This window comes from Nycticebus coucang, chromosome 2 (assembly GCF_027406575.1).
Source record: "Nycticebus coucang isolate mNycCou1 chromosome 2, mNycCou1.pri, whole genome shotgun sequence".
Taxonomy (NCBI): Eukaryota; Metazoa; Chordata; class Mammalia; order Primates; family Lorisidae; genus Nycticebus; species Nycticebus coucang.
The window spans coordinates 12,065,681-12,310,901 of record NC_069781.1 but is presented as its reverse complement, the minus strand read 5'-3'; the positions used below and the strand labels follow the sequence as shown (position 1 = coordinate 12,310,901).

Here is a 245,221-nt window from a genome sequence, read left to right as displayed (position 1 = left end):
CCCAAACTTTAATACAAATGAACAAGACTATGTTTCAAAGATTACCGTGATTTGCAAATAGCTAGGTAACCAAATAGTTTCATTATTTGCACAACAGATTAGCAGCACTTGGATAAGATTTGTTACATGAAAATTATTGTGCTTCAATCTCTTGAGGAGAGCTAATGAATATAACTCTATACTCCCTATAGTGTTACAATTCTATAACATTTGTTACAAGCACAATTTTTAAAAAAATATTTCACATCACTAGAAAATCAAGTAATTATATCTTCCAAATGTAATTACTGCTATGATTTAAACAAGTCATTTCTGCTTAATATTTGTACTGTAGACAATAAGTTCACCATTATTTTCAGGGGAAAAGGACAAAACTTATTTTAACTCCTATGTGATTATCTTAACCTTAGTGATAATTTGAATAATAAAGGAAACTCAACTTTACAATAAAAACTGCTCAGAGAAAACAATGAAGTGGCCTGAAATTACAATCTTTAGAACAAAGCAAAAATAATTTATAATTGCTTCATCTGATTCAATGATTAATGAAACCATCATTTATACTGGCCCTAGACAAGATAACCTATATGGATTCTTTCACTTATAAACTCTACTATGAAAATTTTAGGACATTGTATCTGTCTTTCCTGTTTATTTCAGACTTTGCTACCACAACTGAAAGGATCCTCCAAAATAAATGTCTCTCTGATTGTTGATTAGCAAGGGTTATTAAAATCAAATAAATGAACAGAACACAAAAACAGTTGAAGAATTAGCTATGTGGATTACGAGGCAAAAGGAATGCATCCAGGTAACTATAAAAAGCCAAAAAAATCATGTTGTAAATTATTTTACTGAACCGATAGAAGGTCTTTTTAATGATATAATAAAGAAATTAGAGTTTAAAAAAATCCTTCAGGAATTAGTAATAAAAATTCTTATTGTACTAAAACACTTTAAGTATTTTTTCCTGAATATTTTTAATACACCATGATACATACTTTTAATTTAGAAAAGCAATTAACAGCATGCAAAGGAGGGTGGGGTAAGATTTGAAAAATACAGTGGTTATTTCTCTATGGTTTGGAAGTATTTACTTTGGGATTATTACATATCATTTCACATTTTATAATGCTCACTCATTGATTTCATGTTTGAGAAAACTTATGAGGTAAACTAATGTTTACAAATCTCAAATTTTAATCATGGACAAGCAGACATTCACAATAGCTTCAAATAAGAAAAGAATATTAATGACCAAACATAAAAATTAAATATAATTTACTACAGAACTATAAGGCTAGCCATAATTCTATACCACATTCTGAAAGTGATACATTAATAACGTGGTTTATTAACTTTCATTCCATAAGCTTATGAAAAAAAGTAAAAATCTGAAACTTGAAATTACCTATTTTCAATAAATAATATTATACCTAAAAAGATGATTGTCTTAGAATATAGACTGGAATTGTCCACCAAAAATAGGAAACATATTCCCAAATTTATAGTTTGTTCTATGACCAAATTTAAGCTTGAGTAAGTGAACCTGTATTTTGTAATGTAATGTACTTGAAACTATTAAAAAATTCTGAATCTACCATTAAAATATGTTTAAAAATCACACTGCTTAGAGAAATCTGATAACTATTTAAAAAGTAATTTTAAAAACCACAAAAGAAATTTTAAAAAATCTTAAAATTAAGAAATGGTGCTTCTATTGGTGATTAAATGATAATGTTATGTAGAAATGGGATTCTTCTCAAAAGTCAGTATTATACCAAAGTAATAAGTGAAAAATACCAACTTTAGCTTAAGAAAACATTTCATATTTACAGAATTCCAAAGGAAATATTTCTATGGCACCAGCAAAATAGTTATACTTACTTTAATATGTTTATTTTTACCCAATTAAGGGCAGACCCCCCCCATCATCCTGACACCCTTCCCACTAACAGGTGATTGATTCCAGTCACACATCAACTATCTCCCCTTAAACACAAGGCATGCTTAAGTAAGTGTTTTTGTTCAAAACTCAATAGCTGGAACATAGTGTAATATTATGCTTTGAAATTCTAGTTTGAAGATGAATCACTTTTTATTCCCCTTCAAATGGTTCTGATATCTAGGAAAGACTGCAAGGTACTGTACAGATAGGTACAAAAAGTATGAATATTAAAGAGCATAGAAGGATAGGGGAGAGGGCTAGGTCTTATCATCAATTCTTTATTCAACTGTAAAGTTATTGGCTTTACAACCATCAGGATCAGAGTCTTACTGACTGCACTTTTTATTGTTGCTACTCTCCTCAAATTAATGTCCATGTGGAGCCTGAGGCAGTTGCATGAATTATAAATAGCATAATATTGGCTCTACTACTCTCAATTTGCAAGAAAATTATTTGGTTACTCAAACAACAGAAACATCTGATCCTCTGGGCATTTTCACTGATGTTTTGGAAATAATATATAACTAAATTTTAATATTTATTCAAGAAAAAAGCTATTATTTTAAAATTTAATATTGGAATTGAAAAGTTATGAATAGTTGGCAGTTTTATTAAAAAAACAATGAAGCGGCAAATGTAACATTTTGGGGGTAGTAAAACTGACTTCTCAATTTCTCTATTTAAAAAAAAATTTTTTTTTTAACAGACAAGAGTCTCACCTTATCGCCTTCGGTAGAGTGCTGTTACATCACAGCTCACAGCAACCTCCAGCTCTTGGGCTTAGGCGATTCTCTTGCCTCAGCCTCCGGAGTAGCTGGGACCACCACAAAGCCCGGCTATTTTTTTGTTGCAGTTTGGCTGGGGCTGGGTTCAAACCCGCCACCCTCCATATATGGGGCCAGCGCCCTACTCACTGAGCCACAGGTGGTGTCCAATTTCTCTATTTTAAAACAATGTTGGTTCAGATAGATTTAATCTTCTGGAGAATAAGGATGTAAAAAGTTGCTCTGCAGTTAGGTTTTATCATGCAAAAATAACCTCTTTAAAAAAGAAGTTAAAAAATGTCTGCAGTGAATGTATTCAAGCGTATATTAAACACCTCCTACACTCTTTCATGCAAATAAAAACGTCAACCAAAGACAAGAGTATCCAAACATTATACTTATTGATATTCCCTAGGTTCACAAACTACCACTGCACATATTTACTATCCTCTTATTCTCCCCAACTATATCATCTTTGGGAGAGGTTTGAAGGCCCAGATTTTTATAGCATACCATACATCTAATATGGAGAACCCTACTTCATGTGTGAATTTATCATCAACTTGCAGGACACACGTCTCATAGAGACACAGTAATGTGACTGGAGGCATTTTATTCACTAGAAGTATTTTCTCAGATGAGTATACTCATCTTTGATATGAAATTTCAGTAAGAATAATCTATGGTTGGAAATGCCAAGATGGGACTAAACTAATCATAGCTGTTCCGAATGTATAGATTAACAACCTCCTGCTCTTCATCAAATCCTACTTTACTTAGGTTAGGCCTTCCCTTAGCTAATTTCCCCTTTTCTGCCTCACAAAGACACACCGATGAACGAGGCACACTGATGAAAAAACTGTTCCAAAATTAAAATTTAGCATCAGGTATTGAAATGATACTGGGAGCATATTTCCCCCCATCTAATGGACTTTCCTATCCATTTTTAAATGTGATCAAAGCAACTTTTCCCATAGGCCCTTGATCAGGTCCCACTACAAATAACTAATTACTTAGTAATAGTACTCAAATATGGGTCAAAAAAATAAAAGACTAATAAGTATATAGCTTTAGAATCTGCTGGTGTCTCAGTTTCACATACCTAGGTTTTTCAGGTTTGTAGCACTAATTTTTAGTTTAGATAAAAATTTGCAGATGATTTTAAAGCTAAGAATGTCCAGCTTTCTGTTAAGATTTTTGTATCCTAATTTCAACTCCAAATTAGCCCATTTTATCCAAACACAAGCCCCTTAAAATAGAGGCTCATGAATGAGATACACTCACAGCCTAATTACAGCAGCGTGAACAATGCCACTAGGATGTCCTCACAGAACTTAAATAAATTCAGCCCATAATGGGTATGGGTATATAATATACACATACTGTATCATTGCATACCAATGTATTTACAAATATGTACACATATATACACAAAGTATACACAAATTGCATTTAGCATCACAAAAATATATAATACATATGCCATTACAATAAAATAAGAATTTCAAATAAATAAGGTCAACAAAAGAGCCCCGAATGAAAATAAGCCTTTATATTCTCTAAACATACACACAAGAACATATCACCAGGAGATTCATAGCATTTGTATTCATATCAATTCCTTTACTCACTTAGGGTGAGGAGGTGGTTCTGAATCACTGGCAGTGACTAAGTTAGCATACCTTGGCACCTTAGTACATTTCTAGTCCAGAATATTCTGTTTATCAGGTTGATAACAAGTCTCCATGAATATATACAAGACTTTTTCACTGGGGTCCAAACTGCTTCTCAGGATAGAATTTTACTAAATCACAAATCAGAGATTAAACTTGGAGAAGAATGCCAAAGAAATTCTATAATTAATACATAAATCTGATTTGTCTCGTCTCCCTTTACCTTGATTAAACTCAGTACAATTACCACCTAATCTGGTTCAGGGATTCTATTGCACCAAGAAAATGAAGGGCAGTAGCCAGAAGTGTGTGTGTGCAAGGGGGAACCCAGATCTATACAAGGAAAACTTCAGCCACAACTAGATTGCACTTTGTTTCTATCATCTTGAAATATTTCAATTTGGTAAAAATATAAAGGGTACAATAAATTCTGTGCTTTGAGAAGTTGTGAGAGCACCACTTTCTAGAAGAAAAACAAATACGCACACGCACACACACAAGACTTCATCCTAGCTAAAATAAAAGATAAAATAACTAACTTAATGGATTTTTATAATTAATAAATAAAAATTTGCTAGGGCTGACTGGTTCACTGGTTTCAAAATTGGATACAGAAAAAAATACCACAAACTTCTGTGCCAAAATAAAAATCTCTATTTTTTCTTATTCATTATTAAACATTTTCTTCTTTATTATAGAATAATTTCTTGTTCATTATAGGAAGCAGTGTGAGCTTTCAGGAAAGAAGACTGGGCTGATATTAGGAGATGAGAGTTTTAGTTCCAGCTTCCATCACTGTGAACAGCTTTCTGAGATTCAGCTTTCTTTTCTATAAAATAGGGAAGATGGTTGTTTTACAAACTTCAGAAATGTACAGATAATGAAAGAGAAAATTCCACTGTGCTTCATTTTGTTTTCTATATAACTGACTTCTTGCAATCTTACGCTTTTTATTTTGTTTTCAGTGATTGTGATTCTTAAGGAAGATGAGAGACTGTATCAGAATCTCCAGGGAGAATTAGTGCAATTTGAAAACAAAGGACTACTCTTTCCCATTGTTTTGCTCTATTTTTAGTTCTAATATTTAAATTTTTATGAATTCTAAACTTAAATAGATAAAGCTTAAAATTTCTATATTTATAAAGGGAGGGTTGGTATGCAGTTTAAGAAGCAAGATACTGTGTTATTGTCTCCTCCAGCACATTGATTGTCCTTTTACATTTCTCCTTTCTTGACCAAAGTAATGCCTTAAAATGCAGAAGCTGGGTGAAGGATAAAACTTTCATGACAAAAAGTAAAGAAACAAAGAAACAAAGTATTTGTGCAAATGTGACCTTTCTAATGAACTCAAACCTGATGACTCTTCTCTCTTTCTTTTTTTTTGGGGGGGGGCAAGGTCCTACTATGCTGCCCAGTCTGGCCTTAAATTCTAGGCTTAAGTGATCCTCCTATCACATGATGGCTGGGATGATAGGGCACACCACTGCATTTAACTTGATCACTCTTTCATTTATTTATTTTATTTTATTTTATTTTTTTTGAGACAGAGTCTCACTGTCACCCTTGGTAAAGTGATACAGTGTCACAGCTCACAGCAACCTCCAATTCTTGGGCTTAAGCAATTCTCTTGCCTCACCCTACCAAGTAGCTGGGACTATACTTGTCCGCCACAATACCTGGCTATTTTTGGGTTGTAGTTGTCATTGTTGTTTCGCAGGCTCCAGGCTGGGTTTGAACCCGCCAGCTCTGGTGTATGTGGCTGGAGCTCTAGCTGCTGAGCTACAGGCAACGAGTCTTGATCACTCTTTTAAACATTGTTCTTCTCTAAAACAAACAAAACAAAACAAAAACCCTAAAAGATATCCCTTACCATACTCTACATTTTTTCCATCCTACTAATCATTTTCTAACATAAATTTAATTACTTATATTTATTGCCTTATTCTTCCTACTACAATGTAAGCTTCACACTCACTAGGACTTTTAAGTCTCCTTTGTTTGCCTTACCAGTGCCAAGAGAAAATGTAGGCTATAGTGGTTATTCAATACACATTTTGTTGAAGACATAAATGAAATAATAGTTTAGAAATTTCTAGCTGTTTTCCTCTCCTTGAAGATTCAAGATCACTTCAGTCTACTAAGAAATTATACTACTATCCTAGTTGTGATTTCTAAGACCTCTAGTTCTTAACATATTTTTATTCATAAAAGCTCTAATTTTTTCAGGTGCGTCTTTCTCTGAACTAGTTAAACTAGTTTTTCTGTTTTGTTTTGTTTGAAACAGAGTCTCACTTTGTTGCCCTGGGTAGAGTGCCGTGGTGTTATACACACAGCAACATCAAACTCTTGGGCTCAAGTGATTCTCTTGCCTCAGTCTCCCAAGTAGCTGGAACTACAGGCACCCACTACAATGCCTGGCCATTTTTTAGAGATAGGGTTTTGCTCTTGCTCAGGCTGGTCTTGAACTCCAGAGCTCAGGCAATCCACCATCCTCAGCCTCCCAAGTGCTAGGATTGCAGGCATGAGCCACTGCACCTGGCCTTGAACTTGTTTCTAAAACAGCTCAGTGGGTCCTAAATATTTTCTTGAACAAAATCTAGGTAAATATGATTTAGAAAAGAAATGTGTGCCTTAACAACAGGGTAACTATTACAGTTTTCCTCGTGGCATGGGTAGAGAAATCAATACTTTTGGAAACAAGAGTCCAACTTATAGAACCACAGAATTGGAAGGACCTTAAGCCAATCCCTTCATTTTATAGATGAGAGCGCTAACAAACAGAGACATGAAGACACTTGTCTAAGAGCATAATATTGGTTAGCAGGAAAGTCAGGGCTAGAACTCAGGTCTCCTAGTTCTCAGACCAGTTTCTTTATGCTTAACAGGTAATAATAAAGCTCAGGACAATAAATGTTACTTTAAACATTAAAGAGGAAAATATGTTGGCGGGAGCATAACTGGCACAGGACTTCAGGGGAACTGAAACAAGAGGTCAGAAACTAAAGAGAATCTTTCCTGTAGTTCAGATGAACATTGTTATGGAAGGAAAGCTATGAAGTTTATTATACTGAAAAAAGGAATGCAGTCTTTATCTGAAAATGAAAGCAACCAACTAACAAAGGAACTATATGAAAAAACAAACAAATATAATTTTTAAAAGTAAATAAAACACCCCAAAGTCACTAAATCCGTGAACAACATTCAGACTTCAGATGAAAAAGCGAATGGGAATAACTTAGCCCCAAATTACTCTCTAAGCCAAAAATGAAAACCAAGATAAATATTATAAAAAATTCCCCTAGAGAATAGTAAAGAGATATCAAAAGCAATCACCTCACTTCCCCGGCACAGCCAGGGGCAGACTGCGACAATGCACAGAAAATTAGGCAGAAGGCCTTTTCATGCATACATTTCTGAATGAGAATGCTGTGCAAGCAAAATAGAGGGAAAAACAAAAAAAGCTTCATAGCTAGTAAATAAAACTGTGAAGAAACTAGGGGAAAAAACCCACAAAAATCTTTATATTACACACTGAGTCCTATTAAAAAGAATAAAAAAAGGGCGGTGCCTGTGGCTCACTGGGTAGGGCGCCGGCCCCATATACTGACGGTGGTGGGTTCAAACCCAGCCCCGGCCAGACTGCAACAAAAAATAGCCGGGCATTGTGGTGAGCACCTGTAGTCCCAGCTACTCCAGAGGCTGAGGCAAGAGAATTGCCTAAGCCCAGGAGTTGGAGGTTGCTGTGAGCTGTGACACCACAGCACTCTACTGAGAGTGATAGAGTAAGACTCTGTCTCAAAATAATAATAATAATAATAATAATAATAATAAATTTGTGCATGACTATAAAATACTAAATACAGGGAATTTTAACAAATCTTACTTCCAAATTGTCAATGCAAAATCAACTTACATTTTTGGTTTTATAACAGCAGTCATCCCGGCTAAAATTAATAAAATCTCTGACTTTTTTTGTTTGTTTTTTACACTTGATCTTAGCCAAAAAGCCAAGAAGCAATTTTTTTTGTTTGTGTTTTGAGACAGAGTCTAGCTCTGTTGCCTGGGCCAGCGTGCCATGGCCTCAGCCTAGCTCACAGCAACCTCAAACACCTGGGCTCGAGCAATCCTACTGCCTAAGCCTCTCGAGTACCTGGAGCTACACGTGTGCCACTATGCCCAAATAATTTTTGTATTTTTTAGTAAAGACAGGGTCTCACTTTCCTTGGCTGGTCTCAAACATCTGACCTCAAGCAATCTTCCCACCTCAGCTTCTCAGAGTGGTAGGATTATAGGAGTGAGACACTGTGCCTGGCCGAAAATCTCTGACTTTAAAGTCTCCTAATTTTGAACTAGGGAAAATGATTAAGAACTCTGTACTGTATGTCGGAAAGGTTAATTCTAGCCTTGAAACTTGATTTCATATATTAAGAGTTTCAATGGTATATCTTACTGAAGACATTATGAAACCAACAACCTGATTTCTTGACTGAAATACTTAAAAATGATTTCCTTTCTCATTTCCAGCATTCAAAGACAACAAGAAAACAAACAAAAAATTGCAAACAAATCTCATGAAAACACAGGACTCACACATTCCAAGTAATATTTCCCTAATATCATGTCCCTAATATCTAGCTTTCAGATACAAATCCATCTTATTAGTTTCTGAGACTTTGACCGTACAAATCAAAAATGATTTCAATCATCAAAAAGTGATTTCAAGAACTATCACAATCATGCTTCAAAGAATCACACATTTTTCTACCAACGAACCTGGAATGAATAGAATATTATGGAAGGACTCTGTTCTTGATTTAACAGTCCATGGTGGCTAGTTTTATCATTATGAATAATTACATATTTTCCAAATCCAGACTTATGTCTAAGAGTTGGATTTACTGCATTATACAAAAATACATGATTAACTATTCTCAGGGTGAGAATGGTAACTATTTGAGTGTAGGATTAGATGTTGGAGGTATGTATCCATACCTCAAAATCAAAAAAATGGAAATTTCAAGATTGCGACTTCAAAAGACCAAAAAGATTGCATTTTAAAAGTTACCCTAAAAGTCTGAACATTTTTTCAGTTTGTTTTTAAAATGGTGGTCATAAATTAAAAAATAAAAACTACGTAATACCACTGTGTGTCTATTATCACATTTAGAAAACTGCACCATTTAAAATCTGTGGAAAATGAAAAAGTGTTTCAATGAGAGGGTTTTTGTTTTAATAGTCATCTATAGTATTCTCAAAGAACACGTTCCGAACATCAAGAATGGATGCTAATTCCAAAATGTGCTTCTGGAGATGAGGATTCTCTACTGTTTCATCCCTGGGCAGTTGTGGATATGATTCTGGATAATTTCGTGTTTCCTGGTAGGCAAAAAAGAGAAAAGTCAAGTTTTGTACTCTAATAAGGGAAAATTTTATACAACATGAGCAAAGCATTAAGGAGTAACCTAACATATATATTTTTTCCTTTATATTGGTGTGATTCCTTTTTTTTTTTTTTTTTAGAGACAGAGTCTTACTTTATCACCCTCGGTAGAGTACCGTTGCGTCACAGCTCATAGCAACCTCCAACTCCTGGGTTTAGGCAATTCTCTTGCCTCAGCCTCCCAAATAGCTGGAACTGCAGGCACCCACCACAACGCCTGGCTATTTTTTTGTTGCAGTTTGGCAGGGGCTGGGTTTGAACCCACCACCCTTGTTATATGGGGCCGGCACCTTACTCACTGAGCCACAGGTGCCACCCTCTCTTTTTTTTTTTAAAGAGATGAGAGCAATGACGTCTTGTTATGTTGCCCAGGTTGGTCTAGAGCTCCTCACCTCAAGCAATCCTCCCACGACCTCAGCCTCCCAAAGCTCTAGGATTACAGGTGTGAGCCACTGGACCCAGCCTATATTGATATTATTCTTATCATTAATGTATTTGTTGAATACTGCCTTACAATATTTGACCATTCTGATTTCTAGAAGTGATAATCTCACATGGTTCAACTGAATATATTCATTTAGTGAGTTATTTCACAAATGGTACTGAGGCCTATTATTGCTAGGCATTATGCTCTGTATCATGTGGAAAATATAAAAATTCATGCTTACTGGGGGGAATCCTTGCACGTAGAAAATACCAACAATTATCTGTTAAATGAATGAATAGTTGTTGTATTAGAAAGACACAGGAAGCATTAAAAAGGACAAGTTAATGAGCCCTGGCAATTAATTATAGGAGGGGAAGGTATCAAAAATGACAGCAGGATTTCAGGAATGAACGATGACTTGAGAGAAGAGTTGTGAGTAACTGAGAGAAAAGAAAAGATAAAGGATAAGAGAGAATTTGGAGTGAATATAAGATTTCAGATTTTAGGTCTATTTTATTGAGGTAATAGGGAAATACAGATAGAGCTGTCCCTCAACCAGAATTTGAAAATTCGGACTATCTCAGAAGACAAGTTTGAATGTTATAAAAATGGGTGAGAATTCTAAGAACATAAGCAAAGACAAGGAAAAAGAGTTAAGAGGGTGCTAAAAAGGGTGACAAAAAAAAAAAAAAGGAAAAAAAAGCAAGCAAAAGAATAATTAAAAAAAAAAGTTGACATGGAAACAAAAGGAGACAGTTTTAAGAATCAAGTAATTCTCAATGGGAAACTCTTCTTCACTTGTTACATGCAAACTATAATTTTGCCTCATTTTAAAAATTTCAGACTAATATAATGGCACATATGGTATTACCCTTATTTTATATCCAATATGAAGGTACAAAGTCCGATACTTTTTAACAAAAACAACAAAATCCAGAATTTCACATCATAAAATTCACAATGTCCACACTGTAATAAAAAATTACTAGCAAGATGTAGTGATGTGTGCCTATAGTCTCAGATGTCAGGGAGGATGAAGCAAGAGGACTGATCGAAGCCAACCTGGGCAACAAAGCAAGACCCCATCTCTAAAAAAAGTTTAAAATAATGAAAATTAGTAAAGATATAAAGAACCAGGAACACAAAACTTGTAACCAGTTGAAAAAACAATATAAATAGATCTAGAAATGATAGAGAATATAGCATTAACACATAAGGATTTTTTTTTTTTTTTTGTGGTTTTTGGTCAGGGCTGGGTTTGAACCCACCACCTCCAGCATATGGGACTGGCGCCCCACTCCTTGAGCCAAGGCGCCACCCCAGATAAGGAATTTTGCTATTATACATGTATATGTTCAAAAACACAAAGGAAAACATAAATATAATAAGGAGAGAAATGGAAAAAGTACTAACTAGAACATCTAGAGATGAAAAAATTGTGACGCCTGCTATTCAACATAGTGCTGGAAGTTCTAGCCAATACAATTAGGCAAGAGAAGGAAATAAAGGGCATTCAAATGGGAGCAAAGGAGGTTAAACTCTCCCTTTTTGCTGATGATATGATCTTATACTTAGAGAACCCCAAAGACTCAACCACAAGACTCCTGGAAGTCATGAAAAAATACAGTAATGTCCCAGGATATAAAATCAATGTCCACCAGTCAGCAGCCTGTGTATACGCCAATAACAGCCAAGATGAGAGGCTAAAGACACAATTCCCTTCACCATAGCTTCAAAGAAAATGAAATACCCAGGAATATACCTAACAAAAGAGGTGAAGGACCTCTATAAAGAAAATTATGAAACCCTAAGAAAGGAAATAGCAGAGGATATTAACAAATGGAAGAACATACCATACTCATGGCTGGGAAGAATCAACATTCTTAAAATGTCTATACTTCCCAAACCCATCTACAGATTCAGTGCAATCCCTATTAAAATACCAACATTGTACTTTCAAGACTTGGAGAAAACGATTCTTCGTTTTGTATGGAACCAGAAAAAAACCCGTATAGTTAAGGCAGTTCTTAGCAATAAAAATAAAGCCGGTGGCATCAGCATACCAGACTTCAGGCTATACTACAAGGCCATATTGATCAAAACAGCATGGTACTGGCACAAAAATAGAGATACAGACATTTGGAATCAATAGTAAACCAGGAAATGAAACTACCATCTTACAACCACCTGAACTTCGATAAACCAAACAAGAACGGGTGCTTGTGGCTCAGTGGGTAGTGTGCCGGCCATGGGGTGGTGGGTTCAAACCCGGCTCCGGCCAAACTGCAACAAAAAAATAGCCAGGCATTGTGGGGGCGCCTATAGTCCCAGCTACTCGAGAGGCTGAGGCAAGAGAATCACCTAAACCCAAGAGCTAGAGGTTGCTGTGATCTGTGATGTCACGGTACTCTACCAAGGGAGACAAAGTGAGACTCTTTCTCTAAAACAAACAAACAAAAAACAAACAAGAACATACACTGGAGGAAAGACTCCCTATTCAATAAATGGTGCTGGGAGAACTGGATATCCACATGTAAAAGACTGAAACTGGACCCGCACCTTTCTCCATTCACAAAAATTGATTCAAGATAGATAAAGGACTTAAATTTAAGGCATGAAAAGATAAGAATACTCAAAGAAAACATAGGAAAACACTGGAAGATATCGGGCCTGGGGAAAGACTTTATGAAGAAGACTGCCATGGCAATTGCAACAACAACAAAAATAAACAAATGGGACTTCATTAAACTGAAAAGCTTCTGTACAGCTAAGGAGACAACAACCAAAGCAAATAGACAACCTACACAATGGGAAAGGATATTTGCATATTTTGAATCAGACAAAAGCTTGATAACTAGGATCTATACAGAATTCAAATTAACCCACATGAAAAAAGCCAACAATCCCATATATCAATGGGCAAGAGACATGAATAGAACCTTCTCTAAAGAAGACAGACGAATGGCTAGCAAACATATGAAAAAATGCTCATCATCCCTAATTTTAGAGAAATGCAAATCAAAACCACCATGAGATACCATCTAACCCAGCGAGAATGGCCCATATCACAAAATCGCAAAACTGCAGATGCTGGTGTGGGTGTGGAGAGAAGGGAACACTTTTACACTGCTGGTGGGACTGCAAACTAGTACAACCTTTTTGGAAGGAAGTATGGAGAACCCTCAAACAACTCAAGCTAGACCTCTCATTTGATCCTGCAATCCCATTACTAGGCATTTACCCAGAAGGAAAAAAATTCTTTTATCATAAGGACACTTGCACTAGACTGTTTATCACAGCTCAATTTACAATCACCAAAATGTGGCAACAGCCTAAATGCCCCCCAACCCAGGAATGGATTAACAAGCTGCGGTATATGTGCACCATGGAATACTATTCAGCCATTAAAAAAGATGGAGACTTTAAAAAGATTAATCCTTTGTATTAACCTGGATGGAAGTGGAACACATTATTCTTAGTAAAGCATCACAAGAATGGAGAAGCATGAAATCTATGTATTCAATTTTGATATGAGGACAATTAATGACCTAGTACACAGTAAGGGGTGGGGGAAGAGGAGAGCAGAGAGACAGAAAGAGAGAGGGGAGTGGGAAAAAGGAAGAGCAGAGAGAGGGAAGGAGGGAGGGGGTGGGGTCTCAGTGTGTGACACACCTCTAGGAGGCAAGACACAATTGTAAGAGGGACTTTACCTAACAAATGCAATCAGTGTAACCTGGTTTCTTGTACCCTCAATGAATCCCCAACAATAAAAGAAAAAAAATTGTAATGCCTGAAATAAAAAACTAACTCGATAAGATTGATATGGACACTGCAGAAGAATAGATTATTGAACTTAAAGACATAGCAATAGAAACTAAATTCAAACACAAAGAGAAAAAAATGACTTAAAAAAGCAAGCACATTGCCAGGCCTGGTGGCTCATGCCTGTAATCCCAGCACTGTGGGAGGCTGAAGCGGGAGCATTGCTTGAGCTCAGGAGTGCAAGGCTTGTCTGAGAGAGAGTGAGACTCCCAACTCATGAAAAAAATTGAAAAGCCCAGCTGGGCATCTTGGCGAGTGCCTGTAATCCCAGTGGCTTCAGAGGCTGAGGCAGCAGGATGCCCACAGCCCACGTCTGAGGTTGCAGTGAGCTAAAACACCATTGCACTCAGCTCAGGGCATAGGGTAGAACTGTCTTGACAGAAAGAAAGAAAGAAAAAAAAAAAGCACTTTGATAATTTTTGGAATACTGTTGTGTAATGTGCGTAATTGATGTCCAAAACGAGAAGAGGAAAAAGAAAAAGTATTTAAAGAAATAATGGCCAAAAAATTATAAAAAAAAATTTAAACTATGGATGGCGCCTGTGGCTCAAAGGAGTAGGGCGCCGGCCCTATATGCCGGAGGTGGCTGGTTCAAACCCAGCCCCAGCCAAAAACTGCAAAAAAAATTTTTAACTATAAACCACAGATCCAAGATGCCCAAGGAACTTCAAAAAGGAAAATAATAAAATAATAAAGAAAACTACATTAAGGTACGTCATAACTGGGCGGCGCCTGTGGCTCAGTGAGTAGGGCGCCGGTCCCATATGCCGGAGGTGGCAGGTTCAAACCCAGCTCTGGCCAAAAACCACAAAAAAAAAAAAAAAAAAAAAAAGGTACGTCATAATTAAATCACAAGAAAATAGTACAAAGTCTCAAAAACAGCGAAAGGACAATGAAAACACGCACATTTACAATAACTGCCAGTTACAGAGTAAGGAAACATAAAATCAGTAAGGATATAAAGAACTTGAACAATGTTATAAGCCAATGTAATCTTTTATAGGACACTTCTAACAGTAGCAAAACATTTACTGTGATAGAATACATATTGGATAATAAAATGAGTATCAATAAATTTAAAAGGATTCAAATAGCACAGAGTATCTGCTCTAACCACAAAGGAATTAAATTAGATATCCATTAACATAAAGGTATCTTGAACAGTTGCAAGAGGCTGAGTGTGGTTGCTCACGCCTGTAATCCTAGCACTTGGGAGGCTGAGGCAGGTGGATTACCTGAGCTCATGGGTTCAAGAATAGCCACAGCCACAGTGAGACTTTGTCTCTAAAAATAGCCAGGCGTTGTGGCAGGTGCCTGTAGTCTCAGGTACTTGGGAGGCTGAGGCAAGTGAATCACTTGAGCCCAAGAGTTTGAGGTTGCTGTGAGATATGATGCCATGGCACTCTACCGAGGGCAACAAAGTAAGACTCTGTCTCAAAAAAAAAAAAAGAAAAAGAAAAAGAAAATTCCCAAATGTTTGGCTATTGAACACATTTCTTCTATTTTTTTAGATGCAGGGTCTTGCTCTGTAGCCTAAGATGAAGTGCAATAATGCAGTCAGAGCTCACTGTAACTTCAAATCGCTGGTCTCAAGCCATCTTCCTGCCTCAGCCTCGGAGTAATTGGAACTATAGGAACTTGCCACCATGCACAGCCCCTAAATGACACATTTCTAAATAATTCCTGGCTCAGAAAAAAAATCAGAATGAGATAAAAACCATTTCAGATAGGGCAGGCATGGTGACTCAAACCTGTAATCCTAGCATTCTGGGAAGCCAAGGCAGATGGATTGCCTGAGCTCAGAGTTCAAGCCCAGCCTGAGCGAGAGCAAGACCCCGTCTCTTTTAGAAATAAAAAATTTAGGTCCGGCATGGTGGCTCATGCCTATAATCCTAGCACTCTGGGAGGCTGAGGCAGGAGGACTGCCCGAGCTCAAGAGTTCGAGACCAGCCTGAGCAAGAGCAAGACCTCATCTCTAAAATATAGCTGGGCATTGTGGTGGATGCCTGTAGTCCAGCTACTTAGGAGGCTGAGGCAAGAGAACCAATGAACCCAAGAGTTTGAGGTTGCTGTGAGGTATGACACCATGGCACTCTACCTAAGGTGACAGAGTATGAGAGCCTGTCTCAAAAAAAGACCATTTCAAGGCCAGACACAGTGGCTCACGTCTGTAATCCCAGCACCCTAAGAGCCTGAGGTAGGTGGGATTGCTTAAGCGCAGAAGTTTTAGACCAGCCTGAGCAAGAACAAGACCCATCTCTACTAAAAATAGAAAAACTAGCTGGGCAGGTACCTGTAGTCCCAGCTACTCCAGAGGCTGAGGTAAGAAGATTTTAGCCCACGAGTTTGAAGTTGTTGTGAGCTATGATGCCAGGCACTATACCCGGGGTGACTGAGACTCTGTCTCAATAAAAAAACAAAAACAAAAACAAAAAGCCCCCACAAATTTTCAGATAAATAAGTAATGAGAGAATTCCTCATCATCAGATCTGCCCTATAAGAAATGTTAAAGGAGGGCGGCGCCTGTGGCTCAGTCGGTAAGGCGCCGGCCCCATATACCGAGGGTGGCGGGTTCAAACCTGGCCCGGCTGAACTGCAACCAAAAAATAGCCGGGCATTGTGGCGGGCGCCTGTAGTCCCAGCTACTTGGGAGACTGAGGCAAGAGAATCGCTTAAGCCCAGGAGTTGGAGGTTGCTGTGAGCTGTGTGATGCCATGGCACTCTACCAAGGGCCATAAAGTGAGACTCTGTCTCTACAAAAAAAGAAAGAAAAAGAAGAGGGCGGCGCCTGTGGCTCAAGGAGTAGGGCACCGGTCCCATATGCCAGAGGTGGCAGGTTCAAACCCAGCCCCGGCCAAAAACCACAAAAAAAAAAAAAAAGAAAAAGAAAAAGAAGAAATGTTAAAGGAAATTCTTCTGTGGGAAAAGGAAGGATACCAGATGGAAAATGAAATCTACAGAAAGAAATAAAGAGTGCCAGAAATGTAACATATGCAGACTTTTCTTCTTCCTTTAAAAAATTTTAAGATCATTTGTTTAATGCTATGATAACCACAAAGTATCATTTATTAATAGTATATGTCATATGTTAGTATGTGAAACTCAAATATATGACAATAATAGTATTGAGTATGGGAAGGAGTAAACAGAAGTATGCTGCTATGAAATAATACATTATATGTGGAGTGATGCTAAAAAAGAATAAATGATACAGCAATAATGTTTTAAAAATGAAATTCCAGGGCGGCGCCTGTAGCTCAAAGGAGTAGGGCGCCGGTCCCATATGCCAGAGGTGGCGGGTTCAAACCCAGCCCCGGCCAAAAACTGCAAAAAAAAAAAATCAACGTAAAAAATGTCAAGGAGACAGGAGAGATGAGCACGCACACAGAAACAATCATGTCATGAGGCAACAAAAGCCAAGGAAAACGGCCTCAGAGGAAGACAATTCTGCTGGCACCTTCTTCAACTTCCAGTCTCCAAAATTGTGAGAGAATACATTTTCACTATTTCAGAAAACAAACAAATGAACAAAAAATCCCCCACTGAACTAAAAAAGGCAAGTAAAAGAGAAGGTCAAACTACACAACAAGCAGAACCTAACTAATGCTGTTGAAAGGAAATTTTTCTGGCTCAGTGCCCATAGCACAGTGGTTATGGCTCCAGCCACATATGGCACTCCACTGAGGGCGACATAGTGAGATTCTGTCTCAAAAACAAAAAAAAACAAAAAAACAAATTCTCCATATTCTTTTTATTTTTATTTTTAGACAGTCTTACTCTGCCATGGCATCACAGCTCACAGCAGCCTCAAACTCCTGGGCTCGAGCAATCCTCCTGCCTCAGCCTCCCAAGTAGCTGGGACTATAGGCAATTGCCACAATGCCCAGCTAGCTTTTTTTTTTTTTTTTTTTTTTAAGAGATGGGGTCTCGCTCTGGCTTAGGCTGGTCTTAGACTTCTGACCTCAAGCAAGCCACCTGCCTTGGCCTCCCAGAGTCCTAGGATTACAGGCATGAGCCACCATGCCCAGTCAAGAAATTCACTTTAAATACAAAGATAGACATAGGTTATTAGTAAAGGGACCAAACATCAGAGCACCTAAATATATAAAGCAAACATTGACACAATGAAGACAGAAATAGCAATACAGTAAGAGTAGAAGACTTAATACTTTACATTCAATAATGAATAGAACACCCAGATAGAAAATAAATAAGGAAACAGTAGACTAAACAAGACTACAGACCAAATGGACCTAATAGTCATATATAGAACCCTCTACCTAATAGCAGAACACACACTATTCTCAAGAGCACACCGGAGATTTTTCATGGAAGGTCATGTTAAGTCACAAAACAAGTCTTAACAAATTTAAGAAAACTGAACTTATACCAAGATGATCATCTCAACAGAGATAGGAAAAGAATTTGACAAAATTCAAAACCTTTTCATGATAAAACCGTCAATACGCTAGGAACAGTAGTAACTTATTTGAACATAATAAATGCCATATATGAAAAGTACACAGCTAATATCAAAACTAAAAGCTTTTCTCCTAAGGTGATACCTGCTGTCACCAGTTCTCTTAAACATAGTACTAGAAATCCTGGCCAGAGCAATTAGGCCAGAAAAAGAAATAAATGTCACCCAAATCAAAAAGGGAAAAAGAAAAATTATTTGTTTGTAGATTATATGATCTTATTTATTACATATATACAAATCCTAAAGATAATACCAAAAAAAGTTAGAAAAAAAAAACAAATTTAGTGGGTGCTGCCTGTAGCTCAAGTAGCTAAGGCGCCAGACACGTACACCTGAGCTGGCGGGTTAGAATCCAGCCTGGGCCTGCCAAACAACGACAACTACAACCAAAAGATAGCCAGGCATTGTGGTGGGCGCCTGTAGTCCCAGCTACCTGGGAGGCTGAGGCAAAAGAATCGCTTAAGCCCAGGAGTTTGGGGAGGTTGCTGTGAGCTGTGATGCCCCAGCACTCTACCCAGGGCGACAACTTGAAGCTCTGTCTCAAAAAAAAAACAAAAAACAAAAAACAAATTCAGTAAAATTTAAGGATATAAAATCAACATAAAAAAATCAGTTGCATTTCTATAAACTAATAATGAATCATTTAAAAAGAAAGTTAATAAGATAATTCCATTTACAATAGCACCAAAAAGAATATTTAGGAATAAACTTAAGGCAGTCAAAAACTTATTACATAAAATAACACAAAACACTGAAAGAAATTAAGGAAGTGGAAAGATAATCCTGTGGTCATGGATTACAAGAATTAATACTGTTTAAATGTTCATAGTAACAAAAGCAATCAACAGATTCAATGCAATCCCTTTCAAAATACCAATGGCATTTTTTATAGAAATAGAAAAAAACAATCCTAAAATTCATATGGGTCCAAAAGGGACTCTTTATACTTCAGACAATCTTGAGAAAGAACAAAGCTGGGGACATGTATTTCCTGACTTCAGAATCTATTACAAAGCTACAGTAATGGAAACAGTATGGTACTGGAATAAAAACAGACACATGATCCAATGTAACAGAAAAGGGAGCCCAGAAATAAATCCATCCATTTATAGTTAGCTGATCTTTGACAAGTGTGCCAAGAATACCTCATGGGGAAAGGATATTCTCTTCAACAAATGGTGCTAGGAAAACTAAATATTTAAATGTGTAAGAAGGAAACTAAACTCTTATCTTGCACCACATACAGAAATCAACTCAAATGGATTGACTTAAAGACCCAAATCTCTAAAACTCCTAGGAGAATAATAGAAAAAAAGCTTCATAACATTGTTCTTAAAAATGATTTCTTCGGGCGGTGCCTGTGGCTCAGTGAGCAGGGCACCGGCCCCATATACCGAGGGTGGTGGGTTCAAGCCCAGCCCAGGCCAAACTGCAACAAAAAAATAGCTGGCGTTGTGGCGGGCGCCTGTAGTCCCAGCTACTCGGGAGGCTGAGGCAGGAGAATCGCCTAAAAACCTAGGAGTTGGAGGTTGCTGTGAGCTGTGTGATGCCACGGCACTCTACCGAGGGCAATAAAGTGAAACTCTGTCTCTACAAAAAAAAAAAAGATTTCTTCCCTATGACATCAAAAGCATAGGCAACAGCTCAGGCATGATGGGTCATGCTTGTAATCCCAGCATTTTGGAAGGCCAAGACAGGAGAATTGCTTGAGGCCAAGAGTTCAAACTGACCTGGACAACATAGTGATACCCCATCTCTTAAAAGAATTTTAAAAATTAGCTGAATGTGGTGGCATCCCCATCCTAGCTACATGGGAGGCTGAGGCAGGAGGATCTCTTGAGCCCGGGAGTTCAAGACTGCAGAAAGCTATGATTGTGCTACTGCACTCCAGCCTGAACAACAGAGAGAGACATTGTCTCAGAAAGAAAAAGAAAAAAACACAGGCAAAAAAAGCAAAAATAGATAAATGGGACTACATCAAACTAAAAAGGTTCTGTACAATAAAAGAAATAATCAACAAAATGAAAAGGCAGCCTACAGAACAAGAGAAAATTTGTAAACTGTATTTCTAATAAGGGATTAGTAGCCAAAACAGATAAGGAATTTGTGCAACTCCACAGCAAAAAATCAAATAACCTGGGTGGTGCCTGTTGCTCAGTGGGTAGGGCAACAGCCCCACATACCGAGGGTGGTGGGTTCAAATCCAGCCCCCAGCCAAATTGCAACAAAAAAATAGCTGGGCGTTGTGGCAGGCACCTGCAGTCCCAGCTGCTCAGGAGGCTGAGGCAAGAGAATTGCCTAAGCCTAGGAGCTGGAGGTTGCTGTGACCTGTGATGCTACAGCACTCTACTGAAAGTATAAAATGAGACTCTGTCTCTACAAAAAAAAAAAAAAAAAATCCTACTTTTTTTTGGTTGTTGTTGAGATAGAGTCTCACTTTGTTGCCCTCAGTAGAGTGCTGTGGTGTCACAGCTCACAGGAACCTCAAACTCTTGGGCTCAAGCAATTCTCTTGTCTCAGACTACCGAGTAGCTGGGACAAAAGGTGCCTGCCACAACGCCCGGCTAATTTTAGATGTGAGGTCTCACTCTGGCTCAGGCTGGTCTCAAACCGGTGAGCTCAGGTGTGAGCCACTGCAAAACATCCTACTTCTTTTTTTTTTTTGTAGAGACAGAGTCTCACTTTATCACCCTCGGTAGAGTGCCGTGGCATCACACAGCTCACAGCAACCTCCAACTCCTGGGCTGAAGCGATTCTCTTGCCTCAGCTTCCTGAGTAGCTGGGACTACAGGCACCCGCCACAACGCCCAGCTAGTTTTTGGTTTGCAGTTCAGCCGGGGCCGGGTTTGAACCCGCCACCCTCGGTATATGGGGCCGGCGCCTTACTGACTGAGCCACAGGCGCCGCCCAAAACATCCTACTTCTTTTTTTTTTTTTTTTTTTGTAGAGACAGAGTCTCACTTTATGGCCCTCAGTAGAGTGCCATGGCCTCACACAGCTCACAGCAACCTCCAACTCCTGGGCTTAAGCGATTCTCTTGCCTCAGCCTCCCGAGTAGCTGGGACTACAGGCGCCCGCCACAACGCCCGGCTATTTTTTGGTTGCAGTTTGGCCGGGGCAGGGTTTGAACCCGCCACCCTCGGTATATGGGGCCGGCGCCTTACCGACTGAGCCACAGGCGCCGCCCAACATCCTACTTCTTATTCTTTTTTTTTTTTTTATTTTTGGCCGGGGCTGGGCTTGAACCTGCCACCTCCGGCATATGGGACCGGCGCCCTACCCGTTGAGCCACAGGCACCGCCCAACATCCTACTTCTTAAATAGGGTGCTAGACACTTACATGTGTCTAATACTTCACATATTCATTTGTAAACATTATTTTAGATTTATTTAAACTCTATTTAATATATGTAAAATATAATTCATGATTCTTAAATACATAAAATTGGTCTTCAATAATGTTCCTGGCCAGGCACAGTGGCTCATGCTTATAATACCAGCACTTTGGGGGGCCAAGGAGGGAAGATAGCTTGAGCCCAAGAGTTCAAGGTTACAGTGAGCTATAATCATGCCACTGCACTCTAGCCTGTATGACAGAGCAAGACCCTGTCTCCAAAAAGCAATAAATAAACAAATAATAATACTCTTTACCTACCCGAAAAATCTTGTGCATCCTCATGGTGGCTGAACAAAAGATAAATCTTGTGAGAAGCAAGCGAAGAAATTCATCTCCAAAAAACTGGAGAAATGCCTGATCTGCAAAAAAGGAGAAAGGTGACAGTAAAAGGATGCTTAAATGGAGATTACATTTAAAGAGAAGGAAATTTCAGGAAAGTCTTCTCAACTTTCCTGCCTGGGACAAATACCTTTAAAAATTCACACAATTTAAAATATGTAACCATCTTAAGCCACTATAGTACATTGTGTTAAGTGTGCAGTTAGATTAGGAGGGTACCTATTGAACGTGAATGGGTCAGTAGCTGGGCAATATCACGGTTGATTTTTCGAAGATATTCTTGACACTTTTCCCACAGGCCTCTACGCATGCTTGACAATCCAGAGACAAATAGGAAGGCCATTAGAGGATTGTTCAAAAAGAGAGTGAAGAGGCTACCTCGTTGAGATTGATCTGTAATAACAAACGTCATATATATATATATATAGACAACAGTTTTGCAAAAAATAAGGGATACATATGAGGAACATTTTAATATGCTGATAATATACAAAATTAAAAAAATTAAATTAAAAAAATTAAATTTATCATTAAATCATAATTCAACAATGTAGACTGTACACGAAGCTACCAAAAAATAAAAAAAAAAACACTAGGTATGTTGCTTTCTGCTGAACAAACGTAAGAGAGCCTCGTAAACTTAAGAGAAAGGGAAAATGCATATTCCTGTTTTTTTTTTTTTTTTACCACAAATGGACAAATCTCATCCAAATGTAGCAAGTGTTGGATTACAGACTATTGATGATGGACTTCTCTGATGTGTACTAGAATTGCCAATAGTTTTCATTTTCCTTTGTTAGTTGTTCTTTTTCTGCTTATCACTTACATATGAGTGTTATCTTTCTTTCTTTTTTTTTGCCCCTACTGATTCCTAATTCTCCCTCTGCAGTCTAGATTGAATTCCTTAGGCCTACTACAGTTGGTACTGCACACTTAAAGTGTGAGTGTAAAATAAGCACTGGATTTCAAAACCTTGGTACAAGAAGATAAATTGTAAACATTACTTGCATCTGTTTCTTTTTACGTTCTTCTTTTCCTCTCCCATTCCCCGCTTTTTACTTTAAATTTGGGCACTAGAAAATTATAAATTACAGATGTGAGGGTGGCGCCTGTGGCTCAGTGGGCAGGGCGCTGGCCCCATATACAGAGGGTGGCGAATTCAAACCCGGCCCGGGCCAAACTACAACAAAAAAATAGCTGGGCCTTGTGGCGGACAGCTGTAGTCCAAGCTACCTGGGAATCTGAGGCAAGAGAATCGCCTAAGCCCAGGAGTTGGAGGTTGCTATGAGCTGTGTGACGCCACGGCACTCTACCATGGGTGATACAGTAAAACTCTGTCTCTACAAAAAAAAAAAAAAAAAAAAAATTACAGATATGATTCACACTATATTTTTATTGTACAGCATTGCTCTAGATTACTATATTTAATCCAACTCTCAAAGACACATCAAACTCAATGAGTCAACAACTTAAATTCTTTCCCTTTTTGTTCTTTACAAATATGTGTCTCAACAAGTAGCATTTTAGCCAGAAACCTGGAAGTCTATTTCTGCACCCCATCAGTCCATCGCCATGTCCCAATGGTTCTATTAGCTTGGTATCTTTTGAAGCCAGTTACTGTCCTAGCTCCAGCCATCACCACCTATTTCCATCCATGTCCTACCCCAACTTGTTCTGCGAGAGATTAACTGAATGCTCTTCCATGCACTCCTCTGTTTAAAATCTTTTGATGGTACAAGTTAAGTATCCCTTATGTAAAATGCTTGGATCTAGAGTGTGTTAGATTCTGAATTTTGGAATATTTGCACATACATAATGAGATATCCTGGGGATAGGCCCCAAGTCTAAACATGAAATTTATTTGTCTCATATATACCTGATCTGTATTGCCTTAAAGTAATTTTATCCAATTCTTTGTGCATAAAACAAAGTTTGTATTAAATAATTATGTGTGGAATTTTCACATTTAGCAGCATATTAGCATGGAAAAAGTTTCAAATTCTGAAGGATTTCAGATTTTGGATTTTTTGATTAGGGATGTTGATCCCATACGCCATTGTCCTCCACTTAAATTGTTCAACAAATCTTAAAAGCTTTATTGTAACTCAGACACACAATTCCAAATTCAGCCTTTTACCTAGAAGGAACTACTTTAATTTTTTTCAAAAGCTCTTTTATCTCAGGACCACAGCACATGCAAATTCTCTGCAGGAACACTCCAGCTCAGTCCATTTCCCCATTTAATTCTACATGTTCTCAGAATGCACTTCGGGCATCTCCTCATCTCCTTCCATCGCCTCATATGCCGGTTAGTTCCCCAGACATGTTCCTGTGTACCTTCCTGTGAAAAACTTATAGTAACTGCCTGTAACTGTTTACCTATAAACCTATTTGACATTTCACTCTGTGAGAAACATAACTGTTTTTCAGGTCAGAGTGCTATTTCCAGTGTCTAGCACAGTACCTGACAAATGTCAAATAAATCTTTGCTGAATGAATGACCTGAGTCTTGGCTAATGAGAGAACCATAGGGTTTAGATTCCAAAAGTGCAGGAACTTTCTGTGACATTCCAGTTACTTACAGATCTGCTAGTTTTATACCCATGCGGAGGGCCAACCCCTTATGCAGAGGTGAGTAGCAAAAATGCCTAAACCCAAAATGTTTCTCACAAAAGAATCTTGAATCTGCTTATGTAATTGAATAATACATTTAATGTGTTAGAGGCCTAAGCTTTATAGCACAAAGATAGGATACTGGACTAAAAAAGGTTAAAGACATGTATTACAACTAAGCATATAGCTATAATGAAAGCACATATTGAGTACTTACTATGTACCCAGCATTACTCTAGGAGGTAGGTATTATTATTTCCATTTGATAGACGAAGAAACTGAGGCACGGAATGGCTGAGTAACTTCCCAAAGTCATACAGCTAGTAAGAGGCCAAATTGCTATTCAAATTCAGTTAGTTTGCCTCTCAAGTCTGTGTTTTTCTTCTTTATATAACAAGTCTTTTAGACCAAACAATCTTGATATTAATTCATGTGACCATGCAATTTTAAGTAAAACTCCATCACAATAGGACAGATTGATAGCAAAAAGTACTCAAGTAATTGGATAGGATTACATTCTTACAGAAATGCTAAGAAACAAGAAAACAAAATCCTCAAAGCAGGAGAATTTTACCGTTGTTTGAAGGTAAGTTCTATCTCTTAGTAATTTGACTTTTGAATACATGAACCTAATATTTCTACATATGTTTCTCTGTTGAACAGTAGAACTTACCTTAAAACAACGGTGAAAGTCTCCAGCTTCTCTCAGGCATTCAAATGCTGACCATCACTTCCTGTGTCAAACTATGTCAGCAGACAGGACTTCTGGTTGGGAAGTAGCAGTAAAATGCCATCTCCCACAGAGAGACATCAGCACTATTCACAGCCAGGGAAATAGCGAAACAGTGACAAGTACTGCTAAAACAGGGTCAAGGATTGTTTAGTATTTTACCTACTAAAATATGACTGGGAGTTAGAATTAGATTTTATATGTTACTAATTAAGGATAAATTGTTAAGACAAAAAGTCTTTCAATTCTCAGCTATTAGAAAAATGGCCAAAACACTAACCTCTCTCTCTAGAAGCCTTAGAAGAGGGTCTTTTATTTAATGAATATAGCAAGGTACAAATGTAAATAAAAGAAATCCTTTAAAGTTGTTTTAGTTAGGTTATCCTAATTTGTAGGCATAGGCCGAGAAGTTTCCGAGACTAGCAATTTATAGTCTTAAAAGATACCTAAAATATGTCACCAAATAAATATACAGGAAGGAAATCATGCTATACAGATATGACAAGCATATCAAACTCCTGTAAAACAAATTTTAAAATTTACAAATCATGTGTTCCCCTACAGCAAGGGAAAAAACAGCTCTTTCTCAAGGATGAATTATCTCAAAACCCAGTGGTAGTACATTGAGGAAGTCTGGTTGTTGGCAAGGTTTCTGGGTATTTCAGAGTGACACTTGCCATATAAATACCACAAATCCATATATGACAATTATGAGAGGGATAAACAAAGATCAGTATTATTGAAACGCAGGTAGTGTTTATCTGCAACCTACGGGTAAAATAGATAATGATTGTACATACCTTGTAAAGCCTTTGGATATGCTGTAGGAGAAAGCAAGCAGACCAGTGGCTGTCCAAACAAGTTTGTGAAATTCTGTAATAAATTAAGAATTTAAAACTTTTATTAAAGATTTGGCCAAAGATAGTAATTTTCCAAAGCACATCTTTGCTGTATAGATTGACCCCTTTAACTCATAAGCAGATATAGAAACATCAATAACAGCGGAAATGACTACCAGCCACACATAACTATGTGCATAATAGGCTTTCTTTCTTTCTTTGTTTTTTTTTGAGACCCAGTCTTACTTTGTTGCCCTCAGTGGAGTGCTGGTGGCATCACAGCTCATAGCAACCTCAAACTCTTAGGCTCTAGGGATTCCCTTGCCTCAGCCTCCCAATTAGCTGAGACTACAGGTGTCCGGCATAACACCCAGCTATTTGTAGAGAAAAGGTCCCATTTGGGCTCAGGCTGGTCTTGAACCTGGGTGCTCAGGCAATCCACCCGCCTCAGCCCTCCCAGAGTACTGGGATTACAGATATGAGCCACCATGCCTGGCCCATAATAGGCTTTCTTAAAGGCTCTCACTTAAAATAGTATTTATTAACTATGAATTTTTTAAAATAAAGGCATGTAAATGACTGTAGTGCTGTAGGGAGAGGTTTTGTGGAGGCCTTTCCAGGATCTAGGATCTGGCTGAGAATTAAGTTGACACTCAAACAAACTAGAGTGCTCTTTGCATAATAAAAGACATTATTTCCCTAAAGGCAGATCTACATGGGAAATAAAATCATAAACTGTCTGGCAAAGGAAAAGGAAAATGAAAACTTTTTTTGAGACAGAGTGTCACTATGTCCCCCTGGGTAGAGTGCTGTGGCATCACAGCTCACAGCAACCTCAAACTCTTGGGCTTAAGCGATTCTCTTGCCTCAGCCTCCCAAGTAGCTGAGACTACGGGCACCTGCCATAACGCCTGGCTTTTTTTTGGTTGCAGTTGTCATTGTTGTTTAGCAGGCCTGGGCTGGGTTCAAACCCGTCAGCCTCGATGTATGCAGCCAGTACCCTACTCACTGAGCTACAGATATGGAGCCAAGAAAACTATTTTTTTTTTTTTTTTGGAGACAGGGTCTCACTATGTCGCCCTGGGTAGAGTATTGTGGCGTCACAGCTCACAGCAACCTCAAACTCTTGGGCTTAAGCGATTCTCTTGCCTCAGCCTCCCAAGTAGCTGGTACTACGGGCACCTGCCACAATGCCCGGCTATGAAAACTCTTTAATAGTAAACGTAATAAATGAATAAACAAAAGTAACTTTATAATACTCTTAAGTGATAAAAATGAAGACTTGAACAAATAGAAAGACATAACTATGTTCTTAGAGATAAATTCATTCCAAAATGTTATTATACTAGGCTAGGTGCAGTGGCTCATGTGTGTAATCCCAGCAGTTGGGAGGCCAAGGCAGGTGGGTTGCCTGAGCTCACAAGTTCCAGACCAGTCTGAGCTACAATAAGACCCCCATCTCTAAAAATAGCCAGGTGTTGTGGCGGGTGCCTGTAGTCCCAGCTACTGGGGAGACTGACAGAAGAGAACTCTTGAGTCTAAGAGTTTGAGGTTGCTGTGGGCTCTGACACCACGGCTCTCTATCGGAGGTGACAAAGTGAGACCTGTCTCAAAAGATAAATAAATAAATAAAACATTATTATACTAATGTATTAAAACATAAACAAACTTGAATAAAAACAGCCACAGACTATTTTCACCTGTAAATTGAAATAGGTAATTCTAAAGTTCATATGGAAAAATTATATTAGCCACAAAACTTCTAGAAAAAAGCAAAAAAGGGAATTAGACTCATCAGATATTGAAAGATACTTTAAAACTTCAGTAATTAAAAATGCCTGGCACTGGCATAGAGTAGGCAGAAAGATGGGTATAGGATGAATTAGACTCTAAAACATTTAGGATGTCTGTGTATATATGATAAAGATGACAGCTTAAGCTCAGTGCCCGTAGCTCAGCAGTTAGGGCGCCAACCACATACACTGGGGCTGCTGGCTTGAATGGGCCCAAGCCTGCTAAACAACAATGACAACTATACAACAACAACAAAACAATAGCTGGGCATAACCAAAGAGTTAGACGTTGCTATGAGCTGTGACATCACAGCACTCTACTGAGGGCAACATAGTGAGACTCTGTCTCAAAAAAAAAGACAGCTCAAACTGGTCAAAAAACTAGGTACCCACCATGTAGGAAATAGGTGGCAGGCACCATACTTCATGCCATACACTAGGATAAATTCCATTTATATCAAAGATTTAAATTTAAAAATTAAACAACAAAAGTGGTGAAAAAAATAGATATAATAGTTATTTTTGTGACCTAGAAGACCTTCCTAACTATTATGATTACCCATAACTAATAGGTACATAAAAATTGAAAGCTTGTTCATAGCAAAAACATATAGCAAAAACAAAATCAAAAGCCAAATAAGGAACTAAGGAAAATGAAGTAGAACCTCTGTAAGTTGACTACCAAAGGGACTGTAACAACTGGTCAACATAAGGAACTGGGCCAATCACATTCATAGGTTCATGTGGTGCATGTCTAGTCTATGAAAATTAGGTCAACTTAAGGAGGTGGTCAAGGTTGGGAGGTGGTCCTCTATGGAGATTATTATATTTGAAACCTCACATTACAAAGGATTAATCTCCTTAAAACATAAAGAGCTTCTCTAAAGCAGTAAGAAAAAAACTGGGAAGGAGTGGATAAAATGGGGATGGTTAAGAGGTTTAAAAAAAATAGAATGAGTAAGATCTAGTATTTGAATTTGGTAACACAATAGGGTGACTATACTTAATAACAATATATTGTATATTTAAAAATAAAAAGTGGAATTGTAATGTTAACACAAAGAAATGTAAATATTTGAAGGGATAGAGACTCAAAATTACCCTGATTTGATTATTACACACTGTATGTCTTATATCAAAACATCATATGTATCCCAAAAATATATACAACTGTTATGCATCCATAATAAATATTTAAAATTTTTTAAGAAAAAAACTCATCGAGGGCAGTGCCCATAGTTCATTGAGTAGAGCGCTGGCTACGTATAGGGAGGCTGGTGGGTACGAACTTGGCCCGGGCCAGCTAAACAACAATGACAACTGCAATCACAAATCTCTGGGCATTGTGGCAGGCACCTGTAGTCCCAGCTGCTTAGGAGGCTGAGACAAGAGAATCGCTTAAGCCCAAGAGTTTGAGGTTACTGTCAGCTGTGACACCAGGGCATTCTACCCAGGGTCACAGCTTGAGACTCTGTCTCAAAAGAAAAAAAAAAAAAAAAGAACCCATTGACGCAATAAAAAATAGGTGGAAAATAACAGAACTCACAGAAAAAGGAATGTAATTGGTTTAAGTACATGAAAAGATGCCCAACCTTACTGATAATAAGATAAATAGAATCAAAGCCAAGCTATAATAAAACATCACTTTTAAACTTATCAGTTTAGCAAACTTTCCCAAAGTTTGAGAATATACATTGTTGACAAGAATATAGGGAAACACTGCTGTAGATGGCAGGAGTATAAATTGGCACAAACAGGCTGGGCACGATGGCTCATGCCTGTAATCCTAGCATTTTGGGAGGCTGAGGTGGGAGGTTCTCTTGAGCCCAGTAGTTTGAGATCAGCCTCAGAAACATAGTAAGACCCTGTCTCTACAAAAAAGAAAGAAAGAAAGAAAGAAAAAATTAGCCCCGCATGGTGATATACACTTATGGTCCTAATTACTTAGGAGGCTGAGGCAGAAGGATCATTTAGGCAGGAGGATCATTTTTGCAGGAGTTTCAGGTTGCAGTGAGCTATGATGATGCCATTGCATTCTAGCCTGGGAAACACAGTGAGACTCTTGTCTCAAGAAAGAAAAAGAAGAAAAAAAAACAAAAAACGCTAGGAATTTTCCCTAGCCCACGAAATAATCTAAGTCCAAAGTTATCCCTTGTAGCATTTTAGTAACAGTGAAAGAATGGAAACAACCAAATGAAAAACAATACAGGATTGGCAGAATAAATTATGCTACAGTTATAGCTCACAGTAACCTCAAAGTCTTGGGCTCAAGTGATTCTCTTGCCTTAGCCTCCCGAGTAGCTGGGATTACAGGCGCCTACCACAAGGCCCAGCTATTTTTAGAGACAGGGTCTGGCTCTGGCTCAGGCTGGTCTTGAACCTGTGAGCTTAGACAATCCACCTGCCTTGGCCTCCCAGAGTGCTAGGATTACAGGTGAGAGCCACTGCACCTAGCCAATATGTTCTTCATGAACAGATATGAAAGGTAGCCAGCATTTCTTAGGAAATGAAAAATGTTAGATATTTGTTTAGGCTTGTATAGGTATTTAAAATTTTTTTCTAGAAGGGTAAACAAGAGGCTTGGTGCCTGTAGCACAGTGGTTATGGCGCCAGCCACATACACCAAGGCTGGCGGATTCGAACCCGGTCTGGGCCAGCTAAACAATGACAACTGCAATAAAAAACAGCCGGGCGTTGTGGTGGGCACCTGTAGTCCCAGCTACTTGGGAGGCTGAGGTAAGAGAATTGCTTAAGCCCAAGAGTTTGAGGTTGCTGTGAGCTGTGATGCCACAGCATTCTACCGAGGGCGACATAATGAGACCTCTGTCTCAAGAAAAAAAAAAAATAAGGGTAAACAAGAAACACACAACAGTGACAACCCACAGGAAGAGGTGAGAACTTAGTGAATTGGGTAGGGGCAAGAGATTTCATAATATGCCTTTTTGAAATATTGATTTTGCAACTTTGTCAATGTAATACCAACATCAAAAATGTTAAACAATTGGCTCAGCCCCTGTAGCTCAGAGGTTAGGGCGCCAGCTACATACACCAGAGCTAGTGGGTTCGAATACAGTCCAGGCCTGCCAAAAAACAATGACAACTACAACCAAAATATAGCCAGGCATTGTGGCAGGGACCTATAGTCCCAGCTACTTGGGAGGCTGAGGCAAGAGAATCGCTTAAGCCCCAGGGTTTGAGGTTGCTGTGAGCTGTGATGCCATGGCACTCTACCCAGGGCGACATAGTGAGACTTTGTCTCAAAAAAATAAATGTTAAATAAGGCCAGGTGTGGTGGCTTATGCCTATAATCCTAGCACTCTGGAGGCCAAGGCAGGTGGATCACCTAAGCTCAGAAGTTCAAGTGAGACCCCGTTTCCACTAAAAATTGAAAAACTAGCCGGGCATTGTGACAGACACCTGCAGTCCCTAGCTACTAGAGAGGCTGAGGCAAGAGGATCACTTCAGACCAAGAATATGAGGTTGCTGTGAGAGATGATACCATGGCACTCTACCCAGCGGGACAGAATGAAACCATCTCAGAAAAGAAAATAAACTAATGATTAAGATAAATTAGGAAGCACTCATCGGATAAGGCAGATTGAGACATGCTTTCATAATGCAGAGATGACCTTAGGGATCTTTGGCCACGCTGACGTTGCTCATTGATGGTGTTAAAATGAACTTTATTGTTATTTATTTCCTAACTTTTTTTTTTTTTTTTTTGAGACAGTCTCACTTTGTCACCCTTGGTAGAATGCCGTGGAGTCACAACTCACAGCAACCTCCAACTCCTGGGCTTAGGCGATTCGCTTGACTCAGCTTCCAGAGTAGCTGGGACCAAAGGTGCCTGCCACAATGCCCGGCCTCGAACCTGCTACCCTCAGTATATGGGGCTGATGCCCTACCCACTGAGCCACAGGCAGTGCCCAGCTTCTCCTTTTTCTTTGCTTTCCTTGCTAACCAACTACTCTCTTCCAAATTTTTTTTTAATTAAATCATAGCTGTGTACACTAATGCAATCGTGGGATACAATGTGCTGGTTTTATATACCATTTGCAATGTTTTCATCAAACTGGTTAACATAGCCTTCACGGCATTTTTTTAGTTATTGTGTTAAGAAATTTATATTCATAGCTGGGCGTTGTGGCGGGCGCCTGTAGTCCCAGCTACTCGGGAGGCTGAGGCAAGAGAATCTCTTAAGCCCAGGAGTTGGAGGTTGCTGTGAGCTGTGTGAGGCCATGGCACTCTACCAAGGGCCATAAAGTGAGACTCTGTCTCTACAAAAAAATAAATAAATAAATTTATATTCTACACCTAGTAAGTTTCACATGTACCCTTGTAAGATGCACCGTAGGTGTGGTCTCACCAATCACTTTCCCCGCACCCATCCTCCCCCATTTTTCTTTTTTTTTTTGCTTTGTTTAAATACTGTGTAGAGATGACTGCCATCCTTTGAAAGGTCTGCTTACAAGGCTGGTCTTTGGCTGGCTTCTGGGGACACTGACTGGGGAGAGCTCCAATCATTAACAGAACTGACAAAGAGTGGCTCACTCTGCCTGTACCGCTTATGCAAACAAGATGTTTATGCTGAATACTTGCTTTCCTTCTGGGCATCTGGCATTTTGGTATGAGCCAGGCAGAGTGCCTGTGTGATCAGTTCCCAATAGAAGCCTTTATCACTGAATCCCTAATGAGCTTCCCTGGTAAACAAGATTTAATGTGAGTTGTCACAAATTGTTTGGGGAATTAAGTACATCCTTACGAGACTCCACTGGGAGAGGACCCTTGGAAATTTGCACCTGCGTTTCTCCGAGCTTCACCACACATCCCTCATTCCTCTGCTGCGTTTTGCTCTGCATCCTTTTACTGCAATAAATGTTACCAGTATGACTATAAGCTGAGTCTGTGACTCTTCCTAGCAAATCACTGAACCTGGGGGTTATCTTAGGGACCTCCAACACAGATATGTTAATACCATCTTCCAGATTATAATGAAATTTTAGACCTGGGAAATAGTTTCTTCAAGGTGCTTTACATGTCTCTGCTCTGATCCATTCAGTAATTAACTTTATAGTTCAATTCCCATAGGATAGTCTTATCATCTTTATTTGCAAGTTTTTTTTGTTAGTACTAAGTTTATTTATTGCCTCAAGGTCTGAACACTGGATCCAGTCCAGGACAGTAGGGCTGTGTGGTGCCTCTGGTGTCTGTCTCTGCCTCCTGAAGCCCTTTGCAATCTCCAGAAGGCTCAGCCTGCAGTCTCAGGAAAAGGGTAGATTCACAGAAGACTGTGGGAGAGATAAAACACTCTGTGTCATCTGCAATTTTCCACAGCTTGTAGGAAATAAATAAATAAAAGAAGCCACCATGTTCTGGCCTCAGGGAATTAACAGTGCTGCTGGTGATGATGTTCCCATTGTGTGCCTTCCACACCTTCATCTCCCTCACAGATCTGGATCCTGCTCTTGTTCTAAGGACATATCACATTCTTTTTTTTCTTCTCTGAGAATGGTATTTAGACCTTCAATTTTGAAACCAAATTGGATTCTTGACTCTAGAACCCCAATTTCTTCAGCAAGTTGTTATCTGAACTCAATCCCAGGGTAAGGGTCTTTCGCAAACACCTGGATGAGAATGTGTAACTGCATGGGACTGTAGGAGGTACGACACCGTCTGGTTTCTCCTCTTTGCTTCTCTTCTTTTTTTTTTTCTTTTTCTTTTGTAGAGACAGAGTCTCACTGTACCGCCCTCGGTAGAGTGCCGTGGCGTCACACGGCTCACAGCAACCTCTTACTCCTGGGCTTACGCGATTCTCTTGCCTCAGCCTCCCGAGCAGCTGGGACTACAGCGCCCGCCACAACGCCCGGCTATTTTTTTTTTTGTTGCAATTTGGCCGGGGCTGGGTTTGAACCTGCCACCCTCGGCATATGGGGCCGGCGCCCTACTCACTGAGCCACAGGCGCCGCCCTCTCTTTGCTTCTCTTCTGCAGGGCAAACTTCTCCTTGCAGAATTCTAAGTCTCCTCAAGTTCTGTTTTTTTTTCTCTAATCTGTGCCTGGCTCCTTGATTCTGGGAAATCAGATCAGGATTTTTGACTCATCAATGTGGGTTTCTAAAGCAAGTTTTTCTCGGTGGCATAATCTGGGTTAAGTTTTTGATTGAAGGTACTGATAAGGAATTTCAATTGATCATCTGTGAATTTGGTGAGACTGCACCTATGATTTGTTGCTCTGGTTTGGCTAGCAGAGCTGTTGAGAGCCGTGCTGGAGGGGAGATGGGAGATTCCAGACGAGAGGCCCAGAGGCCTAGAGGAGCTGAGTTCTATTTGCAAGGTTTTGAGGAATGACTCATAACTGCCCACATACATGAAGTATATGATTCAATGCTATTACGTTAAGAAAAATTATAGCAAATCATATAAATGGAATGTATACTGAAGAAATTTTCATAGGCTATAGTTTATATGTGAGATTACTATTAATTTTATTATATTCACCCCTTATCTAGCCCTCTGTTGAATTTATATCCATATTAATAGTTTTAGTTTCTGTGATTACTTTGGATTTTCTTTTTTTTTTTTTTGAGACAGAGTCTCACTATGTCGCCCTGGGTAGAGTGCCATGACATCACAGCTCACAGCAACCTCAAACTCTTGGGCATAATCGATTCTCTTGCCTTAGTCTCCCAAGTAGCTGGGACTACAGATGCCCGCCACAATGCCTGGCTATTTTTTTTGTTGTTGTTGTAGTTGTCATTGTTGTTTTGGCAGGCCTAGGCTGTACTCGAACCTGCCAACTCTGGTCTATGTGGCTTGCACCCTAGCTATTGAACTACAGGCGCCGAGCCTCCTTTGGATTTTCTAAATAAAAAATCATAACATCTGTAGCTAATGATTTATTTCCTTCCTTATTTATTTCCTTCTTTCCTTCCTTCCTTTCCCTCTTTTCATCTTTCTATCTTTCCTTTTTTTCTTCAGAGTCTCACTTTATTTCCCCAGTAGAGTGCAGTGGTGTCATAGCTCACAGTGCCCTCAGACTCCTGGGCTCAAGTGATTCTCTCCCCTTAGCCTCCAGGTGCCTGCCACAACACCCACCCAGCTACTTTTTTTTAGAGACAGAGTCTTGCTCTTAACTCAGGCTCTTCTCAAACCTATGAGCTCAGGCAATCCAATCCATTCGCCTCAGCCTCCCAAGTGCTGGGATTACAGATGTAAGCCACCTTGCACGGCTGCAGCTAATGATTTCATTTCTTTCTTTCCAATATTTAATGTTTGGGGTCCTCTTTTACTAATCTGAACAATTTTTTGTTATTGTTTCATTTGGGGTATGTTATGAATTTCTGCATGAGGCTAAATTAAGATTATCCTACAATGACTATAGTAGGCATACTCTTTTCTTGACCATTTTAATTAAAATATTTATAGTGTTTCTAGTACAAAGTTGGTTATTTATTATAGAAGCTCTTCATCATAGGTTAGTGTTTTACTTAAAAATGGCCATTGAATTTTATTAACTTTGATGAAATGACCTCTGAGAAAAGCATGTAATTTTTCTTATTTACCCTAGTGACATGGAACATAGTATGGATTGATTTTCAGATACGTACCCTTCATGCATGATTCAGATGAACTCTTCGGTAGTGTTTTACTTGAATTTTTTTACTCTGCATTGGTAAACTAGGGTATAATTTTCTTTTATATGTTTGCTATTTTTACCTGGAATTAGTGTCACTGTCATAACAACACTCATGATTTACTGAGTGTACTTGCCAGAAAAAACTATTACAGGCTTCCTATTTTATTATTTTTACTTTTATTTTATTTTGAGACAGAGGCTCACTCTGTCACCCTGGGTAGAGTGCCGTGGCATCATCATAGCTCACAGCAACCTCAAACTCTTGAGTTCAGCCTCCTGTCTTAGCCTCCCATGTAGCTGGGACTACAGGCATCCCCCATGATGCCCGGCTAGTTTTCTATTTATGGTAGAGACAGGGTCACGCTCTTGCTTAGGCTCCTGAGTTCAAGCAATTCACTGGCCTCAGCATCCCAGAGTGCTGGGATTACAAGTGTGAGCTACCAGGCCTGCCCTATTATAGCCTTTTTAGATCCTAACCTACAATGATAATAATCCTATAAAATCAGTATTGACAATCTTTTTTTTTCTTTTCGAGACACAGTCTTACTCTGTTGTCCCAGCTTGAGTACAGTGGTGTCATCATAGGTCATTGCAATTGCAAACTTATTGGCCCAACCAATCCTCTTGCCTCAGCCTCCTAAATAGCTGGGACTATAGGCCTATACAACTCTGTCTGAATAATTTTTTTTTTTTTTTTCTGAGACAGAGTCTTACTTTGTTGCCCTTGGTAGAGTGCCGTGATGTCATAGCTCATAGCAACCTCAGACTCTTGAGCTCAAGCGATCCTCTTACTTCAGCCTCCCAAGTAGCGAGGACTACTACTATAGATGCCTACCAAAATGCCTGGTTATTCTTTTCTTTTTTTAATGATATGGGGTCTTGCTCTTGCTCAGGCTGGTCTTGAACTCCTAAGCTCAAGTAATTCACCTGCCTCGGCCTCCTAGAGTGCTTGGATTACAGGTGTGAGTCACTGTGCCCAGCAATTTTTTTCTATTTTTAATATAGATGGAGTCTCACTCTTATGCAGGCTGGCCTTAAACTCCAGGACAATCTATTATAGAGAAGCAAAAAGAGGCTCAGAAAATCCCAAGGACATGTTCAAGGCCATACAAATGTCTTAGGCCTAAATGCTATGGTATGAATTGGATGGTTCCGATCTTTCTCATTGCTCTGAAACTGTGCACCTGACTCTGATTAAAAGTTGAAAAGTATTGGGTGGTGCCTGTGGCTCAAAGGAGTAGGGCGCCGGCCCCATATACCGGAGGTGGCAGTGGGGGGTTCAAACCCAGCCTTGGCCAAAAACTGCAAAAAAAAAAAAAAAAAAAAAATGTTGAAAAGTATTTAGTGGTAAACCAAGAAGGGCTAGAAACATTTCTTGTGATGAAAAGGAGATAACATTAATAACTTCCCTCCATTCATATTCAGTGATTGGGTTTTTCAGATTTCCTTCAAACAGCCATTATTTTTTTCCCCAGAAAATTATCTTTTTTTTTTTGAGACAGAGTTTCATTATGTCACTTTCAGTTGAGTATGGTGGCATCACAGCTCACAGCAACCTCAAACTCTTGGGCTAAAGTGATTCTCTTGCCTCAGCCTCCCAAGTAGCTGTGACTACAAGCGCACACCACAATGCCTGGGTATTTGTTGTTGTTGTTGTTGTCATTGTTGTTTGGCAGGCCTGGGCTGGGTTCGAACCTGCCTACCCTGGTGTAAATGGCCAGCGCCCTAGCCACTAAACTACTAATTTTCTGGAGCCCAGAAAATTATCTCTTTAACGAAGATTTTGTTTGTTTGTTTACTTATTTAGTGAAATACGTTCTTGCTCTTTGGCCCAGGAAAGAGTGCAGTGGCATCATATACTTGCCTGTAACCTCAAACTCCGGGGCTCAAGCAATCCCCTTCTTTAGCCTCCCAAATAGATGAGAGTACAAGTGCATTCCACCACACTGTCTACTTTTTCTGTTTTTTTTTGCAGAGATGAGGTCTTCCTGTGTTGCTCAGGCTGTTCTTGAACTCCTGGGCTCAAATGATCCTCCCACCTTGATCTCCCAAAGTGTTAGGATTATAGGCATAAGCCACCATGCCAGTCTGAGATTTTTTTTTTTTTTTTTTTTTTTTGGCCGGGGCTGGGCAGTCTGAGATTTTAAAATATATTTGCTGGAGTCTCACTGAACCTATTATGTTTGGGGCTGCCTGATTTTTTTCTAAAAACGTATTTGCTTTTAGCTCGGCGCCTATAGCTCAGTGGCTAGGGTGCCAGCCACATACACAGGAGCTGGCGGGTTCGAGCCCAGCCTGGGCCTGTCAAACAATAATGACAACTACAACCAAAAAAAAAACAGCCAGGCATTGTGGCAGGTGCCTATAGTCGCAGTTACTTGGGAGGTGGCTAGACACTGCTCTAGGTACCAGGGATACAACAGTAAACAAAACAGAGAGAAAAACCCCATCTTCTAAAGCTGAAATTTAGATGGAGGTGGAAGTAGTAGGTTGGAACCCACAGTAAACAGATAAGATGTGTAGTATCACAGAAGGTGGTGGCAAGGGCTCCATAAGGGAACATAGCGTGGAGTGCAGTTAACAGCACAGGCTTTGTAGTCAGACTGTGTTATTTATTTACTTATTTATTTTTTTGAGACAGAGTCTCACTTTGTTGCTCTTGGTTGAGTGCTATGGGGTTGTAGTTCACAGCAACCTCAAACTCTTGGGCTCAAGTAATCCTCTTGCCTCAGCCACCTAAGCAGCTGGGACTATAGGTGCCCACCACAACGCCCAGCTATTTATTAGAGACGGGGTCTCGCTCTTGCTTAGACTGGTCTCAAACTCCTAAGCTCAAGCAATCCACCTGCTTCAGCTTCCAGAGTGCTAGGATTACAGGTGTGAGTCACTGTGTCCAGCTCAGATTGTGTTTAAGTCCAACTTGGCCACCTACTTCTGTGTGTGACCTTGGACAAATTACCTAACCTTTCTGTGCCTTGGTTTTCTCAATAGTAAAATGGGTACTATAAAAGCAATGCATTGCTGACGGCATAGTGCCTCACACCTAAAATACAAGAATTTTAGGAGGCTGAAATGGGAGGACTGTTTGAGCCCAAAAGTTGGAGACCAGCCTGAGCAACACAAGGAGACTCCATCTCAACAAAACCCAGAAAACTTAGCCTGGCATGGTGGTGCACACCTGTTATCTCAGCTACTTGGGAGACTGAGGCAGGAGGATTGCTTGAGCTCAGCAGTCTGAGGTTCCAGTGACTATGATGATGCCACTACACTCTAGCCAGAGTGACAGAGTGAGACACTATCTAAAAAATAAATTAGGGTGGCGCCTGTGGCTCAAGGAGTAGGGCGCTGGTCCCATATGCTAGAGGTGGCAGGTTCAAACCCAGCCCCGGCCAAAAAAAAAAAATAATAATAAATAAATAAATAAATTAATTAGTTAATAAAAACAATGCATTGTGTTGTGTGAGGATTAAAAAAATATATATAAAATGCTAGGTAAGTGCATGGCACTATAGCCAGTATATAAAAGTTAACTGTATGATTATTAAAAATAATAAAGAAAGATGGATAAGGAATATTGGGGAGGCACAAACATTTAAATAGGGCAATTGAGGCTTAACAAGAGGCTGTATTTGCTCTCATACCTAAAGACAATGTTGGTATGTTTGGAAGGGATTCAAGGTAGAGGGAAAAGAATGCAAAGATTTAGAACAGAAGACTGTCTCATGTGTCTGAGGGATGGCAAGGAGGTCAGTGTGGCTGAAAAGTACTGAGAAAAGGGAGACCAGCTAGAGGTGTCAAAGATGCTTTGGGGAGAATTGGGCAGGTGAGTGTTTAAGCAGAAAGAAAAAAGCCTTTACTTGGCTCGGCGCCTGTGGCTCAAGCGGCTAAGGCGCCAGCCACATACACCTGAGCTGGCGGGTTCAAATCCAGTCCGGGTTTGCCAAACAACAATAACAGCTGCAAACCAAAAAACAGACAGGCGTTGTGGCGGGCGCCTATAGTCCCAGCTACTTGGGAGGCGGAGACAGGAGACTCGCTTGAGCCCAGGAGTTTGAGGTTGCTGTGAGCTACAATGCTACAGCACTCTACCCAGGGCAACAGCTTGAGGCTGTCTCAAAAAAAAAAAAAAAAAAAGAAAAAAACCTTTACTCTGAGTGAGATGACAAGCCTCTACTGTATGAGCAGAGAAATAAGAGATCTCACTTACAGTCACATTTTATGAGAGCAGAGGAAGAAGACTGGTTAGAAAGCTACAGCAATAATTGAGGTGAGTGATGATGGTGGCATGGGCCAGGGTGGCACATGAGGGTTAATGATATTTTGGATATACATATCAGTTAGAGTCAAAAAGATTTCCTGAAATGAACATGGAATGTGATGGAAAAGAGTCAAGTAAGAAACCAAGGATTTTGGCTGAGGCAACTATAAAAGCGTAACAGCCCTTAACCACAACGGGGAAAGCTATACATGGAAGGGGTCCAGGAATTCTGTCTTGGGCATGTTCAGTTTGCGATCTCCATTATGACAGAATTAACTAATTAGAGATGTGGAGTAGATAGATGATATTCTAGTTGAGTTCCAGACAGAGGTCGAACTTGGAGATATAAATTTGAAAGCCATCAGCACAGAGATAGTCATTAGTCACAAAACTAGATAAAGAACACCAACGGAGTAGTTGTAGCTGGAAAAAAGATGAACGAGGACCAAACTCAATGTAGACAAATCAGGAGAGAAGACAGAATAAAAGCAGACTCTAGAACTCTCTCTCCCTGAGGCAATGCAGCAACTTGAATTTAGGTTTTGAGACTTTCAAAGGGAAACAATGACAGAACTTAGAGTCTGCCCAGAATGAACTTAGGGTCTGCCCAGAATGAAAATCTAATAGAAAACTGGCTCCACCTTAGCGTAAAGAGGAACCAAAACCAAACCTGACACCTCCTCTCCTCCCTTGACTGTTCCTGATAGGATGGCAAGGAAATTTTTCCTAGTGTTAAGATGAACAAAGACTAGAAAGAAAAAAAATTAGTTCCTGAGAATTGTCAGCACAAACCAGCCCCCCTCATATTTGCGGCCCAAATTTCTATCCCCTAAGTGATCCTTAAACCTTGGTTCCAAAGTGGTAATGCCTCCAGATGTCTAGCATAAACATACGCAGGCTCTCTCTACATGAAGATACCTTCATCCTCGGGTTGCATAAACATCCCACAAATAATTTTAAGGATACTAGAAGAAAGCAGCATAGTCAAAAATAATCAGGCACACATACACACAGGGACACAAATAGCAAAATCACATTTCAAGTGTAGGAATTCTCAGACAGATAAATAATAAGAAAAGTATGCTTAAATTTAAAAAAATAAAGAGCAACCTTAAAAGTAGGAAACTACATAAAGGGCAACAGAATATCTTAACAAAAGCCATACAGAAAAGAAAAACATAACCAACACAAAAATTAATGGATATCGGTGCCTGTGGCTGAGGAAAGAGAACTGCTTAAACCCAAGAGTTTGAAGTTGCTGTAAGCTGTGATGCCATGGCACTCTGCAAGGGCAACGTAGTGAGACTTGTCTCAAAATAAATAAATTAATTAATTAATGAGCTTAAGAAGTAGTTAAGACACAGCTCAAGAGAGAATTTGAGAACTAAAGGCTAAATAAGAAGAAACTATACAAATTTCAACCAGAAAAAACTATTCTAGCTCCTAATAAAGAAGTGGAAAAAAATACTAGAAAAAAGTGAGAGAAAAAATAAAAGAGAGGTTGAGAGACATGGAAGACATAAATGTTTAATACACATATTTAATTCAGAAGATGATGAGACAGAGGCTAAAGTACTATCAATGATTTTCTTTAAGTTTTCTTTTGTTTATTTTTTTTTTGTTTTCTTGAGACAGAGTGTCACTCAGTTGTCCTGGGTAGAGTGCTGTGGAGTCATAGCTCAGAGCAACTTCAAACTCTTAGAATCAAGTGACTTTCTTGCCTCAGCCTCCAGAGTAGCTGGGACTACAGGTGCCTGCCACAACACCCGGCTAGTTTTAGAGATGGGATCTCACTCTTGCTCAGGCTGAACTTGAACTCCTAAGCTCAAGCAATCCACCAGCCTCGGCATCCCAGAGTGCTTTTTTTAAAGTTTTTTTTTGTTGCTACTCCTATCACTGACAAACCATCAATATGTGAAGAGAAAATGATTGAGAATTCCTCAAGAGTAACAAAGAACTGCAATCTACTAATTCAAGAAGTCCAATATATTCTAATAGAGTTAAATTAAAACTAGATATATGATAGTATAACTGCAGGATGTTAAAGACAGAAAGTCTTTCAAAGCAGTAAGAAAGAAATGTAATGAGAACTAGGCTGACTGGCAGATGATCTCTTACACAACTGATTCTTGTTGTGAAGCCTTAGTAGACTGCAGCAATCTGTCGACATCAGGCAAATACTTTGGGAGAAGGCTGTTTAGATAAATATGTCTATTCTGACAAATGTGTTAAAGACATTTTCACGGGCAGGGGTCCAGCTCTGTCATAAATATTTAATTGCTCAAAAGGATTTTCTTCTTCCAAGGGGAAAAAAAGCAGAACCAAAGGAGGTATTGCCCAAAATGACAGATTTTTTTTTCAACACCTACTAGTACTTTATTATCACAAATAAAGCCAGTTAACTTACCTAGCTCACCCCAATGGAAATCTAAGCATCACAATACCCACTGTACTTGTTATACAAGTGTTATTTCACTTGTTTTCCTCCTCTGATGGGAGTTTTAGGGTGGCCTGCAGAGTTCTTTTCCTAAGTATGAAAAGGACATGGATTTTGGAATGAGGAAGACTGTGCTGGGAAGAGCAGACAAGACATTCAATTTCCACAGATATTGAGCTTCAACTATAAAATAAGGAAAACAGGACCTTTATTTAATCCTTCAACATATAGTGGTTGAGAATCTTTTAATTGTTAAGCACTGGGGACATAAAGACACATGTATCTACAAACAATTCGACAGACACACACACACACACACACACACACACACACGCTTCAGGGAAAGAACACAATGCTGATCACCAGATCCTTACACTCCAGGCAGAAGAGTTATGTTTTCACTGGCAGACATGAGCAGGCCACCAAGAAAGACCTAAAGACACTGATGTTAGAGATTACCCAACTAAAAAGTCCAGCTCACTTGGAACCAGATCTACCCACCCCTTTTCTTTTTTTTTTTTTTTTTTTTTTTTTTTTTTTATTTTTGGCCGGGGCTGGGCTTGAACCCGCCACTTCCGGCATATGGGACCGGCGCCCTACCCGTTGAGCCACAGGCGCCGCCCTACCCACCCCTTTTCAACCGTTTTCAACCCGTTTAGTGGGCTCCATTCTTAAATATGAGCAAAGAAGCCAGGATTACAATATTCTTGGGAAAGTCTATAATATGAAAGACACAAGAAAAAATAAACGGAAACAAATTAACAAAAAGGAACCACATACCAGACAAGAATGATTTAAAAATGATCACTGAAGCCCAGCACTTTGGGAGGTCAAGATGGGCGGATCATCGCCTGAGCTCACAACATCGAGACTAGCCTGAGCTACAGCAAGACCCCAGCAGTAAAAAAAGCTGGGTGTTGTGGTGGGCACCTGTCCCAGCCACGTGGGACGCTGAGGCAAGAGGATCACTTGAACCCAAGAGTTAGAGGTTGCTGTTAGCTATCATACCAGGGCACTCTATCAGGGGCAACAAAGTGAGACTCTGTCTCAAAAAAAGAAAAAAAAAAAAAAGATCACTGAAGCTGGGCACAGTGGCTCACAACTGTAATCCCAGCTATTAGGGAAGCTAAGGTTGAAGGATTGCTTGAGCCCAGGATTTCAAGGCTGGTGCCCCTATAATAGTGCCCCTTATACGCTAGCCTAGATGACAGATATAAACAAACAAACAAATACATAAATGCTCTCTAAGGTAAGAGGAGGTATCTCAACCATGACAAAAAGCAAGATAATTCATTGTGTATATTTACAAATGTATATATGTGTTACACACATTTATGTATCTATATACGTGAAAAGAAAATTTAGACAACTGATAAAAATATCAACGAAAGGGCTAAAAAAATAAAGGCCAGGGAATTTCTTAAAGAAAAAAAGAGCAAGGGATAGACAATAAAATACAAGAAAATTAGACTAGGCCAGAAGGTCCAACACATGAATAAAAGTTCCAAAAGACAGAATGGAAAAAAATGTAGGGAAGAAAGTCAACCAACTAACTCAAGAAAACAGGCAGAGTATCCAGACTGAAAGGATTCTCACCAAGTACATGTCAAGCACCAAGGTAAAAAGTAACTAGGGCCCGGTCTGGTGGCTCACACCTGTAATCCTAGCACTTTGAGAGGCCAAGGCAGGAAGATCACTTAAGGCCAGGAGTTTAACAACAGCCTGGCCAACATAGCAAGACCCCTATCTCAACAAAAAATGAAAAAAATTAGTAGGGTGTGGTGTTGTGGGCATGCAGTCCCAGCTATTCAGGAGGCTGAAGCAAGAAGATCACTTGAGGCCAGGAGATTTGAATGGTAATGAGTTATGAACACATCTGTGAATAACTGCTGCATTTCAGCCAGGGCAGTACAGGGAGAGTCCCATCTTTTCTTTTTTTTAGAAAGAGTCACAGCTCACAGAACCTCAAATTCCTGGGCTCAAGCAATCCTTTCGATGTAGCCTCCCTCATAACTGGGTCTACAGAAATTTGCCACAATGCCTGGCTAGTTTTTCTATTTTTCGTAGAGACAGGGTCTTACTTTGGCTCAGGCTGGTTTCAAACACCTGAGCTAAAGCAATCCACCCGCCTTGGCCTCTCGGAGTGCTAGGATTACAGGTATGAACCACCGTGCCTCACCCCGGGAAGACTCCATCTTTTAAAAAAATAAGTAAACAAAAATAACACATTGTTGAGAAATTAAAAAAGAACTAGAGACAAACAAGATTTTTATGAACTTCCAGAGACTGAAAACAAGTTATATAAAAAGAAAACAGAATGGGCAGCACCTGTGCTCAAAGGGGTAGGGTGCTGGCCCAATTTCAAACCCAGCCCTGGTCAAAAACTGCAGGAAAAAAAAAAAGAATACAAAATTAGAGGGTGGCGCCTGTGGCTCAGTGAGTAGGGCGCCAGCCCCATATGCCAAAGGTGGCGGGTTCAAACCCAGCCCCGGCCAAACTGCAACAAAAAAATAGCCGGGCATTGTGGCGGGCGCCTGTAGTCCCAGCTGCTCAGGAGGCTGAGGCAAGAGAATCATGTAAGCCAAAGAGTTAGAGGTTGCTGTGAGCTGTGTGATGCCACGGCACTCTACCTGAGGGCGGTACAGTGAGACTCTGCCTCTACAAAAAAAAATACAAAATTAGAATATATCGTACTTCTCAAGGCGGAGCAAGATGGCAGCCGAGTAACAGCTTCCTTGCATCTGGGCATCGTGAGTCTGGGGAGATAGGACTCCAGGCATCTCTGGCTGGTGGGATCTGCCTATCATCACCCCTGAGAGGATACAGGGAGTCAGCAAGAGACTTCTGGAACCCAAGAGGAGGACTAAAACAGTGGAAAACCGGCAAGCGGTCACGTGTGTTCAATCCACCTAAACCCGCCCACAACTGTAAGTTCAGTAGCAGCGAGACTGCAAACCAGAAAGGCCTTACCTGTGCACTGTTTGGACTTGGCACTCAGCTGAACTGCCTTGGGAAGAGCCTGAGCGGGAGTGCGGAGAACTTTGGCCTATGTCTAGGGTCCCAGTCTGAGCCGCTGAGCCAGATGGAGCTATTAGTGTTTGGCTCTGGGTCACAGGCAGCCATTGTGAGCGATCTGCCCCGGCAAGCTCCGCCCTCCCGGTCGCAGAGCTAGAATTGGGTGGGAGCTGGTAACCCAGTGACCAAGTAGCCTAAGGGCGGGGTCTGAGCCACCTTGCAGCCCTAACCCTCGGGGGCAGAGGAAGACCAGTTTTGGCACACAGGGTAAGTGGATAGCCACTTCAGCAGTGATTCCAGCGACAAGCACTTCCCTGGGAAAGCTTCTGCTTAGCAAGTGAACAAGTTCAAAGTGCCTTTTAAGTGGGCTGAAGAGAGATTTAGGGTGTCTACCTGCTGGGGTTTGAGAAACTAGCAGCCTCCAGTCATATCAGAACTGTGATTAACATCTCATACCCCAGAAGACCACGTGTTGCCCAGACAATATTCAATAACATATACATACTGCTTTGTTTTTGGTTTCGTTGTTTTTTTTTGTTTATTTTGATGTTGTTGATTGTTGTTTTGTTTTTTAAGTTCAACCTTTTCCATACAGATCCTTTTTCTTTCTCAATTTTTCTAGTTTAATTATAATTTCCCATTGCTGCCTATTTCAATAATTAGAACTTCATTTTTGTTAGTGTTTGTACCGCTATTATTTGGTTTTCCACCCAATTTGATCCCGTAAAGTTTTCTGTTTGCTTGTTTTGGTTTGATTTATAGCATTTTTGTCATTCCTCTCTACTTGGTGGAGGTGGGGTACTGTGTCTGATCAGGTTAGCAAAGAGCTGCTGACCTCAAGGGAACCACCCAGCTAGGCACCCCCAGAAGGTGGATTTTTTAAGGTTGTATCAAAGTACCCTATTGTACACCTGTATTGCTCTGTCTCCCTCTTTCTGTGCCTCTCTTCTTTTTGTCAATATTCCTTTTACCCACCCCCTCTCCTTTCTCTATTTTTCTTTTTTTTCTTATCACTCGGTCCTCCTTTCTTTTATCCCTTTTTTGCTCTTCAACCTTCTCACCCTTCTGGTCCTGTAACCCTTAGTCCACAGGCACGAGAACTTAAAGAGCAAGAGGAAGTGAAAGGAAAATTAGGGCAAGGAAACAGATAAAAGAAATCACTCATGAGGAAGAATCAGCAGAAAACTCCAGGCAACATGAAGAACCAGTCCAGAACAACCCCACCAAGGGACCATGAGGTAGCTACTGCAGAGGATTCCACCTATAAAGAAATGTTAGGAATGACAGAAAGGGAATTTAGAATACATATGTTGAAAACAATGAAAGAAATGATGGAAACAATGAAGGAAACTGCTAATAAAGTGGAAAATGACCAAAAGGAAATTCAAAAACAGAATCAAATAAGAGATGAACAATATGAAGAATATAAAAAAGATATAGCAGAGCTGAAGGAACTGAAACAGTCAATTAGGGAACTTAAAGATGCAATGGAAAGTATCAGCAACAGGTTAGACCATGCAGAAGAAAGAATTTCAGAGGTAGAAGACAAAGTTTTTGAGATAACTCAGATAGTAAAAGAGGCAGAAAAGAAGAGAGAGAAAGCAGAACGTTCACTGTCAGAATTATGGGACTTTATGAAGCGTTCCAACATACGAGTTATAGGAATTCCAGAAGCGGAAGAAGAATGCCCCAGAGGAATGGAAGCCGTACTAGAGAATATTATAAAAGAAAATTTCCCAAATATCACCAAAGATTCTGACACACTGCTTTCAGAGGGATATCGGACCCCAGGTCGCCTCAACTCTAACCGAGCTTCTCCAAGACACACTGTGATGAACCTGTCCAAAGTTAAAACAAAAGATTCTGCAAGCTGCCAGGAGTAAGTGCCAATTGACCTACAGGGGCAAATCCATCAGAGTGACCGCAGACTTCTCTAATGAAACTTTCCAAGCAAGAAGACAATGGTCATCTACCTTTAATCTACTTAAACAGAACAATTTCCAGCCCAGAATTCTGTACCCTGCTAAGCTAAGCTTCAAAATTGACGGAGAAATCAAATCATTTACGGATATACAAACATTGAGGAAATTCGCCACAACAAGACCAGCTCTACAGGAAATACTTCAACCTGTTCTGCACACTGACCACCACAATGGATCAGCAGCAAAGTAAAAACTCAGAAATTAAAGGACAGAACCTAACCTCCACACTGATGCAAAAGATAAAACTAAGCAATGGACTCTCACAAAATAAGACGAATAGAATACTACCACACTTATCAATTATCTCACTAAATGTTAATGGCTTGAATTCCCCACTGAAGAGACATAGATTGGTTGACTGGATTAAAAAACACAAGCCATTCATCTGCTGTCTGCAAGAAACACACCTGGCTTCAAAAGACAAATTAAAGCTCCGAGTCAAGGGTTGGAAGACAATTTTTCAGGCAAATGGAATTCAGAAGAAAAGAGGAGTTGCAATCTTATTTTCAGATACATGTGGATTTAAAGCAACTAAAGTCAAAAAAGACAAAGATGGTCACTTTATATTGGTCAAGGGAAAAATACAACAAGAAGACATTTCAATTCTAAATATTTATGCACCCAATTTAAATGCTCCCAGATTCTTGAAACAGACCTTACTCAGTCTGAGCAATATGATATCTGATAATACCATAATAACAGGGGACCTTAACACTCCTCTTACAGAGCTGGACAGATCCTCTAAACAGAAATTAAACAAAGATATAAGAGATTTAAATGAGACCCTAGAACAACTGTGCTTGATAGACGCATATAGAACACTCCACCCCAAAGATAAAGAATATACATTCTTCTCATCACCCCATGGAACATTCTCCAAAATTGATCATATCCTGGGACACAAAACAAATATCAACAGAATCAAAAGAATTGAAATTTTACCTTGTATCTTCTCAGACCATAAGGCACTAAAGGTGGAACTCAACTCTAACAAAACTGCTCGACCCCACCCAAAGGCATGGAAATTAAACAATCTTCTGTTGAATAACAGATGGGTGCAGGAAGAAATAAAACAGGAAATCATTAACTTCCTTGAGCATAACAACAATGAAGACACAAGCTACCAAAACCTGTGGGATACTGCAAAAGCAGTTTTGAGAGGAAAATTCATCGCTTTAGATGCCTACATTCGAAAAACAGAAAGAGAGAGCATCAACAATCTCACAAGAGATCTTATGGAATTGGAAAAAGAAGAACAATCTAAGCCTAAACTCAGTAGAAGAAAAGAAATATCCAAAATCAAATCAGAGATCAATGAAATTGAAAACAAAAGAATCATTCAGAAAATTAATGAAACAAGGAGTTGGTTTTTTGAAAAAATAAATAAAATAGATAAACCATTGGCCAGACTAACGAGGAATAGAAAAGGAAAATCTCTAGTAACCTCAATCAGAAATGATAAAGGGGAAATAACAACTGATCCCACAGAGATACAAGAGATCATCTCTGAATACTACCAGAAACTCTATGCCCAGAAATTTGACAATGTGAAAGAAATGGATCAATATTTGGAATCACACCCTCTCCTTAGACTCAGCCAGGAAGAAATAGAGCTCCTGAACAGACCAATTTCAAGCACTGAGATCAAAGAAACAATAAAAAAGCTTCCAACCAAAAAATGCCCTGGTCCAGATGGCTTCACTCCAGAATTCTATCAAACCTTCAAGGAAGAGCTTATTCCTGTACTGCAGAAATTATTCCAAAAAATTGAGGAAGAAGGAATCTTCCCCAACACATTCTATGAAGCAAACATCACCCTGATACCAAAACCAGGAAAAGACCCAAACAAAAAGGAGAATTTCAGACCAATCTCACTCATGAATACAGATGCAAAAATTCTCAACAAAATCCTAGCCAATAGATTACAGCTTATCATCAAAAAAGTCATTCATCATGATCAAGTAGGCTTCATCCCAGGGATGCAAGGCTGCTTTAACAAACGCAAGTCCATTAACGTTATCCACCATATTAACAGAGGCAAAAATAAAGATCACATGATCCTCTCAATAGATGCAGAAAAAGCATTTGATAAAATCCAGCATCCTTTTCTAATTAGAACACTGAAGAGTATAGGCATAGGTGGCACATTTCTAAAACTGATTGAAGCTATCTATGACAAACCCACAGCCAATATTTTACTGAATGGAGTAAAACTGAAAGCTTTTCCTCTTAGAACTGGAACCAGACAAGGTTGTCCTCTGTCACCTTTACTATTCAACATAGTGCTGGAAGTTCTAGCCAATACAATTAGGCAAGACAAGGAAATAAAGAGAATCCAAATGGGAGCAGAGGAGGTCAAACTCTCCCTCTTTGCTGACGACATGATCTTATACTTAGAGAACCCCAAAGACTCAACCACAAGACTCCTAGAAGTCATCAAAAAATACAGTAATGTTTCAGGATATAAAATCTATGTCCACAAGTCAGTAGCCTTTGTGTACACCAATAACAGTCAAGATGAGAAGCTAATTAAGGACACAACTCCCTTCACCATAGTCTCAAAGAAAATGAAATACCTAGGAATATACCTAACAAAGGAGGTGAAGGACCTCTATAAAGAAAACTATGAAATCCTCAGAAAGGAAATAGCAGAGGATATTAACAAATGGAAGAACATACCATGCTCATGGATGGGAAGAATCAACATTGTTAAAATGTCTATACTTCCCAAAGCAATCTACCTATTCAATGCCATTCCTATCAAAATACCAACATCGTACTTTCAAGATTTGGAAAAAATGATTCTGCGTTTTGTATGGAACTGGAAAAAACCCCGTATAGCTAAGGCAGTTCTCTGTAACAAAAATAAAGCTGGGGGCATCAGCATACCAGATTTTAGTCTGTACTACAAAGCCATAGTGCTCAAGACAGCATGGTACTGGCACAAAAACAGAGACATAGACACTTGGAATCGAATTGAAAACCAAGAAATGAAACTAACATTTTACAACCACCTAATCTTTGATAAACCAAACAAGAACATACTTTGGGGGAAAGACTCCCTATTCAATAAATGGTGTTGGGAGAACTGGATGTCTACATGTAAAAGACTGAAACTGGACCCACACCTTTCCCCACTCACAAAAATTGATTCGAGATGGATAAAGGACTTAAATTTAAAGCATGAAACAATAAAAATCCTCAAAGAAAGCATAGGAAAAACACTGGAAGATATTGGCCTGGGGAAAGACTTCATGAAGAAGACTGCCATGGCAATTGCAACAACAAAAAAAATAAACAAATGGGACTTCATTAAACTGAAAAGCTTCTGTACAGTTAAGGAGATAATAACCAAAGCAAAGAGACAACCTATACAATGGGAAAGGATATTTGCATATTTTGAATCAGACAAAAGCTTGATAACTAGGATCTATAGAGAACTCAAATTAATCCACATGAAAAAAGCCAACAATCCCATACATCAATGGGCAAGAGACATGAATAGAACTTTCTCTAAAGACGACAGACGAATGGCTAACAAACACATGAAAAAATGTTCATCATCTCTATATATTAGAGAAATGCAAATCAAAACAACCCTGAGATATCATCTAACCCCAGTGAGAATGGCCCACATCACAAAATCTCAAAACTGCAGATGCTGGCGTGGATGTGGAGACAAGGGAACACTTTTACACTGCTGGTGGGACTGCAAACTAGTACAACCTTTCTGGAAGAAAGTATGGAGAAACCTCAAAGCACTCAAGCTAGACCTCCCATTTGATCCTGCAATCCCATTACTGGGCATCTACCCAGAAGGAAAAAAATCCTTTTATCATAAGGACACTTGTACTAGACTGTTTATTGCAGCTCAATTTACAATCGCCAAAATGTGGAAACAGCCTAAATGCCCACCAACCCAGGAATGGATTAACAAGCTGTGGTATATGTATACCATGGAATACTATTCAGCCATTAAAAAAAATGGAGACTTTACATCCTTCGTATTAACCTGGATGGACGTGGAAGACATTATTCTTAGTAAAGCATCACAAGAATGATGTACATAGGTGTACTCAATTTTGATATGAGGACAATTAATGACAATTAGGGTTATGGGGGGGGAACAGAAAGAGGGAAGAAGGGAGGGGGGTGGGGCCTTGGTGTGTGTCACACTTTATGGGGGCAAGACATGATTGCAAGAGGGACTTTACCTAACAATTGCAATCAGTGTAACCTGGCTTATTGTACCCTCAATGAATCCCCAACAATAAAAAAAATAAATAAATAAAAATAAAATATTTAAGAAAAAAAAAAGAATATTTCGTACTTCTTAAGAAATACTGGAAGCTGGAAAGCAATGCAGCAATACCTTCCAAATGTGGGAAGGAAAATAATTTCTGACTTATACCAAAACCATCATTAAAATGTAACGGTAAATAAAAGACACTTGTAGAAGGGCATGAGCTTGTGAATTTTACCTCATATTTACCCTTTCTTAGGAAGCAACTGTAGGAGATGCTGTACCAAAACAAGAGAGCAACCAAGGAAGATGAAGACACAGGGGAAAGGGAGCAGGGAATCCAAGACAGAAGAGAAATGAAGATCTGCCAGGGTAATAATGAAAAGAGAGCCTGAGATGAGAGCTGAGCAGCATGTGGGAAGGGGACCAATTCCAAGGCTCTGGGAAATAATTCGTTATAAAAATAAAATTAATAGAAAAGCTGATAAAAGTTGAGTGACCTGAAAGGTGATGATAAGCTCAGAAAAAGACAAGAAAGACAAACAATTATTCATTATAGGAAAGGTAAAAAGTTACATAGGAAAGAAAAAGTAACCAAAGTATTTGTCTTGTTGAATGTATTTCATACTCATAATAATATAAGCACTAAATATTCAGCTAATCAAAATTATGTGGATAAAATTATCTATTTATCTCAAGAATGGAAGAAAAAGTATCCAATGTACTCAGCCCTACTATGAAACTAATTTATAGCTTTCATATGAATTATAACCTAAGAATATGGGGAAAGGGGAAAGGGAGGGGAGGATGGGTGGAGGGAGGGTGATTGGTGGGACCACACCTACGGTGCATCTTACAAGGGTACATGTGAAACTTACTAAATGTGGAATATAAGTAACACATAACTTAGAAATAACTTACTAAATGTGGAATATAAATAACACACAACTTAACACAATAACTAAGAAAATGCCAGGAAGGCTATGTTAACCAGTTTGATGAAAATATTTCAAATTGTATATAAAACCAGTGTATGGTGCCCCATGATTGCATTAATATACACAGCTATGATTTAATAAGGAAAAATTATCTATTTATGAAAATTATCCATTATGTGGCTAAAACAATGCTGAGGACAGAAATGTAAGTTGAAGACAGGAAGAGGAAAGACAGCTAAATTTCTCTTTCATGGGGGAAAGCAATACATAATGCCTAAAACTGAGGGATCAAGAAATATCAATACTAGCATATTTATAGAAAAAAGGTGATACTCAGCCCCAAACAGGCCAGGCTTGGCCAAGCGTTAAAGGAAAAAAGAAAAAGAAAAAAGGTGATAAAATACCAAAATAATCAGTTAAAAAAATTGCCTGAGGGAAGAGGCAAATAGGAAGGAGTAGCGCAAGAAAGCAGGGGAGTACTGTTCCTAGTAATGAACCTGGAGACAGTTTTTGAGTAGTTCTCTCCTGACAACACACTGGAGTTAGTCTTTTTAAATTAAATTAAATTTTTTTTTTAACTCAAGGCTGATGGAGTTAGTCTTAAAAAATACTGATAGTTGGCTCAGCACCTGTAGCTGAGTGGTTAGGGTGCCAGCCACAAACACTGAGGCTGGCAGGTTTGAGCCTGGCCCAGGCCTGCTAAATAACAATGACAACTGCAACAACAACAACAACAAAATAGCTGGGAGTTGTGGCGGGCGCCTGTAGTCCCAGCTACTTGGGAGACTGAAGCAAGAGAATGGCTTAAGCCCAAGAGTTTGAGGTTGCTGTGAGCTGTGAGGCCACAGCACTCTACCGAGGGCAACATAGTAAAACTCTGTCTCAAAAAAAAAAAAAAATACTGATAGCTGAAGTCAATGCAGGTGGTGGGACCCAGGTATTGTGGTTTTCAAAAGGGCTCTGAATGTTTCTGATGCACAAGAAGAACTGAAAACTATGGTCTTTAACTATACGTATGAGTTATTTTCATAAATATAAACAATATTCAAATGAAGAAATATACACGAAACTTTGTACTTAAGTGAAGAAACATATAGGAAACACATAAAATACTCATCTATATGAAACATATATAGCAAAGTATGCACTCAAGAAATAATACATCAGTTACCCAGTTCTCTTTTGTCATCAAAAACTTACAAAATGTTGCTTAGAAGGATCACAAGTAATAGAAAAATGAAAGCTTGCAAAATGGTAGTTTAAGACTTCTTACAGGGGGGCGGCGCCTGTGGCTCAAAGGAGTAGGGCGCCAACCCCATATGCCGGAAGTGGCAGGTTCAAACCCAGCCCTGGCCCAAAAAAACCTGAAAAAAAAAAAAAAAAAGACTTCTTTACAAATGTTTTTGTCAGCCAGACAAGGTGGCTCACATCTGTAATCTCTGTCTCAAAATAAATAAATATAAATTAAATAATACAAATGCTTTTGTAGGGAAAGTAAATATCAGATATCTTCATATTATCATGGAAAACTGCATGCTTAAATTAAAAGCATTAAGTAATACTAATTTTTAAAAAGACCAGATTGTTCTATACCCTGGTCTGATTTGCCTACTACCCATGGGGCCATTTCATTTCTAAATATCATCAGTATGTTCCAAACCATTTAATTCTTTAGAGTACTAACACTGCATGTGCATTCAAAAGAAAACACACAAAAAACACTTTCTTTCTTTCTTCTTTTTTTTTTCTTGAGACAGAGTCTTACTTGGTCACGCTCAGTAGAGTGCCATGGTGTCTTAGCTCACAGCAACCTCAAACTCTTGAGCTCAAGTGATCCTCTTGCCTCAGCCTCCCAAGTAGCTGGGACTACAGGCACCTGCCACAATGCCCAGCTATTGTTTTAGAGATGGAGTCTTGCTCTGGCTCAGGCTGGTATTGAACTTGTGAGGTCAGGCAATCCACCCACCTTGGCCTCCCAAGTGCTGAGATTATAGGCATGAGCACGGCCAAAAAACACTATTAATCTACAATTGTCTTGGGCATCTATAATTAAAATATGATGTATAATTGAGAAAATACATTTCTAATTATGCACTTTTTTTTTTTTATTTTTTTGAGACAGAGTCTCACTGTGTTGTCCTCAGTAGAGTGTCATGGCATCACAGCTCACATCAACCTCAAACTCTTGGGCTTAAGCAATTCTCTTGCCTCAGCCTCCCTAGTAGCTGGGACTACAGGTGGCCATCACAACACCCGGCTATTTTTTTGTTGCAGTTGTCACTGCTGTTTTAGCTGGCCCAAAGCCAGGTTCGAACCCACCAGCTTTGGTGTATTTGGCTGGTGCCTGAGCTACCAGCACTGCCGCACAAAGATAGTTTTAAAACTCAGGCTAAACGACGACAACAACAACAAGAAAAAAATAGCCTGGCTCGGTGTCCATAGCTCAGTGAGTAGGGCGCCGGCTGGCAGGTTCGAGCCCGGCCTGGGCCTGGGCCTGGTGAGGAACAATGACAACTGCAACCAAAAAATAGCTGGGTGTTGTGGCAGGCACCTGTAGTCCCAGCTACTCAGGAGGCTGAGGCAAGAGAATCACTTAAGTCCAAGAGTTTGAGGTTGTTGTGAGCTGGGATGCCACAGCGCTCTACTGAGGGCAATATAGTGAAACTCTGTCTCAAAAAAAAAAAAAAAAAGTCAGCATCCAATATTCATTCTATATCTGAGCAGTGCTCTGGAAATAGCAAGCATATACAATGAATGACATTCTTGAGATTATAAGAGGCAGATCCAACAATGTCCGATTTAATTGAAAGACATTAATAGATTTCTATTATAAAATACTCCAAATGCATGCTAGGTCATGTTAGACAGTACACTTGACCTGGTATATCAACACATTCTGTCACATCGTCAAATTGTAGCAACGGATTCATTTTTATTGCCAAAGACACAAATGCTTTTTTCAAATTCTGTGAAGATATGAAATTCTGGTTTTATAAGTTGAATTGGGACAGCCAATAAACCTTTTCCTTTAGCAGTCTCTAACACTTTCATACCTTACACAACACCACACACAGAGCAAACTTTCCTAAAAAGCAAAAGTAGTAATTAAACTGTTAAAAGGATAGCAGGAAATGTGCTAAAAAATTTAGAATGAGTTGGATGCTCTTGGAATCCAGAATTTAAAAAGTGAAACTAAATAGAAAACATATACTTGGCTACCAGACATTTCCATTGCTCTCCTGAAATAAACCTATAAATGTTTGCTTCTTTATCTGACTGCAAGTATAAACATTCACAATAGAAATGGCTTAAAGTGGCAGATCTATGCACCCAGCATATTTCTGAACATATTTTTCAATAATGAAACTTTCCAAGTAGGTACAAGCATAGTAAAGATTATTTTCATTTTCCAATAAATTATTACATTTTGAATTCTAAAATCTAATTTTAAAGTGCTCGCTGCTGGCATTTCTTTTAGAATCACTGGAAAACATTGCTTCAGTAGCAAAATAAAAAACAAAGGATATTCAAGTTAGATCCTATCATTTTTTTTTCAGCATTCAGGGCCAGGTTTTGTTCTAATGGTCATAAATTTTTAAAAAATGAAGTATGTGTAAAACAATGCTAATATTCAAAGACTATAACTGAATACACGGGATAAAAGCAGATCAGTGTGTAGGTAGAAGGGGAAAACATTCAAAAACTAGAAAATAAAATCCACCCTTATATTCTACCTCTATTAAAAAAATTATTCTGGGTTATAAAACAAAAATAAACCTCCCACCAGAGATCTTGGAAATCTTGAATTTTTTTTCCTGCAGGAGGATTTATTATTTTCCACTGAGTGTGTCCATTCATGCGTTTTCTTCTTGTTTCTATTCATAGCACCACATCCTGACTAGCATGCACAACCTCAAAAGAAAAGAAACACTAAATACAAACTGTGTAAAATAAAATAAAATTAAATTAAACAAAATTAATAAACACACATTAAGAGTGGGTACCCTTGGGTTGGTTCCGTAATGTCTAACGTGTGCAACAGCCATCAGGGAGCTCACCTTGTATGCAACGCTATTGGAGGAATCCACAATGATAAACAGGGGCTTCCTGGTGAAAGGATAGAGGTCTCCAGGATGAAGGCTGGAAAACAACAGAAACGATAATGAAGAACTGTATAACTGTGTCAGCTAAGTCTTAGAAATCTTATTCTTCAGTTTGAACTGTTCGTATCTCCTTTTCCATCCTAGCACTGGGGAAAAAAACAACAAAGATTTATTAAACAAAGGACAAAAAATATCCCTACTTACTGGGATAACCAAGTCAGTTTTATTTTAAACAAAAAGTTCAAACATCATTTTTATTGAAGAATAGCTAAGCTAAAAACAAGCCTATATATTTAAAGCTGACTAAACATACAGAATGAAAATCTCAGAGGCCAGGAGACAGGTATTTGTTTTATATTTAAAAGCTTCTTCTCAAGGAAAAATAGGTATTTAGAGATGAACAGTCTGCCATTTTTCCTCCTTTGCTGGCAAAGTGATACATTTCTTTCCTTCTTACTCTTTTTTTTTAGCTTTCTTCCCACCAGAACACAAACCAACATACTTTGGAGTGGGGGAGGAAGGGAAACAGTCTAGGATGCAGCTCACTGAGGGAGGGGGAGGATGAAATGACAAAGCCTCACCCTACTGCTTGTGTAGCTGAGATAAAGTCATAACTCTTATAAATAGCTCATTGTATTAAACATATTTCCAGGGCCCACCTGGCTCTGCTCCTGCACAGATAGTCAACCTTTGTGATACAAAGGGTGGTGGGGACAGGCAAAAATTTGGAGGGCTGGAGGTTGGAAAACTGGAAGGGAGACAAGCCAATGTATAACTAAGGCCCTCCAAAACATCCAGAACAGAGGGGCCAGGGGGCCTGTCAGAGGTGGAGAAGTGTACTTGGAGGTTCTCTCACTGCTGTCCTCAATCCCTGGAGTGATCTGCCCTTTTAGACACCTCCTGTGAGGGCCCACTATCAGAGTCTATTCTTTCTTCCCCACCTAATTCAGCTCACTAACCAAATATTGGCGTCCCCTATTGCTGAGGCCTCTGAGGTCAGCTCCTTTAAATCACAGCCCTTTCTCTAAATAGGAAGCATAAGTAGAGCTGGAGGCTCTTCCTGGGAGGAGGATGTTCTGGAGATCAGCCAGTCTTGTGGTCCCCCTTCATTTCCTAACCAGGCAGTAAATGTGGTGCTGGGTCCCATGTTCACTGGTGGAGATCTCAGAAAGAGGTGGTACACAGAAGCAATTCCTGGTGTCTCTATCACCACCTGGGAGATGGTGAAGTTCTCGAGGATGCTGTTCATCATGTATCACTCATGCAGCTGCTGCAACTTGTGCAGGAAATTCATCAGGTACTTGCACTTGGACAAGGGCAGCAGGCAGTACACAATTCTCCAGCCTCCAGCTGGGCCTGCTCCTTCTCCACTTTCTCCACCACCTGCTTGCCAAACAAGCAGCCCTTGGAGGTCATGTGCTCCAGGTTCTCATACTGGCTGCTCGCTCTGTAGAAGCAGCTGCTGCCACTGCTGCTGCTGTAGCTGCCACTGCCAGCCCTTGCCTCCTCACCACTTGGGCTTCAGTTCAGGTCCACCCAGAGCTTGACCAGGAAAAAGGTGTGGGGTGGCTCATGATCACATAGCTCTTGCAGACAACCCTTTTTTCTCAGAGAATTTGTCATAGATCTGGCAGACATCCACACTCTAAAGGGAGGGGTGCTCTGGAGCTGGGGCAGTGCTGGCTGACGTGTACAAACAGGTGTCTCTGGTATGAGTCAACTGCATCTGGCAGTTCCACAAAGGCACAGATCTCTATCAGGTACAATGAGGCAGAGCCCAGGGCCCAGGCCTGCCAGGCTGGGGGTGATGGGGCTGGTGGGGGCAGGGGTGAGAGGGGTTGGGAGGACTTATACCCTGGGAGGTCAGTAGATGGGGCAGTCAGTGACAAGAACAGTGTCTGTGAAAATGGCTTCACATCTGGAACATTCCAGAGGGTCAGAGTCCTCCTGACCAAAACTAGAAAAGCTCAGAGGCCTGAGGACCAGCAGGACCCAGTTTGGCCTAGAGGAAAGGTACAGAGATGAGCTGGGCTGAGGACATGGTAGCCATGGTCTGGAAAGCCTTGTCCTTGGAAACCTAGTCCTTCAGCTTGGACTGGATTTCCCTTGATCTCCTTCGAGTCAAAATCTGGATATGGGGCGGTGCCTGTGGCTCAGCGGGTAGGGCACCGATCCCATATGCCAGAGGTGGCGGGTTCAAACCCAGCCCCGGCTAAGAAAAACCACAAAAAAAAAAAAAAAAAAAGAAGAAGAAAAAAAAAATCTGGATATGACTAGGGACCTCTTTGGGGTCTTCGCCATTCTCAGCTTGATGTAGCAGGCAATAAGTTCATTCTGACCATTCATCTTGCCTTTATCAGGCAGTATGATTTTCCAGTGGCCACAGGGTGGGTAGATGGCCAAGGCCTCCTAGCAGCTCTGCTCGGTGTCTGGGCTCCAGACGCCCTCTGCATCTGGGCTCCCGTCCCCCCCACTGCCCCTGCCGCCCTCCTCACTGCCCCTGGTGCCCTCCTCATTGCTGTCCTCACTGCCTGTCCAGCTGCTGCCATCACGGGGTGGGGTGGGGCCAAATTGGGGTTCCCCCATCTGGGCCTCCCAGCCTGAGGCTGGGAAACCCCCCAAAACCACTTATTCTTATTTATTTATTTATTTATTCTTTCTTTCTTTTTTTTGATGCAGCCTCAAGAACAAGTATTGAACTTTTTTTATTAAGTCATATACACATAGATCATGAATACATTTATAAATATTAAACTTTCAATAACCGATTTTGGCGTTCCCCGGGTGGGCTTACTGGTTTCCTGATGGAAGGACACCTGCTGAAGAAGCAGGGAGCAGCCCTGGTCAGAGCCCTGGGTCTGCACCAGAAGGAATGGCTTCTTTCGAGGAGGGAGGAGAATATGGGACGGTCCCAGCAGCTGCCGGCATGTTTTAGCTCTGGGGAACAACCATCTCTATCTTCCTGAAGCAGATGCAGCTTCTTGCAAGCTGAACCGAGTTGAGGAGAAGGAAACAAACTTGCAAAGTTTGCAAAGGGGCTGAACACCAGGCCTTTTGTTGGTAAGTTCCCCTACATGCATGAGACCATGATTCTACCCACATGGGGGGTGGGGGTTCAGACCTTCTTGTTGGTTTTTTGTTTTTTTGAGACAGAGTCTATGTCACCCTTGGTAGAGCGCTGTGGTGTCACAGCTCACAGCAACCTCCATCTCTTGGGCTTAAGCGATTCTCTTGCCTCAGCCTCCTGAGTAGCTGGGACCACAGGTGCCTGCCACAACGCCCAGCTATATTTTGGTTGCAGTTGTCATTGGTGTTAGGCAGGCCCAAGCCGGGCTCAAACCCGCAACCTTCAGTGTATGTGGCTGGCAGCCTACTCACTGAGCTATGGGCACTGAGCCCTTCTTGCTGGTTTTGTTTGTTTTGAGGTGCCTTTAGGGGTGGAAGTCATGAGGTTTGAGTAGAACCAGGAAACCAGATGCAATGAGGCAGAGCCCAAGGCCCAGGCCTGCCAGGCTGGGGGTGATGGGGCAGGTGGGAGCAGGGGTGAGAGGGGTTGCTGCAGCAGCAGCAGTGGCTTCTACAGAGTGAGCAGCCAGTATGGCTGGAATTCAGAGCTTATTGGAAGTTCCCAGGGAACGGGGAGACTAGGCCATAATTTGGAAAGCATTTACTTTCCAACCCTATAGGGCATTTGGGAAACAGGCTCAGGTGCCATTTGGGGTGGCATTTTGTCCTCTTCGGATTCCTATTTGTTTGATAGGCCCGGGCATTTTGTTGTTCAGTATTCTCTGTATTGTCCGTGTTTGTTATTTGTGGGTTCTGATGTAACATAGAAAAGTTCCATCCGGGTGGCACCTATGGCTCAAAGGGGTAGGGCGCCGGCCCCATACACCAGAGGTGGTGGGTTCAAACCCAGCCCTGGCCAAAAACTGCAAAAAAAGAAAAGTTCCTTCCAAAAGACCCTTGGGCAGAATTGTCTGTGAATGGTCAACTTATAGATATGAACCTCTGTTTAAGGAGAATGGTTTTACTGTATTTTTTTTTTTATTTTTTATTTATTTTATTATTATTATTATTTTTTTATTGTTGGGGATTCATTGAGGGTACGATAAGCCAGTTACACTGATTGCAATTGTTAGGTAAAGTCCCTCTTGCAATCATGTCTTGCCCCCATAAAGTGTGACACACACTAAGGCCCCACCCCCCTCCCTCCATCCCTCTTTCTGCTTCCCCCCCCATAACCTTAATTGTCATTAATTGTCCTCATATCAAGATTGAGTACATAGGATTCATGCTTCTCCATTCTTGTGATGCTTTACTAAGAATAATGTCTTCCACTTCCATCCAGGTTAATACGAAGGATATAAAGTCTCCATTTTTTTTAATGGCTGAATAGTATTCCATGGTATACATATACCACAGCTTGTTAATCCATTCCTGGATTGGTGGGCATTTAGGCTGTTTCCACATTTTGGCGATTATAAATTGAGCTGCAATAAACAGTCTAGTACAAGTGTCCTTATGATAAAAGGATTTCTTTCCTTCTGGGTAGATGCCCAGTAATGGGATTGCAGGATCGAATGGGAGGTCTAGCTTGAGTGCTTTGAGGTTTCTCCATACTTCCTTCCAGAAAGGTTGTACTAGTTTGCAGTCCCACCAGCAGTGTAAAAGTGTTCCCTTGTCTCCACATCCACGCCAGCATCTGCAGTTTTGAGATTTTGTGATGTGGGCCATTCTCACTGGGGTTAGATGATATCTCAGGGTTGTTTTGATTTGCATTTCTCTAATATATAGAGATGATGAACATTTTTTCATGTGTTTGTTAGCCATTCGTCTGTTATTATTATTATTATTTTTTTTGTAGAGACAGAGTCTCACTGTACCGCCCTCAGGTAGAGTGCCATGGCATCACACGGCTCACAGCAACCTCTAACTGTTGGGCTTACGCGATTCTCTTGCCTCAGCCTCCCGAGCAGCTGGGACCACAGGCGCCCGCCACAACGCCCAGCTATTTTTTGGTTGCAGTTTGGCCAGGGCTGGGTTTGAACCCGCCACCCTCAGCATATGGGGCCGGCGCCCTACTCACTGAGCCACAGGCGCCGCCTGGTTTTACTATATTCTAATATATGTGCTGGGATGTGGGGAATAGTGGCTGTTGAATGGAATCTTGAAGTGCAACTTAATCTTATAGACATCAAGAAAAATTCAGAGCTCAAATGGTCAACCTGCCACCACAGAGTTAAAATGCTAAATCTCTCAAGTGCTCACTCTTTTCCTTGCTAACTTTTCTTATTAATGCTGAAATAAACTTATTGTGTATGGAATTTGTGATACTATCTTGCGGCTAGAGTTCTAAAGTAAAATCTATAGAGAGTTTAAAAATAAATAAATAAATAAATGAATAAAGCTCCGCCTCAAAATACATTTTTAAAATGAGATGCAATAACACAATCAGATTTGTCTGTCAACGAATCTCCAAAATTTCTATTTTAAAGATTTTTAATATTTCAAGTAACATCTTAATATTATAATACCAACATTAATATGGGCGACAATAAGTAGGGAACTCTTTTTTACTACCCTTTGTGTTTCTTCTGGACGTTTGCCTCAGGATCAATCACAAGGATACCTGCCAAATAAGCAGAATCACTGGCCCACAGAACATCTATGGAACCCAAAGCCTGAAATTCAGGAACACGTGTTTGAGAGCCACTGCTGGCATGCTCTTTTTCCCAAGGCTTAGTAGATAATCTGTATATGTGTATAGATATTAATGTAAATGTAAATATATAAAATGTTTCAATGACAAAGATTATCAAACCTCAATATATTTCGAATATAATTTTTCTTTCTTTTATTAATAAATTAAAAGTATATATATATTAAAGGTGTACAACATGATGAGACGTACGCACACACTGTGTAGTGATTACCATGATCTACTAATCAACACATCACCCCCACACATTGCTACCCTTTGTATGTGTCTGTGTATGTGGATAGTGAGAACATTTAAGATCAATTCTTTTAGCAAATTTTGAGTAAGTAATGCAGTATTAACTACAATCACCATGCTGTACTTTAGATCTTACTCATTTTACTTATTTTTATTTATTTACTTTTTGGGGGGCGGGAGGGACAGAGTAACAAGCTGTTTCCCTAGGTAGAATGCAGTGGCATCATCATAGCTCACAGTAACCTCCAACTCTTGGGCTCAAGTGATCCTCTTGCCTTTTTTCTACTTTTAGTAGAAATGGGATCTTGCTCTTGCTCAGGTTGGTCTCGAACTTGTGAGCTCAAGCAATCTACCCATATCTGCCTCCCAGAGTATTAGGATTACAGTCACCATGCCCGGCCCTTATTCATTTTATAACTTAAAGTTGTATCCTTTGACCAATATTGCCTCATTTCTCCTAAGCCTCAGGCCCTGGCAACCACCTTTCTACTGTGTCCTATAAGTACAACTTTTATATTCCACAGGTAAGTAAGATCATGCAGTACAGGTTCAGCATCTGTAACCAAAAATCTAAAATGCAAAAATTTCCAAAATCCAAAACTTTTACAGAGCTGATGTAACACCACAAAAGCAGAAAATTATATACCTGACCTCATGTGACAGGTCACAGTCAAACCACATGCACCCGGTCAGGTGCCATAGATCACGCCTATAATCCTAGTACTCTGGGAGGCCAAGGTAGGAGGATTGCTTGAGCTTAGGAGTTTGAGACAGCCAGGGCAAGAGTAAGATACTCACTACTAAAAACAGAAAAAACTAGCTGAGTTTTCCCTACAGTCCCAGCTACTTGGGAAGCTGAGGCAGGAGGACTATTTGAACCCAGAAGTCTAAGGTTGGAGTAAGCTACAATGATGCTGCTGCACTCCACCTCTGGTGATAGAGATAGACTCTCATGTCAGAAACAAACAAGCAGGCTCCACGCCTGTAGCACAGTGGTTACCACGCCAGCCACATGCACCAAGGGTGACAGGTCCGAACCCGGCCTGGGCCAGCTAAACAACAATGGCAATTGCAACCAAAAAACAGCCAGGTGTTGCGGCGGATGCCTGTAGTCCCAGCTACTTGAGAGGCTAAGGCAAGAGAATCTCTTAAGCCCCAGAATTTGAGGTTGCTATGAGCTATGACACTACAGCACTCTACATAGTGAGACTGTCTCCAAAAAACAAAAAACAAACAAACAAAAAACCACATAACACACAGTTTATTTAGCATCCCAAAGGGAAAAATAAAATTATCTATAGGCAGGCCAGGAACAGTTGCAGACGCCTGTAATTCTAGCATTCTGGGAGGCTGAGGCAGGTGGATTGCTTGAGTTCAAAAGTTTGAGACCAGCCTGAACAACAGTGAAACCTTATCTCTAAAAATAGGCAGACATTGTGGCAGGTGCCCACAGACCCAGCTACTTGGGAAGCTGAGGCAAGAGGGTTGGTCAAGCCCAGGAGTTTGAGGTTGCTGTGAGCTATGATGCCACAGCACTCTACCAAGGGTAACAAAGTGAGACTCTGTCTCAAAAAAAAAAAAAAGAAAAAATATCTGTAGGCTATGTGTATGAAGTGTATATGAAACCTAAATGAATTGCATGTTTAGACTTGGGTCCTGTTCCCAAAATATCTCATTATGTATATGCTAATATTTCAAAATCTGAAAAATATCCAAAACCTGAAATTTTTTTTTTTTTAAGACAGAATTTCACTCTGTTGCCCTCTCTAGAGTGCCATGGTGTGATAGCTCACAGTAACCTCAAATTCCTGTGCTCGAGCAATCCTCTTGCCTCAGCCTCCCAAGTAGCTGGGACTATAGGCACCTGCCACAATGCCTGGATATTTTTAGAGATGGGGTTGCACTCTTGCTCAGGCTGGTCTCCAACTCCTGAGCTCAAGGGATCCACCCCCTAGGCCTCCAGAGAACCTGAAATATTTCTGGTCCCAAGCATTTTAGATAAGGGATATTTAATCTGTTGAAATTATATAATTAAGTTCCTTTGTGCTATATCAAATGAACAAAACCGTGTATAAAGTTCATACTGATGTTAAAATGTATCACATCCTGACAATATTTATGTATATATGTACTCTCCTGCTAGAATGAGATTTTCTTCATTGACATATTCCCTAAGATTAACAGTGCCTGATACATAATAGATATTCAATAAAATATTTGTTAAATGAATAAATAGCAACCAAAAATACTCATTTCCCAGGATAGTCAGAACCTGAACTATTGCTGGAATTAAAATAAGTGTTATTAATAATAATCCAAGTGAACCTTTTTAATACTTGAAAAAAGTCCCACTTCATTTAATATTTATTATTTTTTTTTTTTGTGGTTTTTGGTGGGGCTGGGTTTGAACCCACCATCTCTGGCACATGGGGCCGGTGCCCTACTCCTTTCAGCCACAGGCGCCGCCCCTAATATTTTTTACATTTATAGACAGAGCAATAATTTTTGACAGGCAGAAACGCCAGAATACATACCAGTGCATTTCCTTGTGGGACTGATTTCGTTTGTGGATGGCATCTCCATTTATAATATCCCGGTTACTATTAGTAAGTACACCTCCAAAATCATAAGGACCTATAAAACAAAGGGAAGAATCCTAGACTTCAATTGCAGAGTTTCATTGATCTGATGTTCAAATACATGTGAATCTCTCATTGATATAAGGAAGATAATTACAAAACATTTTAATTATTATTATTTTTTTTTGTGTGTGTGTGTGTGAGACAGAGTCTCACTTTGTTGCCTCAGTAAGTGCTATGGAATCATAGATCACAGGAATTTCAAACTCTTGAGCTCTAGAGATTCTCTTGCCTCAGCCTCCCGAGTAGCTAGGACTACAGGCGCCCATCACAATGCCCAGCTATTTTTAGAGACGGGGTCTCACCCTTGCTCAGGCTGGTCTTGAACTCCTGAGCTCAGGCAATCCACCTGCATTAGCCTCCCAGCCTGCTAGGATTACAGGTGTGAGCCACAGTGTGTGGCCCATTTTAATTATTTTAAAATTAAACATTTTAACGTAATGTAGTATTTAAATTATTTCAGTATGTTGTCTGTTTGAACATTTTATTTCATTTTTTTTTTTTGGCCGGGGCTGGGTTTGAACCTGCCACCTCTGGCATATGGGGCCAGCGCCCTACTCCTTTGAGCCACAGGCCTGGCCTGTTTCAACATTTAAAAAAATCATTAGAGGCGGTGCCTGTGGCTCAGTGAGTAGGGCGCCGGCCCCATATGCCGAGGGTGGCGGGTTCAAACCCAGCCCCGGCCAAACTGCAACAAAAAAATAGCCGGGCATTGTGGCGGGTGCCTGTAGTCCCAGCTGCTGGGGAGGCTGAGGCAAGAGAATCGCGTAAGCCCAAGAGTAGAGGTTGCTGTGAGCCGTGTGATGCCACGGCACTCTACGGAGGGTGGTACAGTGAGACTCTGTCTCTACAAAAAAAAAAAAAAAAAAATCATTAATTACTTATCAGTTCTTCAAACAGAATATAATGGGAAACAAAACAAGAATCTATCAGATCCCATCATTAAGGGGTAGAGATCAAGGATGTTCAAAATGACCTTTATATTTCAAGTAAAATTTAAATCTTAGGTTTAACAAAATTATTATAAAAAAAGTTGTAGAATGAAATCCTATTCTCCTTAAGTAACTATATAATTAAGTGGCTACTAATTATAAAATTTAGAGACAAATTGATAGAATTTGAAAATTCTCTTTAGAAAAAACTTCATTTTTTAAGAAAAGTACTGCAAAATTTTAGTGTGAGGAAAATCCATCATTATTACTCTTAACTACTTTATTTCTGGTTTTGAAGTTAGCCTTTCCCCACTATATTCATATGAGTTATCTGAACTCTTATTTAAATGGAATAGCACCTCTCTCAAAGGATTACTGTATTATTACCTTTTGTACTTCGAAAAAAGTAAAGTAAGTGGTCAATATGTTAAGCAGCAACACAGAAAACCTGCTTTAACATTATAAAAGACACAGAAATAATTATTTACAAATAAAGTTACTAACTTTATTACAAGAAAAACTAGCTTCAAGATTTTGCGTCACTTTCAATGTTAAGTGTTATATTTTATCCCTTAAAAAATCACTTCCATGAAAAGACTAAAGGGATTTGCTTTCTTTTTAACATTTAAGAAAATTTGTAGGTCATGCACGGAAGATGGCAAGGAGAGGCATGCACTGTATAAAGGAATGCAAATTTCAACAAACAGATGAGGAGGAAAATGTTAAGAATGTTAAAAGAATTTTTTTTTTTTTTTTTGCCCAGACAGATATTTAATTATCTTATTTACATCCAAATTACTCATCTATTGTGATCAATTTCTGGACTTATATTCTGGACAGTTTAAAGTTTTTATTCTGAAACAGCATCCCAATATTCTACAGATTGAAACCATAAAACAAAATAAAGGACAGAATACAAAATCATGACAAGGGCTTGAACTCTCACAGTTACAAAAGTACACTGATTTCTACAAAGACTTTCAGCCATAATGTAGCCATTGACCAAATTCCCTAATGTAGTAAAGACTGAGAAGAATTTATTTGCATGAAGTAGATAATTAGGCTTACTTAATCCTTTCAATTTCAAAACATCAAACTCCTTATATGGATATATCTACATATACTTATATATTATGGTTTCAGAAAATTTGATATTGAAGCAAGCAGTGAATATGTAAATTTACCAATGACTTATGAGAAAATTGATGAGGTTCACTGCATAATATTTCAGGAAACAGAATAGACTGAGGTAGCTACAAGATAGCCAATTCAACCAATATAGCAGGTTTCAAATCTGACAGCCTTTCTAGAAAGTGTGAGATGGTCTATGGGCTACCGGCCATCATCTTGTAGAAAATAAAGAGAATTCGAGCCCTGCTCACGACAGAAAGCATTCCTTTATTATACCTTCACTATCAGAACGACCTGTGGGGAAAACACCAGTGGCTGACAGGTAAATCAGAAGCACACTATTGGCAGGCAGCTCCTGAAATGAAAGAAAATCACACATACAAAACAACAAACAGGAAAAAAAAATACGGTTTTATTTAAAGTTTATGACATTTTTAAATTTTGAGGAAAACAAGAACCTAATTTAACATACTGTTGGCTTTTCTGAGAGAAGAGTCACTCTTATTGGTTCTGACTAAAAACTACACACACAGCAAAGATTCCTTATTAATCTCTATAACGATTGCCAAAAGTTGTGAAAACATTCTCTGATTCAAAAACCACATCGTGTAGAGAATCCTCTCTGAAAACATGAAATGGAGCAGTAAAGATCTTAATTAAAAAAGACAAACTTCCTTCCACAGATTTTTCTATATTATCTTTGAGAAGAACTCTCCCATTTCTCATAGTTCTCTCAGATGATCAAAACATTTCACACAGCTGCCTAAATATAAAAAACACCTAGACACCCTGCTCGTTTGTCAATTGAATAAAAATAAAATCTGGAGAAAGGAGAATGATGACTAAACTATATTCTTTTTTTTTTTTTTTTTGTGGAGACAAGAGTCTCACTTTATGGCCCTCGGTAGGGTGCCGTGGCCTCACACAGCTCACAGCAACCTCCAACTCCTGGGCTTAAGCGATTCTCTTGCCTCAGCCTCCCGAGTAGCTGGGACTACCACAACGCCCGGCTAGACTAATCTATATTCTAATTAATTATTCTAATAATTAGAAATATTCCCAACATCATAAGAAATTTTCATTCCAGGGCGGCACCTGTGGCTCAGTGAGCAGGGCGCCGGCCCCATATGCCAAGGGTGGCGGGTTCAAACCCGGCCCCGGCCAAACTGCAACAAAAAAATAGCTGGGCATTGTGGCAGGTGCCTGTAGTCCCAGCTGCTCGGGAGGATGAGGCAAGAGAATCGCGTAAACCCAAGAGTTAGAGGTTTCTGTGAGCTGTATGACGCCACGGCACTCTACCAAGGGCGATAAAGTGAAACTCTGTCTCTACAAAAAAAAAAAAGAAATTTTCATTCCAAAAAAAAGCTATCATTAGGATCATTATTTTAGAGGAGTTTCAAAGAAAAGAGTGACTCTCAGATTTCATTTAGGGCATACTTTCCCCATGTAGTGAAACGTGTTGGATCACTCGTACCTTAAAAGATGCTGCTAAGAATGTGTACAGTTGGCTGAAGGTTGGCTTGTAAAGCAGATACTTGTGAGGGTTTTCTCGTCTGGTAGGCTTGTCAGCTGATTCCTGCATTTACACACAGAAAACAATATATAGCCACCCTATGCTTAACAGATGAATTGTCAACGCCTATTTTCACTATCTTCTTTATCAAATGTTCTTTTTACTCAGTGTTACTATAATTATGCTCATCTCTTTCTCTCCCTGTTTCATCAATAGAATTCTTTTTTCTTCTTTTTGAGACAGTCTCACTCTGCCGCCCTGGGTAGAGCACTCTGGCATCACAGCTCACAGCAACCTTAAACTCTTGGGTTCAAAAGATCCTCCTGCCTCAGCTCCCAAGTAGCTGGGACTACAGGCACTCGCCACAATACCCAGCTAGTTTTTCTATTTTTAGTAGAGATGGGGTCTTGCTCTTGCTCAGACTGGTCTCGAACTCCTAAGCTCAAGTGATCCACCCGCCCCAGCTTCCCAAAGTGCTAGAATTATAGTCATAAGCCACCACACCCAGCTTTTCATCAGTAGAATTCTTGTTCACATTTGTAGCATCAGTTGAATAATGGGCTGCAATCCATGAGGGGCAGAAGCAGCCAGAGAATTACCCAATTTGCATATATAGGGAGAAGATCACCTGCATTCCTGGTTTATTCATCTGGGAAGCTAAATTCATTGGCTCCCTTTCCAGGGCTTGCAACATCCGAAACATATCAACAGTTAGTTCGCTGAACTTAACCTGCAAGAAAAGTAAACCTGGCCATTAATGCAGCACACAGACCTCAAAGTCTTTCCTCACATTATTACTCTTGACTTGTGTGTGTGCTTAAGGACCCTGGCCATCTTATTCTTTATTACTTCACCATGAAAATTTTCAAAAGACAAAAAGTTTACAAGAAGGGCGCATTGTCTCTATCTTACAGTTAACATTTTCATATTTGTTTTTTACCACATATCTACCCATCTATCCATTCCTTTACTGATCCATTAATTGCCTCAGATATTTTTAAAAATAAAAAACACAAAGTTACCAAAATATAGAGACTGTCTGAAGTCCTACAAAACATGCTAACTTTTGGCAAATAAGCTAGGCTAAAGAATATCTGTGATCCATATTTTATAAACTCTTATACATTTTGGTATCATAAAATATTTAAGACACTATCACTTTTTTGTTTTGTTTTCTTTTGTTCTCACTCTGTGGCCCTGGTTATTACCATGGCTCATAGCAACCTCAAACTCCTGGGCTGGAGAGATCCTCTTGCCTCAGTCTCCCAAATAGTTGGAACTACAGGTGACCAACACAAAGCCCAACTAGTTGTCCTATTTTTTTTTGAGAGTCTCACTTTGTCACCCTTGGTAGCATGCCGTGGCGTCACAGCTCATGTTTGCTCACGTTGCTCACATTGCTCAGGTTTGAAGCAACCTCAAACTCTTGGGCTCAAGAGATTCTCTTGCCTCAGTCTCCTGAGTAGCTGGACTACAGGCGCCCACCACAATGCCCAGCTTTTTTTAGAGATGGGGTCTCGGTCTTGCTCAGGCTGGTCTCCAACCTTTGAGCTCAGGCAATCCACCTACCTCAGCCTCCCAGAGTGCTAGGGTCACAGGCATTAGCCATCATGCCTGGCCTTAGTTATCCTATTTTTTGTAGATTGGAGTCTCACTCTTGCTCAGGGTAGATCTTTTTTCATTTTTAATAATACTTATAAAGAACTTCAAGTAGGCACATGAGAATAAAACAAAGAGATAGGAATTTTCTTTCTTTTTTTTTTTTTTTTTTGTGGTTTTTGGCCGGAGCTGGGTTTGAACCTGCCACCTCCGGCATATGGGACTGGTGCCCTACTCCTTGAGCCATAGGCGCCACCCAAGAGATAGGAATTTTCAAAAGTATCTGTTTCTATGAAAAAATATTAAGAGGAATTATTTAAGGTGAAAATCAGTTTATCAGATTATTTGCTAGATTTTCTTTTCTTTTTTATTTTTATTTTTGTAGAGACAGAGTTTCACTGTACCGCCCTCGGGTAGAGTGCCATGGCGTCACATGGCTCACAGCAACCTCTAACTCTTGGGCTTACGCGATTCTCTTGCCTCAGCCTCCCGAGCAGCTGGGACTACAGGCGCCCGCCACAACGCCCGGCTATTTTTTTTGTTGTTGTTGTTGCAGTTTGGCCGGGGCCGGGTTTGAACCCGCTACCCTCGGCATAAGGGGCCGGCGCCCTACTCACTGAGCCACAGGCGCCGCCCTATTTGCTAGATTTTCAAACACTTAACTCATTTAATATATTTTTAAACAAACTAAGTAAAAAAATAAATTCTCCTTAACCAAAATTTCAAAAAGCTAAATCTTTCACAAAGATGGGATTTTCTGACCATGCTTAATGTCTCAGCGAAGCATTACTTGAGTTTTCTGAAATGTGAGCAAACTATCCTTAAGTTTTTCACATATTCACCACCAACTCCCTCTCTCCAAGAAGATGAAACAAAGCCCTCTAGCCCAAAATTTAAAGATAATAACCTGACTCATCCATCTTGTACTTTGTCTAAAATGAAGTTCATAAGTGAGAACACATGTTCTAGAGTATAACTAATACCTCTGGTTGCATGAAGGTTTTAAGGATCAAATTCTATACATAGGATGTTTACAGATCCCTGTTTTAACCTGATAATAGCTACCTCCCTTAAACCAGATTATTTTCATGCCAAAAAAGTACATCACACTTTATACTTCAAGCTTTATGATCCTTATCTGACATCTCATGCCAGACATCACTTGAACTTCTCCATTCCCTATTCCTAACATTGGGGTCAAATTCCTTTAGTCCTTCAGCTCCACACTCTCGGTCCCTTTAATTATCCTTCTCTATATTCTCCTTTGCAGGTAAGTTTCTTACATTGCAAACCATAAAATCAAGTTCAGTAACTGATACCCTAAACAACAAACCAGAAACCTAGAAGTCATCTCTGACATCTGTTCTTTGCTTACTTAACATCAAATTCTATCAGTTGAACCTTCTAAATATCTCTTGAAGCTAACTCCATTGCTCCATTATCACCACTTCCCCTTTAGGGAAGATATTATCATCACACACCAAGATTATGACAACAATTTCCCAACTGCTCTGCCACCCCCATTTGGGCTCTAATTTGTTCTCCACCAATGTTACTAAAATGAACTTTTCAAAACACAGGTCTCTGTCATGTTCCTCCCTTTGCATCAAACCCTTTGCTAGTTTTCCAATGCACTTAGGATACAAAGTATGGAACATTCACTACAGGCCTATGAGAGACAGGTTGAGCTTTACCAAACAGCAGCACTACTCTGCCTCAGTTCAGATCCTGACTGAATGTAGGTGATTATCACTTTGCCCACCAGAAGGAAGGGCAAAACCTTGTTGTACATAGATAATCTTATGTGAACTCTATAATTTTTCTGTACATTGCTAGGGATTTAGTCATGAATTAGCATATAAGCACTCTGAGAAGATGAGGCAGATGGATTACCTAAGCTCAACAGTTTGAGACCAGCCTGAGCAAGAGCGAGACCCTGTCTCTACTAAAGAAAAACTAGCGAGGCACTGTGGTGGGGTGTCTATGGTATCAACTATTTGGAAGGCTGAGGAAGGAAGACTGCTTGAGCCCAAGAGTTTGAGGTTGCTGTGAGCTATGACACCATGGCATTCTACCAAAGGCTACAGAATGAGACTCTGTCTCAAAAAAAAAAAAAAAAAGTGATGAACAACCAATAGAACAGACCCACACACCTGTAGTTACTGTATATTTAGAAGAAAAGGAACTGATAATGTGATCAATAAATGAGAAAGACATGGTAAAACACAAATGGAAAGATAAGGAATTATGCTACAGAATTAAGATGTATTAAAAAAAGAAACGAGTGGAAAAATCTACAACTAAGAAAGGTAATATATGAAATGTGAAACTTAATAAAAAGTTTAATAAAAGATTGGACACAAAAGAAGACACAATTAATGAATCAAGAGAGGAAAAAATGATGGAAAATACAGAAAAGAGTATAACAGATACAGGGACACCATAAAAGGATCTGCAGACAAGTAACTGGAACTCCATAAGCAAAGGAGAGAAAGAATGGAGGAAAAACAGTGTTCAGAGAAAGAATAACTATGTTTCAAAAGAAATGAAAGATATAAATCCACAGGTTCAAGAAACTCTGTGAGCCTCAAACAGGGTAAGTACAGAAAACTACACCTGGATAAACCACAGTAAAACTGGCAAGAATCAAAGAAAATGAGAAAATCTGAAAGGGAGACAGAAGAAAGAAATATTTCCTTAAATGGAGCATAATATGTGAGGAATAATAAATCTAACAGACTACATGTCAACAGAAATGCAAGATAAGAAGACATAACAATTATCAAACTCCAGGTGGGCATGTGCAATACACTATTGCAGGAGTCAAAAAAGAAATGACAAGAAACTAGAAGATATTTTGAACGGAAAGAAAATTAAAAACATAAAATATAAAGATCTGTGGGATGCAGTTCAAACAATGCTTAAAGGGAATTTTATAGCTTTAAATGTTTACATTAGAAGAGGAAAAAGACTGCCTGTAGCACAAAGGCGCCAGCCACATTCACTGAAGGTGGTGGATTGGAACCAGGCCCAGGCCAGCTAAACAACTGTAACAACAAAAAGTAGCCCGGCGTTGTGGCAGGTGCCTGTAGTCCCAGCCACTCGGGAGGCTGATGCAAGAGAATCGCTTAAGCCCAAGAGTTTGAGGTTGCTATGAGCTGTGATGCTACAGCACTCTACCAAGGGTAACATATTAAGACTCTGTCTCCCCCCCAAAAAAATAATAATAAAATTAAAAAATAAAAGAGGAAAAAGTCCTAAACTCAATTATCTAAGCAAATTCAATTCAAAGAAAGAGGAAAAAAATAGCAAAAATAACATCAAGAATCAACAAGAGAAAACAAAGATTAGAGAAAATAAATATTTCATTTACTACAGTAACATTCGTATTTTGAGGCCTATTACAATGCCAAAATAATGAAGTCAATCTGGTATTAGTATAACATACACATCAAAGAAAAAAATTCAGATTGAAACATATTCAGACACCAGATTTATAATGAAAATGACACTAGAGTGTTATGAGGAAAAGATAATCATTTCAGTCAATGGTGCTGGGACTGCTGGAAATCTGAATGGAAAACGTGACCCATGCTTCACCCAAAACAAAAATAAATTCCAGATAGACTGTAGATATAAATGTGAAAGGTAAAGTAATAAAGGTTTTAGAAAAAACAATAAAAGAAAATTATCTTCATGACCATGTCAAGGCAAGGATTTCTCAAAATAGAGCTCTTACCAGAAAGAAAAAAATATATATATAAATTGGACAATAAAATTAAAGACTTATGTTCACCAGAAGCCCAGTATTGGGAGCAGGGTCTAGCACAAAGCAGGTGCTCAATAAATATTTTATTTTTTTCAGGGTAACAAAGAGAGATTTTTTTTCTTTGCAGTTTTTGGCCAGAGCTGGGTTTGAACCTGCCACCTCCAACATATGGGGCCGGCACCCTACTCCTTTGAGCCACAGGCACTGCCTACAAAGAGAGATTTTATTTAGGAATAACAAAGAGAAAGTTTGGAGTACTTCCCAAGAAAGTTGGAAGTGGGTCCTTCTCATGAAGGCAAGAAGGAGAGACAGACCCTGATAAATATTTTAATTAACGTATTTAAAAGAGAGGGAGACAGACAGGAGACACGTGAGGAGTATAAAAGGCACAGCGTAGGCCAGGCGCCATGACTCACACCTGTAATCCTACCACTCTGGGAGGCTCAGGCAGATGGATTTTCCAGAGCTCAGGAGTTCAAGACCAGCCTAAGCCTACTAGCCAAGCGTTGTGGCGGGCGCCTGTAGTCCCAGTTACTTGGGAGGCTAAGGCAAGAGAATCGCTTGAGCCCAAGAGTTTGAGGTTGTTTTAAGCTATGATACCATGGCAGTCTACCAAGGGTGACAAAGTGAGACTGCTTCCAAAAAAAAAAAGGCACAGAGTAGAAGATATTTCAATATATAAATCTGACAAAGGCCTTTCATGCAAAATATATTACAAAGTCCTACAAATTATTAGAAGAAATATGGGAACTCCTGGGTCGTAGGGTTTGCACATATTTGGTTGTACTGCATAATGCCTGATACTTTTCTAAAGTGGATGTTCAAATTTACACTTCTACTAACAAAGTATGAGATATCTAATTTTGGGGTGGGTGATATCTCATTTGGTTGGTTATTTATTTATTTATCATAGAGTCAGGGTCTTGCTATATTGCCCAGGCTAATCTTAAACTTCTGGGCTCAAGTGATCCTCTTACCCAAGTATTTCAACTAGCTAGGACCACAGGTATATGTCACTGTGCCTAGTTCATTTGGCTTTAATTTTTTCTGTCCAGCCAGGGTCTTACTCTGTTGCCTAGGATAGAACGCAATAGCTGGACCATAGAAACTTCCTAGAAACTTCAAATTCCCAGACTCAAGCAATCCTCCTGTTTCGCCCTTCCAAGTTCCTGAGATCACAGAAGCATACCACAATATCCAACTAATGTTTAAATTTTTTGTAGAGGCGGAGTCTTACTATGTTGCTCAGGCTTATTTCAAACTCCTGGCCTCTAGCAATCCTCTTGCTCTGGCTTCCCAAAGTGCTAGGATTGCAGGCATGAGCCATCACACCTGGCCTCAAAAAGTTTTAAGGTATAAACTTGCAAAAATAGTGGCTATAAAAGCCAAAAATGGCTTAGAATGGGATTCAAAATAAAAACTTGAATAAATAACACATGTAGAAAAATGTTTCCATTGATGTCTTTTCTAACATCAAATACATTCCAGTAAATTATATTTCTAGTACATTAAATCCTCAGCATTTTGGGACTATTCGATCATGAAAAAATATTTGAAGTTCACTTTTGACAAATGTACTCAAAAACAAGTCCTTCCTTCTTTCTACACAAATGGAAAAGTAACATAGAAATTTTGGAAACCTTAGAAAGCTGTACAAAGGAAATAAAAGTCACCCAAAATTCTGCTATTCAGAAATAAATCTTTTAGATATTCATAAATTATTTCCTAGTCTTATTCCTGTGCATATATATAGACATTCTAACATACATTAAATAATATTTTTTACACAACTCCCTAGCAAATTTATTTATTTACCATACCATAAGTTTCCCATATTAAAAATCCTTTCTAAGCCATTTAAATGCCTGTAATGTACTCCTTATATATTCAATTAACCATTTCCTCAAAGATGAATGTCAATATATTTATAAGGAAATAAATATCCTTATTATCCTTGCTGAGATAATCAAGATTTTTCAAAGCAAATTTTAAGCATAATTCCTTCACAATTCTTTACCTGATTATTACAATTACCAATAATGAGTGCATCAGCCAGAGACAGCTGTCCCACAATCATGCCCTGTTCCAGCAACGGGGCTCCTGTTTCAGCCAGGCGATTAGATGTGATGACAATGGTATTATCATCATTCAGTATCATTACAGGGTCCGCCTAACGAAAAAAGCAATAAGAAGTTAATGGCCAAGAGAAAATATCAATATGCTACTGCTTCTTTATTTTACCTTATTTATTTATTTATTTACTTATTTATTTGAGACAGAGTCTCATTTTGGCATCCTCGGTACAGTGCCATCTCGACGTAGCTCACAGCAACCTCAAACCCTTGGGCTAAAGTGATTTTCTTGCCTCAGCCTCCCGAGCAGCTAGGATTACAAGTGCTTGCCACAACACCAGGCTATTTTTAAAGACAGGGTCTCAGTCTTGCTAAGGCTGGTCTCGAACTTCTGAGCTCAAGCAACCCACTGCCTCAGCCTCCCAGAGTGCTAGGATTACAGGCATGAACCAGCACACCTGGCCTTACTGCTTCTTCTTGACATATACACACACGAAAAACATAAACCACATAGCCATTTATTTGTTCATAATTATGATCCTTCTTGTCAAAAACTGACCTCGATGAAAGCTGCTACTTCTTGAAGTACCAAGTTCCACTCTACTTGATCTTCAGTATTAAAGCGGTGAGTATAATCTTCAATTTCATCTGATAATTCCTGATTTTAAAATATCACAAAGAAAAAGTGTTACTAAAAATTCCATAAAAATAGATATTATGGTGTTATTATGGAACACTGTCAGTAACTGATAAGGAGTTTGATTATTATCAATACACAGTCCCAGTATAACTGAAAACAAAGAATGAAAGCTAAATGAACTTGCTTCAAAATCTCAGACTCCAGAATGATATTCAAATAAGATATTTACAGGGATCCATTTCCTACTCAGTGCTATATCAGCAATACACTTATTAACAGAGAAGTCAGAAAAAAATTCATAAACATTTTTAAAAATTGAATACTTCCTAATTATCTTTGGGCTTATACTATGTTCTGGAAATAGTCTTACTAGTAGCTATGGATAGAGGAAGACAGAAAAGCACAACACAAAACTGCTCCTGTTGGACTTGTCAAACTGGCAAGCTACCCTTGACAGAACCATCAAGAAGTATGCCGACAGAACTACTGAGTACAAGAGGGTAACCAGAATTTAGTATGCAGAAGTTCATATGCAGATATTAAGTGGATCTGGAAAATAGTTAACTCTTAATTATCTCAGTTAATGAAAGAGAGAGTGATATAGCCTCTGTAAAGTGATAGAAAAACTGCCATTCATATATACCTTCATACAACATTATATACTTTTTCTTGACCTTGACTTTCAATTATTTTCTCTTAAATTAAACATTGTTTTCCATTTGCATTTCCCAGCCATCCATTCCTAGGCTGTGAAATATAAAAATTGCTGAAGGTATAAAAGGAAGGAATTAAGATAACTATCTTGGAAAAGTATAAATGTATCATAATATGAAGAGAGTTGAAAATACTTTCTATCATTACCTATGTCGGAATTCATACTTTGAATGCTGTAATTATTTAGATGATCTGTTTTTCAGAAATGAAATTATCCACATACAATTAGAGATTAGGATTCTAACAACTTTCAAGTATATTACCTTTACCAGATCCTTCACAACATCCATTTTGTTGAGAAGAAGACAAACGACTATAAATCTTGCATAGTACCGTAGCTTCTTAACTACCAACTCAGGTCTGTGACAGATAAATACAAAATAACACGTTAGGTTAAAAAAAGAAGATATGCTTTTTTGATTTTTCCAATTTTTTGATGGCTTTTAAAATTATTTCCATTTTTTTGCAGTTACAATTCCACACATCAAAAATAAGTCTTTTTGACATATTTCTTTTTTTTAATTAAATCATAGCTGTGTGACATATTTCTTATTGATTCATTAAGTTGTTCATTCATGTCTTCAAACAGCAAATACATATTGGAGAACTCAGGGATATCAAGCACTAGGCTAAATGCTAACAGTATGATTTGTTAAAATTCGACATACATGGTCCCTTTTTCACAGATCTTACAGACAGAGAAGTACTTAAAATATACAGGAGATACATAAATACTTAAAACATGGTGGAATAAATGTATAAACAGGAGAAATAAACAATGCTATTTGAGTCAACAGAACTGGATCTTGGATGAGAAAAGGCTTTCTAGAGAAAGTGATAAATGTTTAAGATAGCAAGGAAGGGTAAGAAACTACACAGGAAAATACAAGATGAAATTCCAGGAAGAACATTCTTTGTCTTGAAATCTCATTTCTTGATATTAATAATCCAGCCAGATTATTCATGCTTAGTGTATGTCATAAATTTTTTCATCCTACTATTTTCTTTCTTTCTTTTTTTTTTGGGGGGGGGTTTAATTTTTCTTTCAAAAGCTTGGATAGCTTCAATATCCAGGTCATGGCAAAATCAGGACATACCTTGCAATATATTAGATTCCCAAAAGGTACCAAAAAGTACAGTAAAATTAACACTTCCATTACAGGAAATGTGTGACACAAATAATATAAAATTAAAAGGTGAAAAAAAGGTGACACTGGTTTCCTAAACTACAGTTTACTCTTTACAACCAGGGTCCGCAGGTCCCGGCTGCAGAGCGGCAGCGGGAAGCAGACCCTCCAGCCTGGTTCTGGGTTAACCTGGTTATAAAATCAGCCCGTAATGCCGCTCTGGCCTCTGAGACACGGCACGCTGCCTAAGACAACTAGAGCTCTGGAAATAGTAAACAGGAGAGTGATTTCCAGGGGGGAAATTTTTTTTTTTTGTAGTTTTTGGCCGGGGCTGGGTTTGAACCCGCCACCTCCAGCATATGGGGCTGGTGCCCTACTCCTTTGAGCCACGAAATTTTAAATAAGATGCACATGGGACAGGCCATAGAAAGTTTGTCAAGTTAAATTTGGTACATAATTGTCTGCGTTCACTCCATATCCAAACAAAGCCTGTGCGGTCAGTCAGTGGCTCACTTCTGCCGCTGCCTCAGTATGGCTTGTAATTATTCTGATGGCCACCACATCGCTGGCTCTTGCCGTAGTTTGTACTGTCCCGACTGCAGCCGTAACAGCCATAGGGCGAGCAGTCGTAGCCGCCGTAGCCGGCCCGTAGCCCTGGCCCCAGCAGCGGCCGTAGCCTCCCCACGTCCTCCTCGTTCTTGTGGAGTTGATCTGGTCACCCTCGGTGCCGTCCTGATTCCCGCTGGGGGGCGCTGCGGTCCCGCCTCCAGCCCCCGCAGGCGACTCGCTTTCGGGGGCTGCCTCGTGTTCGTTCTCGGTGGCGCCCGTCACCTCCATGGGCTGTTCCTCACGCCTTTATTTTATTTTATTTTTTTGAGACAGTCTATGGGCTACTATGTTGCCCTCGGTAGAGAACTGTGTTGTCACAGCTCACAGCAACCTCAAACTCTTGGGTTTCACCAATTCTCCTGCCTCAGCCTCCCAAGTAGCTGGGACTACAGGCGCCCGCCACACGCCCAGCTATTTTTTGGTTGTAGTTGTCACTGTTGTTTGGCAGGCCTGGGCTAGATTAAAACCCACCAGCTCCAGTGTATGTGGCTGGCACCCTAGCCACTGAGATACAGGTGCAGAGCCCATCCTTCTACTTTCAAATATCCAAATTTTTATTTTTTTAGAGACAATGTCTCTCTCTGTTCCCCAGGCTGTAAAGCAGTGGTACAATCATAGCTCACTGCAATCTTGAATCCTCAGCTCTAGCAATCCTCCCATTTCAGGTTACCAACTAGCCAGGATTAGGGTATGTGCCACTAGGCAGAATTTTTTATTTAATTTTTAAAATAATAAAAAGGTTTTTATTTCTTTCATAACTTTTTTTTTTTTGAGACAGTCTCACTTTGTCACCCTCTGAAGAGTGCCATGGTATTTCAAAGCCCACAGCAATCTCAAACTCTCGGGCTCAAGTGATTCTCTTGCCTAAGCCTCCCACAATACCCAGCTATTTTTAGAGATGGGGTCTCATTCTGGCTCAGGATGGTCTTGAACGCCTAAGCTATGGCAATCCACCACCTGCCTTGGCCTCCCAGAGTGCCAGGATTACAGGTGTGAGCCACCGCACCTAACCCTTTTTATTTAATTTTTACTTTCAAAGATAGGGTCTTGCTGTGTCGTGCAGGCTGGTCTTAAACTTCGGACTTCAATGATCCTCCTGCCTCAGCCTAGCATTATGATTACAGGCATGAACCTTGATGCCAGCCTACTGTCTTTTTATTTAAATTCGTCTTTTGAAGACAGTATATCATTAAATCTTGCTTTTTCTTTTTTTTTTTAGAGACAGAGTTTTACTTTATCACCCTTGGTAGAGTGCTGTAGCGTCACAGCTCACAGCAACCTCCAACTCCTCAGCTTAGGTAATTCTGTTGCCTCAGCCTCCCAAGTAGCTGGGACTACAGGCGCCCATCACAATGGCCGGCTATTTTTTGTTGCAATTTGGCCAGAGCCGGGTTCAAACCCTCCACCCTCGATACCTGGGGCCGGTGCCCTACCCATTGAACCACAAGCACCACCCCCTAAATCTTGCTTTTTCTAAAATCTACTTTGACAATCCCTGTCTTGTACATTTGTGTTTGTTTCCTATTTGCCCATTCTCTTTCTCTTATTCCTCTTTTGTTCCTTTCTTATTTTCGTTTTAGTTAATCAAATACTTTTTAAGGTTCCATTTTACATCATCTTTTAGCTTCTTAGTCATACCTATTGTTATTGTTCTTTCAGTTGTCACTAAGATTACGAATATGCATCCTCAACTTGCATCCATCAAATGCCATTTACAATCAGTATTGTACCTGTTCACCTGACACTTTACACGTACACCTTATCAATTCAAAACTAACATCTTCAACTTCCGCTTCCTGCTTTCTGCATCACATCACAACTATAAGGCCTGTCTAAGTTCATGAACGTGCCACCATGTGCTCATGTTGCAATACTGTACAAACAACTCAATAAGGTTTCATAGCATTGGTATAGCAGTGTCTTACAGCTGTGGTCAAGTCCATGTGTCAGTGTCATGCTGAGTGGTATTCATTACTATCAGTGGGTGCTTTTGTGTGTCACTGCAAGAATGTCAGAGCTTAAATTAGAGCAATGAACAAGCATTCGTAAATTTCTTCTTAAACTTGGCAAGAGTGGAAGTGAAATCAGGGACACGTTAGTCCAAGTTTATGGGAATAATGCCATGAGGAAAATGACAGTGTACAAATGGATTAAACGTTTTTCTGAAGAGAGAGAAAGGGTCACTGATGAGGAGAGGTTGGGCAGCCAGCAATGAGCAGAACTGAAAAAAGAATTGTAAAAGTTCATTGAATTGTGCATCAAAATCATTGGTTGACCATGAGAAGCATACCAGAACAAGTAAACATCAATAGAGAATCAGAAAAATCTCAACTGAAAATACTGGCCAACAATTCATAGCAATGCACTGACTCATACAGCATTGGCTGTGAGGGAGTTTTGTTTTGTTTTTTTTTTTTGTAGAGACAGAGTCTCCACTTTATGGCCCTCAGTAGAGTGCCATGGCATCACACAGCTCACAGCAACCTCCAACTCCTGGGCTTCAGCGATTCTCTTGCCTCAGCCTCCCAAGTAGCTGGGACTACAGGCGCCCGCCACAATGCTCAGCTATTTTTTGGTTGCAGTTCAGCCGGGGCCGGGTTTGAACCCGCCACCCTCGGTATATGGGGCCGGCGCCTTACCAACTGAGCCACAGGCGCCGCCCTGTGAGGGAGTTTTTAAGCCAGTAAACGAATAACCATATTGGAACACCCCTCCATAGAAGGGTGTTCTTACCTGGCTCCTAATAACCCTTTTCTTTACCTGAAGATAAAGAAAATATTGAAAACAAGACAATTTTGATGACATTCAGGACATCAAGGCTAATACAATGACAACTCTGATGGCCATTCCAGAAAAAGAGTTCCAAAATTGCTTTGAAGGGTGGACTTAGCTTTCCAAGCGAAGTACTTCAAAGGTGACCATAGTGATTATTCAGCAATGACGTATGTAAGCACTTTTTCTAGGACAAGTTCGTGCACTTAATTATCAGACCTTGTACTTTACAACAATATATTTTTTTTACGTAAATCTGACATTTTCCATAATAATAATTTTTATTTTTGGAGACAAAATCTCACTTTTTCACCCTCAGTAGAGTGCCATGGCGCCATAGCTCACAGCAACCTCAAACTTTTGGGCTCAAGCTATTCTCTTGCTTCAGCCTCCTGAGCAGCTAGGACTACAGGCACCTGCCACAACATTCAGCTATTTTTAGAGATGGGCATTTTGTGCTTGCTCAGGCTAGTCTCAAACTCATGAGCTCAAGCAATCCACCCTCCTGGGTCTCTCAGAGTGCTGGGATTACAGGTGTGAGCCACCATGTCCAGCCTAAGAGCAAGTTTTTTTTTGTGTGTGTGTGTGGTTTTTTTTTGGCCGGGGCTGGGTTTGAACCCGCCACCTTCGGCATATGGGACCAGCGCCCTACTCCTTGAGCCACAGGCGCCGCCCCTAAGAGCAAGTTTTTAATTGCTACTTATATCTTATGATTTCTTGTCTTCTTGATATATAGGGTATTAAATACAGTATTGCAAAAATTCCCACATAAATTAGGTCATTTATGAATTTCTCCATTTTTTGCTTTATTATAATGCTACATTATTGGTCACATATAAGTTTAGTTCCATTTTCCTTAATTGTTCCTTTTGTCATTATAAACTATTCCTCTATCCTTAATAATCCTTTCTGCCCTATATAAAAATAATATACACTAGCACTTTTTCCCTCTTAGTATCTGCCTCTTTCATCTTATGTATCTTATATTTTTGAAGGGTATGTTACTAAGTTTTCCTTTAAAAGGCAAACTGATAACCTCTGTCTTTCAATGGAAAATTTGTATCACTTTCACTTACTGTGATTACCACATTTGGACTTGTTTTACTTTATTATCGTGTGCAATTTATACTTTTTGTGCTGTATTTTCCTTCCCAGCCTTCCAAAACATTCTACCTGTTTTGAAATTATACATTGTCCATATATATACATGTTTGTATATGTATATACAAAAATATATATATTTATTTTATTATTATTATTTTTTTAGGAGAGACAGAGTCTCACTCTGTTGTACCTCAAACTCCTGGGTTCAAGCAATTCTCCTGCCTCAGCCTCCCAAGTAGCTGGGACTACAGTCACCCACCACCACTCCTGGCTAGTTTTTTCTGTTTTTAGTAGAGACAGGGGTCTCACTCTTGTTCAGGCTAGTCATGAACTCCTGAGCTCAAGCAATCCACCTGCCTCAGCCTCCCAGAGTGCTGAGATTATAGGCATGAGTCACAATGCCCAGCTCTCCTTAGATTCTTTAAAATATTCTTCTTAGAATATTAACAAGCAAACTTATTCTATGCTTTTTCTGAACAATAAATAGATCTTATTAGAATGACTTAATTCTTTATCCTCTTTCTTCTCTCATGTTATTGTTATCTAGGATTTGGCCCCATTTTATCTTAATAACCTTGATTATCATTATTACTATCTCATAAAGTATGTGACTTAGGATACAAGGGGCTACTTTTTTCTTATCAAAATCCTTCTTATACATCACCCTTCCTTCTAGTTTTAATTTTCCTCTTCATTGTTCTTTTATGTCACCAAAACCAACCATTCCCCTGCTAGGTCATCATGACAATGAAGAAATAACTTTCTTGACACCTAAGCTGCCCATTTAAAGGGATGACTGTTCTATTTTATCTAACATTTCTAGATTTTTTTTTTTTATTATTTGTTTTTTTGAGATGGAGTCTCACTATGTCATCCTTGGTAGAATGTCATGGCATCACAGCTCACAGCAACCTATAACTCTTGGGCTTAAGAGATTCTCTTGCCTCAGTCTACCAAGTAGCTGGGACTACAGGCACCCCCCACAATGCCAGGCTATTTTTTTTAATTACAGTTGTCTTTTTTTTTTTGGTTTTTGGCCGGGGCTAGGTTTGAACCCGCCACCTCTGGCATATGGGACCGGCGCCCTACTCCTTGAGCCACAGGCGCCACCCAATTACAGTTGTCTTTGTTGTTTAGCAGGCCCTGGCTGGGTTCAAACCCGCCTGCCTCATTGTATGTGGCTGGGGCCCTAACTATTGGGCTACGGGCACAGAGCCCATTTCTAGATGTTTTGGAACTGATTATTTAGGTTATTTAAACTACCACATTGTCAGAAGTGGAATTCAAAACAGAAATAAAATTAGTGGGATAATGGGAATTCATTCCTGAAATATGAATGATTTAATTCCATTTTTTTTTGATAAAACAGGTTCTATGAATCTATAGATCATGGATTAAGTGGCAAATTTTCTATAAAGGACTATATAGTAAATATTTTAAGCTCTGCAGATCAAATTTGGTGCCTATAGCATATATTTATCTTTTCCTTTTTCATAATCCTTTGAAAATATAAGAACAATGGTAAGCTGTCAGCCAGTACAAAAACAGGCCATGGGCCCAATTTTGTATGCAGGCCATAGTTTGCCTATCTTTGTAGTAAATAAACATTGCATATAAAACATTTCAAGAATGGAATGCCATAGCCTATTGGCTGATTCCATATTAAACTGCACAAGAAGTGGTATGACTCTCACTGGAAGGGCCTCATCAAGCCCTCATTATCCATACCTCCACTGTAAACTCCCAAAGCCTTCAATTTCAGATTCATATTTCCCACATTAAAAATAAAAACTTCAATACTGTCAGCACTAAAGTTGACATTATGATGCTCTTGACAAACTCTGGGCTCCAGAATTCTACCTTGGCCAACCTACCAGGCCCACTACTTATAAGACACTGGCTCTTTACTACCCATTTGCTGGGAAACTTGTTTCTTCCCAGTGGCAAACTGCAACATGTCTCTATACCTCTTGTGTACTAGAAATGTCACCTTCTCTGTATCTACCTCTGATTAGGTTCAGCCTTGGCCACCTACAACAGAGTTGGGGTTTGTAGCTCCTAGGATAAGTGGGTGTATGGTAACACTTTTCCTAAGCTGGTTAGGCCCATGGAATGAGATGTTCTAAGAAAGTTGACTGCTTAGTGACAGGTAGTCATCTTGGTGATTGCAATAGCATACCCTTCCTCCGGGCTTCCACAAAATCCTTAGGTGGTAAGTTAGTGTAGAGAGAACTTGTTCTTTTGAGAAGGTTTTTGGCTTTTAAACTGTAAAAATGTTTATTTTCTTTCTTAATCTATTGCTTGTTAATTTTAGCAGCTGTTGCTGATTGCTACCCTGACTGACCCCCTTGCCCTGTGAGAACTAAAAGACAACCTACCTATTGAACAAAGCCTTTGCTAAGCACATACAGCAAGGTCAAGGTTTTACACACTAAATTGTCCTTTGATTCTGACTGGCTCAATGCAAGACATTTTGTCATCCTGATTCCAGATAATCTTACTTTTGTTCTACTTCTATTAAACTGCCCTAGTCTAGGAGATAACACAAGAAAACAATTCAAATGTGGTGTCTGCTATTAAGCCAGAAAGTAACTGCAATGGATCAAACTGTTACATTTTAGGCCAAGGGGCCCAAGACCAATTTCCCCTTCAACAAATCACAAAATGCAGAAAAGTGAATTATACAAGATATTTTCCTATTGCCTAAAATCGTTCTCTGCTTACATGTATTTTTAATGCTGCTAAAATATTACATAGCCCTTTAAAATTTTTTTAGATATAATTTATCACATCAAAAATTAAGACAAATAGTATAACATAAATTAAAAAAAATTAGGGTTGGTAGAAATATATCAGTAATGAAAATATGTGTAGCAAACTATAGAAAAACCTTAGGGAAAATAACTGGTGGAAATTCTGATGGAAGGATGAAGTAAAGGGCTAACAAAAAGACATGAATGGAAAATGTGATACTTCATTCACACCAAGCAAACTAACTCCTTGAGACAAGTCTAAACAAGAAACACACAGGAACGATGGGGATTTAGCGTGGGACTTTTCCACAAAATGTGGCTATTCAACTGGAAATGGTTATAGTAGTCAACCATAAAGTGTTCTCCAGAAAAACATATCAAAACTGCTTCCTTTTGCTGCTAAGAGAATATAATCCTTCACTATAAAACAACTAAGAGTTCTGTGGCTGGGAGAAGGGAAAACGTTCAAATATTCTATGCCTAAACTTTCTCTTTCAACAATGCTCAGAATGCTAGCAAGAAAGATTCTTCATGGCTGGGCGCCCGTAGCTCAGTGGCTAAGGCACCAGCCACATACACCGGAGCTGGCGGGTTCGAACCCAGCTTGGGTCTGCCAAACAACGACAACTACAACCAAAAAATAGCAGGGCGTTGTGGCGGGCGCCTGTAGTCCCAGCTACTCGGAAGACTGAGGCAAGAGAATCGCCTAAGCCCAGGAGTTGGAGGTTGTTGTGAGCTGTGACGCCATAGCACTCTACCGATAACGACAAAGTGAGGCTCTGTCTCTAAAAAGAAAAGAAAGATTCTTCAGCCGATCCCTGATTTCTTCCACAATCCCACACTCATCTGGAATTAATAAAGTTCAATCTACTAGTACCCCAAACATATCTGCAACCCCCCCATTAGAAAATAATCTTCTGGAGGGAACTAGCACCCTTTCTTTTCTTTTTTCCTCTTTCATTTAAGCACCTGCTACAGTGCCAGGTACGTATTCAGTAGATTTCTATTGGAAATGAATGAATTCTACATGTTTTCTTTTTCCAACAGTAGAGCTAGAGTTATATAACTCGAAAATAGTACTGGGTTTATTAAAAAATGTTCCAACAGCATTAGCAGGCTTTTCTCTAATCCTACATTACAGCGATCAAAAGGCATTTGAAGATATGAATTAAGATTACACAGCCAAAAAAGAACAAATGGTATTTGCTAAGCTTCATGTTGAAGTCTTTTTTATTTATTTTTATTTATTTATTTTTTTTTGTAGAGACAGAGTCTCACTTTATGGCCCTCGGTAGAGTGCCATGGCATCACACAGCTCACAGCAACCTCCAACTCCTGGGCTTCAGCGATTCTCTTGCCTCAGCCTCCCAAGTAGCTGGGACTACAGGAGCCCACCACAACACCCAGCTATTTTTTGGTTGCAGTTCAGCCGGGGCCGGGTTTGAACCCGCCACCCTCGGCATATGGGGCCGGCGCCTTACCGACTGAGCCACAGGCGCTGCCCATCTTTTTTATTTTTTTATTTTTTATTTTTTAAGAGACAGAGTCTCACTTTATCGCCATGGCGTCATAGCTCACACCACCTCCAGCTCCCGGGCTTAGGGGATTCTCTTGCCTCAGTCTCCCGAGTAGCTGGGACTACAGGAGCCCGCCACAATGCCCGGCTATTTTTTGTTGCAGTTTGGCTGGGTCCAGGTTCAAACCTGCCACCCTTGGTATATGGGGCCGGTGCCCTATTCACTGAGCCGCAGGTGATGCCCAAGTCTTTTTTATTTTGAGACACAGTCTCACTCTGTTTTCCTGGATAGAGTGCCATGGCATCATCGTATCTCACAGCAACCTCAAACCTTTGATCTTAGCAATCCTCTTGCCTAAGCCTCCCAAGTAGCTGTGACTATAGGTGCCCACCGAAAGGTCCAGCTAGTTTTTTCTATTTTTAGTAGAGACAGGGTCTCACTCTTGCTCAAGCTGGTCTCAAATTCCTGTGCTCAAGCAATCCACCCACCTCCGCCTCCCAAAGTACTAGGATTACAGATGTGAGCCACAGTGCCTGGCCTGAAGTCATGTTTTTTTCTGTGAAACATATATGACCCCAATATCTTCTAAAGCAATAACTCTAACCCTCCTTTAGTAACATGACATCTGTAAGAACAGCTATAATTTTTTCTTTTGAGACAGGGTTTTGATCCGTTGTCTACACTGCAGAGCAGTGGCCTCATCATAGCTCACCACAGACTCAAACTCCTAGCATCAAGCAATCTTCCTGCCTCTGTTTCCAGTACCTGAGACTATAAGGCGTGCACTACTATGCCTAGCTAATTTTTCTTTTTTTTTTTTTTTTTGAGACAGAGTCTCAAGCTATTGCCCTGAGTAGAGTGCTGTGGCGTCACAGCTCACAGCAACCTCAAACTCTCGGGCTCAAGCGATTCTCTTGCCTCAGCCTCCCAAGTAACTGGGACCAGGCGCCCACTACAACACCCAGCTATTTTTTTTGTTGTTGTTGTAGTTGTCATTGTTGTTTAGCTGGCCCAGCCCGGGTTTAAACCCGCCAGCCTCGGTGAATGTGGCCGGCACTCTACCCACTGACCTACAGGTGCCGCCCTTCTTCTTTTTTTTGTTTTTTTTTTTTACATATACATGTGTTTAGTAGGTTTCCACTTTTTGCCTTCTTCTTCTTTTTTTTTTTTTTTTTTGGTAGATCTCAATCTTGCTCAGGCTGGTGTCAAACTCCTGGCCTCACATGATCCTCCCACCTTGGCCTCTCAAAGTGTGGAGAATACAGGTGTGAGCTACCATGCCTGGCCAACAGCTACAATATTTACTGCTCTTAGATAACATGTATACCAGGCACTCAATAAATTTAATGAATAGAAGTTATAAACAAATATGTACTTTTCTGCACAATTTCCACATAGACTAAACAGTTGGCGTGTGTGCTAATTGTCATCTTTTTAAAAACAAATAGATGCCTACCTGTCTTCTTTATTGACTTGAGAGTAATATGATCTTTGTCTGATTGCAGAATAGAAGGAGAAAGCCTCGTTCAGATAGCTGGTCTCAGATGTACGTAAGCTATGAGAAAAAAACTCTTTTAATACAACTGTGTTAGAAACTTTTAACCATGATAAATACTATATACTTGTTCCATATTTCTCTATTCCCCTACATGAGAGGATAGGAATGGCTGTTGTAAATTTTTATCAGCAAGGCAGTAATCATAAACCCTTAAAATCTATAAAAAGGGTACAGCAATAAAAGCAATACCTCCCCAGTGCTCCCAAATCAACTCTCCAAATACCATGGTACCTGATGAAATCTTTCCCTCCCAGGACCAAACCTAACCTGCCCTTTCCCAAATTTATAAAGTCACTTGTCCTTTGGCCCACTTCTTTGGATTTTTCCTCACAGAACTCAGAAATGAACTAAACCATAGTAATCTTCAAGGACGTTAATGAGTTATGCTCTCTGTTTAACACTCTAGTTTTACAAGGGACTTTTAAAGAAAATATTCTACACAAGAGAGTAATTTTAATGGTGGAAATTTGATGGCATGACAAAATGTAGGAAGAGAAAAGTTTTCTTGCCTTGTAAGTTACCAATGGTACAACACCCCCCCCCCCTTAAACATTATGCTGTAAGAAATTAGTCCAAGCCCTTTTCTTTTTGAGGAAGGTTTTGCATTATGGGGCATGCTAGAGTGGGTTTTGCATTATGGGGCATAGTTCACTGCAACCTCAAACTACTGGGCTCGAGTGATCCCCCTGCCTCAGCCTCCCGAGTAGCTGGGACTATAGACCTGTACCACAACACCCAGCTAATTTTTTTATAGACATGGTGTCTCATTGTGCTGCTCATTCTGGTCTTGAACTCAAGCCCTCAAGTGATCCTCCTGCCTTGGCCTCGAAAAGTGCTAGGTATTAACCATCATGCCCAGAATCAAGCCTTTTTTATTATATACCTGACATTTTTTTCATGATAATGAGATTTAGATTCCTAAAGGGAACTCTCTTCTTTCCTTGACTCAAGAGTCAAGGAAGCCATAAGAACCATAAATTCATCTTTATTAATCATTTATCTAAAGTGAAAATTAAAACTCCTTTCAGTTGTAAATGACTCTGATGAAATGAATGTTTAGAAGGTGAACCTTTGAACCAAATGATATTACTTTGATTATGGAAAGTCATTTCATGTGTTGTCTTTTTTTCCCCTACAGATAGATTCATGCTGTATTAGCCAGGTTAGTTTCAAACTCCTGACCTCAAGGAATTCTCCCACCTTATCCTCCAAGTAGTTAGGACTATAGGCACAAGACACCATGCTCACCTAATTATTATTACTGTTATTTTTTTTTTGAGATAGAGTCTCACTGTGTCATCCTCAGTAGAGTGCTGTGACATCACAGCTCACAGCTCACAGCAACCATAAATTCTTGGGCTTAAGCAATTCTCTTGCCTCAGCCTCCCAAGTAGCTGGGACTACAGACACCCGCCACAATGCCCAGCTATTTTTTTGTTGTTTCTGTCACTGTTTAGTAGGCCCAGGCCAGGTTCAAACCCACCAGCTACGGTTTATGTGGCCAGCGCCCTAACCACCGAGCTATGGGCGCCGAGCCATCCATCTAATTATTATATTTGAAAATATTTTTTTAGACATCAGATCTCACTATGTTCCCCAGGATGGTCTCAAACTCCTGGCCTCGAGAGATCCTCCTGCCTCAGCCTCCCAAGTAGCTGGGAAGATAGGAGTGGCTTGCTTAATGAAGCTGTCTTGATCAACTTGTTCTGAACTATTACGATTTCATTTGTAACTCATAATTTTCATGCCTAACAAGTGAATATTACCACACATACTTCTGCATGATGTGTTTTAATCAGGACAACACCTTACTCTTTCCTCATATAGTTCACTTACTAATAATGGTAGTATAGCTGCCCAATCTTGGAAGCAATTTCCCCTATTTGCCACCGCTTCAAGCCGTACCGATTATCCAAGACTTGTCTGTTTTATAAAAGAGATGAGAAATCAAAAGTAAGAGACGAGAAATTTCAAAAATAACCAATCTATAAATTCAGTAGGATAAAATACCATCGATTCTGCAAAGCTGATAAATTTTTCATGATATTTTGATATAATCATTCATTTAAATTCAAAAAGTACTTATTAAATGTCTATTTAAGTAAGTTCAAATATAAAAAGAAACTGCTCTCAGTTATGTCCTTGAAAATTAGAACCGGGCGGTGCCTGTGGCTCAGTGAGCAGGGTGCCAGCCCCATATACCAAGGGTGGCGGGTTCAAACCCAGCCCCGGCCAAACTGCAACAAAAAAAAAAAAAAAAGAAAATTAGAACCAACACCCCCCTACACGCACACTCAATTGCTTTGACTGATAAAGAACAGGTATTTTAGAATGAAAGCATGAATTATCCCACTTATGTTAGAGTTAATCTGAACCATTCCAAATACAAAATCATCTGAAGAAGTAAGACAAAAATACTGTATTTAAAAATCTTAAATAAGAAAAAATAAATTTGTTTTTATTTGGGTAATAAAGATAAACTATTTATTATTATTTTTTTTTTTTGTAGTTTTTGGCCAGGGCTGGGTTTGAACCCACCACCTCCGGCATATGGGGCCAGCGCCCTACTCCGTTGAGCCACAGGCACCACCCACTATGTATTATTTTAAAAGACCAAAATAAAAAACACTGGCATACTAAAGATCAAAACTGTGACTAACATAACGGGTCTTCACTCTCCCTTAACTATAAAATTTCTTTACCGATGCTGCTGCTGGAACTTCCAGAGTTTGGTGTAAACATCAAAAGTTCTTCCAAAATAGGATTGCCATTGCTTCTGTCCATATTGTGGCAAATCTCTGTAATAATAAATAAGGATATATTAACTTTATATCTCTTATGCTGTTTGGAAATTAAGTCTCATGATGGTATAAACCAGATAAATATAAATAAATACACATAATACAAAATTCAAAGAGGACAAAAGGTGTCTACAGAGTAAAAAGAAAGTCTCCCCTACTTTTGCTCCTAGTGACATAGTTCTCCATTGTGGAGAACTCCTCATTTATTTACAAACATAGAATTATTCATATATATATATATATATACACACATACATATACACATACACACATATACTTTGGGAAATAAATTTAAAATAAGCATATCAATAAAAAAGTGAAAAAGAAGAATCCTATGACCTAACCAATTACAATTAACATTTTAGCGTGTTTTCTAGTCACATTCATTTTGTTGCTTTAAATAAAGAAATTGTATTCCTATTTCACTGACTGTCCAAACCTATTAGTAACCTAACTGCCTAAGGAAAGGATTTTATGGAGGAATTTCTTGTAACAAATTTGAAAGCTATCAAAATAAGATTCAAATGAAAGCATTTGTTTGTCAAGCATCACTAAAACTAAGATTTTCCAGTGTGGCTAGTTCAACTTGGTAGGTTTTACTACAACATTTTTATTATGATTAATTGGGTGCACTGTACATGGTTAATCACGAAACCTGGAAGACCATGACATTCTAATTTATGACTATCTTTTTAGCTGTTATTTCTAATACACAGCTGTGTATCTTCAAACAATTTTTCCCCAAAACCAGCATGTTTCTGAATATGCCCTCTTGACCTATTTACCTAGACATTTCCAAATGCTACAAATGCTTCCTTACTTTTTCTATTCCAATTTTTCTGGTTTCTCCATCAAAAATATTGGTATTCCTTTAGCAGCAGCATCTACATTGTCTTGATTACATGCTTATCATTTTCTTTTTGAATACTGAGCTCATCTCCAATTCTTCCTGAACATCACTAATTCCTCATGATGGTATAAACCAGATAAATATAAATAAATACACATAATATTTATTTGTATTTTTTTACAAATACACATATCCTTTGTACATATTTGTGTACAAATACACAAATACACAAATCACATATCCCTACAGTTTGGTTCTCTGACCCCATGTACCAGTGGATATATGTAAAAATCTACCATGTTTCTAAGTAATATCAGTTCTACTCTAATTGTCTTTGATGTGAATTTTAAGCCTGATACCACATTTTTGCTTTTCTGAAAGTCCTTGTGGCCTTTAATCTTAACCTGCTCCCTCCTTAAACCTTTATGCTCTTTTCATAGATGCTATGATTGGAGGCACTTTATTGTAGAAGACAAATGATATTCCAGAATTTTCTTATCATTTCTATTACAGATAATTTTTAGAAGTCTAAGCCTTAAGGAAGATATTTTCATTCCCTTGGGGGGGCATATATAGGGGTTAGGAGAGAGTGATTACATTTATTTTTGGAATAAGGTCTTTTAGGGATGTGATTGATCCTTCCTAGAATAAGGTCTGGTTATGGTTTACCCAGTCTCTATGCTTGCCAATTCTGCTTCCTAGAGTATGTCCATTGTGTGAGGGGAAAGGATAAATGAAATCGCTATCTCAGAGCTTGCATATGGATTGGAGATCCCAGCATAATTACTTGAGCAGGTTGGTATCAATTAGTATCAAATCAGCTGGATAAATCACATATCCCTACAGTTTGGTTCTCTGACCCCATGTACCAGTGGATATATGTAAAAATCTACCAATTGTCAATGAATTCTTCATGTCTGTCCCAACAAATTATGCTGCACTCATGAGTTTTACAGCTCCCAGTATGTACATTGTGGCAGGGACAATGCTTCTTCCCTCCATACCTTCTGCTTATACTAATTTTTAGGAATGGTAATCTGGCTATCTCCTAAAGGAGTAAAAATGTAGAAGAGCAGGTGCTGATGTTATGATGGAGCCTCCATTTCTGCTGCAAGATACACTGCCTCAAAAATTAGCTGCTTAAAATGAAAACTACTTATTCAATGATGATTTGATGATTTTATGAGTTAACGAGATGAGTCGGGCTCAGCCAGATCGTTCTACTGGTCTCAGGCAGACCTCACTCAAGCAGCTCTGACAGTTGGGGATCACTGGCTTCCCTCAAATGTCTGGCAGTTGAGTGCTTAGTCACATGTTTCTCATCATCCAGCTGGATAGCCTGGGTTTGTCCACGTGAGAATTGGTTACAAGGATACCACAAGCAGTAAGACAAAGGGCAAGCTCTAACGTGCACTTTCCTTTTCAAGTCTTAACATCATATTTGCCACTGTCCCATGGGTCAAAGCAAATCTCACAGCCAAGACCCAAGGTTAGTGTGGGAGGGACTATTCACAAGCAGACAGAGAAAAAGGAACCTTTTTTTTTTTTTTGACAGTCTCACTATGTCGTCCTTGGTAGAGTGCCATGGTGTCACAACTCACAACAACCTCAAACTCTTGGGCTTAAGTGATTCTCTTTGCTCAGCCTTCCAAGTAGCTGGGGCAACATGCGCCTGCCAAAACGTTGCAGTTGTCGTCATTTAGCTGGCCCAGGTCAGGTTTGAACCCACCAGCCTCAATGTATGTGGCTGGTGCTGTAACCGCTGTGATACGGGCACCGAGCCAGAAAAGGGAATCATTTTATAAACAGTCTATCACAGAGACCTTGCGTCCTTCTTGTTTCTGTTTTTTTTTTTTTTTTGTAGAGACAGAGTCTCACTGTACTGCCCTCGGGTAGAGTGCCATGGCATCACACGGCTGACAGCAACCTCTAACTCTTGGGCTTACGCGATTGTCTTGCCTCAGCCTCCAGAGCAGCTGGGACTACAGGCGCCCACCACAACGCCCGGCTATTTTTTGGTTGCAGTTTGGCCGGGGCTGGGTTTAAACCCGCCACCCTCACATATGGGGCCGGCGCCCTACTCCACAGGCACTGCCCTTGTTTCTGTTTTGAAGAAATATAAGACTCTTAGAAAACAAAAGTACTACAAAATATAAAGCAAGGCCAGGCACGGTGGCTCACGCCTGTAATCCTACCATTCTGGGAGGCGGAGGTGGGTAGATTGCCTGAGTTTACAAGTTCGAGACCAGCCTGAGCCAGAGTGAGACCTTGTCTCAGAATAGTTGGGCACAGTGGCAGGTGCCTGTAGTACCAGCTACTTGGGAGGCTGAGGCAAAGAATCATTTGAGCCCAAGAGTTTGAGGTTGCTGTGAGCTATGACACTAGGGCACTCTACTGAGGGTGACAAAGTGAAACTCTGTCTCAATTAAAAAAAAAAAAGGAACTTCCTAGGCCTTATGCATGCAGAAGGAGTCACCTGGACCTTAGAAAGCTGCAGGTGGATAACAAAAGTCAGACAATGGCCAAGAACAAATTAAGAAGGCAGAGGTCCAGAAATGTATTTCACATAGCCAGCCAAAAAAAATTGAAGACTAAAAACAAAGCAAAACCAGTTACCACTAATCTTATGAAGATGAACATTATGAATGATGAAAAAGTTAACAGAATGAATAAAGCTTTTGTAAATATAAAAGGAACTTGCACACTTCTCAATAGGCCTTTCCCTTGAACCTGTACAGAAAGAATTGATTCCTTAGCAGCATCATGGAAGTGGACTAATGTTGATGAAGCTACAAGACTAATGGCTCAGTCATAATACAGGGGTGATGCCTCTAATTAACCCCAAAAGACCAATAAATTAAATGTTTTGTACAAAAAAAGTTACGTGACATCAATGAAAGGTAAACTTTTGTAGACAAAATTAAAGAGTGAAAAAAATCTGCAGTTCTGTACTAGATGTTAAGACAATGGATATTTTCTTACCTGAAACTTTCAGGCAGACATAACAAAGAGCTAGTAACTGCATTTTTAAAAGTCCATTTCAAGTATCACAGTAGCAGAAATTCATTTCAGATTACAGAAACAGATTAACTATAGATAACAGTTTCCCACATTTATTACAAGTTTTCATCTTTTGTGTCCCCATGGATCTCTAATGAAAGGTTGAATTAGGAAGATAGATCTCATCAGACATTTTAAAATAAAAGTTGCTGCCAAAATCTTTTAAACACTCATATGAAGCAGCTGCTGTTAGGAAGACTATGCTATGATATAAAAGCATTTGTCAGCTCAGCGTCTGTGGCTCAAGTGGTTAAGGCACCAGCCACATACACCTGAGCTGGCGGGTTCGAATCCAGCCTGGGCTCGCCGAACAACAATGACAGCTGCAACCAAAAAAATAGCCCAGCATTGTGGCGGGCGCCTGTAGTCCCAGCTACTTGGGAGGCAGAGGCAGGAGAATTGCTTGAGCCCAGGAGTTGGAGGTTGCTGTGAGCTGTGATGTCACAGCACTCTACCCAGGGTGAGAGCTTGAGGCTCTGTCTCAAAAAAAAAAAGCATTTGTTGACAACATCAACTTTGTGACAATTACCGGGTGCTTCTTTGAAGATACTATGTAAAACCTTTAGCACAGTGGTTATGTGCCAGCCACATGCATGGGAGGCCAGCTAACCAACAATGACAACTACAACAAAAAAACAGCTGGGCATGTGGCGGGCACCTGTAGCCCCAGCTACTTGGGAGGCTGAGGCAAGAGACTCCTGCTTGAGCCCAAGAGTTTGAGGTTGTTGTAAGCTGAGACGCCATGGCACTCTACCGAGGGCAACATAGATTCTGTCTCAAAAAAATAAAATAAAATAAGGACACTATGTAAAACCTTTAGGCAAACTTCCAAGTAAGTTTTTAAGTTTCTTTGAATTTACAAAACTGAAAAATTTAACAAATCTCAGTAATATATCCTGTTAAGGGAGAAAACAGAACTAGAATCCAGCATTTTATTCCAACTGTGTAATTTCAGGTATTCGGTAGAAAGTGGCAAGGAATTTGTACGAGGGCTAAAAGTACAACGAAGGTGATCTAAAAAGGCTACAGCCATGTTGCTAATGGTAAGTTGTAAAATAAGTGTTTTCAGATTTATAGCTATGAACAAAGTGGGGTAAATTCTATATTTTTTTCTGTAAAAGAATGCAGAACATCTGCTACTACAAAGAATCAGTTGGAAGACACCAATTTATTTTTCAAAATAGAACTTTAAAAATGTCCTAAATTTGCTACTGGATAAGTCCTATGATCACCCTTCTCCTAATGAGACATATCATAGCAACAAATACGCAAACCATTATAATATGATTAGAGTCTAAAATTAACTAAGGTACTTCATAAAGAGTTTAAGATAAATTCCTCTACTGTTCAGAGGTTGACTCTGGTTTTAAACTCTGAATATATCATTTGGTCATTATTACAGTGACTAGAAATTGGAAATTAATGGTCCATAGTATTAAATTAAATTAAACCCTGTGAATTACCCCGTACATTAAATGACCTTATTATATTTCATATTTTGCAAAGATATGTTATAAATAGACTGTTCATATTCTTGTTTCCAAGGCTGGAGTGGAAAATAAAAATATGACACTAATTTTTCTTTTTATAAATCTTCAATTGACAAAAGTCAGGAGACAATGGTAGGAAGAAATGCAGTGGAAATGATTAAATGTGATTCTCAGAGATGTTTCGATTTTAACACTGGGATGCCAAAATTCAGGAAATTTCCTGCCACTTTCTATAAACCTACCATTGTTACTAAACAGAGATCACTGATGCCTACCTACACCTAAAGTCCAAGTCCAATGGGCACTTTTCAGTCCTTATATCAGCATCCCCTATGGCATTATAGTGTTCACCACTTCCTTGTCATCTTGTAACTTGGTCTTCCTTCCTTTTTTTTTTTTTATTTGAGACAGAGTCTTACTTTGTTGTCCTCATAGAGTGCCGTGGCGTCATAGCTCACAGCAACCTTAAACTCTTGGGCTCAAGCGATTCTCTTGCCTCAGCCTCCCAAGTAGCTGGAACTACAGGCGCCTGCCACAACACCCGGCTATTTTTAAAGATAAGGTCTCGCTCTTGCTCAGGCTTGTCTCGAACCTGTGAGCTCAAGCAATCCACCCTCTTCAGCCTCCCAGAGTGCTAGGATTACAGGAGTGAGCCACCACGCCCAGCCAATGTCTTCTTTCTGTTCTTACAACTCCTTTTCCTGGTTTTCTCTCTCCTTGGTCTGGTCCTTAAATGCTTCACTTCCCCCAGGGTACATATGTGTAGCTGTATGTTTACACATACGTATGCATACATGCATATTCATAAATACACACAAAGGGAATCATGGCCAATAAATTGTAGAGGTGTGATTCAAATTTAAACTTTCTAACCCCTAATCCACATTCTCTCTTTTCAACTGTATGGAATAACAGCCTAAATTGTCTACATTAGTAAAGGGCATTTTGGAGAGCTCATTCTGTTCCCAGGTGTTAGAATGTTCCTGACCTCCACCAAAGCTGTGGTCAAAGGCAAAGGAATAAGCCAACTTCTCTGAATCATAACGTACACCATCCCACTCACACTTTCTTGTTTACACCGAGAAGACTATACAACAGGGACATCTTTCTTCCAATCCAGGCTTCTACATTCATGCATATACTAGACAAAACTGAGATTTGCAAAGCCCAGTTGAGCATTTCCTTGCTTAGCACCAGCATTTTTTTTTTTTTTAAACCTTTCAGTACACTGAGTTTTTAAATTTAGGTCTAGGAGTGGATTATCAGTTTGAGGGTATGAATAGGCTCAGGCCAATAGGGTTGAGTGTTTCCTTTAGGAGAGAGTGTATCTTAATGGTGCCACTACATCAACTCCTTTGTTTACTGACAAGCAAGCAAAGCTTTTTCATGAGAGAAAAAAATGTGCGAGAGCTTGCTTTGCTTGAAGGAAGGCACCCTATTTATCTCTGAATCATGCCCCTATCTCCTGCTCAGTGCCTAGAATAGTACTGGCACACAGAAGGTACTCAGCACACTGTTCCATTCCTAATGATGGCTTAGGATGTTGAATAACTTTGAATAATTGCTCCTAGTTTGAATTAGATATATCAAGTCAAATAAAGCTCCATCTCTTCCTTTCATGAACCAGCTCCAAAGGAGGCATAAAATCATCACCTTTAAACACAGAGCTATTAATAACTTTATCTTCCGATGGTTGATCATAGAAAACAAGGTTGCCAAATTTAAAATTCCATGTCCCCTTTAGGGTTTTGGGGCATTGCTTGTGCTATTATCTTGAAGATAAGGTAATACTGATGGGAGCTCTACAATATGGATTCCCCTGAGAATCAAGAGAACAAGTGGACGGGACATGGTAGCTCACACCTGTAATCTTAGCAGTCTGGGATGCCAAGGCAGGAGGATCTCTTTAGGTCAGGAGTTCAAGACCAGCCTGAGCAAGAGCAAGACCTTAAGATAAATCAGCAGGGGTGTGGTGCCGGGCACCTGTAGTACCAGCTACTTGGGAGGCAGAGGCAGGAGGATTGCTTGAGCTCAGCCTGGCAAAGAGCAAGAGCTTGAGATAAACCATCTGAGGTATGGTGCTGGGTGCCTGTAGTTCTAGCTACTATGGAGGCAGAGGCAGAAGGCTCACTTGAGCCCAAGAGTCTAAGGTTGCTGTGAGCTAGGCTAACACCACTGTACTCTACCACTGTACAGTACTCTTTCCAAAAAAAAAAAAGAGAGAGAGCGAGAGAACAAGTACAAGAAGCCAGGAAGTAACTGAGACTACTGGTATATGCCATGACGCCCAGCTAATTTTTATTTTAATTTTTTGTATACACAGGATCTTGCTAGTTGCTCGCACTGGTCTGGAACTCTACCCTCAAGTGGTTCTCCCACCTTGGCCTCTCAAAGAGCTAGGATTACAGGAATGCACCACTGTGCCCAGCTGGCTTTAATCTGTAGAACCAAAATAATAAACACTAATGAACTTGTTTTGAGGATTTAATGAATCCTTCAGAGTTCTTTTTTTTTCTTTCTTTTTTTTTTTTTTTTGTAGAGACAGAGTCTACTTTACCACGTTCAGTAGAGTGCCATGATGTCACAGGACTCACAGCAACCTCTAGCTCTTGGGCTTCAGTGATTCTCCTGCCTCAGCCTCCCGAGCAGCTGGGACTACAGGCGCCCGCCACAACGCCCGGATTTTTTGGTTGCAATTCAGCCAGGGCTGGGTTTGAACCCGCCACCCTCGGTATATGGGGCCGGCACCCTACTCACTGAGCCACAGGCACCACACTCCTTCAGAGTTCTTAACATATCCTTTTCATTTTCTTGCTCTACATTCCACCTGGAAGATCTCCAAAATTAATGACAAATACCCTTCCCCTAACCAATCCCCAATCTAGCTTCTACAAGTAACTTAAAAGTGAAAGATGCCCTCCCTATGTTTCTAACCAAACCTGACAATTAAGATCTTAGAAGGAGCTAACTTGTAAGACCAGGTTATAGTGACTTTTCACAGTTAAAAACAACTATTAAGAAACACACTGATCAGGTGGCGCCTGTGGCTCAGTTGGTAAGGCACCGGCCCCATATACCGAAGGTGGCGGGTTCATACCCAGCCCTGGCTGAACTGCCACCAAAAAAAAATAGCTGGGCGTTGTGGTGGACGCCTGTGGTCCCAGCAGCTCGGGAGGCTGAGGCAAGAGAATCGCTGAAGCCCAGGAGTTGGAGGTTGCTGTGAGCTGTGTGATGCCACGGCACTCTACCGAGGGCCATAAAGTGAGACTCTGTCTCTACAAAAAAAAAAAAAAGAAACACACTGATCTATAATATTGTTTACTATTTTGGTATAGCATTTAAATTGCGATTTTCTAGATTCTGGGAAAATGGTGACAACATAGTTTTGAATCTACTCAGATACCTTCCAAGAACAGAAAGAACCACCACATAACAAAACCCAAAACCTGTGGACAACATTTTGAGCAAAACTCCATGTTATGAGCTGAATTGTTTATCCCTAAATTTCATATGCTGAAGTCCCTAACCCCCATTATCCCATAATGTGGCTGTATTTATATTTAGGGACTTTAAAGAGGTAATTAAGTTAAAAGGAGGTCTTAAGGGTAGATCTTACTACAGGGGCAGAGAACCTGCAGCCTTAAGGTCGAGTGCAGCCTTCTAGGTCCTTAATGCAGCCTTTTGACTGAATCCAAATTTTACAGAACAAATCCTGTATTTTATTTATTTATTTTTTTTTTTTTTTGAGACAGAGTCTTACTGTGTCACCCTTGGTAGAGTGCTGTGGCGGCGGAGCTCTCAGCAACCTCAAACTCCTAGGCTTAAGCAATTCTCTAGCCTCAGCCCCAAGTAGCTGGGACGATGGGCACCTGCCACAATGCCCGGCTATTTTTAGAGACAAGGTCTCACTCTGACTCAGGCTGGTCTCGAACCTCTGAACACAGGCAATCCACATGTCTCGGCCTCCCAAGTGCTGGGATTACAGGCATGAGCGACCGCGCCCAGCCACAAATCCTTTTATTTTTATTAATACATTTTGGTTAGTCTTTTATATTTTTACTTATTTTTAAGATGAATGTATTTATTTGTTTATTTATTTTTCTGGAGACAAAGTCTTACTTTGTTGTCCTCAGTAGAATGTTGTGGCATCATAGCTCACAGCAACCTCCAACTCTTGGGCTCAAGTGATCCTCTTGCCCCAGACTCCCGAGTAGCTAGGACTACTAGCACCTGCCACCATGCCCAGCTAATTTTTTGGACACAAGAGTCTAGCTCTTGCTCAGGATGGTCTCGAACTCCTAACCTCTGGCAATCCTCTGGGCTCGGTCTCCCAGTGCTAGGATAACAGATGTGAGCTACCACACCCAGCCCAAAGTGAATGTATTTAAAATACCAAAGAATAAAATAAGTTTCAAAGAAATAATTCTCCCAGAACAACTGGCACAATTAGAACATTAGGGAGCCATAAAGGCTAAATTGATGGCTGCTACACTCAAGATTTAATTCTAACTTTCCCCACCCAACTGGCACCACTACTGCACAAGGCTGGTTGGCGAGAGTTTACCAGAGCTGAGAAGGCCAGTGCTTTTGACAACAGTGCTCTATGTTTGTTTGAAGTGGAATTTTTGAGCATTGCACCAGCTTGAAAGAATTTTTTAATTACTTAACAGCCCATCATGTCAAAAAAAATCAAGAGAACATTGAAGGAAGAAAACAGATTTTTAAATGAGAATTGGGAATTGCAATGTTATCTCATTTCTGCTGAAGATGATCTGCTTGCTTTGTGATACTGCTATATCAACACTAAAGAAATTCAATGCTCACCGGCATTATAACACTAATGAGGACAACAAATATGTTAAATTAGAGGCACTAAAGGTTGCATTGCAGAAATTAAAAGATGAAAAGCAAAAGCAAAGACAACACCTTCAAGCAGCAGTAAGACCTGGAAATAATGCCAATGAAGCAACCTTTTTTTTTAATTTCAAAATATTACAGGGGTACAAATGTTTTTGGTTACATGGATCGCTGTTGTAATGCTTGAGTCAGGGTTATAAGTATGTCTGTTCCCCAGATAGTGTTCATTGTACTAGGCAGGTTTTTGACTTTTCTCTCTTCCCCCTCTGCTTTATTTACTTCCCTCTGTGCACATGTGTGCTCACTGGTTAATTCTAATTTAATAGTGAGGACATGTGGAGTTTATTTCACCATTCTCTACATCACTGACTTAACCAGTATGCCACAGCACTCTGGTATGCTGTGAGAGGATCTTATGTGTGTCGCAAAATTATTAAAGATTGTTAATTAAATCATTTTCAAAAGAAGTTCAAAGCACAGTAAGTATACTTTTTTTTTTTTTGGAGACAGAGTCTCACTATGTCACCCTCACAGCAACCTCAAACTCTTGGTCTTAAGCAATTCTCTTGCCTCAGCCTCCCAAGTAGCTGGGACTATAGGCACCCACCACGACACCCGGCTATTTTGTTGTTGTTGTCGTTGTTGTCATTGTTGTTAGGCAAGCCTGGGCTGGATTTGAACCCGCCAGCTCTGGTGTATGTGGCTGGCGCCTGAGCCTCTGAGCTACAGGTGCTGAGCCAGAATATTCTTTTTTTTTTACTTTTTTAGTTACCATAATTCAAGGGTGCCATGGAAGTTTAACTATAAATTCAAGTGTGCGGTGAGATAAAAAAGGTTGAAAAACATTGCTCTAGATACTTCACGTAGGATAAGAGTCTCCAGTTTCATCCAAATTATTGTAAAAGGTATCAGCTCATCTTTTTTCACAGCTGAGTAGTATTCCACAGCATAAAACCACCACACTTTGCTAATCCAGTCATGAGTTGATGGATACTTGGGTTGATTTCTACATCTTTGCAATTGTGAATTACGTTATAATAAATATTTGAGGGCAGGTGTCTTTTTGATAAAAATGACTTCTTTTCCTTTAGGTACCTAGGAATAGGATTGCTGTAACAAATGGTAGGTCTATTTTTAGTTCTTTGAGGAATCTCTACATGTTTTCTATAGAGGTTACTAATTTGCAGTCCCACCAAAAGTATATAGACAATGCTTTCTGCATCCATGCTAGCATCTGTTGTTTCTGGAGTCTTTAATAAAAGCCAGTCCAACCGGGGTAAAGTGATTTCTCACTGTGGCTTTAATTTGCATTTCCCTGATGATTAGTGATATTGAACATTTTTTCTTATGTTTATTGGGCATCTGTCTATCTTCTTTTGAAAAGCTTCTGTTCATGTGTGTTTCTCACTTTTTAATGGGGATGCTTGATTTTTTTTCTTGCTGATGAGCTTATTTGCAAATTTTGATTATTAGCCGTTCATGAGATATACACCTTGCAAATATTTTCTCCCACTCTGTAGGTTGTCTATTTCCTCTGTTGAATACTTCCTTAGCTGTGCAGAAGCTTTTTAAGTCCCATTTATTTATTTTTTGTTGTTGCTGTGATTGCCCTTAGGGTCTTCTTCATAAATTCTTTGGCTAGACCAATATCTAGAAGAGTTTCTTGAATATTTTCTTCTAGAATTACAATGATTTCATGCCATACATTTAAGTCTTTTATCCGTCTTGAATTAATTTTTGTGAGTGGTGAGAGATGTGGATCCCATTTCATTCTTCTGAATGTGGCTATCCAGTTTTCCCACTATCATTTATTAAATAGGGCTTCTTTTCCCCAGTGTATACTATTGTCCGCTTTGTGAAAAATCAGTTGGCTGAATGTGGATGGTTTCATTTCTGGGTTCTTTATTCTGTTCCCTTGGTCTATGTTTCAATTTTTGAACCAATACAATATTGTGTACTTCTAGTAAAATTTAAACTCTGGTAATGTGATGCCTCCAGATTTGTTCTTTTTGCTTAAGATCGCTTTGGCTATTTGTGCTCTTTCGTGGTTACAAGCTAAGCACAGAATTATTGTCTTGGGATCTGTAAAATATGACTTTGGTATTTTGATGGTGATTGCACTGAATCTGTAGATCACTTTGGGTTGTATGAACATTTTAACAATGTTCATTCTACCAATCAATGAGCTTGATGTGTTTTTCCATTTGTTTGAGTCATCTGTGATTTCATTCCTCCATGTTTAATAGTTCTCTTTGTAGAGATCTTTCACCTCCTTCCTTACGTATATTCCTAGGTATTTTGTTTTCTTTGCAGGTATTATGAGTGGTATTGAGTCTCTGATTTGACTCCCAGCTTGTTACTGGTATATACCAGTGATTTTCAACCGGTATGCCACAACACATTGGTGTGTTTTAAAAGGACCTTAGGTGTGCTGCAAAAATTTTTAAAGATCATTAATTAAATTATTTTTGGGGTGGCACCCATAGCTCAGTGGGTAGGGCGCTGGCCACATATACCGAGGCTGGTGGGTTCAAACCTGGCCTGGGCCAGCTAAAAACAACAATGACAACTGCAACAACAACAAAAAATAGCCGGGCATTGTGGCGGATACCTGTACTCCCAGCTACTTGGGAGCCTGAGGCAAGAGAATCGCTTAAGCCAAAGAGTTTGAGGTTGCTGTGAGCTGTGATGCCAAGGCAATCTACTGAGGGTGACATATGGAGACTCTGTCTCAAAAAAAAAAAAAAAAAATTATTTTTGAAATAAATTCAAGGTGCAGTAAGTATATTCTTTTTTATACTATCTTTTTTGATCAACATAATTTAAGTGTGCCATGTTAAGTTTAACTGTAAGTTCAGTGTATTTTTTTATTCAGAAATAAAAAAGGTTGAAAAACACTGGTATAGGCCAGTGCGGTGGCTCACGCCTATAATCCCAGGACTCTGGGAGCCAAGGTGGTCGATCACTTGAGGTCAGGAGTTTGAGACCAGCCTAAGAAAAAGAGACCCTGTCTCTATTGGGCGAAAAAACAAACAAACAATAATGCCAAGCATTGTGGTGGGTACCTATAGTCCCAACTACTTGGGAGGCTGAGGCAGAAGGATTGATTAAGCCAAGGAGTTTGAGGTTGCTGTGAGTTATGATACCATCGCACTCTACCCAGGGTGACAGAATGCGACTCTGTCTCAAAAAAGAAAAACACTAGTGTATAGAAATGTTGCTGATTTGTATAAATTGATTTTGTAACCTGAGACTTTGCTAAATTTATTTATCAATTCCAGGAGTTTACTGATAGAGTCTCTGGGATTTTCTGGAAATAAGATCATATCATCAAAAAAAAAAAATCATATCATCAGCAAAAAGCTATTGTTTGACCTCCTTTTCCTGATTTGAATACCCTTTCTTTCCCTTGCCTGATTGCTCTGGCTAGCACTTCCACCAGTATAATGAAAAGAAGTGGTGACGGTGGGCACTCTTGTCTTGTTCCACTTCTTACTGAGAATGCTTTTCCCCATTCAGTACATGATGTTAGCTGTGGGTTTGCCATACATGGCCCTTTATAATTTTGAGATGTATTCCTTCTATGCATACTTTGTTGAGAGTTTTTATCATGAAAGGATGCTGTATTTTGTTGAATGTACTTTCTCAGAAAGTAGTTTATATACTCAGGAAAAAACGATGTTATTCAAGGACACAAAAATTGTAAAAAAAAAAATGCACTGTCAAAGGTGTGGGATGCTTAGACTCTAAAGAGATATCCAAGTACAAATACCTGCCTCTATCAAGGAGAACCATAAGTGATCAGCATTAGCCTTCAACTGAACAGAACAACTTCATATAATACTTCAAAAGGAAAATATATATTATTCAATTGCTTTGGAAGAATCAATTGATGATACAGATTTGGAACAAGTTTTTACATCATTCAGGTCACAACAGATTATCTTCTTTGCTACAAAGAGCAACTTGCTTTGGGCGCTCTTGCAAACAAACGCAGGGAACAGATAACTTCAACAACTTTCAGATAAATGCTGTGCAGTTGGAGTGAATTTGTCAAATTTAGTGAGTGTATGTAAAGATGGTACACCTTCTACGACAGGAAAACATGAAGGGTTTATTGCACAGATAAAATAAGTATTAACATAGCTGGGCACATTGGGTAACGTTTGTAACTCTAGCACTCTGGTGTGGAAGGCTGACACCACAGCATCTATTTTATAGGCCAAGTGCTGTTTCCAGTACTAACAGACTTAAGTTTCTATTTCCCTGCAAACGCCAGGCCTCTTCTCGTAAATCACGTGAGCAAAACTTGGAAACTTGCCGTTGGGAACTTATCCCCGCCACGGCCAGGTTGCTTGGATACCTGGTGACGCAAACTTCCTCCTTCACCTACCCTTATATACCCTGGAAGAACTTTGCAATAAACGAGACTTGATCAGACTTCTGTCTTGTCTCCATTCTTCGTGCTCCTTGCCCCTTCCCATTCTCACCCCCTCCTCCAGGTATCCCTGTTGACTGACCCGCGGGCCAGGTCATGTGGCACCCAACCAGGGATCTGGATACGAGGGAAAATGGTGAAGAAGCTACTGGAGGCAGCCGGCCAGCTCAGAGAAACATCGGGACCTGGCCACGCAGTAGCCTGCTGCTCTGGAACAAGGATCTTGGTGAGTAGTAGTGATCATGGGGCAAGAAGTCAGTCAGCATGAGTTATTTGTGGAACAGTTAAGAGATGCACTCAAGACGCAAGGAGTAAAGGTCAAAATTAAACAGCTATTGCAATTTTTTGACTTCTTAAAAGAAGTCTGTCCTTGGTTTCCTCAAGAAGGAACCATAGACGAGAAAAGATGGAAAAGAGTAGGTGATGCTTTAAATGATTTTTATCAGGTATTTGGACCTGAAAAAATACCAGTCACTGCTTTCTCGTACTGGAATCTCATTAATGATATTATTAGCTATCGCAGTGTTTGTCCCGCAGTTGTGGATATCATAAAAAAGGGAGAAGAACTGTTACATCACCACAAAGAAAAGGATATTAAATCCCAAGATCCGTCCCAGGATTTTGGGGCTGCTGGAGGCACTCCTCCTAGCTGTCAGCTTAATGAGCAAGAAGATCTTATCTCACTAGAGAGTGATGAGGAACCCACCAGAGAGGAACAAAAGACTCCTGCTGTTAGGCAGAAAGTTAAGCGGAGAACAAACAGAAAGTAAAACAGCCTTTTGTCATACCTGGCATCTGTGTCAACCTTTGGGGATGAGATCTCTTGTCCCAAATGGGACTCATAATGTGTAGCCCTAATGATGTAGTGACAGTGCAAATGCTTGCCCAGGGTTTTTGACCAGGAAAAGGATTAGGAAAAGAGGAATCAAGCATTCCCAGCCCTCTACAAATTACCGGAAAAACAGACAAAAAAGGGCTAGGAAATTTATCTTAAGGGCTATTGACATTCCTGCAAGCCATGCAGATAGGATCACTTGGAAAAGTGATGAGCCTGTATGGGTTGATCAATGGCCCCTCTCAAAGGAAAAATTAGAAGCCGCTCAGCAGTTAGTGCAGGAACAACTAAAAGCTGGGCATATAGAGGAAAGCAACTCCCCATGGAACACTCCAATCTTTGTCATAAAAAAGAAATCAGGGCGATGGAGACTATTACAAGATTTAAGAGCTGTAAACTCCACCATGGTCCTCATGGGGGCATTGCAACCAGGATTGCCCAATCCTGTGGCCATCCCTCTTGGTTACTATAAAATTATCATTGATCTTAAAGACTGTGTTTTCACTATACCACTCCATCCATTAGATCGAAAAAGATTTGCATTCAGTCTCCCCTCTATCAACTTCAAGGAACCTATGAAAAGATTCCAATGGAAAGTTTTACCACAGGGCATGGCCAACAGCCCCACCTTATGCCAAAAATTTGTTGCCGCAGCTATTCAGGAAACTAGGCTTCGCTGGAACTCCATGTACATGATTCATTATATGGATGATATTCTTATTGCTGGACAGAATGCTCAGCAGGTTTTACTATGTTACAGTGATTTATCATCCTCCCTCACAAACCAGGGACTTCAAATAGCCCCGGAAAAAGTTCAGCTAAAAGATCCCTACCTTTACCTTGGTTTCTACCTAACTGGACCCAGAATTACTAATACTCAAGCTGCCCTCAGATTGGACAAATTAAAAACACTAAATGAGGGTGGCGCCTGTGGCTCAAGGAGTAGGGCGCTTGTCCCATATGCCGGAGGTGGTGGGTTCAAACCCAGCCCCGGCCAAAAAAAAAAAAAAAAACACTAAATGATTTTTCAAAAGCTCTTAGGGGATATAAACTGGCTTAGACCTTACTTAAAACTAACCACAGGGGATTTAAAACCTTTATTTGCTATAAGGCCATAGCAACCCCAATTCTCCTAGAACATTAACAGAAGGCCGTCAGGCTTTAGCATTAGTACAACAAGCTATTCATTCACAATTTGTTACAACCATAGATTACACTCAGCCCCTGAGCTACATCATTTGTAAAACTTCTCTTACACCCACAGCAGTATTTTGGCAAACTGCCCCCATAATGTGGATCCACTTACCTGCTACTCCCGCGAAAGTTATTTATCCCTATTATCAGGCTGTCGCGGATATCATCATTATGGGAAGGGAAAATAGTAAAAAATACTTTGGTAAAGAACCAGATATCGTTATACAGCCTTATTCTCAGGCACAAATTAATTGGTTATTTCAAACTACAGAACATTGGCCTATTGCTTGTGCTTCTTATTCAGGTAAACTTGACAATCATTATCCACCCAATAAATTATTACAATTTATTAGTACACATGACTTTGTATTTCCCACAAGAACCTCCAATTCCCCATTGCCCAATGCCTTATTAGTTTTCACAGATGGCTCCTCTTCTGGTCATGCAGCTTACACCTTTAATACAGAGATTGTACAATTTCAGGTAAAATCAAATTCTGCACAAATTGTAGAACTTCAAGCAGTTATCACAGTTTTCTCCACATTTCCCAATCGAGCTTTGAATATTTATACTGATAGTGCTTATTTAGCTCATTCAGTTCCCTTATTAGAGACAGCAGTGCAAATCAAACATATATCAGAAACTGCTACCTTTTTCTTGCAACTTCAAAATCTTATACACCAAAGGACCCTCCCCTTTTTCATTGGACACCTTAGAGCTCATTCCAATTTACCTGGCCCCCTAACGGATGGTAACCGCAGAGCGGACGAAGCCACTCACTTAGTCTGTACTGCCCAAACCACCACAGAGCCTGATCGGATTGCATTAGCCTCCGCTGCTCACCAATTACATCATCTAAACGCTCACACCCTTAGACTCATGTTTCAAATTACCCAGGAACAAGCCCGCCACATCGTAAAGCAATGCCCTTCTTGTGTAATTCTACTCCCTACTCCCCATCTAGGAGTAAATCCTCGAGGTCTCATACCCAATGCCATCTGGCAAATGGATGTTACTCACCTACCTGAATTTGGAAAACTCAAGTATGTTCATGTAACCATAGATACCTTCAGTGGATTTATTTATGCCACTGGCCAGTCAGGGGAGGCCGGCAAACATGTCATTGCCCATGTACTAGCCACCATGGCTGTACTAGGCACCCCTAAACAAATTAAAACTGATAATGGTCCAGGATACACAGGACATGCATTTAACACCTTCTGTAAACACCTCAATATCAAACACGTCACTGGTATACCATTTAACCCACAAGGGCAAGGCATAGTAGAACGTGCCCACCTATCTCTTAAAAACACTCTAGAAAAACTAAAGAAGGGGGAATGGTACCCTGTTAAGGGGTCCCCAAAAAATCTCTTATCCCATTCATTACTCATTCTAAATTTTTTCACACTGGACCAAGACGGCCGGTCTGCAGCAGACCACTTCTGGCACCCAGATACTAAACAGGATTTTGCCACTGCCCTATGGAAAGATCCATTAGATAATAAATGGCATGGCCCTGATCCAGTTTTAATTTGGGGTAGAGGTGCTGTATGCATATATTCACAGAAGATGGAAGCAGCACGATGGTTACCTGAACGACTGGTCAAACAAGTAGATAACATCATCACCTCTAAATCCAGGGAGCAAAAGACCCCCTGAGAAGGCTTTCTTTCCTTTTCTTTGCAGGTAACTATGAGCACCTGGATGTGGCCATTGCTGGGGATCTCTCTCCTGATACGAAAAAATGAAGGTGGTTTCGGTAATCCCCCTGAGGCTCAGGCACTCTTACAAAAATTAACTGGTACTCCTTGTGAGTGCTGTGGTGGCACCTGGAACGGTGAGACAACCCCTCTCCTAAATGTATACTGTGGTGATAAAACAGAATACCTAGTAATGAGACAAAATGTTCATGGAGCACAGGCATGGGTCTGTAGCAAAAAGGCTAAAACTATCCCCACCTTTAATAACAAGCCTGGACCATGCCCTTGTATAGAATTCCATCCATCTGTACATAATACCTGTTATGAGCAGGTTCAACTATGCACTGGTACAGATGATAATACCTATTTTACAACAATCTTGACCAGACATTTTTTGGGAACATTTGGAGGCGAGTGGAACACAGTCCCTCAGGTCCGGGGGACCTCAAATAAATATGCCCAATCTGGCTGTCCTGATACAGTAGGAAAAACAGTTTGCTGGAATAAGATTCCACCTGTGCACGTATCTGATGGAGGTGGACCCCAAGATCAGGTGAGACAGAGTATAGTCCAAAAGCAACTGGAAAACATTGTAAACCACATGTCTCCTAAATTTAATTACCATCCAACAGCTTTACCCAAAAATAGGGATGCAAATCTAGACCCCCAAACCCTGAAAATGCTAGACATCACACATAGGTTAATCAATCTAACCCTTCTTTGGCTCAAAATTGCTGGTTATGCCTTCATTTAGGACTATCTATGCCTATTGCTATCAATATTAATTCCACTGAATTATCATCTAATAACTGCATGCCCATCATGCCTTTACCAGTACAACCTGTCTTTTCTGAAGCACCCTGTATTGTCTCCCCTTATAGAGACGACAGTTATGCTATTGATATTGGCATACTCTCTTTGACCAATTGCACTGACATCATCAATATTACTTATTCCCCGTGTGCTCCCAATGATACGGTATTTGTTTGTGGCAATAACTTGGCATATACCATTCTACCCACTAATTGGACAGGATTATGTACTATCGCCCTTTTGCTACCCGATATAGATATAGTCAATGGAAATGAATCTTTACCTATACCATCCTTTGATTATATATCTGGCTGTTCTAGAAGGGCTGTCCAATTTCTCCCCCTCTTGGCCACTCTGGGAATCACTGCTGGCATGGCTACTGGTACCGCTGGTATGGGCATTGCTGTGCATAAATATACTGAACTAGCTCAACTTATGGCAGAAGATCTACAAGCCCTATCAGGCACAGTTAGAGATCTTCAAGATCAATTAGATTCCTTAGCTGAAGTAGTACTACAGAATAGAAGAGGTTTAGATCTTCTAACGGCTAACCAAGGAGGCATCTGCTTAGCATTACAGGAAAAATGCTGCTTTTATGCAAATAAATCAGGAATTGTTTGAGACAAAATAAAGAAATTACAAGATAATCTAGAGGAAAGAAAAAGAAAAATTATGGACAACCCGTTTTGGAGCGGGCTAGATGGCTTTCTGCCTTATCTCCTTCCATTTTTAGGGCCCCTCCTTGGCTTACTAATATTACTGTCACTAGGACCTTTTCTTTTTAACAAAGTCATGGCCTTTATAAAACAACAAATTGATGCTATTAAAATGCAGCCCCTCCAGGTTCATTATCACAGACTGGCTATGGAAGATGAACCTATAACCATGACTGCTTAGGGGACTGGCTAGTCAATGATGGGTAACGAGGACCCTCATCTCAGACTTTGCTTATCCTACCAACCTAAGACAGGAGCCCGGTCAGATAGCTACCATGTATCCCATGACGGGTAAGGAGGATCAGCGGAGATGGTAAGCCGGTCCCAACCTAAGACAGACACAGTCACCCCGCCCTCTCGGTCGAGAGCTGGCAAAACTTTAAAAGTAAAATGTACATTTAAAAATATAAAAAAAAGGGGGACCTGTGGAAGGCTGACACCACAGCATCTATTTTACAGGCCAAGTGCTATTTTCAGTACTAAAAGACTTAAGTTTCTATTTCCCTGCAAACGCCAGGTCTCATCTCGTAAATCACGTGAGCAAAACTTGGAAACTTGCCATTGGGAACTTATCTCTGCCACGGCCAGGTTGCTTGGATACCTGGTGATGCAAACTTCCTCCTTCACCTACCCTTACATACCCTGGAAGAACTTTGCAATAAACGAGACTTGATCACTCCTGTCTTGTCTCCATTCTTCGCGCTCCTTGCCACTTCCCATTCTCACCCCCTCCTCCAGGTATCCCTGTCGACTGACCCGTGGGCCGGGTGACTCTGGAAAACCAAGGTGGGAGGATTTCTTGAGCTTAAGAGTTCTAGACCGGCCCACATAAAGAGTAAGACCCCTGTCTCTACTAAACATAGAAAAATTAGGCAGGTGTTGTGGTGGGTATCTGTAGTCCCAGCTACTAGGGAAGCTGACACAGGAGGATTTGACGTTGCAATGAGCTACCAGGACGCCACTGCACTCCACCCAGGGCTTAAACTCTGTCTCACGAAGAAACAGATCCAGATGCTCTCATTTCTTTTCATTTTATCTTGCATCAACATAATCTCAGTGCTGAAGATATTACTTTAAGTGGCACTTTTTAACAAGTTGTAAGTATTATTATATTCATGCAAATGCAACAGAGTATCATCAGTTTCATAAAATGCTAAAGTTGAAAGATGAGGTGTTTGGTAAGGACTTGCAGATTTAGCTAAAATTTTATCTCTGCGAGAACAGACTATAAATTTTATGAAGTACAGAATTGACAATGTAAATTATTGAAAGAAAATTTCTATAGAAATACAGCATTTCTGTGTTATATCAAAAGGACTTGAATATTTTTTTATTTTAATTTTTATTTATTTTTATTATTAAATCATAGCTGTGTACATTAATGCAATCATGGGGCACCATACACTGGTTTTATAGACCGTTTGACATATTTTCATCACACTGGTTAACATAGCCTTCCTGGCATTTTCTTAGTTATTGTGTTAAGACATTTATATTCTACGTTTACTAAGTTTCACGTGTATCCTTGTAAGATGCACCATAGGTGTGGTCCCACCAATCACCCTCCCTCCGCCCATCCTCCCCCCATCCTTCCCTCCCTCTCCCCCTTCACCATATTCTTAGGTTATAACTGGGTTATAGCTTTCATATGAAAGCTATAAATTAGTTTCATAGTAGAGCTGAATACCTTGGATACTTTTCCCTCCATTCTTGAGATACTTTACTAAGAAGAATATGTTTTAGCTCCATCCATGTAAACATGAAAGAGGTAAAGTCTCCATCTTTCTTTAAGGCTGCATAATATTCCATGGTGTACATATACTACCATTTATTAATCCATTTGTGGATCGATGGGCACTTGGGCTTTTTCCATGACTTAGCAATTATGAATTGGACTGCAATAAACATTCTGGTACAAATATCTTTGTTATGATGTGATTGGTTTTCTGGGTATATACCTAGTAGAGGAATTATAAGATTGAATGGCAGATCTATTTTTAGATCTCTAAGTGTTCTCCAAACATCTTTCCAAAAGGAATGTATTAATTTGCATTCCCACCAGCAGTGTAGAAGTGTTTCCTTTTCTCCCCATCCACACCAACATCTCTGGTCTTGAGATTTTGTGCTATGGGCTAATCTTACTGGAGTTAGGCGATATCTCAAAGTAGTTTTAATTTGCATTTCTCTGATGATTAAAGTTGATGATCATTTTTTCATATGTCTGTAAGGCCATGCACCTGTCTTCTTCAGAGAAGTTTCTCAAGTCCCTTGCCTAGCCTGCGATGGGATCACTTGTTCTTTTCTTGCTTATACATTTGAGTTCTCTGTGGATTCTGGTTATTAAACCTTTGTCGGAGTCATAACCTGCAAATATCTTCTCCCATTCTGAGGGCTGTCAGCTTGCTTTACTTACTGTGTTCTTGGCTGTGCAGAGCTTTTTTTTTTTTTTTTTTTGGTAAAATGGATTTTATTTATTTATACTTAGACTGTGCAAACTGCTACTGATACACAATGCAGCCAAACAACACATCTTTCTACAAAATAGTAGAGTAATGAACAAATCAAGGGTTGTAGTAAAACAGAGCAAAAGAGGGTAGAGAAAATCCATGAAGTGCATTCTAGCTAACACTTCATCTGGATAGTTGAGGATTTTAATAAGGAAATCCCTTTATTCCTCAAAGTAAAAGTGGGCCTCTTTGTCCACTTCCCTGGCAGTGGAGGCCAATTCGGTGTCCATGGCGAACGTTTCTTGCTCTTACTCTATAAACCTACCTTTCTCTTCCTCAATAAAATTTGTTTCATGCTTGCCAAAAAAAAGGAAAAGTAAACCTATCATTTGAACCTGCAATCCCACTACCAGCTATCTACCCAAGACTTTTTACCCTAAGGAAGGACATTTGTACTCAAATGTTTATAGCAGCATAATTCACAAAGCAAAGATACAGAAATAAAACAATCCACATCTCCTTCAACACATGGATTAATAAACTGTGGTGTAGGTACAGTATTCCAGGTGTGGAATACTATTCACCCACAAGAATAGATGGAGATTTTGCATCTTTTTCAACAACGTGGATGGATTTGGAGAACATTTTCCTGAGTATCACAAGAATGGAAAAACAATACTCACATGTACTCAATACCACTTTGAAACAAGAAGATTAAGAATCACAGACCCACATGAGAGAACATCTCAAATTCAAAAAGAGAGGGAGAAAGGATTCAGTAGCTTCCCACCAGAGTGCAGGACACAGCTACAACTCTGCCTTTAACCTTTCATGTGTAAATGATATAACCTAATGGTTACATAATTTACCTTTTGGTTTTGTCCATCTCCAAAGCAGTCACCTCTAACCACAGACAATTACAATTAATTGGAAATAAAAATAAAAAATAACCTTGCCTTTTAAGTATTCACTTGTGAGAAAAAAAAAAGACCTTTTTTTTTTTCAGAAAGTGGGAATAATCCTTCACACATCCAGAAAGTGGGAATAATCCTTCACACATCTTTGTATTTTTTTACTTTCTAAAGCTATCCAAACTAGTTATTGTAACTACTTTATCTACAACCAGAGACATCTTCTATTATGTTGTCCATAGCAGCCAAGGTTATTGAAACCTCTGATTAGACTCCAATCTTGCAATAGGCACACTGAGAGCCAGAACAGAGGCAGAACAGTTTCTCTAAAATAAAAACATAAAAATTAGCCAGGTGTGGGGGCTCAAGGGCTCAAGGGCTTGAGCACTTTGGGAGGCCGAGGTGTATTGGTAGATTGCTTGAGCTTAGGAGATTGAGAAAAACCTCAGCAAAATCGAGACTCCATCTCTACTAAAAATAGAAAAACTTGCCAGGCTTTGTGGTGATTGCCAGTAGTCCCAGGTACTTGGGAGGCTGACGTAAAAGGATTGCTTGAGCCCAAGAGCTTGAGGTTGCTGTTAACTATAACACCATGGCACCCTAGCCAGGGTGACAGTAAAATTGTCTCAAAAAAAAAGACTGAAAATAAGATAGAAAAATCCTGGGCGGAAAGGATTTAGCCACTGCTCAGACTAAGACTGAGTAATACACCCATCTTCACACATCCTTAGGCTGCATATTCATTGAGTAATTTAGGAATAAATCCATGGTTTGTGGGGAGCTAAAATACTTAGTGGTTTGATGGATTACATTATGGCTTTCTCCAGCAGCTTCCAAGGCAATTTCCAAATCACTGGCAAGAAAATTTTGCTGGACCTGCAGGCAGGACTGTAAAGGCTCCTCCCCACAGTTAAAGAAGGGATTGTTCCGGGCGGCGCCTGTGGCTCAGCGGGTAGGGCGCCGGTCCCATATGCCGGAGGTGGCGGGTTCAAACCCAGCCCCGGCCAAAAAAAAAAAAAAAAAAAAAAAAAAAAAAAAAGAAGGGATTGTTCCAGGCCTGACTATTCCAGGCTTGGGTGCACCAGGTCTGACTGTTCCAGGAATGGTTACTCCAAGACTGGCTGCTCCAGGTTTGGTTACCCCAGGTCTGGTTGCTCCACACTGGAAGGTTTCCGGATGTGTTCATCAGGCACGCCTGGTGATAGGAAGAGTAGAAGCTTGGGTATTCCACGGGTGCTGAGGCTTTCTGAGCCTGAGTCATACTGTTGGTGTTCTTTAGCCAGTTGTTTTTCTGCCATCTCTTAGATTTCATTCACTGGTTCTGGAACCAGGTTTTAACCTGTTTATAGCTGAGGTTCAGGATGTTGGAAAGTTCTTGCATCTGTTGGAGGCTGAGGTATTTCTGTCTCTGAAATCTATCATTGAGTATACACAGCGGGGTGGTAGAGAACACGGCTCTGGTCTTCTGTTTCATGACCTGGACCTTACCTTCCTTCTTCACTACACTCTTCTCTACAGAAGTGGGCTATTAAGAAGGGGAAAAAGTCAAGAGCTGAACTGTTAAAAAAAAAAAAAAAAAAACGCTAACACTTAAAATACCTAAATAGAATCTACAGAAAAAGATCCAAAAGCCAGGAGGAAGAGTGTCCTCTCCACAACAGCAGGAGGCAACCACCTCAATCCAGTAAAATCTGTGCAGAAGCTTTTTTAGTTTGATCAAGTCCCAGTAGTGTATTTTTGAAGCTGCTTCAATTGCCCAGGGGGGTCCTCCTCATAAAATATTCACCCAGACAGATTTCTTCAAGAGCTTTTCCTGCACTCTCTTCTAGTATTTTTATAGTTTCATGTCTTAAGTTTAAATCTTTTATCCAGTGAGAGTCTATCTTAGTTAATGGTGAAAGGTGTGGGTCCAGTTTCAATCTTCTACAGGTCGCCAGCCAGTTCACCCAGTACCATTTGTTAAATAGGGAATCTTTTCCCCACTGAATGTTTTTAATTGGCTTGTCAAAGATCAAATAACGGTAAGTAGCTGGGTTCATCTCTTGGTTCTCTATTCTGTTCCAGACATCTACTTCTCTGTTTTTGTGCCAGTACCATGCTGTTTTGATCACTATCGATTTATAGTATAGTCTGAGGTCTGGTAGCGTGATTCATCCTGCTTTATTTTTATTTCTGAGTAAGGACTTGAATATTTCTTTGCAAGGCAAAACTAAGTCTATATCCAGAAGGTGCCAAATATATATACACATTTTTAAAAAGGAAAAAATTGTATAACAATTATAATAATAAATACTCATAACAAAAGATGGATATAAGTCACATTTGACTTCTGCAATTTAAGAGGTGCTCAAAGAGGTTACTATTTGTGTCCAGACACTTCTAATTATGGTGAACTACTGCTTGAGCAATGTTGACCAAAGGACTTGTTGCTAAATGAGGCTTCCTGGATCTTCCCTTTTTTTGTTTTTTGAGACAGAGTCTTGCTATCTCAGCCTGGTGCCATGTTGTCATTTCTCACAGCAATCTCAAACTCTTAGGCCTCAGCCTCCCAAGTAGCTGGAACAATAGATGCCTATCACAGTGCCCGGCTAGTTTTCTATTTTTAGTAGAGATGGGGTCTTGTTCTCGCTCAGGCTGGTCTTGAACTCCTGAGCCCAAGCAACCCACCCACCTTGGCCTCCCAGAGTGCTAATTCTATAGCCTGACCTCCAAGATCTTCCCTATGCACACAGTAACAGTATGTCTAGAATTAATCACAAATGCATGCAATTGTAAGGTGTGTTGGAAGTTCTTTTGCATATTCACACCTCCATTGTCCCACTTCCACAACATTCTGGAATTTCAAATACCACTTTAAAAGGTGTTGCACCCAACCACGCTTCTGCCATTTTCTTTGTCCTGCCTCTCACATGGTGATGCTAGCATTCATTTGATTAATGCCATCTTTTGAATAAATATCATACTACACATTGCTAGAATAATTCAATTTAACTTTGAAAAGTAAATACATAGATAATGTTGCTTAAAATGTATATACCTTTTTTTGGCATCTCAGGAGAGTAAGTGGCAAAAAAAAGAAAAGAAAGAAAAATATCCAAGCATTTCCAAAACATCTATCCTTTCTCAAAACACTTGCTCAAAAGGAAATTTTGGATGAACATATTTCCCAGTTAGCAAAGGTCATTAATTAGCAGGATGATATATGCAAATAATCTGAAGAATACACAGTTGTTATAGACCTATTAACTGGAGAATAAAACAAAAGGTTCACTGACTCTGAGAATCATGACATCATACTCAAATGAACATTTCAGCTTCACCTAGTAGATATCACCACAGCACATAAAAAACTACAGATGGAAATGATTGAGCTCTCAGAGGATAACATCGTATAGTCATCGTTTAATGCTAAGAAAGATCCGATTTAAACATGGAAAAATGCAGTAACATACTTAGACCTTCTGAAAAATGCTTTCTTGCTTTCAACCACTTATTGCTGTGACTCTACAGTCTCTTACCTAACCTAAATCAAGACACACTTAAGATCACAAATGACTGATACCCATCTAAAGCTGCTGTCGCCTACCCCTAGGCCTCGGACTGGTACTGGTCTGTGGTTTGTTAGGAACTAAACCGCATAATAGGTGAGCAGCAGGCAAGCTTCATCTGTATTTATAGCCGCTCCCCATCACTCACATTACCACCTGAGCTTCACCTCCTATCAGATCAGTGGCTGCATTAAATTCTCATGGGAAAGTGAACCCTACTGTAAACTGCACATATAAGGGGTTTAGGTTCCATGCTCCTTATGAGAATCCAATGCCTAATTATCTGAATTGGAGATGTAATGCCCGTGAATCATCCCAAAACCATCTCCAGCCCACCCAGTCTATGTAAAAATTGTCTTCTTCATGAAACTAGTACCTGGTGCACAAAAGGTCGGGCACTGCTGTTGTAGTGCATCAGCTTGAAACTAGACCTCCATGCTGCAAGCAAACATTCAAATGCTTTCCAACAAAAAGCAGACACAACGAAGTCATTAATGTGTTAATTAACTTTATTATTATTTTTTTGAGACAAGAGTCTCACTTTGTCACCCTCAGTAGAGTGCTGTGGCATTATAGCTCACAGCAGCCTCAAACTCTTGGGCTCAAATGATTCTCTTGCCTCAGCCTCCTAAGTAGCTGGGACTACAGGCACCTGCCACAATGCCTGGCTATTTTTGTTTTTAAGAGATGGGGGTCTCTCAGACCTCTGAGCTCAGGGCAATCCATCCGCCTCAGCCTCCCAGAGTGCTGGGATTATAGCACTGTACCCAGCCATAATAGTTAACTTTAAAATTAACAAAAAGTTTTCATTTTATAAAATTATATTCAGTATAGGCTCAGTGCCTGTAGCACAGTGGTTAGGTCACCAGCCACATGCACTGAGGCTGGAGGGTTCAAACTTGGCCAGGGCCTGCTGGACAACAATGACGACTGCAAGAAAAAAATAGCTGGGTGTTGTGGTGGGCACCTGTGGACCCATCTGCTTGGGAGGCTGAGGCAGGAGAATCGCTGCCCTCTACCGAGGGCAACATAGTGAGACTCTGTCTCAAAAAAAAAAAAAAAAAATTATTCAGTATGTAGTAGGTAGATTTTTATAAAATAATGTACATTTTTAAGTATATCTAATTGAAGTTTCTTGGATGCAGCCTTATTTCATTATAGCTAAATAAATATGGCTTTCCAACACAAAGGGCTCTTCTCCACTCTGTCCTAATACAATTTAAGTTGTGTCTTTGTAAGAAGAGATCAGGACACACAGAGAAATGGGTGTGTTCAGGGGCACATACACACCTAAGGATGACCATGTAAGTTCACAGACACCTGCAATCCAAGGACAGGCTTCAGAAGAAACCAAACCTGTTGACACCTTGTTCTTGGACTTCTAGCCTCCAGACCTGTGAGAAAATAAGCTTCTGTTGTTTGTGCCATCCTGTCTGTAGTATTTAGTCATGGTAGCCCTAGCAAACTGATGTAGTGATACTATATCCATCAAATCCACACATACATGGGAATAGGGGCAATTACCAATAGCAAATGACTTCCACACTGCTATCAGCATCTACTTAGGAAGACACAATGGAAGCAATTGGGAAGGGGATGCGTGATGGACCAGGGAAGAAAAGAACCCCAAAATAGCCAATATGGATTCACCAGAAAACATAGCGGGCCATTATGAAAACAGAAGCTAAAACTGGGAAGAATTGTGCTTGGGCCAATAGCCACAAATAGCTACTGAGTACTTGAAATGTAGCTGATGTGAACTGAAACATGTATATACAAGTTAAAAAATTTGCTTTCAAAGAATTAGTATGAATTTGCTACTAATTCTTTGAAAGGTAGCAAATTTTTTAACTTGTATATAAAGTTAAATGTAATGTAATGAGACATTTTGTAATGTAAAATGTCTCATTAGTAAGTTTTCTAGCTGAGCATGCTGGCACATGCCTGTAGTCCCAGCTACTCAGTGGCTGAGGCAGAAAGACCATTAGAGCCCAGGAATTTAGTCCAGCTTGAGCAATATGGCAAGACTATATCTATCTGATTAAAAATCATAAAACATAATAATTTTCCTATGCTCATTACATAATGAAATAAACTATTTTTGACATTTTAGACCAATAAAAATAATGATTAAAATTAATTTTACTTTTTTTTGGGCGGCACCTGTGGCTCAGTGGGTAGGGCGCTGGCCCCAAATACCAAAGGTGGCGGGTTGAAACCCAGCCCCAGCCAAACTGTAAAAAAAAAAAAAATCCAGGCGTTGTGGTGGGCACCTGTAGTCCCAGCTACTCAGGAGGCTGAGGCAAGAGAATCGCCTAAACCCAGGAGTTGAAGGTTGCTGTGAGCTATGATGCCACAGCACCCTACTGAGGGCGACAGAGTGAGACTCTGTCTCAAAAATATATATATATGTATATATATATAAATTAATTTTTTTCTTATATTTTTTAATATGGCTAGAATATGTTTAATTACATTTGTGGCTCACATTAAATTTCTGAATCAATGCTTTTCTAGGGCTGTAACTCAGAACACTTAGTGCACTGTGGTGGCAGTATACCTCAAATGCAAGCCCAATTCTTTTGACTATTAAACCATATAAAATGAAAGCCTATATTACAAGCTTGCACAGATAGTTTAGGGCATAATCTCTAAAATAATACGTACTCTATTTTAGCAGTTTGAAGGACTTGCCTCTAGGAGAATATTAATCTCTGAAGAAGGAGAAGGAAGAGGCAAGGAAAGAAGAAAAGAAAAGTTGGAGGAAAGGGCAGGGGCAGGGAAGAGGGTCAATGGGACAAAGAAAAATCACTGATTTCTCAGTTATCTTCTCCTATTTAAGAATAAGAACATTCTAAAAAATAGGCTTCTACAGGAAGCATTATAAAGGATTTCTTCCTTTATTTGAATATTGGGAGCATACTTAATAAAAATAATTTCTGCAGTTGTTTTTAACTTAAGACCATTACACTTCACTGTGGTACACTCACAATTTATAAAAGAAAAAAAATACATATATATATACCCACACACATATGAATGGTCTCCAAGGCTTATTTGGCTTTATGTATTTGTTCCTCTGAAGTCAAAAATTAGTCACTTGGGGGCTTCTGCTTTTGCAAAGCACCACAAGTTAGGGATATCACTGATAGACACAGATGTGTTTCTCAAATACAATAAGACACTGTTTTATATAATCCCACCAAGTATTCTATTCTGCTTCCACAGTCTTAATCACCACGGTAACCAGAACTCTGCAAGTATTTGGGCTTTTGATCATTTTCTCAGAGTATTCAAAGCTTTTTGTAAGATTATTCTTATTTCATTACTATTGTAACTACATGCAAGAGCTATTATAAGCACAATATTCATTTTATCCATTTCTTATTCTCTGTACTAATTTTCTTACACGAGAATAGAAAGAAAAGATAAACTACTGTGCACATACTGTAAGAAGGTATTTTTAGTCAAGAAAAATACTACATTAGCTGAGCCTAATGATCGAAGTGGGACTGTGAGACAGTCGGAACCTCTGGGTTTGTGCCACAGCCCACCATGGTGCTGCTGGACCCACTCTTCTACAGTCTGGTGGCTACCTGGTATAGATACCCCAGCTGTCCCCGGAGCTGCTGGCAGCTGGGGTCCCTCGCCAGCAGTGGGGATATGCCAGTACCTGAAACTCTTATAAATGTGATTGCTAAATACGACAACCACCATTCAGAGTCTCTTTCTAAATCTCAAGGTTTTCCCTGGGTAATCTTAACTATTGGCCACAGGATCAACTGCCTGTAGTCACCAGTACAGTGTACAATGCAGTAGCAAACCTCTGGAAACCATGGCTAGATGAAGAAGCTGTGTGTACTTTAAGGAGAAGTGACTTTTATTCACAGAAACTTACAACTAATCTGAACCTTAGGATTACTGGTCTAAAAACAAATTGTACTACAACCCAAATATGGAACAAGACTAAGCCATCAGCGGCGCCCGTAGCTCAGTGGGTAGGGCACCAGCCACATACACATCGGCTGGTAGGATAGAACCCAGGCCAGCTAAACAACAATGACAACTGCAACATAAAAACTGCCAGGTGTTGTGGCGGACGCCTGTAGTCCCAGCTACTTGGGAAGCTGAGGCAAGAGGATCACTTGAGCCCAAGAGCTTGAGGTTGCTGTAAGCTATGACGCCACAGCATTCTACCCAGGACAACAGCTTGAGACTCTGTCTCAAAAAAAAAAAAAAAAGACTAAGCCAGCAAATCAGTTTGAATAGCTAGAAAGTACACTGAACAGCTCTCAGCAAAATAAATAGCAGGTGTACATCATAACACGTGTTCCAGTGGGACATTTGCCTCATATAAAGAGCACCACCTCAGTGAGAGAATACAATAATGAGAAGTTGATAAATATTTTTAGAAAATACAGGGTTGGGGTGGCACCCGTGGCTCAAGGAGTAAGGCACCAGCCCCATATACCCGGGGGTGGCAGGTTCAAACTCAGCCCCGGCCAAAAACTGCAAAAATAAAAAATAAATAAATGAAGTTTACAAACACAAACTGATAAAAAAAAAAAAGAAAGAAAGAAAATACAGGGTTATTACAGGACAATTTTATGGACACATTCATGGAGATAGCATTATGGTTGTTTCAGACACAAAAGGAAGTCCAATAACTTCTTTGTGGCTCCTGCCATTACACCAGTGAAAAATGTTTTAGCAAAACAGACCAATAATCTGGTATCAGATCCTAGTAATTATAAATTATTGCATATGTTGCAGGATTCCTTGCACCTGACTGAGATAAATCTAAAGGGAGAGTCCAAATGGGAGATGGTGTATAACCTGACCCAGACCTATGGCACCAAAGATTTGCAGCTGGCAAGTTTATGTGGATTAGCTAAACAATTTACAATTCTAGAAAGTAATCAGTTTATAAATGTTACAATTATAAAATAATACAATTATTTCTTTGTGAGTTACAACATCAGTGTAATTTACGATGGCATACCTTATGTACGGCCTTTCAAATTTGTGCAATTATGAATCTTGATAATATATCCTATGTAGATTATCTCAAATAACATTATAGAAAGCACAATCGCTGGCTTGGCGCCCAAAGCTCAGTAGTCAGGGCACTGGCCATATACACTGGGGCTGGCCTGGGCCTGCTAAACAACAATGACAACAACAACAAAAAAAATAGCCAGGCATGTGGCAGGCGCCTGTGGTCCCAGCTACTTGGGAGGCTGAGGCAAGAGAATGGCTTAAGCCCCGGAGTTGGAGGTTCCTGGTTGCTGTGATGCCATGGCACTCTAGGTGACATAATAAGATTCTGTCTTAAAAAAAGAAAAAAAAAAAAGCACAATCACTAGTATTTTGCAGTTCATGTTCACAGAAAATGTAACATTGCTCAGTTTATGAGATCAGCTTGTGGGACTTTATGTAAGTCTTTGTGAATTACTGTGTTGGCAAGCAGAATTTGTGTTTTTACTTTCTTTTTGTGAAGTGTAAATGTAGATATCATTAACATTCTACGTTTTTATAATATTAAATATATTTAAACTGCCCATTAATAGAATGATGCTTGAATATAAATATCTTTTTATCTTAACTTCCAGTTTATATAATTATAGCTATACCCTTGCTGAAATTGTGATTTATACAATAAAGCAAAGAACTTCTCCCTAGGGGGAGAAAAACAGATATTCATTTTCTGGGAAAATGAAAGGCTCAGACACTCTGATGAACAGTTTAACATAACATGGAAAGATTTACCACCAAGAGTAAAAAGATAATTTATTATATCCCAAATAAGACATCATACAAAAAATCTCAAGTTTTTCATGGACTAGAAGTGTACTTTTTCACTCTGTCTATAAAGAGTTCAAAAGTCGCAGTGAGAGGGAACACAAAAGAGGTTTGTGAGGTGCTAGGTGTTCTATTTCTTCATCTGTGTACAAAGTACAGGTCACACGGATGTGCTCAGTTTCTAATAAACACTTAGCGTATGTGCATTTTTCTTCAAGTATATATTATACTTCAGTACTGAATTTAATATCCATTTCATGAACAGAAGAAAGAGAAAACAAAGGAAAGCCATCAAACCAGACAAGCCAGGAGGTAGGAAGGGTGGCTAGGAGGGCCCTATTCAAGCTGGATCCCATTTCATCCCATTTCCCCAAACTACAATGCCAGTCCAAACTACTATCAATATAGTTCTTGTTTCGGCTCAGCTCCTGTAGCTCAGCGGCCAGGGCACCAGCCACATACACCACAGCTGATGGTTCAAATCCATCCTGGGCCTGCCAAATGACAACTAAAACCAAAAAGAAAAAAATAGCTGGGCATTGTGGTGGGTGCCTGTAGTCCCAGCTACTTGGGAGGCTGAGGCAAGAGAATCTTTTAAGCCCAAGAGTTTGAGGTTGCTGTGAGCTATGACGCTACCGCACTCTTCCCAGGGCAACATAATAAGACTCTGTCTCCAAAAATATTTCTTGTTTCTATAAACACCATGATCCTATTCAGACCAACACTGATATAAGGGGATGATAACCAAAAACAAATCTTCTCTTAATTATTCCAAAGGGACTCTTGTCTCTTTCAAAAGAAATGCTAAAAATATGTGTATTCTTTTATTGCAACCATCCTGGTAGATTTGAAGTATATCTTATTATATTTTTGATTTGCATTTCTCTAATGGCTAATAGTGTTGAGTATATTTTCCTGTGATTATTGATCCTTTGTAAATCTTTGGAGAAATGTCTCCTCGTTGGATCACATATGCATTCTTTTTTTTTTTTTTTTTGGGGGGGGGGTTTCTTTTTTTTTCACATATGCATTCTTTAGTTCCTTGGACCTAAGAAGTATATAATCAGACATAAATCAGAACGGGTGTGAATAATACATATAAAACCATCTAATGAAATAGCTATTCTCAACTTCAGTAAACCAATATAAATTATCCTCCTTTCTTATTGTTTCTTCATCTAAGAATAAAAAAAAAGTTTCAAAGAAAAAAAATCATGATCACTTTTCCTTTTTCTTTTTGAGACAGAGTCTCACTTTGTCGCCCTCAGTAGAGTGCCATGGCATCAAAGCTCAGAGCAACCTCTAACTCTTGGGCATAGGCGATTCTGTTGCCTCAGCCACTCGAGTAGCTGGGACTACAGGTGCCCACCGCAAAACCCAGCTATTTTTTGTTGCAGTTGTCACTGCTGTTTTAGCTGGCTGGGGCCAGGGTCGAATCTGCCATGCTCGGTAGATGGGGCTGGTGCTCTACCCACTGAGCCACAGGTGCCTCCCCACAATCACGTCTACTGTAGAAATTTATAACATTCTATCCATAACATTCAGAAACTTAGCACACATCAAACAAAGGGGAAAAATGCAGGGCTAGAGGAAAGGTTAAAATACCAAGAGTCCACTAACCTTAACCCATTGAATAGTTGCTTAGATTTATCCAGAAGATAACAAAAATCTGTAACTGTTTTCCTCTCTCCCTGTGGGATATCATCTTCAGCACCTCCAGAGGACATGATTTCTTTAAGAGCAAATTCAGTCCTGTAAGAAAAAATATGTTCATTCACCTGTTACATAAAAATAAAAAGAGAAACAGACCTTAGTTATATCATATACCATCTGATAGTGTTTTTTCCCCCCTAAGAATTCTTCTGATTATTATCAAATCATCAAAATAATGTAAGTGTAAGATTTGTGGGGAAATAATCTCTTGTCATTGGTAGAAATAAAATTGGTACAGCTATACTGACAAACAATTTTTTTAATATTCTTTCATCTAATAAACATTTGAGTACCCAGTATGTTCTGGGTACTCCTCTACAGTATTAACAATCTAAAAATATTGATTCCTTTCACCTCCATGTCCTTTTGATCCATTATGCAAATCCATCCTGGTAAACGATTCTACAAATAGAAAACGCATTACCCATACTCACTTTAGTATCATAACATTTACAAACTGAAAACAACCTCAAGGCCTCAAAGAGGGAAATAGTTAAGTACTTCACATAATACTAACCAATGTACTCTATCCTAGCACTAATGTACAATTATATTTAAGAAAAAGAGGCAATGAGATGAGGACATATCAGTATAAAGAGGATATAAAATCATACACACATAAACAGAGGCATATATTAAAATTATATTTGGCTAGGCACGGTGGCTCATGCCTATAATGGGAGCACTTTGGGAAGCTGAGGCAAGAGGATCACTTAAGGACAGGAGTTCTTAAGCCTGAGCAAGGGGGAGACCCCACCTCTACAAAAAACAGAAAAATTAGTTGGCCTTGGTAGTGCACGCCCATAGTCCTGGTGACTAAAGCAGAAGGATCGCTTGAGCCCAGGAGTTTGAAGTTGCAGTGAGCTACTATGAAGCCACTGCATTATAGCCTGGCAAGAGTGAGACTCTATTTATTGAATCCAAACTTTCTCCATATATAATCAATATTAAGCAGCCATTTTAAAAAACAATAAGTTGCCAGCCAGTATATATGGCATGAACTTAAACTAAATTTTAAAAATTAATTTTTGTTTAAACATAGAAATCCCTTACTGATCTGAACAATATGATATCTTCCCACACTATAATAGTTGGAGATGCTAACACCTCCTTGGCAGTACTAGACAGATCCTCCAAGCAGAAACTAAACAAAGAAATAATTGACTTAAATAAGACCTAGAACAAAGGGACTTAACAGACATTTATAGAACACTTTATTGTAACAAAACTGAATACACATTCTTCTCATCAGCCCACAGATCATCTTCCAAAATTGATCATATCTTAGTTCATAAGGCTAACCTCAACAAATTCAAACAACTAGAAATTATCCCCTGTATCTTGTCAGACCATCATAATAAAAGTTGAACTCAACAGCAACAGAAATCTTCATACTGGGCGGCACCTATAGCTCAAAGGAGTAGGGCGCCAGCCCCATATACCAGAGGTGGTGGGTTCAAACCCAGCCCTGGCCAAAAACTGCAAAAAAAAAAGAAAAGAAAAAGAAAAAGAAAGAAATCTTCATACTCAAATAAAATCATGGAAACTAACCTTACGGTGAATGATAGCTGGGTCATAGATGACATCAAGGAGATTGTTTAGAAGGAGATTGATTTCTGGAACAAAATGATGATGACACAAATTATCAAAACCTGTAGGGATACTGCAAAGGCAGTCCTTAGAAATGTATAACATTAGATGCCTTTATCAAGTAAACAGAGGCTTGGCACCCGTAGCATAGTGGTTATAGCGCTGGCCACATGCACCAAGGCTGGTGGGTTCCAACCCAGCCTGGGTCAGCTAAACAACGACAACTGCAACAAAAAATATCCGGGCGTTGTGGCAGGCACCTGTAGTCCCAGCTCCTTGGGAGGCTGAGGCAAGAGAATCGCTTAAGCCCAAGAGTTTGAGGTTGCTATAAGCTGTGACTCCACAGCACTCTACCAAGAGTGACGTAGTGAGACTCTGTCTCAAAAAAAAAAAGGTTAAATAACAACAGATGCCACAGAAATACAAAAGATTCTCAATAATTACTACAAAAAACTCCATTCTCAGAAATATGAAAATGTAAAGGCGATGGATCGATACCTGGAAGCATAATACCTTCCAAATCTCAGCCAGAAAGATTCAGAAATCTTGAATAGACCAATATCAAATACTAAAATAGCATCAATTATACAAAATCTCCCAAAAAAGAAATCTCCCTGGACCAAATGGTTTCACACCAGAATTTTATCAAACCTTCAAAGAGGAACAAGTTTCTAAAATGCATACTTTTCCAAAATATAGAGAAAGAATGAATCCTCCCCAACATATTCTATGAAACAAATATCACCCTGATCCCCAAACTAGGAAAGGACCCAACAAAAAAAGAAAACTACAGACCAATATAATTAATGATGTAAAAATATTCAACAAGTTGGCTCGGCACCCATAGCACAGTGGTTAGGGCGCCAGCCACATGCACTGGGGCTGGTGAGTTTGGGCCTGCCAAATAACAACAACAACAACAACAAAAAAAAAAAAAAAATAGCCAGGCATTGTGGTGGGTGCCTATAGTTCCAGCTACTTGGGAGGCTGAGGCAAGAGAAATGCTTAAGCCCAAGAGTTTCAGGTAGCCGTGAGCTATGATGCCACCGCACTCTATTGAGGGTGACAAAGTGAGATTCTGTCTCAAAAAAAAAAAAAATTCAACAAGATATTAGCAAACAGAATACAACAACACATTAACAATGTTATAAACCATGATCAAGTCAATTCTATCACAGAAACACAAGGTTGGTTCAACATACACAATTCTATAAATATAATACACCACATAAATAGAATCAAAAACAAAGACCATATGATTTCTCCAATTGATGCAGAAAAGACTTATGACAATACCCAACATCCTTTAATGATAAAAACACTCAAGAAAATAGGCTTAGGGCGGTGCCTGTGGCTCAAAGGATGGGGCACAAGCCCCATATGCCAGAGGTTGCATGTTCAAGCCCAGCCCTGGCCAAAAAAAAAAAAAAAAGAAAATAGGCTTAGAAGGAACATTCCTTAAGCCGATAGAGGCTATCTACAGCAAACCCACATCCAATATCATATTGAATAGAGTAAAACTGAAATCATTTCCACTCAAATCGGGAACCAGACAAGGATGCCCACTGTCTCCATGGCTTTTTAACATAGTGTTGGAAGTATTAGCCATTGCAATCAGGCAAGAGAAGGAGATCAAAAGAATCCAAATGGGGACAGAGTAGGTCAAACTCTCCCTCTTCACAGACGACATGATCTTTACCTGGAAAACACCAGGGATTCAACTACAAAGCTCTTAGAAGTGATTAAGGAATATAGCAGTGTCTCAGCTTACAAAATCAATATCCACAATCAGTAGCCTTACTGTATGCCAACAACAAATCAAAGACTCTATTTTTTTTACAATAGCACCAAAGACGATGAAATACCTGGGAATATATCTAACTAAAGACATGAAAGATCTCTATGAAGAGAATTATAAAACTTTGAGAAAGGAAATAGCAGAAGATGTCAACAAATGGAAGAATATACCATGCTCATGGCTAGGAAGAAACATCATTAAAATGTCCTTACTACCCAAAGCAATCTATAGATTTAATGCAATCCACATCAAAGCCCCAGTGTCATACTTTAAAGATCTTGAAAAAAATAGTACTTTGATTCAATGGAACCAGAAGAAAACCCGATAGCAAATACAGTTCTTAGAAATAAAAGCAGGGCGACACCTGTGGCTCAAACGGGTAGGGTGCCAGTCCCATATGCCGGAGGTGGCGGGTTCAAACCCAGCCCTGGCCAAAACACACAAATAAATAAATAAATAAATAAAAGAAATAAAAGCAAATTTGGAGACATCACGTTGCCAGACTTCAGGTTATATTACAAGGTTATTGTGATCAAAACAGCATGGTACTGGCACAAAAATAGAGATATAGATCTATGGAATAGGATAGAGAATCTAGAGATGAACCCATCCACATATTGTCATTTAATCTTTGATAAGCCTAACAAAAACATGCAAAAGGGAAAAGAATCCTTACTTAACCAGTGGTGCTGGGAGAACTGGTTATCCACATACAGAAGACTAAAACTAGACCCGCACCTCTCACCATTAACAAAAATTGATTCTCATTGGATAATAGATTTAAATTTGAGACACGAAACAAAAATTCTAGAAGAGAGTGTGGGGAAAACACTGGAAGATATTGGCCTGAGTTATACTTTATGGGTTAAACTTTATGAGGAAGACCCCCCCCCACTAATTGCAGCAACACCAAAAATAAATAACTGGGACTTTTTCTTTCTTTTTTTTTTTTTTTGTAGAGACAGAGTCTCACTTTATGGCCCTTGGTAGAGTACCGTGGCATCACACAGCTCACAGCAACCTCCAACTCCTGGGCTTAAGCAATTCTCTTGCCTCAGCCTCCCAAGTAGCTGGGACTACAGGCACCCGCCACAACGCCCAGCTATTTTTTGGTTGCAGTTCAGCCAGGGCCGGGTTTGAACCCGCCACCCTCGGTATATGGGGCCGGCGCCTTACCGACTGAGCCACAGGCGCCGCCCAATAACTGGGACTTGATTAAGCTAAAAAGCTTTTGTATAGCTACAAGTACCACTAACAGAGCAAACACACAGCCCTCAGAATGGGAGAATATTTTTGTTATGAATCTGACAAAGGCTTGATAACCAGAATCTACAGAGAACTCAAATTAAACATTAAGAAAAGTGCAAACAAGAAAAAATAAAAAAATAAAAATAAAAGTGCAAACAGTCCTCTCTATAAGTGGGCAAAGATTTGAAAAGAAACTTCTCTGAGGATGACAGATGAATGGCCAACAAACACATGAAAAAATGCTCATGTTTTTAATCATCAGAGAAATGCAAATCAAAACCACTCTAAAATATCACCTAACTCCAGCAAGATTAGCCCACCTCACAAAGTCCCAGAAGACCAAATGCTGGTGTGGATGTGGAGAGAAGGGAACACTTCTACACTGCTGGTGGCATTGCAAACTAATACAGCCTTCTTGGAGAGAAGTATGGAGAATCCACAAAGATCTAAACATAGACCAATCCCATTACTAGGTATCTACCCAGAAGAACAAAAATCATTTTATCACAAAGACATCTGCACTAGAATGTTTATTGCAGCTCAATTCATAATTGGCAAGTTGTGGAAACAACAAAAATGCCCATCAACTAGTGAATGGATCAACAAACTGTGGTATATGTATATATCGTGGAATGTTATTCAGCTGTTAAAAAAGATGGAGACTTTGGGCAGCACCTGTGGCTCAAAGGAGTAGGGCGCCAGCCCCATATGCCGGAGGTGGCGGGTTCAAACCCAGCCCCGGCCAAAAACTGCAAAAAAAAAAGATGGAGACTTTATATCTTTTACATTTACCTGGATAGAGTTGAAATACATTCTCCTTAGTAAAGTATCGCAAGATGGAAAGATGAATACCCAATGTACTCCATACTAATACGAAATCAATATATAAACAATTACATGTTCCTAAGAACAATAAAACACTAATATAGTACAGTTCGGGGGTAGAGGGAAGCGAGAGGGGGAGGAAGAGGATGTAGGGCAGAAGGAGGGAGGGCAGGAGGTGGGAACTCCCCTAATGTGCACATTGTGAGGGTGTATAACACTCCCCCTGGGTGAGGGGCTCTTCTACAAATGCAACTTTACCCTGGAAGTGAGAACAATGTAACCTAAATATTGTACCTTTGTATTAATGTGAATAAAGTTAAAACAAACAAACAAACAAAAACCATAGAAATCCCTGGTACAACATAGTGAAACTTGGTCCCAGTGTAGGGTAGGCACATAAAATACAACCCCTGAAATAATGAGATAGAATTAGTGAAATAATGAACTCAGCAAATGGACTGAAGAACAGAAAGGATACAGTTGAACAAATCAATTAAAGTATTCTGCCAAAAGACATCAGGAAAAGATGAAACACATTAAAGAAAAATCAGAGATATGGAAAAGAGAAATCAACATCCACATGATGATGTACATAGGACAGAAAAAACAAAGCTAAAGAAGTATTTGTAGAAGTGATAACCAAATTCCCCAGAACACAGAAAATATAAGACTTCAAACTGAAAGGACTCGAAGTTTAAAAAATTTTTTTAATCCCACGACTACAAACATTAAAACTTAAGAAAGGCTACAGCAGGAGGATCCCTTGAGCTCATGAGTTCAAGACCAGCCCGAACAAGAGTGAGACACTTCTACTAAGAATAGAAAAAATTAGCCAGCATTTTGGTGGACGCCTGTTCCAGCTACTTCAGAAGCAAAAGGGGATTACTTAAACCCAGAAGTTTGAGGTTGCTGTGAGCCAGGCTAACAATATGAAAATTTAAAAGAAATCTTGAGAGAAAATGCTATAAATAAATGTGTATTACATTATACCAGGGAACACAAAACAGAGTCATAATGGCAATGGATAGAGCCCTGGACTAGAACTGAAGTCCCAATATTCCAGCCCCTAACACGTATTAGTTATGTGCTTGTAAACAAACTTAAGCTAACACTTGGAGTCACAGGTTTTTTAATCCAGAGAAACAAGCAATTTACAAATATCCTCAGTGAACTATTGTGAAGATAAAAATAGATCATTAGGTATGAAAGAAGTCCAAAAACACTCCATAATGAGTATCATCATTATTCTACAGTTAGCAATGTTTCAAAAAGATAAGGTACTGATCTCAAGTCCCTGTGATTAGACACAAAAGAAAAAGAGCCTTAGAAAAGAATGGAAGTACATAGGAAAGGAAATAGAAATAGAATAAAAACTTTATCCTAACAAAGAGAAGGCATTTATGGAATTTATATGCTAAGAAAGAGATCATTGTTCCTTTTTTATTTTTAAGAGACAGGGTCTCATCTGTCGTTAAGACTGGAGTATGGCGATGAGATCATAGCTCACTGCAACCTTGACTCTTCGCCTCTAGTGACCTTGCCACCTTAGCCTCCCAAGTAGCTAGGACTACAGGCACATACGACCACACTCAGCTAATTTTTGAAAAAAAATTTTAGAGACAGGCTCTTGCTTTGTTGCCCCAGGCTGGCCTTAAAATCCAGGGTTCAAGTGATCCTCTGCCTTGGCCTTCCAAGGTGGTAGGAATTATAGGAATGAGCCACTGAGATCATTTTCTTGTGAGCTCAGATTTTTTAAAAAAGATGTATAAAAGATAAAATGGTTATTATAATTATATATATATAATGGTTATATAATTAGCCATGCCTAAAAACGTTTTCTCAGGGGCAAAAATGGAGAATTACTAATATCTACTTCATAAAATGGTTAGACAATAAAATAAACTTTTGTAATGGATACAAAATTGCCCTGTAAGTTACAATGTGCTAAAAAATTGTTAGTTGTGAAATTGCTATTAATACTCTCAAAAACAGGATAATCTGATTCAAGGCACCCATCCGACTTGGCATTTAGAAATAAAAATATTATTTGTTAAAAGTTAAAGCAAAGAGCATAAATTTTAAAATACCAAGTACAGGGCGGCGCCTGTGGCTCAAGGAGTAGGGCGCCAGTCCCATATGCCAGAGGTGGTGGGTTCAAACCCAGCTCCAGCCAAAAATCACAAAAAAAAAAAAAAAATACCAAGTACAAAAAAAGTTGAATTTGTGTGGGGGTGGTTGCAGTGATGACGATGATTCTGAAATCATCACCATATTCAGTATAAAAGGAAGAAGCTACTGCTTGGTGCAGACGGCATTCTTATAATGCAAACAAATGACAGCTCCAAAAGCTGGTTGTTCCCTGAATATAAAGCTCCTCATGTATTAAGGATAGCATAAAATTATCAAGAATTATGCACGGGTTATTTTCTGAAAACAATTTTTTGGATTATTTCAGCATGTTATGAAAGGTAAATTACATGCTATAATAATAACTGGAAGAGAAGCCAGGCTTGTTGGTTTGCACTTGTAATCCCAGCAACTCAGGAGGCTGAGGCAGGAGGATTTCGCATGGCCAAGCATTCAAGAACAGCCTGAGCAACAAAGTGAACCTGAATCTCTAAAAAAAAAAACCTTTTTTTTTCTTTTAATTAGCCAGGCATGGTGATGCTACCTACTGGGGAGGCTGAGGCAGAAGGATCACTTGTGCCCAGGAGGTCAAGGCTGCAGTGAGTTATATTTGCATCAAACAGTGCATTTCAGGCTAGGTAACAAAGTAAAACCCCATCTCTTAAAAAAAGGTGGGGAAGGGCGCTGCCTGTGGCTCAAAGGGGTAGGGCACTAGCCCCATATGCTGGAGGTGGTGGGTTCAAACCTAGCCCCGGCCAAAAACTGCAAAAGAAAAAGAAAGAAAGAAAGTAAAGGGAAAAGGTAAAGGAAGGAAGGAAAAAGAAAAGAAAAGGAAGACAAAGGAGTTAGGGCACAGAGCAGCAGTGAGGTAATATTGTCCAGGAGACTATACAGACAGCATTTTGCCTACCAAATGGAGAAAAAGACTCTGTCCCAAAAAAAATTAAAAATGTGTTTATATAACACACACAAGTACGCAGATTCCAGTACTAGTGCAATAGTGACAAAGCACAACCTAACAGAAAGCACTGTGCAAAAATGAAAAAAAAGGCAGGAAAAAAAGAGAGCACCCACTTGAACAAAACACAGAACAAAATGAGTGCCGGTTAGTCAGAGCAAGTGAGAGTTTCACTTACCATATTCCTCATTTTCTCTAGTTCAATCATACTAGGAGGCACTGGTACGATTAGTCCACACTGACTGAGGAAACTGAGCTGTGATCAGCGAACAATTTTCCCTACAGTAGGAACAATTTTCCCTACTTAGGGCATACAGATGTGAGGGTATATGTTTAAATGCCAATGCCAGATGGGAAAATTAAAGAAGACAAGACATGGGGGATAGTAAGGAAGAGGCTCTTATTACTAAGAAAAGATGCAGTTAAAATTATCTACTCTTGCTCAACTATCTGCATTAAGAATAACATCATTCTAATGTTTTTAAATAACAAAGAGTGTTTAATAAATGGAGCATAAATGGAGTAAAAAATGGAAAATGGAGAAAATCACTTTTGAAAATTTATTCCTGGGCGGCGCCTGTGGCTCAAGGAGTAGGGCGCCAGTCCCATATGCTGGAGATAGAGGGTTCAAACACAGCCCCAGCCAAAAACCACAAAAAAAAAAAAAAAAGAAAATTTATTCCTATTTATTCCTATGACTATCTATTTATTGCTCTAAGCTGTGATGACACCAATGCACTCTAGCCCAGACTACAGAATGAGTCTCTATCTTAAGGGGGGAAAAATTATTGTTCATTAATGTCCTTTTCTTTCAGATTGAAGAACTCCATTTCTGGTAGGACATGTCTGCTGTTGATGAAATCCCTCAGCTTTTGTTTGTCTGGGAAAGTCTTTATTTCTCCTTCAGGTATGAAAGGTATTTTTGCAGGACGTCAGATTCTATGGTTAAAGATGTTTCCTTCAGCACTCTGAATATGTCACGCCACTCTCTCCTAACAGCTAAGTTTCCCACTGAGGAGTCTGCTGCCAGGCATATCAGAGCTCCTTTTTGTTTTGGTTTTTCTTCCTTCCCTTAGGACCTTTTCTTTTTCCATGACTTTTGGAAGCTTGATGATTAAACGCCTTGAGGTAGTTTTGTTTAGGTTAAATTTGCTTGGTGTTCAATGACCTTCTTGTATCTTTGGTTTTGCAAATTTCTCAGTTATTACATCTTTGACTAAAACTTTTTACCCCAATCTCTCTCTACCTCCTCTTAGATTTGCCCTTATGAGGCTGTTTTCTAGATCTTGCAGGCATGCTTCATTCTTTTTCATTCTTTTTTCCTCTTCTGTGTATTTCTAAATAGCTTGTCTTCAAGCTCATTAATTCTTTCTGTTGCTTGGTAAATTCTGCTTCTGACAGACTGATGTATTTCTTAGTTTGTAGTCTTTTTTTTTTTTTTTTTTTGGCCAGGGCTGGGTTTGAACCTGCAACCTCCAGCATTTGGGGCTGGCGCCCTGTATTTCTTAGTTTGTAAATTGAATTTTTCAGCTCCAAACTTTCTCCTTGATTTTCTTTTATTATTTCAACTCTTGGTTAAATTTCTCCAATAGCTTCTGAATTTCTTCTCTGTGGTGTCTTGAAGTTCACTGAGTTTCTTCAGGACACAGCTATTTTGAATATTCTGAAAGGTCATGTCTCTCTATCACTCCAGGATTGGTCACTGATACCCATTTGTTTGGTGAGATCACGTTTTCCTGGATATTCTGATGTTTGCCGATGTTCATTGATGTCTAAGCATCAAAGAGTTAGGTATTTATTTTAATCTTCACAGTCTGGGCTTATTTGAACATGTCATTCTTGAGAATACTTTCCAGGTATTCAAAATGAACTGAGTGTTTTAATCTAGGTCTTCGGTTACTGCAGCAGTATAAGCACGAGGACTGGCCTAAGCCCAATAATCCTGTGACTCTTTAAGATTCCTGACGGTACTGCCTTGAGTAAGGTACCGGAGAGTTCCCTGGGTTACCAGGCACTTTCTTCCCTCACTCTCTGTGCTGGGCTGCTGGAGTTGGGGGAGAAGTGACATGGACACTTCCTCATGGCCACCAGCATCAGGTCTCACCCAAAGCCCATGGTGACCACTACCTGGCTACCTATGATGTTTATTCAAAGTGAATCTTGCCAGGACGGGGTCCTTTCCTTCAAGGTAGCACGTTTACTTTTAGCCCAGGGTGGGTCCAGAAATTCCATCCAGTAACTAAGGCCTAGACTCAGGAGTTTGCTTGGTACTTCACTTTACCATAGCTGACTGGTACCCAAGTTGCAAAAAAAAGTCTTCTGAAGTCTTCCCTTTTCTTTCCCTAAGTGAAAGATGACTCTCCCTGACCTGTGCTCCCTAGAGTTGGGGAAGGATAACATAGGTGTTTGCTTGGCCCCTGTGGCTGGTTGTCTCACTAGGTCACATGTACCCCAATTCTCCTGGCTCTGAGCCAGCATAACACAGAAACTCGCCCAAGGATGACAGCCTTTATGGCCTGACTGACTTGGAAATTTAGTCTAGGGCTCAGGCTGCTTTTTGTCAGCTAGTGGTAGGGCTACCTAGAACTCAGGTTCAAGGCAGAGGATTCCCTCTGGCCAGCCTGGTCTAAATGTGCCCTCTGTGGGCACCAACAGAATTCTACTCTGGGCTGTGTCCTCTGTGCCAGGGCCGCCTTGAGTTTCGATGTAAAGTCCCAGAATCTCTTCACTGTCTCTCCCCAGGGAACACAGATTCTCTCTCCATTCCATGTGCTGTGTGGCACTGCATGGAAATTGGGGAGGGGTGGTGTATGCAGTGCAAGGTTGTCTACTCTACCATCCTAGTGCCTCTTTCCTTTTATAATGTCAAGGGCTTATCTGATTTTTGGTTCTTCTGAAGGTGCTTGGTTGCATGGATGGTCCTCTGTGGAGGGAGGACCACTGAAGGTTTGTATTCAGCCATCTTGCTCTGTCCCTCTCATTTTCTATTTGTAATTTTCTGTAAAATATATATATATATATATATATATATTTATTTATTTATTTATTTATTTTTTGAAACAGCCTCACTCTTTCGCCCTGGGTAGAGTGCCCTTACATCATCATAGCTCACAGCAACCTCAAACTCTTGGGCTCAAACGATCCTCTTGCCTCAGCCTTCCAAGGAGCTGGGACTACAGGCACCTGCCACGATGCCCAGCTAGTTTTTCTACTTTTAGTAGAGATGGGGACTTGCTCTTGCTCAGCCTAGTCTTGAATTCCTGAACTCAGGCAATCCACCTGCCTTGGCCTCCCAGAGTGCTAGGATCACAGGCGTGAACCACCACATCTGGCCTCTGTATTATTGTTAATTTAAAAAATAATCAAATGCTTACAAAAATTCTCTAACATAAGATTTCTTAATTTTAGCATTACTGACATTTTGGGCCAAATAATTCTTTGTCATGGAATTTGTCTGGTACACTGTGGAGTGTCTGGCAGCATCCCTGACCTCTACCCACTAGGTGTCAGTAGCACCACCACCCAATTTGTGACAACTACGATAGTCTACATATATTGCAAAATGTGCCTTGGTTGGCAAAACTACCTCAAGCAAGGAACCACTGCCCTAACATACCATATATTTTCTCCAAAACATACTCAATCCCACAAAACATTAATTCTCCAATCCTTAGGTATATCTTACATATCTAATAATAATTTTCTTACTTTCTTTGTTGAAACAGAGTCATATTCTGTCACCCTGGGTAGAGTGCCATGGCATCATAGCTCGTGGCAACCTCCAACTCCCAGGCTCAAGCAAACCTTCTGCCTCAGTCTCCTGAGTACCTGGGACTACAAGTATGTGCCATCATGCCCAGCTAATTTTTCTATTTTTTGCAGAAACAGTCTTGGTCCTGCTTAGGCTGCTCTCAAACTCCCTATCTCAAGAGATCTTACCTCCTTGCCTTCCCAGAGTACTAGGATTACAGGCATAAACCACCACAGCCAACCTCTTATTCTTTTTTTTGGAGACAGAGTCTCACTGTGTTGCCCTCAGTAGAGTGCCGTGGCATCATAGCTCACAGTAGCCTCAAACTTTTTGGCTCAAGCGATTCTCTTGCCTCCGCCTCCCAGGTAGTTGGGACTACAGGCATCTGCCACAACACCCAGCTATTTTTTGGTTGCGGTTGTCATTGTTATTTAGCAGGCCCAGGCTGGGCTCGAACGTACCAGCCTTGGTGTATGTGCCTGGTGCCCAATTCACTGAGCTATGGGCGCCAAGCCCCAACCTCTTATTCTTAATTCAGTTACTAATACTTTACCCATAGTTCAGACTACCTCAAGTATATAAACCAATTTTGCAGCTGCAGATTAAATGATTCAATAAAGTTATACTGCTCGGATACTTCTTTTATTCATTTCCAAAGCTTGAAACTGAAAACCTGAAGCTATTTATAGTATTATAACCTTCAAAAATATTGGGGAAAGCAGAGAAAGGTTATACAATCCAGTATTATTATTTGTTTTTGACAGTTTTTGGCTGGGGCAGGGTTTGAACCCACCACCTCCAGTATATGGGGCCAGCGCCCTGCTCCTTTGAGCCACAGGCGCCACCCACAATCCAGTATTCTTAAAATGTACTACTCAACCTTTGCTCAAGTTAATCAGCCTTAAAACATACCCCAAGACAGAGTAATCCACATAAAAATACAGCACAAAGGATTATAACTGCATAATTATTATCATGCTTTTTAACACTCAGACCAGCAGCAGCAGCAGCAGCATTACCCCAGAGCTTAATACAAAGAAAGGTAGAACCTCAACCCCACCCCAGACCTTCTAAATTGGAATCTGCATTTTAACAAGTTCTCCAGATGATTTGTATGCACATTAAGTTTGAGGCGTCACCTAGCTGTATTTATATGAACTTGCTTAAATCTCAAGTTTAGTGAGATATATTTTTATAATACTGAGAATAAGAATCTTATACACTTTGGGAGATGAAGTAAAAATTATACATATAAAATTACAAAATTGCCATAGGGTAAAGGGAAATACTAATGGAATCCACCTCTACCTCCACCCCCAAAAACTATTTCTAATTTTATGAAACCAATCGCAAAGATGAGACATACATTTTAAAATCAAGCTGAGAAACACGATATTCATTTATAATGGATTCCTCCCATTAAGAAAGAAGAATTAACTCTCCTGGTAAAGAGTAAAGCTAGTCTGAATAGCATAAAGCTATGGTTCCTAAACCTCACTGATTATTGTGGAAGATTTATTTTTTAAAGAAACAGATTCTCAGCATTTACTCCAAGATATTCTGATTAAGGAGGAGTGGAATTCTGTATTTTTTAAAAACGATCTTAGCCATTGCTAACAATCAATCCCATTTGAACATCACTGTCTTGTCTTGGCACCTATAGCACAGTGGTTACGGCACCAGCCACATACACTGAGGGTGGCAGGTTCAAACCTGGCCTGGGCCAGCTAAACAACTGCAACAACAACAAAAAGATAGCCGGGTGTTGTGGCAGGCGCCTATAGTCCCGGCTACTTGGGAGGCTGAGGCAAGAGAATTGCTTAAGCCCAAGAGTTTGTGGTTGCTGTGAGCTGTGATACCACAGTGCTCTACTGAGGACGACATAGTGAGACTCTGTCTCAAAAAAAAAAAAAAAAACATGCAGTTAATTAAGCCAACAATGCTCCTTTCCTCCTGGGGGCCTAGTGTGCAGTGGCTGCAAACAGCAGCCTCCTCGGTAGTGTATGCAGCCTGTTGCTTGTATAGGTTGCTCTAAGGTACCATGGAGACATTCCTTTCCAGTACATGTTCATGTGTTAGATCTTGTGCTGTCCCCAGTTTAGGCTCCAGACAGGTATGCGTGGTGCCTTTGGAAAGCCCCAGAGCACTGTGGCCAGGGTTCACATTGGCCAAGTCATCATGTCCATCCACACCAAATTACAGAACAAGAAGCATGTGATTGAGGACCTTTGCAGGGCCAAGTTCAAATTCCCTGGCCATCAGAAGATTCACATCTCCAAGGAATGGGGTTTTACCGAGTTTAACTCAGATGAGTAAAGACATGGTGGCTGAGAAGCAGCTCATCCCAGATGGCTGTGGGGTCAAATACATCCCCAATCATGGCCCCTTGGACAAGTGGCAGGCCATGTACTCATGAGGACTTAATACTGTGCTGCCTATCAATTGCACCTACCAATCATAAATCCTACTTCCTGTCCAAAAAAAAAGAAAATCACTGTCTTAAGAGTATATATATATATAAAAAGGTACTGTTTTATTTCTACTTACTTTTAAATAATAGGTATACATTTGGCCTATTTCCAATAACTGATATGTAAATTACTACACTAAAGGACTAATGAGTGCTGGAAGACAATGTTGAGATAAAACCTAGATCATGTATTTGCAATTATCCACACCTAGAAAATCTTTTTTTAGCCTAGTCACCAATCACGGAATGCCCTGGAAGAAATGAACCATTCCTGAGTGTCTATACTTGAACTTATTCTGGAATGATTGCAACTGATAACCCTCTTCAGCACAACAGCATACACAGGCACTTGGAAATATTTTTATAATAAACAAATGATAAACATTACAAGATTTTATGAAACACCTGCTAGATAAGTTATACTACCCGGTGCAAGACAAGATTGTACAAAAGGCCCCTCTAAAGGTCTGGATTTCAAGCAGCAAGAACACAGAGAAATAGAAAAAGACAGGCAGGAAAAAGATGAGAAAGGGTCTTTAAAAAAGTTAAAAAGAGGAGGAAAAAGAAGAAGGTGGAAAAGGAGGGGGGGCGGGGGCAGAGGGAGATGAAGAAAGAGAGGGAAGAGGAGAAGGAGGAGAATTTCCCCAAGAATTCAGCAATAATCCAATGGATTATTTCCTGAATCTGTCTACTTCTTTTCATCTCCACTGTCACTGTCCTATACAGGGCAGTGTAACTTATCTAGCTATCAAGAGCATACATGTTGGAACCTCATGACTTGTTCTCCCCACTCCTACTCTAGAATTTCTACTCCATTCTTGACACAGCAAACAGAGCAATCTTTTTAAAGGTGTTTGAGATGAAGGCAGGGACTCACATGAGAAAGGACAGGATCAGAAATCATTCCTTCAACAGATGCAACATGAGGGTTCAGACAGGCAGCAAGGAGCATCCTGAACCACACTCCTCCAGTGCCGGGACTTTTGACAACCAACCCAGATCTTTGGATTCCCTTGGTTCTTCCCTGTATTTTGAACCAGATTCTCTTGTCTTTCCATGGTGCTGTGAAGTACTTGACAACCTTCCAATAAATTCCTTAACTGCTTAAGGTGGCTGGAATTAGAGTCTGTAATTTTCCACCAAGAACCTTTCCTGGAATGATGCCATTTCTTGCTTTCTTTGTTTCTCTCTTTCTTTTAATGATTTGTCACCCAGCAAATTTAGCTGCCCAGAATGGGTATAATTAAAAAGCTGAAATTCTAAATACCAGTCATATCCTCAATCTTCTGAGAAGAGCTTTCAAAGTGACCACTTAGTTTATATATTACTCTATTAAATCCAACCCCCTACATACTGTGCTTTCACCTGAAAGCTAAATAAGGCTATAGACTGGTCTCACTTTATTTTTTTTGCTGTTGTTGCAGTTTGGCCGGGGCCTGGTTCAAACCCACCACCCTCAGTATTTGGGGCCGGCGTCCTACCCACTGAGCCACAGGCACCAACCGACTGGCCTCACTTTCAAATCAAGATCTTAGAATGGGCATCTCACTACATCCCCCAGGCCACTCACTTTGTAATTCCTAGAGCACTATCTCACACTTTCTCCTTCTCCTCAAGCATCCAACTTCAGCCCCTATCCTCACTTTTCAGCTAATGGCAACTGTTACATATTTCAATGAAAAACAGGGGGGATCAGCAAAGATCTTGTATACATGCCCAGCCACACACGGGCCAGTGTCCTTGCACCTGTGGCCCTATATATTACTCTGTCCTCCCTTCTTTTATCTTGACTCAACTATGCTCCTGCCTAAAGCCAGTTCCTCTCCTCCCTTCTTGCACTGGTCCTCTTACCCCCACTCTTATTCAAGGGCATCAGCCCAGCTGCTGTTCTCTTCCTACTGTACCATGAATGGGCCCCACTGTACTGGAGAATTATTACTGGTGCTCAAACAGGCTGCATTATCTCCCAACTGGAAACCTCCTCCTCCCACATCACGTGTTCCCCTAGCTTTCCTGCTATTTCTTTACTCTCCTTCACAGCATAACTTTTAAAAAACGTGTCTACAGGGCGGCGCCTGTGGCTCAAGGAGTAGGGCGCCGGTCCCATATGCCGGAGGTGGCGGGTTCAAACCCAGCCCCGGCCAAAAACCAAAAAAAAAAAAAAAAAAAAAAAAAAAAACGTGTCTACAGAGCTATCTCCAGTCCCAGTCCCACACCAGCCCACTGTGTTCCCATTACACCACTGAAGCACTGTCTGTCAATACTCAGACACTCCATACTGGTTAAGTCCAAAGTTCTCAGTTTTCATCTTGTGTTACTAATCAACACTGTTGATCATTTTCCTCTTCTTGAAAGGCTCCTATTTGTCTTATAAGATTCCATTTTCTCTTCTTACTACATTGGCTACTCCTTCCCAAGTCTCCACTCCTGGTTCAGTACATGACCCAGCCTTAAAATGCTGGAGGGCCCTGAGCTCAGACCACAGAGATGTTCCCTTTTCTATTCAGCCCATAGCTTACAGCATACACTGACAAATTCCAAATTATTAAACCTACACAATGAACCTCTCCCCTGAATTCTAGTCTCCATTTCCCCAATTTTTTTTCTTTTTTTTTTTTTGAGATAGAGTCTCAAGTTGTCACCCTGAGTAGAGTGCTGTGGCATCATAGCTCACAGCAACCTCAAACTCTTGAGTTTAAGCAATTCTCCTGCTTCAGCCTCTCAAGTAGCTGGGACTACAGGTGCCCACCAGCTCCGGTATATGTGGCTAGCACCCTAGCTGCTGAGCTACGGGCACCAAGCCCCATTTTCCAACTTCTTATTTGACATCTCCATCTAGCTATCTATCAGTAATTAGTCCAAACTCAGCAGATTCGAAATGTAGTCCCAGTGGTTTCCCCAATAACCTACTCCGCTCACAGTCTTCTTTTCAGTCAGGGCAACTCCATTCTTCCAGTTGCTGTTCATTCCCAATATAGCAAACAAGGTGATACCTTTAAAATAAGTCAGAGTTGGCCCAGCGCCCATAGCACAGTGGTTACAGCGCCAGCCACATAACTGAGACTAGTGTGTTCGAACCTGGCCCAGATCTGCTAAACAACAATGACAACTGCAACAACAAAAAAATAAAATAGCTGGGCGTTGTGGTGGGTGCCTGTAACCCCAGCTACTTGGGAAGCTGAGGCAAGAGAATCACTGGAGCCCAAGAGTTTGAGATTGCTGTGAGCTGTGATGCCACAGCACTCTACTGAGGATGACATAGTGAAACTGTCTAAAAAAAAAAAAATAAAACTAAAAATAGCACATCTCCTTATAAAGTAGAAAACAAATGTCCCTATAATATATAATCCTACAATATGTGTTCTCTTTCAACAGAAATAGGTGCATAATAACAGTCTCCTATTTGTTTTTCTTAAGATAGGTTCTTCCTCTGTTGTGAGCTAGAATAGATCATATCACCATCAAAGCTACCTGCAACCTCAAACTCCTGAGCTCAAGTGATCCTCCTCACTCAGCCCCCTAAGTAGCTGGAACTATAGGCACATGCTACTACACCAAGGTAATTTTTTGTAGAAACAGGGTCTCAAATTCCTGGCCTCAAGTGATTCTTTAGCCTTCACCCCTCAAAGGGCTAGGATTACAGGCATGAGCCATGAAACTAAGCCATTGTCACCTATTTTTTTTTTTTTTGAGACGGAATCCCACTATGTCACCCTCAGTAGAGTGCCGTGCCATCATAGCTCACAGCAACCTCAAACTCTTGGGCTTAAGCAATTCTCTTGCCTTAGCCTCCCAAGTAGCTGAGACTATAGGAGCCCATACAACACAAGGCTATTTTTTGTTGCAGTTGTCACTGTTGTTTTAGCTGGCCCTGGCTGGGTTTGAACCCGCCAACTTTGGTGTATGTGGCTGGTGCCATAACCACTGCGCTATGGGTGCCAAGCCAACTCTCCTATTCTTAATCGGGTGTAAGGTCAACCAGAAAAATTACTATTCTTTGCAACAGGGTGTTGCCATGTAACTAAATTATGGCCAAAGAGACTAAAGCTAATGTGATGTATCTTACAGAACTTTTTCCAAGAGGAATTAATGTACTCTCTTCTCACTGACATTCCCTCCTTTTTCCTAATGGGAATATGAATATAGCATTCATCTTGGACCATGGAGATGTGGGCCATGACACAGTAACAAGACAGGAGTCTGGATCTCTGTGGAGCCACCCAACTACCCCTGGAGAGCTTAAACTAGATTACTACATGAGAAAGAAATAAAGCCCTATCTTGTTTAAATCTATGTAACTTAGGTGATGAGGCCGGGTGCAGGGCTTACACCTGTAATCCTAGAACTCTGGGAGGCCGAGGCAGATGGATTGCTTGAGGTCAGAAGTTCAAGATGAGCCTAAGTAAGTGCAAGACCGCATCTCTGTTAAAAATAGAAATATTAGTGGAGCGTTGTGGAGGGCGCCTGTAGTCCCAGCTACTCTGGAGGATGAGCCAAGAAGATCACTTGAGCCCAAGAATCTGTGGTTGCTGTGAGCTATGATGACATCACAGCTGCACTCTCCACAGGACGACAGAGTAAAACTCTGTCTCTAGACAGATAGACAGCTAGACAGACAGACAGATAGATAAAATAACTTGGGCTACATTTACTATAAGTGTTCTGCCCACACCTCCTCCCAACACTGTGCTTTCACTCCTAAGAGCCAGCACCTGCAGGTCCTTGTAGGAGGACTAACCTCAGTCCATCAGCACTTCCTAGGGATTTATACATTTCTCCCCAGCAGGGACAGTCCTTAAGCAATGACCAATAGGTATGAAAGTATACGCTGGGCATAGTGAATCATGCCTATAATCCCAGCACTTTGGGAGGCTGAGGCAGGAGGATCTCTTGAGCCCAGGTGTTTGAAACCAGCCTGGGCAACATAATAAGACCTTGTCTCCACAAAAAAATTAAAAAAAAAAAAAAATTAGCAGGGCATAGTGACATGTACCTGTAGTCCCAGCTACTTGCGAGGCTGAGGCAGGAAGATCACTTGAGCCCAGGAGTTCAAGGCTGCAAAAAGCTATGATTGGGCCACTGCACTCCAGCCTGGGCAACAAAGCACGACCCTGTTTCTAAAAAACAAGAAAAAAAAAAGTATAAAGGCTCTTACATCTTTCTTTGGTCCCTAATAGTGACAACTCTTAGGTATAAGCTCCAGAACTCCCTGTAGGACTGAGTTAAAGCTGTCCACTGGGGGGCATGATACCACACCCTTGATACCAGCCTCCTTCTCCTGTCCCAGTTCTACTATCCCTCTCCCTACCAGGTTTCTCTGAGACTCTTCCTAGTAAGTCACTTTCCCATAAATCCTGATATCAAGTTCTGCTTCTAAGAAACCCAACCTGAAACGGTACCCTACTTCCATTTCACCCCCAAGGTATACAGTCAACAACTGTACACTACTCCAAACCTTTCTCTTCACATAATCAAACATGTGGTTCTCTTAAATGAAAATGAAGGTATGTGATATCAACTATACAACTTGCCTTAATCACTTAAAATACTCCATGGACTACATTTTATGGTAGTAAAATATATACATACCTCATTATTTCTCAAGATGCATGACTGCCTATAATTTAAGATCTAAATAAATATCAAAGACATATTGGAGGAAAGAAGAGGTGGCTGGATGCAGTGGCTCATGCCTATAATCCTAGCACTCTGAGAGGCCAAGGCAGGTGGACTGCCTGAGCTCACAGGTTCAAGACCAGCTTGAGCAAGAGCGAGACTGGTTTCTAAAAATAGCTGGATGTTGTGGCAGGTGCCTATAGCCCCAGCTACTCAGGAGGCTGAGGCAAGAGAATCACTTGAGTCCAAGAGTTTGAGGTTGCTGTGAGCTATGACGCACAGTCTTCTACTGAGGGTGACAAAGTGAGACTCTGTCTCAAAAAAAAAAAAAAAAGAAAGAAAAGAAAAGAAAAGAAAAACCGAGGCAAAAAGATCACTTGAGCCCAAGAGTTGGCGGTTGCTGTGAGCTATAATAATGCCACAGCACTCTACCCAGGGTGACAGCTTGAGATTCCATCTCACGAAAACAAAAAAAGAAAGAAGTGGAGAAAGACTGCAATTCCAGCTACTCAGGAGGCTGAGGCAAGAGAATCACCTAAGCCCAAGAGCTGGAGGTTGCTGTGAGCTATGATGCCAAGGCACTCTACTGAGGGTGACAGAGTAAGACTCTGTCTCAAAAAAAAAAAAAAAGTGGAGAAAATTTCAAAAGGGTAAAAAACTTCTTTTTTTTTTTTTTTCTGCAATTTTTGGCCAGGGCTGGGTTTGAACCCGCCACCTCCGGCTTATTGGGGCCGGCGCCCTACTCCTTTGAGCCACAGGTGCCACCCCAGAGTAGGAAACTTCTTTGGTTTATTCTTACAAATTTCCTCATCAATAAGAAAAGAAAGATTACATCTACATTGTCTTCTAGGAACACCAAAAAAAAACCAATAATTGTATCATTCTTTCTTCTATTCCTTTAAGCTCCTAAAAGAGTATAAAGACCTAAAATAGACTAACATAATCTATAATATATTAATACTTACATATATACATATACTTAGATACATATAAAATTCATATCAAAAATCAGGATGGTCTTCCTTGTAATATTGTTTAAGGAGGTAGGAAGGAGAGAGAAAACGATACTTTTCTTAGAAGTTTGGTGTTTCCAAGGAGTATCCTTTGGGCAAAATATATTCTGTGTATTTTAGAAAGGTTTCATGCTTGAAATATTTCAAATCTCAAAGAAGAGATTACAGATGTTTTGTTAACCTCCCAAGAGTTAAACGACAGTCAAGAACAATAGAAATTTCAGTATTTTGACACTATTAAGAATATAAATATATTTAGAAGATAATTAAAATGTAACAATTAAAACGACCTCTTATTAAATGGCAAATCTGTATTACAAGTGTTAAAGAGACTTAATAAAGCAGTGTAACATTGATTTCCCATAAAATGATTATACTAGTACACAATATGAAAGAGAAGCCTTCAAAAGACAAACTTTCATAGGTAACAAGACTGTTTTAATCTCATTTGAAACTGTTAACACTACATACCAAACATCTGGCAGGCCAGTAACTTGTAACACTGTAATTTAAAATGTTAAAATGAGTTATGGTAACATGATATGGTCACACTGCTGGTAAATTAAGAAATGGAGGAGGTGAGATGTGGGCGAGAGCTTCTATGGTAGTGTTTTTCCTATTTGTGAACTGCAAAGGGAAGTCTCCAATCTACTTATTAAAAGTTCAGTCTGTCGGAGGTTAATAGCTATTATGCCAAAAGCAATTACACAGTCTAGAACTGGAGATGTTTTGTTGTTGTTAATTTAGCAGAAGTCAGATAATTCCTGGGTGAGACAGTGTGCACCCTTAACCCTTAATCAACAACTACATCTATACCATCAAAATTCTTCCTCTGGCTTCAGTTCTTCTCAGTTGGCAAAATCACAGATTTGGAAAAAATATTACCCTAGATAAGTATGTTCAAAAATTGTCTTTAATGCAAATGTTTTTATTTTTATTTATTTGTTTTTATTTATTTATTTATTTTGAGATAGAGTCTCATTATGTCACCCTGGGTAGAGTGCCGTGGCATCACAGCTCACAGCAACCTCAAACTCTTGGGCTCAAGTGATTCTCTTGCTTCAGCCTCCAGAGTAGCTGGAACTACAGGCGTCCGCCACAACACCCAGCTATTTTTGGAGGGTGTTGGGGTCTCACTCTGTCTCAGGCTGGTCTCAAACCTGTGAGCTCAGGCAATTCACTGGGCTCAGCCTCCCAGACTGCTAAGATTATAGGCGTGAGCCACTGCGCCCTGCCTCAAGCCATTCTCTTGCCTCAGCCTCTTGAGTAAATGGGACTACAGGTGCCTCCCATGACACCCACCTTTTTCAAAGATGGGGTCTCACTCTTGCTCAGGCTGGTCTTGAACACATGAGCCCAGGCAATCCACCTCTCTCGGCTTCCCAGAGTGTTAAGGTTATAGGCCTAAGCCACTGAGTCCAGCCAATGCAAATGTTTTTAGACACTCTTTAAAAACAGATTTACTTATATGGGATGTTGTTGAGATGTAGAGAAGCACTTCGTGAAGTTTATTTCTGATACTGCTAGCAACATTCTTGACATCAAGAATACATATTCATATCAAGGAAAAAAATAGAGGAAACAGAATGCAAATACTTCCCCAAATTAAACCAGCCATGATGTAATTCCTACAGAATTTTGTTATGAAAGAAATCACTTTTTTTTCCTGAAAAAAAAAAAAAAGAGGCTCAGCACCCTTAGCTCAGTGGCTAGGGTACCAGCCACATACACCTGAGCTGGTGGGTTTGAATCTAGCCCGGGGCCTGCCAAACAACAATGACAACTACAACCAAAAAATAGCCGGTGTTGTGGCAGACGCCTGTAGTCCCAGTTACTTGGGAGACTGAGGCAAGAGAACCACTTAACCCGGACAGTTTGCGGTTGCTGTGAGCTGTGATGCCACAGCACTCTGCCCAGGGCAACAGCTTGAGACTCTGTCTCAGGGGAAAAAAAAAAAAGAGCTGACTTTAGATGTGTTAAGTCTGAGAAGCTAATGTACATCCCAGTGAAAATGCAAACGGACAGTTGAAATTTTGATCTAGAGTTCAGGAGAAAAGTGTGGGCTATGCCAACAATGGTAAGTCCTGCTTCCCAAACTTACTGTTAAAAATATTAAGTGAAGCCAGGAGCCATGGTTCATGCCTATAATCCTAACACTGCTAGGCCAAGGATGGTGGATTGCTTGTGCTTAGAAGTTTGAAACCAACCTAAGCAAGAACAAGACCCTCATCTCTAAAAATAGCCAGGTGTTATAGCAGGCACCTGTAGTCCTAGCTACCTGGGAGGCTGAGGCAAGAGGATTGCTTGAGCACAAGAGTTTGAGGTTGCTGTGAGCTATGACACCACAGCACTCTACTGAGGGCAACAAAGAAAGAAAAAGTGGATAGGCTCGGTGAGTAGGGCACCGGCCACATATACCAAGGCTGGCAGGTTCAAACCCAGCCAGGGCCAGCTAAAATCAACAATGCAACTGCAATCAAAAAATAACCAGGCGTTGTGGCGGGTGCCTGTAGTCCCAGCTACCTGGGAGGCTGAGGCAAGAGAATAGCTTAAGCCCAACAGTTTGAGCTTGCTATGAGCTGTGATGCCACAGCACTCTACCAAGGGTGACATAGTGAGACTCTGTCTCAAAAAAGAAAAAAAAGTGGATGGCTTGAGTCAAAGAGTTTGAGATTACTGAGCTATGATGCCATGGCACTCTCCAGAGGGCAATATGGTGAGATTTTGTCTCCAAAAGGGAAGGGGGGGTAGATAAAAATTAAAAAGGTGGGGAGGCAGAGGGTGAAGAGGGGACAGTTGGGTAAATAGTTTAGATTTTTTTGAGGATTTCTCAGTCTTTAATAAACTATATACCATGACTTCTTAAATGGGGACAGATCAAGCTGTTATCGAAATGACTTGGCTCTTACTTAGAGCATGGTATACTGGAGTATCGCAGGATTCTCAACTGGAACACTTTGGCTGTATGCCAAAGAAAAACGGGGAGCCACCAGAGCATTATTACAGAGGAGTGACATGAGTTGATTGACATTTCGAAAGGATCAGAACACCAGGGAACAGATCATTCTTTGATGTGGGAGCTGTCCTGGATATTCTAAGATGTTCAGCAGCGTCGCTGGCCCCTACACATTATGACAAACAAAAATGTCCCCAGAGATTCATAAACGTCCCCTGGGGGACAAAATCACCCCCAGTTGAGAACCACTGGTCTAATGTTATAACAATGTCAGCTTCCATAGGAAAAGAGCAATATTTCCTTTTTTAAAGTCTATTTTTATGTATTTAACAATAAAAAAGGATCTACACCGTCTATCTTAATTAGGTCAACAGTGTTTCATTACCACTTCCCCACTTAAACAGAGGCCACTGGACACAAATTTCCTCAATTTCCCCTCCAGCCTCAAACTTACTTGTCTTACCTCATTCCTTCTCTTCTACAAAGAACAGCTCCTTCTCCGACCACCATCCGCATGCTAGATTCCAACCCCTCTCGCCTCAGACCACAACTTGCCCAGAAGGGTTAATTTCTCCCCCATGCAAGTCTGCAGCCACTTTTCTAGTCTCTAAAACATCAAGACCTTCCTATCTGCCAAGTTCAATCATTTCCTCAGAGTTCTTCCACTACCTGACATCACCTAGTGCTAAAAATATATATATATTTTTTAATTAACAATATGTCTTGCTATGTTGCCCAGGCTGACCTTGAACAGCTGGGATTATAGGCATGTGTCACCATAACCAACATGAGAAAATAACTTTTTTTATTTTTTTATTTTTGAGACAGCGTCTCCCTTTGTCATCCTGGGTAAAGTGCAGGATCACAGCTCACAGCAACCTTAAATTCTTGGGCTCAAGCGATCCTCTTGCCTCAGCCTCAGTAGCTGGGAATACAAGCGCCCGCCACAATGCCCGCTATTTTTTTAGAGAAGACAAGGTCTCACTTGTGCTCAGGCTGGTCTCAAACTCGTGAGCTCAATCTGCCTGTCTCGGCCTCCCAGAGATGGATTACAGATGTGAGCCACCACTCCCAGCATATTTTTGAGTGAACTTGTAAAGAAAATATTTGACCTGCTCCTGAATCCCATGACACTATTCTCCCTGTTCTCTTTTCACCTCAGTAACAGCTTTTTCTCAGTCTGCTTCCCTTTTTCTCAGCATCCACTAAATATAAGTAGTCCATTGGTATGATTTTCAATCCTCTTCAAAACAATTTCCATAACTCCAAATACTCCTACAAATGCCCAGTTTAACTGTGACCCCGTATTATCCTGAGCTCAAAATCAAGATTTTTTTTAAATTTTGCTTTCAAATGGCTTTCATCTTAGTTTGAAGTCGTTGGGTTTTTTTGTTTTGTTTTTGTTTATTTATTTTTCTTTTCTTCCTTTAGCGATTCTCTTGCCCTTAGCCTCTCAAATAGCTGGAATTATAGGTGCCCACCAAAATGCCCGGCTTTTTTTTTTTCTTTGGTAGAGATGGGGTCTCACTCTGGCTCAGGATGGTCTCGAACCTCTGAGCTCAGGCAATCCACCCACCTCGGCCTCCCACAGTGCTAGCATTACAGGCATGAGCCACCATGCCCAGCCCAAATCAAGATTTTTTTTAAGAGGAAGATGGCAGATTCTTTAATAAAAGGAACCAGAAGTAATATTAGCTTCAATAATAATAATCATCACCACCAAAAACACCTTCTATATTGCAGGCACTGAATTTCTAATTTCCAGGCACTACATAAATATTAATTTGTTTAATTTACTCCTCAACAGGCCCAGTACCTATAGCTCAAGAGGCTAGGGTGCCAGCCACATACACCAGAGCTGGCAGGTTCAAATCTAGCCCAGGCCCATCAAACAACAATGACAACTACACCCAAAAAATAGCTGGGCATTGTGGCGGGTACCTGTAGTCCCAGCTACTTGGGAGGCTGAAGCAAGAGAATTGCTTAAGCCCAAGAGTTGGAGGGTGCTGTGAGCTGTGATGCCATAGCACTCTACCCTGGGCAACAGCTTGAGACTGTCTCAAAAAAAAAAAAAAAAAAATTACTCAACAACCCTATGAAGTAGGCTATACTATTCCAACCACATAAATGAGATTACAATCTCAGAGAGGTCAATCATCTTCTTTACATAACTAGTAAATTATAAATCTAAGACTGGAACTAGGTTTGATGTCAAAGCCAATTTTCCTAATTGAGAAATACTGCCTCACCTTATCTTTTCAATTTCTCCTCAAAATTAAAAAGTCTTAGGTCTCCCTTGTTTCACAAAGTTACAGAGTAACTGAAGGTCAGCATTTAAACTGTATACTCTTGGCCCCTGTATTAAAGAAACATTATTTCTCTAAGAGTCATACAGCTAAAAGGAAGCTAGCATTATATAGTTCATCTCTAAGCCCATAGGCAGAAGCTTATCTAACTCATCCCAGACAGATGGGTATCTTCTATTTTTAATGATATCTAGGAAAGGAGATTCTTGCCTACTAAATTTAGATTGTGAATCAAAGGAAAGAAGCATATCTAATTTTATGCTCCATATACCTAAACGTTCACATATAGCTAGCAATATGCATCTTAATGAGATTATTGCTACCAGTAGAAATGAATATTTAAAAGCTATAGTTTAAAAAAAAAAAGCCACTAGAACGAGATTCAACTGGACTCTTGAAGTTGATAAGAGGAGAAAATAATTCTAGTCCAAACCACAATGGAGCTTACAAAATAACAATTCTTCCTATACTAAAATCCCCCTGGAAGAAGTAACTGGAAAAATGACAAAGAAGTATTAAGTAGATGCATACATGTTTCACAGCTGTAACTTTTTCTTTTGACATATAACATTCATATTTTATTTTGTTAATGCATAGGAAAGTAACTTTGTATAAGAGGGAATTGACTTAACAAATGGAACCAATGTAACCAGGTTCTTTGTACCCTCAATGAATCTCCAACAATAAAAAAAAGAGGGTGGCGCCTGTGGCTCAATGAGTAGGGCGCTGGTCCCATATACTGAGGGTGGCCGGTTCATACCCAGCCCCGGCTGAACTGCAACCAAAAAATAGCCGGGCGTTGTGGCAGGCGCCTGTAGTCCCAGCTGCTAGGGAGGCTGAGGCAGGAGAATCGCGGAAGCCCAAGAGCTAGAGGTTGCTGTGAGTCCTGTGACATCATGGCACCCTACTGAAGATGGTAAAGTGAGACCCTGTCTCTACAAAAAAAAGAGAGAGAGAGAAAGAAAGTAACTTTGCTGTCCGGATTCATTATCTGAAATTAGGTAAACTGCATAGTCCATGACTCCCCAATTTGGCACTTTGAGGAATTCCCTCTACACGCTAAGCCTCAAACGCATTCTTTTCTAGACCAAAAAAGAAAACATGAACATATACAAGTGAGCTGAAAAGTGGTAACACAAGATGGTGATTTCAGTGAAAAATAATGCCCTCTCTTCCAGTAAGCAGTATCTTATCCTTAGAATATATTACACTAGACAAATAGTAAAAATTCAATCTACGGAGGCAATTTAGAGTTTCGTGTCTTACCAAAATGGGCGAAGTTCTAATATCTTCCATTAAAAAGGGACACTTTCTTTTTTTGTGTGTGTGTGGTTTTTGGCCGGGTTTGAACCCGCCACCTCCAGCATATGGGACCGGCGCTCTACTCCTTGAGCCACAGGCGCTGCCCCAAAAAGGGACACTTTCAAAATGAAATATTATGAGAAGGTTTGATTTTGAATTATATATATGTATAAAAACTTCTCTGTTTTAATATTCAATATATTCAGGATTAATTCTAGTAAGTTAACTGTAGCTGATTTATGAAACAAAAGTATTTAGGCTCAGAAAGAGAAAACACAGACAACTTTAAATACTCTCTCCCTATCTACTGTTACCTATAGCATCACAAAATTTTTATTTTTTTAGTTAATGCCATAATTGAAGGTTGATACTAAAAGAAGGAATTTAAAAAATTCATTTTTTAACAGTTTTTAAGCACTTGAATGCTTTAGAACCTTCTTGAAAACACTAGTTAACATATCGTATTCCTTTAGATTTTGTTTTAATTTGAAGCTTGGTGAAATCTAGATTCTCTATCAAATAACTCCATGCTAATTTTGGGGAAAGTACAATTTGAAAATCTGTAAGAACTACTCTATTGATTCCTAAAGAAGGAATTTTAGCATGTCATTGCTTGGCTAGAGGAGCATTTCAAAACTTTCTGCAAAATAAGATAAAAAAACAATGAATCAGCCAAGAGTGGTGGCTCATGCCTATAATGCCTGTAATCCTCTGGGAGGCTTAGATGGAAGGATCACTTGAGCCAAGAAGTTTGGGGTTGCATTGAGGTTGCAGTAAGCTACAATGATGCCACTACACTCTAGCCCAAGTGACAATGCCAGACTCTGTCCCCCAAAAAAGTGGAATGAGAACTACAAATAGAAATCCAGTAAGGCAATTCTATCACATAGGAATCTGTTTCCCATATGTTTTCTACATTGACACTTTTTCTTAAAGATCTGTCACCCAGTCTTCCACATCCAAAGAGTGTATGGAATTTAACTTAAGATGTATACTTTCTCTTCTTGTTTATGTAGATTAAAAAACAAAAGTGTATGTACAGAGAAAAGATGCATCTGTCTAGAGTCATCCATTTCCATGGAAGTCTTATCACTGCATTGCTTTGCATCATTCTGGCTTTGATCACCCACAGGCCACTGAAGGGCCAAGAGGTCCAGCTGCTCAGTATTCCAACTCCTCCATGACTTCCAGAACAACTGACTATGGGCCTATCAGAATCAGACTGCTCTGCTGGGCGAGGTGGCTCACGCCTGTAATCCTAGCCCTCTGGGAGGCCGAGGCAGGTGGATTGCCTGAGCTCATAAGCTCGAGACCAGCCTGAGCCAGAGTGAGACCCCATCTCTAAAAATAGGCAGGTAAAAAAAATAAAAATAAAAATAAAAAAATAGGCAGGTGTTATGGCGGGCACCTATAGTCCCAACTACTTGGGAGGCTGAGGCAAGAGAATCTCTTGAGCCCAAGAGTTTGAGGTTGCTATGAGCTATGATGCCACAGCACTCTACTGAGGGTGACAAAGTTAGACTCTATCTCAAAAAAAAAAAAAAAAAGAATGAGACTGCTCATGTTCTGGAAATCTATGTACAATACACTGAGCCCATTGTCAAGTGATGAACTGACACTTTTTCACCCATGCCTCAGCTGCAGGGCCACTGGAGTCCATGGCCTGGATGTAAGATAGCCGCTTACTTCCTCAAACCACAAAGCCCCAGGCATCTGTGTCACCAACAATCATGAATGCTGGAGTTCCTCTCTAGTACAGACTTGAGGTTGCAGAACCCAGGGGCTGCTGCTGAAGTAGCCTCTGCTGCCATAGCAGCTGGTGCTGCTCCTCCCCCCTCTCTGCAGACAAGATCTTGATCTCCATACGGGGGCTAATATAAGGCTAATAGATTTCTAATAGTCATGGCTATGCTTCCTCAAGAAAAAGGGACTGTCAGGAGTTTCCTAGGAGGTGGGAGACTGTTCATCAAGCCGTTCCATCAGTCTTTGCCCCCAATGCATGTTCATTCTGAACTGGTAGAGAAGACTGCTGTCTGCAAACAGGAGCTTGCTGGACACACGTGTATGATGCCATGCTCCACAAGTCGGTGGCAAAGCTGATCTGCCTCTTTCCCTGCAGTGGCCCATGCAGGAAATCAGATGATGTGAAGGTATGCTCATACTTGACCCCTCTTTCCTTCCTGGGCTCCAGAAATATGTTTTCAGGACTCATCACCTTCTCATACAGCCTCTGTGCCATTAAGGCCTCTACTTCACTGTCCAACAGGAAGATGCCATGATCATTTCTAAAGCAGTTAAAAAGTGTGACATTCTTTAATTCCTTATAGTCACTGCATACTAATGAATAATTGCCCTGTCTGTTAATTTCTTTCTTTTGTTTTTTTTTTTTTTTGAGACTGAGTCTTACTATGTCACCCTCAGTAGAGTGCCTTGGCATCACAAGCTCACAGCAACCTCAAACTCTCGAGCTTAAGTGATTCTCTTGCCTCAGCATCCCAAGTATCTGGCACTACAGGCACCTGCCACAACACCCAGCTATTTTCTGGTTATAGTTGTCATTGTTGTTTGGTAGGCCCAGGCTGGGTTCAAACCTGCCAGCTCCAGTGTATGTGGCTGGCGCCCCAGCCGCTGAGCTGCAGGTGCTGACCCAATCTTTTCTTTTCTTTTTTTTTGTAGAGACAGAGTCTCACTTTACCGCCTTCAGTAGAATGCCATGATGTCACAGGACTCACAGCAACCTCTAGCTCTTGGGCTTCCGCGATTCTCCTGCCGCAGCCTCCCGAGCAGCTGGGATTACAGGCGCCCACCACAACACCCGGCTATTTTTTGGTTGCAGTTCAACCGGGACTGGGCTGGGTTTGAACCCGCCACCCTCGGTATATGGGGCCGGCGCCCTACTCACTGAGCCACAGGCGCCACCCGACCCAATCTTTTATTTATTTATTTATTTTTTTAATTTTGAGTCAGACTCTCAAGCTGCCACCCTGAGTAGAGGCCATGGCATCATAGCTCACGGCAACTCCAACTCTTGGGCTCAAGCAATCCTCTTGCCTCAGTTTTTTCTATTTTTAGTAGAGACGGAGTCTCACTCTGGCTCAGGCTGGTCTTGAACTCCTGAGCTCGGGCAATCCACCCTCCTCAGCTTCCCAGAGTGCTAGGATTACAGGCGTGAGCACAGAGTCTTGTTCTGTTGCCCAGATTGAGTAAAGTAGTGTAATCATAGTTCGCTGTAATCTCAAACTCCTGGGTTTAAGCAATCTTCCCACCTCAGCCTCCTGAGTAAGTAGGACCACAGGCACCCACCACCACAGCCAGCTAATTTTTTAAATTTTTTGTAGAGACAGGATCTCTCTGTATGTTGCTTAAATTGGTCTCGAACTCTTGGCCTCAAGCAATCTGCCTGCTTCAGACTCGCATAATGCAGGGATTGTAGCATGAGCCACCATGCCTTCCCCAGTCTGCTATTTCAGTATGACTTAAATAGTTGTCTCTCTGTTGGAAGCCTCTTTGTGTTCAGTCAGCCAGTCAATCAGTTCTTTTGTTACAAAAAAGTCTGGGTAGGTCTAGATGATGCTGTATAAACCTTTAATAACCTTTTCTTCACACAGCCTAAGCGTTTACTGTTTTTTGTATACAGGATATCACAAAGGCTACCAATGAATACCAGATGAAAAGATGGTTAGGGCAAGGAAGGGGAATAAGGAGTAAAGAGCTTGTTCTCTCTCAATCCATGTTCTCTCTCAATCCACCAACCTGTCAGCACCTCAACATGTTCAGCAACCCAGAAGCTCTATAATGAGCTTTTAAAATGAACTCTAAACCTTAATGGGGAAGAATCATGAATGCATCTTCTTAGGTCAGTAACACTTTGAGGTTTAGAGCTGTATCTCTGCCATTGCTTCTCAGCTCAAGGCTTTAGAATCCAAATTTTTCTTTCCTTTTTTTTTGGCCGGGGCTGGGTTTGAACACGCCACCTCCGGTATATGGGGCTGGCGCCCTACTCATTGAGCCACAGGCACTGCCAGAATCCAAATTTTTCACAATTTGCCCCAAAGATGTCAGCCTCATTCTGCCTGATGGACCATCTTCACTGGCTCTCAACACATTAAAGAAAAAGCAAAACAAACAAAAAAATTCACTAGTGCTGCAAATGAAGAGATTTCTGATTGCATATTTTACTAAAAAAAAAAAAAACCTCTCTGCACTGACTTTTATAGAAGAAAACTAAAATCACTTTAAGATAATTTTCTTTAAAAAGCCAAATGGTTTGGCTCAGTGCCTGTAGTTTAGCGGCTAGGGCACCAGCCACATATACCGGGGCCAGCAGTTTCGAACTCAGCCCGGGCCTGCCAAATAACAATGACACCTGCAACCAAAAAATAGCCGAGCGCTGTGGTAGGTGCCTGTAGTCCCAGGTACTTGGAAGGCTGAGGCAAGAGACTCTCTTAAGCCCAAGAGTTTGAGGTTGCTGTGAGCTGTGACACCACAGCACTCTACCCAGGAGGACCAAGTGAAACTCTGTCTCAAAAAAAAAAAAAAAAAAAAAAGCCAAATGGCTAGAACTAACACAAATGTTTAATTGACCCTAGTCAAATACTTTCCCAAAGTAACCATTTGAGCATGTACCCTTGCAAAGCTAAGAGGGCTTTAGTATTACCTCAAATAACATAAACGCTAGGCCAGGTGCAGTGGCTCACGCCTATAATCTTAATATCAACAGGAAGACAAAAATTCTGACCTTATTCAATTAGGCAAAGCCATCAAATGCCTTTTATAAAGTAACTTTTGTTGTTTCTCAGAAGAAAACATCTACATTTCTATTGAAGTACAATAATGAGGTTGAATACTGTGACCAAAATAGTTCTTTCCTTGACTGTTTTTTTTGTTTTTTTGTTTTTGTAGAGACCGAGTCTCACTGTACCGCCCTCGGTAGAGTGCCGAGGCGTCACACGGCTCACAGCAACCTCTAACTCTTGGGCTTACGTGATTCTCTTGCCTCAGCCTCCCGAGCAGCTGGGACTACAGGCGCCCGCCACAACGCCCGGCTATTTTTTTTGTTACAGTTTGGCCGGGGCTGGGTCTGAACTCGCCACCCTCGGCATATGGGGCCGGTGCCCTACTCACTGAGCCACAGGCGCTGCCCTTGACTGTTTTTTTTTTGTTTGTTTGTTTGTTTCTTTGTTTGTTTGTTTTTAGCAACCTCCAACTCTTGGACTTAAGAGATTCTCTTGCCTCAGCCTCCCAAGTAGGTGGGACTACATGCACCCGCCACAAGGCCCAGCTATTTTTTTGTTACAGTTGTTGTTCAGTTGGCGGGGCCCAGTTTGGAACAACCAGCCTGGGTGTATGTGGTCAGTGCCGTAAACACTGTGCCATGGGTGACGAGCCATCTTTCACTGTTGTTTAGTAAATGACATGATGATAACGACAATAAAAGAGACAAGGTTTTATTCTGTCACAGTCTAACTCTGTAATCACTGCTTTAACCCACCTAAGTGAAAACCTGTTATAAGCACAAAGTATATAAAGGGTGCCCAAAAAATGGATGTACATTTTAAGAAAAGAAAATACTGTATTAAATTTGTAATACTCAAGTCACATGTGACTTCTGCAATTTTATAAGAGGTGCTTAACAAGTTATGTTAAACACATCTTTTACTAGTATATATTATTACTTTTTTTTTTTTTTTTTTTTTTTAGACAGAGGCCTCACTCTGTCGCCCTGGGTAGAGTGCTGTGGAGCCATAAGTCACAGCAACCTCAAACTCTTGGGCTCAAGTGATTCTCTTTCCTCAGCCTCCCAAGTAGCTGGGACTACAGGCACCCACCACAAAGCCCGGCTATTTTAGAGATGGGGTCTAGCTCTTGCCTAGGCTGGTCTCGAACTCCTGAGCTCAAGCAATCCATTCTCCTTGGTCTCCCAGAGTGCTGGGATTATAGGCATGAACCACCATGCCTGGCCTGAGTGTTACAATTTCAATACTGTTATTTCCTCCCTTAACTTGTGTATACATTTTTAGGTACTCTCTGTATATTCCAAACTAAAACCATCTTCAAATATAAAACAAACAGCCTATCCCCCAAACATCTAGACTAAACAACAAAAACCTTGTTAAGCCATACAATAGCAACCCAGTATTTACTTATTATTATTATTTTGGGGGTTTTATAGAGAGACAGGGCCTTGCTATGTTATCCAGTTGACCTTAAACTCCTGGCCTTAAACAATCCTCCTACCTCAGCTTCCCAAAGTGCTGGGATGACAGGCATGAGCTACTACACCCAGCCAACAATAACTCTATAATGCCAAGTTTTACACAGTGTCTGGTGGAAGCTCATGCAATTTTTTTCTTAGCTGCTTCTCTATCTGGAGGTGTTTAATTGCTTTATAATTCCAAATCACTTTTTTTTTTTTTAGACAGAGCCGCAAGCTGTCACCCTGGGTAGAGTGCTGTGGTATCACAGCTCACAGCAACCTCCAGCTCCTGGGCTTTAAGTGATTCTCTTGCCTTGGCCTCCCAAGTACCTGGGACTACAGGCACCCCCCATAATGCCCAACTATTTTTTGGTTGTAGTTGTCAATGTTTGGCAGGCCTGGGCTGGATTCGAACCCACCAGCTCTGGTGTATGTAGCTAGCACCTTAGCCACTTGAGCTACAGGTGCCAAGCCTCACATTTTATTACAAAACAATCTTTCATTACTCACTAAAGTAGTAAGCCAGTCGTAACACTTAGGGTTTTTTTTAATAACAGCTTAATTGAGATATAATATACATATCATAAAGTTACCTCTTTAAAGTGTATAATTCAGTGGCTTTTCATGAACTTCAAGGGGCATTCAGAACAGAAGAAGAATGGAGAAGCAGCACAATAGACTTAAAAACAACCTTCTCTGAATTCTGAGAACCTAAAGCTAGTCTTACTTTATTTGAAGTATCAACACTGGTGGGGCACAGTGGCTCACACCTGTAATCCTAGCACTCTGGGAGGCCGAGGCAGGTGGATTGATTGAGCTCACAAGTTTGAGACCAGCCTGAGCAAAAAGCAAGACCCATCACAACAACAAAAAAAAAAAAACCAAGGCGAGAGAATTACTTGAGCCTAAAAGTTTGAGATTGCTGTGAGCTATGACGCCACAGCACTCTACCAAGGGCAACAGCTTAAGACTCTATTTCAAAAATAAATAAATAAACAAATAAATAATTAAGTGTCAACACTGTTTTGTTCCCTAATAATAATTGTCTAAGAAGGGCTGGACAGTTTATACTTTTGCTGGCAGTCAAATAATATATCAACTTTTATAAGTCATTTGGTGGTACGTAAACCAAGGACATCATACATCTCTAAAATTTCAATTAACTGCAGAAGAAATTAAGGAAAGGTTCTGCATCCCCCAGTGCAAAATCTGCTGCTATTCCCTTCATAACAATGAGAAAATTATTTGTATTGTAATGGTACCTGTCACATTTCCCTTCCCCACAAAATACAGGAATCTGAATCTAAGTTCTTTAAAAGTCCTTCAGGCTGAAAATCTTCATAATTCTGTACAGGGTATCCAAATGTATATAGCAGAAATGGGAAACAGTGTATCTTGGAGAGAACCACAGATGAATATTTTGGCACAACTACTTATATAAGGTTTCTATACTTCCATTTTTGGCACAGAAAAAGTAATTGCTTAAATTACTACATTTTATCCACAAGAACTCAAAGCTTCTCGCTTAATAAATTTCAAAACCTTAATCTCGGAGGATAAACACTTTCTAGGAAAAATATATATATAAGTCACTATTTTGCCAACATTATCTTGGAAAAATTCTTAAATTGGGGGTTACTTTTTTAAAAATAAATTATATAAGTGTAAGTAACTCTATTCAAATAAAAACATGATAAAAATATCAGCACTGGAAGATTCATTTCCAATGACCTAGCCATCCAGTAAAAGTTTTTTAGCATTAAAACTTTATTTCCTGTCTGACATCCTCAGGGATCAAGTTTGACAGTTCCTCTGTACAATTTCTACTACAAGACTTCTCTGGCCTCACTTGGTACATGTCAACTGGTGCTAGGTAATATTTCCTTTGGCAACAAAACACATACTTTATAGAAACAGACCTTTAATTGAACTCTCACCACTCAAATCCCCATTCTTCCCTAAATTCAGTCTCTAGGACTTGTATAAGAAGATGGACACATTTTAGTATTAAAATTTTAAATATTCATTAAATGTTCCCTAGTTTAAAAAAAAAATTATTCAATTCAAGTTACAATATCTTTTAAAGATAAATCAAACATGGTTAGATGGTTAGGCATCTAGCCATGGTTAGGCACAGTGGCTCACACTTATAATCCTAGCACTCTGGGAGTTTAAGATGGGAGGATGGCTTGAGCTCAGAGGGTCGAGACCAGCCTGAGCAACAGTGAGACTCCACTCTGCTAAAAACAGAAAAATTAGCCAGGCCATGTGGTGGGTGCCTGTAGTCCAGCTACTCGGGAGGCTGAGGCAGGATAATCACTAAAGTCCAGGAGTTTGAGGTTGCCATGAACTAGGCTGAGGGCATGGCACCAATAGCCCAGGCAACAGAGTGAGAAACAATCTCAAAAAGAAGAAGAAGAAAAAAGGTTTTGGTAGAGTTATTTTTCATTCTTTCAATTGCCCTAAAATTATAAGCAAAAATATATTATACCAGGTTTTAGGAAATAAAACAAAGTTAAGTATAATATAAAAATAAATACAACAATATAAATGGTACTTCCAAAGTTTAAGAGCATACTTCCGATTCACTATTCCCACCTCTTTATTCAATACGTAGCCTAACATACCTTCCCCTAATCAACAATAACCGATTGTCAAAGGAGTTAAGTATATACATTACTGACTGACAGAGCCGAAATGAACTAACAAAGCATCAACTTAAATCAAGGTTTCTCCATTTAAAATCTCAATAGAAAACCCAAGTATGATTTACTTTGACTTAAAAATCTACTTGGCCCTAAGCCTCAGATATACAGAGTTATCAGATATAAAATATGCTGCCAGTTTATACTCTAGTTGAATAGATAAAGGAGCATACAGATATAAATATACATTTATATGTATTTATATGTATATTTATATTTCAAACTATATTTATGTATATTTACATTTCAAATACGTTGGTATGACATATTTTGAAAAAGCACAAGATGGGAAGTTTGTTCACTATAAGATGTATAAACTTACACAGATCACTTGTCTTCTTAGAAAACAATAACTGACCAAAACTGAAACAAATGCAAATGGAAAATATGAATAGTCCTCTACTAAAGAAGTAGATCTATAACTAAAGAGCATTCTAAATGAAATCACCACATGGCGTCACCAAAGAACTTGGGTAATCATTTCGTCACCAAAGAACTTGGGTAATCATTTATGGATGAAAAACAGCAATCTTGGCTGGGCGGAGTAGCTCATGCCTGTAATCCCAGAACTCTGGGAAGCCAAGGTGGTAGATCACTTTCGGTCAGGAGTTTGAGACTAGCTTGAGCAAGAGAGACCCTGTCTCTACTAAAAAAAAAAAAAAAAATAGCCAGGTGTTGTGGCAAGTGACTGTAGTCCCAGTTACTTGGGAGGTTGAGGCAAGAGATCACTTGAGCCCAAGAGTTTTTTTTGTTTTTTTCTAAGACAGGGTCTCACTTCGTCACCCTGGGTGGAGTATTGTTTGTCATAGCTCATCACAACCTCAAATCCTTGGGCTCAAAAGATTCTCTTGCCTCAGCCTTCCGAGTATCTGGGACTACAAGTGCCTGCCACAACAACTGGCTATTATTAAAGATGGGGTCTCGCTTTACTCAGGCTGGTCCCGAGTCCACGAGCTCAGGAGATCCGCCCGCCTCAGCCTCCCCAGAGTATTGGGATTACAGGCGTGAGCCTGGCCCTTGAGCCCGTAAGTTTGAGGTTGCTGTGAGCTATGATGCCACAGCATAGAGCCACATCAAACTAGAGCCACATCATGAGACTCTGTATCAAAGAAAAAAAAAAAAAAATCAGCTCAGTGCCCATAGCACAGTGGTTGCAGTGCCAGCCATATACATCAGGGCTGGCAGGTTCAAACCCAGCCTGGATCTGCCAAACAATAATGACAACTGCAACCAAAAAATAGCTGGGTGTTGTGGCGGTGCCTGTAGTCCCAGCTACTTGGGAGGGTGAGGCAAGAGAATCACTTAAGCCCAAGAGTTTGAGGTTGCTGTGAGCTGTGACACAACAGCACTCTACTGAGGGCAACATAGTGAGATTCTGTCTCAAAAAAATAAATAGATAAATATATCTTTTAAAATTTATTTTTACTGAGGTAAAATAAACATAATTTACCAGAAAAACATCAATAAAATGTAAACTTTTTTAGAGAAGTTATGTAAACTTTTTTTTAGAGAAAAGGGGAATATTTCTCAACCTATTTTAAAACTACGGGTAAACTTTTATGAGATTATCTTGATGTTAAAATTCAAAGAACAATATATGAACAAAAACCGAACAAAGATCCTAAAACATGTTAGTAAGTTAAATCCAGCCATATATTAAAAAAGTATTATGACTAAGTTGGTTTTTTTTTTTTTTGTAGAGACAGAGTCTCACTGTACCACCCTCCGGCAGAGTGCCGTGGCGTCACACGGCTCACAGCAACCTCTAGCTCTCAGGCTTACGCGATTCTCTTGCCTCAGCCTCCCGAGTAGCTGGGACTACAGGCGCCCGCCACAACGCCCGGCTATTTTTTTGTTGCAGTTTGGCCGGGGCCGGGCTTGAACCCGCCACCCTCAGCATATGGGGCCGGCGCCCTACTCACTGAGCCACAGGCGCCGCCGACTAAGTTGGTTTTATTACAGAAACTCTTGGTTAGTTTAACATTAAAAAAAAAAAAAAAAAGCCGGGGTGCAGTGGCTCACACCTGTAATCCCAGCTCTTGGGAGGCCAAGGGGGGTGGACTGCCTGATCTCACAGGTTCAGCACCAGCCTGAGCCAGAGCAAGACCTCATCTCTAAAAAATAGCAAGGCGTTATGGCGGGTGCCTGTAGTCCCAGCTACTTGGGAGGCTGAGGCAAGAGAATCACTTGAGCTGAGGGGTTTGAGGTTGCTGTGAGCTATGACACCACAGTCCTCTATGGAGGGTAACCAAGTGAGATTCTGTCTCAAAAAAAAAAAAAAAGAGCTGGGCGCAGTGCCTCACGCCTGTAATCCTAGCAGTCTGGGAGGCTGAGGCAGGTGGATTGCTTGGGCTCAAAAGTTCAAGAACAGCCTGAGCAAAACTGAGACCCCATCTCTACTAAAATAGAAAAACTGAGGCAAGAGGATAGCTTGAGCAAGAGGTGGAGGTTGCTGTGAGCTACGATGCCACAGCACTCTACCCAGGGCAACAGCTTGGGACTCTGTCTCAAAATAAATAAATAAACCACCACAAGGCTGGGCACAACGGCTCATACCTGTAATCCTAGCACTCTGGGAGGCTGAGCTGAGATGACCACTTGAGGCCAGGAGTTCAAGACTACCTGGGCTACAAAGCTAGACATCATCTCTGCAAAAATAAAAGATATGTAACATATACATATATTTTATATGTATATTTTTATATTTTATATATATAATATTTTCTATTTTTTTTTTTTTTTTTTTGTAGAGACAGAGTCTCACTGTACCGCCCTCGGGTAGAGTGTCGTGGCGTCACACGGCTCACAGCAACCTCTAGCTCTCAGGCTTACGCGATTCTCTTGCCTCAGCCTCCCGAGCAGCTGGGACTACAGGCGCCCGCCACAACGCCCAGCTATTTTTTTGTTGCAGTTTGGCCGGGGCTGGGCTTGAACCCACCACCCTCGGCATACGGGGCTGGCGTCCTACTCACTGAGCCACAGGCGCCGCCCAATATTTTCTATTTTGATTTTATATATATATATATAAATCAAAATTACATTACCAAGAAAAAAGAAAAAGATAAATATCACGTGGTTATCTTAACAGACATAGAAAAAGCACTGGATAAAATTAAATACCCATTCAGGATTTTAAAACATATCTCAACACACCCCCCTCACCAAAAGATCTAAAGAACTTCCAGTTCTACCCAAGATGCAGAAACAGGGACCAGATTTACTCTCATTTTAAAAAAGGAGAAGATGAAATACACTACACAATGGTTTCAAAGACACTGGACATCGGGTAACAAAGAACAGTTATGTCCAAGGACAAAGGAGGTCAGCCCCACAACTGTCCCAGCTGATGTCTTAAGAGCATTTCCAGGGTGTGACCCAGGGAGAGGGAACTCAGGCAGAGGCCAAGGGATGTCCTTTGTTGAAAAGACAGAGCTGACAGTCCAGGGAGGTCAAGGAAGTCAGAGTTTGCTAGGACAGAATATTGCAGAAGAGACACTGCACAGACAAAATGCAAAATGGCAAAGATCTTGAAAAGCAGTGGTTCTCAACCTGTGGGTCAGGACCCTTTTTAACAATGAAAATACATTGCGGCATTAGGAATGTTGAGAACCACTGTTGTAGAGGGTTCCTCTCAAGTACTCTGCCAAGTACTGAACAGCCTAAGTGTGGAAGAAACTACCAAAGACAGTGAAAAGAACCATCTCAGAGGATTAGGGGAAATAGTGCTGCCTGGAACTCACACTGGCAACAATAGTGCCTGTTCCTACCAGCCAGATATGGAAAACCTTGGTAAGGTATTCAGAAGGGTCAGATCACAGAAGTAGAGAAATGACAAGCCCTAGTGATGACACCCTTAGATGCTGGTCTGGAATCACCTGACAAAGCTTAAAAGTGTGACTTAAAAGAAACAGAAATATTCCCAAATAATATAACCGCATCCCAAGAAAAACATCAATACATGTATAAAATGAGAAAGAATCTCTAGGCTTGGCGACCATAGCACAGTGGTTACGGCACCAGCCACATACACATAGGCTGGCGGGTTTGAACCCGGCCTGCACCAGGTAAACAATAATGACAACTGCAACAACAACAACAACAAAAATAGCTGGCCGTTGTGGGGGGAGCCTGAAGTCTCAGCTACTGGGGAGGCTGAGGCAAGACAATTGCTTAAGCCCAAGAGGTTGAGGTTACTATGAGCTGTGACACCACAGCACTCTACCAAGGGTGACATAATGAAACTCTGTCTCAAAAAAAAAGAAGAAAGGAATCTCTAGTACCTCCACACAATAATGTCTGGTATTTAATCAAAGATTATCGGGCATGCAAAGAACCAAGAAAATATAAGAAAAGTCAAGCAATCAAAACTAACCCCAAACTGACATTAAAATGGTTATTATAAGTATAGGGGCAAGCAAACTTTTCCTTTAATATAAGCAAACTGAAAATAGTAAATATTTTAAGCTTTGTGAGCTATGCAGTCTCTCTTGTAACTAGTCAATGCTGCTTTGAGGCAAAAGTCTTGATCAGGCTTGTCAAAGGAGAAACAGAATATATAAATAACCAATAAATATATACCTAAGGTGCATGACTTTGTGAATTACCAGAGGAATGAAAATTAAGGCCACATTGTACCTGATTAACAACAACCATACTTAACACCCAGAGCTGGACCTCTAATACCATTCTACAATAAAAGGAACCAGGAATTCTTCGAGAAATGTCCGATTCTATGACTGAGGAAAGAAATATACACAGTGAGCCTGGAACATCTTACAGTACCACAAGGTGTGGAAATGCTTAAAAAATAAACATGCTGGGCACAGTGGCACCCGCCTACAATCTGAGCAACTTGGGAGGCTGAGGCAGAAAAACCGCTTGAATACGGGAGTTCAAAACCACTCTGGACAACAATGAGAACTCATCTCAATAAACAAACAAACAAGCAAGCAAAACAAAACCCACAATTATGGTGGTATGTCAAAGAGACATATCAGACCAACACTGGAACAATGTGGGCAACAAAATAAAGTAGTACTGAATTATACTCCAAAGTAAATAAAAATAAATATCCATGAGTCCAATTACATAAATAGGTGATTGAATAACTAAATAGATAAATGGAAAAGTATAGACAAATCTGCTATGAAGAATTTAAATTAATCTATGTAGATATTTTGCCTTCAAGGAAGTGGAACACTTAATCTCTTTTAAGTGTGAACTGGCCGGCTCGGCACCCGTAGCGCAGTGGTTACAGCGCCAAACACATGCACCGAACATGGCGGGTTCGAGCCTGGCCAGGCCAGCTAAACAACAGTGACAACTGCAACAAGAAAATAGCCAGGCATTGTGGCGGGCACCTGTAGTTCCAGCTATTTGGGAGGCTGAGGCAGGAGAATCACTTAAGCCCAAGAGTTTGAGGTTGCTGTGAGCTATGACGCAATGGCACTCTACTGAGGGCAATATAGTGAGACTCTGTCTCAAAAAAAACCAAAATAAATAAATAAAGAATAAGTGTTGGCCATGCTGACTTCCTTCCAAAGAGTGCAGTAGGAAAAGAGGGGAGTGAAGAACTCTAACAAACCCTACCTCAGCCAAGTGAGTAAGGTTGTCACCAACAGTGAGTTATGTAGATAGCATATGCACTTGGTATGATGTGATGAGAATGGCATTTTATCTCTGTGGACTTCCTACTTAAAAACTCTAACCCCAGTCTAATTATAAGAAAAACAGCAAATACATCCCAATTGAGACACAGTCTACAAAATATTTAACCAGTGCTCTTTAAAACTGTCAAAGTCATCAAAAATAAGAAAGGTCTGAGAAACTATAACTGTCAAGGGGACCCAGAGGTAATATGACGACTAAATGCTACACAAAAACATTCAGCAAATACTAAAAAAAGTGGAATAAAAAAATGAATTTGTATTAATAATTTCTTTTTTTGTTTGTTTGGGGGGGTTTTTTGTTTGTTTGTTTTTTTTGAGATAGAGCCTCAAGCTGCCGCCCTGGGTAGAGTGCCGTAGCATCACAGCTCAGAGCAACCTCCAACTCCTGGGCTCAAGCAATTCTCCTGCCTCCGCCTCCCAAGTAGCTGGGACTACAGGCGCCTACCACAACGCCTAGCTATTTTTTGTTGCAGCTGTTATTGTTGTTTGGCAGGCCCAGGCTGGATTCAAACCTGCCAGCTCAGGTGTATGTGGCTGGCACCTTAGCTGCTTGAGCCACAGGCGCTGAGCCAGTATTAATAATTTCTGAAAGTAAATATATAATCATACTTTTTTCTCTTATTTCTCATGTTATATTGTCATTATAAAAAAAGTGGAAAATCCAGGCCAGGCGTGGTGGCTCACTCTGGGAGGGCGAGGCAGATGGACTGCCTGAGCTCACAGGCTCAAGACCAGCCTGAGCCAGAGTAAGACCTCGTCTCTAAAAATAGCTGGGCATTGTGGTGGGCTCCTGTAGCCCCAGCTACTTGGGAGGCTGAGGGAAAAGAATCACTTGAGCACAAGAGTTTGAGGTTGCTCTGAGCTGTGACACCACAGCACTCTACTGAGGGGGACAAAGGGAGATTCTCCGTCTCAAAAATAAAAAAGGGTAGAAAATCCAGAAAACATAAAGAAATAAAATTATCTAAAATTCTATTTCCTGCAAGTAACCAAGAGAAACAAATCAATGATTAGAAAGCCAAGGCAATGGTTCCCACACTGTGTGCTCATGCATCTGTGGGGACATCAAATTCACAAGGATGCTGCAGAATATTTTAGACATTCAAGAGAAAGACAGGACATCTGTTGGATACTACACAAACTACAAGCTTTAGGTAGTTCAGGTTTAACATTAGATCATTTGACATTCCTTTGGTAATCTCATATATTTGTTGCTGGCATAAAAAAATAAATACAATGTGAAAATCATGTGGTACATGAAATGAGGTGATGGTGTTCAACATGATTCCAAGGTTTGAGAAGTTGAACAGTGCCCAACATAACTGCACCTACTAATTGTGGTTACTGAACAATTAAATAAATTTTTTCCATAAAAAAATGCACAGCCAGGGGTGGTGGCGCACGCCTATAATCCCAACACTTAGGAGGCCTGAGGCGGGTGGATTGCCTGAGCTCACAGGTTTGAGATCAGAGTGAGACCCTGTCTCTAAAAAATAGCTGGGCATTGTGGTGGGTACCTGTAGTCCCAGATACCTGGGAGGCTGAGGCAGGAGGATCACCTGAACCCAAGAGTTTGAGGTCGCCATGAGCTAAGACACCACAGCACTGTACCAAGGGTGACCAAGTGAAACTGTCTCCAAAAAAAAAAGCAGAGATGGTGACACCTGTAGCTCAGCAGCTAGGGCACCGGCCACATATGCTGAGGTAGGAGGGGTCAAACCCAGCCCAGCCTGCCAAACAATGACAACAACAACAACAACAAAAAAAAAAACAGCCAGGCATTGTGGTGGGCACCTGTAGTCCTAGCTACTAGGGAGGCTGAAGTAAGAGAATCACTTAAGCCCAAGAGTTTGAGGTTGCTGTGAGCTGTGATGCCACAACACTCTACCGAGGGCAACATAATAAGAGTCTGTCTCAAAAAAAAAAAAAAAAAAGCAGAGATATTATAATACACCTACTATACTGGCTAACATTTAAAAATACCAAATGCTGGGTGGCGCCTGTGGCTCAGTGAGTAGGGCGCCGGCCCCATATGCCGAGGGTGGCGGGTTCAGACCCAGCCCCGGCCAAACTGCAACAACAACAAAAAAAAAACATAGCTGGGCGTTGTGGCGGGCGCCTGTAGTCCCAGCTGCTCGGGAGGCTGAGGCAGGAGAATCGCGTAAGCCCAAGAGTTAGAGGTTGCTGTGAGCCGTGTGACGCCACGGCACTCTACCGAGGGCGGTACAGTGAGACTCTGTCTCTACAAAAAAAAAAAAAAAAAAAATACCAAATGCTGGCAAAAAAGCAAATAAACTACAACTCTCACTGAAGTAGCTGATGAGAGTATAAATTAGTTCAACCTCTTTGGAAAACAACTGATAATATTACTTAGTTGAGAATGCCCATTTTGTATGACCCAGAAATTCTTCAAATATATAGCCTAAACAATTCTTCAACATGTACATCAAACTATACTTTTAAAATTTTTGTCGTTTCATTTAGAAATAAATCAATTGCCCACAGATGGGAGAATAAACTGTGACACAGTCGTGTAACTGAAAACCAAATGATAGTGAAAATGAACAGAACACATCCATATGCACCCACACAAATGAATCTCATATTCCCACTGTTGACTGAATAAAGCAAACAGAGGAATATATTAGTATGATTTCATATATATCTAAAATTTAAAAACTAAAATTAAATAATATATGTACAGTTATACCCACATCCAGTTAAATTATATTTACAACTATTATATTCATATGTTGCAAAATCATAAAAAATACAAAGGAGCCACATACACCTGAGCTGGTGGGTTCGAATCCAGCCTGGGCCTGCCAAACAACAATGACGGCTGCAACCAAAAAATATAGCTGGGTGTTATGGCAGGTGCCTGTGGTTCCAGCTGCTTGGGAGGCAGAGGCAGAAGAATTGCTTGTGCCCAGGAGTTGGAAGTTGCTGTGAGCTGTGATGCCACAGTACTCTACCCAGGCGACAGCTTGAGGCTCTGTCTCAAAAAAAAAAAAAAACAACCCAAAGGAAAGAAAATAATTCAAAGTAATCCTTTACTCTAATAGAGGAGGGAAAGGATAAAAGAGAGGCATATGAAGAACTTTCCAGGTACTGATAATGAATTATTTTTTTAAGTTTGCCAGTGGCAACGAAGATGTTCATCTTATAACTCTTCTTTAAAGTATACATATCTTGGGCGGCGCCTGTGGCTCAGTGAGTAGGGCACCGGCCCCATATGCCGAGGGTGGTGGGTTCAAACCCAGCCCCGGCCAAACTGCAACCAAAAAATAGCCGGGCGTTGTGGCGGGCGCCTGTAGTCCCAGCTGCTCGGGAGCCTGAGGCAAGAGAATCACATAAGCCCAAGAGCTGGGGGTTGCTGTGAGCCGTGTGATGCCACGGCACTCTACCGAGGGCAGTAAAGTGAGACTCTGTCTCTACAAAAAAAATAGAAAGTATACATATCTTATGCACATCTTTTTGTATACATATTAGATTTTTTTTGAGACAGAGTCTCTGTCGCCCTGGGTAGAGTGCTGTGGCACCATAGCTCATAGCAACCTCAAACTCTTGGGCTCAAGCAATCCTCTTTCCTCAGCCCCCAAGTAGCTGGGACTATAGGCACCTACTACAATGCCCAGCTATTTTTTTTAGAGACAGGGTATTGTTCTTGTTCAGGTTAGTCTGGAACTCGTGAACTCAAGCAATCCACCTGCCTCAGCAACCCAGAGTGCTAAAATTACAGACATGAGCCACCACACCCAGCTTACTTTTCTTTTTTTTTTTTTGAGACAGGATCTTACTCTGTTGCCTGGGCTAGAGTGCAGTGGTGTCATCACAGCTCACTGTGACCTCAAACTTCTGGACTTAAGTAATCCTCCTGCCTCAGCTTCCCAAAGTAGCTGGGACTACAGGTGTTCACCACCATACCTGGCTAATATTACTATTTTCAGTAGAGAGGGAGTCTCACTCTTGCTCAGGCTGGTCTCGAACTCCTAGCCTCAACCAATCCCCTCATCTGGGCCTTCCAGAGTGCTAAGATTACAGACTAGATTACGCCCTGGGTACTAACCATTATGCCCAGACTAGATTTCATTTTAAAATAATGTAAAATAAATATTTACTCAATAAAATATTTGGACACCCATTCTCAACATTTTTATCCCCACCTCCACAGGAGCAGTCACTGAGTTTGATTTCTTATTTTCCTTGCAAAAATACAGAACACTTCACAAATTTGCGTGTCATCCTTGCAGAGAGGCCCATGCTAATCTCTGCATGATTACAATTTTAGTATATGTGCTGCCTAAGCAAACACATATTTTCTGAGCTTTATAAGCAAACAACTATCCCTCCCCTCATAGAATCTGTGTTCTAGCAAAGGAAGGAAGACAAAAAGTAAAACCCAGAATGAATAACTGGAAGAAAAAATGTAATTTTTCCTATACACACTTTTTTTTTTTTTGAGACAGAGTCTCACTATGTTACCCTTGGTAGAGTGCTGTAGCGTTATAGCTCACAGCAACCTCTAGCTCTTGGGCTTCTTGCCTCAGCCTCCCGAGTTGCTGGAACTACAGGCACCCACCACTACACCCGGCTGTTTTAAGAGACAAGATCTCACTCTTGCTCAGGCTGGTCTCGAACCTATGAGCTCAGGGCAATCCACCCGCCTTGGTCTTCCAGCTGGCTAGGATTACAGGCATGAGCCAACCGCACCCTGTCCTACACATTCTTTTTCATTTAAAAAAAATAAAAAGAGCAGAGACAGGGATATCAGGTGTATAGGGCAGATTATGAACTATTCACTGAATTTATTTTGAGATATTTAAAATGTTTGTAACAAATAATATTTTATTACAAATAAAAACTCCTAGGGGCGGCGCCCATAGCTCAGTTGAGTAGGGTGCCGGCCACAAACACCAGGGCTGGCAGGTTCAAACCTGGCCCAGGCCAGCTAAACAGCGATGACAACTGCAATAACAAAATAGCCACATGTTGTGGCAGGTGCCTGTAGTCCCAGATACTTGGGAGGCTGAGGCACGAGAATCGCTTGAGCCCAAGAGTTTGAGGTTGCTGTGAGCTGCAGTGCCACAGCATTCTACCAAGGGCGACATAATGAAACTCAATCTCAAAAAATAAATAAATAAATAATCTTAGATTTTTACTGGTTTAGGTAAGTAGGAAAAATCTAAGAGATTAAACCATTACCAATATATTAAAATAAAACAAAAAATAATTTTTTTTTTTTGTAGAGACAGAGTTTCACTTTATCGCCCTCCGTAGAGTGCCGTGGCGTCACACAGCTCACAGCAACCTCCAACTCCTGGGCGTAGGCGATTCTCCTGCCTCAGCCTCCCGAGTAGCTGGGACTACAGGCGCCCGCCACAACGCCCGGCTATTTTTTTGTTGCAGTTTGGCCGGGGCCAGGTTTTTGAACCTGCCACCCTCGGTATATGGGGCCGGCGCCCTGCTCACTGAGCCACAGGCGCCGCCCAAAATAATTTTTTTTTTGAGACAGATTCTCGCTATGCTGCCCTCGGTAGATAGAGTGCCATTGCACCACAGCTCACAGCAACCTCAAACTGGTGGCCTAGTCGCTGAGCTATAGGCGCCAAGCCAAAAAATTTTTCAAAAGAGAGAAAGCAATTTCCTGCTTTTCATATCCTTCAGACTATCAAGTAGACTATCCATCAAAAGTCTTCAGAATGTAAAAAAAAGTGCCTAGCTTATCTAGATGCTTTAAAAATCTGTTGAACACAAAATCATTTTCACTTGAAAAATCTGTTTTACTTATCCTATTTTCTGAGCTAGCATTTTCCATAAAATGAAGAAACAGTTATTTTAAAACTCCTATAAATTTTTTACATGAATGTCTGAATTCTGATTTGCCTTTTTGCCTATTACATTTGTGCTTTACCTGTGTCAATTTTGAAACACATCAATGTATTTCACCTGCTGCAAAGAACAAAGGAAATAAAAGGAAGAAAATTCTGAGACCTTCAAGAGTTCTACACTAAATGGATTCAAGACTAAATTCCTACACACTTGAAGAGTTTTTCATTTGGTAATATTTCAAATTATTCATCACCATCTAATCTCAAGTACGTGGCTTGTCTGTTACCCAGCAAAAGTAACATCACTTACATCCCTGCCTTTAAATCTCATATCTAAGAGATCTGTAATAGCATGAACTGTCTAGAAACAAAATTATTTTCATTCTTTATTAATAATCTTTATATTCTTTGATACTTAGAAGTAAAAATTCATCTAGTTACCCAAAACAACTACTTTTATCTAATTGCCTGGATCACTGTAAAGGAATGTCTGATAAAACTACACTATCTTATCTCAGTTACAGAAATTGGTAAATAGAAAATAATGATTTTAGTAGTTTGGGGAACTCTGAAGCATTTGAAACCAGAAGACATCCTGATCAAAGACTTTTCATTTCATTTATGAAACATCAAAACATAATAATCCTGATAGGCTTTTGGTCTTTTTATTTTTTTAATTAAAAATGTATGTGTACAGGGCGGCACCCATAGCTCAGGGGGAGGGTGCTGGCCACATACACAGAGGCTGGTGGGTTCAAACGCAGCCTGGGCCAGTTAAACAATGACAACTGCAACGAAAAAATAGCATTGTGGTGGGTGCCTGTAGTCCCAACGACTTGGGAGGCTAAGACAAGAGAATCGCTTAAGCCCAAGAATTTGAGGTTGCGGTGAGCTGTAACACCACAGCACTCTACCCAGGGCAACATAGTGAGACTCTGTCTCAAAAAAAAAAAAAAAAAGCACAATAGCTAAATTGTAGAGTGGGTGTCTCAACAGAGAAAGGTAGAAGTAGGCTCATGCCTGTAATCCTAGCACTCTGGGAGGCTGAGGCAGGTGATTGCCTGACCTCAGGAGTTTGAGACCAGCCTGAGCAAGAGCAAGACCTCATCTCTAAAATTAGCCAAATCAGCTTAGCGCCTATAGCTCAAGCAGTTAAGGTGCCAGCCACATACACCAGAACTGGTGGGTTCGAATCCAGCCCAGGCCAGGCAAACAACTACAACTGAAAAATAGCCGGGCGTTGTGGTGGGCACCTGTAGTCCCAGCTACATGACAGACTGAGGCAAGAGAATCACTTAAGCCCAGGAGTTGGAGGTTGCTGTGAGCTGTGAGGCCACAGCACCCTACCCAGGGTGACAGCTTGAGGCTCTTGTCTCAAAAAAGAAAAAAAATTAGCCAAGCCTTGTGGTGGGTGCCAGCTACTCAGGAGGCTAAAGCCACAGGATCACTTGAGCCCAAGAGTTTGAGGTTTTTGTGAGCTACGATGCCATGGCACTCTACCGAGGTGACGAAGTAAGACTCTCTCAAAAAAAAGAAAAGGCTGAAATAGATGGCATTTTTTCACCCATCCCCAAAAGTAACATAGTGTCATTTAAGCCACTAGTGTAGTGGTTCTCAACCTTCCTAATGCCATGGCCCTCTAATACAGTTCCTGTAGGTCGCAACCCACAGGTTGAGAACTGCTGTATTAGTGGAAGGCAGTTACAAAGGTCTGGTATCGTAGACCTAGATACCAGACCTAGAGACATAGACCCTATCACTACCCAGGAGGAGAGTTAAAATAACATTGTGACCACCAAAAACATGTGGAATAAAAGATATTGTTATAGACATCTTTAGGAAATATAATCTGTCATACCAACAGAATCGTTATATGTCACAAACATACCAAAGTTGACCTTTAGCTAATAATGTCCATCATTTTTTATTAAATGGACTTTTCCGGTAAAAAACAAGGGGTAAAGAGATTAAAAGCAATAACCTGGAGCTTCTCCTACCCTGTGATGAAATGAATTCAATGACTTATAAGTAATTATCTTTAGAGTCAAATGATAAACAGGAGAAAGGATGACTAGGTACTTCCCAGAAGAGTGACAAAATAAAGAAAATGAATAATCTCACAGTAAAAATTAAATACACTGAATTAGAAAAATCTTGACATCACTTAGTCTACCGCCATTAAAAGCAACTACTAGAAAACTGAGATTTTTTTCATTTACGTTTCCAGGAAGATCAAGAAAATCTCTTATTTTTAAAAAAATTCTAAATTCTAAAACGCACAAATTTATTTTCATTCACTTCCATCCTCTGTTTCTATTACCAGTAAAAATCCTTAAAAATGAGATTGTGTCAGATACTTTCAGAGTAAACAAGGTAAAGCTGAGACACCTGCATCCTGTTTCAAAGAAGGGTTTACGGGCACAGAACAACAGATTACATAATGAAGGCTGGAAAAAGATGAATCCAACTCCTGAGGCATGTAGGAAAAAAAAGAGAAGGAAAGAAAAAGAAAAGGCCTAGAAACCCGCCCAAGCTCTGCCCAGACGCTACACTATATGCTCTCTGGACCTGTTCTAATACAAATAGACCACCCTTAAGCGGAAGTCCTTTACCCACATACTGAAGATAGAAATGGCTCCAGAAATCATTTAATCCAGTGGTTTCCGACATTTTCAAGCATAAGCATCTCCTTTTAAGGGTAAAACTCCTGGCTCAGCGCCTGTAGCCCAGCAGCTAGGGCACCAGCCACATACACCACGGCTGGTGGGTTCGAACCCGGCCAGGGCCTGCCAAACAACAATGACAACTACAACAACAAAATAGCTGGGCGTTGTGAGGGGCGCCTGTAGTCTCAGCTACTCGGGAGGCTGAGGCAAGAGAATCACTTAAGCCTAAGAGTTTGAGGTTGCTGTGAGCTGTGACGTCAGGGCAGTCTACTGAGTGCGACATAGTAAGACTCTGCCTCAAAAAAAAAAAAAAAAGTAAAAATCCTAGGTGATTTTCATCATCTAGTTTTTGAGAAAAATCAACAATGATTCAGTACCATGAATTGACTAACACCTCTACTAAATGTTATTTGTATTTTTGTCACAAGGGCATTTATATGCAATAGTATGTACATAAGACATTCGCTTTGGATGAAACTCTTAGGAAGCACTAAATACATTACCATCACTAGTAAATTGAGTAAGCTGTATTTGAAAAGACTGCGACAAGTAATTTTTTTTTTTTTTTTTTTGACAGAGTCTTTAGCAGGGCGTTGTGGCGGGCGCCTGTAATCCCAGCTGCTCGGGAGGCTGAGGCAAGAGAATCGCGTAAGCCCAGGAGTTGGAGGTTGCTGTGAGCTGTGTGACGCCACGGCACTCTACCGGAGGGCGGTACAGTGAGACTCTGTCTCTACAAAAAAAAAAAAAAAAAGAAAAGACAGAGTCTCAAGCTGTGCCCTGGGTAAAGTGCCATTGTGTCACAGCTCACAACAACTGCCAATTCGGACTCAAGCGATCCTCTTGCCTCAGTTTTTCTATTTTTAGTAGAGATGGGATCTCGCTTTTGCTCAGGCTGGTCTGGAACTTGTCACCTCAAGCAATGCACCCGCCTTGCCTCCCAGAGTGCTAAGATTACAGGTGTGAGCCACCATGTCCAGCCTGGGACAAGTAATTTTTAAGGACTTCAAGTATGTTACAATAGGATTTCTCCTACTGTGTTTGGAATTGGATTCATCTCTTCCAACACACATTCCATAATTCTCCTATAAATTATTTAAGACACCTCCTTCAGCTAGGTGCCAGTTGCTCATGGTTAGGGTCCTGGCCACATGCTCCAGGGCTGGTGGGTTTGAACCTGGCCCAAGTCTGCTAAACAACAACAAAAAATAGCCAGGCATTGTGGCGAGCACCTGTAGTCCCAGCTACTAAGGAGGCTGAAGCAAGAGAATCGCTTAAGTCCAGGAGTTTGAGATTGCTGTGAGCTGTGACACCACGGCACTCTACCGAGGGTGACAAAGTTAAACTCTGTCTCAAAAAAAAAAATCTTCCCCTTCTTTTTAACTTATATCTTAATGATTTATATTGGTTTTATAATATAGATACATATTCCTCTTTTATTTAAAAAGTAAAAATCATCTTATTTGTTAAAGACAATTTTATTATCACATTTAGCAGTTATCACAATAGAAAAATGGCTTATTTATTTATTGTTAGAAAGACAGCCTAATGAAAACTATTTTAAATCTAAATTATTTGCTTTTGGCAATTATTCTCTGAAACTCTATACATGATAACTATAGTCTAGAAATTATCACAATAGTTTAAAAGTCCTGATGGCCACTTTGCAAGCTTTTATTCCCTACTCGGGAACTCCCAGGACATGGCAAACAAGCATATGTGCTTTCAAAGCCCACAGACTACATGGGGAGAGAGTGTAGGGGAGAGACACGTCACTGCAAAACAGGAATACCAACAGCTTAGAGTTAAATGTTTGCAAAACAGCTGCCAAGCTGATGAAAACCCAAGTAGCCTTCTTTTGCTTAGCTTGTCGTGAAGATGGCCATTTCATGGTAAACTACATCAAGGCAGAGAACCCAAGACAGTAATGCAGAAGCTCCGAGAAGCTAGAAGCACTTTGGAAAACCGAGCAAAGGAAAGCATTAAAAGACTAGGCTCTTATATTAGTCAGGGTTGTCCAGAGAAACAGAAGCTACAGGAAAGATATAGGTGATAGATATATAATATGGAAGATATAGACAGATATCTAATAAGAAATTAGCTTATGCAATTATGGCAACTCCCAAGGCCGGAGAATCAAGAAAAATCAATGGTGTTAAGTTCCAGTACAAGAGCCAGCAGGCTCAAGGGCTAAGGGTTTGGTTAAAGTCCAAAGGCTAGATAGAGAAGACTGATGTCTCAGCTCAAGCAGTCATACAGGAAAAGGTCTCCCTTGCTCAATCTTTATGTTCTAGTCAGGTTTTCAATTTTTTCTTTTTTTTTTTTTTTTTTTGAGACAGAGTCTCACTATGTTGTTCTCAGTAGAGTGCTATGGTGTCACAGCTCACGGCAACCTCAAACTCTTGGCTTAAGTGATTCTCTTGCCTCAACCTCCCAAGTAGCTGGGACTATAGGAGCCCTCCACAACGCCCAACTATTTTTTGTTGCAGTTGTCATTGTTGTTTAGCTGGCCCAGGCTGTGTTGGAATCCACCAGCCTTGGTGCATATGGCCAGCACCATAACTACCGTGCTAAGGCGCCGAGCCAGGTTTTCAAATATTGAGTAAGGCCCTCTAACAGGAAGAATGGCAATCTGTGGCCAGGCACAGTGGCTCATGCCTATAATCCTAGCACTCTGGAAAGCCAAGGCCAGTAGACTGTTTGAGCTCATGAGTTCAAGACCAGCTTGAGCAAAAGTGGAACTCCATCTCTACTAAAAATAAGAAAAAATAGGGCGGCACCTTTGGCTCAAAGGAGTAGGGCGCTGGCCCCATGTGCTGGAGATGGCAAGTTCAAACCTAGCCCCAGCCAAAAACTGCAAAAAAAATAAAAAATAAGAAAAAAATAGACAGGCAGTGTGGCAGGTGCTTGCAGTCCCAGCTACTTGAGAGGCTGATGCAGGAGGATTGCTTAAGCCCTTGAGTTTGAGGTTGCTATGAGCTACAATAACGCCACTCTACACAGAGTGAGGTTGTGTCTCAAAAAAAAAAAAAAAAAGGAAGGGCAATCTGTTTTACTCAGTCTACATATTTAAATATTAATCTCATCCAGAAACACCTTCAGAGACACATCTAGAATAATGTTTGACCATATGTCTGGGTTACTGCAGGCCCACTCAAGCTGATATATAAAATTAATCACCATCGTTGACTTGACTCTGATTTACCCTCTCTACCTAGCCAAGAAAGGGTTGAAAAAGAATTTAAAACCTAGTGATAGGAAGCAGGCAGAGGAAAACCAACTCTTCACTAACAACTACCTTGTGGCTCTTTTCTTAATAGAAGCAAACACGAGCAGAAGACTACCTTCCAATCTGTGAGGCAAGAGATCAGGGAGAACAATTACACTACAAATGAGAAGTAAATGGCCAGAGATTCAGCTATTAGGACAGGCACACATCACCACCTGAAAGTCAGTGCTTTAATCCAGTGGTTCTCAACCTTCCTGATGCCACTGCCCTTTAATACAGTTCATGTGGGTCACGACCCACAGGCTGAGAACCGCTGCAAAAGACAGCTGCTTCCAGGCAGTGCCCATAGCTCAGTGGGTAGGGCGCCAACCACATACACGGAGGCTGGAGGGTTCAAACCCAGCCGGAGGCAGCTAACAACAATGACAGTTGCAACCAAAAAATAGCTGGGCCTTGTGGTAGGCGCCTGTAGTCCCAGCTAGTTGCGAGGCTGAGGCAAGAGAACTGCTTACTCCCAGAAGTTTGCTGTGAGCTGTGAAGCCACAGCACTCTACCCAGGGCAACAGCTTGAGACTTTGTCTCAAAAATAAATAAATAAATAAATAAGTGCTTGGCGCCTATAGCTCCGAGGCTAGGGTGCCAGCCATATACACTGGAACTGGTGGGTACAAATCCAGCCTGGGCTTGCCAAACAACAACTACAACCAAAAAATAAAAATAGCCAGGTGTTGTGGTCAGCACCTGTCGTCTCAGCTACTTGGGAGGCTGAAGCAAGAGAATCACTTAAGCCCAAGAGTTTGAGGTTGCTGTGAGCTGTAACACCATGGCACTCTACTGAGGGCAACAAAGTGAGACTCTGTCTCCAAAAAAAGAAAAACTAAATAAGAGAAATTATATTTACAGAAAATTATTGAAGGACATTATAGAAATCCATTCTTCTAGATTTCTTGCTTGAAAACTACTTTTAGACAATCGGGTGCGATGGCTCACGCCTGTAATCCTAGCACTCTGGGAGGCCAAGGTAGGTGGTTTGCTTGAGCTCAGGAGTTCAACACCAACCTGAGCAAGAGTGAGCCCCATCTCTACTAAAAATAGAAAAGCTAGCCAGCTATAGTGGTGGGAGCCTGTAGCTACTCTGGGAGGCTGAAGCAGGACGATGGCTTGAGCCCAAGAGTTTGAGGTTGCTGTGAGCTATGATGCCATGGTGTTCTCTCCCTAGGGCAACAGAGTAAGACTGTCTCAAAAAAAAAAAATCCAAAATCCTTCCTCCTTTCAGATTATATAATCCTTCCTTTTAAACAAAATTCTATACAAATAGAATCTGAAGATATAAAACAGAAGCAGAATGATGTTAGAACATTTCTCCTTGGAAAAATGATGAGTTCCAGATCTGAGAGGAAAACATACAAGACAGGCCTGAAATATCTTATAGAACCAGGAAGCAAGGAAGCTATTGTAGTCCGTTAGTCTGTCAAATGGACCCAGGAGCCAAGTTAAAGAGGCTTCCACTGGCCAAAGCTAAGTCAAAATAACATCAATAATGAAAATAATTCCAATGAATTAAAACACATTCACTACATTTAAATCCAAAAGTTGATAATAATATTAACAAAACAAAACAAAAACACAAAGCCAGTCACCGTTAGAGCATGCTACAGAACTCTTACTGTAAACTGGTAAACAGAAGGGTGAAAACAAGCATTTATCCTGCTTTTCCTTTCACACATTGTACAAAATAGTGAGGGAAAAGAGAACAGATCAGTTATCCAGAGCCTGGGGGTGCAGGAAGAATGTGACTGCATTGGGACAGCACAGCAGAGTTTTTGTGGGAAACAGAAATGTTATTTACTCTTAACGCAGATTATAGACTCATAGATTAATGAGTCTATAAATGAATCCAATTTCATGGAACCATAGATACAAAAATCAATTTCACTGTATGTTAATCTCGAAAATAAAATTTAAAAAAATCGAAATACCCCCCTCACATGAATTTCTAAGTATATAAAAAAAATTCTTAAGTCAACAAGGGAAACTTCTCTTTCTGGAATTATTTCAGTTAATAATGAAGGAATGAAAGAATGAAATATCAACATTTATAACATCCAATGAAATTACATATGTAGACACTGATTATTGTAGGTTCCTAACATGAAAAAAAAGGGCCAGTTATGGTGGCTCATGCCTGTTGTCCTAGCACTCTGGGAGGCCAAGGCAGGTGGATAGCTTGAGTCCACAGATTCGAGACCAGCCTGAGCAAAAAGTGAGACCCCATCTCTACTAAAAATTGAAAAATTGAAGTAAGAAGATCACTTCAGCCCAAGAATTGGAGGTTGCTATGAGCTATGACGCCACCAGGGTGAGAACTTAAGGCTCTGTCTCAAAAAACAAACAAAAAAAGGAAACAGATATTTGATGATATTGAGGGAATACTGTTAATTTTTAAATTACTATTAATTGGATTGTGGTTCTATGTTCTAAAAGAATCCTTATCTTTCGGGCAGCACCTGTGGCTCAAGGAGTAGGGTGCCAGCCCCATATTGCAGGGGTGGCAGGTTCAAGCTGGGCCCCAGTGAAAACTGAAAAAAAAATAAATAAATAAATAAGAATCCTTATCTTTTAAGAAAACATATTGAAGTATTTACAGATAATAAGATACAGAATATGCTTCAGGTGAAGCTGAGGGTGTAAAAATGAAACAATAATTATTGAAGCTGGTGATGAACAATTCAGGTTCATTTTAGTATTATAAGTTTGTATTTGTAATTTTCTATATTAATACATACATATATACATACTTACATAAAAGTATGCGTGGAACCTTAGAAGTTAGCCTGGTTAACCTCCCTCTGGCTATTCCTGACACTCCACTCTACGGGCAGCCCTTGAAATTGTCCCCAAGTAACCTTTGGGCTTTTTCTGAACATCCTTGAAAAACACTGCTTGACTCTTCTAGGTCATGTTCTTGAATAAAATATTGCCATGAAAATGTTCTATACGCTATCTTAGCTCCTGCAGAATCTTTCAAAGAACTGAATTTTGGCATTATGCCCTAGGTTTTCACTGACACATGCTCCAAGAAACAGCTTGACCAAAACTACTGTTATTTGCTGCAGGGATATTGCTGAGACAAACAGAGAGGCTCTATAATTAGAGGACAGTCATGTGCTTCAGTATAGATTAGAAAACTTTCTCTCATACTTGAAGCCAGGACTTGAGACCAGCCAGTGAGACACTGTCTGTACAAAAAATTTTAAAAATTAGCCCAGTGTGGAGGTACACATCTTTAGTCCTAGCTACTTGGGAGGTTGAGAGGCAAGGATTGTTTGAACCCAACAGTTTGAGGTTGCACGATCACACCACTGCAGATCACACCACTGCACTCCAGCCTGGGCAACACAGTGAGAGCTTATATCTAAAGAATAAATAAATAAAAGAATATTCTCCCAGTTTTCCATATAACTATCTCCAGAATCTATTTCTCACCGAAGGGTAAGAGATCTATTTCTCAGAGATAAATACTACCTATCTGATAATCACTTGCAGAAAGACTGCACAGTAGACAATAATATTGTGGAGAAAAAGACAATACCCAAATGACAGCAGTTTGATCTATTTCCACAACATTCTCTCCTTAGGTTATTTTATTCACTTTCAGGCTTGGTTCACCAAGTGTTTCAAGATGACTTCTAAATCTTCTCAGTAACAGACGCCTATTTTTACCTACCTGGTCAGAGATGATCACTGAAGCACTTTACACATCATATGGCCAAAATAAACTCACACTCTTAGCCTCCCAAACTTGCTCTTTCTTCTGTGTCTCCAATCTCAATTAAAAATGCTTCCACAGGCTTGGCGCCCTTAGCACAGTGGTTAAGGTGCCAGCCATATATACTGAGGGTGACAGGTTCGAAAACCACCCAGGCCAGCTAAACAACAATGACAACTGCAACAAAAATTAGCTGGGTGTTATGGTGGGCACCTATAGTCCCAGCTACTTGGGAGGCTGAGGCAAGAGAATCACTTAAGCCCAAGAGTTTGAGGTTGCTGTGAGGTATGACACCACAGCACTCTACCAAGGGCTACATAGTGAGACTATCTCAAAAAAAAAAAAAAAAACAACGCTCCCATAAAACCTATTATTCAAGCTACAAGCTGCACGAGAGTCACAGATCAAAGAAAATATCTCCAAAACTATATACCTGACAAAAAAATTTGTTTTCAGAATGCATAAGGAACTCTTAAAACTATGTAAGAAAACAACTGATAAAAAGATGAGCAAACTGCTCGGGAGGCTGAGGCAAGAGAATCGCGTAAGCCCAAGAGTTAGAGGTTGCTGTGAGCCGTGTGATGTCATGGCACTCTACCCAAGGGCGGTACAGTGACACTCTGTCTCTACAAAAAAAAAAAAAAAAGATGAGCAAACAATTTGGAGACTTCACAGAAATTATAGGAATGGTAAATTAGCACATGAAACGTCAATCACCAGAGAATGGCAAATTGACATCACAATGATACGTACCACTATACACCCATAGAATAGCAAACAATGGTGATGATTTCAAAGGTATACATGTTATTTCAAAACTTATCAAATTGCATATTTAAATATGAGCAGTTTATTGTATGCGAATTATACCTCTACAAAGCTATTTAAAGAAAAAAGAGAGTTCGTGACTCGCCTGAGCAACAGTGAGACCCCGACTCATGAAAAAAATGGAAAAAAAAAAAAAAAAAAGAAAAAAGAAGGACAATATTGGCTGAACGAGGTGGCTCATGCCTGTAATCCCAGTACTCTGAGAGGCCAAGATGGGTGGATTGCTTGCACTCATGAGTTCGAGACCAGCCTGAACAAAAAGTGAGACTCTGTCTCTACTAAAAATAAAAAAACTGGACCTGGTGAGGTGGCTCACACCTGTAATCCAAGCACTCTGGGAGGCCAAAATGGGAGGATTGCTAGAGCTCAGGCATTCAAGATCAGGCTAAGCAAAAAGCAAGACCCTGTCTCTACTAAAAGTAGAAAGAAAACTAAGGCAAGAGAATCGCTTGAGCCCAACATTTTAAGGTTGCTGTGAGCTATGACGTTACAGCACTCTTCCCAGGGTGACAGCTTGAGACTCCATCTCAAAAAATAAAAAAGAAAGAAAGAAAAAGAAAAATTGAAGCAAGAGGACTGCTTGAACCCAAGATTTGGAGTTGCTGTGAGCTATGACACCACAGCACTCTACCCAGGGTGACAGCTGAGAGTCAGTCTCAAAAGAAAAAGAATATCAAGTCTTGGTGAGGTTATGGAACAAATGGAATTTTATACGTTGCAAAATGGTATAGACACATTGGAAAACAGTTTACCAATTTCTTTTTTTTTAATTATCAATACTTTATTTTTATTTTGTGAGGTGCCACAAATCCCATTTTTCTTATTTATTATTAAATCATAGCTGTGTACATTAATGCAATCACAGGGCACCATACACTGGTTTTATATACCATTTGACATATTTTCATCACACTGGTTAACATAGCCTTCCTGGCATTTTCTTATTGTGTTAAGACATTTGTATTCTACATTTACTAAGTTTCACATGTACCCTTGTAAGATGCACCGTAGGTGTGATCCCACCAATCACCCTCGCTCCGCCCATCCTCCCCCTTCCCCATATTCTTAGGTTATTACTGGGTTATAGCTTTCATATGAAAGCCATAAATTAGTTTCATAGTAGGGCTGAGTACATTGGATACTTTTTCTTCCATTCTTGAGATACTTTACTAAGAAGAATATGTTCCAGCTCCATCCACGTAAACATGAAAGAGGTAAAGTCTCCATCTTTCTTTAAGGCTGCATAATATTCCATGGTGTACATGTACCACAATTTATTAATCCATTCATGGATCAATGGGCACTTGGGCTTTTTCCACGACTTAGCAATTATGAATTGGGCTGCAATAAACATTCTGGTACAAATATCTTTGTTATAATGTGATTTTTGGTCTTCTGGGTATGTACCTAGTAGAGGAATTACAGGATTGAATGGCAGATCTATTTTTAGATCTCGAAGTGTTCTCCAAACATCTAATTTACCAATTTCTTAAAAAGTTAAACACACACTTCCCAAAGACCCACCTAAGCATTTACTACTCAAAAGAAATGAAAACACATATCTGAACAAAGATTTAACTCACATGTTCATAAAAGTTGTATTCATACTGGCCAAAAAATGGTAAAAAAACCAAATGCCCATCAACTAGTGAGAATGGCCAAATAAACAGTGATAATAGCATATAATGATATGTTCTTTAGCAATAAGAACAAACTATCAAAGTTCGGGCACAGTGGCTCACGCCTATAATCCTAACACTCTGGGAGGCTGAGGCAGGTGGATTGCCTGAGCTTAGGAGTTCAAGACCAGCCTGAGCCAGAGAGAGACCTCATCTCTACAGAACTGGGCACTGTAGAGTTCTAGTCGCAGCTACTTGGGAGGCTGAGGCAAGAGTACCACTTAAGCCCAAGAGTTTGAGGTTGCTGTGAGCTATGACAACGTCAGGGCACTATACCCAGGGCAAAAGAGTGAGACTCTGTCTCAAAAAAAAAAAAGAAAGAAAAAAAGAACCATCTACAGTTATATATAACAACATGGAGCTAAGTGTGGTTGCTCACGTCTGTAATCTCAATACTTGGGAGGCTGAGGTAAGAGAATCGCTTAAGCCCAAGAGTTTGAGGTTGCTCTGATCTGACGCCATCGCACTCTACCTAGGGTAACAAAGTGAGACTCTGTCTTGGGAGAGAAAATAAAACTGGATAGATCTCACAAGCATTATGACAAGTCTGAGATGCAAGATACAAAAGAATATATATTGGATGATGCCACTTAAATGACATTCTACAAGAGGCACAACTATAGTGATAGAAAAAAAGATCAGTGGTTGCCAGAACCATGACTGCAAGAGAACATGAGGAAATCTGGGGATGGAGAGGATAGCAATGGCAATGTTCTATATCATAAGGGCTGGTAACACAACTGTATACAAACTGTCCAAACCAAAAATTATATAATTAAAATTGGTGTATTTTATTGTATGTAAATAATATCTCAATAAAGCTTATTTTGAAAAAACAAAATAAAACATTTTAAACTACTGTTAGTCACAGTTACCATTTATTGAGTCTTTCCTGTATGTCAGGTAAAAATAAATCTCTGCACTTATGAAGTTTGCATTCAGAAAAAGGTAATAATCCCACAAGGTAGATACTATATTACATGCATTTTGCAGAGAGCAAACAAGTTCAGAGGTTAAATACTTTGCCCAAGAGCCCAAAGCTAGTATTTGGAAGAGCTAGGATTCAAACTCTAGACCAGGATTTATTTTTAGGCCTCAGCCCCACTGACATTTTGAGCGTGCATCATAGTGTTTAGCAGCATTCCTGGCCTCTACCCACCAGATGCCCAAGTGGTAACAACCCAAAATGTCTCCAGACATTGTCAAGTGTCCTTTAGGCAGCAAAACCCCTTACATAGTCTGACACTACAGCCCAAGCTCTTAAAACACCTTTTTTTTCCAGTGGCGCCTGTGGCTCAAGGAGTAGGGTGCCAGTCCCATATACCAGAGGTGGCGGGTTCAAAGCCAGGCCCAGCCCCTGGGTGGTGCCTGTGGCTCAAAGAAGTAGGGCACTGGCCCCCTATGCCAGACGTGGCAGGTTCAAACCCAGGCTCGGCCAAAAACAGTAAAAAATAAAAATGGCCCCAGCCAAAAACTGCCAAAAAAAAAAACACCTTATTTTTTTCCTGAGACAGAGTCTCACTATGTCGCCCTTGGTAGAGTGCCTTGGCATCACAGCTCACAGGAACCTCAAAATCTTGGGCTTGGGTGGCGCCTGTGGCTCAGTGAGTAGGGCGCCGGCCCCATATACCGAGGGTGGCGGGTTCAAACCCAGCCCCGGCCGAACTGCAACAAAAAAATAGCCGGGCGTTGTGGCGGGCGCCTGTGGTCCCAGCTGCTCGGGAGGCTGAGGCAGGAGAATCGCGGAAGCCCAAGAGCTGGAGGTTGCTGTGAGTCCTGTGATGTCATGGCACTCTACCAAGAGCGGTAAAATGAGACTCTGTCTCTACAAAAAAAAAAAAAAAAAAAATCTTAGGCTTAAGCGATTCTCTTGCCTCAGCCTCCCAAGTAGCTGGAACTACAGGTGCCCGCCACAATGCCCAGCTATTTTCTCTTGTTGTTGTTGCAGTTGTCACTGTTGTTTAGCTGGCCTGGGGCTAGTTTGAAGCCACCACCCTTGCTGTACATGGCAGGCACCATAACCACTATACTAGGGTGCCAAGCCTCAAATTTAAGTCTTTCTTAAACTGTCTTACAGTTTGATCTACAGTAGGAATGTTCTCAAAAGATAACTCAGCCACTAATTGATTGATGTCTATCAAAAAGAATGACTTAACATCAACTATCCTAAAATCATACCTGTGGCAATGGTTTTCTAGTGATAGGATATAAAAAAGTCAACAATTCTACACAGGAGGCCAACTCAACCAAATACTAAAGACTGTATTTTGCAATTAAGTCATCTTGAAGTGTTTACCAGGAAGTTGTATCATTTTGACATTAAGAGTTCCTATGGCCACAGTATGACACTGATAATAATTGCTACCTTTAAAAATGTCTGGCTACCATCATTACATCCTTATTCTATCTTCCATATTTAGGTTCTTTTTTTTGAGACAGAGCCTCAAGCTGTCACCCTGGGTAGAGTGCCGTGGCATCACAGCTCACAGCAACCTCCATCTCCTAGGCTCAAGCGATTCTTCTGCCTCCACCTCCCAAGTAGCTGGGACTACAGGCGCCCACCACAACGCCTGGCTATTTTTTTTTTTTTTTTTTGATTGCAGCCGTCATTGTTTGGCAGGTCTGGGCTGGATTTGAACCCATCAGCTCAGGTGTATGTGGCTGGCGCCTTAGCCACTTGAGCCATAGGTGCCAAGCCCATATTTAGGTTCTTAACTGGCCATTTTGGTTTTCTCTTTTTAGAGCAATCTCTGAACTGTTTTTTGAGGAAAATTTTGGTCTTGCACACAGATCCTTTAAAAATGTACACTGCCTGTCCATTTCAGGTCAAAATCCTGACTTGATCAGGATCTGACTCAAATCAGACATGCAATATAAGTGCCCTTATGATTCTTTTTTCTCCTTTCTTTTTTAGGGGGGAGGGGGACAAAGTCTCACTCTGTCACCACAGTTAGAGTGCCATGGCATCATCATAGCTCACAGCAACCTCTAACTCTTGAGCTTGACAAATCCTCTTGCCTCAGCCTCCCAGGCAGCTAGACCTACAGGTGCCCACCATGATGCCTGGCTAGTTTTTCTATTTTTAGTAGAAACAGGGTCCCACTCTTGCCCAAGCTGATCTTGAACTCCTGAGCTCAAGTGTTCTTCCTGCCTTGGCCTCCCTGAGGGCTAGGATACAGGTGTGAGCCACCACGCTTGCCCATCCTTATGACTTCTGACGAGAATGTAGCATAAACTCACTGGTGTCTGATCCTAACCAAAGCTTGGTTAAGAGAAATAACATCCACAAAAAATTGTTTAGGTCAGGCGCAGTGGCTCACGCCTGTAATCCTAGCACTCTGGGACGCAGAGGCGGGTGGATTGCCCTGAGCTAACAGGTTCAAGACTAGCCTGAGCAAGATTGAGACCCTGTCTCTAAAAATAGCTGGTGTTGTGGTGGGTGCCTGTAGAACAAGCTACTTGGGAGGCTGAGGCAAAAGAATTGCTTGTCCCTAAGAGACGGAGGTTGCTGTGAGCTATAATGCCATGGTATCCTACCGAGAGTGACAAAGTGAGACTCTGTTTCAAAAAAAAAAAAAAGAATTGTCTCATTCATTCAATGACTCAATAAACTGTTCTGTAAGTGTCAGGTACTATTCTAGGTGCTGGGATAAGCAGTGAACAAGATACCCATAGTCCCTGAAGCTCATGCACCTCTCTATCTCTAAATCAAGACAAACCATCAAAGAACTGTATACCTGGCTCAGTGCCCCTAGCACAGTGGTTAGGGCACTGACCACATATGCCAAGGCTGGGAGGTTTGAACCCAGCTACAATGAAAACTGCAACAAAAAAAATGACCAGGCATTGTGGTGGGCGCCTGTAGTCCCACCTACTTGGGAGGCTGAGGCAAGAGAATTGCTTAAGCACAAGAGTTTGAGGTTGCTGTGAGCTGTGACTAACAGCACTCTAAGAAGGGCAACAAAGTGAGACTCTGTCTCAAAAAAAAAAAGAACTGTATACCTAAACCACATTGCTTTGGCCCTTTGGAGACGGTTCACAGCAATATCTCCACTTGGATTAAGCAGCATTATACGAAGCAATCTTTCTTTTTTTTTTTTTTTTTGAGACACAGTCTAACCATGCTGCCCTCCTTAGAATGCCGTTGCGTCACAGCTCACAGCAACCTCAAACTCTTGGGCTTAAGTGATTCTCTTGCCTCAGCCTCCCAAGTAGCTGGGACTACAGGCACCCACCACAAGGCCCAGCTATTTTTTTGTTGCAGTTGCTATTGTTGTTTAGCTGGCCCAGGGTGGGTTCGAACCCGCCCACTCTCAGTGTAAGTGGCTGGCACCATAACCACTGTGCTATGGGCCGAGCCTATAAGAAGCAATCTTTTAAAAAACCTGCAACATGCTTTTGATTATATGGCCACTTTACTTCCTAGCTTTTTGGCTAAGATGAAGTGTGATTTTATGAATGCCACGAATCTGGAAATTGAACTTTATTTTCTTCTTCACTTTGCTCCAGGAAACTCAGAGCCAGATACGGAACCAACTTTCAGTAACTGTACAAGACTCTTTAGTCTATGTACTAATTTTGCCACTAGATTAATTTTATTCTTCTTCTCTCATCTCTTCTGTCTTAATTTATTTTAATCCCCTAGACTTTATATATATTTATGTGTATATATGTATGTATGTGTGTGTGTGTGTGTGTGTGTGTGTGTATATATATATATATATATATATATCTTAAAAAGAGGTGGGAAATAAAAGGTTATTTGATGGCTGCTTTTTAACTTAAAATGTACTGTGTGCTTTCTAAGTCCCAGGCATTGTTCCAGGCATTTTACAATGACAGAGAGGTTAAACTACTGTTATTTCTTTTTTGTTTTTTTTATTGAGACAGAGTCCCACTTTGTCACCCTCGGTAAAATGCTGTGGCCTCATAGCTCACAGTAACCTCGATCTCTTGAGCTCAAGAGATTCTCTCGCCTCACCCTCCCTAGTAGCTGGGACTATGGCACCCACCACAACACCTGAGGCTATTTCTTTTTTTGTTTTGTTTTTAGCAGGCCCAGGCCAGGTTCAAACCCACCAGCCCTAGAGCATGTGGCCAGCACCTTAACCACTGAGCTATGGGCACCCCCCTACTGTTATTTTTATATAAAGATGAGGAATCTGAGGCTCAGAGAGGATTACTACTTGCATATGATCCCACAATTTATACTTGACAGAGCTGGATTCAAATTCCACCCAACCCATTTCACACAAGTATACGTGCAGGCTATCATGGAAACAAATAAGGTAGAGCAGAGGAAGGACAGGAGAGAGTAGGAAAAACCCTCCCTGAGGATGTAATGTCTAAGCAAATTCTTTTTCTTTTTTTGAGACAGAGCCTCAAGCTGTTGCCCTGGGTAGAGTGCCATAGCATCACAGCTCCACAGCAACCTCCAACTCCTGGGCTCAAGCGAGTCTCCTGTCTCCACCTCCCATGTAGCTGGGACTACAGGCACCCGCCACAACACCCGGCTATTTTTTGGTTGCAGCCATTGTTGTTTGGCGGCCCGGGCTGGATTCGAACCCACCAGCTCAGGTGTATGTGGCTGGCGCCTTGGCCGCTTGAGCCACAGGCGCCAAGCTGTCTAAGCAAATTCTTAGAAGAAGGAGCTTGTCAAAAAGCAAGGAGAAGGCCAGGCAAGGTGGTGTAGTGACTCACACCTGTACTCCTAGCACTGTGGGAGGCCGAGGCAGGTGGATTGCCCTGAGATCACTGATTCAAAACCAGCCTGAGCAAGAAACAGTCAGGCGTTGTGGTGGATGCCTGTAATCCCAGCTACTTGGGAGGCTGAGGCAAGAGAATCTCTTGAGCTGAAGAGCTGGAGGTTGCTGTGAGCTATGATGCCATTGCACTCTACTGAGGATGACAAAGTGAGACTCTGTCTCAAAAAAAAAAAAAAAAAGAGCAAAGAGAAAACATTTTGGAGAGGAAGAGAAATCAAGTATAAAAACCCAAAGCAAAGACAGAACATAAATTCTGGGAATAGTAAACAGAACACAGAGCTATAATCAGCAATTAATTAACCTTGAAGGTTCACCAGGAAGTTAAATCATTTAAAACTAGATATTTAATATGTAGATTATAGAGAATCTCTGTGGCCAAAGTATTAATTTGTGGCTGGAAAGGTATGGGCAGAAATAAAATAAAGTCTTTTTATATGATTAGGCTAAAAAATCTGAATGATCTTCAATAAGCTATAAGGAACTACAGAAGGATCCTAAGCACAAGAATTACAAAATTAACTTATACAGTATAGGGGATGAATTATAGATTCTAGGTAGAGAAACCAGTCAGGAAGCTACTATTAATACAAGAGTCTGACAGAAGAGTGATGAGAGTTAGGCCGGAGCTATCCAAAAGAGATAAAATGTATGTATGCACCATATATGTAACTTTTGATTTTCTAATAGCCACATCAGACAAAGTAAAAAGAAGTAAAAGAATTTTAGTAGTTGTATTTAATTCAATATATTTACATTTATTTCACCCTGGCCAATATAAAAAATCAGTAATGAGAAGTTTTATTCAATTTTTGTACTAACTTGAGGTCTAGTATGTATCTTATACTTACCTCACTCCAGATACCAAATTTTTATTAGAAATGTTTTATATATATTTGGGTTCATAAAATGTACAGGTTCACAAACCTAAGTTGTTCAAAACATACTTAAACATAGGCCAGGCACAGTGTCTCATGCCTGTAATCCCAGCACTTTGGGAGGCCAAGATAGGCAGATTGCTTGAGCTCAGGAGTTTGAGACCAGCCTGAGCAAGAGTGAGACCCGTCTCTAAAAACAGCCAAGTGTTGTGGCAGGCAGCTGTAGTCCCAGCTACTCAGGAGGCTGAGGGCAGAGAATCACTTGAGCCCAGGAGTTTGAGGTTGCTGTGAGCTATGATGCCACAGCATTGTACCGAGAGTAACATAGCGAGACTCTGTCTCAAAAAATTAAAAAAATAAACCATACTTAAACATTTTCCAGTAAGTGATGAAGTAGTAGTTTGTAAAGTTAAATTAAAATTAAATAAAATTAAAAATTCATTTCCTCAATTATGCTAGACACATTTTGAGTGCTCAAAAGCTACATGTGGTAGAGTACTGGATAGTACAGGCCTACAGAGAAACAAAGATACTTGGCTGACACTTCTACCATTAGCGTTTCATATCTACCTATTGTTGAGGTTTTCTGTGTATTAAACAGAGATAACTCGCCAGGCATTAACTATCGAAATAGTCCTATTGGTCACATCAGTACTTTTCTATGCTGATACCAATATCTGTGAAAAAGGAATCTTCTAAACAGAATCACTATGTAGCACCTGACATGTGGAATACAGTCAAAAAATGTCTGTGGAGTGTATATCCTCTTCATTACTCAAGGAATAATTCACTCATTTGTGGACTCCTTAAACCCTTTTTCCTATTTTCCTAAGTTCAATCATTTGAGTTTATTAAATTCTACGAAAAATAGATCAAGCAATAAGAAAACATATTTTCAATTGCATATGTATTAAAGGCAGTGTAATGACTAACAGCTTAAGCTGTAGACTCAGACGGTCTGGATTCAAATCCTGGTTCTATCATTTATTCGGTGCTTGATCTTGGATAAATATTGGCCTCTCTGTGTCCCAGTTCCATCTTCTGCAAAAAAAACGATGACACTACATACTCTCCTGGGGTGCTTTGGGGATTGCAGATAACACAGAGAACTTACACACAGTGCTTGGTGCATAGTAAATGTTAAAAAAAGATGAGCTTTTTAAACAGAGACGATGAAGGTGAAATTATAGCTAAAGTAGAAAACAAGCATTTCTCAATTGTGTCTCCCACATTACCTAAGACATCAAAAAGAGTGTAAAGCCAGTAATTTGAAGTCCTCAAAAGGAAAGGCTTGCATGTAGTTACTCCATTTAAAACGGGATAAACAAGAAACTCCATTTACTGACAATGTACATTTGTGCAGTAGAGCACAGGTGCAGCCAAGCAAAGAGAAAAACACCAAGCAAAATAGGAAGGCAGCTGCTTTACCTGCTTTTCCGCTTTCGAGGTGGTTTCTCCACCGTGCCAGTCAGTCTAGAGACCAAAAAATAAGACAGTAACCAAAAGTAACATACAAGAAGACATCTCCGAGCCCTACTGTGCCAGTCAAGAACTAAATGTACCACCTTCTGGGACCACCGGCTCGCCAAACCCAAATCTGACCTTACAAATGCCTTATCCCCGGTATCCCCCACTCACCATTACCTTAATGGTGGGCCCTCTTAGCCCAAGCCCGGCTCTGCCTCCGGGTCCCTCACTCCATCCTCAGCCCCTCGTCGTCACAGCCCAGATCCCCAAAACCACCCACCTCTACCTATTCATTGTCTGCCTCGTCACCCACGCAAGGCCCCCCAGCCTCCCCTTTCCGGTGCCCACCCCCAACCGGTGGTGTACGGCCCCTCCGAGGCCGGCCTCTCCAGGCCTGCGACCCCCCGCATTCCAGGGCCCCTCGGCGGGGCACGCGCTCCCTGCCACTCCCGGCCCGGAATCCCCAGCCTCGCGTCTCGGGGCCCCTGCCCTCACACGCCCCGCTCACCCGGCCTTAGGGATGCGATCGCCGCCCAGCCTGCGCCCCAGCCTCCAGACGCCCCGCGGGCTTCCGCAGCCTGCACCCCCGCCCCTCCTGTCTCCGCGCCCCGAATGCTCGGCGTCCCCAAGCCGCTACCCCTGGGCCCGCTCCCCGCCCCCGCGCCATCCTCAACCCCGGCCTCCACGCAGCCCCCGCCCCACCTGGGGGCCAGGCGACTCCGCGGCTGCTGGGGCTGCCGGGCTCCTCTGACCATCCGGCTCCGGCTCCGCCGCGGGAGCTGCTCCGGCGGCCGCAGGGCTCGCTCGGGAAGCTGAGGCGGCGGAGGCTGGAGTAGGCGGAGAGGCGGGAGGAGGGCCTCGCGCCTCTGCCAGGCTTGCCGCGGGGCCCGCCTCTCCACGCTGCTCCTCGGCTCCTATTGGCTACATCCTCAGTGTGGGCGGAACCAGGGCAGCTGACTGGGTGCCCGGGCTGTCATATCCCGCCCTGCCCATCCAGAGGTTTGGTTGAGACTGCAGGTGGCGGCGGAGGTGCCTCAGAGATTGCTGGCAGCGCCGGAGGAGACCTAAGCGCCACCGTGCGCCGGAAAGTAGAAACTACATCTCCAGCGTCAGACACCTGCGCACAGGTTCTCGGGCTCGGTGTCCTGCATCCCACACACCTGCCAGGGCCCCTTACTTCTGCACCATGCCAGGACCAAAAGCCAAGCACAGCAATTTCCCAAATTCCTGGGGCACGTGCAACAGTGAGGCAACTGTCATCAACGAGATTCCTTTTAAACCACCTAAAATACGCAGTCCGTCTCTACATCTTGCTGAAATTGTTTCAGAGCTCACAGCTACCCCTCAAAGAGCATCCAGCCAGAAAACTGTAAGAATATACAAAAATAAAGCATGGATTGGACGCTGAGTCTTCTGTAGGAAGGGTCACAAGCATGGGCGCAGGCTTTTTAAAAAGCAAGAGATTTTTTAAATTGCCGAGAAAGAAAAATTAACACTCTGAATAGAACCAATGCCATATTAAAAGCAACGTGTTCCATTTTGAGAGGCCTAAACAGTATTGATCCCTTAGTGTGCAAGAACCACGCTGTGGACGGTGATAATTGTAAATTCTGCATCGGTTAACCAATTTTAAAATTCTACTGCATCCAGCCTGAGCTACAGCGAGAACCCTTCTCTAGTAAATATAGAAAAACTAGGCTCAGCGCCTGTAGCTCAACCGGCTAAGGCGCCAGCCACATACACCGGAGCTGACAAGTTCGAATCCAGCCCAGGCCTGCCAAACAACAATGACAACTACAACCAAAAAATAGCGGGGCATTGTGGCGGGCACCTGTAATCCCAGCTACTTGGGAGGCTGAGGCAAGAGAATAGCTTAAGCCCAAGAGTTTGAGGTTACTGTGAGCTGTGACACCACAGCACTCTACCCAGGACGACAGCTTGAGACGCTGTCTCAAAAAAAGAAAGAAAGAAAAGAAAAACTAGCCAGGCATTGTGGCCGGCCCCTGTAGTTCTAGCTACTTGAGAGGCTGAGGCAAGAGGATCACTTGAGCCCAAGAGTTTGAGGTTGCTGTGAGCTATGATGCCATGGCATCTACCCAGGGCGACAGAGACTGTCTCTAATAATAATAATATTTTATTGCATTTTTTTTTTTTATTGTTGGGGATTCATTGAGGGTACAATAAGCCAGGTTACACTGATTGCAATTGTTAGGTAAAGTCCCTCTATTTTATTGCATTTTTGACAGACCTAAACATGCAAAACTGTCAGCACATAAGCATAATAAATATTAGTTACTTTTCATCTTCTACATTAATAAAGCCATCCTTTAAAATAAGGCACAGCTTACTAACATACATAAAATTATTCAACATGTAAAGGACTAAATCTATATTCCTGTGTACACATTTTGTTTGCTGGATCCTTAGCATCTATTGGTAGGAGGCATAAAACTTATTAAGCTGCTCTCATTTAACACATTTTTAGGTATCAATAATGAGACAGCCTCAAGTAGTATGCAGCCAACATTGAGGTGAAGGAAATAAACCTCTCACTCGTATCCATAATTGGCAAAACTTAGGATACTACGGCTTTTCACAAACGTATTTGGTATAATGGTGTAAAGGGCTGTCCTTTGTTCTGAGATGGTTTCTTTTTTGTTTGTGTTGTTTTCTAAGATAGGGTCTCGTTCTGTTCCCTGAGCTAGAGTGTAGTGACATCATCACAGCTCACTTCAACCTTAAACTTCTGGGCTCAAGCGATCCTCCTGCCTGAGCTTCCCAAGTAGCTGGGACTGAAGGCCTGCACCATGACACCCCACTAATTTTTCTTTTTGTAAGGGTGGTGGTCTCACTATTGTTGCTCAGGCTGGTATTAAATTCCTAGCTTCAAGGAATCCTCCCTTTTTGGCCTCCTGAAGTGCTAGGATTACAGCACCTTGTCTCACCCATCCTTTTTACATCTTTGATGTTAAAAATGACCTTTCTTGGATAATAGTGATGGAAGATTGTAGTGGGATTTTTAATAAAATGGTTTTGACAAGGAAAAAGTTGCCAAACCTCTGTTGGTCCCCCAAATTAGTAACCATAAATTGCCCCAGTCTCAACCAACAGTATCCACCTGTATTTTCAAGCCAGAAAAAGGGAAGAATTCCCAATTTGTGTCAGACAAGGGGTTATGGGGAATAGTGGAGTCTTAGATTATCAACTCACTAAGGAAGCAATCTTGAAGTATCACTCATTCCATGAAAAATATTAAAATCTTTTGCCAGCTCTTTAGCATCTTCCATTATTGGCCAATCTTCATTGATATGTGGTAGATATTGTCAATAGAACCATAGCTATTCATTTCCCATGTCTTCTCAAAAAGTACACTCAACTCTTTGTTTTTACTCTGCAAGACAGACACTTCCTATTATTCCAGTCCACGTTTAATTCACACTTCCTCTTATCTTCTCCCATTACTCCATCCCACCTCAAACATTTCCTTTCTTCTTCTAATTTGTTGTACGTAATAAAGCTTAACTATGTTTGCAATTACATGTTGCCTTGGATTATCCTTATAACTACAGTGAATTTCGTTAAGTATATGAGTGTGAGCCTTCAATAAATGGTAACTTTGAGCCAGACACTGGGTGCTTTATGTGTGCTATTTTTAATACTGAAATCAACCCTGTATGGTATTCTCTTTTTACAGACATAGAAATTTAAGATTTAGAAAATCCAACCTTTTCAGGGTCACAAAGCTACAAAAACCAGTATTGCTTAAAATGGAGGACTTAAGATGTATTCTGGTGTGCCCTATGGGGGGTTCAAGTTCTAGCTTTCCTGTGCAACCCAGGGCAAGTTGCCAATCCTAAGCCTAATTCCTCATCTGGGGAAAAAAAGTGGGGCAGAATGGATATAGTTATAAGGGTACCACAAAATAGGGCATGTTGCCTAACCTCAGGAGTTTGAGACCAGCCTGAGCAAGAGCAAGATCCTGTCTCTAAAAATAGCCCGGGTGCTGTGGCGGGTGCCTATAGTCCCAGCTACTGGGGAAGCTGAGACAAGAGAATCACCTAAGCCCAGGAGTCTGAGGTTGCTGTGAGCAATGACACCACGTACTCTATCAAGGATGACAAAGTGAGACACTGTCTCAAAAAAAAAAAAAAAAAATAGGGTATGTAAGCATTTAGCTGTATGTGCTTTATACAGGTTAGCTGGCATTATTGGACACAGGAGCTGGGGTTTTTACATAGACTTGACCTCCAAGCCTATATTCTTTACACTAATCCATAATGCCTCAATGCAGTCTTCTATATCCTATTCCCATTTATGCACAAAAAGAATGCTGAGAACCACAGTGGATTCACTGAGACCCTCAGTGGCCAGAGATTAAGTTGGAACATACTTAATATTTTTGTTGACAACACACACACACACAAACTCCTATAAATTTCATGCATTTTAAAGTTAAGAAAACATTTAAATGATCTAAACCAGCATAAGCTTACTCTCATGAGGATAAGACACATCCTCACCAACTGATTGACAAGGACATACAAAATTAACAGGAGGGGAACAAGGAACCAACCTTCCTCACCCATATACAGTGTATCTGGTTGACATCATGCTGGGGGACTTTCTAAGTGTTTCTTTTTGGTGCTTTTTTATTACTGTATATTTTGTCCACATCACTGCACACTGTAAATATTCAGCCAAAAAAGAGTTGTGATAATCTTATGAAGCATAGTTTTGTGGAATGGATCTAGCTTATCACCATAAACATTATTTTAAAGTGAAACACTTAGCTCAGAATCAAATGCAAAACCAAAGAAACTTTCAGGTTTGTTTACCAGTCAAGCAACCAAGTGAAGGAATAAGCATGTTTAATTTAAATTATGTTATATAAAATGCTAACTTATTGTGAGGATATACTACAGACTACGTATTATGTAAACTTATTTTTTACAAACTTCCTATAATCTTTTTATTAATTTACACTGAAGGAATATAGCACCTTTCATCCAAAGAACTTAAGGTGCTTTACAAACATCAGCATTAAAAAACATTTACATTTAAAAATCTGGATTCTTGCTGTTAAATCTCTTAGACTCCAGATACACAATTTTCTGGAAGCTGACAGAAAACAATCCTATTTCTGACAAGGAAAGAGGCTCAGAAAGAATCCTGATTTGTTTTCACAATACAGGCATTTTCCAAAACCTGGTGTGGGACTTACAAAGCAAAAATATTATTAATCTTATCTAAGATTACACACACATCTTAATGCAATGAACAATATTTCAAACCTTTTTTCAAAGGGAAAACCCAGGGCTTAAGACATCAAAATCTTTCAACAGTTCTAGAAATCCAGATGAAATAGGAGCTGATGCAAGTTGCATGTGAGATGTCCTCTCAATCCAGGCTCTTTAGGATCACACCCAAATGAACACATTTTAAGTAGTGAAAATGTTCAAGGAAGTACATTAACCTATATATAAAAAACTAGCCAGGAGCATATGAGCCAAATTAGGAAAAGGAGTAAATGGCAATTCAAAGTAGACAGTTCTTACTAGAGCCTAGGACATTTTATTAGAAACCAAGTATTAATATATCATAGGCAAATAAAAATAGTTCTTACCCCCATTAATACAACATAAGGGATTTTACATTCAACCTAGATACAGGGAGTAACAAATCCTCCTGCCTACAATTCTATGACTTGCAAATATCTTCCACCACACGATTACTCTAAACAGTACATAGCCCTTAATTATTAGAGGGATCCAAATATTCCTTTTAGGCTCACGAAGTCCAATACATTCACTCTTTCTTCCCTTTACACATCTAATTGCAAAAACTATTTTTTCCATGCAAAAAGCCATTATTCAGAAGAGAAATGAGGCAAACAGAAATGGCAGTTAAAGGAATGGACAGAATATTATTGGCACGTGTCCAACTAGTGACAAACAAATGCAGATACACCATGACTTAAAAATGGAAGTCACATTGCAGGGATAAAGAAAACAACTGTATCAATCTAAGCTAAAGAGTATCAAACAGGAAGGGAGGGCTGAGGATTACTTGGTTTTATTGGTACAACTTAAAAGCAGTGGAGAGCAAGCACTTAAATACAATTTATGGTAACAGAAAAAAAAGAAAAACTGCAGAGAGCTGCTCAAAGACCACACCAAGTTGTCTGCATCATTAATTTCCAGTGTTTCACAGTTAGTAAAATACATAGCTACATATCCCTGTAAGATAAAAATACCTTTCCACCTGAATTACACTGGGGCCAGGACAGTAGCACAAAGCTACTGACCCAACATTAGTTCAAGTGTGTGCAGCAAATGCCTTAGCCATTTCTTTTTTTTTTAATATAGCTATATAATTAAAAACTATACAAGGAGCTGAGTGTTTGGAGAAGAAACAAAACAGTGTTGTGCTCATTTGATAAAAGAAAACCCTGATGGAAAATTATGTGCCAAGAAGCTTAAAGATTTTTATTGCATTTTTAGGTAACCTGGAAATTCTTATCCTGAAGGAGAAAAGGTTTTCACAACTACCTGAACAGATGCTAAAGTGCTTTATTAATTGGCTGGCTTCACAAGGATTTTCTGGAATGACAAAAATTAATTATAGTAAAGGGATACCAACTATTTCACAAAATGGTACATTCCAACATCATTTATGACCATAGTCATAAGATACTGGAACATTTGTCCTTATTAAGTGGACAGTTGCATATTAAGAATTGATCATCACAACCCTTTGTATAATTAATATTACTTACACAAAGCCAAAAGACGGTACCACAGACCTTTACAAAAAAAGGAGAATTTGTTTCTTTTTCTACATTTTAAATAATCTGCTTCAGATTACAATTCACAAATATGAGTCCTGACTTTTCGACCTTTCCAGTTGCAGTTAAAAATGAACACTTTCTAAAAGTTAAGGTGAAATGTTACAGCAAGAGAATAATTCCTATTGAAAAATACATAGATTTTACTTAATGATACCCATGATAGATTATAAACTGGATTGATCACATTCTATTCAACTGGTATCAAATGAACACATCAGCATTATAAGTATTAAATGTTTTCTATTACTATAGAGGATATAAATTAAAACATTAATATGGCAGTTATGTTCTTTAGGCACAGTTTAGTAATTATTTTAAAAAATAAATATTTTTGAATTTCAATCGAATTTTTAAACTAAATAATCAAAAGGTCAAGAACTCTGATTAAGAAAAAGGGAAAAAAAAACTAAGCTAACAATGTAAGCTGTTTAAAATTCCTAACACTTAACCTATCTGGGTTTTATTTAAGATTTTATTAAAAAATACAAGGAATCTGAAAAAAGATCAATACAATTATCTTAATGTACAAAGTCATAAGCTGTAGCAGTTTTAACTAAAATTTAAAAACACAACAAGGAGGGCAGCCCTTTAGACCAATTTATTTTATATCCATTTAAAATATCATCCAACAAAGGACAATGAAGTTTACATCTGGGACAGGTATACATAACTCGAGGCATTTGTAGTCCATCGTGCCCATTGAATAACAACTTTGCTGCTGAAATTTCTTAAAACTTACCAAACTAAAACAAAAGGCTGAATGATACAAAAGGAGAAGTATTTCCGTGTAATCTGTCAATTGGCTTTTTTAAAAAAGGAAACACATTCTGTTTCCTCAGACCAGTAAATAAGCAAGAGCTACATGCAGCAGTGTGAGTATTAAGACATTTCTCAAGTCTTCTCAAACGAGTCCAAGGTGGGGATGGGATGGGGGAGAAAATTGATAGAAAAACATTGCTATAGACACCATAACAAACAATAAATTTAGATAATTTAAAATTAAAAAAAGGCAAGAGGCAGCATTTCAGCAGCAAAGTGCTCAATAAAAAGTATATTGTAGAGGGTCATACAAGAAAGTTGGGGTAATAAGAGGGCAGAAAAATGGGTCAGCAGGATGGGCGAAGGCCTCAAAGGAAATACGGCGTCGTCGTTCTGGGAGGAATAACACGTTCTGAATCTGGAACTGCCCGGAATAACTTTGGTTCTCTTGTATTTACATCTTTGAAGACCATGATCGAAGCAATATTTCCACAACGATAGCAGTAATTAGGAGCAGACCATACTGTCACGAGCTTCTCATCAAACATAAATTTATAGCCTTCGTGCACTAGTTGATGTGCTCTGCAGATGAGTTTTAAGTTGTTGATATGAACAAACTGAAATTTAGAAAGGCTTTATAAGTATTCAGTACATTTTTTAAAATCAGGCTACATAAATAATAATCATTTAAATAAAGTATCAAATCCTGTTAGTACTAAAGTTCTCATGATTATTGAATCTACTCTAATTATTCCCAATATTTTCTTTTCTTTTCTTTCTTTTTTTTTTTTTTTTTTGAGACAGAGCCTCAAGCTGTCACCCTGGGTAGAGTGCAATGGCATCACAGCTCACTGCAACCTCCAACTCTTGGACTTACGCGATTCTCTAGCCTCGGCCTCCCAAGTAGCTGGGACTACAGGGGCCCATCACAACGCCCATCTACTTTATTTTTGGGGGGAGGGGTTGTAGTTGTCATTGTTGTTTGGTAGGTCCAGGCTGGATTCGAACCCGCCAGCTCTGGTGTATGTGGCTGGCGCCTTAGCCACTTGAGCTACAGGTACCGAGCTGATTCCTAGTATCTTTTTTTTTTTTATTTTTTTTCAGTTTTTGGCCAGGGCTGAGTTTGAACCCGCCACCTCCGGCATATGAGGCTGGTGCCCTACTCCGTTGAGCCACAGGCGCTGCCCACCGAGCTGATTCCTAATACTTTCAATAAGTTTACACCAATGGAGCCATTGTGGGCTAAGTCAACTGTAGAGCTATAGAAATCAAACAGCCGGGGCAGCACCTGTGGCTCAAAGGGGTAGGGTGCTGGCCCCATATGCCGGCAGTGGCAGGTTCAAACCCAACCCCAGCCAAAAAAAAAAAATATATAGAAATTAAACAGCCACATAGTCACAAATTTCTGAAGATAGGTGTTTTATAAGTACTATCAGATATAAAACAAAGTTTTTTTTCTGGCTTAATAATAAAGATATTGCTATCAATATGTATTACTGATACAGTATGTACAGTTCTTGTAACAATTCTGTAAGAGATTTATTATCCTTCTTTTGTAACTTAAGGAATCAAAGGCTCAGACAAGATAAATAACTTACCTAAGTTAAGTTGAACCAATGGAGACAGAACCTAGTTCTCTGTGTGTACATGTGTGTGTGTGGTGCGTCTTTAAATGAAAATAGTTGGGCTCGGGCGGCGCCTGTGGCTTAAGGAGTAGGGCGCCAGTCCCATATGCCGGAGCTGGCAGGTTCAAACCTAGCCCTGGCCAAAAACCACACACAAAAAAAGAAAATAGTTGGGCTCAGCATCCATAGCTCAGTGGTTAGGGTACTGGCCAGATACATTGGGGCTGGAAGGTTCGAACACTGGCCGGGCCTCCTAAACAACAATGACAACTACAAAAAAAACATAGCCAGATGTCGTGGTGGGCACCTGTAATCCCAGCTACTTAGGAAGGAAAGAGAAGGGCATAAGCACAAGAGTTTGAGGTTGCTGTGAGCTATGATGCCACAGCACACTACTGAGGGCAAAATAGTGAGACTTTGTCTCAAAAAAGAAAGAAAAGAAAATAGTTGAACTTCAAAAAATTCTCTATCTTGGCTCGGCACCTAGAGCTCAGTGGCTAGAGCGCCAGCCACATACATTGGGGATGGCGGGTTCAAACCCAGCCAGGGCCTACCAAATAACAATTACAACTACAAAAAAAAAAAAAAAATAGCGGGGCATTGTGGCGGGCACCTATATAGTCCTAGCTACTCAGGAAGCTGAGACAAGAGAATCACTTAAGCCCAAGAGTTTGAGGTTGCTGTGAGCTGTGATACCACAGCACTCTACCGAGGGTGACATAGTGAGACTCTGTCTCAAAAAAAAAAAAAAAGTCAGGCAGCGCCTATGGCTCAGTCAGTAAGGCACCAGCCCCATATACCGAGGGTGGCGGGTTCAAACCTGGCCCCGGCTGAACTGCAACCAAAAAATAGCTGGGCGTCGTGGCGGGCGCCTGTAGTCCCAGCTACTCGGGAGGCTAAGGCAAGAGAATTGCTTAAGCCCACGAGTTGGAGGTTGCTGTGAGCTGTGACGTTATAGCACTCTACCGAGGGCCATAAAGTGAGACTCTGTCTCTACAAAAAAAAAAAAAAAAAAAAAGGGCAGCACCTGTGGCTCAAGGAGTAGGGTGCCGGTCCCATATGCCGGAGGTGGCAGGTTCAAACCTAGCCCCGGCCAAAAACCAAAAAAAAAAAAAGTCTTTATCTTGCTCTTGCTATCTTATTACATAACTACAGCATTTAAAAACAAAAAAGATGCTCGGGAGGCTGAGGCAAGAGAATCGCATAAGCCCAAGAGTTAGAGGTTGCTGTGAGCCATGTGACGCCATGGCACTCTACCCGAGGGCGGTACAGTGAGACTCTGTCTCTACAAAAAAAATAAAAAAAAGAAACATTTCTTTTTTTTATTATTATTAAATCATAGCTATGTACATTAATGCGATCATGGGGCACCATACACTGGTTTTATATACCATTTGACACATTTTCATCACACTGGTTAACATAGCCTTCCTGGCATTTTCTTAGTTATTGTGTTAAGACATTTATATTCTACATTTACTAAGTTTCACATGTACCCTTGTAAGATGCACCGTAAGATCACTCTCCCTCTGCCCATCCCTCCCTCTCCCCCTTCCACCTATTCTTAGGTTATAACTGGGTTATAGCTTTCATGTAAAATCCATAAATTAGTTTCATAGTAGGGCTAAGTACATTGGATACTTTTTCTTCCATTCTTGAGATACTTTACTAAGAAGAATATGTTCCAGCTCCAACCACGTAAACATGAAAGAGATAAAGTCTCGATACATTTCTTTTATAAATATCACACCAAGTAGATGCTGGGGTGGGAACCTGTACTATGTGATCTCATTTAACCTTGAAGGAAAGACATGTGAACAACTAAACTAGAAATTTGATATCCATAGCCATAACTGTTTGAGTAAACTAGATTACAAGTTTGTTATCCAGGGCCACCACAGTTCTTTATGCAACACATTAGCAACCAACCAACCAACCACTTTTCCACAAATATTAGCTTTACCTCATTTGTGACTTTTGCTCCAAAAAGCCAACCTGCTCCTCGGGGACTGATGGCCCAAGTATCCACATCTTCAGGATCTGACCAAACAAGGTCACAAAATGCCCCTTTGTGAGGAATTTCCTGATTCCGTTCAATGGTCCGAATTTGATCCAGTGTTTTGATATCGGGAGATAAACCACCATGAACACATAAAATCTGCTCATCTATTAACTAGGGAAAAAAGATAATGAAAGAGTCAAATATATAACTTAGTCATATCTAAATTCATCAATGAATGCTAAATCTATCAACATATTGAGATGACTATTAAAGATACGAATGTGTTACTATGAGAAAAATACCTGAGGTTTTAAAAATGTAAACTTACAGCTGCTACAGTGAGCATGTCAAAAACTTTGGTACAGTATCTCCAAGCATTAGCATTTCCGTATTTGGTTTGGCACTCATCTATGAAAGAAATAAAAGAGTTCTCATTAATGAAATTCTGAATCTGCTGCTAAAAATAAACAATATACCCAATATTACAGCAGCCTTCAATACAACAGAAATTTAGCTTAAGCTAGGATGACAAGTTATGACAAATACTTAGTCATAAATATTGGCAGGATCCTTCACATAGAGCAAAAGAAAACTAGTGTGTACTGTATATAGTCCTTAACGATAGATAGTACACACCTAAGCTATATGACATAGTCTACATGGCAAACCTGTACAGTATAGTACTATACTCAACAGTGTAAAAAAATACCAACACAATGGTATTTGTACAACAGGAATTTTTCAGCTCCACTGTAATATTATGGGACCACCATGGTATATGCCAGTGGCTCTCAACCTTCCTAACGCTGCAACCCTTTAGTACAGTTCCTCATGTTGTGGGGACCCCCAACCACAAAATTATTTTCATTGCTACTTCATAACTATAATTTTGCTACCATTATGAATCCTAATGTAAATATCTGATATGCAGGAGACCCCCAAAGGGGTTGCGACCCTCAGGTTGAAAACCTCTGGCATATGCAGTCCATCACTGACCAAAACATCATTATGTGGTTTATAACTGTATATTCTAAGGATGTAGTCCTGCTTTTCATTCCAGAAACGGCCATAAGAAGCTAAATGTACTGGCCAAAATGCTGTGTTAGGAAGGGCAAAAAAGTGAGACTGTCTCTACCAAAAAATAAGAAGAAGAAGAAGAAATAAATATATACATGAAACTTAGGTAGGATTATATAAATATAATCAATTTCTGTCAGTTTGCAGACAGGAATCTTGTTTTTTGCTTTGAGACAGAGCCTCAAGCTGTCACCCTGAGCAGAATGCCATGGCATCACAGGTCCCAGCAACTTCCAACTCCTGGGCTTAAGCGATTCTCTTGCTTCAGCCTCCCAAGTAGCTGGGATTACAGGCACCCGCTACAATGCCTGGACATTTTTTGGTTGTAGTTGTCATTGCTGTTGGGCAGGCCTAGGCTGGATTCGAACCCACCAGCTCTGGTGTACGTGGCCAGCACCTTAGCCACTTGAGCTACAGGTGCAGAGCCAGAATCTTATATTTTTAATGTTCACATAGGCAATGAAGATGCTTCAATAAAAACTGCCTGATAGGGCGGCACCTGTGGCTCAGTTGGTAAGGCGCCGGCCCCATATACCGAGGGTGGCGGGTTCAAACCCGGCCCCGGCCAAACTGCAACCAAAAAATAGCCGGGCGCCTGTAGTCCCAGCTACTTGGGAGGCTGAGGCAAGAGAATCGCTTAAGCCCAGGAGTTGGAGGTTGCTGTGAGCTGTGTGAGGCCACAGCACTCTACCGAGGGCCATAAAGTAAGACTCTGTCTCTACAAAAAAAAAAAAAAAACTGCCTAATAAATGTTTATCAGTGTGAACTGAAGGACCAATATAATTAACAGGCAAAATCAATGTGATAACTATGATAACTAAAGTATCTCCTTCCTAAGGAACTGCTGGTCTTCCTTTTATTAAACAAAACACTAACATCCACTAGATGAACACAACTTTCAGAACAACAAAATTCACTGCTAGATTTTGTGATATCGACATTTTCCTCAGTCAAGGCATATTGATCAAAATATGTTCTGTCCTCTCCCCCTTTTTACCCTCTTGCACTACACTAAAGAATGTTAAGCACATTTAGGGATATAAATATAAATTTCTATATGATATATAACATTGGTCTTATGTGTAACCTATTTTATACATTTTATTATATACAGCATTAGTCATATATTGATATTTATAGTATGTATATATTAGTCTTAGTATTGCTTTCACTGAACACCACAGTATGTTATCCACAATGTTGATTATCTCACAAAAGAATCAAAAACTTATTTCAAATGATATTTTGTAAATGAAACTTGTAGAAAGGAGACAAATATGACTTGGCGCCTGTGAGTCAAGCAGTGAAGGCGCCAGCCACATACACCTGAGCTGGCGGGTTAGAATCCAGCCCGGGCCGCAAACAACGACAGCTGCAAACAAAACATAGCCGGGCGTTGTGGCGGGCGCCTGTAGTCCCAGCTGCTTGGGAGGCTGAGGCAAGAGAATCACTTAAGCCCAAGAGTTGGAGGTTGCTGTGAGCTGTGATGCCACAGCACTCTACCCAGGGCAACAGCTTGAGGCTCTGTCTCAAAAAAAAAAAAAAAGAAAAGAAAAGAAAGGAGACCAATGTTAATTAATCCTCTAAATTGATAACTATTGATAAGAAATATATAGAAATATGTATGTTTATATATATATGCTGGAACATATTCTTCTTAGCAAAGTATCTCAAGAATGGAAGAAAAAGTATCCAATATACTCAGCCCTACTATGAAACTAATTTATAGTTTTCATATGAAGGCCATAACACAATTATAGCCCAAGAATATGGGGAAAGGGGAAAGGGAGGGGAGGGGAGGGGGGAGGATGGGTAGATGGAGGGTAATTGGTGGAATCACAACTAGGTGCATCTTACAAGGGTATATGTGAAACATACTAAATGTAGAATAAAAATGTCTCAACATAATAACTAAGAAAATGCCAAGAAGGCTATGTTAACCAGTTTGATGAAAATATTTCAAATTGTATATAAAACCAGCACATTGTACCCCATGACTGCATTAATGTACACAGCTATGATTTAATAAAAAAAAATACTGGTCTAAAAAAAAGAAATGTATAGAAACAGTAAATTATCAAAATTTCTCTATTTAATAACTGAAAATGGCAAACATATTGAAGAGTAAGAGAGTTCAGCCAATCTTTATAATGAAGATAGTTCAAAATGTAAAATATAAAAACTAAAGAGGTCTGAAATTAATATTTCCAAATCTCTCAACATCTGACTTAACTGTGCTCAAGGAAAATTCAAATTCATGATATCAACAGTTTTATCGTCTATCCTCTTCAAAGAACTTCTTAATAAGCTTATTTTTTTAACTTTCAAAGTTTTTACACTTGAGGTTGTATGTCCAGTATCTGTGAGTTTTACTGATTTAGAAATGTTTTAATCAAAATGGTTCTTTTTCTTTTTTAGAGAGTCTCAATTTGTCACCCTAGATAGAGTGCCATTGCATCACAGCTCACAGCAACCTCTAGCTCTTGGGCTTAGGCAATCTCCTGCCTTAGCCTCCCGAGTAGCTGGGACTACAGGCGCCCATCAGAACGCCTGGTTATTTTTTTGTTGCAGTTTGTCCAGGGCCGGGTTAGAACCCGCCACCCTCGGTATATGCGGCCTGCGCCCTACTCACTGAGCCACAGATGCTGCCCCAAATGGTTCTTTTTCTATGTTTTTGCACTTGAGGTTGTATGTATTTTTTTAACTTTCAATCAAATAAAAGTTGTATAGAAACAGCTATGTCGCTTTTTATGACTGAGTTCTGCTTCTGACCCCTGAGGTCCTACCATTTGATTACATAAACACATAGAGACATACAGAAAAGGATGAGTATAACAGCAGCTCAAAAGCAATTCCAATGTCCAATGACAAAAGGAGAAGTTAAATCAACTATGGTTCATCTATATGGCATATGATGCAGTCATAATAATAACATTACTCAAGTGAAAATGCTGGTCACAACAGAGCCTTATGTGAAAAGACGGTGATTCCATTTTAATGTGTGCACATGTGTTTGTGGACATATAAACACATACACACAAAATAGATTTGAATGTGTTCTCAAACTTGACTGGGCAGAACATTCTCTTGCAGCAGCTTCTATGGTCCCACCCCAGAAGACTTTGATTAGCGGGTCTGCAGTGGGTCCATCAATCAACATTTTTTTCCCTTTTATTTTTTTGGAAATAAGAGTTTCTATATGTCGCCCAGGTTAGAGTGCAGTACTCATACCTCACTGCAACCTAAAACTCCTTGGCTCAAGGGGCCTCCCAAGTAGTAGGGACTACAGGCATGTATAATCACACCTGGCTACCTTTTCTATTTTATAGGGGTGCAGGGTCTCACTCTTGCTCAGGGTAGTTTTCAACTCCTGGGCTAAGGTGATCCTCCTACCTCAACCTCCCAGAGTGCTAGGATTACAGGCACCTGGCCAATGATCTATGTCTTTAACAAGCACCCAGATGATTACAATGAAGTAAACGGAGGACTACTTTTTGAGACTTGGATCTAGAAAAATGTACAAGGCTAACAGCGGTCTTTTCTCCAGGTTTACATTTTCAATTGATTGGGTGGGATTAAGGAGTGAGAAAGTAGAGGAAACAAATGCATTTCACACATGTATTACTTGTGTGGCTTTTATTCTAAGAAGGAAGGCGAAACAATATTTAGCATCAGAGAAATACAATGTCTTACCATAAAATCCATACACCTGTGTTATTTGTCTACTCTCATGATTTCCTCGTAAAAGTGTAATACGATCAGGCCATTTAGCCTTTAATGCAAGAAGGTAAGTGAAGGTCTCCAAACTATAGTAACCTCTGTCTACAAAATCACCCTGTAAAGTAAAAGTTCAAAGTTACAAACAATACAATAGCCATAATATTCTTTTGAAATTATATCAAACTATAAAAACTCAGATAAACACTCCAAAATAACTACAAGGAAGAAAACACATATTGAAATACCTGAAAATTGGATTTTAGCAACAACCAAAAAAAGGAATAAACTATATTAAATGTCTATACTAGATTTATAATTCAGGAGATACATACAAGAATCTGCTCTGCAATTCTCTCAAGGATTTTCTCTTCAAAACCATTTTTTAACCTTCTATTACAATGTTGGTAAAAGGTCCCATGTGAATCAAAATGTTTTAAATTAACTTAAAATATTTTTAATTATTATTATTTTTTTTTTGAGATAAGAGTCTCCAGCTGTCACCCTGGGTAGTGTGCCATGGCATCATGGCTCACAGCAACTTCCAACTCTTGGGCTCAAGCAAAACTCCTGCCTCAGTTTTTCTGTTTTTAGTAGAGATGGGGTCTTGCTTTTGCTCAGGCTGGCCTTGAATTCATGAGTTCAAGCAATCCACCCATCTTGGCCTCGGCCTCCCACAGTGCTAGGATTACAGGCGTGAGCCACCACACCCGGCCTTGCACTTGAATTCCTGGCCTCAAATGATACTGCAGCCTCACCCTCCAGAGCAGCTGAGACTAAAGACATATGCTAACCACTCCTGGTGAAAAAATTTTTAATTTTAAAAATAATTTTAATAGTACCAGAAGAGTTGCCTACTTGAAAAAAAGTTTTGTATAAAAATAAACACCACAATTTTAACAGCTTTCTGCGTTTATCTTTGCATTTGACAAGTGCACATGATGACACACTATACTTTCTATTAGTGTCTAACTAAGCCAATGTGACACCAATAGGAAAACAGCTAAAAAAAAAAATAGCAAAGTGATCCAGAAACTTTCAGAATTAAGGATAATAATAGATGGGTTCAGAAAAGGTTTAACAATAACCCTACATTCAAAAAGAAAAATAAAAAATCTTTACCTTGGGCATCACCTATGGCTCAGTGAGTAGGGTGCCAGCCCCACTTACTGAGGGTGGCAGATTCGAACCCGGCCTGGCTAAACTGCAACAAGAAAATAGCTGGGCATTGTGGCAGGTGCCTGTAGTTCCAGCTACTCGGGAGGCTGAGGCAAGAGAATCGCCTAAGCCCAAGAGCTAGAGGTTGCTGTTAGCTGTGACGCCAACAGCACGCTACTGAGGGTGAGAGTGAGACTCTGTCTCTAAAAAAAAGAAAAAAAACCTTTACCTTGGGCGGCGCCTGTGGCTCAGTCGGTAAGGTGCCGGCCCCATATACCGAGGGTGGCGGGTTCAAACCCGGCCCGGGCCAAACTGCAACCAAAAAATAGCCGGGCGTTGTGGTGGGCGCCTGCAGTCCCAGCTACTGGGCAAGAGAATCACTTAAGCCCAGGAGTTGGAGGTTGCTGTGAGCTGTGTGACGCCACAGCACTCTACCGAGGGCCATAAAGTGAGACTCTGTCTCTACAAAAAAAAAAAAAAAAAACCTTTACCTTAACAGTAAATGTGTGTTATTTATATTCATCCATCCATATAGAGTAATAAGAGATGGAAGTGAATGCTCAAGAAGTGTGATGAAATAATAAATTGAAGATTTATGCCCTAAACCAGTTTTTCTGGCTATTTTCCTACCCAACCATTACTGAGAGCTACAACCCAGAGTCCTATCTACAGCTTTAGTGGTTTCCTAAAGCTAGGTTAACCAGAGGACACAGTAAAAGGTAGAAAGTACAAAATTGCCTTTTCACATATTTCAATAACAACTGTAGCACAGCAATGAATTTATGCAATTTACATTCAGTAAGTCATATCCCTAAATTTTAAATAAGCACTTGATATAACTGGTGTTTACATACCATAAATATGTAGTTTGTGTCAGGAACCTGACCTCCAGTTCTGAATAGTTCACAAAGGTCATAAAACTATAAAAGAAAGGCAACATATGCTGATTATGAATTCCTGTTAAGGAGTAAAATAATAAAACTGAGAGTGAAATGTGTAAAGAAGCAGTTAATTAAAAGAGCTCCTTACATTTATCAGCAGAAGTAAAGTGTAAGCCAAGCACATAGTTCCAGAGCCTAAAGAAAGCATTAAATATGTGGGCGGTGCCTGTGGCTCAAAGGAGTAGGGCACCGGCCCCCTATGCCAGAGGTGGTGGATTCAAACCCAGCCCTGGCCAAAAAAAACTGCAAAAAAACAAAGAAAGCTAACTAAATATGGCTCACAGTTATCATGTCACACTTTCATCTCTCCAACCATCCTTTTTTTTTTTTTTTTTGAGACAGAGTCTCACTATGTCGCCCTTGGTAGAATGTCATGGCATCATAGCTCACAGCAACATCAAACTCTTGGACTTAACTGATTCTCTTGCCTCAGCCTCCCAAGTAGCTGGGACTACAGGTGCCTACCACAATGCCCAGGTTTGTTTGTTGTTTTTTTTTTTTTGGTGTACTTATCATTGCTGTTTGGCAGGCCCAGGCTGGGTTCGAATGCACTAGCTCCACTGTATGTGGCTGGCACCCTACCCAATGAGCTACAGGCACCGAGCCCCAACCAGCCTTTCTTTTTTTTTTCCCCTCAGGTAGAGTATGACAGCATCATAGCTTACAAAAATCTCAAACTGCTGGGCTTGAGCAATTCTCTTGCCTCAGTCTGCCCAGTAGCTGGGACTATAGGCGTGTGCTACAATGCCCCACCAGTTTTCCTATTTTAATTTTTTTGAGGCAGTCTCATTTTGTTGTCCCTGGTAGAGTGCCCTAGCATCATAGCTCACAGCAACTTCAAACTCTTAGGTTCAAGTGATTCTCTTGCCTCAGCCTCCCAAATAGCTGGGACTATAGGTGCCTGCCACAACACCCAGCTATTTTTAGAGGTGGGGTCTCAATCCAGCTCAGGCTGGTCTCAGACTTGTGAGCTCAGGTGACCCACCTGCCTAGGCCTTCCAGAATGCTGGGATTACAGGCATAAGCCACCGCACCCAGCCTTAGTTTTTCTATTTTTAGTAAAGATCGGGTCTCACTCTTGCTCAGGCTGGTCTCAAACTCCCAAGCTCAAGAGATCCTCCTGCCTGGGCTTTCCAGAGTGCTAGGATATAGACGGTACAAGTGTGAGCTATCTCCAGCTATCTATTGAGAATTTTTAAAATCACTTATCAGTTATCTAACTTCTCAATAAGCTCACCTAACATTCCCACTCATATTCAACATCTATTTTCATAACACAAAAGATAAGAATACTGGCAGCACCAGTGGGTAGAGCGCCGGCCACATAAGCTGAGGCTGGCGGGTTCAAACCCAGCCCCGGGCCAGCTGAAACAACAATGACAACTGCAACAACAAAAAAAATCAGCCAGGCGTTGTGGCAGGCACCTATAGTCCCAGCTACTTGGGAGGCTGAGGCAAGAGAACTGTTGGGCAAGCGCAGGAGCTTGAGGTTGCTGTGAGCTGTGACTCCACTGCACTATACTCAACGTGACAGCTTGAGACTCTGTCTCAGAAAAAGAAAGAAAGTACAGTTGCATAAGAACATTTTTTTCAAAAAATAAACTTACATGCTACTTCAGTGTCATGCAGGACAGATCTTTCTACCATCTACATTTGGCCGTACATACCATCAGGTTCCAGTCATGGAGTGTCTTCTTGATAATCATTAAAAAAGAACTTCTTTTTTAATTATATTTCTTCTTTTATTTTTTGAGACAAGGTCTTGCTCTGTCACCCAGGCTATGGTGCAATATATCATAGTACACTCCAACCTCAAACTCCTGCGTTCAAATGATCTTCCCACCTCAGCCTACTGAGTAGCTGGAGCTACAGGCATGTGCCACCACACCTAATTTTTTTGGCTTTTTTGTCTTACTCTTGCTCAGGCTAGTCTCAAAACTCCTGACCTGAAACGATCCTCTCACCTCCTCCCAGAGTTCTAGGATTACAGGCATTAGTAACCATGTCCAGCACATTGGAATGTGCTACACTGTACCCACTATAACTATTAATTTTTTTTTTTTTCTGAGACAGAGCCTCAAGCTGTCGCCCTGGGTAGAGTGCCATAGCATCACAGCTCACAGTAACCTCCAGCTCCTGGGCTCAAGTGATTCTCTTGCCTCTGCCTCCCAAGTAGCTGGGAATACAGGCGCCCACCACAGTGCCCAGCTATTTTTTGGTTGCAGCCGTCGTTGTTTGGCAGGCCCAGGCTGGATTCAGTGTATGTGACTGGCGTCTTAGGCACTTGAGCCACAGGCGCCGAGCCATAACTATTAATTTCTAATACATTTATCTTTTACACTTGAAAATAAAATTATCTATACTAATATAAAGCCAGTAGACGAACTAATACATGCCCACACAAGAGAAAAATTCAATTCAATTCAAGGGGGGAGAAGAAAGGAGGGTGAGGAGGAGGGAGGCTTGGTATACTCCCACCTGATGGGCACAATGTAAGGGTATACAGCACTCCCCCTGGGAGTAGGACACAACTACATCACGGACTTTACCTAACAAAAGCAAACATTGTAACCTAATTGCTTATACTCTCATATTAACCTGAAATTTTAAAAAGAAGGGAAAAAAGAGAAAATTATCTTCTTTTTATTAGAGACAGGGTCTTGCTCTGTCACCCAGGCTAGAGTGCCATAATGCTGCATTCCCCAACACCCGGACAGCCGACCCATAGCAGTCTATAGCCTGTTAGGAACAAGGCCACAGAGCAAGAGGTGGGCAGCAGGTGAACAAGCAAGGGAAGTTTCATCTGTATTTACAGGTGCTCCCCATAACCTGCATCACCACCGGAGCTCTGCCTCCTTGTCAGAGAAGTGGCAGCATTAGATTCTCATAGGAGCATGAATCCATGAAGTGCACATAGGTGGGATCTAGGTTGCGTGTTCCTTATGAGAATCTAATGACTGATGATCTGAGGTAGAGATATAAAGTGCTTGAATCATCCCAAAACCAACCCCTGTCCCAACCCTACCACTGATCCATGGAAAAATTGTATTCCATGAAACCAGTCCCTGGTACCAAAAAAGTTGGGGACCACTGCAGTAGTATGATCATAGCTCACTGCAGCCTCAAATTACTGGGCTCAAGTGATCCTCCCATCTCAGACTCCTAAGTAACTGAGATTATAGGCACAAACCATTTTAGTAATTTTCTTTTTTTTTTTTTTTGTAGAGACAGAGTCTCACTGTACCGCCCTCGGGTAGAGTGCCATGGCGTCACACAGCTCACAGCAACCTCTAACTCCTGGGCTTACGCGATTCTCTTGCCTCAGCCTCCTGAGCAGCTGGGACTACAGGCACCAGCCACAACGCCCGGCTATTAGTAATTTTCTTAATGGTCTGTAGAGAGGGAGGCCTTGCCACATAGTCCAGGCTGTTCTTCGATTCCTGGCCTCCCAAAGCATAAAATTACCGTTTAAACTCTTAACACTTAAGTATTACAGTAATCTTAGTCACAGCAAACAAAACTGAAATTTAAATGTTAACTACTAAAAGAAATGAAGTAATATTTTTTAAAACAAACTTTCAAAAGTGGAAAGTCACTAGGAAGTCTAAATTAAAATGTGTCTATCTTGGGTGGCGCCTGTGGCTCAAAGGAGTAGGGCGCCAGCCCCATATGCCAGAGGTGGGGGGTTCAAACCCAGCCCGGGCCAAACTGCAAAAAAAAAAAAAAAAAAAAAGTGTCTATCTTAAAGTCAATAATCAAATAAATAAAACTATTCAATTTCATTTGAGTGGTATTTGTTTAAAATACAATGGTCTTTTCTAACTATGTGGAGTTGCTCTCTGTGAAATGAGCATACTTCCTACCCCATGGGTGTATATATGAGGGTTATAAGTATATACAAATCATTTATATATAAATAGTACAAGTACTAAGAAAGAAATACACACATGGATCTTTCCAAATATATAGTTATAATCTTTTTTTTTTTTTTTGCTTTTTGAGACAGTCTTACTTTGTCACCCTCAGTAGAGTGTCATGGTGTCACAGCTCATAGCAACCTCAAACTCGGCTCAAGAGATTCTCTTGCCTCAGCCTCCCAAATAGCTGGGACAACAGGTGCCCACCACAACACCCAGCTAATTTTTAAAGACACGGTCTCACCCTTGCTCAGGCTAGTCTCCGACCAGTAAGTTCAGGGCAGGTCCACTTGGACCTATCAGAGTGCTAAGTTTATAGGCGTGAGCCACCATGCCCATTTGTTACAATCTTTTTAGAAAGCAATCTGTCAAAACATTTCAAAACCTGTTAAAATCTTTTTAAACTCTGGCCTAGTAATTCTTTGACCAAATCCTAAAGAAATAAAAATTTTAAAATGCTATGTAAAACTGGGCAAGGTGGCTTACACCCATAATCCCAGCACTTGTGAAGCCAAGGTGGGTGGATTGAGCTCACAAGTGGTCTGAGCTCACAAGTTCAACATCAGCCTGAGCCAGAGTGAGACCCTGTCTCTAAAAAACAGCTGGGTACCTATAGTTCCAGCTACTTGGGAGGCTGCGGCAAGAGAATCGTTTGAGCCCAGGAGTTTGAGGTTGCTGTGAGCTGTGACATCATAGCACACTACGAAGGGCAACACAGTAACACTCTGTCTCGATAAATAAATAAAAAACAGAAAAATTAGCTGGGTGTCCCAGCTGCTTGAGAGGCTGAAGCAGGAAGATCACTTGAGCCTAGGAGTTTGAAGTTGCTGTTAGCTAACACCACAGAGCTCTAGCCAAGGCAGCAAAGTGATACTCTGTCTCAAAAAAAAAAAAAAAAAAAAAAAAAGGCAACAACATACCCAATCAAATAGCAACAAATATATTTTAATGACAATTTAACTAGGTTTTCCACAATAAACAAAAGAACTTAGTGGGAAGAGAATTGATACTGTTTTACATTTTTGCAAATCTCTTTAATGTCCAGCTAAATAAAATATAGCAAGTTGCATAATCTGCCTCTGAATTCAATTTCTTGAGATATACTGAGTAAAGTATGAAGAAAATCAAGTTTCATACAGACATGCAATCACAAAAGAGGAACTTTTTAATAATAATGTCAGATAACTCTACATATTTTTCTTTTGATACTATACCAAAACAGGACAAGTGTCAGGTTAAGAAACTTGAAAGTTAATGGCAACATAATATCTAAAACTATTATCATGATCTTTTCTAATTTATTTTTTTTAACAGTCTCAATATGTTGCCCCAGGCTAGACAGTGCCAAAGCATCACCTTAGCTCATAGCAAACTCAAACTCCTGGGTTCCAGTGATACTCCTACTTCAGTCTCCCAACTATGGGACTGCAGGCGCCCACAATACCCAGCTCATTTTGTTTAGTACACAAGACCCAACATTTTTTTTTTTCTTTTAAGAGACAGGATCTCACTTTGTCGCCCTTGGTAGAGTGCCATGGCATCACACAGCTCACAGCAACCTCCAACTCGGGGGTTTAGGCAATTCTCTTGCCTCAGCCTCCCAAGTAGCTGGGACTATAGGCGGCCGCCACAACGCCCAGCTATTTTTTGTTGCAGTTTGGCTGGGGCTGGGTTTGAACCCGCCACCCTAGATAAATGAGTCCAGTGCTCTATTCCCTGAGCCACAGGTGCCACCCCCAGCATTTTTTTTTTTTTTTTTTTTTTTTTTGTATTTTTTAGTAGAGACAGAGTCTATCCCTCCCTCTTGCTCATTCTGGTCTTGAACTCCTGAGCTCAAGGGATTCTCCCACGGGAGCCTCCCAAACTGCTAGGATTATAGGCAGGAGCCATAACAACCAGCCTTACCAATGACCTTTTCTTTTTTTGTAGAGACAGAGTCTCACTTTATGGCCCTCGGTAGAGTGCCGTGGCCTCACACAGCTCACAGCAACCTCCAGCCCCTGGGCTTAAGCGATTCTCTTGCCTCAGCCTCCCGAGTAGCTGGGACTACAGACGCCCGCCACAATGCCCGGCTATTTTTTGGTTGCGGTTTGGCCGGGGCCAGGTTTGAACCCGCCACCCTCGGTATACGGGGCCGGCGCTCTACCGACTGAACCACAGGCGCCACCCACCAATGATCTTTTCATATCGTGTTAAATTGGTATATCATACCCTCTGAGTAGTACTTTTTAAAAAATGGCATTTCGTTATCATCAGAAAACCATATTTGTTAATATCACCACTTATCTCAGAAAAAAAAATTTTTTTGAGACAGAGTCTCAGTATGCCACACTAAGTAAAGTGCTGTCATGTCACAGCTCATAGCAACCTCAAACTCTTGGGCTTAAACGATTCTCTTGCCTCAGCCTCCCAAGTAGTGGAACTACAGGCGCCCACCACAGTGCCTGGCTACCTTTTTTTTTTCTTTAATTGAAGAGAATGGGTCACCAAGCATGTTGGCTCACACCTGTAATCCCAGCACTCCGGGATGCTGAGATGAATGGATTGTTTGAGCACAGGAGTTCAAGACCAGCTTGACCAAGAATAAGATCCCGTCTCTCCCAAAAATAGAAAAACTGAGGCAAAAGGATCACTTGAGCCCAAGTATTTGAAGTTGCTGTGAGCTATGATGATGCTATGGTACTCTACCTAGGGCAACAGAGTGAGACTGTCTCAAAACAATAAAAATTTTAAAAAAATAAATGAAGAGACAGCATCTAGCTCTGTTGCCCAGGTGGAAGTTCAGTGGTACCATCATACCTCACTGCAACCTTGAACTCTTGGATTCCAATGATCTTCTCACCTTAGCCTCCCAAATAGCTAGAACTACAGGTGCAGTTCTAGCTCCTGTGACAGCCTCCGAAAGTGCTAGGATTACAGGCATGAATCATCACACCCACCACATGTCAGAAAAAGTCTGTAGGTATCAGAAACTCATGGTGGTGGACTAAAATTTTCTAAAATTCCAATTTTTCATTAGTAAACTCACATTTTATCACTGGCAACAAATACTGTGAATTGTTTTCCCTGAAGCGCAAAAATAGTTACCAAATACCCAAGTCTGAATAAGCACAGCTTGTCATTCATCCTTTCAAGTAAAAATAGTGTTCCATAAAAAAGCAGCTACTGGTTCAGTGCCTGTGGCTCAAGCGGCTAAGGTGCCAGCCACATACATACACCTGAGCTGGAGGGTTTGAATCCACCCTGGGCCCACCAAACAACAATGACGGCTGCAACCAAAAAATAGCCAGGCATTGTGGCGGGCACCTGTAGTCCCAGCTACTTGGGAGGTGGCGACAGGAGAATCTAAGCCCAGGAGTTTGAGGTTGCTGTGAGCTTGATGCCACAGCACACTACCCAGGGCGACAGCTTGAGGCTCTGTCTCAAAAAAAAAAAAAAAAAAAAAACAGCTATTTCAGCTCATGACTCAATGAATTTCACAAGCCCTTTTCCTTGAGTAAACTTGCTTCAGTATGCAGCAGATACACTCTATGCACACTTGCCATTTCATCACACAGACTTTGCAAATAACGTACATAGAATTGAGAGTTAAGAAAATTAATATTTACTACTTTTTTAAGGACATCCTTAAGTGAAACTGGCATCTTATTAATACTTCATTGTGCACATATGTTGGTGAAAAATCAGTTGACAATCAGCAGAGTCTGATGCTACTCCCTTGATTCATGCTGAGAAGCCGGCCATTTTACCCTCTACAAAGGGTGACCTTTGTAACACCTTAGGGACCGAGGCAACACATAGCAAATTTGTGAGCTAGCAGAAGTAGCTTCTTAAATAGCTATATAGACAGAACTTTCCAGAATGCGTGTTGAGAAGCAGAAGAGTGTAGCTGCATACAGCTACTACTTCTCACTACTCAACAATTGCCATCAGCCTCTTCACATTGTACCTGGGGAGGTACAATGCAAGTAAGAATAGAAAATGGTGAAAGAAACCATTTAGTATGTTGTTGTGGGTGTCAAACCCAATCCCATTCATGAAGAACTGAAAAAGGCCTTTAGGGGCTGGGTGTGATGGCTCACACCTATAATCCCAGCACTATGGGAGGCCTCAACAGGTGAACTGCTTGAGCTCTGGAGTTCAAGACCAGCCTAAGCAAGAGGGAGACCCCATCTCTACTAAAAAGAGAAAATCTAGCTGGGCATGGTAGCAGGTGCCTATAGTTCCAGCTACTTGAAAGGCTGAAGCAAGAAAATCACGTGAGCCCAAGAGTTTAAAGTTGTAAGCTATGATACCATGGAACTCTACCCAGAGTGAGACTTTTTTTTTTTAGAGACAGAGTCTTATTTTGTCACCCTTAGTAAGAGTGCCATGGCATCGGGCGGCGCCTGTGGCTCAAAGGGGTAGGGCGCCAGTCCCATATGCCAAAGGTGGAGGTTCAAGCCCAGCCCTGGCCGAAAACCACAAAAAAAAGAGTGCCATGGCATCATAGCTCACAGCAACCTCAAACTCCTGGGTTCAAGCAATTCTCTTGCCTCAGCCTCCCGAGTAGGTGGGACTACAGTTGTCCACCACAACATCCAGCTCTTTTTTAGAGATGGGGTCTCATTCTGGTTCAGGCTGGTCTCAAACCTGTGAGCTCAGGCAATCTACCCACCTCAGCCTCCCAGAGTGCTATGATTACAAGCATGAGCCCAGCCTCAGAGTGAGACTCTGTCTCAAAAAAGTAAAGAATAGAAAAGAAAAAGGCTCATAGGGAACTGATCTTGAAGTACCATCCAGATGAGAATCCAAATGAAGGAGAAGTTTAAACAGATTTCTCAACTAATAAAGTTTTCTGATGTGAGCGGTGCCTGTGGCTCAGTGAGTAGGGCACCGGCCCTATATGCCGAGGGTGGCGGGTTCAAACCCAGCCCGAGCCAAACTGCAACAAAAAAATAGCCGGGTGTTGTGGCGGACACCTGTAGTCCCAGCTGCTCGGGAGGCTGAGGCAAGAGAATCGCGTAAGCCCAAGAGTTAGAGGTTGCTGTGAGCCGTGTGATGCCACGGCACTCTACCCGAGGGCAGTACAGTGAGACTATGTCTCTACAAAATAAATAAATAAATAAATAATAAAACTTAAAAAAAAAAAAAGTTTTCTGATGTGAAGAAAAGGGAATTATAAGACAAAGGAAGAAAATGGGCAATTACAAAGGGTGGAGCGGGTGGCAGTTCCCCCCATGGACATCTTTGATATGCTTTTTTAGAGGAGGAGGAAGGATGTAGAGACAAAGGAAAAGTAAAAATGTTGTACATCAACTCTTAGTAACTTTACAAGATTTGTATAATGGTGCTACAAGGAAACTGGCTCTGCAGAAAAGGTGATTTGCAAATAATGTGAAGGACAAAGTGGTAAGAAATGAGCAGCAGAGTGCAGTCCCAATTGGGGAGGTACTGCAATGCAAACAAGAATTCATCAGAAGGCGGCGCCTGTGGCTCAGTGAGTAGAGTGCAGGCCCCATATACCGAGGGTGGAGGGTTCAAACCTCAGCCTGGCCAAACTCTAACAAAAAATAACCGGGCACTGTGGCAGGGGCCTGTAGTCCTACCTACTTGGGAGGCTGAAGCAGGAGAATCACTTAAGCCCAGAAGTTGGAGGTTCCTGTGAGCTGTGATACCACAGCACTCCACCAAGGGCGATAAAGTCAGACTCTGTCTCTAAATAATAATAAAAAAAATTCATCAGATAGGACCTGAATTCATCAGCAAATTCAGTTGTTGTGCATGAGGGCCAGGGCCATGGGGAACTAATTGAGAGGTCAAAGACCAAAAAGAAAAGATTATTTTGAAACGAGAAACGAAAGGAAACAGAGTCTAGGTTCTATGTGGGCAACGTTGGCCTTTATTTACACTTGGGTGCAAGTGGGCTGAGTTCAAGAAGGAAGTCAGCATGTGAGTTAAAGTGGATGGAAATTTAAAGGGTCAGAAGGGTAGGTAAGGGTTAGCACATTCCTTCTTTCCTGGGTGGGACATTCTATTCAGGTGCTCGGTTGTAATTGAGCAGGTCTTTCCATTTGAATCTATCACTGATCAGTCCTAAAGATAGATGTAAAAGCTGTAACATAAGGAACAGAGTTCAAGAGAAGATTCTAGAAGTTCACATTTAAAAAGCCATGAAAGAGGCGGCACCTGTGGCTCAGTGAGTAGGGCACCGGCCTCATATGCCGAGGGTGGCGGGTTCAAACCCAGCCCTGGCCAAACTGCAACAAAAAAATAGCCAGGTATTGTGGCGGGCGCCTGTAATCCCAGCTACTCGGGAGGCTGAGGCAAGAGAATCGCTTAAGCCCAGGAGCTGGAGGTTGCTGTGAGCTGTGTGATGCCATGGCACTCTACCAAGGGCCATAAAGTGAGACTGTCTCTACAAAAAAAAGCCATGAAAGAAATAGCTGGGCATTGTGGCGGGCGCCTGTAGTCCCAGCTACTGGGAGGCTGAGGCAAGAGAATCACTTAATAAGCCCAGGAGTTGGAGGTTGCTGTGAGCTGTGTGATGCCATGGCACTCTACTGAGGGCCATAAAGTGAGACTGTGTCTCTACAAAAAAAAAAAAAAAGGCATGAAAGAAAAAATAAATAAATAAAAAATAAAAAGGCAGTACAGATGGCAAGAAGATAACATTCCATGGAGAAGGAGACCAAGAAGCAGGACTAGACCCAGGAGATTTTTTTTTTTTTTTGTAGAGACAGAGTCTCACTTTACTGCCCTCAGTAGAGTGCCGTGGCATCACACAGCTCACAGCAACCTCCAACTCCTGGGCTTACGTGATTCTCTTGCCTCAGCCTCCCGAGTAGCTGGGCCTACAGGCGCCCGCCACAACGCCCGGCTAGACCCAGGAGATATTATCATTGTGTTAGATCAGAAGTATTAAGGCATTTTTACGCCAGGAAGGGAAGACCTTTCTATATGTATGGGCATGCAGCTGGTTGAAGCATTGTGTGGCTTCCAAAAGCCAATATCTACTCTTGACAACCAAACAATAATCATCACCTCTCATTCAGGTCAGACTGTCAAGCATGGAGATATTAAGTAAGTGCTAAATGAAGGCATACCAATTTATTGTGGACCATATGAAAAGGGTCACCTAATCATCAAATATAGGGTAAACCTTCCTGAGAATGGCTTTCTTTCTCCCGATAAACTTTCTTTGCTAGAATAACTACCCAAGACAAAGGAAGCAAAAAAGATTGACAAAAAGGACCAAATAGCACTAGTGGACGTTGATCAAATCAGAAAAGACAGCACCATTACAATGGAGAAGCACATGAGGATGATGAACGTCATCCCAGAGGGGGTGTTCAGTGTCAAAACTCTTAATGTGGTGGGACGTGGTGGCTCATGCCTATAATTCTAGCACTCTGGGAGACACAGGCGGGTGGAATGCCCTGAGCTCACAGGTTTAAGACTAGCCTGAACAAGATCAAGACCCCGTCTCTAAAAAAACTAGCTGGGCATTCCAGCAAGCACCTGTTGTCCCAGCTACTCCAGAGGCTGAGATAAGAGAAACACTTGAGCCCAAGAGTTTGAGGTTGCTGTGAGCTGTGACACCTGGCACTCTACTGAGGGCAACAAAGTAAGACTCTGCCTCAAGAAAAACAAAAAACCAAAACCTCTTAATGAGACCTGTGAATGCTAACTGCTGGCATTTTATCTACAGTAATGAATGAGGGACTATGTTCATATGTTCACTACTTGCTATTATTTTTGACTTAATAACTGTAGTGCTTCAAAATTTAAATGGAGAATAAACACAAATATAAAAGCTGAAAGAAAAATAGTTACGTATATTCAAGATGGGATTTTTTTTTTTTTTTGAGACAGAGTCTCACTCTGTTGCCCTGGCATCATAGCTCACAGCAACCTGAAACTCCTGGGTTCAACCCATCCTCCTGCCTCAGCCTCCCAAATAGCTGGGACTACAGGTGCCTGGCTAACTTTTCTATTTTAGTAAAGATGGGGTCTCACTCTTGCTCAGGCTGGTCTTGAACTCCTGAGCTCAAGCAATGCACTTGCCTCAGCCTCCCAGAGTGCTAGGATCACAGGTGTGCACCTATCACAGCTGCCCTCCCACCCTCGCCATGGGATTTAAACCCAGGTGTATCTGACATTGAAATCTTTAACTCCTCACTAGATTACATTGCTTCAATGCCTCTCAGTACTACATGCTCACCAACATACTGACATTTATAACCCAATCCTGCAATTCCAGAACCAGCCCAAAGGGAAGATAAATACCAATGATATTGATTTAATCAATCAGTAAATGTTTAAAAGCTCAAATCCCAATTTTTGATCAGCAATTGTTTTTAAGGATCAAGTACAAGAGAAACAACGCTCAGTTTGGTGGTAGTATTAAAACAACATGTGTAGGGCGGCGCCTGTGGCTCAGTCGGTAGGGCGCTGGCCCCATATACCGAGGGTGGCGGGTTCAAACCCGGCCCCGGCTGAACTGCAACCAAAAACTAGCTGGGCGTTGTGGCGGGCGCCTGTAGTCCCAGCTACTCGGGAGGCTGAGGCAAGAGAATCGCTTAAGCCCAAGAGTTGGAGGTTGCTGTGAGCTGTGTGATGCCGTGGCACTCTACCAAGGGCCATAAAGTGAGACTCTGTCTCTAGAAAGAAAAAAAAAAAAAAAAAAAAAACATGTGTAATAGGAACCCAAATGAGTTTCAAATTTCAGTCTGCCCTTTAGTGGCTATGTGAGTTTGGGTTAACTCCTCAATGTTTCAGTCTCACTTTCATTCTCCACAAAATAATCCTATCTCATGGCGTTCTTAAAAAAAAAAAAAATGTGATTGGTGGTGCCCATAGCTCAGTGGGTAGGGGACTAGCCATATACACTGAGGCTGGCAGGTTCAAACCCAGCCCAGGCCAGCTAAAATAACAATGACAACTGCAACAACAACAAAAAAGATAGCCGGGTGTTCTGGTGGTGCCTGTAGTCCCAGCTACTTGGAAGGCTGAGGCAAGAGAATTGCTCGAGCCCAAGAGTTTGAGGTTGCTACCAGCTGTGACGTCCCGGCACTCTACCCAGGGCAATAGCTTGAGACTCTGTCTCAAAAAAAACCAAAAATGTGACATAGGATATATGAAAAAGTATTTTGTTAACCTCAAAACACAAGGTAAGTGTTAGTAAGAATTATACATTTGACTGAAGGTATACAGGATAGCCATACAGTTCATGTGCAATTGCAATTACATAGAAATTTTAAGAAATCCATTCCTGAAGTCTACTCTAAAGAACTGTAATATTAATAGATCAAAGATGACATAACAGGGCCTCTGTTGATGTTATGTAGATGTCAGATTTATTATAACCTCAATCATCCATAAAATATCTTGAAACACCAAAAAATAAAATAAAATAGCCCTATAAGTTGGACCCGGCGGATCACACCTGTAATCCCAGCACTCTGGGAGGCCGAAGAGGTGGGTTGCTGGAGCTCAGGAGTTTGAGACTAGCCCCTATGAGAGCAAGACCCCATCTCTTTAAAAAAAAAAAAAAAAAAAAGGCTTGGCACCTGTAGCTCAAGCCGCTAGGGCGCCAGCCACATATACCAGACCTGGAGAGTTTGAATCCAGCCCAGGCCTGCCAAACAACAATGACAATTACAACCAAAAAATAACTGGGCATTGTGGCAGGCACCAGTAGTCCCAGCTACTTGGGAGGCTGAGGCAAGAGATTTGCTTAGGCCCAAGAGTTTGAGGTTGCTGTGAGCTGTGACGCCATAGCACTCTACCCAGGGCGACAGCTTGAGCCGGGTGTTGTGGCAATGCCTGTAGTAGTCCCAGCTACTCTGGAAGCTGAGGCAAGAGGATAGCTTGAGCCCAGTAGTTTTGAGTTTTGAGGTTGCTGTGAGCTATGATACCAAAACACTCTACCCAAGGTGACAAATCAGACTCTGGTTTCAAAAGAAAAAAAAAAGCTGGGCAGCGCCTGTGGCTCAAGGAGTAGGGCGCCAGTCCCATATGCCGAAGGTGGCGGGTTCAAACTTAGCCCTGGCCAAAAACCAAAAAAAAATAGCCCTGTGAGGGCGGCACCTGTGGCTCAGTGAGCAGGGCGCCGGTCTCATATGCCAGAGGTGGCAGGTTCAAACCTAGCCCCGGCCAAAAACCAAAAAAAAAAAAAAAAAAAAATAGCCCTGTGAATAGCCAAAATAGAACTTCGCTCATAGAGCAGCCCAGAATCAGAGCCAATTTACACACATTTCTGCTCCTTTATCCAGTCATATTTAATTTGAAGAAACTGCACAGATAAGACCTATAAGCATTTATAAATACTTTACTGTTCACCATGTATTGTAGGTCTTATAGCCTCAATTACATTGTATATATGCACCAGGCTATAAGTGATCTGTTCAGCTTTTATTTCCCAATCAAAAAATTCTGCATATAAAGTTTCGACTACGCTAAACAGTGACAAGAGATGAAAGATTACACAGGCCCCACCTGTTACTGCTTTAAAATTTTTACAAACAAAAACCCAAGAGTTGAAAACTGAACTATACCTTCTTCATTTAATTCTATCAATGATTTGCTATGAAGTCACACACCAACAATTTTATTTTTCTGAACTTTTGCTTATTCCTCTCACTAAAGAAATAAATTTTCAACAATACATGATATGAATACAATAGAAAGGAAATGAATGAGAAAAGTGCCTAAAAACCAAAATATATCCTCCTAATCATAATTACTTTGAGCAGTCCAGGATTATTTTACATCCTCTGTGCCTTCATTCCATCCCAGCTATTCCCCAGCATAACATTGTTGCATTCTACTCATTACACAAGTGTAATCTCAACAAACTCCATAAATAATATGGCCATGGCTTTTATTCATTGGAACAGTAAACTGGGAACCATTAGCCTCATAGAGACTGAGGCAACCTCGCTTACCAGCAGCTGTTTATTTTTGTTGTTATTGTCATTGTTTTAATTTTGCAGCATAAGTGGAAACTCATATGGATGATAGACAATACAAAACCGAAAAATCTGCTGATGAAATTTTACCTGTCCATGTATGTCTCCACACACTGTTACTGGTGTTGATACTGGCTGAACATTTGATTCTTCCAAAAGGAGGTCACAAACATAGTCACATAGCCGCTGTAAAAGAAAAGAAAATACAAACATTTACTACAATATTAAAACTGGGGATAGGCTCAGTGCCCATAGCTCAGTGGTTAGGGCACCGGCTACAAACACCGGGGCTGGTGGGTTCAAACACAGCCCAGGCCTGCTAACACAACAACGACAACTACAACAACTACAACAAAAATAGCCAGGTGTTGTGGCAGGCACCTGTAGTCCCAGCTACTTGGGAGGCTGAGGCAAGAGAATGGGTTAAGTCCAAGAGTCTGAAGTTGCTGTGAGCTGTGTCGTCACAACACTCTACTGAGGGTGACATAGTGAGATTCTGTCTCAAAAAAAAAAATAAAAAACATAAACTGAGGATCAAACACAAAAAAATACATAGACATACTTAGAAAACTAAGTGTATCCTCATTAGTATAGTGGTGAGTTAAAAAAGAATGAAAACTAAGTGTGTATTATATATACATATTATGTAATGTATGATTAGATACATTATGTATATATAATATATATATTATATGTATATATATGCACCCTCCCCAAAACAAAGTCTGGCTGTGTCACCCAGGCTAGAGTGCTGTGTTGTAAGCCTTGCTCACAGCAACCTCAAACTCCTGGGCTCAAGCGATCCTCTTGCCTCAGCCTCCCAAGTATCTGGCACTTTAGGTGCTCACTATAACAGCTGGCTAATTTTTCTATTTTTAGTAGAAATGGGGTCTCACTCTTGGTCAGGCTAGTCCTGAACTTTTGGTCTCAAACAATCCTCCTACCTCAGACTCCCATACTGCTAGAATTATAGGTCTGAGCCACCATTCCAAGCCTAATTTGACAGGAAAGAAAACTAGTCCAGGGGATTGCCTGAGCTCACAAATTCAAGACCAGCCTGAGCAATAACGATACCCCGTCTCTAAAAAATAGCCAGACATTATGGTAGGCACCTGTATTCCCATCTACTTGGGAGGCTGAGGCAAGAGAATCACTTGAGCCCAGGGAGTTTTGAGGTTGCTGTGAACTATGATGCCACAGCAATCTACCCAGGGTGACAAAGTGAGACTCTGTCTCAAAAAATAAATAAATAAATAAATAAAATAATACCAAGAAAAAAAAAACCCACCTATGCCTAATCCTTTGCTTGAATCACATGTAAAACTGAGAACCATGAAGATTAAGGTCACAAAGCTCCCAGATTTTTGCATTACCTATAAATACGTATGTATAAGGGTTTTATGCACAGAAGTTTGGGTAAACGTAAGTTTTCATCTCATGTGGGTAAATACCAAAGAACAAGACTGGTAGATCATACAGGTAAGCATACATTTGGTTTTGTAAGAAACTGTCCAACTAGGGCGGTGCCTGTGGCTCAGTGTGTAGGGCACCGGACCCATATACCAAGGGTGGTGGGTTCGAACCCAGCCCCAGTCAAACTGCAACAAAAAAATAGCCAGGCATGCCGGGCGCAGTGGCTCACGCCTGTAATCCCAGCACTGTGGGAGGCTGAGGCGGGAGGATTGCTTGAGCTCAGGAGTTCGAGGCTTGTCTGAGCGAGAGTGAGACCCCAACTCGTGAAAAAAATGGAAAAACCCAGCCAGGCGCAGCGGCGAGTGCCTGTAATCCCAGCGGCCCCAGAGGCTAAGGCAGCAGGGTGCCCACAGCCGGAGTCCGAGGTTGCAGTGAGCTCCGACGCCACTGCCCTCTGCTCAGGGCATAGGGTAGAACTCTGCCTTGACAAAAAAAAAAAAAAAAAAAAAATAGCCAGGCATTGTGGCGGGCACCTGCAGTCCCAGCTACTCAGGAGGCTGAGGCAAGAGAATCACCTAAGCCCAAGAGCTGGAGGTTGTTGTGAGCTGTGATTGTGATGCCACGGCACTCTACCGAGGGTGACAAAGTGAGAATCTGTCTCTAAAAAAAAAAGAAAGAAAGAAACTGTCAAACTGTCTTCCACAGAGGATGGAGCATGTTGCATTTCCACTAGCATTAATGCGAGTTCTTGCTGCTCCACAATTTCATCAGCATTTGGTGTTGTTAGTATTACAGATTTTGGCCACACCATTAGGCATGTGCAGTGGTATCTCATTGTTGTTTTACTTTGCATTTCCATAATGACATATGATGTCAAGCATCTTTTCTTTCTTTTTTTTTTGCAGTTTTTGGCCAGGGCTAGTTTTGAACCCGCCACCTCCGGCATATGGGGCCAACGCCCTACTCCTTTGAGCCACAGGCACCGCCCGTCAAGCATCTTTTCATATGCTTGTCATCTGTATATCTGTTTATTGTTTTTCTTGAGACAATGTCTCACTCTCTTACCCAAGCTGGCATGTGCAGTGGCACCATCATAGCTCGCTGAAGTCTCAAAACTCCTAGGCTCAAGCAATCCTCCTGCTTCAGCTTCCCAAGTGGCTAGAATTAGAGGGGTCCACCATCAAGGCTGCTAAATTCTTTGGTTCTTTTTTTCTTTACTTTTTGTAGAGGTAGGTTCTAAGTATGTTGTCCAAACAAAACTTGAACTTCTGGCTTCAAGGGACCTTCCCAACTAGGCCTCCCAAAATGCAGGGGTTATAGGTAGGAGCCACCATACCTGGACTGTATATCTTCTTTGGTGAGGTATCTTTTGCCTTTTTTTTTTTTTTTTTTTGTAGAGACAGAGTCTTACTTTACTGCCCTCAGTAGAGTGCCGTGGCGTCACACAGCTCACAGCAACCTCCAGCTCTTGGGCTTACACGATTCTCTTGCCTCAGCCTGCCGAGCAGCTGGGACTACAGGCACCCGCCACAACGCCCGGCTATTTTTTTGTTGCAGTTTGGCCGGGGCCAGGTTTGAACCTGCCACCCTTGGTATATGGGGCCTGTGCCCTACTCACTGAGCCACAGGCACCGCCCCGCCTTTTTTTTTTTTTTTTATTGAGATAGAGTCTCACTATGTTGCCCTTGGTAGAGTGCCGTGCCATCCCAGCTCACAGCAACCTCAAACTCTGGGGCTTAAACAATTCTCTTTCTCAGCCTCCCAAGTAGCTGGGACTACAGGTGCCCCCCACATGCCTGGCTATTTTTTGGTTGTAGTTGTCATTGTTTAACAGGCCCAGGCTGGATTTGAACCCGCCAGCTGGTTATATGCTATATATGGCTGTATATGGCTAGCGCCTTAGCCACATGAGCTACAAGCACCACCCTGTTCATTTTCTTGTCGAGTTTCATTGTTGAGCTTTAGGTGTTCTCTATGCATTTTGAATAACAATCTTTTTTTTTCTTTTTAGAGACAGAGTCTCACTTTATTGTCCTTGGTAGAGTGCCGCAGCATCACAGCTCACAGCAACCTCCAACTCCTGGGCTTAGGCTCCCAAGTAGCTGGGACTATAGGCACCCGCCACAACACCTGGCTATTTTTTGTTGCAGTTTGGCTGGGGCCAGGTTTGAACCCACCACCATCAGGATACGAGGCTGGCACCATACCCACTGAGCCACAGGCACCGCCCTGAATAACAATCATTTATCACAGCAGCGCCTGTGGCTCAATTAGTAGGGCAACGACCCCATATACTGGGGCAAGTTCGAACCCAGCCCCAGCCAAACCGCAACAAAAAAATAGGCGGGTGTTGTGGCGGGCACCTGTAGTCCCAGCTACATGGGAGGCTGAGGCAAGAGAATTGACTAAGCCCAAGAGCTGGAGGTTGCTGTGAGCTGTGATGCCACAGCACTCTATCAAAGGCAACAAAGTGAGACTCTCTTAAGAAAAAAAAATCATTTATCAGATATGTCTTTTGCAATAATTTCTTCTAGTCTATAGATTGAATTCTCATTCTCTTGTCAAGGTCTTTTGCTGAACAAAATTTTTTTTTTTTTTTTTTGTAGAGACAGAGTCTCACTGTACCACCCTGGGGTAGAGTGCCGTGGTGTCACACGGCTCACAGCAACCTCTAACTCTTGGGCTTACGCGATTCTCTTGCCTCAGCCTCCCGAGGAACTGGGACTACAGGCACGCGCCACAATGCCCGGCTATTTTTTTTTTTTTATTGCAGTTTGGCTGGGGCTGGGTCCGAACCCGCCACCCTCGGCATATGGGGCTGGCGCCCTACTCACTGAGCCACAGGTGCCGCCCATGCTGAACAAAATTTTTAATTTTTTTTTTTTTTTGAGACAGAGTCTCACTTTGTCACCCTGTGTAGAGCACCATGGCGTCATAGCTCACAGCAATCTCAAACTCTTGGGCTCAAGCGATTCTCTTGCCTCAGCCTCCCAAGTGGCTGGGACCACAGGTGTCTGCCACAACGTCCGACTATTTTTAGAGATGAGGTGTCGCTCAGGCTCAAGGCTGGTCTTGAACCTGTGAACTCAGGTAATCCACCCACTTCAGCCTCCCAAGTGCTGGTATTACAGGCGTGAGTCACTGTGCCGGGTCCCCAAAATTTTAATTTTAATGAAATCCAGCTCATCAATTATTTCTTATATGAACAGACTTTAATTTGTTTTGGTTTAGAGAGTAGGGGACTAAGAAGATAGCTTTTTAATATTTTTTTTAATTTTTTTTTTTTTTTTTTTTTGAGAAAGAGTCTCAAGCTGTCACCCTGGGCAGAGGGCCATAGCAACATCATAGCTCACAGCAACCTCCAACTCTTGTGCTCAAGCAAGCCTCTTGCCTTGTTTTTTTTTTTGTATTTTTAGTAGAGACGGGATCTCGCTCTGACTCAGGCTAGTCTCGAACCCATGGGTTTAAGCAATCCATGCATCTCAGCCTCACAGAGTGCTAGGATCACAGGCGTGAGCCACCATGCCCACCCAAGCTTTATTATTTTTTTGAGACACAGAATTACTCTGTTGCTCCTGGTAGAGTGCAGTGACATCAGCATAGCTCACAACAACCTCAAACTCCCCAGCTCAAGTGATCCTCCTGCCTCAGCTTCCCAAGCAGCTAGGACTACAAACAGCAGCTACAATGCCCCAGTAATTTTTCTATTTTTAGTGAAGAGGGGGTCTTGCTCTTGCTCTTATTCAGGTTGAACTCAAGCAATCTTCCCACCTCAGCTTCCCAGAGTAGGAATTACAGGCATAAGCCTAGGATTACAGGCATAAGCCACGGCACTCATGATAATATAACTCACATATTATAATATTCATCCCTATAAAATATAAAATTCAATGGTTTTTATTATATTCATAGCGTTGGCAACCATCAATCACCATAATCAATTTTAGAACATTTTCATCACTACACAAAGAATCTCTAAATATCCCTACTTCTCCATACCTGCAACCTTCAATTCAAGGCAATCAAACACTTAACCACATCTTTTTCTTTCTTTTTTTTTTTTTTGCAGTTTTTGGCCAGGGCTGGGTTTGAACCCACCACCTCTGGCATATGGGGTCGGTGCCCTACCCCTTTGAGCCACAGGCACCACCCAACCATATCTTTAAAAAGAAAAAAAGGGGCGGCGCCTGTGGCTCAGTCGGTAAGGCACTGGCCCCATATACCGAGGGTGGCGGGTTCAAACCCAGCCCCGGCCAAACTGCAACCAAAAAAAAATAGCCTGGCATTGTGGCTGGCGCCTGTAGTCCCAGCTACTTGGGAGGCTGAGGCAAGAGAATTGCTTAAACCCAGGAGTTGGAGGTTGCTGTGAGCTGTGTGAGGCCACGGCACTTTACAGAGGGCCATAAAGTGAGATTCTGTCTCTACAAAAAAAATAAATTAATTAATTAATAAAATAAAAAGAAAAAAAGGCCAGGCATAATGGCTCATGCCTGTAATCTCCCAGTGCTTTGGGAGGCCGAAGTGGGAGGATCCCTTGAGGCCAAGAGTTCAAGGCCAGACTTGGCAACATAGTGAGATCTTCTCCCTACAAAAAATTTTAAAATTGCCTGAGTATCGTGGCATACACCTGTGGTCCTAGCTACTCAGGAGGTGGGAGGACTACCACAGCTCAGAAGTTTGGAGGGTACAGTGAGCTATGATTATGTCACTACATTCCAGACTAGGCAAGTGAGCAAGGCCCTGTCTCTAAAAAAAATGAAAATAAAAAGCTCGGCACCAGTAGCACAGTGGTTACGGGCACCAAGTCATACATTGAGGCTGGTGGGTTCGAACTCAGCCTGAGCCAGCCAAACAACAATGACAACTGCAACAAAGAATAGCTGGGCATTGTGGCAAGTGCCTATAGTCCCAGCTACTTGGGAGGCTGAGGCAAGAGAATCACTTAAGCCCGAGTTTGAGGTTGCTGTGAACTATGACGCCACTGCACTCTACTTGGGGTAAGAAAGTGAACAGGCCAGACATGGTGGCTCCCCCCCTTTAATCCCAGCACTCTTTGAGGCCCAGGAAGGTGGATCACACCTGAGCTCATATGAGTTCTAGACCAGTCTGAACTAGATAGAGACCCTGTCTCTAAAAATAGCCCGGCAACTTGGCTTAAGTCAGAAAGGCTGAGGCAATTGAGCTTAAGAGTTTGAGATTGCTATGAGCTATGACACCAGGGGATTCTACCCAGGGTGACATAGTGAGACTCAGTCTCGAAAAAATAAAAATAGAAAAACCTAGACTAGTATTGTGGCAGGTGCCTATATCCCAGCTACTAAGGAGCCTGAAGCAAAAGGATCACTTGAGCCCAGGTGTTTGAGGTTGCTGTAAGCTATGACATCACTGCACTCTACCCAGGATGACAGAGTGAGACTCTGTCTCAAAAAAAAAAAAAAAAGAATAATTAAGAACAGGCCTAACTTTCATCAGTGAGAGTCAGAGCCCACACCATGAATAAAACTGCAATATTTTCTCTCAACATATCCTCTGCACAAGCCTCCAAGCTCATCTTCCATTTGTTCCATAATACATCTCTGGGAAAGAAAAGTTCTCTATTTCCTACAGTGTTTATCTCTCAAATTGCCCACTCCTATGGAATTATATGCCACATGTAAAGTTGGGGGCTTCCTTGTCTATACTTCCATAAAAATCAATTATTAAGGGTGGCACCCATAGCTCAGTGGGTAGGGTGCCGGCCACATGCACAAAGGCTAGCGGGTTCAAACCCAGCCTGGGCCAGCTAAAACAATGATGACAACTGCAGCAAAAAGCTTGAGACTCTGTCTCAAGAAAAAAAAAAAGGAAGGGCTCAGTGCCTGTAGCTCAGGCAGCTAGGGCACTAGCCACATACACCAGATCTGGCAGGTTCGAATCTAGCACGGGCCAAAAAACAGCCGGGCATTGTGGCGGGCGCCTGTAGTCCCAGCTACTCGGGAGGCTGAGGCAAGAGAATCGCTTAAGCCCAGGAGTTGGAGGTTGCTGTGAGCTGTGTGAGGCCACAGCACACTCTACCGAGGGCCATAAAGTGAGACTCTGTCTCTACAAAAAAAAAAAAAAAAAAGAAAGAAAGCCTGTCCTCATCCTGCCCTCCTTTCTCAACTGCTTTTACCAAAATTGCACTTCAATATCACATCATCAACTTGTACTGAGAGATACTGAACAGCTTCTTTCTGTAAGCTCCTAGAAAGCTTAGATCTGGCAGGGCACCATGGCTCACATCTGTAATCCTAGCACTCTGGGAAGCTGAGGTGGGTGGATTGCTTGAGATCATGAATTTGAAACTAGTCTGAGCAAAAAGTGAGATCTCATCTCTACTAAAAACAGAAAAAACTGAGGCAAGAGGATCACATGAGCCAAGAGTTGGAGGTTGCTGTGAGCTATGATGATGCATTGGCACTCTACCCAGGCGACAGCTTGAGACTCTGTCTCAAAAAAATAAAGCGGGTAAAAAGGCTTAGGATCTAACCTCTAAGCAAACTGGTCATCACAGCTTCTATTTTTATAAACTATTCTTACTTTAAGAACAGTAAAACAGCTGGGTCCATCTGGGTTTCCTATCTTTCTCTCATTTCTCTCATTTATTCAGATTGTAATTTATTTTCCTATACCAAACTGGCCAGGCACAGTGGTACACGTCTCTAATCTTGAAAGGCCAAGGCAGGCAGATCCCTTGAGATCAGGAGTTCAAGACTAGCCTGAGCAACATCAAGACCCTGTCTCTAGGCTTGGCGCCTGTAGCTCAGCAGCTAGGGAGCCAGCCACACACACAGGAGCTGGCGCATTCGAACCCAACCCGGGGCTGCCAAACAACGACAACTACAACCAAAAAAATAGCCGTGTGTTGTGGTGGGTGCCTGTACTCCCAGCTACTTGGGAGACTAAGAGAATCACTTAAGCCCAAGAGTTCAAGGTTGTTGTGAGCTGTGATGTTACAGCACTCTATCAAGGGTGACATAATGAGACTCTGTCTCAAAAAAAAAAAAAAAAAAAGACCCTGTCTCTACTAAAAATAGAAAAAGTAGGAAGAGGTTGTGGCACATGCCTGTAGTCCCAGCTACTTAAGAGGCTGAGGCAGGAGGATGGTTTGAAGTTTGGAGTTTCAGGTTGCTGTGAGCTAGGCTGAAACCACAGCACTCTAGCCCAGGGAGAGACAGTCCTGTCTATACTAAAAATAGAAAAATTAGCTGGGCATTGTGGTGGGCACCTATAGGATCAGCTACACAAGAGAATGGGGGAGGAGGATCATTCGAACCCAGGAATATGAGGTTCCTGTAAGCTATTATTCTAGAGCAAAAAAGCAAGACTCTGAAAAAAAAAAAATCTGAGATGACTCAGACAAAACATAAAAGTTCCTAAAAGATTGCATTTTGTTGTTGTTTTGAAACAGAATCTCACTTTGTCACTCTCCGTAGAGTGCCGTAGCATCATTGCTCACAGCAACCTCAAACTCTTGGGCTCAAGCGATTCTCTTGCCTCAGCCTCCCAAGTAACTAGGACTACAGAAGCCCACCACAACACCCAGCTACTTTTAGAGATGAGGTCTCGCTCTGGCTCAGAGTGTGTGAGCTCAGGCGATCCACCCACCTCGGCCTCCCAGAGTGCTGAGATTACAGGCGTGAGCCACCACACTCGGCCAGATGATCACATCAACTATCAATCCGTAAAAGTACCCTGTTTCCCCGAAAATAAGACATCCTCCGAAAATAAGACCCACTTACAGGAAAGATATGACGTCCCCTGAAAATAAGACCTAGCGCATCTTTGGGAGCACACCTTAAAGTAAGACACTGTCGGGTGGCTCCTGTGGCTCAGTGAGTAGGGCGCCGGCCCCATATGCCAAGGGTGGTGGGTTCAAACCCAGCCCCAGCCAAACTGCAACAAAAAAATAGCCGGGCATTGTGGCGGGCGCCTGTAGTCCCAGCTGCTCGGGAGGCTGAGGCAAGAGAATCACGTAAGCCCAAGAGTTAGAGGTTGCTGTGAGCCATGTGATGCCATGGCACTCTACCTGAGGGCAGTACAGTGAGACTCTGTCTCTACAAAAAAAAATAATAATAAGACACTGTCTTATTCTCGGGGAAACAGGGTAATTACTATGAATTATACTATTCCTTGTGTTACATTCCTGAGACAGACACTAGTCTTTTCCCAACTCCTTCTGTACTGTTTTCAGCTCCTAGTCAAAGGGAAAAACAAACAAACAAAAAAAAAAAAACAGAGAATGGATAGAGTTGGAGAACATTCTCTTTAAAAAAAAAAAAAAGGGGGCGGCGCATATGCCAGAGGTGGTGGGTTCAAACCCAGCCCCGGCCAAAAACCAAAAAAAAAAAAAAAAAGAAGAAGAAGAAAAACATTCTAATTCTACCCTTTTAGTTATTTTGAAGCATACTCTAACATATTGTGGGTTGTTTTGGTTTTTTGTCTTTTTTTTGAGACAGGGTCTCACTTTGTCACCCTCGGTAGAGAGCTATAGCATCACAGCAACCTCAAATTCTTGGGCTCAAGCAATTCTCTTGCCTCGGCCTTCCATGTAGCTGGGACTACAGGCGCCTACCACAACACCCAGCTATTTTTAGAGGCAGGGTCTAGCTCTGGCTCAGGCTGGTCTCGAACCTGTGAGCTCAGGCAATCCATCTGCCTCAGCCTCCCAGAGTGCTGGGATTACAGGCGTGAGCCACCGCCCCCAGCCCCCTAACATATTGTTGATTACAGTCCCTTTGTTGTGCTACCAAACTTTGTTCATTCTATTTAACTATATTTGTGCACCCATTAACCCCCCCCCCCAATTTATCCCTGCTACCATTCCTAGACATGTCACCTTTAAAAACTGTCCAAGTGCCAGGCACAGTGGCTCACACCCGTAATCCTAGCACTCTGGGAGGCTGATGTGGGTGGATTGCTCAGGAGTTTAAGAACCGCCTGAGCAAGAGTGAGACCCTTGTCTTTACTATAGAAAAACTAGCCGGGCGTTGTGGCAGGTGCCTGTTAGTCCCAGCTACTCAGGAGGCTAAGGCTAGAGAATTGCTCAAACCCAGGAGTCCGAGGTTGCTGTGAGTTATGACGCCATGGTACTCTACCCAGGGGGACAAAGACTGTGACTCAAAAAATAATAATAAATAAATAAACGAACCCTGAGTAAGAGGAAGACCCTACCTATACCAAAAATAGAAAAAATAAGCTAGGCAAGGTGTCTAGCACCCATAGTCCCAGCTACTTGTCTCAGGTACTTGGGAGGCTGAGGCAGGAGGATCTCTTGAGCCCAGGAGTTTGAGCTTAGAGTGAACTGTAAGGACACCACTGCATTTCTACCTGAGGTCACAGAGCAAGAGCCTATCTCCAAAACAAACAAACAAAAAAAAGAACTAAGAGGTTAGTAATCTCCATAACCCCCTATCCAACCACCTCACCCTCCCCTTGCAAATGCAAATTCTGAAGTATTCAGTAAACCCGCCTTTTATCCTTCCTTCTTCCACTTAGCCAAGTATGGAGTCTGTAACTTTTTTTTTTTCTTGCAGTTTTTGGGCGGGGCTGGGTTTGAACCCGCCACCTCTGGCACATGGGGCTGGTGCCCTAACTCCTTTGAGCCACAGGCGCCACCCGAATCTGTAACTCATATAATCAATCCTCTCTGAACTCTTTCCTATGCATAGGAATCACATGATCTCTCTATAAGAAAGTTACACTGTGATCCGATCACTTTCGTTAATTTCATTTATTCCTTCAAAACAGTTCAATTGTACTTATTCCTTCCAAACAGATCTGATCCAGTACTAGTGATTTGATCATAACCTCTTCGGCTACAGGGAAACTGAAATTGTATCTAGAAGACACGGGTTGGTGCCTGTGGCTCAGTAAGTACAGCACGGGCCCCATATACTGAGGTTGGCGGGCTAGAACCCAGCCCCAGCCATACTGCAACAAAAAATAGCCAGGCATTGTGGCAGGTCCCTGTAGTCCCAGCTACTTGGGAAGCTGAGGCAAGAGAATCCCCTAAGCCCAGCTGTGATGCCACGGCACTCTACCTAGGGTGATAAGGTGAGGCTCTGTCTCTATTTAAAAAAAAAGTAATAGAAGATTCTATGCATTTGTTATTTCATCTAGCAGCTCTAACTTCTAACCATTTTAAAACAGGTAAATTAGGCTTGACGCCCATGCTCAGTGGTTAGGGCGCTGGCCACATACACCAGAACTGGTGGGTTCAAACCCAGCCTAGGCCTGCTAAACAATGACAACAACAAAAAAAAGCCAGCCATTGGGTCGGGTGCCTATAGTACCAGCTACCTGGGAGGCTGAGGCAAGAGACTCGCTTAAGCCCAGGAGTTTGAAGTCTCTGTCTCAAAAACAAATAAAAAAAAAAAGGTAAATTTTGGTGCCCCATGATCGCACTAATGTACACAGCTATGATTTAATAATAAAAAAAAGAAAAAAATAGGTAAATTTGTCTTCTTTTCTATCAGAACAAATATTTTCCATCGTGAACATTAAGTGGCTCCAGTGATTTCTTTTCTTCCTCTGACAGAATCTTTTATTTTGGCTTTCAAGCCTCAGAAAAGATGCTACTGGCATACTTTCATGGCCTGCCTAATTTTAGGCTGCACTTCATGCCAAGAAAGAGAAACAAAATTAAATTTCTTTAAATACACCAGAAATGGGCAACACAAGCAAATTAATCTGATAAAAACAATTTCAAGACAGAAGAAAAGCCTCTTCTTACAGAAAAAATTCAGAATTCTTATTTCTGTAATTGCCAAAAAGATTTTTTTTTTTAAGTTTATTAAGAACACAGAAAGCCAGGAAGGTGACTCACACCTACAATCCTAACACACGGGGAGACCAAGGCAGGAGGAGGATAACTTGAGGTCATGAGTTTGAAATCAGCCTGGGCAACAAAGCATAACCTCCTTCCCCCCCCCCAAAAAAAAAGAATATTAGCCACATCAAGCGGTATACCCCTGCAGTCTCAGCTAAAGGCTGAAGCAGGAAGATTGCTGGAGCCGAGTTTGAGGCTACAGTGAGCTACAATAATGCCACTGCACTCCAGGCTGGGAAACAAAGCTTGTCTAAAAAAAAAAGAAAAAAAGGAGAGAGAAACAAACACAAAGTACAGTCCATTTGTGTTTCAAGAAGGAATAAAATCATTTAAAGCTACATTTCTTTAAGGTAGGAAGGAAATCTAATGTTTATCAAACTAAGAATGTAAAGCAATCCAACTATCTTTCAAATCACTTCACATTCCAATTTCCAGTTACTATCAAGATACATTTTCATAAAGAGTAACATTTTCTTAATTGAAACACAAAGCTTAAAACAGCTTTACACATGATAAATAAAAAGAAAACAAAATTCCACGCCAAATCAATGACACAGAATATTCCACCTCACCTATGGGATTAACAATGCTACTAAGGAGATCTGTTTAGTTTTCCATGACTTGGGTCCCACTGTTAGTTGTACTCTTCCTTAAAAAGCACATAGCAGAAAGAAGCCACAAAACTAAGGTCTGAAGGACTCAGATGATGAATGCTGCATTACTACTAATAAATGCTTTCTACTTAAAAAAAATCATCGTATTGAAATGGGAAAGTGCACAAGAATGACTCCCCTATCCCATGGCACATAAAATTAACAAGTAAGTACAATTTAGTTACATTCTCGACATCCTTAAACATTTTGGATAAGTGCTGAAGCACCAAAGAAGATAAACCAAAAAACGAAAACCAAAGGCAAAAAACCCAGTATTATCTCCTTAAAAGAAAGATAACTGACGATAAATTGTTTTAAACCCACAACTTAAAAAGAACTCAAACTATCAAATTTACCCATTTTACCACATAACAAATCAAAGTTAACTGAACAAATAGACACTAACGCTAGTTGATAAATATACTGCTAGAACCCTAAACACTGGTTTCAGCAGACACAGAGAAACACTTTTCAAAATCAGTAAAGCAGAGACTTACATTCCCTTACCCACATATAAATTTACTCTCTATTGGACTCGGTAGTAACTAGGCGCAGGCCACCTCCTTTAAAAACTAAGAAAATGTAGCCGGGCGTTGTGGCGGGCGCCTGTAGTCCCAGCTACTTGGGAGGCTGAGGCAAGAGAATCGCCTAAGCCCAGGAGTTGGAGGTTGCTGTGAGCTGTGTGAGGCCACGGCACTCTACCGAGGGCCATAAAGTGAGACTCTGTCTCTACAAAAAAAAAAAAAAACTAAGAAAATGGCTCGGCGTCTGTGGCTCAACCGGTTAAGGCGCTAGCCACATACACCTGAGCTGGAGGGTTCGAATCCAGCCTGGGCCCGCCAAACAACAATGACGACTGCAACCAAAAAATAGCCAGGTGTTGTGGCGGGCGCCTGTAGTCCCAGCTACTTGGGAGACGGAGGCAGGAGAATCGCTTGAGCCCGGGAGTTGGAGGTTGCTGGGAGCTGTGATGCCACGGTACTCTACCCAGGGAGACAGCTCGAGGCTCTGTCTCAAAAATAAATAAATAAATAATAAAATAAAATACTTTAAAATATATATAAAACCGGGCGGCGCCTGTGGCTCAGTCGGTAAGGCGCCGGCCCCATATACCGAGGGTGGCGGGTTCAAACCCGGACCCGGCCAAAACTGCAACCAAAAAATAGCCGGGCATTATGGTCGGCGCCTGTAGTCCCAGCTACTTGGGAGACTGAGGCAAGAGAATCACTTAAGCCCAGGAGTTGGAGGTTGCTGTGAGCTGTGTGAGGCCACGGCACTCTACCGAGGGCCATAAAGTGAGACTCTGTCTCTACAAAAAATAAAAATATACATATATATATAAAACCTAAGAAAATGTAATCTTGAGTTAACAGGTTATGGCAGCACAACTTAAAAAACAGGAAATTATTTGTATTCACTGAGAACCTACTACTTTACCCACTTAAATAAGCTCAACAATACAGTCAGAAACAGGATTCACATCTGAATCAGAAAAAACTCAACACTCTTAAAAGGCAATTTGGAGGCGTGATAAAAAGAGACAACTTGACATTCTCTCACATTATCAAACCTATCTGGGCCACCTTCTTTCCATTTCTCAGGGACCTAACTAAACACGCTGGGGCCACTGTCAGGGAGCCGGAGGCATCTCTCGTCATATGCCGGCCACCCTGCACTGCTGTCACCTACGGTGGGAATGACCCCATCCTGAAAGCAATGCCCGCTGAGGCTCAGCTTGACACCGGGAGACCCGGGGGTGGGGTGAGGGAGGTGGAGAGGAGTCTTCTACGCAAAGCTGTTAGAGGTCCAAGTCTTGGGGCAGCCCGAAGCCGGGGGTGGCGGGGGGACAACCCTGGGACAGACGCCGTGACATCCCTGGGGATCCCAATGGAGAGAACCAGGACAGCATTCGGGATACTCAGGCACCCCGAGCTCTCCGTGTGACACCAACTCGGATCGGGTCGCCTGGCACCACGTTGGGCCCTCCACAGAGACCAGACGGGATACCCGACAGGGGACCCGCAGAGAGGAAGGGCGGGCCCGGCAGGCGCCCCACAGCCGGAAGGGGCGAGCCCCGCAAGCAGGGCTCCCGCCCCGCAGGGCTCACCTTAAGGTCGTTCTCCGGCAGGTACTTGCACAGCCGCGCTATCTCCACGTATTTGTCTAGGTCTAGCGGCGCCATTTTAAGAATAACAAGCCACAGCAGAAATTGCGGGGCGGCGGCGGCAGCGGCTGTAGTAGCGGCGGCGGCAGCGGCAGCGGCGGAGGCCGAAGCCGGAACTCTATCTACGTCACGTCCGGCCCGTGAGTGGCGTCTGCGCAGCGCAGTTAAAGCTTGACCCGATTCTGCCGGGGCTTCGGCGTGCCCCGCGCCCTCTCTGGCTGAACCTAAGCTAGAGGTCCCAAGAAGTCCTGCCAGCGAAACTTGCTAGGAGCCGTAGTTGTCTGCCGCAGGGAGTGCCGGGATTTGTAGTATTCAGTTGTGGACAGTTTCCCCCACTTTCCCTCCTCTTCCCTTAGTCCAGACGTTCACCTCTGGGGACCAGGCGAGGCTTTTCCGAGGCAAAACAGCGAAGTAGGTGACCCTAGCCATTCCCCGATTTCTTATTCCGATCCTTTTAAAAACTGTCTCATCAGAACTTCTTCATTTATAAAGTGGGTAAGCCTGGTAGGTTACAGTAATTTGTTTGTACCTTTCCAAGACCTAGTGAAAACCTTGTCTAAACTTGTGGCAGAGATGTGAGGCTCCCAGTCTTCCGTCATGGAAGGAAGGGAAATAAATATTCAAGCATTATTTATGCTAAATGCTATACAAATGTTGTTTTTCCGTTTAATCTTCATAACGATTGATGGGAAAGTATGGCTTGGTAGATGTTGAGTAACTTGCCCCAAATCTCACAGGGAACAAGTGGTGATGTCAATATGGAAAATAGGTCTGCTAGCTTAAGCATACTTCCAGTTTGAGTCCCAGGAGGGCAGAGAGGTTTTTTTGTTGTTGTTGTTGTTGTTTGTAGAGACAGAGTCTCACTTTATGGCCCTTGGTAGAGTGCCGTGGCCTCACACAGCTCACAGCAACCTCCAACTCCTGGGCTTAAGCGATTCTCTTGCCTCAGCCTCCCGAGTAGCTGGGACTACAGGCGCCCGCCACAACGCCTGGCTATTTTTTGGTTGCAGTTTGGCTGGAGCCGGGTTTGAACCCGCCACCCTCGGTATATGGGGCCGGCGCCTTACCGACTGAGCCATAGGCGTCGCCCAAGGGCAGAGAGTTTTTATTGCATCCCCAGCGCCAAGAATAGTACCTGGCATTTTGTATACCTTCAATATTCGTTTACTCAACTATTATTGAGCACCAACTATGTGCCAGGTACAGTTGTAGGCCCTTGGGATACTTGGGGAACCAAACAGACAAACGTCTCTATGCTCAATCTGTAATTTACATTATATAGAGGGAGGCAGAACCTAAATAATATAGTAAATGACTTTATAGCGTATTAGAAAGTGATAACAAGGGCGGCGCCTGTGGTTCAAAGGAGTAGGACGCCGTCCCCATATGCCAGAACCCTAAAATTCCTGGGTTCAAGCCCAGCCCTGGCCAAAAAAAAAAAAAAAAAGTGATAACGAACGCAGTGGGTCACGCCTGTAACCGCGACACTTTGGAAGACCAAGGTGGGTGGATCGCCTGAGCTCACGAGTTCGAGACCAACCTAAGCTAGAGCCATCTAGCTAGGGCTAGAGCCCCCATCTCTTTAAATAAAAATAAAAATAGGCTCGGCGCCTGTGGCTAAAGCGGCTAAGGCGCCAGCCACATACACCTGAGCTGGCGCGTTCGAATCCAGCCCGACCCGCCAAACAGCAATGATGGCTGCAACCAAAAAATAGCCGGGCATTGTGGCGGGTACCTGTAGTCCCAGCTACTTAGGAGGTGGAGACAGAAGACTCGCTTGAGCCCAGGAGCTGGAGGTTGCTGTGAGCTGTGATGTCATAGCACTCTACCCAGGGCAACAGTTTGAGGCTCTGTCTCAAAAAAAAAAATAGCCTGGCGTTGTGGCGGGCACCTGTAGTCCCAGCTACTTAGGAAACGGAGGCAAGAGAATGGCTTAAGCACGGGAATTGGTGGTTGCTGTGAACTATGACCCCAGGGGACTGGGGGGTGGGGAAGACAAAGTGAGACTGTCTCAAAAAAAAAAAAAGTGGTAAGTGCGGGGGTGGGGTAGGAA

General features: G+C 40.9%; 2 protein-coding genes, 2 non-coding genes and 5 pseudogenes across 7 annotated transcripts; 4 read left to right on the top strand and 5 right to left on the bottom strand.

Annotated features, from left to right (window-relative positions):
• Positions 1-8,902: 8,902 nt before the first annotated feature.
• Positions 8,903-195,924, bottom strand: SCAI (suppressor of cancer cell invasion). Its single transcript, XM_053562531.1, has 18 exons — positions 195,797-195,924; positions 195,056-195,100; positions 126,366-126,497; positions 91,983-92,078; positions 91,117-91,203; positions 89,179-89,277; positions 78,104-78,200; positions 77,046-77,144; positions 76,432-76,584; positions 69,675-69,776; positions 69,008-69,109; positions 67,810-67,888; positions 65,366-65,465; positions 56,831-56,912; positions 26,434-26,506; positions 22,510-22,683; positions 22,210-22,310; positions 8,903-9,761 (listed from the first exon to the last, which is right to left on the bottom strand). The coding sequence occupies exons 1-18, from the start codon at positions 195,847-195,849 to the stop codon at positions 9,615-9,617; spliced, it is 1,821 nt and encodes a 606-aa protein (XP_053418506.1). The 5' UTR covers positions 195,850-195,924; the 3' UTR covers positions 8,903-9,614.
• LOC128567992 (transcriptional enhancer factor TEF-4-like) lies at positions 57,982-59,461 on the bottom strand (annotated as a pseudogene).
• Positions 95,450-95,746, top strand: LOC128567729 (ribosomal biogenesis factor-like; annotated as a pseudogene).
• On the bottom strand, positions 116,113-119,358 carry LOC128567712 (homeobox protein NANOG-like; annotated as a pseudogene).
• Positions 122,607-125,834, top strand: LOC128567675 (acid sphingomyelinase-like phosphodiesterase 3a; annotated as a pseudogene).
• LOC128580275 (small nucleolar RNA SNORA70) lies at positions 140,674-140,808 on the top strand. Its single transcript, XR_008378581.1, has one exon. It is a non-coding gene; the product is annotated as a small nucleolar RNA SNORA70 (small nucleolar RNA).
• LOC128580087 (U6 spliceosomal RNA) lies at positions 173,199-173,303 on the bottom strand. The gene has a single exon (XR_008378439.1). It is a non-coding gene; the product is annotated as a U6 spliceosomal RNA (small nuclear RNA).
• Positions 195,925-200,647: 4,723 nt separating the features above from the next.
• On the bottom strand, positions 200,648-243,415 carry PPP6C (protein phosphatase 6 catalytic subunit). 4 transcript variants are annotated; one of them, XM_053562626.1, is made up of 8 exons: positions 242,956-243,020; positions 230,568-230,660; positions 228,180-228,275; positions 213,134-213,199; positions 211,098-211,239; positions 206,656-206,735; positions 206,289-206,498; positions 200,648-203,317 (listed from the first exon to the last, which is right to left on the bottom strand). In XM_053562626.1, exons 2-8 carry the CDS (start codon positions 230,595-230,597, stop codon positions 203,069-203,071), a joined length of 873 nt encoding a protein of 290 aa, XP_053418601.1. In that variant the 5' UTR covers positions 230,598-230,660; positions 242,956-243,020; the 3' UTR covers positions 200,648-203,068. The 4 variants fall into 4 exon arrangements, with proteins under 4 accessions (XP_053418601.1, XP_053418592.1, XP_053418581.1 ...); XM_053562617.1 differs by having other exon boundaries at positions 242,565-243,008; XM_053562606.1 differs by lacking the exons at positions 230,568-230,660; positions 242,956-243,020 and adding an exon at positions 243,112-243,415.
• On the top strand, positions 220,808-224,487 carry LOC128565832 (dnaJ homolog subfamily A member 1-like; annotated as a pseudogene).
• Positions 243,416-245,221: the final 1,806 nt, after the last annotated feature.

What these genes read in the sequence shown, in the direction of transcription:
- SCAI (XM_053562531.1), bottom strand. Translation starts at nt 195,849, where the DNA reads ATGGTCAGAGGAGCCCGGCAGCCCCAGCAGCCGCGGAGTCGCCTGGCC. An exon ending in TTGGTAATTGTAATAATCAG is followed by an intron (nt 69,777 to 76,431) that starts GTAAAGAATTGT and finishes CTTTTCTTGCAG; the next exon opens with GTTAAGTTCAGCGAACTAAC. An exon ending in TGAATAAACCAGGAATGCAG is followed by an intron (nt 69,110 to 69,674) that starts GTGATCTTCTCC and finishes GTGTAAATGCAG; the next exon opens with GAATCAGCTGACAAGCCTAC.
- PPP6C (XM_053562606.1), bottom strand. Translation starts at nt 243,186, where the DNA reads ATGGCGCCGCTAGACCTAGACAAATACGTGGAGATAGCGCGGCTGTGC. An exon ending in GTGGAGACATACATGGACAG is followed by an intron (nt 213,200 to 228,179) that starts GTAAAATTTCAT and finishes TTTCTTTTATAG; the next exon opens with TTTTATGACCTTTGTGAACT. An exon ending in ACACAAACTACATATTTATG is followed by an intron (nt 211,240 to 213,133) that starts GTATGTAAACAC and finishes TTTACTTTACAG; the next exon opens with GGTGATTTTGTAGACAGAGG.